Source organism: Balaenoptera musculus, chromosome 14, assembly GCF_009873245.2.
Source record: "Balaenoptera musculus isolate JJ_BM4_2016_0621 chromosome 14, mBalMus1.pri.v3, whole genome shotgun sequence".
Lineage (NCBI taxonomy): Eukaryota > Metazoa > Chordata > Mammalia > Artiodactyla > Balaenopteridae > Balaenoptera > Balaenoptera musculus.
The window spans coordinates 76,654,689-76,911,427 of record NC_045798.1 but is presented as its reverse complement, the minus strand read 5'-3'; the positions used below and the strand labels follow the sequence as shown (position 1 = coordinate 76,911,427).

The window sequence follows — 256,739 nt, the reverse complement described above, 5'->3', positions numbered from 1 at the left end:
AGGAATGGTAAAAAATATTTATCTGGCCTACTGTTGTCTTGAATGTGGACACAGGCTTTCTGGAAATGGTAGTGTGTGAGATTATGATTTTGATATAAAAGGAACTGACTTGTGGGAGAGGGTACTTTCACTGTGGGCACTTTATGAGAATACCAAGGGTTACTCCTGGCACATTCCAACATCAACCCCTTCGTTTTTCAAAAAGTTTAGGGGACTTAAACTTCTGCTTGGAAAGCCCCAGAGGTGAGTGTGCTGGTTTTGGAAGCACTCTGAACAACAGAATGCCCATGTAACATATTAAATCTACTAAAACAAGTTTAATTGAAAAAAAATGAAAGTACTTTAAAGACTCTCTTTCTGTATTTACAGAACTATCACTCAAATAATTCAAATATTTTATAAAGGTTAATGTAGAATACACTTGTCATCAACAAGATCCATTAAAATGAGCTTGAGGACATTATCTTTCCTATATGAATAGCATTATTATGAGAAGCATGGAAGTAAGTTAATCAAATACTATCTTCCTCTATTAAGTGAAGGATGCATACACTATAGCTAAAGAGATTGCTCATCACTTACAGAAACTAAGTGTTATTTATGATTTTTATAAGCCCCACATTTATAGGCACATGTACAATTAAATTTTGGTATGTGTAATAAATGTAAAATTCATTTTAAATAATAGATGTTTTAACATTTATTAAAGCTAACCATTTCCAATTTTTAAAAAGTAATCAGGTGACAGTGAATTGTTTTATTTGTACTGGGGAAAAATAAAACATATTATACAAATATAGGCATTGTAGGTTTATTTGAAAATTATTTTACATGGATAATGCACACCTCACCCTGGAATCCCCACTACTCCCCACTTCTGCAGGAACTGTTTAGTTTTCAGAATCAAAAGGTAAAATAAAAATGTGGCTATCATTTTTGTTTCTAGTGGATGGTTTGTAGCATTACATTTAATGGTCTTTAATTTATGCACCCGAAAATAGACACTATCTTGTTAATGAAATGCTTATAAATGTCCGCAAGAATGAGAATTAATCAGCTTATGTAATTTTTTCACGTGGTGATACAAAATAGTTACTGGGCAGAGCTAAAGCAAACACTTAAAAAGTGAAGTTATTAGTAAACGTAAGACCACGAAGCTTTCAGTAAAGCTTACTAGTAAATACAAATGTTTTTATTACCGTACCCTGTTATGGTTTTGCTCCTCCACTCATCTTGCCTATAAAACACTTTTTAACAAAAGTAAACCATTGATAAATCAGTGTTCAACTCACAGATAAACTCAAGGTGCAGTACTATCCCATAATGACACCCAAATATAATAAGAAATTTCATATCTATGTTTGTGAGAGAGATTGGCCTGTCATTCCCCTTTCTGAATTGGGGTCTTGTCAAGTTTTGGTGTCAGGGTTTTGCTGGATAAGATTGAGGTATATGGAAGAACTTTGAAAGGGTGTATAAATGGTGTTATTTTTTTCCTTAAATATTTGGTAGAATTCACCGATGAAGCCATTGGGGCACTGGGGTTTCTTTGTGGCATGGTTTTAAATTACAAGTTCACTGTATTTAATAGATATAGAACACAGAGATTTTCTATTTCTTTTGTGTTGGTTTGGTAAGTAGTTCATATGTGTGTTTGTTTTTAAATAGGAATATGTTCATTCCATCTAATCTTTTAACTTTGCTGGTATACAGTCATTCATAAAATCTCATATTTTAATGTAGTGTTTGTAGGGGTTTCTTCTTTTTAGTGTCTAATACTGGTAATTTATGCCTTCTCTTTTCTTGGTTAGTCTTGCTGGGGTTTAATCAGAGTTCAATTAATTGGAATCAAATTTTCAGCTTTGTTCATCTTCCCTATTGTATTTTGAGTTTTCTGTTTCATTAATTTGCTGATCTTTATTGATTCTTCCACTTTGCAGTTCTTTTCAAACTTCTTGAAATTGAGATAATTGACCTTAAGCCTTTCTTCTTTTCTAATCTATGTATCTAAAGCTTATGTACAGCTCCCTCTAAGCATGGCTTTAGTTTTGTCTCACAAGCTTGATATTTTTGAATTTTCATCATTTAATAAAAATGTTTTCTAACTTTCATTACCCTTTCTTCCTTAACCTATGGTTTCTTTTGAAAGCACATTGCTTACATTTTCAACATTTGGCATTTTCTAGTTACCTTTTTGTTATTAATTTATAACTTAATTCCGCTGTGGTCAGATAATATATTCTGTAGGATTTCAGTCCTTTGAAACTTGTTGAGAGATTTGCTCTGTGACACAGCGTATCGTCATTTGTTAAATGCTCCATGTACACTTGAAAATAAATGTGTTTTTGCAACTACAAGTCTTTGCAAACAGACTTCTTCATAAGATGATCAGGTCCAAATTATAATTGTGGGTGTTCAAATATTCATGTCCTTCCTGATTTTTAAACTGCTTGTTCTCTGTCAGTTTCTGAGAGGAGTGGGTTAAGAACATACAAAACTTCCACTATGATTATACGATGATTTTTTCCTTAGTTCTGTAATTGTTTACTTAATATATTTTGAAACCATTACATGAAAAAAAAAAAAAGATTTAAAAAAATCATTCTATTCTTTCCTGTCTACAAGCTTGACATTCTTTTAATGGTTACTTAAACTAGAGATTATAACATGCATCCTTAACTTGTTAAAGTCTAATGCAAGTAGTAGTTTTATTATTTTCCTGGGCAATGCAGGAAACTTAGACTGCTTTAACATCAATCACATCCCGTCCCCACCTTGTGCTCTTTTTGTTGGGTATGTATATTTTAAATCCTATAAGACATTTAAAAATTTGCCCACATATTTATCTTTTTATTGCTCCACATTCCTTTTTGCATCTCTAAGATGCCACCTAGGACCACTTTCCTTGGCCTGAATAACTTTTTCTGGTTTTTCTTTGGTGTGAGTCTGCTGTAACAAATTCTGTTTTGGGGGCGTTTTTCTAGGAGGACAGTGTCTAAAAATATCTTAAATTGCCTTCATTGAAGTTCTAGGGTGGCAGTTATTTTCTTTCAGCATTTAAAAAAATATAATTGCTTTGTTTTCCTGTCGATAAGCCAACTATCAGTCTTACAGTTGCTGCTTTTAAGATTTTCTCTTTGTACTTGCTTTCCAGCAGGTTTACTATATACAATATGTAGGCTTAGTTTTCTTTGAATCTATCCTGCTTGTAGTTCATTGTCCTTCTTGATGTTTTTTGTTAGTTTGAGAAAATTTTTGGCCACTCTCTCTTCAAATAACATTTCTCCCAATCTCTCTCATCTCCCCTTCTGCCCCATATATGACTTTTACCCTCTTTTCTGTGTTTTGCATTAAAAAACAAAATCTGGGCTGCTTCCTGTTTCCGGTTCCACATGTAGGGAGCTTGGAAGTTGCCACTCTGCTGCCCAATGAGTAAAAAGCTGAACAAACGGAAAAATCAGTGAATCTTCCTAAATCCATTTAAGAGAAGGAGGTCACAGGGCACACCACTGCCCCCCAAATTGGAGAGACTGACAGGCAAATACAGAGAATCACAGTTACCAGAGCAGAAACTCACAAGCTGTAACCTCTGTGGGAACCAGGGCAGGGGCTAGGAAAAACCAGAACTGTATTGATCAATTGCTGGAGGCCCAGAGTGGATAAGTCTGAGAGTTTAAAACGCCAGGGGACCCAGTCTAGAGGGGTCCCTACTCCTTTTGGTGAGTTTTACCTCCAGGAGCTTGACCAGGTTCTCACAGCAGATGTCAGAGAAAAATCTCCTGTGCTTCTGGCAGGGGGAGGGGGAGAAGAAACAATTTGAAATACACCAGAGTGCTCTGTTTCTTCCTAACAAGGCTTGCCCTTAGGAAACTAGTTAACTCAGAGCCTAAGTTGCTGGGTATTATCAGAAGCCTAACCCGGGGAAGGGAAATACCCAACTCCAGCCCACTATTGCCATTCTGTCCCACCTAAGAGGGGAGGAAAAGCTGACAAACACTTGCGAAGTTTGAAGTCCAGAGGCACAGGCTCACTAAAGACCAAGACCTAATCACAGGACTCTAGAATGTTCTCTTCCCCTGTCACCTACCACTCCATTACTAAAGGCCTATTTACAACAGTTGCTCTTACCTAGTACATCACGTCTGGTTATCAGGAAAAAAACCACAAGGCATACTAAAGACAAAAAACACAGTGGTGAAGAGTCAGAGCAAGCATCAGAACTAGACATGGCAGGTATGCTGTGATAACCAGACTAGGAATTTAAAAACAACTATGATAAATATGGTAAGGGCTCTAATGGATAAAGTAGACAGCATGCAAGAACAGATGGGCAATGTAAGCAGAGAGACAGAAATCCCAGGAAAGAATGAAAAAGAAATGCTAGAGATAAAAACCACTGTACAGAAATGAAGAAGGCCTTTGATGAGCTTATTAATAGGCTGAACATGGCTGAGGAAAGAATCTCTGAACTTGAGGATATATCAGTAGACACCTCAAAATTGAAGAGCAAACAGAAAAAAGACTGAAAAAAAACCACCCAACTACAAAAGTTATAATGTATGTATAATGGAAATATCAGGAGAGAAGAAAGAGAGAAAGAAACAGAAGAAAAAATTGAACCAATAATGATGGAGGATTTTACCAAATTAATGTCAGATGCCAAACCACAGATCCAAGAAGCTCAGAGAACACCCATCAGGATAAATGCCAGAAAAACTACATACACGCTTATCATTTCAAACTATAGAAAATCAAAATAAAGAAAAATATCCTGAAAGAAGCCGGAGGGAAAAAAAAATCTTTGCTCTTTAGAGAAGCAGAGATAATAATTATATCTGACTTCTCCTAAGAAATCATGCAAACAAGAAGAGAGTGGAGAGACATTTTTAAAATGCTGAGAAATAACTCACTAACCTAGGATTGTGTAGCCAGTGAAATTACCCTTCAAAAGTGAAGGAGAATTAAAGACTTTCTCAGGCAAACAAAAGTGATGGTATTGTTGCCCGTAGGCCTGCCTTGCAAGAAGTGTTAAAAGAAGTTATTTAGAGAGAAGGAAAGTAACATAGGTCAGAACTCAGATTTATATAAAGGAAGGCATTGAAGAAATAATAAGTGAAGGTAAAATAAAAACTTTTTTCTTATACCTAACCTACAGATAAAGATTTTTCAAAATAATATAACAATGTTTGCCTTATGTATACATCATATACATATGTGTGCTTATGTATATATCATATATATTTGTTTAGGTATGCTTATATGTAAGTAAAATGAATGACAGCAATGATACAAGGGGTGGGAGGAAGGAATTAGGATTATTTCTTAATATAAGGGACCCCACTACCTGTGAAGCATTCGAGTGTTATGTGAAAGTGGACTTGGATTAGCTGTAAACGTATACTGGAAACTCTAGGAAAACCACTAAAAGAAGTTAAAAAAAAGAGGTAAAATTGATATGTTAAGAAAGGGAAGAAATGAAGTCATACAAAATGCTTAATCAAAACCACAAAAAGAAGAAAAAGAGTGGGAAGACAAACTATGAACAAAGCACAAGGACAACAATAGAAAACAGTAACAAGTATGGTAGATATTAATCCAATTATATCAATAATCACTTTGTTTTAAAAAATATTTATTTATTTATTTATTTATTTTGGCTGCACTGGGTCTTAGCTGCAGCGTGCGGGATCTTTGTTGCGGCATGCAGGATCTTTAGTTGCAGCCCACAGACTCTTAGTTGCGGGATGTTGAACTCTTAGTTGTGGCATGCATACTCTTAGTTGCGGCATATGAACTCTTACTTGCAGCATGCATGAGGGATCTAGTTCCCCAACCAGGGATCAAACCCAGGCCCCCTGCATTGGGAGCACGGAATCTTACCCACTGGACCACCAGGGAAGTCCCTCAATAATCACTTTAAACATCAATGGTTTAAAGGTACCAATCAAAAGAGATTGTCAGAGTGGATCAAAAAACAAGACCTAACTATATTTTGTCTAGAAGAAATCCAGTTTAAATATAAAGACATATATAGATTAAAAGTAAATGAATGGAGAGAGTTACACCATGTTAATACTAATCAAAAAAACGTGGGAGTAGCTATATTATTTTCTGACAGAACAGATTTCAGAACAAGGAAACTTTGTCTGGGATAAAGAGGGGCATTACGTAATGATAAAGAGTCAATTCTCCAAGAAGATATGACAATCCTTAAAGTGTATGTGCCTAATAACAGAGCATCAAAATACATGAGGCAAAAACTGATAGAACTGCTAGGAGAAATAGATTAATCCACTATTATAGTTGGAGACTTCTACCACACTTCGCTCAAAATGGACAGATTTAGGAGGCATAAAAATCAATAGAGCATGGTTGAACTCAACAACACCATCAATTAACTGGGTATAATTGACATCTGTAGGCTACTTCATTTCAACAACAGCAGAAAACACATTTTTCTCAAGCTCACATGGAACATTCACCAAGATAGACCATATCCTGGGACATAAAACATATCTTAACAAATTTTAAAGAAGTTAGATGTATCTGTTCTCAGACCACAATGGAATTAAACTAGAAATCAGTAAGAGAAAGATAAACTGGAAAATCCCAAAATACGTGGAGATTAAACAACTTCTAAATACATATGGGCCAAAGAAGAAACCTCAAGAGAAATTTTAAAATATTTGAACTAATGAAAATGAAAATAAAATTTATCAAAATTTGTGGGATGCAGCATTAAGCAGTGCTAAGTGGGAAACTTACAACCTTGAATCCATATATTAGAAAAAAAAGATATAAAATCAGTCATCTAAGCTTCCATCTTAGAAAAACTAGAAAAAAGAAGTGCAAATTCAATCCAAAGAAGTAGAAAAAAAGAAATTAAAAGAGAGCTGAAATCATTGAAATTGAAAATAGGAAATCAATAGAGAAAAAATCAACAAACCAAAAGCTGATTCTTTGAAAAGATCAATGAAACCAATAATCCTCTAGCCAGAAAGAGAGAAAGAGAGAAAGAAAGAGAGAAGACACAAATCACTATTATCCAGAAATGAAAGAGGGGACATCACTACAGATCCCATGGACATTAAAAGGATAATAAAAGAATACTGTGAACACTCTATGCCCACAATTTGATAACCTAGATGAAATGGATCAGTTCCTTGAAAGACACAATTTGCCAAACTCATCCAAGATACAATCTTGAATAGGCCTATATCCATTAAAGAAACTGAATCAATAGTTTACTAACCTTTCAAAACAGGAAAGTAACTAGTCCCACATGGGTTTCACTGGTGAATTCTTACCAAACATTTAAAGAAGATATTCTATCAATTCCTGCCATCTCTTTCAGAAGATAGAACAGAGAGAATACTTCCTAACTCGTTCTATGAGGCCAATGTTACCCCTAATACCAAAACTAAACAAAGACATTACAAGAAAAGAAACTGCCAGACCAATATCTCTCATGAACACAGACACAAAAATCCTCAACAAAATATTAGCAAATGGAATCCAACAATGTATAAAAAGAATTATGCCCACAACCAAGTGGGATTCATCTTAGGTATGAGAGGCTGACTCAACATTTGAAAATCAATTATGTAAATCCATCACAATTCACAGGCTAAAGAAGAAAAACCACATGATCATATCAATAAATGCAGAAGAAAACACTTGACAAAATCCAACACCTATTTATGATAAAAACTCAGTAACTAGGAATAGAAGAGGAACATCCTCAACTTTTATAAGAATATCTACGGAAAACCCTAGCTAGCATACTTAATGGTGAGTACTTGAAGTTTGCCACTATCGGAAACATTTGACTTTCAGAGAGTACAGGGGCCCAATGAACCATTTTCTCAGAGACTGTCAGTCTACTGCATTTCACCAACCCACTTACCCTCACTATCAGAAGCCCAAGCGTTTTCTGACCTGAGCTCTTACCCCTGAGCTACTCTGAACATTCCTTAAAGTTACTTAATCTCTAACCCTTCCCCACCACCACGTGGGCACATGGAACTCACGGTGCCTTCAGATTTCTTATCTACCTCCTTCAACCTCTTCTCTTGAAGAGTCTCTTGTTCATCTTATACTAACTGAAACCTGACTACCCCTAAGACATCACCTTCCTGCTATTCTTTAAAGTGGGGCTTTTCAATTTTGTTCCCACAAACCTCTGTACTTAAAGGCTGGAGATAGAACAGGTATATATTGCTTTCCATTTCTACTCTCAAAGGACGTATCTTTCCAGTTCACTACATGTTGTTTACTTTACTGAGACCCATCCCTCAGATATTTATTTCCCCCCTCATTCCAATATCTCATTTTTCCCCCTTTCCCAGTTTAGTCTATGGTCCATCACTATAATCATTTTCTTTGCAAGAGCTTTAATGTCCTTGTCTTTTCTCCTCCTCTTATGCATCTAGAAAACCCAGACCTGGTTATACCTTATTTGTGTATCTTCACATCTGCTCCTGAACAGTTAATTTTGTCTGGAAGAAACAAAAAAAACAAAAAAACCCCACAATTGTGTTAACTGTCTTTCTTTAAATTCATAATTACTATCCTCAAATGGGCTTTCAAAATTGCTTGGCAATCCTACAATTCCCTCAATAATTCACTCTACCATTCTTGGAGACAACCATTTCTACCTTGTTTCTCCTCAAACCTCCAATACTTTCCACATGCCAGCCAAGCTAATATCTTTGCTTCATACTTCACTGAGAAGAAATTAATGGAAACCCCCAAACCTTCCCACCATAAATCTACCAATTCACCTCCAAGTGTATCTATTCTGCTTTCTCTCTCCAATTACAAAAGAGGCCAGGCTGCATTTGTGCTCTGAATCTCACCCCCTCTTGCCTTCTCAAGGATTTCACTCTCGCAGTTGTTGCCTGTTGTTGCTGTTGCATCATCACTATCTCTCAATTTACTGGCTTATTCTCACCCAGCATATGAACAGGATCTAATTTCTCATGTTAAAAAACGTACCTACATGACCTCATGTTCCTTTCTAGCTACCAGTACTTCTGCTCCCCTTTATGGCAACATTTCTTGAAAGAGCTGTCATCTCGAGTCATTGTCTCTCTTTAGCCCACTCCAATCAGGCTTCTATTTCCACCAATCCATTGAAACTACTATTGAAGTCATCAGTGACTTTAATCTTCCACCGGATTTCAGATCCATCCTCATCCTGACTGCTGAGTAGCAATTGACCCTCCTTGGAACACTCTTTCTCTTGGCTTCCAAGATGCCACACTTTCTTGGTTCCCTCCTACCTCACTCCTCTTGAACCTCTTAGTAGTTCCTCTTGCTCTGCTGAATTTCCAAATATGGGAGTGTCCCAGACTTGGATACTCTCTCCACGGTTACTCTCTCCCAGGGCCATCTCATTTACTTCCATGGATTTAGTCAAATATTGTTGACTCCATAATCTATATTTTCAATCCTGACCTCTGTTGAGATCCAGACCTGTATAACTAACTTCTTGATATTTAGACAGGTAACTCTCAGACATCTCGAATTTGACACATCTAAAACAAAATTGTAGATTCACTCCTAAAACTTGTTCTTTATCTTACTTCCTTACTATTGTTATCACTCATTATTTATTCAAGTTATTCCAGACAGAAATCTCAGTTACATCTTTGGTTTTTCTCTTTCCCTCACTCTTCATACCCAACCTGTCATGCCAATTCTACTTTCAAAATATATCTCAGGGACTTCCCTGGTGGCGCAGAGGTAAGAATCCGCCTGCCGGGCTTCCCTGGTGGGGCAGTGGTTGAGAATCTGCCTGCCAATGCAGGGGACACGGGTTCGAGCCCTGGTCTGGGAAGATCCCACATGCCGCAGAGCAACTAGGCCGTGAGCCAAAACTACTGAGCCTGCGCGTCTGGAGCCTGTGCTCCGCAACAAGAGAGGCCGCGATGGTGAGAGGCCAGCGCACCGCGATGAAGAGTGGCCCCCCGCTTGCCGCAACTAGAGAAAGCCCTCGCACAGAAACGAAGACCCAACCACAGCCAAAAAATAAATATAAAAATAAATAAATAAATAAATAAAGATTACTATTTAAAAAAAAAAAAAAAAAAAGAATCCGCCTGCCAATGCAGGGGACACGGGTTCGAGCCCTGGTCCGGGAAGATCCCACATGCACGGAGCAACTAAGCCCTCAAGCCACAACTACTGAGCCTGCACTCTAGAGCCCGTGAGCCACAACTACTGAAGCCCACACACCTAGAACCCGTTGCTCCGCAACAAGAGAAGCCACTGCAATGAGAAGCCCGCACACGGCAATGAAGAGTAGCCCCCGCTCACCGCAACTAAAGAAAGCCCGCACGCAGCAACAAGACCCAACACAGCCACAAAAAAAAGTATACATATATATATATCTCTCTCTCTATATATATATAGATATATATATATCTCAGATCAGCTTTTCCCCTCCATTTTTGTCCAAGCTGCCATCATCTCTTGCTTAGATTGCTGCATTAGCTTCTGTCTGTAGCCTCGACTCATACCCTTTTCCAAAGCATTCTTACAAAGCATATCTCATCGGAATGCAAATGGATCAAGTCATTCTACTACTTCAACTACGCAAGGCTTCCCTTTCTAACTTCTAATCATAGTGCTCAAGGCCTTCTGTGATCTGGCTATACCCCTCTCCAATTTCATCTTTGATACTCCATCTCATTTCAAAATGCTCCAGCCACACTGGCCTTCTTTTTCCAATGCCTTAAATACACCAAGGCTTATGCATATACTGCTCTTTCTTCTCTTTCCTATTTCCAAATAGTTAAAGCCCATTCTTCCTAGTTTTCAGGTACAATGTCACCTTAGAGAGGCCTTCCAAAGTCATCACCCTAATTAAGGTAAGTCCTCCTCAGAGCCCTTCCCTCTCAACCTGTTTGTTTCCTTGCCTGGCTGCAAGCTCTGTTCTCTGTTGGTCTCATTCATTGCATCCCATGCCTAGCACAACATAGGTACTCCAAAAATAATACACAGGTTGAATGGTGAATGACTTTATAATCCTTAGAAAGGGGTAGTTTCCCTACAGTTACAAATGGCTTAGGAAACGTGGTAAGGTTTGTTGTTAAAGGCGCTGCCCAGGGAGCCAGAGATATGAATACAAGCTCCGAGAGCTTTTTAGGCCATATGCACATGGCACAGCTCTTAATCTGCACTTTATTTACCCATATTTTCTACGTTGGAAATAAATAAAGACATTAAGAGAAACAGTCAAATACTTTGCTGAGCTCATAATGCACAAGACTACACAATTCTCCTGATCAAAATATAATGGCTCTACGAAAAGGACATTAGGTTAGTTCAGAATGTAGTCTCAGTAAACTCATACTGTTTTGGGGACTTCTGATTATCCTCATAATCACTCTTTTAATCTAATTAGAAAACTTGCATAGAATTGATATCAAGCTCAACAATTCATTAATTCATTCAATCAATATTTGTTGAGTACCAACCATATACCAGGCATTCTTCAAGTACTGGAGAGACACTGGTTGAAAAGGATAGACAAACATTTTCTCTCATGGAGCTGAGTCTAGTGAGAGAGACGGACAGTAAAAAATAAGAAAATGAGTGCTGGTAAGAATCATGAAAAAGATAAACCAGGCTGATGAAGGACTTACAAAGGTTACTTTGAATTGGGTGGTCAGAAAGGGCCAACTTGAAGAGGCTTTATATAAATTGAGAACTATGTGGGAATCCACATTTTATAAAATCTACTGGCTTTCTCATTTTTAAAAATCAGGACATTTGTTCATCTCTAGTCTTTCTGTCACCTCTTCATAATTTCTTGAGGATGATTACAATATAAGTGTTTCTGTAGTATGACAAAGAAAGCAAAATGGTCTCCAAATTTGATATGTAGCATTTACCTCCTTATGAAGACTCCGTAGCTTCAGCAAGAAACCTGAATTCTTTTTTTTTTTTTATTGGTCCATGGTTAACTGAAGGATTTCCTTCTCTTAGATAACAGTAGAAGCCAATTATTTTCAAGAAATGCCAGTTCTTATTTTGCTTTCCTCAGTATGAAAAGTTTAGTTACAGGGAGCCTGGAAATTCAAACTACATGTCAAAGCTAGTTACTATAAGAATCAAATGTGTACTAACAGACAACAGTGGGGATGAATGAGAGGTAAAACTTTTTCAAAACCTAAACAACTTATGTAATGGAAAACGAATCTATCAAACTAATTTACTTGGGTCTTTGAAAAAATTTTAATTTAATCACAAGTTTTAGTAAATAAAGAGCCAAAAAAATTTTTTTTTGGCTTCACCACACGGCATGTGGGAGCTTAATTCCCTGACCAGGGATTGAACTCGTGCCCCCTACAGTGGAAGCACAGAGTCTTAACCACTGGACTGCCAGGGAAGTCCCTAAAGAGCAAATTTACCTTACTAGTCTTCACTAGGTGAAGGTGACTCGGGGAGTGGTGAAAGTAGGCCAAAGTAACCATCAAAAGTAGTTTCTGTCTTCTACTGCAGTATTAGGTAAATCATGCCTGGCATGGTAACCTGTTCACTTACTAGAAAACAAAAGTATGAGGGAGGGGGTTTATCCACACTTTAGTGATTCAGTAATTTAAAATTTAAATTTCACTTTGACCTTTCATAAAACTTTAGAAGTGCTAAAACACTTTCAGGTTTACTATTATGTAATTTTCATAAGTCTTGTGAGGAATATAAAGCATATTATTATTTTCATTCTCTTTGATGGTAAGACAAAAGAATTTGTTAGAAAAGTGACTATATTTATAAAATCCATATAAAAAAATAAATTAGGAAATGATGTACATTATTAAAGCATTCATTAATAAGTTCATTATTTGATACATGATGGACAGCTTACAACAGAGAAAGCTAAAAATTTAAAGAACTGTCAAAGTAATTGTCAGAAAATAAAGATAAAGCATCTATGAAATCATAAAGTCAATGAGAAATTATAGTACTATTCAACAATACATATTTCATATAGAGATATTTATAATATTTCCAGCTTTTTTGAAAATCCATATCTAAAAATATCCAAGGTTGCAAATGCCAACAGTTCAAGAGAGGGTTGCTTTTCCACTAAGATAGTAGTTTAAAATTTTAAAAAGCAGACTGCTATCAACAAATGACAACCTAAATAACATTACTGACAAAGAATTTAATACCTATAATGACACAAAATGGTAGTTTACAGACAACATAAATATGCTACATTAAAGGTCCCTCAAGAATCTATTCATGAAATGATCTAATTGGAATAAATATAATGGAGTAATCTTTAACAAAATAAAAGGAATTAAAATAGTAAAACAGGACTTCCCTGGTGGTCCAGTGGTTAAGAATCTGCCTGTCAATACAGGGGACACGGGTTCGATCCCTGGTCCAGGAAGATCCCACATGCCGCGGAGCAACTAAGCCCGTGTGCCACAACTACCGAAGCCCGTGCGCTCTAGAGCCTGCGAGCCACAACTACTGAAGCCCGTGTGCCTAGAGCCCGTGCCCTGCAACAAGAGAAGCCACTGCAATGAGAAGCCTGCGCACCTCAACGAAGAAGTAGCCCCCGCTCACCGCAACTAGAGAAAGCCCGCGTGCAAACAGTCCTCTAATATAGACATGCTTTGAACAGAATTTTCCAGATATTACTGAAGACTCTTTGGAGAAAGCAAATAATTTACATTCCTCACCACACTGAACTGAAGGAATTATTTATATACTATCAAAAACACATAATAAAGTTTTAAAATACTGTGGTAAGTTTATATTAACTATTGTGTACTTTATGATTGGTATGCTCCTACAGTGATAGAAATTTTTCTTTTAAGATTTTATTTAAATACACAAACAAAGTAACCATAAAGAAGGCAATCAACACAAAGTTTCCTGTAGTTAGTCCTGAAGGGAAAATAGGAATGATGAGATGTGGCACTCTCAGATTGTGATTAGAACACAGATTCCACAGATGAAATGCATGCAGGGCATCCTTATGTAGTATAAAAATAGTCTAAAATCCAATTATTTTACCAATATGCAGATACAATTACTATTTTTTGATTAGTAGCATACAGCTTTAACCTATTATTTTTAAACGTACAGAAATAAAATAGTAACCAAACCAAGTACACCGCAACGTTACATTACAACTTTCAAACACGTCTATTCATATGAAAGGCTAAATTTATTTCACAGTTTGCTTGTAAGAGAGTTAACAACCAAAATAAAGTTGGAATATTGTTACCTGGACAATCTGGAGAATTTTAGGAATTAGAGTAGCCAATTACAAAGCTCTTTAAATATACATGATTTACACAAAAGTAGTTAAGAAATTGGTAATCAGCACAAAATGTTAGCAGCAGTTGGCTATCACTGTTCAAAGATCAACAAGGTAGGTCTAGACAAAGTTATGTCCTTAAAGGTCAAATAATGGTCTAAAATAGTTATGTTAAAAATCAGGGTCATGAAAAGACATTCAGCACACACTGATTTCACCTCCCTAAATTTAGTTCAGAGACTATTTGAACCAATTTTTTTTTTTTTTCTGTAAGAAAAGGAAGTTTGATAGCACCTTGAATTGATATCCCATTAAAATTACTTAAATTACTCACAATTTCATTCAGGTTGTAAGTCAATCTGATGTTTAGCAAAGTAATCTTTCAAAAGGCGCGCTGATGGAAACAAATGAAGGTTAAGGATACTATGTATAGAGAGGTAGATAGTGTTACTACTCAAGCATCGCTCTTGGAATAAGTCAGCAAAATTGTTAACTATGGCACTTCTGGATTTCTGAAAAATTTTAGTCTCTGCCTTGCTTTGGAGCATAATTTCAAATTAACGTTTCATTACTTTGCAAACTTAACTTTTATTTGTATCATTTTTACTTCTGTTTAAAAAGAGTGAGGATGGGAGTTTTACAGCTTGTTTTGGAAGAACACACGCAGTTTCAGTGATTAATGACTGTCTTGTGTTTAAAGAATCCATATTTTACCATAAAAATCAACTTGAAAATAAATGGGAAGTCTTACTGACATTAAGATATTTAACAGCATAATAAGGGGGACTCACTTGAGATATATTGTGTATCTTGCTAGCTGGTGCCTTTTCAAAAACACCATTAGCATTTAGATAAATGGAGTCAAATTAATAAAAATTATCACATTAAAAATACATTATATTTATTCACCAGGTAATAAACATACTAATTCTACTACAGTTCAAAGCAAATAAGAATTTAAACAGTTTTTCTTTAAATCACCTCAGAAATGTATTAATTTTATACAACATAATCTTTTTTTAGTAAAAGTAAACTAAAATAGGTAATTTATATAGCTTATATTCCTAAAATAAAATATATTTTAATGAATATACACTTTCTCATTTCATTTGCTTGGATATAGGATATAGTGTTTCAAAATGAAAATAAACACACATAGCAAAAAACCAAAACAAGTATGCAAAAACATTTTATTTATAATAGATCAACATTTTTGACATGAAAGGTAGCCACTTTCAATTTCTCAGGAATGCCTAGAATCCAACAGTTTCCATAAAGACTAATTAGTTAACAATTATTTCACTGTAGGTAAAAGAAATAATTTCAGAATAAACTTTTAAATGGCTTTGCCTATGGCAACTTATTTTATAAGCTTTAATATGTGGTAAGCTAGCTTTCCCAGGAAGTGAATATAATCCACCTATGTTCCAAGTGTATTAAACCAGTTTATACAACAAACATGACAATCACCCATTTGTATCAGCTGTGCTCAAAAGAGAATTCTCTTTACCAAAATATGCATTTTTCAAAAAGGCCTCACATTAACCCCTTAAACCAACCACCTCCCTTCTATGTCCAGGACCACTCTTTTCTACTTCAAGTTGCGTTACTTTAAAGACAACTGTCAAATTCCAGTGGAACGGTACACTGACTTAAGACTCTATGTAATATATATCAAACACAAGAATAGTCACTGACTTCAAGGGACAAGGTGATGACTAACCAGTAATAATTTAGCCAATGTCATTTTTAGTTTAGAGGGAAAAAAGCAGCCCCCAAATGTCCTGAACTTTTCTGTACTTCTCTGTAACACACAGAATGAAAAGATAATCTCTGAAATTAAAATCATTAGAAAACATCTTAAATAAAATATTTTATGTAAAGAGGTGTTAAATATTAGATTCAAACCATATTTTTTCTGTATTTCGGTTTGGGAAAAAAAATGTCACAATTATTAGTTCTTCTTACTTAAATTTAGTTTTGAGAATTTAAATCTACTACACACCAGTATGTAAAATTCACCTTGGTTAACCACTCCCCATGCTTCTGTGCTGGGTTTCCTCAGGTAAGTCCATTATACGCATGTAAGTGATGGGGAGGTTTAAATAGCACTTAAAGAATATTCATGAGAGTGCTGAAATATTGAAAGTTTCATTATTATCTACTTACTGTAGGATTTGCAATTCAAATTCATTGCAGTATTATAAACACTGTGTGAATGGAATGCACACCATTCCTACAGACACACAAACTGAAGTCCAAAAGGCACAGAGTAATGCTGGTGGCTCTTTCTAGTCAGTTAAGAAACAATAAAAAGTCTGCATTATTCTTCATAATTTAAATACTTAATTAATCTCCACTTTTATTACTTTATAACAATGACTGCAAATTTACATTATTTTAAGTACCACTGTAATAGCTTAGTGTATCATACAGATATTTGCTAATATCCCATCCAAAAATTAAAAAAAAACCTCTTCTATATATATATAAAATTATTCTGAAAGACAAGAACATAGAGGAGGGGCTTGGTACAGACTATCAACTCAATTTTTTATCACCACAGTTGTAACTCCAAAATTAACAGATATACAGCAATAATCAAAAGCAGTGCAAATATCTTTGGAGGTTAAGATAAAATTATAATGCAAGAACATAAAAAGAAATAAAAAAGGCAAGTACTTCAAGTACAAGGAACCAGTCTGCTTGAGGTCCATTTAGTGTTTACTGGGGGCTTCCTTCCTGCTTTTACTTCTTTCTCTGAAACACATTGGCCAACATGGCACCTGATGTTGTCAACTGGCCCATTTTGTTCAAAAACTTGGTCTTTGTATCTTCACTCACTAAGCTTGCAGCAATTGACATTGAGCTAGGAAAGAAATTTTGAAATTTGTGTAAAGCAATTAAAAAACTAAAATATCTATTTTTTCATTTCTTTAGTAGTATAACATTAATAAATACATTCTGAACTGGTATCACAAAAGGGAAACAAGTATTTATGGAGTAGAGTTTTTTTGGTACCGTAATAGGTTAGCAGCTTTCACGTTCATTGTTTTTTTAAAGGAAGCAGTGTGGTGTAGTGATTAGGAGCAAGTGTGGAATGAGACTGAATCTCGGTTCTGTCATTTACCAGCTGTGTGACTTTGGGCAAGTTATTTAATCTCTGTTTCCTCATCTATAAAATGGAGATAATTCTAGTACCTACCTCACAGGGCTATTTAGGATTATACAAGTGTAAAGTGCTTATTAGCAGTGCCAGGCACGTAATAGCATGCTCTAAGTGTTAGTTATTCTTCTTATTATCAGCATTACTTCATTTAATTCTTACAGCAACCCTGGAAGATAGATATTATCCCTATTTTCACAGATGAGTAAATGAAATCACAGTGAGGTCTTTAACAATCCTATGACATATTACTTTTTTGGGGGGCGGGGTTGGGGAGAAGAAAACATGTCCTCAATTGCCAACTGCACTAGTTTTGATGGACAGTGTCAAATCTTTTCCTTTCTTTTTGACCGACCTTCTGTGCAGGAAGTAAGCACAATCTAAATGGCTACTAAAGACAGCTGGTTTATCATATTACTGAACAGAGTACTGATAAAGGACAATTTTTCAGTGATCCAACAATTGTGCTGTAATGGATTAAGGAATCCAGCTTATTGGCCTTGTGGCTTTGGCCAAGATGCTTTAAATCACTCTGATTCAGTTTCCTCCTCTGTAAATTTTGCAACTGTTATTGCAAAATATCTTGAGGACTAAGTAAGAGAATATGTTTGAACCTGTCAAAGACGATGAGTGGTGAGCAAGGTACAGGAGCTCAACAGACGTCTGTTAAATCTATACATGAAGTATGTGCTGCTACCAAAGACTTCTGGTTCTATGTGGTCTTTAAAGGTGTGTGCTGAGTTACTCAGTTAAATACCTGACCACGATGCCCATCCTGAAAGTCTCTTCTTCCCACTGCTCTCCTGCCAGTACATCAACCTGGTCTGTCCCTACGTGCTCTGAAAACCCCTCTCTTGCTGCTTTTCCTCTGCCAGTACATCAACCTGGTCTGTCCCTACGTGCTCTGAAAACCCCTCTCTTGCTGCTTTTCCTCTTCCCACAAAGTAATCCTCTATAAGGCTCAGCATTTTGCTCTAGTACTTCAATTACAAAACTTACTCATTCTATAAGTTTTAAGTAACATCTCCATAGGATGACTCAAAAATATTTATTGAATCACAACATTTTTCCTGAGGGCCAGTCCCACATTACCACTGTTTGCTAGATAAAGCCAATGTCTCAAGTTTTTTTTCATACCCTAACTTTAGAAATAACTCCCCACTTTTATTTCTGAGTACAAGTCTTTCGCCTCCTTAGGCAGCTTTATTCCTAGGTATGTTATGCTTTTTGTTGCGATGGTAAATGGGATCGTTTCCTTAATTTCTCTTTCTGATTTTTCGTTGTTGGTGTATAGGAATGCCAGAGATTTCTGTGCATTAATTTTGTATCCTGCAACTTTACCAAATTCATTGATTAGTTCTAGTAGTTTTCTGGTGGCATCTTTAGGATTTTCTATGCATAGTATCATGTCATCTGCAAACAGTGACAGTTCTACTTCTTTTCCAATCTGTATTCCTTTTATTTCTTTTTCTCCTCTGATTGCCGTAGCTAGGACTTCCAAAACTATGTTGAATAACAGTGGTGAGAGTGGACATCCTTGTCTTGTTCCTGATCTTAGTGGAAATGCTTTCAGTTTTTCACCGTTGAGTATGAGGCTTGCTGTGGGTTTGTCATATATGGCTCTTATTATGTTGAGGTAGGTTCCCTCTATGCACATTTTCTGGAGAGTTTTTATCACTCACTTTTATTTCTTTACTTGCCAGTGGTTCTATCCTTTTCCTCTCTTCCCAACAGTGAATATAATGGCTCTCCATTTCAAACTATCATCAAATCTTGTGACTTTATTCTACAACATCTTCTTTATTGTTTACTTTTATTTCTAATGCCAATACTTTACAACTGAATTATTCCAAAAGTTTTGGATCTGGTCTCCTTGTATTAGTCAGATTCACCTGTTAAACAGTCACTTCTCTATACCACACCCCTTCTCAAAATCCTCAGTGGCCACTTACCACCTACAAGATAAAATATGCATGGCAGGGCTTCCCTGGTGGCGCAGTGGTTGGGAATCTGCCTGCCAATGCAGGGGACATGGGTTCGAGCCCTGGTCTGGGAGGATCCCACATGCCGCGGAGCGGCTGGGCCCGTGAGCCACAATTGCTGAGCCTGCGCGTCTGGAGCCTGTGCTCCGCAACAAGAGAGGCCGCGATAGTGAGAGGCCCGCGCACCGCGATGAAGAGTGGCCCCCGCTTGCTGCAACAAGAGAAAGCCCTCGCACAGAAACGAAGACCCAATGCAGCCATAAATAAATAAATAAATAAAAATTTAAAAAAAAAAGAAAAATATCCCCCAGGAATCTGAAAAAAAACAAAGACTAGATTCCAAAATAATTACTGTGAATGTACAGGGAGCATATCTCTAAAAAAAAAAAAAAAAAAAAAAAATGCATGGCATTCAAGAAACATAGCAATCTAATTCTTATGTGCGTGTGTGTGTGTGTGTGTGTGTGTGTGTGTGTGTGTTTAACCAACCATCACTACTTAACTTCTAGACCCCCTTGAGTCAGGTCTGCCTAGTCTAATTGTTCAAACCATTCTCAACTTAAATATTTCTTCTTTTATCTCGTGTCTAGCCATCTTTCAATTCCCAGCTCAAGCCCCATCTTTTCCATGATGCCTTTCCTTAACACTCTAGGTTTATAGTACTGTTTTTTTTCTGTAAGGAACAGTGTTAAGTAAAAGATAAGTATGATTTTAGTTTGTATCTACAAAAATAGGATACATGGCTCAGATAATACTTGAGATACCATCAAGTCTTTTTCTTTTTTTTTAATATTTATTTATTTGGTTGCACTGGGTCTTAGTTGCGGCAGGTGGGCCTCCTTAGTTGCGGGTCGCCAGCTCTTTAGCTGTGGCACGCAAACTCTTAGTTGTGGCATGAGTGTGGGATCCAGTTCCCCGACCAGGAATTGAACCCGGGCCCCCTGCATTGGGAGCATGCTTCCCTGGGAGCGTGCGCCACCAGGGAAGTCCCCCATCAAGTGTTAATGATATTCTAAGAGGAGTGCAACAATGATGCTAAGGAGTCTGGAAACCATAAGAGGTAAAAGCGAAAGCAATGAAGAATGTTTGGTTTGGAGAAGAGAAGATTTAGGAGACTTAAGATACCTCTCTCTGTTACTCGTGAAAAATGAGATATATAATATATATCTGCACGGCTGTATATATCTATAGAGCTCTACTGATGCACATCACAATTACCTGGGGGAACTTTTTGAAATGTGGACACCTAGACCTAACCCCAGTGATTCTGATTTTTTCCACCTGGGGTAGAGGACCCAGGTATGTATTTTACAAAGCTTTCTAGTAAAGAACCATTGCATTATGGCTTTTTTTTTTTGTTTTTCTGAAGAAAGAGTTTACATTTTTATCAGTTAGACAAAAGGGTCTGACTCTGACCCCTCCGCCAAATGATGAAAACCTGGTACAGAGAGTAGATGTTATAGGAAGGGAGACTTTAACTCAGGGTGAGAAAGGAATATTTTAAAAACAGAGTTGTTAAAAATGAAATGGGCTGCCTTGTAAAGTAATGTCTTCTTACTGCAGGCTTTCAAGGGATTCTCAGATCTTTCCTTTGCAACTCATAGCCAACCAGCTGCCATTTCTTGTTGATTCTGAATCTATAGAATCTCTTACTTCTGGCCTATCTTTAAAATTATTTATGTCCTAGAATAGTTCTCTCTCTCTCCACATCGCTATATCTTGCAAATCAAAGATCACTATTCCTTCTCTTTGAAACCCCTATTTGATTTTTTGACACCACTCTGATTTGCCTCCTATTTCTCAGTTAAGCTTCTCTTAAATGCTGCACTTTTTAAAAAAATTTATTTATTTTATTTATTTATTTTTGGCTGCATTGGGTCTTCATTGCTGCGTGTGGGCTTTCTCTAGTTGTGGCAAGCAGGGGCTACTCTTCGTTGCGGTGCACGGGCTTCTCCTTGCAGTGGCTTCTGTTGTCGTGGAGCATGGGCTCATGGGCTCTAGGTGTGCGGGCTTCAGTAGTTGTGGCTCTTGGGATCTAGAGCACAGGCTCAGTAGTTGTGGCGCACGGGCTTAGTTGCTCCCGGCATGTGGGATCTTCCCGGACCAGGGCTCGAACCCGAGTCCCCTGTATCAGCAGGCGGATTCTTAACCACTGCACCACCAGGGAAGTTCCTTAAATGCTGCATTTTAAATGTTGGTCTAATTCCAGGTCTGAGCTCCATTTCCAAGTGATATCATCCATCCACCTCTAGTCCTTATCTAAGCCTTTAATTACCACCTATATCCTAATTGTTCCTAAATCTCAATAACTGCTTGTAGTGTTTTTCTTCCTGTACCTCAAATGTTAAATATTCCTCTTCAGAACAGTTCCATTTGGTTGTACCGTGCCATCATTCAATCTGGGAATCCTTATTAGATTCTAGTTCTCTCTTACTCTAATCTGTTGCCAAGTTAAACTGAGTTCACATTTGAATATATCTTGAGTCCATCTTATTCTCATACTCACTGTTACATATAGGCAGTAAAACATGGTGGTTAAGACCATGGTCTCAAGAACCACAATGCCTGGGTTTGAATTCTGGTTCCTCCACTTAGTAGCTAGGTGGCCTTTGAGCAAGTTACCTAACCTCTGTGTCATCTGTAAAATGGGAATAGTAATAGTATCTACTTCATAGGGTTATTATGATAAATTATTAGCAAATATATGAAAAATGCTGAGAATGGTGTCTGGTTTATGAGTGTATCTTATTATTACCTGCCCATCCATGCCCACACCTGCCTTCATCATGGGTTACTACAGTAGCTTTCTGTTCCATCTGCTTCTCTGTTGCTTGTATTCACTAGAGCATGGCTTCCAAAGCAGCGGTTCTCAAAGTGTGGATCCTGGACCCATAGTATTAACATCACCTGGGAATTTGTTGCAATTCAAATTCTCAGGCTCCATTCCAGATCTTCTGAATCAAAAACTCTGGAGATGGCACCCCAAAATTTCCAGGTGATTCTGATGGACCCTAAGGCCTGAGAAGCAAAGTTACTAAGGGTTGGTAAACTAAGGGTCACAGGCCAAATCCATTCTGCCGCCTGTTTTTGTAAATAAAGTTTTATTGGAATGCAGCCAAAGCCATATATTTCCATGTTGTCAATGGCTGCCTACTGCTACAATAGCAGAGTTCAACTGTGTACTTGTAACAGACACTGTATGAATCGCAAAGCTTAAAATATTTACTGTCTTTACAGAGAAAGTTTGTTGACTCCTGGCCACAGGATAAGTCCAAACCTCTCATGTGGCATACAAAGTTCTTTATTAACGGTGCCCGTCTACCTTTATAGACTTATCTCTATTGTTCTCCCGTACATACTCTGTGCTCTAGCTTTAATTACAGTTCCCAAATATGCTTTACTGAAACTTTTGTCCTTTTGCACAGTGCTGATATTTCTGCATGTAATCCCTTTTCTCTTTTCTTTTGCCTCCGGTTGGAGGGTGGATCAGTTCATTACTTTGGAAACTGGTACACAAAGAGAAAGAATTGAACATTTATCTTGTCTTTACTATATAAACGGTATGACTTGGTAAAAATAGTACATATGGGGGACAGTTTTCTTTCTGAAGAATTCTAGCTCACAAATGAAGAAGGATTGATAGAGTAATACATTTTGTAATTGCTAATGGATTAACGGATCTAGCATTCATCATTAATAGATGTTAACATCACCAAAAAAAGGGAGAATCAGACATTACCTGCCTCACGATGAAAACACACCCCCTCCTATGTAGAAGTCTTGGCAAATAAAAAACATGCCCCAAACCTGATTACATCTCTAGATCTAGATCCAACTAGTAAATTTATGGGAAATACAGAGGAACATTTTGAAACACACGAGGGAAATGCAATTAGCAAGATTTGGACTGTGGGAACCTCTATAGGACAAATGACTCAGTTCCTTCAACAAGTAAATTGTATGGAGAAAAAAAGAGATACAAGGGGAACCTCTGAATTGAAAGAGATTCAAGAAACATATTAACCACTTATAATATATGGAATGTTGGATCCTGACTCAAAGAAACAAACTGTAAGGAAAAAACAAACAACAAATCAATAATGACATTTATGAAACAATTAGAAATTTGAACAAAGGCCAGATAATAAATGATATTAAGGTGTTGTTATGGTGTGATGATATTGTGTTTATGTTTAAAAAAATAGCACTTATCTTTTAGAGATGCATATCAGAATATGGGAGGGGAAAAGAGTTGGGTATAGATGAAATAAAATTGACTATGAATTGATAATTGTTGAAGCTGAGTGATGAGTACATGGGAAATCATTATATCATGTTTATTTTTGTGTTATTTTGAAATTCTCTACAGTAAAAGTTAAAAAAAATAAATGGTAATATAGAGGATTTGAATAACATTTACAATAGCCAGGACATGGAAGCAACCTAAGTGTCCATCAACAGACGAATGGATAAAGAAGATGTGGTACATATATACAATGGAGTATTACTCAGCCATAAAAAGGAATGAAACTGGGTCACTTGTAGAGACGTGGATGGATCTAGAGACTGTCCTACAGAGTGAAGTAAGTCAGAAAGAGAAAAACAAATACCGTATATTAACACATATATGTGGAATCTAGAAAAATGGTACAGATGAACTGGTTTGCAGGACAGAAATTGAGACACAGATGTAGAGAACAAACGTATGGACACCAAGGGGGGAAAGCAGAGGCACGTGTGGGTGGTGGTGTGATGAACTGGGAGATTGGGATTGACATGTATACACTGATGCGTATAAAATGGATGACTAATAAGGACCTGCTGTATAAAAAAATAAATTAAAAAAAAGAGTTACAATAATAAATGATAATATAGAGGATTTGAATAACATGGGAAAATATGATTATGAAAGTGAATTTTTTTTTTCTTAAAAAGGAAGGTCATATAACCTTAGCAATCTTAGGAAGTTACAAAGAGATTTCTTTCTTGTAAAATTCCTACCTGATAATTCATGAAATTTCATTTAGAATGTATCTCACATATAATTCTTCTCAATTTTGGTCCAAAACCTTTTACATTTTAAACTAATAAGGCACCAAATAATTTTAATATTTAATGTACAACAAATGAACAGAATTATTTGCCTTAATGTTAACTTTATGGATTTTGTGTTCAGAACAGAAACCTATCAAAGTATGTCTATTGTTTTATAAATTTCCATGGCTAAAATGATAGAAGAGCTCCCACCATTCTAGGAGGCTAAAGCAAGAGTTTTGACTCATAGTAAAAGGCAAAAGACTTTGTGTGTGTGTGTGTGTGTGTGTGTGTGTCTTGGGGTTGTGGGTGTGGAGGAGTGTGCTTCTGTGTACCTAGCCTGACAAGATGAAACACTTATTCCTGGTAGTCAGTTTTATAAAGGAAACACCGTTGAGCTTTTCATGCCTAACAGAGTCCATTTAAGATCAACTGTTCAAGGTTACTTCAGAGAGAGAGTACACACAGACTATTTGCAAATTACTTCCTGTCCTGAAATGCCCAACTTTATTCTTTCACATCTATGTTCATATTTTAATTTCACTGAATCTCTGACAATCCTTTATGCAGTGAATCAAGTTAAATCTTACAACTCCTCTCATAAATTTCTACAAACTATGTTCACCGGTGATTCCCAAATCCAGCTACCTATCAGAATCTCTTTGGAAGCTTGTATTTATTTTATTTTTATATTTTACTGAAGTATAGTTGATGTACGATCTTATATAAGTTACAGGTTTATAATATAATGATTCATAATTTTTAAAGGTTATACTCCATTTATAGTTATTATAAAATATTGGTTATATTCCCTGTGTTGTACAATATATCCTTGTAGTTTATTTTATACATAATACTTTGTACCTCTTAATCCTCTACTCCTATATTGCCCCTCCGTCCTTCCCTCTCCCCAGTGGTAACCACTAATTTGTTCTCTATGTCTATGAGTCTATTTCTTTTTTGTTATATTCACTAGTTTGTTGTATTTTTTAGATTCTTCATATAAGTGATATCATACAGCATTTGTCTTTCTCTGATCTATTTTGTTTAGCATAATACCCTCCAGGTCCATCCATGTTGTTGTATATGGCAAAATTTCATTCTTTTTTATGGCTGAGTAGTATTCTACTGTATGTATGTATGTATATGTGTGTGTGTATGCGCGTATATATATATATATATATATATACGCGCATACACACACACACACACACACACACCACATCTTCTTTATCCATTCATCTGCTGATGGACACTTAGGTTGCTTCCATACTTTGGCAATTATAAATAATGCTGCTATGAACATTGGGGTGCATATATCTTTTCAAATTAGTGTGTTTGTTGGAAGCTTTTAAATATACAGATCCCTAGGCTGACTCAGAATGTTGAGGTCACAGAGAATGAGATAGAGATCTGAATTTTATATATCCCAGATGGTTTATGGATTAGCATTAGAGAACTGCTGATTTAAAGGATTTTCTTGTCTTCTAAATTAATGACCACAAAATAACACAATATAAAACACTATACCCACCTAAAGAAAATTTATATAGAGAAATTAAGGTTAACTAAAGCCTTAAAAGAAGAATTAATGTCTTACCCTTGAGGCTCTTGGACCGTCTTGTTCTCTACTTTTTGTTCACATTCTTTTATCATGGAAGTTAAAATAACCTGATTTAAAAAAAAATGACTTTAGAGAAATACTGTTAACATAGTAAAATGCTATGGTTTAAAGTTTTTAATTGAATTTTTAATATTCCCATAAGCTAATATGTTAACCAAAAATTGAAAATTTTGGCAGTTACTTTGTTAAAGGAATTCACATTGGATTGCTAGACTAGGTACCGAAATAGCTTTAAAAGATCTCAATTGTATAACTTAATAATTCACTTTGATTTTCACTAACCTTCCTTCTGAGTCTGATTCCATTCTCCCTTAGCTTTCCCCACTATCTAATGTTAAAAGTAAAATTTATATACATCTATACATTTAACAAATACACATACCATGGTCAGACATATTTTCCCAGTAAAAGCTGTTCTGTCCCTTGTCCCTTGCTTTTTCCAGGTTGCAAAAAGCAAGATGCTCTATTTTAAAGTCTAGGGCAGAGACCAGATATGGGTTTGTGGTCACTAAAACTGGGGAGACAATGGGTGTCTAAGAGTTGCTATCACTCTTGCGGGGAGACTGAGTAATGGAAAGGGTGGAGGGATGGAAGCTGCTGCCCCAAATGCTGGCACCCACACCGGAAACCAAATGGCCCTCCTGAATTTTCTTGGCCCATATTTGTGCATGGAGGTCACTAGACAACAAACTTATTGTCACCCTCTTTGTGCTAGGCATGTTTTTAGACACAGAGGATGCAGCAAATAGACAACATTCCCTCCTTGAGGAGAGCTTATGTTCCTTTGTTATAGACAACAAACACAAAAAATAAGTAAATCATATAGTATATTACAAAGTGATAAGGGCTTTGGAAAGAACACTGAGTGAGATAAGGGGTATAGAAGGCCAAAGTGAAGAATATTACAATTTACATGGAGGTGTTCTAAGCAGGTTTCATGGAGAGGATGATATTTAAGCAAGAACCTGAGGGACATGAGGAGTAAGTGTGTGAGACCCGGGTTAGAGGCTGAGCAAAGACTCCAGGAGGGAGTATGTCTATTGTATTCTAAGCCTGGAAGCCAGAGTGGTGGGTGCAGAGTGAGCAAGGCAGAAGGTAGAAGGTGAGGCCCGGGAGGTAAGGAGGAAGGAGCTGGGTCCTCTAGTGCCTTGCAGATTATGGTAAAGACTTTTGATTTTTTAATGTTTTCCCACTCTCTCATCTGACAGATTACAGATTTTGTTTGTTTGGCTATTTTCTTTTTCATCAGTGTTTTTTTGGGAGAGTTTTTGTACTTTGTCTTCCGCTCCCTGTATTGTCTGTTCCCTCCAGTATCCTTTTTCTTGTGTGTATGTTTTCACCTCTGTCTTTGATGTCAGAGGCTTTTCTCAAATGGTTGGTGATCTTGGGATATCCACTAAAGACTGAGGTACTAAAACGTTGATTAGGATCTCTTCAAGCATGAGTAAATTCACTTTAAGGTGACTCTGGCACAAACTTTCTGCCAATCTTTTTTTCCCTGCAAATATAATTCTGGCCGCCATCCCATTCCTGGAGCCAAGAAGTAGAAAGGTAATGAGCTTTCTAATGACTAACTATACCTTCGACTTAATTTCCCTCCTTTCATTATAGCACCTTATTCCTGCTCTCAGCTAGGCCTGATATCTCAAGTCTAGAAAGGAAAGCTCCAGTCTTCCACCAAGGTTCAAAAGGGAATCTGGGAGTCTGATCCTTTCAAAAACTTTTAACCACTCCCCCTATTTTCAGTCCCACTCTACAATAATGGAAGGTAGTGAAAATAAGCCTTCTTATTTGTTCTATTCTACAAGTGGCCTTCATTTTCGATGCAAAAATCCTGAACAGAATACTAGCAAACTGAATCTACCTTCATATAAAAGGAATTATATACCATAACCAAGTGGGATTTATTGCGGTAGTGCAAAGGTTGCTTTAACATATAAAAATCCATTAATATAAAACATTGTAAGAGAATAAAAAACCACAACCATGTAATCATCTCAACTGACGCAGAAAAAACATTTGACAATATTCAACACCCCTTCATGATAAAAATACTCAAGCAACTAGCAAAAAAAGCGAACTTCCTCAGGCTGATAAAGGGAATCTATAAAATATACAAAGCAAAAATTGATAAAACTAAAAGGAGAAAGACGCAACTCTCAATCATAATTTTAACATGTCTTTCAATAGCTGATAGAACAAGCAGATTACAAAAAGTTAATACAAATATAAAAGAACTGACTCATAAAATTAACTGCCTTTACCATATGAAACAAAATCCATGGATCAATAAAAATATAATGGAAATGAGAATCTAATTTGAACTAAATGATAACAAAGCTACAATGCAGTAAAAGGGATGTGGCTAAAGGAACGCTTAGAGCCTTAAATTTATGTATCCGAAAAGGAGAAAAGTTAACAAGTAAATAATCTAAGCCTCCTCCTTAAGGAGTTAGAAAAACAGGAAAAAAATCAAATCTAAAGAAAGCAGAAGGAAATAAAGATGAAAATAGAAATCAATGAAACTAACACATAGAGAAAAGTCAACACAGCCAAAAGTTCAATATTTGAAAAGGTTAATAGAATTGATAAACCCCTATCAAAACTATTTTAAAAACAAAGCAAGAAACAAATTGATATCAGAAGTAAAAGAGGGATAGCAATATAATAGATCCTACAGTAAGGAAAAGGGAAAAAAATAAAAGTATTACACAAGAATCTATTATTTACAGGTGACTTTTCTACACTTGAAACTTATAAAAAATCCAGTGACATTTTATTATTAGAATTAATAATAAAGTTTCTCAGGTTGGCCAGACATAAGTTCAACATACAAAAGTTATATTATTTCTATACATCAGCAAGAAAGGGTTAAAAAACATATAATCCTAAAAAAGGTAGCATTATAACATTATAGATATAAAGTGACAGTTTTTTCAAACAAAGTTATAAAACTTTATTAAAAGACATTAAAGGAGATCTAAATAAACATAAGATATAGTATGTTCTGGATAGGAAGACTCAAAATCATGAAGTTGATGTCTCTCCCAATTAATTTATAAAATCAACTCAATTTCAATCAGAATCTCAACGAGATCTTTCTTGGAGTCTCATAAGATAATGCTAAAATTTACATAAAAACGCTAGGGGTCATGAACAGTTCTAAAAAAGGACAGGGTGTTGGACTTGCCCTATTAGATTTTAGGACTTTTTAACAAGGCAACTGTAATGAAGACAGGGTATCAATGTTACAATAATTGAGAAAGAGACCAGTGGAAAAGAATGTTCCCTAATAACAGACATATGCATACAGGGAAACATCATCTATGATAGAGGTGGCACTGTCAATCAGTATAGACATGATGCACTGTTCAATAAGCAATAATGGGACAACTGGTTATCCATATAGAAAAAAATGTAACTTAAGCACTACCTCACATCATACGTAAAAACTAATTTTAGATGGATTAAGAATTCTATTGTGAAAATACAACTTTAAACGTTTTAAGAAGAAAGTATAGGAGATCATGTCATGGAAATGATCAATCAATCTATTAAAAAATTAAAAGTCAGTGTTCAAATGGGCCAAAAATGTGAAAAAACATCAAAAATTGGAAAAAGATATTCATAAGACACAAAACTGACCGAATACTGATATTCCAATTATATAACAAACTTCAAGGAAATAACAGGAAAAAAGACAACCCAAAGTGGGAAAAATGGGCAAAAAACCTAAAAAGGCTTTGATGTTAGTGAACATACAAAGAATTCTCAAGTTTGACAATAATCAGGGAAATGCAAATGAAAACCATAGCGATATACCACTTTATATCTGCTGAATTTAAAAAGTCTCAGAACACCAAGTGTTGACGAAGAGATGGATGAAAAGGCGACATACTCCTGCATGCTCCTATCAGGCCTGCAAAGTGTCCTTTCGGTGCAGCACTGTGGTCAGTAGTGATCGTAGAGACGGAAGTTTTGTTGGATTACTGTGATGGTAATGAATACGACGTACCAACAGACAGTGTGAAAGTTGAGAGAGGGGGTGTAAACTGCTGGGAGGAAAAAGAGACATGAGGGAGGGATGAAGGGAAGATTTTGTTTTTGTTTTGATTTGTTTAGGAGGGAAGAGTCAAACACGATAATAGGTTAAAGAAAAGCTGCTAGAAAAACAGGTTGAAGATATAGAATAGGAAATAAATGACAAACAGGGTTTTGGAGAATACTGGAAGACAAATAGAATGAAAAGAGTTATGAGGAAATGGAGAGAGAAAATAGAAACTTTGCTTCTAAGAAAGTTAATGGTCAGAGATAATACTGTACAGCATTTTACAGATAAAAAGCATTTCACATACATTCTCTTACTAAATTCTAATTATATTCAGTGAAGGACAGAACGTTATTCCTACTTTACAGAATTAAACAGAAGCTCAAAGATGTTAAAGGAGTGGCTTAAGATCTCATAGCTAGTAAATAAACCCATAAAATGATGCTGAACTAAACTTTAAAAAATTAGGCACAGCATATCATAATCACACCACATACGGAGAGGAATGAAAGTCTACATAGGAGATATTAAAACACATGAACATGGCACTGATAATCACAGTGGCTTAATCATGATAGTAGCTTACCTCATGCTCTGGAGAAAGGTGTTCCATGTCAATTCGTAAACATCTGAGACCAGGTAAGAAGTGATTAACCATTAAATCCTCTGAAATGACTTGAGATGAGGTAGTTAAGGACATTAAAAAAAAACAAAACTGGTATGTCCAACAGAACAACAGAAGAATACAGAAGAAGCAGATCTCTTAAATGCTGCCTATGGCATGCTGATCACTTAGAGCAAACAGGCTTCCATCAAGCATGATCTGTATTTGTTGAGTTAGTTACTTGTCAAGAGGCAACTGTGTTTATTCCCACAAATCTCTTTATGTCAGTGGCATTGATTATTGTAACAGCACATAATTTAATTACATGGTATGTAAACATATGAAATAATAAGGGTGAAAATTAAATCATGAAATTTAATTGGATGTTTAAATGAGTATGAAAAGTAAAAAAATTAATGTTTCCATGACAACTAAGTTGAAAGTTTCAGAAAAAAATTGATAAAGGCCAGTTGCTTAAAACACTGCTGCTTGGATACATATAGCTGATTCACTTTGTTAAACAGCAGAAACTAACACAACATTGTAAAGCAGTTATACTCCAATAAAGTTGTTAAAAAAAAAATTGCTGCTTAATTATGTATATAAGACAACTGTAAATATATACATATTTAAATATAAAGAAAAATACAAAAATCTAGAAAAATTCAGTACCCAGTATCAGAAATGTCTCTGGATTCTCTTTAAAGAAACCTAAGCTGAAATTCATAGACAATTATATTATGAATGTGGTTGACCTAAGAAAGTTGATGTTTAATTCTAATCAGCAGACTCACAAAAGAAATGCCTCAGTCCTACATCAAAAGATTGGTAAAAGAAATTACATTTATGTGTTTAAGTTAAAAGAAGTTATCTTAGGTATATACCATTTTCCTGATTTCTTACTTTAACCATTCTGTTAAACTGACCCACACTGGTCCTCACTGAATTGGGCAAGAGAGCTTTTGCTGCAATAAGTTTAGTACTACTTATATTTCCTAGTCGTATGAGTTTTAGTTGATTATATGACATTGAAAGGAGTCAGGAAAGCAGATGCATTTCTCAAACAATTCACCTTGTTTATCCACATCGCTTCTGACACATTCTCACCTATTATAGTTGTGAGCCATCTAAAAATATTTCTTATTTAATATTATACCATATTAAAGTGAAAAATGCCAGTAAATGAGTTCCTTTATAAAGATGAGTTAGTCTTTCTGAAAAAAATAATAAATTATATTAAGTAAAAAACATCCATATAACTACTGCCTTAAAAATATAGTTATAAATAAACACTAGTTGTAAATAAAGCTCCTATAATTGAGTGACTTATAAATAGGCAGTTATAAAAATATAGACATCATTTGGTTGAACCAAATCCATATAGATATACAAAGTTCTACAACCTAATGGCTATGTAGTTTTATTTTCTGGGTATAGGAAAAGTATCACCTAGATATATCTGTGAGTGACCTTTGGATTAGAGAAAGGTCTCTGATCTAGAGAAATCTGGGCATGGATCGAGAAACTGAAAATGGCCTTACTTGGAGGTAAGAGGGAAGACACTTTCCTTCTCCTCTCTCTCTACCCACTGTTTGGTCCTTTTCTCCCATGGAACCCCACAATCTTTCTTAGGGGATGGAAACTTAGAGATCATTTAGTCCTATCTGATGTTAGGAATCACCTCTACCTCATCTGTGAATGGTGGTCATAAAGCCTCTGATTGCTAACAATGACAGGACATTCAGTTTTGTAAGACAGATCATTGCATTTTTAGAGAGCTCAATTTGAAAGTTTTTCTTATAAACACAATAGGCCTCTCCATGACCTCTGCTTGTTAGTGTTTGCTCTGCACTTTAGTTACACAAGTATGCCTAACCTTTTTTCTATATAACAACCTTTAAAATAATTCTCAAATTATCTTTTCATCCCTAAACCATTTCTTTTCCAGGTTAAACATTTCTAAATTCCTTCAAATTTTTCTTAAACATGCTTTCTTGACTTAATACCATGCCAAATGTTAAATTATATAGATTTCCTATGTCCCTATTGAAATACAATGTCGTGCTGAAAGGAATACTCTTGTGTTCTATCAGCTCGTAATTCAATAGAACAGCAGAACAGATATGGACAATGTGATTTTATTAGTGGCCATAACCACCCTGTTGACACAAGTACAAGTTCTGACTCACGGAGAACTAACGCTTTTAGTACTTGAACAGGGTCTATTGTTAAGACGGTTCTTCCTCTTACTGTGCTGTTATAAAGACTTTTTACTGTATTTTCTCTAGTAATATTCTGTACATACCTAAATACACAATAATATTCCTTCTACACAGACTTCTATGCTCTTCAGAAACCACTGCTTAGTCCATTTGAAAATTAGGTTAACAGAGCTAAAATTTTTAATCTTTTGACTTTCTCATTTTCCTTGAGGCATATTTCTTTAGAAACTCTGCTATATAAGATTACACACAACTCTTCACTTAAGTTTGTAAACATTTACTTACGCAAAGTTTAGGGAATAGGTATAAGCGTATCAATGTTTTCTTTCTTTGACATGCCAAACTCTGACATGCCATTATTACTTTCTTGTAAGGGTCCTGTCACTTCTCCATTACTAAAGAGTCCTTTCTTGCTAATTCAGAATTATCACTTCCTCTTTTTGCTTCCTCTATCTTCTCTAAGTTGAAAATGCCAACAAGATAAATCAGGAATGATAGTAAGTTCTGCTTTTAGTGGAATTAAACTTATAGAAGGTATATGGTTAGTTGAGGCAAAATTATCAAAATACGGTATCTCTGCCCACTTTATGATCTATAGTATAAGAAAGTGGCTTATATCAGCCACATGAATAGGCAATTTGTAGTAGAGTCCCAAAATGAAATGCTCTCAACCACACATCAAACTTCAGGTTTTAACATTTCTAAAAGGACAAGTAGCTCCTTAACAGACAGCTCTGCATTTCTTTCTCTACCATCATTTTTTTTTCTGTCAAAATCATAATTCTCTGATTATGTTGTCTAGCACATACTTTTATGGTCATATTCAAGTGTTCAGCCGTTCACTCATTTTTCAATCTCTTATTTCCCCCTTTCTTGAAATATTCTGGCTTTTAATGGGAGAGCCTAAAAGCTAGAGTTTATTCTGCCCATCTTTATCTTTACTTCCTTCTTACTTTTAGTTTACTAGGCCAAGGATAGTAAAGAGAACATTTAACAGGATAGCTAAAGTTCACTGTTCTAGTCACAGTTTTGCTTTTAATTATAAAAAACAGAAGTCACTAATGTCTTTGTTTTAGTTTAGTCATTTATAAAATGTAGTGGCTGACATGGGTTAGATGATCTCTGAGCTTTCCTCCAGTTCTACCATCACTGCAAATGATTAACCACGGTGTCCCTGTATTTTTTTTAATGAGTGATATCTCTTCAAGAGATATTCACAGGGTCATAAAGACGGTTAAACATTCATTAAAAATGAATGCCAGGACACATACAAGGATTCCTTTTGATTAACAGAAGCCTCAGTTATAACTCATTGCTTGCTTAGTTATATAGCTGATTAACATAGATAAAATTTTAGTCAATGTTTTCAAAACTATGGAACATATAAACACAGAAGACTTAAAGTTATCTTTTAAAATTATGAGATGGCTAGAATAAGGAGTGGGGCAAGTCAACTCAAATTTTTAAACTTCTACTTAACTACTTCTTAGTTAAGTTGAAGAAAAAAAATTCTACTTCTCAATCTTTAACAACTGAGGTTCACTGTAAGATTGATTATTAAATATAGATATACATTAATAAAGCAAGGATACAACAACAGGAAAGTGCACTGTAGGCTTCAAAAAGATGGGTAGCAATATCCAGTCTTTTAGAATCCACAATTTGTAAGTTGTTCACCAAGGCTAACTTATGCAAATGTGGTATAACAACTGAAAAAAGAAAAAGAAATTATTAATTTTAATCTAAAACATGCTTAATACATTAAAAAAATAATTTTTCATTTTATTTTATAAAATTTTATTTTAATTCTGGATGATTTCGAAAGATTACCCACATCCCATACTTGCTTTTTCTTACTAGGGAAGAAAGCATGTTTTTCAGAATAAAGAGTGATCTAGAATTTGGGAGAAACAGATTATAGCATGCCATTATAACCTAATTATGAGGATGTATACAGGTCATTTGGCTTCACTGCAATTCAGTTTCCCAATTTGAAAAATGAAAGCCAAATAAACAAATGTAAACAACCTACCTCTTGTGTTATTATCATCTTTATAAATAAGTTTATATAAATCTTGTATTACTGTTGCTATTAAAAAGATAAATACAGTATACTGATTCTTTTTGAATATCAAATTATTTCACTACTTCATGAAACTATTATTAGCTTTAGTTTCTCAAGTTCTTAGCAAAGACCAGTGTCAAATAGCACTGGTGGTTGAGTTTTCAAGTCACCCAATGGGCTCAATATCTTCTATCTCAATGCATAGTGTAAAATTTCAAAAATACAGACAACATATTGCTAAAATAAAAGTGTTGGCCCAAGAAACAGTAACCATTTCAGTAGCACTGAGCACTCCTACTGCCTAAGATTGTGTTCTCTAAATACCATTTCCCACTAAAACCAGGGTCCCTTGCAGAAATGGCTCCAGGGTAAGTGATTATCAAATTGTTGATCACATGGTCCCATTCTAGTCCCTGCTTCGTTGGGGGACCCAAAACATGGTTCATAAGCACATACTTCTGACCAACTGTAGTGACTTCGTTCATGTTTACCTTGAACTTGTATATGTTAAAGCCACAATCTCCTAGAAAAATCTCCTGCTTCCTCAATAAACCAGTACTATAATTACAACTTTTATGCTTACCTTAGTAAACGGTAAAAAACCCCACGCAAACTTAGGACAACAATGGCCATTTTTAGGGGACTTTTTGACTTATCAAAATTAATAACAACATACTTCAGAGGTGCTCTAGAAAAAATAAGTAGAAGACAAAAAACTCCAAATATTCACTGAATTCCCAATGAATTCACTGAAACTCCGATTCATTAACTGGCATGCTGAGGCCTCAACAAAATGGTGGCTCTGAGACAGTCTCTCAAAGATTCCCTATTTCATTTCTGCCCAAACATTTTGAAACTGACCTTCCTTGCACTACTTTATCTATAAACACGTGGCCTCTATTCATTCCGCTCATTCTCTGAGTTCCTACACAAGCAATCCTTTCCTCAGCGTTTTTCTCAGAAACTCAACAACTACACTACACAAGATCCCTGTAAAACTGCTTAACTAGGAAACAAACCTACACAAGTTACTTTAAACTCTAGTCTACAGACAGTTAAAGGCTACAATTAAGGATCTTCCTAAATCTCAGAAGATAGAAGTTTAATAAAGAATTCAACATTTCATTATATATGTATTGTCCTGGGCTACCACATCTGTACCAATTAATTCATTTAATTGTTAACCCCTCAGATGGAGATAAATGGTTAAAAGATTTAATAACCTAGATGTGAGTAATTCTACAACTGACCTTCAGTGGGCAAGGAAAACAGGAAATACACAACATAAGGCCACTTCTGAAGCCTTTCACTTAAGGGCAGATTGGACAAAGATTCAAAACTGCGAACAAAATAAAGATAAATCAATAGGAAACTTTATAAAAATAGATTTTTGTAAACTTTCAAAAAATATTCTGGGGTAGATCCAATAGCAAAAGTGAAGGGAATCTTGTCCTCTCTTTTTGTAAATGGGCTTAGATCTAAAATAAGGAACTTTGAAAAAAACTGATCTGAAATGTAAAATTGCCATGCTAGAAAATCTCCAAGGTATGACTGAACATTTTCAAAGAGACTTATAAAGTTAAAAAAGTAGAAAACAAACAAACAAAACTGTATCATGTTCTGAATAAAACAAATGGCCCCTGAGATAAAATCAGGACCAAAAGGTCCTATAATAACTAAGAGTTGGGAGAGAAAAAGGGCCACTGGAAGAACCAATGTCTTCTATTCTCTAAGAAATAGAGGGAAAAATATCCAAAAATGCCACTCCAAGGAAGACATTACCACCCAGCAATTCTTTGTTCTTTCTCTAAACTCCTAACAGGAACTGTCTATAAATACAGATGGATAACAATATAGCATCCTTGTCAATATGGGTTCTACTTCATCTACCATTAATCTTATTAATATAGGACATTAAATTCCTCAGGGTAAAGTTTTAAAGCAGAAGAGAAGCCAACTGACTGAGTAGTAAATACAGAAGAAAAAAAATTTTTTTGTCTTAAAAAAAAAAAAAAAGTCTGGTTGTGCCAGAATGTGAAGGAAGATTGTATAAGACATACTTGTGGGTACACAGTAAGTTGTAGAAGGCTTCAGGGATAATGGTTTACTACACCTATTCAAGCAGTGGAAACTGCTATTCTCAATTTTTTCTCAAGCCAATCTTTAATTGTTATTTTGGGGCCATTATGAACAGAATATTTCTCTTTTCTATGTGATGCATAAATCTTTCTTTTGAGTGTACACAAAGAGGTTAGATCATATTCTAGACAGTTATTAACTCAACAACATGGCACCCACCAAAGACCCATTGCCTATTCAGCCTATTCCTTGATCCAACAGCCAAGACTTATTCTCCTTGCTTCAGAGCAATTACAGCCTCAAAAAAGTTAGTCAAAGCACCTGTAGAGGGTCACCTGTAAACCTGACGTTACTATGATGAGGAACTATCCCTAATGCTAACTAAAGTACTAAACCTTTTTCTGTTAACTGATTGTGAAATACTGTTATTTTCTCCTCATGCTACCAACACTATTACTCATTGAAAAATAACCTTGTGGTTGTGTTTCTGTAGCTCAATATGTGTTCATGCCCTCAACAGACCTTTTGGACACTGCAGTCCAAATCCTGACAATATTTTTGTTGTTCATCTTAAAAATACCAGGTTAGATATGCAATAACTAGTCTATGGGAGAATCCAATTTTGTACTGGAAACCAAACTGATGTAAGAAGCCAAACTTGCGGACTTTTCAAGAGCATGTCAAATTGCTAAAAATAAAAGGACTAAGGTATAACAGTGATAACTGTCATGCTTTTGGAGTAATAACTACTGGATGCTTTGATGCCACCCAAAGAAATTGTTGTCATAAAGTAAAAAGTGATACTATAGAAACTGGAGAAAATGCTTTAGCAGATCATCATGCAGATTACTTAGCAGATCAACAAGCCATGATTTATAACAAAATAGTGGAATGGCATGCTAAGTGGAAGAAATGTATCTTTCATAAGAACATGTCTAGAAACACATAAAAATTTCCTTAGAAATAAGAATTAAATAATAAGCTCTAAATATAATGAGCACAGTATTTTGAAATTAACAGTTAGTAAGAATTGTTTTAAAAATAACTTGAAATTATTTATGAGTTACTTTTCATATGTCTACAGCAATCACTATATAGTATAAGAAGCCATTTAATAGCAGTTAATAGCAATACCGATCAATCCACAACAACAAACTTGTTTCACTTTCAGCTTTCAGTATATGAAAGATAAGGTGTAGAAAGGTGTCATGTAACACATGACAAATCCTCAGAGAAGCTTATGGTCTCACTCTTACATTACAATTCAGGAAAAATGGTAAAAAAAATGCAACTTACACTCATCTCGGAACCTTGGTTCTGCATTAGGCCCAACTCTACCAAATGTTTTTATGATTTCTGTATGCAAAGAATACTGGTCTTGATATTGAGGATCTTCCAGGAAAGAAGCCAACTGCATTTTCACTCTTTCCAGCAACTTAAAATTGAATATTATACAGTCAAATTGAGAGAAGGATACACAGTAAACATGGCTTGCATCACTGGATTCAAATGACTCATATCAACATAATAGTAGAAATTTGGAATTAAATAAGTACTTATTTAGTCTTTTGGCTCAGAAAAGATCTTAAATTTTTGTTTATGCTTGTTAATTCATTTTTTGTTTTTTAAAAACACAAATATTCCCTGACAAACTGTAGAAAAGACCCCACAATATTTAGGGATAAAGATAGAGTTTTGATGATTTTGTATCTAAATTATAATTCTTAAAACAAATCAGAGTGTAAGTTACCCACTTATTCACCTTCTGAAAGCAATGAGTCATTAATGACTTACATCTTACTCATATTTCCCTAAAAGACATTTTTATTTTGGGATTTAAGAATATGTTGAAATTCTGCCAAGACTGCAAGCTTTGCAGAACAATGTGTTTTTTTATTTTGCTCCACCGGTGAAATATATAAGTGAAAAAATGGAAAACATTTTTTCCCACAACTAACATGGTTGTTTAGTTTTTGTTATAAAAAAAATCTATATGACAAAAAAATTTTACAGAACAGTTTAATATATATATATATAATTTTTTTTTTTTTGGTAAAATGTCTATGAGTTGGAAAATCTTGTTTTCCATTTAAGTGGCTAAGTGATATGCCCACAAATAATTTACTTTCTAATGTATAGGGTTTTTCATTGTGTAAGGACATGTCCAATTTGATAATAAAGAATAAAATTCTGATAACTAATTTTGAGAAGTGTCTTATAGTTAATGTTGCAGATAGAACCTAACAAACTGAAAATTAAATCACAAGTTTTCTGAATCAAAATACATATTTAGGGAGGAAGGCTTTGGTAATCTGCTGAAGCAGGCGTGACAGAGGGTTGTCACAGTGATGTGTGCTGCAAAAAAGATGATACCAGTCTACGACATGACTTGCAGCTTGATTATCAATGACAGTTACAAGAACATAGGTACCCTCTAGCCTCCGTTCGTGAAACTGAGAAAACCTGTCTTCAAATCTGTACAAACTGGCAATTGGGAATTTATGTAGACTATCCAGAAGTCTACTGGATAATAGAAGCCTTTGGAGCTAAATCTGCTTTGAAGGATTATTCAAAACTGCAATATCCAGATAGACTTAAAATAGAACATCTGAGAGTTGGCTTATACTTAATTTTCTAGTTGAGAAGAAAGACTAGAGATTGCCTTAGCATATGAAAATATACTTTTGGTAGGCTATCATATTTTCAAATACTGAGATCCTCTTCTGGCCCGTAAGTAACTAAGAAATAAAATGAAGGGTATGATGCTACCGGGTACATGTATAGTAATGTGTTATCATCACCTCAACAGTACATAGATTAAATAAATTCCAGTCATTTCCTACCTCTCTTTGAATAACTGTTTCCATAATAGTGCCAAAGGCTGGAATTGTGGCAATCCTGACAGAGCTGTTAAAATTAAAAAAGAAAGAAACTGAAACTTTCTTTGAGATGAAAAACTGATTATTATTAAAATATATATCAAAGTAAGTACAAGGTAAATATACTGTATTAGTCTCTAGCAATGACAAATTAAATTTAAAAAAAAGCAGACCAAGAAGAATGCTCAAAAAGACAGACAGGATAACTTAAGGTCGCAGTCTGTGAAACTCACAATTCAGGATCACTGGACAAGGTAACAAGGGCCGGAGCAACCCGCTTGTCAACTAACGCTTCACTCATGCCTCGAAGAGTCAGCTGTAAACCAGTCAACATGCAATAAAAAATGGTTTGGTAAACTGGAATGAGAACTGGGTTAGCTGTGACTGAGGATGGGCAGGCAGACTCATTGGCCTTTCTTGGTTTAGTCACCCACACGAGACATTAAAATGTTAAGCCTCTGGTTCATGCCACTACACTTACTGGTAACAACATGTTAGTGAGATTAGCAGAGCATCCCTTCTTGGCTTGGAAGAAACAGTCCATCAGCATGTTTTAAGTTTTGGAAACGTTTATTGAGGACTAATAAATACTACTAATATATTCTTTTCAATATATGGCCTTGTCATTAGGCTTACTGTGAAGGTTGACTTAAAAAAAAATACATGAATAGTAGTATAATAAAGTTTAAAATCAAGTAAGCATAATTCAGTATTATTATTTTAAAGAGCTAAATCTATTCTTCAATGAATTTAAAAGCTGATGGTTATTTCTTGACAGGCGCATTTTGAAAGGGATGCTGAATGTAAAAGGCAGGAACGACACTTACATTTCAGGGTCACTGGAGAGAGTTATGAGAGCAGGAACAACCCTCTGAGCTACCAGAGTTTCATTCACCCCCTTCACCAACAGCTGATTGGTCAGCGCAGGGGGTATTCACAGGTGATGCATTGAAAGAGCAAACACAATGCCACAAGAAGAAGAAAGGAACAACCAAGAGAAAGAGAGAAAACACAAAAGCAAAACCAAAATTAGAAGCTAAGCAAATATTGCTACTAGAGTGCTTTATAAAGGCAGAGAATGCTTAGGAGAAAAATAAAGCTTACACAGCCTAGCAGTCCCTGTAAACAGTTTGTTACCAATTCAATGGCAGTTTGTACTTTTGGTCAAATAGTCTATGCTATTTCCATGTTCAATTTAAAAGAAAGCTTTACCTTTTTTTTTTTTTTTTTTTTTAAAGAAACCAAGAAGAAGACATACTGGGCTCTATGGTTAAATTCTTTAAATAAATCTGATACAATTTTGTTATGACCAACAAGGTACGAACTGGACTGTTTTTAAACAACACTCAAATGGCTAGCAGCCGCCACTACATTGCTTCTGATTGTCCTAACGCAAGTAAATTTAACAACCGCACACAAAAATTCCCAATCTCTTACATCACGTAGCTTTATTTCTTGAGGTACAGAAATATAATGCAGCCTAGTGGAAAGTACTTATTTCATGCGGGAATCAGACCTGGGTTCAGACTCTAGCTCTCCACTTATTGGTCATGTGGCCTTAGCTATATTACATAATCCCTTGAAACTCAGTTTTCTCATCTGAAAATGGTGACACTATCATCTACCTTAAAGGATCATTGTGCTACTAACTACACATAATATACTTAAGTATTGTGTCTGACAAAGACTAGGCATTCAAGAAATGCAAGTTGAATTATTATGACTACTCAAAGGACATAAGATTTGTGATATATTTGGAAAAAGAAATTATTAATTAAAAAATGTTTTTGTCTGGTCCAAGTAGTTAGTTAATGTTTACAAATAGTTCTTTGTTTTGCATTTCTCTAAAAGCTCAAATAAAAAAAATACAATGAGCACAATTAGACCTATTTCTATAATCTAATCATAAAACAATTCATTTAGCAACCAACCCTAAATCGCAGAATAAGAGGACAATATTGAGCTGTACGCATTGTTTTTATAAAAATCACGGAATTTTATGAGTTCAACAGAAAAGGGTAACATCCTAATCCTACATTCTCTATTTCAGAATGTAAACACAAATTAATCCTAAATGCTAATCAATCTCTTCACCTTGTAATGGAACTAGTCCTTATGGAAGATGGAAGATGCCATGGAATTTTTAGTAACAAAAAGGCAACACTGTGTTGGGTTAACCATTCCTCCTACACAGCACATCAGAGAGCAGAGCTCCCTTTACTAGAGATTTTTAATTTTACAATAATCTGTTACCATTTAACAACTGATACACTTTAGAACCTACTTCAGTGTTCTGAAATAATTTTTATTTCAACAGAACCATGGATAATTAAGGCAGGAATAAAATGACAAACGAACTTCTGTTACTACCTTAAACATTACAGATGTCAGGTAGAAAGAAATAGGGGGAAGAAGTTCAAATACATTAAATACAACTTTCTCCTCTGTATCATTTTATAAATAAGGTAGCTTAGATTCAAATTAGTAAAGTGTACCTTGAAATGTCTATCTTGTGCCAGCCAAAAAGCATTAAAAAAAAAAAAAGGATAATCCAGGGGGCAAGTTAATTTTTCATTGCACTGGAGTTTTTAGGTTTAATTTATTAAGCTGGAAAATCGGAAGGCAAAATTTAAGAGCTATTAATTATTACACATTTTAGACACACTTTATCATTTGATTTTTAAACATGATGAGGTAAATACAATTATTATTAATGTTTTAACAGATGAAGAAACTGAGCCTGAGAGAAGTTAAATAACTTGCCCAGGGTTTTAGAGCCCAAAAGAGGTAGAGCTAGAAAATAGACTCAGTCACATTTGTCTTAAAAGCCCATGCCTTCTTTGAGTTGTGGTCTTAATGTTACCTGATTTATCTCCTTATGATTGATGTAAGAAATCATTATATGAAGTTCTTTTCTGCACCGTTTGGGAAATCCATTATGTCACACTGGAAGTCACATAATAAAGTCTCTTTTATAAATCAATTTCAATAATAATTTGTTACATCAAGAATATATTGTCTCTTATTTAACAATGAGAATAATATGACTGATTAGATTTCCCCTTTTTGTCCTGCTGTCTGAAAACTCAGAGCTAAATTTAGTGTTCAATTTCACTAAGTATCTCATATTATGTTCCTGGTATATCCATTTATTGCTTTCTTCTCAGTAGTTTCTGGTCTCACATTAAAAAAATTAAAAATTTTAAGTGACCTGTTTTTTATGTTTTTATTTTGAATTAACTCATTTTGGGGGTGGGGGAAGCAGGCATAACTGTAAATTATAAAGTATTAGTATCAAAAGAAATCTTATGAAGTAATTATTCTTTTAATACAATATTATTCAAAATAAGCCTCACTGACAAAAAAGTAACTTTAATTTTTCCTACTAATGACTTTTACTGGCATGCTCAGTAAAAATTTTTTTATCATAAATGAACTTGAAAAATCATTAAAATAAGTCTCTCAGATTAGACTCAGAAACTCATAATCAACCTGAGAGAACACTGAAAACTGCTTAAGCATAGGTATAGTTTCCAACCAGCACTGACAGCAGACATAGAAACCAAAACCAGACAAAAACCACATGTAAGAAATAAGGCAGAAAAAAAACCACAGAAACAAGTAAAAAGGGAGGACGCTTCATTTTCTTTATTTTCATTTATACTGTATGCTTCACCAGTATATACATACATTTTAGAAATAAATGGTTTAAGAGAAAGAAATAGCTGTTATGGTCTTAGAATAAAATCCTATTAAGTGAGTACATTAAAGAAATAGGATACTTTTTTCTTTTGGGGGGCAGAGGAGGCTAAAGAAAAACTTTTTTCTTTCATGGTAATAATTATTTTTCAGTATACTGAATAATCAAAAATTATTTATACCCAGAAGGCACTTATGCTAGACATCTAACTGAATTTTTAATTTGGAATTTATCTTGACAAAGAACATGTGATTCGTTTTTTTTGATCAAATATGTATAATTGTGGGAATAACATGTTCACAGGATTTTCAACCTCCTCATAAGGATGGAATTTTCTTTAGATTCCACAGATCTATTTTATATATTTAAGAGTTTTAGAAGGTATATATTTTAAATCTGTCAGTGCTCTATCCTTTAGATTGCAATTTATCTTAAATTATGTAAAAATTCTGAAATTCAGGAAAAACTGAATTCTCTAATTCTTATGAAAATAAGTGCTTTAAGATATGTTAAGAATCACATGTGTATTAAGGACAATTTTAGTTTGGATAAGTATACTTTTCCTAAACTATTATATTATTTTGTGAAGTAACAGCATATTAAAAAAAACAGTAATCATAATGATAGTTAACATTTATTAAGCTCTTATTATTATGTGCCAGACACTGTTTTAAGACCTTAGAAGTATTAATTCATTTAATATTAACAAAAATCCTTTGAGATGGATACTTATTATTATCATCTTCACTTACATTATGGATGAGAAAACTAAGGCACAGAGAAGTTTGAAACTGGCATTAAGTGGCAGAGACAGACACTGAACCCAGCCAGTATGGCTCTACGAGAAGACTCAAGAACAGTAAATAACACTCTAAACCAATTTTAGTGCTCAAATTCAAGTTCTAGAAACATATATATATATATATGTACACTAGGCTAACATAATTTCCTCTATGATGGATAAAAAGATAGGTATTCCAATTTTCATACTAAACTTGGGTAGGTGGCAATTTAAGAAAATCTAGTTAAATTATATGAAGTCTCTTCTGTCTTACAAGTCTATGGGCAGTTAATGTATAGAGATGTTGTTATTCCAGATATGAAAGGCGAGGGAATAATGTATTGAATCCAACTATATTTTACTCATGAATCCAACTATATTTTACAACTTTAAAGATATCTTATATTGTTTTAGTTTATTTTAATAGCCGTGTGCCTCAGTAAATAGAAAGTATAGCCAGGAAGATTTACATAGGATAGAAATTAAAATAAGATTTAAAAGAAATTCTGAGAAATGGAAATGATAATACAATAACATTCAAGGAACCAATAAGGCTAGAAAATAATCTGAAATGTACCAAAGCTAAATTTCTGCCCCATCACACAGTACACAACTAGATACTCTTCAATGCCATAAAATATACATCAACATACCATAGTATGAAAACCCTCTCTGTCTTTTTAAGAAATATTCCCTCTCCCTCTTCCAAAGAAAATCATTATGATCTGAACCAACAGAAGCATTTGTTTACATACCTCAAACATTCTAGCAGCAGTACATCTCACAAGTGCTGAAGTATGGACAACACCATACCATAAAACAGTTAACAATAACTCATGGTAGGCTGGATTTGCACTGAAAGAAAAAAAAATCAATGCTAAAAGTGAGAGCCACATAGTTCTGGTTTAAAACAAAAAAAGGTATATTCTTTCATTAAAGTCTATTTTGCCTTACTGGTGTATTGAAAAATACTACATTTATGAGGAATATTAATGATGAAAATATTGGCAAAACATATAGAATTACTATGTATGGTTTAATAGGTTACATCTAAGATTCTTTAAAAAAGGAAGTCACCTTATAAAACTACAAACTTTTAGCATATTCAGGAACTATACTTTTAGTTTCTCTAAGCATTTGCAATTATGATAGATATTTCAACTCTTTAATAGCATAAAAGTTAAAATTACAAAAGAATAAAGTAAAATAAAATTTATTACTTATGAGAAAAAAACACTGGACTAAGAGCCAGATGGGTAAGTTATAACCTCTGTGGGTTTTAATTTCTGCATCTATAAAAATCTGGGACAATACTGTCCTATTTACATCATATGGTTGTTTGTAGTATCAATTAGGATAACTCAAATCACCTATATGGAAGGGTAAGTTGGCTGTGAAGCCTATCCAAATGTGGGACAGTATTATTAATAAACACATAAGTAAAGAATGAGATAAAACTACTTAAGCAGCTAGATGATGTGCTTATGAGGGACTAGGCAAATCAAATGGAATGGAAAAAGGAGCCTAATGAGCTGGCTTTCACTCGGGGCTCCTTTTCCAGTTTTGGGATACTGAATTTTCTTCAAATCTGTACTTGACTTTATTTCTCCAACTGCTTCAAAGAAGATATGTCTGTATCCTTTCCCCCATTCTTTTATTATAATGCATTGATTACAAAATATTAAGAATGTACAAATAGGAAAAACCAAAAACAAACAAAAAAATCTTCAGTTTCAAAACCAAGAGATTTGGTGTGTATGCCAATCTTTTTAGACTAAAAGTATGTACTCTATAAATCTAATTTTAAAACTTTACATAGCTTTTAAAAAACTATAAGCTATTATTTTTACCCCAGTTCCACAAAAGAAGCTTTCAGGCTATCAAGAGGAGCATGAGATAATGAAAGCAAGGTCATTACATCTTCTAAGAATCCAATTAACAGCTTTCGGTCTTCTTCCTACAGAGGAAAAAGACTGATAATGAATTTCCACGCAATCAAGTAGAACTAAAACCATAATTTCCTAACTATAATTAGAAAATTTTACCAAATAAGGGGAAAATATCCTAATTTGGGAGCATTTTAATTAAAGATATTTATTAAGCATATCTATGATCACAATGGTATGAGGACAAAGACTATCTTGATTCACAGATGTAGACCTGTGCTGTCCAATATGGTAGCCACTCACCACATGTGGTTACTTATATTTAAACTAAAAATGAAGTAAAATAAAAGATTCAGTTCCTGAGTTGCACTAGTTACAATTCAAGTTGTTTAACAGCCATGTGTGGTTAGTGGTTACCTTATTGGACAGCTCAGATACAGATTACTTACATCATTGCACTATCGATTAGATAGTTCTGGTTTAAAACATAACAAGGTATATTCTTTTATTAAAATCTATTTTACCAATTTTACTTCCCATTAACTCTGGCTCTAAATACTTAAATACAAACCACTAAAATAGTTATCCTCCTAAGAGTAGAAAATTGATATCTGAGAAATTATTAGTGGTGAGAAGCTTCACACTTGCTGAAATATAGACCACTGTGTTCTTAAAACAGTCGCACCCTTGACTAAAAAATAATCTTTACTTTTAATCTTTCTTTGACAAACCATTATTTTAATAATCTGAAAATGTTTCTTTCTTTTTTCTTACCCAGTACTGTATTAAGAAATATGTTAGAAAAAGCAGGTCTACTAAATAGGAAAGTTAAAAAAAATAACTGTATGTTAAATTAACCTGAATCTGTAAGGGAGGGAATCTGACATTCTATCAGAAAATAAATATATATAGAGTCACGTATTTTGTCTTTAGGTCTTTATTAGCTCAACAATAAATGGCTTCTGTATATATCAATAGATCCATGAGGAAGACTAGATTACCACCTACCTTTTTTCTACATGGTCAGGTTAATTTAGAATGAGGTACAGATAAGTGATTGACAAAAGTAGTGATCAGCATGAATAAAGGATGGACACAGCAGTTTTACAATATGCCAGTCTACTTAGGGAAGAACTTAGACACTGACAAACCAGCATCAGAGCTATGTTGGAATATAGATCTCTCATTTATAGTTGCTTACTATATTAAACAGAGTATCCATAAATTTGGAAGATAAACTGTAAATCTGAAAAAACTTAAGTGTGAAATAAGACCTATGAAATATACTTCTAAATGAGCATGGATTCCTTTGATTTGAAAATTTACTATAATACTATTTCTCAGCTTTGAAATTTAATACTGCTCATGTATTTGATTCAAAATAGCTTTTGTTTACCAAAGCAATCAGGGCAGTGATTAACTCTAACAGAAAATTTGGTTTAGTAAGAAAAATATTAACAGCTGGTGTGGGCAATCTAGGACAGCCACCTCAATTCACATTTTGTAACCAGCAGGAAAGTTCTTATCTCTTTAGATATTTGGATTTCATACAGTGGCTCAAAAAACATGTCTTTATTCATTTATTCAACAAACCTATACTGAGGGACTACCATGAGGCAAACTTTGTACTTCATACTTTATTATGCCTTAAAATACCATTTATGGTAAAAATCAACGTACTAACCAACTGCCAGAGCTTAAAAATGAGAGAGAAAAATATTGATATCACACTTGTTATTATGCTGGAAGAGCTTCTAAAATTAAAGAGGAAAATGGTATTCATGCTATTGTGCCTCGTAATATGTGCTAGGACTTAAATCTCCATGAATTTAAGAATAACAATAGATACAATCTGTTAAGGTTATATGACTTCAAATATTCTAAACACAGGGATTCTCTGTGTATACATATTATGGAGTAGTCTTAGAAACTAGTGTAGAAAAGTTTAAAAGAATACTGTACTACTTTAACAGAGTTGGAGCTTCTGTTGCAAGGTATCATATGATACTGTAGAACTATATTTTAATATTATAGGATGGTTCAAATCTGTTTTGGAAGAAGAGTGCAATAAATATGAACTGCTGTATCTGAATACAAAAGGCAAAAGAAATTAGGTATTAATTGGGTAAATTTGGGAAAAAAGATCTTCCTGTTTGCTTCTCACATTCTAATTCCTAAAAATGCTTTATCTTAAGTCTGTATCTTCGCCTCACAGGTGGGACTGCCTCACACTTAAAAATGACTGATATGCCTTAATAAACATAATGTGTTTACTTAAAACAATGTTAAGTAGAGTGAGGTGGTCTGTTACATTGGTGACCACCAATGAACCACATCTCCTGGCTCATGCTCTCATTTAGTTCCCTCGTTTTGAATCTGGGCTGGGCCTGTGACTTGCTTTAAGCAATAGAATGCAGTAGTAGTGATGTGCTAATTCCAAGCCTAGGCTTTAGCCTAGCAGATTCTGATTTTGCAATTTTGGGAGCCCTGAGCCACCATGTAATGAGTCCAGCTCTGCTGTTCCACAGGCCCTGAGGACAGAGAGAGGCCCTAAGACTACATGGAGACTGAAGCTCAGCTATCCTTGCTGAACCCCCTACCAACCAACCAAGTGAATGCAGCAACACAAGCCACTACCAGCAAGAAGAGACACTTAGCTGAGCAAAGACCGTGAGCAAATAAAAGGGTTATAATAAGCCTTTATGTTTTGGGGTAATTTATTATGCAGTAACAATTAAGAAAAATAAAGTATTACTAAAAAGCACCTTACTAAAAATGATGATATAGTATGCTACAGCATTTTGTAGTTTGCTTCACCTAACACATGTGCTTTGTTTGTTGTTTATTAATGAAAAAATTACCATGAAACGCAAAGAAATTGCTAAATAAGTGCAATCTAACACCTCTAACAAAATATCAAGAAGCACAGAATCTCTAAATTTATTTGTCCAACAGAGATTTTCCTCAGAGACTATTACTGAAATATGCTCCCCACTGTAAATTATTTATTGAATGAAATGAATAAATAAATTTTGTTTTCATTTATGGGTAACATTTTCAATTATAAACACATTAAAAGACGTAATATTAGCTATCTTTCTAAATAGAAAGTGCTTTACATTTTCCAGCAAAAGAATTTTTCCCTTACCTGAATATAACATGTAAGGACTCCTGTTGCATAAATGGGGACAGTAGCTTTAGTGAGGACCCCATTTCCTGCTGAGGAATCTAAAATCACAAAAACAATTTAAAAAATCTGAGTATGCTTTAAATGTAAAGCAAAAAGTCATAAGACAAATTATATTTAAAATTACAACTGGTTACAAGGCTTACAAATAAAAATTAAAACACATATCCACTGGTGGTTGTGAAAATATTATACAACTTAATACTTTTCAGAGCCATTAGCATAAACAGTTTTGATAGATGGGAAAAAGTTTAATAACCAAAATGAGATGCTCTACTGTTATTTGCACAGTCAGAAATCAGAGCTTTCTTTAACACTCTCCCAAGTGCCCGTATAAGCAGGTCTTCATAAATTGTCAGGCTTTCAATTTGCAGTATTCAGCAAAACGTAAAGGCACTCAGCTGAAAGGAGGCACCCAGATATACATTTTACCTGCTTCCAGATATGAGATACTACTTAGTTTCCAGTGCTAGCCTAGTTCCAGAGCTCCTCCTGCATCCTGTATAGGGATTTGCAGCCAGACAGAACCCTGATTATTTTCATGGAGTAGGGAGGCTAAGTAAAGCATGGGGAGAGGGGAGAGCATCCAATCACAGGTGAGTGTCCTGTGACTACTGTTAACATAAGAGATTTTCTTACACAGCACGCGCAGATGATTTAAAAATAAAAGTGTTCCAGAGGTGATATGACAGTTGCTATTTATAGCACCACAGCTCTCACTTATTGATTTTTAGGCACTGTTTTAAGTGCTTTACATTTGCTTTTATGTACTCAAACTTTTTTAATTACTTTTTTTCTATTTTTATATGGTTTTAAATTCTTTTCAGAAAGTAGTACATAAAGAAATTGATTTGAAAAAATGTATTCAACTGTCCTGAAAGAATTTTCAGCAAAAAAGAAAGTTCCATTTTCATATCAATTAGTATTTGAGGTTTGTTTATTCTCTTGGTAAGGGTAATTTTTTCTTTTGGGGAGTACTGACGCTGGTTGACTGTGACTATGGTAGCTGAGAGGTAAATCTGAGGCTAGGAACATAAGCTTAAGTTGAATTCACAGATACAGACTGTATACACAGTGGTTAATAATCACTTCCTATATGAACAGCTAAATATTCACAGCTAACTAATAATTCTAAAAGCTATCAGTTTCCAAAAATATATAAATATTCTTCACCAATTTATCATCAGAATTAAAAATTAACTAAAGAGATAATACCAACTATTAGGTATTCCAAGCATTAACCCTTTAGAAAGCTATTAAATATAAACTTTGGGAAGCATTTGTCAAAAAAAAAATCTCATCGACATTTTCAAACTTAAAGGGAATCATTTATTCATTCTCTATCTCTGAGGACAGCCCAAAATGGAGTTCTTCAGATGACTCAATTCAAATCACTAAGGTAGGACTGAGATAAGAATTACCTATACATTCAAAATCAACCAAGTTTAAAAACAAAACAGGGGGGCTATACATTTTTGTTCCTAACATTTTTCACAATTATTCCTAAGAAATTAGAAAAATACACATGGACATAAGATCAACACATAAAGGAGTTCTTAGGCCAGTGGTGCTACAACTAGACTTCTTATGACAGATAAGTGAAAACTACGAACAGAGGGGCTGGAGCTGCCCATTAAAGCCTGTAGTTTCTTTAAAATCTCATGTTTCATTTAAAAAACATATATGTGTATCTTGCATTCTCTTCAATTACAATTTAAGTTTGAAAAGTTTTAAGTAACTAATTATGAATTAGATGCTCTTTATTTTTTCCTTTTCAGTATCTCGAATATACCACTTCAACTCTCCAAGGGTACAAGTACTCAGTTTGAGAAGCTCAGCCTTAGGTCAATTTGATTACGGTGAAGGTAGATATTTACAATCAAATTGACAAAGATTAATCTTACCGCCACCCCATTGGGAGGATATTAGATGTGGCAGAGTTGTAAAACCAAGAATTCCATAGTATAAATCTTCCTTTTCAGTTGTACTTGCTAGTTTATTTATACACTTTACACACAATGAATAAAGTATTTTTCTGGAGTAAAGAGATTCAATTGTTTTTAAAAGTAATAATGAACAAACTTACCAATATTTTCTTCAGACAGTCGTAAAATCTCCTGGAACTGAGGTTTTACCTAAGCAACCCAAAGAAAAGATCCAGAAAGTCTCAAGTTCAACGGACCAATCAATGGTTAAATAAATAAAATGTTTACTACCATTGCTACTACTACTTATTTATTTATTTTGTTTTATAGACCGTTGATTCAAGTAGTCAAAAACATAATTCTTAAGAGCCATAGGAAAAAAGAAGAGTTAAGTTACTGAAAACAACACCTTTTAGAGAGAAAATATTTTAAAAAATCAATTCAGGTCAGCAAGTTTTCTGAAGGGCCTTTAGCTTCCTTCACTAAATTAAAATAATTTCCAAGGTAATTTTAAGTGCTTGAAATTACTACCCCCTAAAACTGACCTTGATGTTAGAAAGGGTATTTAGGCAGATATTATATGATTAGAATTATTGAAAAAATTTGCTGTATATAAAAGGAATGAAAATGAAATTCCATTCATTTAGGGTATTCAATAAGTAACATATTCATCATGTGATATCCATCAGCTTAGATTAGTCTTTAACTTCTTTTAAATTTAATTTTAAACATCAAGTACAGAATTTAACATTAAAATATAAGTTTAAGCAAATGCTTGTTTCAATTTTTTATTTTTAACATTATTGGATTTCAGATTTCAGGCCACTGAAGTCAACCACTTACTGTTAAGTGCTAAAATGAACTCCTAATTGTTTTTGTAAAAAAAGTAAGATAAATAACAGCTACTTCTTTTGGAGATGTCAAGCAAATTGTGCCAAGCGTGATTACCAGTAAAATCAAATTATATTTGTTCAATAATTACATGTTAGTGAAAAATGTAAAATGATTTTGTTTCTTCTACAATAACATCAAGCTCTGGTTTTTGTCCTCCTATTGACAGGTCAGGCATATTAATTTACAAATTCAATTTAAACTGAGATGTAGACCACTGTGAAAAGATTAATCTACAGAATCAGACTTATAGAATTAAATGACACTGAAGCAACTTCTTCATTTCACACATGGAAAGATTAAGCACAGATACATTAAATGATTTATCATAGGATACAAACATAACAGGGTCATAACCCATTTTCCGAATTTTGTCCAGTCCACTATACCAAACTGTCATGCTCTAAATGTTTCAGTAACTACAGATTTAATAGTAAAGAGCTACACAAAATTTTTACCTTTTAAATGTCTTGATTAACATTTGATTATAGCAATTACATCTTTTTATGTTTTTATTAGAGCTCTAAAGAACTGGCTTAACAATATGCTATGAAGACAAATGGATTAACAGGATTGAAGAAGAAAGTGGGACCTAAGGACATTCCAATTTAATATCTAAAACTACAGAATAACCTAGATAGGCAAATGCGACAGTGATTGAAATATGCAGCATTTATCTCAAGTGTCCATTCTATTCCAAGCGCTTGTATCTTGTAGCAAGTATTCTATACAAGCTGCTTTGATTCTATAATCACCTGAAGTTTTGACCAAAGCATGCTGAGCAAATGGCTGCTTCCTGGATCTGTGGTAGATGGTAAAGTACCAGAAGCACATTCAAAGAATCGCAGTTGAGTCCCCTAGCTGATACTTCCTATGCTAGAAAGCTTTGAGATATCCACAGTGAGTAGATCTTATATCCAAATCTGGATACAAACTAAGTTTTGGCTAAATCATCTTCTGAAAATCAATAAAGAGAAGAATATTACTGGCTAGAATTTTCTTTTACTATCACAGGTTTCTAAGGTATTAAAAGATAATTTGAATAAAGGAAGGGCTCACGCTTTTATTTACTCTGCTATAGCATTAATTAACACATTACATTTCTATGTCTCTTGCATATAAGAAAACATGGAATACAAGTTTTTACCTTAGTGTTTGTAAAAATTTTGCCAAATGTCCGGCAAAGGCGCCAGAAAAATCTGGAGAATTCATGGACACAGGCAGTTGAAGTAACATTAATTTTGCCAACTATTTCTATAAGCTGTGGCAACCTGAATATGAAAGGAAAGAAAAATAGGCAGGGGTACAAATAAATTACTGTTTCCTTGCCAATTTCTGAAACAATGCAAATCTAACAATATCTTCTGTTCTGCTTTTCATAGCCAGTAAAATTGGAATGCAAAGGAGGTGTTTGGGACCCTTTGCAAAGTCTTCAGTTTATATTCTATAAATTTCTTAAAATAAATTTTAACTGATTACCATAAAATATATGGAATCTTAATGGTAGGGTTCTAAGTATGGAGTTAATGAGACTCAAATCAATGGAGCTGATATTTCATACAAGAGCTTGGCTAACATGGCATCATCCACTTTAGCCTCAAAAATGAAAAGTCTGGATGTAGTTTAATATCCATCACCACTTGTAGACAATAAGGCAGCAGATAGGTCTTCTGACATAATACAGCAGCACCATCTTCATAGATAAATAACTACGTATCTAGTAGTATAAATCTCCTCTCCTAAAGAAATTTACCACAGATGATGCCAAGTTATGTTTTGCTATTTGTTTTTTAATATTTTGTTATATTTTGTCCCTCAGTGCCAGGCTAAATATAGTGAGCTACCTTTCATTCAACTGATTGAGATGTACCAAATGAATACGGAGGTGGTAACTTACAATTGATTGACAACCCATAGTAAACTCTCCCAGCCTGTTGTACCCTCGTGTTCCAGCTGGTAATCATAAAGTTGTAGCAGTACTGCCAATTGCTCACGACTTCCAATAATAGTAGACACATCTTGAAGAGGCGACATAGGCCGAGGGAACCTGGTCACTACAAAAATTAGAAGCAAAATAAATCACATAGAAAATGACAGTTTGGAAAGTTAGCTATTCTGTCAAAAGAAAAGTAAGGTTCTGCCTCCTAATATTTATTTAGCTTATTATAGACTTTAAATATAAAACTAAAATATATTAATTAAACCATTTTTAGAAAAAAATGAAATTCAGTTGATCCCTGTACAATCGGGTTAATCCGCCTACAACTTACAGTCGGCCCTCTGTATCAGAGGTTCTTCCACATCCACAAATTCAACCAACCACAGACCATGTAGTACTATAGCATTAACTATTGAAAAGTATTCACATATAAGTGGACGTGTACAGTTCAAACTCCTGTTGTTTAAGGATCAACTGTAAATTTTTGTCACATGTGAACAAATTTAGCAAATCCCAAAAATTAAGATTTTATGAGACTAAATAACTAGTAAATGAATATTGTAATGAAAGAGCTTGCAGTGAAGAGTAAAATTTCACTTAGTTTAAATTAAAATTGGCCACAAAATAAGATCTCAGCTAAAATGTGGATTTGAATTTGGTTTTAAAAAAATAGAAATACTTGTAATTCCACCAGCCTGTTTATGTCAAAAACTAATAACTATGATAAACATTTCCTTCAGGCAGCAAGAAACTAATAGGTTGACAGCAGGGAAAAACTGTTTAATAGCAGAGAATAATGACCTAAAATACATTAAAACTTGAGCTGAACAGGCTTCTTAAGTATTTAATCTCCAATATTAAATGATTTATTTAAAAAATGTTCCATAGTTTGATAAACATTAAGTTACTATAAAGTGTTAAAACCAGTGACCAGTAAGATAAAGCAAAATTATTATTTAAAAATGTATTATAAATATTATAACCAGAGTCTCAGGTATATACTTTAAAAGTTTTGGGGGAAAAACTGAAAAACTTACTTTTAAAATTATGTAAATAAAACATGAATATATACTAGTATATTGTAAAATTTGAACACATCAATAAAATCTATGACTCTACAGATCATAATTAGATTCCAGGTTATTAAAGAACAGATCTTAGATGGCTGTTAAGTGAATAATGCTACCAACAGCTCATTAACTGTTGAACAGAAATTCCTAACGGCCTAGCAACTCCTGCATAGAGGTTAACACCCTAAAAAGACACAATTAAGGATGCAGCATTTTCTCAAAACATATTAATGGTGTAATGATAATTATTAAACTTAAGAAAACATGAAATAACTTTAAAAATGCTCAAAGACAAAATTAAGATGGTATTGTCCTCCTATGCTGCCCAAGGCTTTTAACAATATCTTAAGTACAGATAAAGGTTATCCCTTGCTAGCTGAAGTCTCCTATTTGCTATCATAATACACATACAAACAAACAAATAAATGAATTTAGGTAACATGGTATCCCATACTATCTGAGGTTTCTGCTTGAGTTGTCATTATCTCAACCTAGGAATCAAATAGATTTGGATGGTGAGGGATATCTGTACTTCATATTTCTATATTGTCAAAGCATATCTGATAATTTCAAAAAGGATTATATCATATTGGTCACAATCTGTGATACTATGATGGAATGTATCAATATACTATTCCTTCAAAAATACTGACAAATTATTGAAAAATAGTGGAACAGTTAAAAGTAAATCAGATAATGTCAAGATTTATTATAGGCAAAGTGAGGTCCAAAGATTTAAAGCTAGGTGCAACAGAAGCAAAACAATGTCAAGAAATAAGCAATTACTTGGATAACTCAGTTCTAACAGATAAGCAATCAGAATGGTTCAGGGACCTCAAAACATTATTCTATTTAAAAAGATTTTTAAAAATTTGAGCATCTAACTTGTAACCATACAGAAAAGTCCCCAGAACACCATTTTAATAGGTATTTTATTGTCAAAAAATTATCACAATTATACAAATCCAGCAAAATAACAACTGTTATGATTCTTCAGTGTATTTCCCTCTCACTAGAACGTAAGCTCTTCATGGCAGAGATATTTGTCTGTTTTGTTTATGAGTGTATCCCAAGTGTAAATATTAGCTAGTGCTCTGGAATTTTCATTATGTAAGAGAAAACTATTAAATCTTCACTTGTAATAAAACTGTATCCCAAATTATACAGATGTACGTACATACAGACACAGAGACATAGATATATAGATAGACCCTAAATAAGGATATAATATTTCCTCATTTATAATAAATGTATCATAACCTACATGTGAGAATAATAACATTAACATTTACAGCTACTATTAAAAGTCAGAGGGTCAAATTAAGTCAATAAGAACTTAAAAGATTATTTCTGGCATGATAAAGACATAATCACAAGGAAAGGTCACATAAACACCAGAAGGAATATGTTCAGGATGGTAAAATAGTTTTTAAAATTTTCTATCTAATCTCTAACATGTGCTTGGCAATAGGTGACATTTAAGAATTATTTGCTAAATGAATGAATGATAGCAAGTGCTGTGTGTTGAACTGTGTCTCCCTTAAAAATTCATATGTTGAAGTCCGAACCCCTAGAACCTCAGAATGTGACCTTATTTGGAAATATTGTTGTTGCAGATATAATTAGATAAGATGAAGTCATACTGGAATAGTGTGGACTTCTAATGCAATATAACTGATCTTATAAAAGGGAAATTTGGACAGAGACAAGTGCGTGCGCGTGCACACACACATACATGGAGAACGGAATGTGAAGATGAAGGCAGAGACTGGGGTGATGTATCTACAAACCAAAGAACACCACAGATTGCCAGCAAAACACCAGAAGCTAGGAGAGAGGCATGAAACAGCTTTTCCCTCACAGCCTTCAGAAGGCACCAACCCTACTGACACCTTGATCTCAGACTTCTAGAGAGTTCACTTCAGAACTGTGAAACAATAAATATCTGTTGTTAAAGTACTAAGTTTATGGTACTTCGTTATGCTGGCCCCAGCAGAACAATACAGCAAGATAGAAAGAAAAAGAGAGGGAATTAGAAAGACAGGAAAGTCCCTAGGCAGATGAAGTGTCTTAATGAGTGAAGGGGTAGAACCTAAAGTAGCCAGCTGTGAGTGCTTTATGAATATTTATCTTAAAAGTTTGAATTTTCATTCTCCTCAATATCATTAAAAAATATAAAACTAACTCTACCCCATCCATTCTCAATTTTTGAAGTAAAACTGGCATTCTAACAGTATACACCATTTTTATGCTGTGCTTTGTGTATTCTTGGACACACTGCTTCATATCCCAAAGATTATAGGTAGTCCAGTTTACTTTACATGAAAACAGTAATTCTAAAAACACTGTGTGTTGATTTTCTCAATGTTATAATTCTTTTGTCTATCAGCAGCCCGTAAGAGACACGGCTAATTCACAAATCTGAAAAAAGCTGCAAAGGAATCTCATACATAGTAATAACTTGTCTATAGCCATTTATCCTGGGGGTTAGGTGCAGTGGGGCTACCACGTGCCATGGATCAAAGGTCACTTACTAGTTAGCTAGACTTTGAGCTAAGAAAATACTGGCTCTTACTATCAATTTCATGTATTTCTGAAAATAAATCATATTTTTTTTTTGGAAAAAAAAAAACCTGTGCTGCATATGCTTATATTCCTATCAAGGACATAGCAGGAAAGAGTAATTACATTTACCTTCCCCTACTGAAAATAAGAGGAAATAGCTGGGGAAGAAAAAATATAAAGAAAGTGGAAATGAAAAGCTTCATAAACTGGCCCTGGTAACTATTAATTCAGCTCTATTAATGAAAGAAAACACTTATTTTCTATAAAAAAGGCTACAAAAAAGGCTCTAGATTAAGAATGGAAAGAAAGGACAAATATTATAAAATAATACCGCGAGGCTTATCCACAAAAGATGGAGCCATGTAGTTCACCCCAGATATCATACAATCCGCGGCCATGCAGTTCCACACATATAATACGTTTTAGTAATTATGCTGTCACATAAAGTGACTTTTACATTTTTAATCAGAAACGATTCTTTGGGAAGCTAAGCTGTTAATATACTACATCTTCCTTCCATAATTTAAGTTCAGTACCTTCTATCTGTGGCACTTCACCATGAAGCTTGGCTTTGCTGGAGAAAGGTGCGTTCTGTAGCACTAATGCAAAGAGAGATGGGATCAAGGACTGCAAGGCAGACAGATACATGTGGAGCTTATGTTCATCCAGCCCGTGCTCTCCTTCCTGAAATATAAGGAGGTGAAAGCTAATTTTAGTCTTCTGACGTTATATATTTATGATGTTCTTCCTTTCTGTGGCAAACAGTAAGACATTTAAGGACATGTATGTTAGACTCACAGCATCACACCTAATGGAGATGACCATGAATCTTTTCTGAATTTCTCTGAGTATGTGAAAATGTGAAGTACTAAGGCATTGTGGAAGTAATAGAATCTTTTGTATGGAAAACTTTAGGGTGAACATCAGTCATTTCATTTGTATGGAACTTCTTTTACAGGTTTTTTTCTTTTAAGAGGGTCTTATCTTTTGACATTTTATAAGTCAGGTTAAAGAAATTAAAGTGAGCCACAGGAATCATTTTAAACGCTCAACTGCTAAAAGAGCAGCAGCACTTGCTATTCCTAACTCCTTTTATAGATTTGGTGACAACTGTATTTGCCAGCATTGGAAGCACTTTAAAACAATTCAATGCATAGATAAAATGTAGGAGAAGAAATGTCAAAAGGAAACAAAAGAAAGAGATAACAGAAAAAAAAAGAGTAAAAGGATCACTATGGTACACAGAAACCAAATATTAAAGTGAAAAATAGAATCATTAGAGAGGAAAACATTTATTGCTGTTCAAATCCACTTGAGATGTCATTACTATATTATAAATAACAACTGTGTCAGAAATATCAGATATGTTAGTTTTTTACTATCAAGTTCTAAATTAGTTAATTTCTTCATGGAAGAATTACCTTGTGTGCTGAATACTGAAGCTATGTTTAGCAACAATGTGGAATTAGCTGTGTTATGAAATGGAGCTAAAAAAAAGAACAGGTACAGGGCTTCCCTGGTGGTTCACTGGTTAAGAATCCGCCTGCCAATGCAGGAGAAACGGGTTCGAGCCCTGGTCCGGGAAGATTCCCACATGCCGCGGGGCAACTAAGCCTGTGTGCCACAACTACAGAGCTCTAAAGCCCGCAAGCCACAATTACTGAGCCGGCGTGCTGCAACTACTGAAGCCCGCACGCCTAGAGCCTGTGCTCCGTAACGAGAGAAGCCACCACAATGAGAAGCCTGCGCACTGCACGAAGAGTAGCCCTGGCTCGCCGCAACTAGAGAAAAGCTCGCGTGCAGCAAGGAAGACCCAATGCAGCCAAAAATAAATAAATAAAATTTTTAAAAACCCAAACAAACAAACAAACAAAAAAAACCAGGTACGGATAATTCTCAGATAGAAGGAATGCAAATATTAAAAAAAAAAAAGGGCTTCCCTGGTGGCGCAGTGGTTGAGAATCTGCCTGCCAATGCAGGGAACACGGGTTCCAGCCCTGGTCTGGGAAGATCCCACATGCCACGGAGCAACTGGGCCCGTGAGCCACAATTACTGAGCCTGCGCGTCTGGAGCCTGTGCTCCGCAACAAGAGAGGCCGCGATGGTGAGAGGCCCGCGCACCGCGATGAAGAGTGGCCCCCACTTGCCGCAACTAGAGAAAGCCCTCGCACAGAAACGAAGACTCAACACAGTCATAAATAAATAAATAAATAAATAAAAGAACGTGAATTTCTTTAAAAAAAAAAATACTTAAAAAAATTCCCTAGGTTTCATAAAAAGGAGTACTTCAGTCTAGTTGTCTATTTATAGTTTTTTTTAACACCCATTTTGAAATTTATAGAAAAAACAGCCCAATTTTTAAATTAAATGAATACATGTGTATACATATAAGACTATCTACAGAGTAGTTAAAATACATTATGTTAAGAGCCTTTAAAATCTAGGGGTAAAAAGGGCAAGAGTTTGGTTTTAGAGACTGATATCAGATCCTGGTTCTGTCATTTGACAGCTTTGGGACCCTGAGCAAGTTAATTGAACACTCAGTTTCCACACAAAAAACAAAATATAATTCAAATGGTTATAAGAATGAAATAATATATTTTATTTATAAAGTATCTACCTTAATGGTACATAATTAATACGCATTAAAGAAATGTTTTTCTTCTAGACTCTAAAAGAGACTTTTAGTACAAAGATTAGACCAAGAAGTTTCTATTGTTTCTTCAACTTTTCTTCAATTCTTTTACTTGGGAAGAATGGAAAGTTCACTTTAAAAAGTCAGGACATGAACTACTACAGTGAAAAAAAGTTAAAGCATTTTGACACTGTATAAATAAGAAAGCTTTAGAGACTCATATTTTAGTCATCTCTGCATTCTGGGAACTGATGCTGACACTTTATCTGAAATATTTAAGTCTTCAGAAGAGGCTAGGAAGAGGTAGCACTGTGAATAGTATACAAATTAGTGCCACAAAGGTGCTATTTTAGCTAAAAAACGGCAGATCATGCTCTTTCTCCTCTAGCTTCAGTCAAGCAAAACTTCCACAAATCTCCCTTGGCTCCAGACCAATAGAGTCTTTAACAGGTAGTTAATTAGAATGTTTGCTAAGTGGTACTTTCTGTCTTTGTTCCCCCAACATTCTTTCAAGATGCCTTAGAACACACCTTTTAAATTTCTATTAGCTATATAAATAAAGGAAGTATTTACCCTGAGAAGTTTTTCAATCTTGTTCAGCAATGTAGGTATAAGATGAGACTGTAAATTTCCAAGTTCTGTAGTCCAGGCAGCATAAGCTGGTAAAAATACTTGATGTGTTGCATTAACTACTCTTTCTGAGGGATCACCCAAGGCTGACAGCAACAATTCAAAACCCTGCCAAAAGGAAACAGGCAAAAGGTAGATTTAAAACAAAAAAACCTAAAAAACATAATAATATGTAATAAATATACACTGCAGTACATTTAGCAGACATTTTAAGCAAGAAAGAAAACCATTCGTAATCCTACCCTTCCCAATTTCTTTAAAGAAAAATGTCATTTATCGTTGATGGGGAAACCAAAGAGAAAGGGTGGTAACATGGCATGCTTGTTGCCAGTTTACTGCCACAAAGCTGTGGCAGATACTATAAATGAATCAAAGCATCTCCTCCTTGAAATAGCAGAATTGAAACCAGGCAGCCAACTTCAACTGGTTAAAGTTGACACGTCTGCCATCCCTACTATAGATTATAGGCTATCTGAATCAGAGATTTGGAATATTATACTATTTGGAATTTTATAATGAAATAAATGGGATTCATTCTGAAAAACATACCTGTTGATACTTGTCTGGATCATCAATGTATCCCATAATGATACCGAGGCTTTTGATCACAGCTTCTCTTACCAAATCTGCCTTATCTTCCATTAACATCTGTTGCAACATTGAAAGAACCAAGGAGCTACGGATTTCTTTCTGAAAATAAACAAGAACATGTTTTACTATTTATTTACACTAGCAGCAGAAAAGGATAGAAAATGACAGATATCCATGTATTCAAAAATCTAGATTAAATATATATTAACATGTTGCTATGTTTGCTTCAAGTCCTCATTTTTGAAAGACATGACATTACAGATACAGCTGAAATATCACTCTCCTCCACCCTCTCCCCCTTCCTCCAACTCCCTCTCTAAAGATAACATCTACCCTGAACTTGGTATTAATCATCTCCCAGCATATTTTTGTATTTTTCTAAATATGTGTCAATCCCTCAAACCTTTACAGTGCCCTTTTGGCAAATCAACAGTCAACACTGCTATAAACAGACAATGACTCTTCTACCACTACCTGTACAACTCAGAGAAGAGCACTGACAGTCATAACAATAGGAGGAATTACAAAAATCACTCTGGTAAGCAAAACATTTGCCTGGGGTAGGAGTGTGGAAACATGAAATCCTGGTGTTCTATTTTCTGAAGAACTGAGAAAAAATATTAAAACAGGATGATAAAACATGAGAGTAAACTTTAAAAGTGCTTAAAAAACTGCATTGATATTTTCAGATGCTATTTAATATAATGTCAACCACTGTTGTGTCTTAATTTCACACAATTTTTTCCCATGGTTTTAGCCTAATTTATGTCTGAGGTTAGAATAAAGTGTTACTGTTATACAAATTCTTGCCCTTCCTTCCCTTTTTTTGTACCGTTATTGTAAGTTGACAAATTTATAAAATTCTTTAAACTTAAGTTACTTTTACATATAATAGTTGAAATAAAAGGATATGATCATTTTCATAAATTTACAGTGTGATCTGGTATGCAAAGCAAGGTCTTAAAAGACATTTTTAAATGACCTAGTTTTTGTTTTGACTTTTAGAGACAAAAATATACGTAAGTTTAGCAAATTTTGGTTACATTTAGGTTGGTGAATATGCCTTTTGGTACAGCCTTGTTTATTTATCCTTTAGGCTAAAATTGCTTCCCCCAATTTTTTTTAAAGTGTATTAAAAGGGCTTTTTGGTTAATATCAGCACAGGCAAAAGGACAGAGGTAAGTAAACTTCAGCTGAGTATTTGCTTTGCAATGATCTAGCCTGAGGTCAACTGTGGCAGTTAGTTTCAGTATGCTAAGGGAACCCACAGGACAAGTCAGGATGCTTTACTCCATTTAAGCCATGACCGCACTGAGGTTTTACTGTTACCAGTTACAGTGGGGAACAAGAAAGTGGAGGTCCATGTAGGAAACATTAAGTCCATTATTAATACTGCTTAGCAATCTAGTACTAGGAGCAGTGTGGAACAGTTTCCTTCTTCTTCGATAGCATGTGATGTTCATCTCTGTCTTAGAACAATAAGTAATAGGATGCTCAAACTCACTCATGTATATCTATCTATATGATTTATCACAACGATAAGATAATTTTCTCTTAAAAGATAGGCAAACATTAAAAAAAAAGTGATTATGTCCAGTTGAAGTATGGCAAGATAAGAACTCCAATGCACTGTTGATAGGAGTACAATCTGTGCTATCTTGGTTGGGGGCAATTTAACACTGTCAAAATAAAAAATGCATATGTTAAAAGCAGCAAGATACACAGGTATTAATGGTTTGTGAAATTTAAAAATGAAGATTCCCTTGTGTGCATTTTAAAATTTCACATACTGTTAATATCTCTGTATTTTGCTTCTCTTAACACACAGAGTGATTAATTCTGGGTAAGAAAAATTTAAATGATGTAAAAATGCAAGCTGGTATATGCATAAATTTTTATTCTCTGTAAGTATTAATTAAAAACCATTACCCATAGAAGTAATCTTTGGGGATAATGACTAGGGTCAGGGAAGTCTTTGACTTTCATTTTATTCTTTTCTATACTGCATGAAAATTTATTTTTAACAAAATAAAAAAAATGTTACTGGGAGTGAGACTATGAATTATTCTTTATTCTTTATATTTTTCTGAATAAAAAACCAAAAATTTTATTTATTTATTTTTTAAATTTATTTATTTTATTTATTATTTTTGGCTGTGTTGGGTCCTCGTTGGTGCGCGGGCTTCTCATTGTGGTGGCTTCTCCTGTTGCGGACCACAGGCTCTAGACGCGTGGGCTTCAGTAGTTGCAGCACGTGGGCTCAGTAGTTGTGGCTCACGGGCTCCAGAGCACAGGCTCAGTAGTTGTGGCGCATGGGCTTTGTTGCTCCGTGGCATGTGGGATCTTCCCGGACCAGGGATCGAACCCGTGTCCCCTGCATTGGCAGGTGGATTCTCAACCACTGGGCCACCAGGGGAGCCCCCAGGGAAGCCCCCAAATTTTATTTTTTAAAAAGACAATTGTTTGACTATTGGTTTCTCACTCTTCACCACAGATTATGAGGTAACAGTAAATGCAACATAAACAGCTCATGTATTATACAATTCCAATTTTTGTACCCCTTTAAAAGAACAATCTTACAGAAAGGACCCTTTAAGGCAGGGGTCAGCAAACTTTCTGTAATGGGCCAGATGGTATATACTCTTGGCTTTGGGGCCAAAAAGTCTCTGTTGCAGCTATTCAGCTCTGCTGTTGCAGTGTGATAGTGGACACAGACAATACACAACAAATGGGTGTGGTTGTGTACCAATAAAAGTTTATTTATAAAAACAGGCTATGGACTAGATTTGGTTCCAGGCTGTATTTTGTCAAGCTCTGCTTTAAACTATGGTTGTTTAAATTAAAATAATTTTTGATGTCACCTCATTCCTCTACCCCTTCTAAGCCCTAGACCTAGGGGAAGATACCTAAAAGGGCACAACAGTCCAGTGGCTCTCAATCTTTTGGTGGCAGGATTCCTTTAGTCATTTAAAAATTAATGAGCACCTCAAACAGCTTTTGTTTGGGTGGGTAATATCTATTGACATTTATCATATCAGAAATAAAAAAAGAAATTTAAAATGATTAATCATTAAAAACAACAATAAACTCATTAAAGGTTAACATAATGAAATTATAATTTTAATGAAAATAACTATAATCAAAAAATTAGTGAGAAGAATGGTGTTGTTTTATATTTTGTGCAAATCTCATTGATGTCTGACTTAAAAGAAGATAGATCCTCTTACCTGCTCAGCATTCAACTGTGTTGTACTGCTTTGGTTGAAGTATTTAAGAAAATCTGGCCTCACACAGACATATAATTGAAAAAGGGAGAGGTATTTTCATAGCCTCTTCTGATAAGAATAGAAGCTGTCAAGCTCACAGTGGTGAATACAAGTTTTCCAAAATTCTTGTTCTCACTTAGAAGTTCCACTTTTATCACTGGCAATGAATGCTGTCTACTTGTTTTCCTTGAAATGACAGGTTCCATTTTATTCATTTTCATGAAAATGTCTGTCAAAATCCCAAGTTTGAATAACCACAGCTTTTTTTTTAGTGGTCTGTCAACTAAAACTGGTTTAGCTTACAACTCGAGTGCTTTTCCTGAAACAGCCATCATAGTTCAGAATGCAGCAAAAGGGCTTGATATGAGTATCTTCCATTTTATTACACAGAATATTAAAATCATGCATACTTAGGGTCAAAATTTAGTAGAATTAATAATTTTACTGATTCACCAAGCTTATTTTTGAGTGAAATTGATTTTTTCTGCAAGTGCATGGCAGTGAAGAATACAATCATTATCTGTCTATTTGGGTGTCACTGCCTTGATCAGTGCTAATGCACTGGCATTGTTGCCCATTACAGCTTTTGCACCAACATGTAAATGTCAACACAGAGGAAAAGTCAAAAAATGTTTCAGTATTATTATGAAAATAATTTTCATCTCATGGGACCCTCAGGGTCCTCAGACCACACTCTGAGAATTGCTGATGAGGTTTAATATGTTTATACTCATGCAAAATCAATGGTTAATGTACTTATCTGTCTGCAATGCCATATGGTGTCAACGTGAGCCTTCTCTTTTTGGCTCATCTTTTTCCTTTGTTAGGACAGAATTTGGATTAAACTGTATAATTAGACACCTGAAAAAAAGGTTTCTCTACTGTTAAAAAAGGAAGAAAAAGGTTTTTAAGAAAAAATTACAATTCTTACAGGAAGGTAAGGTGCCAGTGCTCCACAAGATTCCGCCACAAGCAATCTTCTTTCTGGGTATTTGTGATTAATCTAGAGTAAAAAATAAATAAATCAAGCATGAACAACATACCCTCCCTTCCTCCAATAGAAAATTATTTTTCACCACAAATCCTGTTAGGAATGCAATAAAGCTTCTTTCTTTTCCACTTCGGGGATCCCTATACCTGGATCAGGATTAAGGGAATCAGGGAGAGCCTAAAAAATGAGGTCACAGGGATTACCTGTTAAAGAGAAAGAAGATAAAGCAAAGATGAAAATATGGCAAAGTGTCTAGAGATTGCGAGCTTGCCCAAGACTAAGCTTTCCTTAGGATGTCAGGAGCAACCTTCTCCTTTCCTAGCAACATTAGTATATTTTTAAATTTGGAAAACCCAGCTTCTAGATATTTACTGATACAGTCTACAATATGTGCAAGGAATGATTCCTCAGTCCTCTCTTTTTACCTCAGGGATTAGGACGTAAATTAATCGATGATTTAACCAGAGCTCTTGACTGGTGTTATGATTTTGTTTTTAAAGTAAGCGGACGTCAATTCATTCCTGTCTGCATGTGCAAGATGAAGGGGTTTTGCTATTGTAATGACTACACTGAACCATAACGAAAAATAACAAAAACAAAAAAAGGGACACATACTGGGTTTTGTTCCCATATGTCTTCTTCATAGAATATAAATCTTTCTTTGACTGGAAAAGAAGTGTATCTGTTCTCATATTCCCATATGAAAAGGTGACATAATTCATTAATGTATTGGATGCCTAAAATTAAGAAAAGAAATTATGTAGCAATCTATTGGGCAACAAACTGGAGGTAGGTGGCTAGATAGATCCCCAATATCCATGTTTATTCAGGTTACAGAAGAGGTGGTGGTAGAGACGTTGGTAACTGACATCTCTGAATAAAATTTAATCCAGAAATAGTAACCTTAAAACAAAATAGTTTGAATGTCATAGTATTTAATACGTAAACTTCTATTTTACTTTCCTTTAGTCTAGCAAAATGAGTCTCAAAATTAAATGTACACCAACAATCAACTGTATTCCTATATATTGGCGATGAACAAACAGAAAATTTTAAAAATTCTATTTACAATAGTATTAAAAAGAATAAAATGCTCAGGAATAGATTTTAAAAGTGCATAAGTAATATTCTGAAAACTATAAAACATCACTGAAAGAAATTTTAAAAGACCTAAATAAATGGAAAGACATCCTAAATTCATGGATTGAAAGGCTATTAGGATGGCAACATTCTCCAAATTGATCTACAGATTCAACACAATCCTTATAAAATTTCAGCTGGCTTCTTTGCAGAAACTGACAGGCTGATCTTAAAATTCATACAGAAATTCAAGGGACCCAGAATAGCCAAAACAATCTTGAAATACAAGAACCAATTCAAGGGGTTGGGGTTTCTTTGGGGGGTGATAAAATTGTTCTAAAATTGACTGTGGTGATGGCTGTGTAGCTCTATGACTACAAAAACCACTGAATTGTACAGTTTAAATAGGTGAATTGTATGCTCTCTGAATTACATCTCAATAAAAGTTAAAAGAAGAAAAGAAAATGGAAAAAACTATTAAAAATTACATGTACATATGTATAACTGTACAGAATTGTAAATTCAAAGTTGTATATGTTGTTTCCAAGTTAATTTGACTTTTCAGTGGTTACAGCCTAACCCTAAATTAGTATGCACTATAATTTCTAGATGACATATGGATTGTCAGAGATAATATGGATATATATAAATGTTCCCTTTTAAATACTGAATCTAGATATGACTCCACTAAATTCTAAAGAAAAAAATGAATACTCAAAGAAAATGGGAACAGAATTCTAAAAGACCATAAACTTTAGCGATATTCCAGAGACTTTAATAATTTTTCTTAAGAATAAGTGACAAAGCTAGTATAAATAAGGCCATGCAATTTGTCCTCATAAGTAAGAAATCCATCTTTTTAAGATGGAAAAATAAGTTACTTAATGACCTAAATATGGAGTCTAGAAAGTCAAAGATTCTGAGTTCTAGAGAGGACTGGAATATTACAATTCAACATAAAACCAGAAGTATTGTTAGTAAATAGTGAGTTGAAATATAAATATATATAAACCTCCTACATCAAAGGTTTACACTTTATATTCTGTATATACTTGTAATATATACAAGTATACAATATATACAGATACGATTTCTATTATCTACCTACCTACCTACACATACACACAACCTCTTCCTTTCCCTTGAACTCATTAGTTTGTATATTTTTTGTATCTCACTTGATTCAGATCCTTGAACTCAGCAATTTTTGTATTTTTGTATTTTGTCTCATTGGATTCAGATTCTTGTCTAAACATCCCTTTCTCAGAGATTCCTTCTCTGACCATCCTTTCTAAAATAGCACTCCCTATCACTCTCTAACATTTAGCCTACCTTTTTTTTTCTTCATAGTTTATAAATTACAAGACATCGTTTCATTTATTTGTTCACTCTTACCTCTCCACTACGGTGTCATTGTCTTTTATTCACCACTGTATCCCTAGTGACTACAACAGTACCTGGCAGTGGAAATAGTGTTCTTTAAGTATTTGTTGGAAGAACGAATAAAGCAAAGCATCCCAGAGCTTTCTTAAGGACTATTAAATCACTGTGCTGAGCTATAGAAACAGTAGCATAATTTATATCCCACATATTTCCTAATAGCATTTTTAAAAGATAATATGAACATTTATAATAAATTAGAATACAATAGCTAGGGAAAACCCAGTACAGTTATTTACCTGTTCCCAACACTGTGGTAAAAGTTCAGCTTCTACACGTGTTGGGCCAACATGACGTGCAAATGCCACACAACCCGTCAGTATCATTTGCCTGAAAGATAATACAGATGAATAAAGATTTGTATTTGCATAGAAAGCACAACTAGGACAAAGGGTTAAAAAGAGTCAGCTCTAATTAACATGAAGTACAATGTTTTTGTACAAATTCAACTTTTCACTATGGACGGGCTGCCACCAAGAAAGTAAGTTTCTTAAGACTAGTCCCTCCAGCAGTGGCAAAACCATTTGTGAGAGATGTTGTGAAGGGATTCCCTACTGATGTGAAGCTGAATCTCATAACCTCCTAAATTAACTTCCCACATATACATTCTGAGATTATAATATGTTTAATGCTTCAGTTTCTAATGAATTTCAGTTTCTAGCTACTCAATCAGTGATTATTTTTCCAGTATTTCTATAATTAAAAACTACGATGTCATATTAGTAAAATGATATTTCTTTTTTTTTTTTTAATTTTTTATTATTTATTTTATTCATTAGGCTTGTGTTGGGTCTTCGTTTCTGTGCGAGGGCTTTCTCTAGTTGTGGTGGTGGCGGTGCCTCTCACTATCATCACTATACGGCCTCTCTTGTTGCGGAGCCCGGCTCCAGACGTGCAAGCTCAGTAATTGTGGCTCACGGGCCCAGCTGCTCTGCGGCATGTGGGATCTTCCCAGACCAGGGCTCGAACCCGTGTCCCCTGCACTGGCAGGCAGACTCTCAACCACTGCGCCACCAGGGAAGCCCTCTTTTTTTTATTTAAAAAATTTTTTTAATTTTTATTGAAGTATAGCTGATTTAAATTTATTTATTTATTTATTTTTAGTTGCATTGGGTCTTTGTTGCTGCGTGCGGGCTTTCTCTAGTTGCGGCGAGCGGGGGCTGCTCTTCGTTGTGGCGCTGCTCTTCGTTGTGGCGCGCAAGCTTCTCACTGCGGTGGCTTCTCTTGTTGCGGAGCACGGGCTCTAGGTGCACGGGCTTCAGTAGTCGTGGCTCCCGCACTCTAGAGCACAGGCTCAGTACCTGCGGTGCACGGGTTTAGTTGCTCCGTGGCATGTGGGATCTTCCCGGACCAGGGCTCCGACCCATGTCCCCTGCATTGGCAGGTGGATTCTTTACCACTGTGCCACCAGGGAAGCCCAAAATGATACTTCTTAATGAGAATTTTTGGTATTGCACCCAAGATAACTGTGGTAGGCAGCTTCTGACACGGCTCCTAATGAGGTCCATCTCCTGATATTCATACCCTTGAGTAATCCCATCTCCTTGAGTGTAGACTGGACCCAATGATTTGCTTCTAATGAACAGAATAATGGCCAAAGTGATGGTATGTCACTTAGGAGATCAGATTACAAAAGCCTGTGATATCCATCTTGTGAGACACTCTCTTCTGCCTTCTCAGCTGGCAGGCTTTGATGAAGACACTGCCATGTTGGACAGTTTCATGTGGCTAGAAACTAAAGGCAACTTCTGGCCAAAAGCCAGTGAGGAACCGAGGCCCCCAGTCCAAAGATCCATAAGAAACTGAATCCTGCCAATGACCAAGCTTAGAAGCAAATCCTTCCCCCATGGGCCTTGAGGTGGCTATAGCCGCAGCCAACACCTTGACTACAGTTTTATAAGAGACCCTGAAGCAGAAGACCCAGATAAATTGACCCACATAAACTGTGTTATTTTAAACCACTTTCTTTTGGGGAAATTTGTTATGAAATAATATATAAATAACTAATGTGATAATTTCATTTGAATTGATAGATTTATAATTTAAAATTTTAAATAAGATTTTTCACTCTTCAAAATGAAGTTCCATTTAAAATGACTCTGAAAGGCAAAATTGTAAGTTTTTTTTTACTTTTGATTGACTATGACTTTAAAACAGTAAAACCTGATTAAAAAAAAAAGTATGTTTTCCATAGATGTTTCAAAGTAGCCAACTTTAAGGAAAACCAAAATAGAATGTTTAATTCATATTAATTATAAAAGCCCAGGCGTTACTCATTGCTATTTCTCAAAATACGTCAATTTAACTTAAACTGAATAATGACCTTACATTTCCATTTAGTTCAGCCAAGTTAGCTACAACTGTTCTCTCAGGCTGAGGAAATAACAGACAAAAAGCATCTGGACAATGAGAAGGGAAATGTTGAGCCAATATGTCTTCATTGTATATTGCAGCTTCTCCTCACCATAACCTTGTAATTTTTATCTATCTGATTTCCCTTTATATTTATATCATTGTCTTCTATGCCTGTTTCTCAACTTTTCTTTTTTCTATTTTCTCCTACTTTAGGAAGGCAAATAAAGTGAATAAAAGAAAAACGGAAAAAGAAATTCCCAAGCTTTAAGACAGCACATTAGCTGCCTGTTCCCACTGAAAATTTCCAAATGTCTGATCATTTTTACCCCCATAGTATATTAAAATAATGAGAAGTCATATATGTAGGTTCTAGAAAAATCTGATAATTATAATAAATGAACTTTGGTGAAATTTAAGCATTTCAAACACACATAAGAAGTATATACTTATATAAGAGCTTCATGTGAAATGACTTTAAATAATGAGTCACCATCACTATACTAAAGATGTACAAACTTGTTCAAAAAATGTTAGTCCCCTCAGAACAAACTTCTTAGTCAGCAGAGTTAAGATTCAAAATTCTAAAAAATAGGACAGTTTTGAAATACATTTGAAAACAGAAAAGATCAGATGGCCTACAGATTTTTAACAGCACTGGAAACAGGCTCCTGTGATAGTAAAAATAAACACTGTTCCTACTTGTAGAAAATCATAGGATAGGAATTATTTGACACAGGTAGAAATATGGTGTTAGTTATGGCTGTTAGCAAAGAACTGCCAAAATGCAATACTATTGCGCATAAAATTAAGTTTCTCTTAGGATGCAAGGAAGCTTGAGATTCATTAAGTAACGTAACAACTGATTATATGTTAAACATATCATGCTAACTTAAAAATTTTGCTTTGTTAGTTTGTTATTCATATCATATATAGTTAATAAATTGATTAGTTTATTTTAGTAAATAACTTTATTTCTGTAACGTGAAAGATTTAAGTGTGGACATGAGTGTTTAAATCCTGACATATCTTGACCTGAAGTAAGGCTATAGGTACTTTTGGCCACCAGGCGGCAGCCGTTAGCTTTACATGCAGAGTCTATGAAAACAGGCTATGTAGAGCTAGAGGTTGCCTTGCAAATCTAAAAATGACAATGTAATACGTGGTATTTAATTATTAACTAAGTTACCAAGATAGGGAATAGTATTTTTCAAGGAGAAAATAAAATATTAATTTTCCTATATAGCACCATCGAATTGTCCTTGGAAAATTTTCAGTTTGCAATGAATGGAACTTGATTGAATTTCCCTTATTTCCATTCGACTAGCATGTAGATTAATCTTGACTGGATCCTGAAAAAACATGTTTCTCTGCTTGCTCAGGTATGTTTTGGTAAGGGTAGGAAAGAGATATATGCTTACAGAGTTTTAAAGTCTACATGACTTTTTATTCTCATAGTGGAGAGATCCCTTGTGTTTAAAATTTTGAGCTTGATTTGTCTTATGGTTCACTTTTATGATTTTCCAACCTTCTCAGAAGAGGTAAAAACTGTAACAGTCAGTAAAACAAGTACTGAAATTATATAAAGTTACCTAATCATAATGTATAATTCTATTTTTTGCAAAAGTATAAGCAAAAATTATTTCTTTATTAAGATAGAAAATTACTATGTAGAAAAACATTTCAATAGCTCAATCTTATCCAACTGGTGCTTAGTCTACCTACCCATCCACTGGGATGTTTTGTTCACAGTCACACTTGCACAGCTTCACCTAGTATTTAAAGGCCTTACCTTCTGAGGTAGACCTCTATCACTGTTGCTTGATCAAAACCCATTCCCCTTTCTTCCAGAGAGTCTCTCGATGTGTGCCCCATCCCCCCACCACCATCAGGTATAACTCATTTCTCCATTCAGGCATCCTTGGTTGTGGGTATTTGACTCAGGACTAACCGAAACACTGTATCCCTTTAGCCACACAGAAACTGCTTTACAGATAGCTCAGTGATGCAGACATTCATATATTAAATATTTTATTTCTTGTAAAGCATAACCATTAAGAGGCCATGCTGTATCTAGTTCATCTGTGGGGGAAAAGGGAAATACTTAGTTCGTGGAAATCAAATGTGAAAGATAAAAGCAAAGAAATATCGGAATTAGAAATCCAAAGGTAACTAACACAAAAGTGTACAAATTCAACATGAGTAGTTGGAATGACAAGAATGAAAACATTGCAGGGCACTGTGAACAAGGTCAGTGTTTCCTCTTATTAAAATAGATATTAGAAAGAAAAGATGGCATTTACATTAAAATGCTAATCATGATGCCAAATTAATAAAATTAATAAGTCAACATTATATTTATTTACCAAAGAAGTAGTCATACCCACCTTTGCTCATCATCTGGTCTCTTGATCAAATTGAAAAGTATGTGGAGAAGCTGATCTCTCTCTTTAGGCTCAGGATGTAGGCAGGCTGTACACAATATGAGGGGGATCAACTCCTAAAGAAATATGAAGGTGGAAAAAGTCAAAGTAAAAATGCATTGCAGAATATTCTTTTTTTTCCCCAATGTATTCTTAAATGGACATTTAAAATGAAATAAACCTCAGCGTATATAGGAGCAAATTTTAATTTTGTAAGGCTGATAATTCAAGAGAAAACACTGAAACATATATTTTTATGTTGGTTGTGCAGAAGATGCAGATCACAATGTAATAAAGTAACTTAAGATTCAAATAACCTTGTTTTCTTATCCAATACCTCCCAAGGGTCTATTAGCTTTTAAACTAAATAACATTCTATCTTACTGTAAGCTGATATAGTAGTTTTAATTTGAAAGTGGTTGGAAACAAACACACTGGCAGAAGTTAACTATACTTTAAACTTAAAATGATAACAGAAAATAAGGACAACTCGTCCCACTTCCATAAGCACCAATATAATCTTTCTTAAGATTAGATATAATCAATAATAATTTTGTACCCTTTAGCACCTAACCTAGTGGCAATTTTAAAAGGACCATTTCCACAGGTGTTGAATGCTCTCAGTACAACTACAAAATGCCAGTAGAAATGCTTTATGCTGAAATGAAAAATTTTAACAATATTTTGTTTGTTGCACTTTCAACATGCAGAGGTATATTCAATATTTTCAAGGAAAGTAATAGACAAAAGTTTATTTCTCTCTTCCAAAGAAGTATTTGAAAATTAAAGTTGTTTCCCATTTTAATTAAATTAAGACTAAATTCTAAAATATATTCAAAGGATATTAATGTTTTTCATTTTTGGAATAGATTTTCAAATCTAATGAAATAAAAGTCCAAAAGTGATAAAATATCTTTGGAGAGAAATCCTCTAACTTACTTTGCAGATATTTTAAAGAAGTCACTATGATGTAATAAAAAGGGTAGAATGATTACTCCCATTTCTTTTTCCCATCTGCCTCCCTACCCAACAAAAAGTACTAGCAGATTTAAAATAGGAATTGATCACTGCATACTAATACATGATACCTTGAAGAAAAGTCTACACTGTAGGAGAAGTATCTTCCTATTTTGAAGATGCTCCCTTAGAAACAGATGATATGCTTTTTAGAGGAGTTGAGACTGAAACTTAAAGGCATGACTAGAAGTCCTTTCCATTATTTCTAACATCTTTATATATTACGCTAAAATTATAATTACTCGGTATAATTCTAAATTGAAAGTACAAAGATGTAGATAAGAAGAGCTAAGAATAAATGAGAAGCAAAAAGAAATTTAAAACATTTATTCTGCCATCTTTCTATTGAGGCACCTCTGTACGTTTTAGATTAGTGAATAACTGAAAAGCAAAAGAAATAAAAAATAATTAGGGAAAATAATTTTGCACTGGGAATGGAACAGTATATGTATGGATCCTATATTGTTATATAATGTTTCCATAGATGCTTAATATGTTGCTTGATGGGTAAGTCTTGACTTTGGAGGAGAAAATAAACAAGCTTTTATAAAACATTAGGGTAGAAGACCATTTAATATCAAGGATCCTTAAGGATTCCATTGAGGCTGCTAAGAGCCAATGACACTAATAAGAGGACTAAGACTGCACATCAGCATATCACACTGAGAGTAGAACTTTAAGGATGAAAAAGTAGTTATTCTAGAAGGCACTAACAAAAAGAGAAAATATTTTAATGCCTGAAAATCAAAAAGACCCTGAATATTTTATTTGTACTTTCCCCTCATGTCAGATCTTTCTCTCCCATGGGTTTTCTTGCTTCCTCATAACCCTTCTTCCTGCTTTCCAATCATCTCCAAATATACGCTCTTACATTATCTTATTCCATTCTCTTCCTATTGTATTACTCTTTAAAAAAATAAAGTTATGAAATGTAGGTAAGATATTTGCTATAATTGCAAATACATGCATATACACTGTTTAAAATATACAACAATAGCTTCTTTATCTCAATAACAAGTATACCAAAATAGCTGTGTTGCTGTTTATTTTTTGTGCCTCACATTTTCTTTTCCTTTTCTCTTTATTTTAAAATCATGAGGCTTAGTGATTCTTAATCGAAGAGGAAGTTTATGTCATACATTAATAGAAAGAATCTTTTAACTGGAATGTGGCTATAGATTTGCTAAACCGAGAACCCTGAACTCGGAGCTAGAAGAGCTCCTGTCTCAATACTTCTTAGTACCAAAGAACCTAATGAAAACCACGAATTTCTCTGAGTTTTAGTTTCCTCAAGTGAAACATATAGGAATTAATTAAGATTAGTGCGGAAATCAAAAATTCTTTACATATATCTTTACATATATTCTGTATTTTTCTTATCTATGGCTAACGGGATTGTTAATTTTTCCTTCTGAGATCAAAGTTGGCCTCAAAAAGCCTTCTCAACACAGCAGCCATTACCAACCAATCCAAATTGACACATGGGAGAAAAACGATTTGTCAGTCCTTGTCTCCTTGAACTCTAAAATTATGCTCAATCACAGTTAGTAATAATTTATATTGCCATCTGTTTTTATTTCTTGCTGGTTAAATCAACAAATATGGGAAGTCATTGCCAATAAGTTTTGGTTGATAGCCTATGGCAAGGAGAACTGGGTACAGCCTGGCACATTAATGACTATGGCAGTTATAACCCAGTGTATAAAGTATGCCAGATGGTCTCCTCTGGTTATAACTGAGCTGAGAAGAGGCCCAGAAAGTGATGGCAGAAAAAAGTAGAAAGTGTAGTCTGTATGTGATAGAACCATCAAGGATTTTAATTGCTAAGTTATGACTATCTCCAAATATCCTAATTTCCTCTTCCTCTATCATTCATTTATTTATTCACAACTTCTATTTGTACCATTCCTGAAATAATGAATTCTGTGTTAAGTATGTATCTGCTGTGCTGTATATCACTTATTTATTGTGAATTCACCTTTTTCAAGCCTCTAAAGTACTAATTCATCCATTTAAGACCCTATTTACCATTTTCACACTACAATTGACCCTTGAACAACACGGGTTTGTACTGTGTGGGTCCACATATGTGCAGATTTTCCCCCTTAAGTATGTATTACAGTAGTACACAGTCTGTGGTTGGCTGAATGAAAAGTTATACTGGGATTTTGAACTGTGTGTGGGTCAGCACCCATAACCTTTGCATTGTTCAAGGAAGGGTCAACTGTATTCATAAATTTATAGATTTGAATCAATATTCTCCCTTTGGTATCATCTCTCCAACTGATGAAGTCTAGTGTTTAAAAAGCTTTCCTTATAATTATAAATAAAACATTTTAAAAATGGTGGCTAAATTTTCTTCAGAAAACAATGTGATAGTGGTTTTGAAAATGTCTTTGAATAATAACCATGGTAAAATAATACTTACAGCTTTGGTAACATTATATCCAAAAAGAATCCCTTGCCCCCCCCCCAATAAAAATGTTATTGTCTCCATATTTCAAGGCAACAGAAATTTTAAATATTTTCAAACATACTTTAGCACCTGATAGTACTCAATTAATGTGTATTGAAGTGAAATACAAAACTGATCTACTGATTATTAGAGAGGAAATCAGTGTAGTAATCATACTGTGTAAGGTATTCCAGTACTTTATTACCACAATACTAGAAAAGATATTTCCAAGGCCTATAGAATTCGTTAACCTAAAGACTTAGTAATTTGCACTTTACTCAAGTAAATGATTTTTGCTTTAACTATTTTGATTTTTGCAATTTTAACAACAATGCTAGTTCTCGCTATATGAAGGGTCTCCCACTCTTCCTGTGAAATTTTGTACAGAATTAAACAGGAAAGGCTTCCAGGATTTTCCTTTCAGTTTACTTTTTTAAAAATATTTATTTATTTTATTTATTTATTTTCTTTTGGCTACGTCGGGTCTTAGTTGCAGCACGCGGGGTCTTCATTGCAGCGTGCGGGATCTTTCGTTGCAGTGCAGGCTCTTCGTTGTGGCGTGCGGGTTTTTCTCTCTCTAGTTATGGCGAATGGGCTCCAGAGCACGTGGGCTCTGTAGTTTGCGGCACGTGGGCTCTCTGGTTGAGGCGCGCGAGCTCAGTAGTTGTGGCACTTGGGCTTAGTTTGCCCTGAGGCATGTGGGATCTTAGTTCCCCAACCAGGGATCGAACCCGTGTCCCCTGCATTGGAAGGCGGATTCTTTACCACTGGACCACCAGGGAAGTCCCTTCTTTTCAGTTTTACAAGTAAAACAAAATAACTTCTAATAATAATAAAGAAATCACTTTCAGTAAGATTAGTGTGTGTTCAGACTACAAAAACAGAAGAAAAAAAGTACCTAAACAGGATCTAAAACAATGTGAGTGATCAGATGTTAAAGGGGAAAGAAATGAAGTAGGAAATGAGATCAGGCAAATTTTAAAAGTAAAAAAAAAAAAAGCATGGAAATGTTGATAAGATAATGGCTCCAAGATCTGAAAGGAATCTAAACCATAAAAGGAAGTACTGCATTTAGATCAGATGCCAAGGAGGAAATGTTTGAGTACTTCAGGTCAAGAAGCAAAATTCTATAGTTCTAGAAAGGTGACATTAGTCCAATTAATTATAGTTCACTGCTTGTCCTCACTGTTCCACTAAAATTATTTCCTATAACCCAAGCTTCGTTAAAAATTTTAGATAGGGGACATCCCTGATGGTGCAGTGGTTAAAAATCCACCTGCCAATTCAGGGGCCACGGGTTGGAGCCCTGGTCCGGGAAGATCCCACATGCTGCAGTGCAACTAAGCCCGTGCGCCACAACTACTGAAGCCTGTGTGCCACAACTATTGAAGCCCATGCACCTAGAGCCCGTGCTCCGTAACAATAGGAACCACCGCAATGCGAAGCCCGTGCACTGCAACAAAGATTAGCCCCTGCTTGCCACAACTAGAGAAAGGCCGTGTGCAGCAACGAAGACCCAACATAGCCAAAAAATAAATAAATTAATTAAACAATTTTAGATAACTGTTATTAAATTTTTTTTCATCTAGTCTTTAGCCTAGGGATTAAGCAATAATGAATTACAATTTAAATTCAAGTACCAACAAGTGTACATCCTCTGATTTAGAGTTTCAGTTGAAATTTGTCAGGATGTTGACAGTAACATGCAAAGAAAAAAAATAAAGAAAAAACATTGCAAAGACTCACATAAGGAAAAGACAAGATTACTCACCTCTGGAAAAGTTTTACACTTCAAGGGCTGCTAAAATATCTATTCTTAGAATTATTAATATCTATAATTCCTGGGGCTCAGCCTTTAGGAAGCCTAACTGAAATACTTAAGTGACTTTCAAACTCTGATACTGCTAAAGAGCATGTGACTTACTCCAAAAATTACAAGATACACACACACACACACACACAGAGTCTACATGGGTAAAGAAGATGGACCAAGCTTATGTACTTTACTGTACTATCTACTTTACTTGTACTACTATATTACTCTCAGACAGTTGTAATTATCTGGGGCTATCGTTACACGTAAGTTAAAAATTTACCATGGAGCAACCACTAATGGCAATGTAAAAGAGCAAACTTTAGTTTCTCAGAAGATGAGCAAGTCTTTTAGAGGTACTAGCTACTTTTAAGTCTTTTAGGGAATTGGTGTTCTCCTTTATCTTTTTTCTTTTTATAGCTTTAATGATATATATTTTATATATCATGAAACTCATCCATTTCAAGTGTACATTCAGTGGTTTTTCAGTAGATTCAGAGTTATGCAACCATCCCCAATCTAATTTTGGAACATCCTAAAAAGAAAGTTTGGACTCATTTTCCATTTCACCTTGCTGCACCCCCATTCCAGGCCCAGGCTTCTCCTTTGCTTTTCTAATTTAGCTAGCTGATGACATATATTTCCTTGCTGTAGAATAAAAATGAACATTAAATTTAGATGTATTATTTTAAAATGCTTTTAGAAGTAATTCTTTAAGAAATCTTGTTTTAAATTACAGAATTTCCCCTTCAAATGCATTTAAAGCAGAAATTGTGAAAAATCAACTTCTTTAGCCTATTTTACTATATACATATATCAAATGACAAATATATTTACTTTGTAATTTGGTTTGAAAGATACAAGTTCCTCAACCAAACCATTAATGTGAACTACTATATAGAAAATCAGTTCACTATTTTATTTTTTTCTCCCAAAATTAACAGGCAAAAAAGTCTTTTAAAATACAAGCTGGTAAAAAGAGATTATCACTACTTTGCAGAACATAGGAGAAAAATTTTTTTTCACTTTTTATCATCTCTGAAATTGGGATGCACCTTACAATGGAGAGCGTATCATAAATTAATTGGAATTCTTATTTCTTAAAGGTACATAATTGTTACAATCAATGGTATCTTAGATTTGAAAATAAGGTATGTTGAATTCGGAAAATGCTATAATTGTGCCCTGAAGGTTAAGTGAGGTTGCGATTTTTCTTTTAAAAAACAAAAACAAATAACACTAATATCTATAGCCACTGTACTTTCCACTTTTATACAACATAAAGTTTAATTTATTAGACAGTTTTAATTAACCTTTATGTCACTCCATTTAAAATAGTGGGTCATGGGGCTTCCCTGGTGGCGCAGTGGTTGAGAGTCTGCCTGCTAATGCAGGGGACACGGGTTCGAGCCCTGGTCTGGGAGGATCCCACATGCTGCGGAGCGGCTGGGCCCGTGAGCCACGATTACTGAGCCTGCGCGTCTGGAGCCTGTGCTCCGCAACAAGAGAGGCCGCGATGGTGAGAGGCCCGCGCACCGCGATGAAGAGTGGCCCCCGCTTGCCGCAATGAGAGAAAGCCCTGGCACAGAAACGAAGACCCAACACAGCCATAAATAAATAAAAATAAATAAATTTTAAAAAATAAAAATAAAAAAAATAAAATAAAATAGTGGGTCATAAAGTCAACTGAATGGGTCACAAAGAGCTTTTTTTTCTTTTTTATTGTTTATTTAGGTATATTCTTTAGTGTTTTAAAATATTTATAAAATCCTGTTTGATACTATCTTCTATTTTAACTTTTTGTAATAAAGGCAAGACTTGATTTGTAACACTTTTATTTTAATTACATGTGTAATTATATACTGGCACATGATGTAAAATATCTTCCTTACTGACAGTGTAGTCAATAAAGCTTGAAATACCCAATTTAAAACATGTTTAAAAGACTACAGAAGACTAGATATTATGCAGTCTTGAGAATGAGAAAGCTCTTTATCTACTGACATAGGAAGATATAAAAATATGTTACATGGATAAAAAGCAAACTGGAAAATAGTGCATAGAGTATGGTAGCATTTGTATAATTCATTCATATATTTGAGCTTGCTTATACATGCAGAAAATACCTCTGAAAGAATACAATACAGCTCCAATAATAGTTGGAGACTTCCATACCCCAGTTTCGATAATGCACAGAACATCCAGACGAAAGATCAGTAAGGAAATAGAGGACTTGAACAATGTAAAACAATTAGACCTAATAGACATATATAGACCACTCTAGCTGACAAGAGCAGAATATATATTATTTTCAGGTGCACATGGAACATTCTCAAGGAGAGAACATATGTTAGGCTACAGACAATTCTTGGTAAGTTTTTAAAAGATTAAAATCACACAGAGAATCTTCTCCAGCCAGATTGGAAATTAAAACTCAATAACTGAAGGGAAACTGGAAAATTCAGGAATATGTGATGTTAAACAACACATTCTTAAACAAAAAATGGGTCAAAGAAATCACTAAGGAAATTAAAATACTTTGAGATAAATGAAAATGAGAAACAGAACATACCAAAATGTGTGAAATGCAGCCTAAGCAGGACACAGAGGGAAATTTATACTTGTAATTGCCTACATTAAAAAAGCAAGATCCCAAGTCAACAACCTTGCAACAAAGAGCAAACTAAACTAAGGGCAGGCTGAAAAAAGAAAATAATAAAGATTAGAGCAGAGATAAATGAAATATACACAAGGAAAACAAGAGAATCAGCAAAATCAGAAGTTGGTTCCTTGAAAAGATCAACACAATTGAAAATCCTTTAGCTAGAATGACTAAGAGAAAAAGAGAGAAGATGCAAATACCTAGAATCAGAAATAAAGGAGAGTACATTAGTAGCAACCTTACAAAAATTAAAAGGATTATAAGTGAATACCATAAACAATGCTTCAGCAACAAATTAGATAATCAAGAAATGAACTAATTCCTAGAATCACATAAATTACCAAAACTGAGTCAAGAAGAGATAGAAAATCACAACAGACCAATAACAAGCAAATAGATTGAAACAGTAATAAAAACCCTCCCCCAAAGAAAAGTTCTAGGATCAGAACTGATGAATTCTAAAACACATTTAAAGAATTATTAGGGGGACCCAGCCTGAGGAGCAGGGGTGGGAGCTTCGAGACTGGGGCGGCACGAGAGGACTCTGGGAGGGCTCACACCAAGGAGTACTTCCCCGAACTTCTGCTGCCAGTGTCCTTGTCCCCACGGTGAGCCACAGCCACCCCCTGCCTCTGCAGGACACCCTCCAACACTAGCAGCCGTGTGGATGAAAGGCTCTTGGTACTCCAGCCAGGCGTCAGGGCTGTGCCTCTGAGGTGGGAGAGCCAAGTTCAGCACACTGGTCCACAAGAGACCTGCCAGCTTCACGTAACATCAAACGGTGAAAATCTCCCAGAGATCTCCATCTCAACACCAAGACCGAGCTTCACTCAACGACCAGCAAGCTACAGTGCCGGACACCCTATGCCAAACAACTAGCAACACAGGAACACAACCCCATCCATTAGGAGAGAGGCTGCCTAAAATCATAGTAAGGCCACAGACACCCCAAAACACACCACCAGACGTGGACCTGCCCACCAGAAAGACAAGATTCAGCCTCATCCACCAGAACACAGGCACTAGTCCCTTCCACCAGGAAGCGTACACAACCCACTGAACCAACCTTAGCCACTGGGACACCAAAAACAACGGGAACTATGAACCTGCAGCCTGCGAAATGGAGACCCCAAACACAGTAAGTGAAGCAAAATGAGAAGAGAGAAAAACACACAGCAGATGAAGGAGAAAGGCAAAAACCCACTAGACCTAACAAATTAAGAGGAAATAGGCAGTCTACCTGAAAAAGAGTTCAGAATAATGATAGGAAAGATGATCCAAAATCTTGGAAATAGAATGGAGAAAATACAAGAAACGTTTAACAAGGACCTAGAAGGACTAAAGAGCAAACAAACAGTGATGAACAACACAATAAATGAAATTAAAAATTCTTTAGAAGGGATCAATAGCAGAATAACTGAAGCAGAAGAACGGATAAGTGACCTGGAAAATAAAATAGTGTAAATAACTACTGCAGAGCAGAATAAAGAAAAAAGAATGCAAAGAATTGAGGACAGTCTCAGAGACCTCTGGGACAACATTAAACGCACAAACATTCAAATTATACGGGTCCCAGAAGAAGAAGAGAAAAATAAAGGGACTGAGAAAATATTTGAAGAGATTATAGTTGAAAATTTCCCTAATATGGGAAAGGAAATAGTTAATCAAGTCCAGGAAGCACAGAGAGTCCCATACATATAAATACAAGGAGAAACACGCCAAGATACATATTAATCAAACTATGAAAAATTAAATACAAAGAAAAAATATTAAAAGCAGCAAGGTACAAACAACAAATAACACACAAGGGAATCCCCATAAGGTTAACAGCTGATCTTTCAGCAGAAACTCTGCAAACCAGAAGGGAGTGACAGGACATATTTAAAGTGATGAAGGAGAAAAACCTACAACCAAGATTACTCTACCCAGCAAGGATCTCATTCAGATTTGACGGAGAAATTAAAACCTTTACAGACAAGCAAAAGCTAAGAGAATTCAGCACCACCGAACCAGTTTTACAACAAATGCTAAAGGAACTTCTCTAGGCAGGAAACACAAGAGAAGGAAAAGACCTACAAACCCAAAACAATTAAGAAAATGGTAATAGGAACATACATATCAATAATTACCTTAAATGTGAATGGATTAAATGCTGCAACCAAAATCCATAGACTGACTGAATGGATACAAAAACAAGACCCATATATATGCTGTCTACAAGAGACCCACTTCAGACCCAGGGACACATACAGACTGAAAGTGAGGGGATGGAAAAAGATATTGCATGCAAATGGAAATCAAAAGAAAGCTGGAGTAGCAATTCTCATATCAGACAAAATAGACTTTAAAATGAAGACTATCACAAGAGACAAAGAAGGACGCTACATAATGATCAAGGGATCAATCCAAGAAGGAGATATAACAATTGTAAATGTTTATGCACCCAACATAGGAGCATCTCAATACATAAGGCAAATACTAACAGCCATAAAAGGGGAAATCGACAGTAACACAATCATAGTAGGGGACTTTAACATCCCACTTTCACCAATGGACAGATCATCCAAAATGAAAATAAATAAGGAAACACAAGCTTTAAATGATACATTAAGCAAGATGGACTTAATTGATATTTACAGGACATTCCATCCAAAAACAGCAGAATACACATTCTTCTCAAGTGCTCATGGAACATTCTGCAGGACAGATCATATCTTGGGTCACAAATCAAGCCTTGGTAAGTTTAAGAAAACTGAAATCGTATCAAGTATTTTTTCCGACCGCAATGCTATGAGACTAGATATCAATTACAGGAAAAAATCTGTAAAAAATACAAACACATGGAGGCTAAACAATACACTACTTAATAATCAACAGATCACCGAGGAAATCAAAGAGGAAATCAAATAATACTTAGAAACAAATGACAATGAAAACACGACGACGCAAAACCTATGGGATGCAGCAAAAGCAGTTCTAAGAGGGAAGTTTATAGCAATACAATCCTACCTTAAGAAACAGGAAACACCTCAAATAAACAACCTAACCTTACACCTAAAGCAATTAGAGAAAGAAGAACAAAAAAACCCCAAAGTTAGTAGAAGGAAAGAAATCATAAAGATCAGATCAGAAATAAATGAAAAAGAAATGAAGGAAACCATAGCAAAGATCAATAAAACTAAAAGCTGGTTCTTTGAGAAGATAAAACAAAATTGATAAACCATTAGTCAGACTCATCAAGAGAAAAAGGGAGAAGACTCAAATCAATAGAATTAGAAATGAAAAAGGAGAAGTAACAACTGACACTGCAGAAATACAAAGGATCATGAGAGATTACTAAAAGCAATTATATGCCAATAAAATGGACAACCTGGAAGAAAAGGACAAATTCTTAGAAATGCACAACCTGCCGAGACTGAACCAGGAAGAAATAGAAAATATGAACAGACCAATCACAAGCACTGAAATTGAAACTGTGATTAAAAATCTTCCAACAAACAAAAGCCCAGGACCAGATGGCTTCACAGGCGAATTCGATCAAACATTTAGAGAAGAGCTAACACCTATCCTTCTCAAACTCTTCCAAAATATAGCAGAGGGAGGAACACTCCCAAACTCAATCTATGAGTCCACCATCTCCCTGATACCAAAACCAGACAAAGATTTCTCAAAGAAAGAAAACTACAGGCCAATATCACTGATGAACGTAGATGCAAAAATCCTCAACAAAATACTAGCAAACAGAATCCAGCAGCACATTAAAAGGATCATACACCATGATCAAGTGGGGTTTATCCAGGAATGCAAGGATTCTTCAATATATGCAAATCAATCAATGTGATACACCATATTAACAAATTGAAGGAGAAAAACCATATGATCATCTCAATAGATGCAGAGAAAGCTTTTGACAAAATTCAACACCCATTTATGATAAAAACCCTCTAGAAAGTAGGCATAGAGGGAACTTTCCTCAACATAATAAAGGTCATATATGCCAAACCCACAGCCAGTATCGTCCTCAATGTTGAAAAACTGAAACCATTTCCACTAAGATCAGGAACAAGACAAGGTTGCCCACTCTCACCACTATTATTCAACATAGTTCTGGAAGTTTTAGCCACAGCAATCAGAGAAGAATAAGAAATAAAAGGAATCCAAATCAGAAAAGAAGAAATAAAACAGTCACTGTTTGCAGATGACATGATACTATACATAGAGAATCCTAAAGATGCTACCAGAAAACTACTGGAGCTAATCAATGAATTTGGTAAAGTAGCAGGATACAAAATTAATGCACAGAAATCTCTAGTATTCCTACACACGAATGATGAAAAATCTGAAAGAGAAATTAAGGAAACACTCCCATTTACCATTGCAACAAAATGAATAAAATATCTAGGAATAAACCTACCTAAGGAGACAAAAGACCTGTATGCAGAAAACTATAAGACACTGATGAAAGAAATTAAAGATGATACACCCAGATGGAGAGATATACCATGTTCTTGGATCAACACTGTGAAAATGACTCTACTACCCAAAGCAATCTACAGATTCAATGCAATCCCTATCAAACTACCAGTGGCATTTTTCACAGAACTAGAACAAACAATTTCACAATCTGTATGGAAACACAAAAGATCCCGAATAGCCAAAGCAATCTTGAGAACGAAAAATGGAGCGGGAGGAATCAGGCTCCCTGACTTCAGACTTTATTACAAAGCTACAGTAATCAAGACAGTATGGTACTGGCACAAAAACAGAAATATAGATCAATGGAACAGGATAGAAAGCCCAGAGATAAACCCACACACATATGGTCACCTTATCTTTGATAAAGGAGGCAAGCATATACAGTGGAGAAAAGACAGCCTCTTCAATAAGTGGTGCTGGGAAAATTGGACAGATACATGTAAAAGTATGAAATTAGAACACTCCCTGACACCATACACAAAAATAAACTCAAAATGGATTAAAGACTTAAGTGTAAGGCCAGACACTATCAAACTCTTAGAGGAAAACATAGGCAGAACACTCTATGACATAAATCACAGCAAGATTGTTTTTGACCCAGCTCCTAGAGAAATGGAAATAAAAACACAAATAAACAAATGGGACCTAATGAAACTTAAAAGCTTTTGCACAGCAAAGGAAACCATAAACAAGACCAAAAGACAACCCTCAGAATGGGAGAAAATATTTGCAAATGAAGCAACTGACAAAGGATTAATCTCCAAGATTTACAAGCAGCTCATGCAGCTCAATAACAAAAAAACAAACAACCCAATCCAAAAATGGGCAGAAGACCTAAATAGACATTTCTCCAAAGAAGATATACAGATTGCCAACAAACACATGAAAGAATGCTCAACATCATTAATCATTAGAGAAATGCAAATCAAAACTACAATGAGGTATCACCTCACACCAGTCAGAATGGCCATCATCAAAAAATCTAGAAATAATAAATGCTGGAGAGGGTGTGGAGGAAAGGGAACACTCTTGCACTGTTGGTGGGAATGTAAATTGATACAGCCACTATGGAGAACAATATGGAGGTTCCTTAAAAAACTAAAAATAGAACTACCATACGACCCAGCAATCCCACTACTGGGCATATACCCTGAGAAAACCATAGTTCAAAAAGAGTCATGTACCAAAATGTTCATTGCAGCTCTATTTACAATAGCCAGGACATCGAAGCAACCTAAGTGTCCATCAACAGATGAATGGATAAAGAAGATGTGGCACACATATACAATGGAATATTACTCAGCCATAAAAAGAAATGAAATTGAGTTATTTGTAGTGAGGTGGATGGAGTTAGAGTCTGTCATACAGAGTGAAGTAAGTCAGAAAGAGAAAAACAAATACAGTATGCTAACACATATATACGGAATCTAAGGAAAAAAAAAAAAAGGGCCATGAAGAACCTAGTGGCAAGACGGGAATAAAGACACAGACCTACTAGAGAATGGACTTGAGGATATGGGAAGGGGGAGGGGTGAGATGTGACAGGGTGAGAGAGTGGCATGGACATATATACACTACCAAATGTAAAACAGATAGCTAGTGGGAAGCAGCCGCATAGCACAGGGAGATCAGCTTGGTGCTTTGTGACCACCTAGAGGGGTGGGATAGGGAGGGTGGGAGGGAGGGAGACGCAAGAGGGAAGAGATATGGGGACATACGTATAGGTATAACTGATTCACTTTGTTATAAAGCAGAAACTAACACACTATTGTAAAGCAATTATACTCCAATAAATATGTTAAAAAAAAAGAATTATTAACACTGATCCTACTCAAACTCTTAGAAAGAATAGAAAAGGAGGAACAATTCATAATACATCCCATAAGGCTAGCATTAGCCTGATATCAAAACCAGACAAAAATAGCACAACAAAAGAAAACTACAGACCAATATCCCTTACGAATTTAGAAGGAAAAATGTGCAGTAAGATACTAATGCCAAATTCAACAATACATTATAAGGATTATACACCATGACTGACTGGGATTTATCCCAGGAATGTGAAGGTGGTTTAACATATGAAAAATCAATCAATGTATTACACCAGGGAAAAAGATCATCACCTTGATTGATATGGAAAAAGGTTTTGATGAAATTCAACAACCTTTCAAGATAAAAACACTCCGCAAACTAGGATTAGAAGAAAACTTCCCTAATATGATAAAGGGCATTTATGAAAAACCCACAGCTAGCATTAGACTCAATGGTGAAAGACTGAAAACTTTCCCCCTAAGATCAGGAACAAGACAAGGATATCTGCTTTCTGAAAACAATGGTATTTAAAATTGTATTGGCAGTCCTAACCAAAGCAATTAAGTAAGAGGAAGAAATAAAAGCTATCCAAATTGGAACGAAAGAAGCAATATATCTCCATTTGCAGATAACATGACTCTATATAAATCTCATAGAATCCACAAAAAACTACTAGAGCTAATAAACAAATTCAGCAAAGTTTCAAGTTATAAGATCAACATACAAATATCAGTTGTTTCTATATACCAGCAATGAACAACCTGAAAAGGAAATTAAGGAATCAATTTCATTTACAACAGCATCCATGAGAATAAAATACTTAGAAATAAATTTTAACATGGAAGTGAAAAACTTGTACACTGAAAACTACAAAACATTGCTGAAAGACACAAATAACTGTAAAGAATCTCATGCTCATAAATTGCAAGACTTAATGTTGTTTGAATGTCAATATTCCCCAAAGTGATCTACAGATTCAGTGCAATCCCTATCAAAATTCAAATGACCTTTATGGCAGTAATCAAAACTGAGCATCAAATTCATATGGAAATGAAAGGGGCCCTAAATGGCTAAACGATATTGAAAAAGAAAACAAAGCCGGAGGACTCATTCTTCCCAATTTCAAAACTTACTATAAAGCTATGGTAATCAAAATAGAGTGGAATGGGCATAAAGATAAACACAAAGACCAATGGTACAGAATTGAAAGTATAGAATTGAATCCAAACATCGACATTGAACTGATTTTTGGCAAAGGTGCCATGACCATTCATTAGGGAAACAACTTTCTCTTCAACAAATGGTGCTGGGATATCTGGATAACTAAATGAAAAGAATAAAGTTTTGGACTCCTACCTCACTCCATATATTAAAAAAAAAAAAAAAACTCAAAATGGATCAATGACCTAAATATAAGAGCTAAAGGTATAAAACTATTAGAAGAAAACACAGGAATAAATCTTTCTGACTTCAGATTTGGCAATGGATTCTTAGATTGATACCAAAAACTCAAGCAACAAAAGAAAAAAGTAGAGAGATCAGATTTCACAAAAATGAAAAACATTTGTCCATCTAAGGACATTACCAACAATGTGAAAAGAAAACCTATAGGATGGGAGAAAATATTTGCAAATCATGTATGAGATAAGGGTTTAATATCCAGAATTGTAAGAACTCTTACAATTTAAAGGCAAACAATCTACTTAAAAAATGGGCAAAGAACTTGAAAGAATACACTAGAAGCTAATAAAATTATTGCATGTAGGGTGGTGGCTCAGGGACAAGGGAAGACAAGTTTTTGTTGTACATCTTTTTATATTTAAAAGATGTTAAACCATGTGAATGTATTATTTTTTCAAACCTTAAAACCTGTTTTTAATGTTTTATTTTTTTAATTACCTAGGATATTGCTATGATCAGTTTACTAAGGGACATTTTAATTGTATTTACATATCAATAAAAAGGTTTATACTGATAAGAGAACACATAAAGCTTGAGAAATAAGAAAAAATAAAAATATTAATCCTTCAATCTCGAGACCTTTTTAAAAATATAGATATAAAGAACTAGGGTAAAATATTAAATACAAGTAATCCAATATATCAAAGGATAAAATGAAATAAAAGTTTTGACCTTTTATGCCCTGGGATTAGTTTCACAGAAAGGCAAGGTATACTTCATTATTTACCAATTTAATTTTGAGGGAATACAACTTTGGTATATAATAAATGGTAAATCTTCTGGTAAAACAGAATAAAGTACAAATAATTAAACAAAGATAAATGATCAATTCTTCATGAAATTATAAGTATATAAATATTTTAAAATATAAAAACCTTAAAATCAGCCAAAAAGTAAACATCATACCACAAATAAAATATATGTGTATATATAAATATGTTTACATATATATTTATATATATATATAGCTGATTACTGATGATGCAAATTTATAAATACTTCATGCAGTACAATCAGATTTTAGTGGTAGTTTTTTATGGTTAAAAAAGGGAAAATTAAAATAAAAAAGCTTAAACTGCATCTCATGACAATTAGGTTTCTGTGATATTTTAAAGATTATATTAAGGAAACATAGTAAAAGGGATGCAAACATTAATGCATTGCATGGATTATGTTACAAGCTGAAAAAGGAAAAGAAGCTCAAACACCATTCTGCCAGGCAGAACTGCAAAACAATCTGAAATTGGACACTGATCCTTCAAGACATAGAAAAATTTCCATACTTATTAACGTCTCACAGCTATTTTTAAATATTAGGTAAAATAAAACCATCAGTAAGAAAACAGTCATGTTTATCTTTTTTAAATTAAAAATACCTATAGGTATAAAAAATTTTTAAGCTCTACACATACGTTTTCTTGAGGATCAGTACAAATTTCTTGTGCTAAACAGATAATTAAGGATAAGCTCTACATGGGTTTTGCCAATGCATTGTGTACCTATCATACTGTAGGTCCCGTGAATTATGATTAAAACCGGTGGTAAATATTAAGAGGATAACAAAAGAAACTTTTATGACACATTCTAAAATATTCTTAACCCATTAAAAAAAATTTCTGAACTGAAAATTGATTTCATAAATTGAATAATTCAAATAAATAATTAACTTGTTTGCAAATAAATCATTCACTGTCATTTAAATGAGATTACAGAAAACTTTTCATTAGTCTTTTATTGGCTAAATATAACTCTAAAAATAACTTTCTACAGTATTTATGGCTTATAACATAGGCAATGTATACTAAAATAAATTTGCTACTCTATTTTGGACATATAAAGCATCTGTCAATAACAGGTGAGCTACAAGAAAAACAAAAAAGGTACTTTCAAAAGTTACTGTAGACAATATTATAACTATCCTATCATCCTAAGACAAGTGTAATTACTGCCAAACAAATACAATAAAACTAACATTAATAATAGGTAACTACGTTTAAGAAAAGTTACATTATTAGTCCCTGTGAATGTTCAATACAAAGTGTGTCTATTTCTGTAGACAAATCATGCATATCATATCAAAAGCAGAGATAGAATAAATCAGTTAACTGGTAATGTAAAAAACGGACAGTGTTCATGGCACATAAATGGACCTACAGTAATAGTTAGTGCTGCAAAAGCTAATGATGCTTTAAGCAAAACTGGAAAACATGAATACCATGCAGTTTTACTGAACTCACCTGACAGAGGTGTAAAACCATTCTCTAGGAGCAGAGATGCATGCACAAAAGTAAGAATATGATTGCAAGTAATAGACTTTAACAAAATAAAAATATAACACTAAACTTCAAAATGACAAAAAATGGACAACATGATGAGATCTGGGGAATGAAAATACTTTTATGTGTCTCACCTCTCTCTTTGCCAACAGCACATTAGGAACAATGTGTGGCAGGCAGCGCCCCAGCATTAACATAACACTTTTCTCACTGTCTGCAATCCGAGACACCTAGAAAACCGAAGAATTAATAAATGATGACACTGGAGAACTTCTGTGCATGATGGTATTGTACTTAAAGTTTATGTTTTGGACCCTGTCACCTCTGTTCCAAACACACAACCAAAATTACAATTGATGATGATGATGATAAAAACAACAATAAGAACAACTGTAATCCCTAATGGGATAAACATTTTTATAGACCAGAAATGGATTTAAAACACTGTTAAGAAGCAAGGGTGAAGACAGGGAGGCTTACAAGGCTTCAGTTCTGGGAACAAACAGGGATAACACAGGACTGGGGCAGCTTCAACGGTTTTTAATTTTGTTCTTGAGGAAAAGGTGCCCACAAAGCTACAGGCTTTGCCTAAGGTGAAAGTAGTTTGTATAATGAAGCTGCATGCAAGGGAAGTCCAAGGGGGCTGACCCAGTCTTACAATGAGGATTGCCAGATTGCATCCAAACCATCCTCCAGCTCTTTCATATTCTTAATGACATTGTGGGACAGAAGCCCAAAAGAGGTGAAGTGGAATCAACCACAAAACAGCTAGAAAGGGAGGAGTGAGTATAAAGATAGGAGAAAAAAAGAAAAAAACCCTCTGAAGATAAGCCTGCAACAACAATTACAAAGGACTTGAGGAAAACAAATCTGACAGCTAATAAACTCTGAAACCAAAGACAATCAATCCGAACCTAGGGGTAGGACAGAAATAAAGATGCAAGCGTAGAGAATGGACTTGAGGACACGGGGAGGGGTAAGGGTAAGCTGGGACGAAGTGAGAGAGTGGCATGGACATATATACACTACCAAATGTAAAATAGCTAGTGGGAAGCAGCTGCATAGCACAGGGAGATCAGCTCGGTGCTTTGTGACCACCTAGAGGGGTGGGATAGGGAGGGTGGGAGGGAGACGCAAGAGGGAGGAGACATGGGGATATATATATATGTATAGCTGATTCACTTTGTTATAAAGCAGAAACTAACACACCATTGTAAAGCAATTATACTCCGATAAAGATGTTAAAAAAAAAAAAAGAAAATTACAGACAACCAAAAAAAAAAAATCCATATGCCCAACTTCTCTTGAAAAAGACTGTTATCGGCTATGCCTTGCACAGAGAATCAGCCTAAATGGTAAGTGGGGCTGACATCCAACAGGCACTCATTTGCCACACCAGGTATATATCCACCAAAAGTAAGGAGTATCGTTTTAATTTGCACAAAGGTGCTATATAGTCTAGCAATGGCACTATCCTTGGGCCCTCACACACACACAGAAGCAATCACCTGGAAGATTTAGGCAAAGGATGTAAGTTTGAATTTACTACAGTACCCACCACTCCTTATTATTACCCTCTTGCTTCACCATATTATGAGACCTGCCCGGTTTCTTTGTAGACATTTGAGTTTACAGCTTTTGGTCAGCATCAAAAGGAAATAATATTTTTGATTTACTCATCTAAATAACCTAAGTTTAGATTCACTTTGCAGAGGTAGGTTGTTCAGTTCCTGACACCAATGCAAATACTTAGCAATTAGGCTTTACAATCATATAGACCTGGGTAGCTGTGTAACATTGGGAAAGTTATGGGACTTGTCTAAAATTTCCTTATCTGGAAAATTAGACTAATATTACCTACTTTGTAAGTTTGCAAATTAAAATGCAGATTAAATGAGATGACATGTAACCTAATGCTTAGTGTGTGTTAGGTATTTTTTAATGGAATTTCACGTTAACTGCTGAAATAATACCCTCACCCTGACCCTGAAGCAGAAAGCTTATCAGTTATTTCTGGAATCACGAATATTTGTTCAAACTTATTAGACTATAAAGCATAAAGCATGAAGGTGGGGGAAAAAAAGACAATCCGAATGAAATTAAAAATAGAGTAATCTAAAAATAACTGAAATTATAAACAATATGTACACTTGATTTGGTTTTCTGAATTATACCATAGAGAGGCATATAACCATATGTTGGTAGACATAACAAAACTAGACTGTAAAAGGCCACTTTAATACTAAACAAAGCTTTAATCTACAGACAAAAATAATCAACTACTTTCCTTAAAATTTTAGGAACAATTTCTTAGAGCATTATTTTAAATAATAGATTTGTACTTGAAATAGAGTCTTATCACAATTATTTTTGGGTAAGATGCTAAGAAGAAAAACGGAATGTTTTAAGAAAGTTTGAAAGAATCGGGTATAATTTACCTCTGATCCTAAACGACTATCTGCTGACATTCGACAGAAAGAGAGTAGTGCTTGATGGAAAGCCGGAGACAACTTCCTAGAAGAAAATATTGAATGAAAATGGGACAATACCAAATAGTTACCACTGGCATTTAAGGAGAAAGTAAGTTGCAGGTTATAATTCCCATCCTTGCATGATCCCTACCCCACAAATGTTAACTGAATATCTCAGCCACAAAAGACTTAAAGGTCACTTCAGTGGAGAATTATACTGGGGAAAAGAAATCAGCGATAGATGCTGATCTTAAAAGAGCTTGATGTTATGGGAATGAATGACTTATAAATGTTAGTGGATTAAACCTGAAGTGGTATGGCAGGTCGATGACCACAGAAAGTGTTTGTAAAACCTGAAATGAGTTTTTTTTTTTCTTCCCTAATTCTCTATGGTCCCAGAAAGGTAAACAGTGGATACAAAGGTTGACCTGGTATGTTGCTGAGAAGTTTTACAGATCTATATAATGATAATGATAATCCTTAATGTTAGAAACCCACGTAAAAGAATTAAAAATTAAAGATAAATGAAGGAGAGGCTTGTTCAACATTCATGGTATATCTCAAAGGAAGTATTTTTGTAATTGAAAATATTAGCCTATTTATGTTTAATAAAAAAGGTTAAAACATTTACATTTTTAAAACAACACTGGTCTCTACGTAATAGTATTCATAATATTATAACTATGAGTTGTACTTTATGTGCTCTATCTACAAAGAAAAGGGCTAACACCAAAGTTACATAATAGAGGTTATTTAGTATACACCACAAAGTGGCCCCAGTAACATCTCAATGTGGAGTTAGTGTGCCAAAGCTTAAGCCTATTTGCTCGTTATGTTTCCCCTCCCATATTCTTTCAGTGGAGGGAGCTATAATGCATCCAATTGCCCAAGCCAGAAAGTCTTTATCCTTCCCTTTCTTTTAATCTCCTAATCCAATCAATCTCTTACTTTCTAACTATCTTATAAATCTATCCACTTCTTTCTAATACAGGAAATTCAATCATTTCTTACTTGGATTCTTCCAATAGATATCCTATTAGTCTCCTTTCTTCCTGTCTTGCTACCCTCCAATTACCTCTACCCTAGAGGACTCTTTCTAAAACTTAGATGCCATCATGTCCCAACTCTCTAAAATGAGTTAACACGGCTTATATGACTTAGTCTTTGCTTAGTTCTCCAACTTCATCTCCTGTCATTCTTCTCACTTGCATTCTTTGCTTCAACCTTAATAAATTCTTCTTAGCTCCCAAAGTGCACAGTGTTCTCCCTGCACATGCTGTTCTCTCTTAGTGGGAAGACTTCGTCTTATTTCTTTGTCTGGTTAACTGCTACTTAGTCATCAGGTCTAAAGTTAGATAACACTTCTTCCCTGAAATCTTTCCTGCTCTGATGACTAGGTTAGGTGCCCTGATTATGTCTTCCCAAAGCAAGGTGAACTTCTCTTATATTACTACTCTTCATACTTATAATAATTGTCTGTTGGCCTCTCTCATACTGTAAGGTTTGTAACCGAAGGGATGACCATATGTTTGGTTACCATTACACTCCTCGTTAAGACTGCCTGACATATAGTTAAGAGCTAAAAAAATTAGTTGAAGAAATTTAACAGTCATCTTTCTCCAGAGAGTGGCTTTGGTGTATCAAAGGAGATATATGGAAGTACTCCTAAACACTAAGAACTATTATGAATGCCGCTGTTGTTGAGTATCATTTTTATGACTGTATCTTAACCATATTAGATTAAATGCACTTTGAGGATTGGGCTGTGTCTATTTCAACCCCCATAATACCTAAAAATACACACACACACACACACACACACTTAAGCAGGTACACAGAAAGTTGTGGCACATGAGGGGAAAGATTTGCTTGGGGAAAAAAAAATCAAATACTTCTCACTAATAATGAGTACCTTTAAAACAAATTAGTCATGCTTTCCTATTACATCCTAACACTTGGTATAATATTCTTCCATTTAATAGGAGGAGGAGGAAGCATGGCTTTGTGGCTCAGAATGCACCACAGGGTAATTTGTGAGGATTAACTAAGTTAGTATACATAAAGCATGTAGAACTGTGCCTGACATATAAAAAAGAACTCAGTAAATGTTCCTTTCTTAACGTTTTTCACATTAAAATGTAAAATAATTTTAAACACATTTTGTTTCCTCTACTAGAAAACATAATCATGACGGGCAAGGGACCGTGCTTTTGTCATCTGAGTTCAATCACTGCGATCCAATAAAAACTAAATGAATTAAGAGAATATTAATGATACAATATTAGTAATGGAAGCAGACACAGGAAAAAGGCCTAAGATTAATAGCTAATCCCCTCTTTAGTACAGGCAACTATTCAGTACCAAAACCTTCTAATGAGTCTGATAATGACTGTAGAATACAGAAAAGGTAAAAAGCACTGGGTAAAATACAGCACATAAAACATACATATTATTTATGGGTTTAAGCACTTGGCTAAGATAGGACCTATCCCATTTATGGTCTATTCCTTGTTAATACAATTTAACTTAGTAATTACTTGTGATTTTTTTTTTTTTTTGGTGACATGGACTTTGCTATGTGTTAAGTTCATGCCAAACATAAAAATTCATACATCTGACCTGCAAAATAAGAATTGAAACTCTTCTATTTTGACAATGTTCTAAATAGCTGAAAGATGAATTTCAAAAAACAGGATGCATACTAACCTATTGGGTTTATCAAAATGGACTGTGTTTTTATTTGATGGAGAAGAAGATGGCATTCCTTCTCTTTCTCTCCTGGGGAAAGAATTTGGGAAATTCTCTTTAGGAATAGTGGAATCAATTTCATCTGATTTTGAAAGATGGATATCCTTGTTTTCTCCCTTTTCTGAACTATTTATAACTGAATTCTGTCCACTGTCTCCAGAGTCTTTGTGGGAAGACTGATCCAAAGAAGGCTGAACAGAGTCACAAACTACAGGGCTGGCAAAGTGTTCATTTTTGAGGAAGTCCATTTCACTGTAGAAAGAAAGAGAAATTATCAGAGAATAACTGTATTTTTTAAAACTTTGGTAATAGCATAAACCTCATAATGGGTTTAATGGTTTAAAAGTATAACATATTAATAGAAAGTGGTTTGGCAACTGATTAATCTTTTCTGCACCATATACACTGATGCCTCATATACCTAGAAGTGCAGCTACAAACTCTTATAAAGCATAAAAATGGTTTTATAAACTATGCTTTGGATTAGCACTTAACTTTCTTCATTTGCAAAATGGGGAAAATTATACAGAATTAAGAATTAAATGAAATAATGAATGGGAAATATGTACAACACTAATGTGAAGAAGCTATTTTATTACTACTGATATAATTTGGAGACAATAAAAAATATCTTATTTCTTGGTTCCAAGACATATGCAATTACATTATTATAACGGGGACTTAACAACTTTTTTGGGGGGAAAAGGACACTTTAAGTATATAAGCAACTATAAGACTTTTTTCCAGAAGTATTAGGATATGAAAAATTATGTCTTACAACTGAAATGTTATTTTATATATTTATATAATCTGTCAATTTCTTTAAAAACTTTAAGAGGTCTTTTAGAAATAATGATTAAGTACTAACCTTTCAAGTCTTCTGATTTGTTCCATCAAAGACCATTTCTCACTATTTAATAAACTAATTTTATCTTCTAATTTCTTTACTAGCAAGGAGTTCTAAAATCAAAATGGGAGAAAAACAGAAACTCAAGATCTCATAGTATGCTTTTATGCGGTTTAAATACTTTTTGTGGACTGAGTTACTTAGTTAATACCTCTCACCTCTACAGTCTGAGGAGTTTCAAGGGTTGGAGGAAGGTTGCCTAAAACTGGTGTCAGAGCCTCTAATTCATCTTCTTCTACACCACTGGCCACATCCACAAGATCTTTCCCAGTCACTTGATGATTTCCAAAATCTCGGTAGAGTTGCAGTAAGTCTGGAGGTTTTGGAATGTTTAACCCTACATCATCCCATAGTTCAAAATCCTAAAAGATAAAAAATAGTAATATAAAAAAAACTATGTGGCAGTTTTATCTTGCATTTTTGAAATTTATCTTTTTTTTTAAACATCTTTATTGGAGTACAATTGCTTTACAATGGTGTGTTAGTTTCTGCTTTATAACAAAGTGAATCAGTTATACCTATACATATGTCCCCATATCTTTTGCATCTCCCTCTCTCCCACCCTCCCTATCCCACCCCTCTAGCTGGTCACAAAGCACCGAGTTGATCTCCCTGTGCTATGCAGCTGCTTCCCACTAGCAATCTATTTTACATTTGGTAGTGTATATATCTCCATGCCACTCTCTCACTTTGTCCCAGCTTACCCTTCCCCCTCCCCGTATCCTCAAGTCCATTCTCTAGTAGGTCTGCGTCTTTATTCCCGTCTTGTCCCTAGGTTCTTCATGACCATTATTATTATTTTTTTTTAGATTCCATATATATGTGTTAGCATACGGTATTTGTTTTTCTCTTTCTGACTTACTTCACTCCGTATGACAGACTCTAGGTCCATCCACCTCACTACAAATAACTCAATTTCGTTTCTTCTTATGGCTGAGTAATATTCCATTGTATATATGTGCCACATCTTCTTTATCCACTCATCTGTTGATGGACATTTAGGTTGCTTCCATGTCCTGGCTATTGTAAATAGAGCTGCAATGAACATTTTGGTACATGACTCTTTTTGAACTATGGTTTTCTCAGGGTATATGCCGATGTGGGATTGCTGGGTCATATGGTAGTTCTATTTTTAGTTTCTTAAGGAACCTCCATACTGTTCTCCATAGTGGCTGTATCAATTTACATTCCCACCAACAGTGCAAGAGTGTTCCCTTTCCTCCACACCCTCTCCAGCATTTATTATTTCTAGATTTTTTGATGATGGCCATTCTGACTGGTGTGAGGTGATACCTCATTGTAGTTTTGATTTGCACTTCTCTAATGATTAATGATGTTGAGCATTCTTTCATGTGTTTGTTGGCAATCTGTATATCTTCTTTGGAGAAATGTCTATTTAGGTCTTCTGCCCATTTTTGGATTGGGTTGTTTGTTTTTTTGTTATTGAGCTGCATGAGCTGCTTGTAAATCTTGGAGATTAATCCTTTGTCAGTTGCTTCATTTGCAAATATTTTCTCCCATTCTGAGGGTTGTCTTTTGGTCTTGTTTATGGTTTCCTTTGCTGTGCAAAAGCTTTTAAGTTTCATTAGGTCCCATTTGTTTATTTTTGTTTTTATTTCCATTACTCGAGGAGGTGGATCAAAAACCATCTTGCTGTGATTTATGTCAAAGAGTGTTCTTCCTATGTTTTCCTCTAAGAGTTTTAGAGTGTCTGGTCTTACATTTAGGTCTCTAATCCATTTTGAGTTTATTTTTGTGTATGGTGTTAGGGAGTTTTCTAATTTCACGCTTTTACATGTAGCTGTCCAGGTTTCCCAGCACCACTTATTGAAGAGACTATCTTTTCTCCATTGTATATCCTTGCCTCCTTTGTCATAGATGAGTTGACCATAGGTGTGTGGGTTTATCTCTGGGCTTTCTATCATGTTCCATTGATCTATATTTCTGTTTTGGTGCCAGTACCATATTGTCTTGATTACTGTAGCTTTGTAGTTTAGTCTGAAGTCTGGGAGCCCGATTCCTCCAGCTCCGTTTTTTTTTCCTCAAGACCACTTTGGCTATTCGGGGTCTTTTGTGTCTCCATACAAATTTTAAGATGTTTTTTGTTCTAGTTCCATAAAAAATGCCATTGGTAATTTGATAGGGATTGCATTGAATTTGTAGATTGCTTTGGGTAGTATAGTCATTTTCACAATATTGATTCTTCCAATCCAAGAACATGGTATATCTCTCCATCTGGGTGTATCATCTTTAATTTCTTTCATCAGTGTCTTATAATTTTCTGCATACAGGTCTTTTGTCTCCTTAGGTACGTTTATTCCTAGATATTTTATCTTTTTGCTGCAATGGTAAAGGGGAGTGTTTTCTTAATTTCACTTTCAGATTTTTCATCATTAGTGTATAGGAATGCAAGAGATTTCTGTGCATTAATTTTGTATCCTGCTACTTTACCAAATTCATTGATTAGCTCTAGTAGTTTTCTGGTAGCATCTTTAGGATTCTCTATGTATAGTATCATGTCATCTGCAAACAGTGACAGCTTTACTTATTCTTTTCTGATTTGGATTCCTTTTATTTCTTTTTCTTCTCTGATTGCTGTGGCTAAAACTTCCAAAACTATGTTGAATAATAGTGGTGAGAGTGGGAAACCTTGTCTTGTTCCTGATCTTAGTGGAAATCGTTTCAGTTTTTCAACACTGAGGACAATATTGGCTGTGGGTTTGGCATATATGGCCTTTATTATGTTCAGGAAAGTTCCCTCTATGCCTACTTTCTGGAGGGTATTTTATCATAAATGGGTGGTGAATTTTGTCGAAAGCTTTCTCTGCATCTATTGAGATGATCATATGGTTTTTCTCCTTCAATTTGTTAATATGGTGTATCACATTGATTGATTTGCATATATTGAAGAATCCTTGCATATCTGGGATAAACTCCACTTGATCATGGTGTATGATCCTTTTAATGTGCTGCTGGATTCTGTTTGCTAGTATTTTGTTGAGGATTTTTGCATCTATGTTCATCAGTGATATTGGCCTCTAGTTTTCTTTCTTTGAGACATCTTTGTCTGGTTTTGGTATCAGGGTGATGGTGGCCTCGTAGAATGAGTTTGGGAGTGTACCTCCCTCTCCTATATTTTGGAAGAGTTTGAGAAGGATAGGTGTTAGCTCTTCTCTAAATGTTTGATAGAATTTGCCTGTGAAGCCATCTGGTCCTGAGCTTTTGTTTGTTGGAAGATTTTTAATCACAGTTTCAATATCAGTGCTTGTGATTGGTCTGTTCATATTTTCTATTTCTTCCTGGTTCAGTCTCGGCAGGTCATGCATTTCTAAGAATTTGTCCATTTCTTCCAGGTTGTCCATTTTATTGGCATATAGTTGCTTGTAGTAATCTCTCATGATCCTTTGTATTTCTGCAGTGTCAGTTGTTACTTCTCCTCTTTCATTTCTAATTCTATTGATTTGAGTCTTCTCCCTTTCTTTCTTGATGAGTCTGACTAATGGTTTATCAATTTTGTTTTATCTTCTCAAAGAACCAGGTTTTAGTTTTATTGATCTTTGCTATGGTTTCCTTCATTTCTGATCTGATCTTTATGATTTCTTTCCTTCTGCTAACTTTTCGGTTTTTTTGTTCTTCTTTCTCTAATTGCTTTAGGTGTAATGTTAGGTTGTTTATTTGAGGTGTTTCTTGTTTCTTGAGGTAGGATTGTATTGCTATAAACTTCCCTCTGAGAACTGCTATTGCTGCATCCCATAGGTTTTGGGTTGTTGTGTTTTCATTGTCATTTGTTTCTAGGTATTTTTTGATTTCCTCTTTGATTTCTTCAGTGATCTCTTGGTTATTAAGTAGTGTATTGTTTAGCCTCCATGTGTTTGTATTTTTTACAGATTTTTTCCTGTAATTGATATCTAGTCTCATAGCGTTGTGGTCAGAAAAGGTACCTGATACGATTTCAATTTTCTTAAATTTACCAAGGCTTGATTTGTGACCCAAGATATGATCTATCCTGCAGAATGTTCCATAAGCACTTGAAAAGAATGTGTATTCTGTTGTTTTTGGATGGAATGTCCTATAAATATCAATTAAGTCCATCTTGTTTAATGTATCATTTAAAGCTTGTGTTTCCTTATTTATTTTCATTTTGGATGATCTGTTCATTGGTGAAAGTGGGGTGTTAAAGTCCCCTACTATGATTGTGTTACTGTCGATTTCCCCTTTTATCGCTGTTAGCATTTGCCTTATGTATTGAGGTGCTCCTGTGTTGGGTGCATAAACATTTACAATTGTTATATCTTCTTCTTGGATTGATCCCTTGATCATTATGCAGTGTCCTTCTTTGTCTCTTGTAATAGTCTTTGTTTTAAAGTCTATTTTGTCTGATATGAGAATTGCTACTCCAGCTTTCTTTTCATTTCCATTTGCATGCAATATCTTTTTCCATCCCCTCACTTTCAGTCTGTATGTGTCCCTCAGTCTGAAGTGGGTCTCCTGTAGACAGCATATATATGGGTCTTGTTTTTGTATCCATTCAGCTAGTCTATGGATTTTGGTTGGAGCATTTATCCATTCACATTTAAGGTAATATTGGTATGTATGTTCCTATAACCATTTTCTTAAATGTTTTGGGTTTGTTATTGTAGGTCTTTTCCTTCTCTTGTGTTTCCTGCCTAGAGAAGTTCCTTTAGCATTTGTTGTAAAGCTGGTTTGGTGGTGCTCAATTCTCTTAGCTTTTGCTTGTCTGTAAAGGTTTTAATTTCTCCATCAAATCTGAATGAGATCCTTGCTGGGTAGAGTAATCTTGGTTGTAGGTTTTTCTCCTTCATCACTTTAAATACGTCCTGCCACTCCCTTCTGGCTTGCAGAGTTTCTCCTGAAAGATCAGCTGTTAACCTTATGGGGATTCCCTTGTGTGTTTTTTGTTGTTTTTCCCTTGCTGCTTTTAATATTTTTTCTTTGTATTTAATTTTTGATAGTCTGGTTAATATGTGTCTTGGCGTGTTTCTCCTTGGATTTATCCTGTATGGGACTGTCTGTGCCTCCTGGACTTGATTAACTATTTCCTTTCCCATATTAGGGAAGTTTTCAACTATAATCTCTTCAAATATTTTCTCAGTCCCTTTCTTTTTCTCTTCTTCTTCTGGGACCCCTATAATTTGAATGTTGGTGCGTTTAATGTTGTCCCAGAGGTCTCTGACACTGTCTTCAATTCTTTTCATTTTTTTTTCTTTATTCTGCTCTGCAGTAGTTATTTACACTATTTTATCTTCCAGGTCACTTATCCGTTCTTCTGCTTCAGTTATTCTGCTATTGATCCCTTCTAGAGAATTTTTAATTTCATTTATTGTGTTGTTCATCACTGTTTGTTTGCTCTTTAGTCCTTCTTGGTCCTTGTTAAACGTTTCTTGTATTTTCTCCATTCTATTTCCAAGATTTTGGATCATCTTTACCACCATTACTCTGAATTCTTTTTCAGGTAGACTGCCTATTTCCTCTTCATTTATTTAGTCTGGAGTGTTTTTACCTTGCTCCTTCATCTGCTGTTTGTTTCTCTGTCTTCTCATTTTGCTTAACTTACTGTGTTTGGGGTCTCCATTTCACAGCCTGCAGGTTCGTAGTTCCCATTGTTTTTGGTGTCTGCCCCCAGTGGCTAAGGTTGGTTCAGTGGGTTGTGTAGGCTTCCTGGTGGAGGGGACTAGTGCCTGTGTTCTGGTGGATGAGGCTGGATCATGTCTTTGTGGTGGGCAGGTCCACGTCTGGTGGTGTGTTCTGGGGTGTCTGTGGCCTTATTATAATTTTAGGCAGCCTCTCTGCTAATGGATGGGGTTTTGTTCCTGTCTTGCTAGTTGTTTGGCATAGGGTGTCCGGCACTGTAGCTTGCTGGTCGTTGAGTGGAGCTGAGTCTTGGCATTGAGATGGAGATCTCTGGGAGATTTTTGCCGTTTGATATTACATGGAGCTAGGAGGTCTTTTGTGGACCAGTGTGCTGAACTTGGCTCTCCCACCTTAGAGGCACAGCCCTGACGCCTGGCTGGAGCACCAAGAGCCTGTCATCCACACGGCTCAGAATAAAACGGAGAAAAAAAAGAAAGAAAGAAAGAAGAAGATAAAATAAAATAGGGGCTTCCCTGGTGGCGCAGTGGTTAAGAATCTGCCTGCCAATGCAGGGGACACGGGTTCGAGCCCTGGTCTGGGAAGATCCCACATGCCGCAGAGCGGCTAGGCCTGTGAGCCACAACTACTGAGCCTGCGCGTCTGGAGCCTGTGCTCTGCAATGGGAGAGGCCGTGACAGTGAGAGTCCCATGCACCGCTATGAAGAGTGGCCCCTGCCCGCCGGAACTGGAGAAAGCCCTCACACAGAAACGAAGACCCAACACAGCCAAAAATAAATAAATTAATAAATTTATTTAAAAATAAAATAGTTATTGAAATAAAAATTAATTATTAAGAAAAAATTTTTTTAAGTAATAAAACAACAACAACAAAAAACGGACAGACAGAGCCCTAGGACAAATGGTAAAAGCAAAGCTATACAGACAAAATCACACAGAAGCATACACATATACACTCACAAAAAGAGAAAAAGGGAAAAAAGAAAATATATTGTTCCTCCCAAAGTCCACCTCCTCAAATTGGGATGACTGTTTGTCTCTTCAGGTATTCCACAGACGCAGGGTACATAAAGTTGATTGTGGAGATTTAATCCGCTGCTCTTGAGGCTGCTGGGAGAAATTTCCCTTTCTCTTCTTTGTTCGCACAGCGCCCAGGGTTCAGATTTGGATTTGGACCCGCCTCTGCGTGTAGGTCGCCTGAGGGCATCTGTTCTTTGCTCAGATAGGATGGAGTTAAATAAAGGAGCAGCTGATTCGGGGGCTCTGGCTCACTCAGGCTGGGGGTAGGGAGGGGTACAGAGTGCGGGGCGAGCCTGCGGAGGCAGAGTCCGGCGTGACGTTGCAGCAGCCTGAGGCGCGCCATGTGTTCTCCGGGGGAAGTTGTCCCTGGATCACAGGACCCTGGCAGTGGCAGGCTGCACAGGGTCCCGGGAGGGGAGATGTGGATAGTGACCTGTGCTCGCACACAGGCTTTTTGATGGCGACAGCAGCAGCCTTAGCGTCCCATGCCCGTCTCTGGGGTCTGCGCTGATAGCCACGGCTCATGCCCGTCTCTGGAGCTCCTTTAAGTGGTGCTCTGAATCCCCTCTCCTCGCACACCAGGAAACAAAGAGGCAAGAAAAAGTCTCTTGCCTCTTCGGCAGCTCCAGACTTTTTCCCGGACTCCCTCCCAGCTAGCTGTGGCCCACTAGCCCCCTTCAGACTGTGTTCACGCAGCCAACCCCAGTCCTCTCCCTGGGATCCGACCGAAGCCCGAGCCTCAGCTCCCAGCCCCAACCCGTCCCGGCGGGTGAGCAGACAAGCCTCTTGGGGTGGTGAGTGCTGGTCGGCACTGATCCTCTGTGCGGAATCTCTCCGCTTTGCCCTCCACACCCCTGTTGCTGCGCTCCCTTCCGCGGCTCCGAAGCTTCCCCCTCTGCCACCGGCTGTCTCCGCCCATGAAGGGGCTTCCTAGTGTGTGGAAACCTTTCCTCCTTCACAGCTCTCTCCCAGTGGTTCAGGTCCCATCCCTATTCTTTTGTCTCTGTTTTTTCTTTTTTCTTTTGCCCTACCCAGGTACATGGGGAGTTTCTTGCTTTTTGGGAGGTCTGAGGTCTTCTGCCAGCATTCAGTAGGTGTTCTGTAGGGGTTGTTCCACATGTAGATGTATTTCTGATGTATTTGTGGGGAGGAAGGTGGTCTCTGCATCTTACTCTTCTGCCATCTTGAAGCTCCTCCCCTGAAATTTATTTTTTCCTTATTGCTAATATCTTTTTTTTTTTTGGCTGCATCAGGTCTTAGTGCGGCACGCGGGATCTTCCGTTGTGGCGTGCGGGCTCTTCGTTTTGGCACTTGGGCTTCTCTCTAGTTGTGGCATGCAGGTTTTTTCTCTCTCTAGTTTTGGCGTGCGGGATCCAGAGTGCGTGGTCTCTGTAGTTTGTGGCATGCAGGCTCAGTAGTTGTGGCGCGTGGGCTTAGTTGTCCCGCAGCACATGGGATCTTAGTTCCCTGACCAGGGATCGAACCCACGTCCCCTGCATTGGAAGGAGGATTCTTTACCACTGGACCATCAGGGAAGTCCCCTTATTGCTAATATCTTGAAAATTCAACGTAATCATAATTTTGTTGTAATGTCAAAGTGTATGTTCCAATTGAGAAAACATCCTAGGAGAAAACATCCTGGTTTTAGAGTGTGAGAGGCACCACCATCTCGTACTTGGAAAACAGGGGAAACAGGGTCCTCAGTGAAGAGACAAGTTGTATTTAAAGTAAAAAGGATATTCTGAAAGAAGTTGAAAATACACAGAACGCTTATTTACAATAAAAACAAAATTTCACATAGCACAATAGAAAGAAAGGATAGAAAGTAAAAAATTATAAAAGAACTGGTAGGAGGGAAGCAAAGAACAGTAAGACAATGATTGCATGCAGATAAAAATATGAGAAAACTATCAATAAATATTTACGGAGTTTTACTATACATGCAGATATAGAGATGAATAAGAGATTCTTTTACCCTCAAGAAACTTATAGTCTAGTCAGGGAGACAAGAGGTAATTGCAGGTAATGATAAGTGCCACTAAGAGGGTAAAATTGGGGTATATGATCAAAAATAAAACAGGGCAAAAAGTCTTACATTTTGTCTAGAGACTAAACATGAGGGGAGTGAGGGCTCTATATAGCTCTGCTTTTAGGTCAGTTGAAATTACCACTAAATGTTGTTTAATGGTTAAAGAACAGGTTATTGATGAGCACTTCCACTGTTTATTATTAATACACAATAAACTGCATGATTTAAATCCACGAGCTAATTTAAAATGTACAATTTGATAAGTTTTGACATCTGTGTATACCCCTGAATAGATCACCACAATCAAGATGAACTTGTTCATTACCAAAGGTTTTCTTGGTCCCTTTGTAATCCTTCCCTCTTATTCCTCACATGTGCCCTGTTCCTAGGCAAATACTGATCTGTTTTCTGTCACTGTATAATAGTTTACATTTCTTAGAATTTTTTATAAATTCATACAGCAAGTACTATATTTGTCTGGTTTCTTTCACCCAGATTAATGATTAAGGATTTTCAGACTGATCTGTGTTGTTGTATCTGTCAGCAGTTCATTCCTTTTTGTTGCTGTGTAGTATTCTACTATAAGGATATGTTAAAATTTTTTATTCAACCGCCTGCTCTTGTATATTTGGGTTGTTTCCCTGATTTTAGCTACCATAAATAAAGCTGCTGTGAACATTATGTAGGAGTCTTTGTAGGAACATATGCTTTCATTTCTCTTGGATTGTAATATCCATGAATGGAATGACCAGGTCATATAGGTGGTGAAGGTTTTAACTTTTTAAAGAAACTGCCAAAAAGTGTTCCAAAGTGACTGCACCATTTTGCATTCTCACTAGCAAAGATGAGATTTCTAGTTACTCCACATCTTTGCCAAGACTTGGTACAGTCTCAGACATTCTATTAAGTGTTATGGTATTCTCATTGTGACTTAATTTGTATTTCCCTAATGACTAAAGATGCTGAGCATCTTTTTCATGTGCTTATTTGCTATCCATATATGTTCTCTGTTGAAGTATCTGTTTAAATATTTTGTCCATGCTTTTAAAATTTGGGCTGTTTCCTTATTATTCAGTTTAGAGAGTTCTTTAAATATTCTGGATAAAGTCCTTTATCATATATGTTATTTGCATATATATCACCCAATCTATGGCTTACCTTTTCATTTGCTTAGAGTGGCTCTCAAAGAGCAGAAGTTATTGATTTTGATGAGAGCAATTTTGCTGAAGAACACCATACTTTTGGTGTCATATATAAGAAATCTTGGCCCACCTTCCAAGGTTTCAGTGAATTTTTCCCATGTTTTCTTCTAGAAGCCTTATGGTTTTAGAAGTTAAAGCTATGATCCATTTGAATTAACTTTTGTAGATGGTGTGAGGTATGGTTTGAAATTCATTTTTGGAGGTCTATAGATATCAAAATGTTCCAGTACCAATTATAAAAAAGACTGTCCTTTCTGAATGAAACTTACTTTGCATTCTGTCAGACATCAAAAGATTATCTATGCATAAATTAATCTCTTGACTCTCTATTATGTTCTATTGATCTATTTGTCTACCTTTATGCCAATAAGATACTGTCTAAACTACAATATCTTGAAGTCAGGTAGCTGAAGTCCCCCAATTTTGTTCTTCTTTTTTAAAGTTGTTTTGGCTATACTATGTTATTTCCATATGAATTTTAGAATAAACTAATTAATCTCCAGAAAAAACGCTGGTGAGAGTTTGATTGGGATTGCACTGAAAATACAAATCAATTTGCTGAAACTGACACTTTGACAATGAATCTTCTGATTTATGAGCACAATATATCTCTTCATTTATGTCTTCTTTACTTTCTCTCAGCATGTATAATAGTTTTCAGTGTATAATCCTTTATCAGATTTTTCCCTATTTCCTATTTTTTGATACTTTTGTAAATGGTATCTTTAAAAGTTCAATGTTTATTTGTTGCTAGCATACAGAAATATGATTCACATTTGTTTACTGATCATGTATCCTACAACTTTGCTAACATCACGTATTAGCTATAGCATCTTTTTTTTTTTTTGGGCCGTGCCATGCAGCATGCAGCATCTTAGTTCCCTGAGCAGGGATCGAACGCACACCCCCTGCAGTGGAAGCGTGGAGTCTTAACCACTGGACCGCAGGAGGTCCCTATAGTATTTTTTTAATGTAGTCCACAGGATTTTCTACATATACAATCATGTTACCAGTGAATTTAGAGTTTTATTTCTTCTTTTCCAAAATGTGTGCCTTTTATTTCTTTTTCTTGCCTTGTGTTGGCTAGAATCTTCAGTATGATGTTCAGTAGAAATAGTGAGAACAGATATCCTTATTTTATTCTTTATCTTTTATCATTAAGCATGATGTTAGTGATAGTTTTTCTGTAAATATCTTTTATGAGATTGAGGAAATTCCTCATAATTCCTAATTTCTTTAAAATTTTTATGGGAAATGCATGTTATGTCAAATGCTTTCTTCTGAGATATGATTTTTTTCTCTTTTAAAAAATTTCTTAAAATGGTGAATTACAATGACTGATTTTTGGATTAAATCAACCTTGCATTCCTTGGATAAACCATTTGGTCATGATGTATTAGCATTTTTACATATTGCTGGATTTGATATAGTAAAATATAGAATTATATAGAATTTCTGCATCCAATTCACAAGGAAAATGACCCTGTATTTTCTTTGTTTGCAATGTTTTTTATCTGACTTTGATATCAGAATTATTCTGGTCTCATAGAATGAGTTTGGAAGCATTCCCTTCTCTTCAGTTTCTAGAAGAGTTTGTGGAGAAGTGGTATTACTTCTTCCTTAAATGCCTGGTAGATTTTACAAGTGAAGTTATCTAGACCTAGAGTTTTCTTTGTCGGAAGGTTTTTAAGTACAAATTCAATTTCTTTAATAATTCAAAGTTCTTCAAATCTATTTCTTCTTGAATGAGCTCTGGCAATTGTCTTCTTTCAAGTAAAGTTGCTCATAACATTCCCATCTTATCCTTTTAATATGAGTAAAATTTAGGGACTTCCCTGGTGGTCCAGTGGTTAAGACTCTGTGCTCCCAATGCAGGGGTACCAGATTCGTTCCCTGGTTAGGGAACTAGATCCCGCATGCCCCAACTAAGAGCCCGCACGTGACAATGAAGATTCCGTGTGCCGCAACTAAAGACCCAGCGCAGACAAATAAGTAAATAAATAAATAAATATTTTAAAAAAGAAAAGAAATCCAGCGGTATATATTTAAAAAATATATAATAAGTAAAATTTATAGTGATATAACCTTGCTCATTCCAGATTTTGATAATTTGCTTCTTCTCTCTTTTTCCTAATCAGTCAGACTAGAGGTTTTCCAATTTCATTAACCTCAGAAACTCAGTTTTTTATTTTATTAGCTTTTCTCTATTGTTTTCTGTTGCCTATACCATTGATTTACACTCTCATTTTTAATATTTCCTTTCTTCTGCTTACTTTGGGCTTTGCTTAGTTTTCTTTTTCTAGTTTCTTAAAGTAGAAGCTGATTTTCATCAATTTGAAATCTTCCTTCTTTTCTATTATAAACATTTTGGTGTCATAAACTTTCCTGTAGCTTTAGCTACATCCTGCAAATTTTGATGGTTTTGTTTTCACCTTCATTCAGTTCAAAATACTTCATAATTTCCCTTTTGATTTCTTCTTTAACTTATGTGTTATTTGGAAATATTTAAAATCCTCTTAAATATTAAGACTTGCTTTATCACCTATATCTATTTAATAGATATAATATGATCTATTTTGATAAGTGACTCATACGTATTTGAAAACATGTATTCAGCTATTGAAAGATGAAGTTTTATAAATTCTACTTATGTCAAGTTAGTTGACAGCATAGCACAAGTGTTCTATATCCTAAATGATTTTCTATTACCTTATTCTATCAATTATTGAGAGAGCCAGCTTGAAATCTCCAGTAATTTCTGCCTTTTAATTGGAAGGATAGATCATTTATATTTAAAGTGAGTATTGATATGGCTGGGTTTTAAATCTGCCATCTTGCTATTGTTTTCTGTGTGTGCTAGCTATTCTTTGTTCCCTTTTTCTTCTTTTTCTGCCTTCTTTTTGGCCTCTCAATGTTTCTCATATATTCAACATATTTCTTATACATTGTTTAGTTGATCATTAACCTAAGTCTGTGATAAAACATGATTAACCTGAAATATAATCGTAGTATATTATAACATTATTTATATTAGGTAAATATTAGTTTAATGTCTTTTATATAGTTGAGTAAAACTACCATTTAATAAAAAATAACTATATATTTTATTAAATTTAGTTTTTGCCAAATACATTACAATAACTGAGAGAGTAACTGTACTGCTATCTTCCTTAAGAGAACTTCTATTTTTGCTACTTCTATTTTTGCTAAATGATCCATGGGATAGTTTAGGGACCAATGGGCTATACCTGATTTAAAATGATGGCCTCCTGATTTCTATACAATACACTCCTTGGTATTACTTTACTAAGGTAAAAGATTCAAACTGACCTATTCGCACTAAGAAGTCAAAATATTCCAGAGTTAGGAGATAACACTAAACAAAGCATCATTTCTTTTCCTATAAGATTTTATCAGTAAAATAATGAAGTTCTAAGATTGGCTCCTATTCAGAAACACAACTTATATTCTCTTATTCAAAATATTCTCTCTTAATTGCTGTTATCTATCATCTTAATTATTATAGCATTACTGAAGAGGTTTTAGCTAAACTGAATTTATAAGTACACATTAATCTGTACTACTAAGTAAATGTTTTAAAGTTTAAAAAAAAGCACATTTTATAAATACATGGAAATATGAGTAGATTACATAGTTATAGGGGAGTTGTAAAAAGCTCCCTGGAAAGAATGAGAAGTCTTTATGTAGAAAGAGGAAATCTATAAGCCAACAGAATACTAGACTGGGAAGCCTTATGGAATTTTACAATATGTATAACTTTTTAAAAAACTAAAGAAACTTGGGCTTCCCTGGTGGCGCAGTGGTTGAGAATCTGCCTGCCAATGCAGGGGACACGGGTTCCAGCCCTGGTCTGGGAAGATCCCACATGCCACGGAGCAACTGGGCCCGTGAGCCACAATTACTGAGCCTGCGCGTCTGGAGCCTGTGCTCCGCAACAAGAGAGGCCGCGATGGTGAGAGGCCCGAGCACCGCGATGAAGAGTGGTCCCCACTTGCCGCAACTAGAGAAAGCCCTCGCACAGAAACGAAGACGCAACACAGTCATAAATAAATAAATTAAAAAAAAAAAAACAACTAAAGAAACTAGATAAAAGAGAAAATAAGTATCTTATAAATTAAAAAGGAAACAAATCATCGCGTATTAAAAAAAAAAAACCGAAAAGAAATTGTACCTGATCATCATTTTCATCTGAAAAGGTTATTGATGTCAGCTTGTAGTTATTCTTCAATAAAAATTCATTGACTAAGAAGTTTAGAGCTCTCTTTTCAAGAGGTTTGATTGGCTCCTAGAGATAAATAAAAGACAGACACAATACTGTAAGTCTTCTTCCTTCAATACTTGTGCTACCATTTCATACAGAAGATACTTTTAGATCTGTCATTCACCCACCTGAATTTCAGGACTTGATTTGTAATTTTTTCGTTCCTGTAAAGGAACTTCGTGTTCTGGTGGAAGAAAATATGAATAATATTTTACTATTTTACATTAGAAAATATCTCAGCTACTTCTACATTGTCAAAGTAGAAAAAGTCTCAAAAAAGTTTATGTACACCACCTGCAGCCTTTGTCAGGTTGGCTCGGAGGGCCTGAATGGTCTCCTTGGCTTTCCGTAGTTCAAACTCCAGGACTGGACAGGGATTTGGAATAAACACACACAGGCATCCAACCAAGAAAAGGGAAACAAAAATAAAAAAAGAAAAAGCAAGGATGGGTATGAAAAAAAAATACAATTTGTATTGAAAACAGAAAGCATGCAATCTTTATGAAACTTGTGAACGCATGCAGCAGAGTTGATTTGCAAGCAAACTGGTGAATGTTTTCCATAGTTTTAGAATACAGGGGACTACTGATCAAATGTTCCAGCTGTCTGACAAGGAATAGCTCTATTTAAAAATAAGATCTATGGCATACTCTCCTTTAGGTAAATAAAAATCTTAGTAATTTAGGTGGTTATGTTTCACTCAGTCTAGGTAAGAAATGTAATGGAATGTTTTCAGGTGACATAATTTTAGGGGAAAAGACAAAAATTAGATGAAGTCCTAGCAAATATACTTAAAGAAAATCTTAGGATTAAAAAAAAGGTATTTTAAAATGCATTATCTAGAATAATGTTATAAATCAAGATACAGAAACATTAGTGAATATAGTCCTTCATTAAGATGTTGAAAGAACAGGGTTTAAATATTTAACAAATGTGGGATGCCTATCAATTTTTCTACAAACAAGTATGTCTTCTATAAATAAGCACAGATATGTTAAACACATATCTAAAAAAAGTTCTGAGGGGTTTATTTTAGGTTTCATTTAAAGCCAAAGGATAGAAATAGTTTGTCCTTTAATTTATAATTAAGATCATTCTAAAGCAAATGATTGAGTACAATTCTACAAGTGTGGTAATCTAAGGATACTGAGTAAATTTAAGTAGAATTTCAAAGTTTCTGACAACTCTTCAAATAGATATTTGTTCATAGTAAGAGGTACTAATGAAACTTAAAGATTTCTCCTATTACCACAGAGTCTGATTATAAGATAAACATGAATACTGAGGAGACATTTTAATGAGCTCTTTAAAATGTTTCATCATGAGCAAGATCTAACTATATGTGTCTTTGCTGGGAATTTTCTTTAAAATATATAAATACTGCTCTGAAGAAAAAGCAAGCTTAGATGTGGGGGAAAAAAACCATTTCTGTGAAGTAAAGCTCTGAGAAAATTAAGTGATCTTTGTCACAACTGGATATTTAAAAAAAATTATAATTTAAATAGTTCTGCATAAAAATTAGCAAATTTAACACTTTAAAGATGCATTTTTTCCTCACTGACTAATAAACAGAATAAAGAAGATGGCAAATGAAATGCTATCAGAGACAACGAAGCTATAAAAATATATGGAAAAAATAGAATTCACTCAGTTTGCATATTTTCATTAAAAACTTAAGATGTAACTGAATCACATCTAGTACATTAAAGCCAATTATTTTGATGCACAGAATTTCACTGCAGCAACATGGAAGCACAACTAAAAATCAGATGACATGTACGTGACTATTTCTTTTTTGGTAGTCAGCAATGCTGATCTGCAAACATTTCTGTGCAACAAAGTTAAAACATTTCCTAAAACTTACACTTCTGGAAACTCTTAGAGTTTGTGTTTAAAGTCAGACTGCACACATTCAATGTGTTAGGTAAGTACAGAATAGGTTTACTTTTCTTTTTATTTCAAAACTTTAGGTAATTTATTTTGATTTAAAAGCACTTAACTATATCACAAGCAAAATGAGTATACATATTATGCTTCCAGTATCACTTACAATTTACTAACATATTACAGAACAATTGCAGATCAGAAATGCCCTGCACCAGAATGAAAGAAATATGAAAAAAATAAATTTAAAAAAAACTGGTTAAAACACAAACTGTGAAAAAAACTCAAATTCAACTGGTGAAAGTTTAGGTGACCAAGAGCAAAACACTAAATGATCAAGGCACAGAAAGCCAGAAAAACCCATGTCAGACGGCAAGAATTTATATTTTTATGCACATCTACACATACATTGCCAAATGTCATTAAAAGGTACCAATGCTCTGAAAAGATAGTGCTTATCAAAATGAATTCACTCTGCTGCATGTTTCTTAATATACAATATAGACTTTAAAAGACAAAGGCATATCTTTGAAGCCATAGCACATCTCTATAAAGGCACAGTATGATCAAGTATTTGCAGTTATGTGAGAAAGTTTCACAAGAAAGGTCTGAACAGCTATATTTACACATATTTAAATTTGTCACTTCTTCATTAAAAAAATATTGGATTAAATCTCAAAATTTATTATCCTGTAAAGAGATACATTGTACCAAGCAACCTCTAAGTATTTTTCAAATATTATAATTCTTCATAAAAATGTTTGAAGTACATGTTTTTTAAAAAACACTGTAGGAACCAACTACCAGCCTGCTCACTCCACTATCCCAACCCTCCACTAGCCCAACCCTGCTGAATGCAATTTTATTGGAACTAAAGTAATCGCAAAGACATAGGTATATTCTAATACTGCATATTACAATCTTACCAAAATATTTAATGACTAAGTCAGTATAAGCAATTCTAGATTAGTTGAAATAGTTATTTCCTAAATAGGGTTGGATAATACTGGCATTATATCAGGGGTACTTGAGAGCTTCAAGATCAGGTGCTCATGACTTGGGATATATACAATTGACCATGTCGAGACACCAAAGGTGCAGTGTTAAATTTCAAAGCAGAAAGAAATATTGATTCTTTGTTGCCCCAACTAAATATATTACTAATATTATCTCGAAATATTTGTTAGTCTTAGTTCTTTTGGCACAAAACTCAAAATAATACATATTTTAGATCTTTCCTATAATACTGATCAGAGTAAAGTATTTTTCATTCCCATTTTTCTTCACTAGTGAAGAGTTCATATCATTAGGGCTGAGTCAAGGACCTTGCCATCTCATAATAGACATGAAATTGTCTTCTTTCAAGTCAGAATTTCTTGGATTTCTTTCCCCCTGAATATAAGGTGATTTTACGTCATAATAAAATACCACTTCCCCATCCTTAATACTCATTTTATTATCCCAGGAAAGGTTCTAGGAAAAGAGGAAAATTCTCATAAGAATATGAGTTAGAATAAAAATATATTCCTAAAATAATACAAAAATCCCCAGACAGTACCATCACCACTCCTTCTGGGTTTAGAGAATACTCCCTGCCTATTACAGACTTAAGAAAGGTAGAGGACTGTTACGCATGACTTAGCAAATAGTGAGAAATAAATGAAAGGAAGCAAGATGCAATCTCCATGGTTTGTAGACATTTCGTTTTCTATATTCTTCTGAGGGGGAAAAAATTCCTCCTCCTTAAACTTTAAAAGAAGAAAATTCTTCCCATTATTGTTCCTCCTGCTCAGGTTCTCTTACAGATTCCTCTATCATTCATCTCAAAGTTGGTGTTTCCCAGAGTGTCCTCCCTGGTCCTTTTCTTACTCTATATACTGGGATGATAAACATTTCACTCTTACAGTTTTACTCTCACCAGTACTCTTAAGATTCAGAAATCTTTAAACTTTTCCCCCAAGATAAACAGGGCTACCTGTTTATCACCTGGACATGCCCACTTGAATGTTTCATAAACTTTGAATTTTAATCCTATCTAAATGAACTTCATCATCTGCCTTCCCTCCTCCTGCAGTAGCTCTTCATTAAGGGCACCACTATCTACCCAGATGCCCAAATAAGAAACCTGGAGATTACTCTTCACTTACCTCTTGCCCTTACTCCCACATTAATTAAATGTCAAGCTATAATGATTCCAGCCCTTGAATCCTAAATAACCATTCATCTCAATTGTCTCTGCAATTGTCCTAGTTCAGACCTTTATGGCTTATATAAATTTTAACAATTTACAACTCATATCAAAGGCTTGTTGCCCTTAAAAGGCTTGTTGGAGCATCTATCCTATTTTAAATCATACAAAACCATAAATAAGATTTAAGTAAAGTTGAAAATAAGAAAAACAAAAAAGTACTGCAAACAGGAATTAAAGATAGCTGTACTAAGGAAAAATATATTATAATAAGACAGATAGGCTTATTTAATCCTGATAAAGCTGGATATGTATGCTGCAGCCCAACAGCTAAGGAGTGAGAGGGTTACTGATGATGCTTCTTACCCAGGGGGTAAGGCCAGGTTATCCCACAGGCAAAAATTTGAATTTCATTTTAGAATGTTTACTAGATTACGAAGGCTTAAAAAGGCTTCATATGTCTACTTTGTTGTTTATTGTTCCCATAACAGTATAATACCTTGAATATAGAGGACTCAACAAATGTTAGCTGTATGAATGGGCATTCCAGTACTTGATGCCGTATCTAATAAATCTAAACATCAGTGATCTTACCAGCATTCAGTAGTGTCTTTCCCTGCAAATTAGAAAGAACAGCTTCTGCAGTTCTCTAGATCCCAATACAAAAATTAAGGTATGAACTAGAGAAGTAATACAGTAACAGGTAGAGGTATGAGAACAAATAAAGTCAGAGACTCTGATGCTAAAAGATGGATCAAGTGAACCTGAGACAGGGATATAGATGGTTCTAAAATCAACAAGTTCCTTATCACTATTTCCAAAGTACTGAACATTTAATTGTATTACAGACATAGACAGGTTTTAGTACAAATTCCTTGAGGGCAGAAACTCTGTCTATTTCATGCTTCTGTATCTAGCGCCTAACATAGTACCTAATACGTAGCAGATGCTCAAAATGTCTAATTAAAGAATGGCAATCCCAATATTTAGAACATAGATGTCCCTTGCTATCCTGAAGAAAACTTGAAAATTTAACATCTACACTGTATGTACACTGTACAGCTTTGTTTAATAACATATAGAAAGTCTTTTACTAAAAAGTCAGTTAAATTAAGCTCATTTTGGTTTGGTGTCTACTAAATTCAGAAGTGGAAAATAATTTAAATGAAATGCTTTTGAAATTTTACTTTTTTTTGAAAGAAAATGACTATGTTGAAACAGTCTTGCATGGGAAAGATAAGATTCTGCTATCCACATGAATGTACAGATGAGTCAAAGCTCCAGCCTGGTACTTAAAGATACATCGTGAGCCCTGGAATAAAAACCTGTATGTTCACATCCTGATTTTGCCCTTTAACCGTACGGAGGCTACTGGGAAAAATTTTCAATCTCAGTTTTCTGATCTATAAAATAAGGATATCATGACCTATTTTGAAGGATTGTTCACAAGGTTAAATAAGTATTTTATATAAAGCAACCGGAACAGTGCCTGGCACAGAGCAGGTGCTCAATAAACATTTGTCCATTTAGAGATCTTTTCCTCTTTAAAGGAACACCTGTACAGACTTGAAAAAATAACCAGATTTTTAAATTTAGGGAAAAGATGATAAGAATGATGCTGAACCCACATGTAGTAGTATATATATGTCTCATAAACAGCAACAGTTTATTAAAGCCTGGAGCAGACCCTACATTTGCATCGTGGGGCAGTGGACTCAATACCTGTATTATCTATAATCTCCTTCTGCCCAAGACTGGTATATGAAAATAAAAGAGATTTTTATTCTTTCTCAGTGAGGTTTACATGTGATCCAATGATAGATGGCAGGATAATTATCTTTTCTGGATTATTCATTTTTTGATTAGGTTCTAAGTTACTAGCAATGGTTAGCAAAGAGCCAAAACTCTTTTTGTAAATGGGAATTGTGATTAATTGAAATTTTCATCCACATGTCACACATTTGGTTCAATAACAGGCGATGGCACAAGAGCACTAAAAGTCTAAATGCCATTCTCCTGGAATAACATACATTTCCTTCCCTTTTCCAATGAAGATGGAAGACACCACTCAGTCACTCATTTACACTGAAGTATAGTTGATTTACAATATTGTCTTGAGCTTCAGGTGTACAGCATAGTCATTCAATTTTTTTGTAGATTACATTTCGTTACAGGTTATTACAAGATAATAGGTATAATGCCCTGTGCTACAGAGTAAACCCTTGTTGTTTATCTATTTAATGTAGAGTAGTTTGTATCTGTTAATCCCATACTCCTAATTTGTCCCATCCTCTCCTCCCTCTCCTCTTTGGGGAACCATAAGATTGTTTTCTAGTCTATAACTCTGTTTCTGTTTTATACTGATATATAGATTCATTGGTATTATTTTTTAGACTCCACATATAAGTGATACCACATAGTATTTCTTTCTCAAGACAGCATATATTTATACATTAGCATTATATAGTAAGCAAAAATTACTTTATCTCCCCAAACTTAGAGACAAGAGTATAATCTTTAGATTAAAAATATAAGGTCAAAACTACCAAATATTTAAAATATTCACTCTTAGTTATGCTTAGTTATAACATTTTGCTTAATTATAACATCTTGCTTCTACATCAGTGCTTCCCCTAATTAGAAATACTAAAATACCTAAATACTGAGAATAATGATGAACCTCTTAAATTTTACTAAGTCTAAAATTTAGGTTTTCAAATAAAAATTAAAGGGAAGAAAATAATTATGTGGTCTATTTCTGGGTAGAAGTTATTTTCTAATACATAACCATCTGAACAACAATACAATATACAAAACTAAATATATTTGGTTAGTCTCTAATAAACCAAAACACCATGCATTTAATACTTAACATATAACAGAAAACACAGAATAGCTAACATTTACTATATAATTAAATATAACATAATGCCACTTAACAAATGATATAATTAGTAGGATAAGTTTGTCCTAAAATTATTCAAATAATTCCCATTTGATTTGCTAATTTTCAGACAGTACTGATGTGATTTCCTTTTTGATACAGCTTTTAATTAATAATGCTTATGACTAAATCATGACTTGATATATGGAGCTGCATTAAACTCTTCCAATGACTTCCCCATTCAATTGATAATGCTATCGTTCTCACTGCTGAATCCTCTCTTAGCCTCTGTTGAACTAAAAACAATTACATCATTTTTTCCCCCTAACTCAGGGAAGAGATTAGGGAAAGAGAGATTTTTTTAAACATTCAATAGCTCTATTCTCGAGTAATAAATGAAAACCACATATTGGAATGTCATTTTAACCAGGTCAAACCTCATCCTTCACGCTAAGAGGTAGCATACAGCGCAGTCAGTTGTGGGCTCTGCTGCTGGGTTATCTGCGTTCCAGTCTTAGCTCTGCCACTAAAGTCTTAATAATCTCTGAGTGCCTCAGTTTCTTGGGGAGGGGAGGATGATGATAATTGTATAACTCAAAGAGTTAATATACATTTACAACAGTGTTCAGAATGGAGCAAGTGCTATATAAAAATTAGCACTCACTTTTATTCACAATGACTATGACAGGCAAACATTTGGTAGGTTTTAACAAACTTGTCCCAGTAAATGGAAGAAAACTATTTCCCTCACAGGCTCCCATCTGTCCCACGTGGCATCCTTCCTGTGCCAGGTGTGCCCACCATTCTGGTGGATTAAAATACCTAACTGATGTCTGTCTACTTCCCATCTATCTCAGAGTCAACGTCCTATGAAAACTACAATTCCAATAAGACATTCAAAAATTACTTCAATAACAGACAGCCACAGCCTTGAAGCACCAGAAAGGTACCAGTCACTTGACACCTGAGGAGCCAGAGCTGCAACAATGGTAAATCCCAGGGTGGACCCCCAGAAGAATCCAACTGGCCTCATTTGATGTGGGCAGAACACAGAGGGTACAAATTGGTCTTCTGAAGTCCCTACAGATCCAGTGGTGATGCCTAAAAGGCAGAAATGGTGGGAGGATGGAGAGGGGAAGGAGATTGGAATGAGAAACCAAGCAACTAAGAAGGATGTTGGCCTTCTTTTTGGAATGGGCAAGGTCCTGGAGGCCCCTGCTGGACCAAGCGCTAACCCTTTATTTTCTGGATCACAGGCAAGTCGAGAAGTTTCTGGAGAGATGCAGTGATGGCCAGGGAGCATCCAGGGAACCAAGCAAAGTTTTATTCACCAACCAGCATAGCAGTATTTAAACCAATTTTAACAATCAGTAGAGCTGTACTGGTATATAACACATGAATATTACTCAGCCCTGGTTTGGAGGATAAAAGGAATGAGGAGGCCAATGACCAACTAACTTTGTACTAAACCATGGCTAACTTAAACCTCTTTTACACCAGCTGTATAACTACATGGTTGTAAACTACTGGCTACAAGCAGAACTCAGCAGACTGTAGGTGTGCATAACCAAAAATTCAGAGCACCACTGGAAAGAGCAGTTGGGGGCTGGGATGTTCCCTGCAACCAATAAATTAGTAACATAACTTTGTATAATAACTATATCAATATATTCACATACCAAATTATAGAAAGAAGAGAATTCTTCAAGTCATTTTATTATTTCTGGAATGTCAAAAAATCCAAATCTGTCTTTACAGTCTTACTCACCTGCCACTCTCTCATCCGTTTCCCTGTTACCATCATCTGAATATCTTGCAAAGTCTAAAGAATCAAGGGTACTGATGCTCCCAGCTCGATCTGTAATAAACCAAAAAAAAAAAAGAATTAAACAGATTTTTATTTAACTGCCAAAATAAGGGATTGGAAATCAATTAGCTATGATTTTTTTTCCAGTGAATAAACTGTGATTCTAAGATATAGGAATTCTATTAAAACAATAAGGTAAAAATGCTCATACCAATTAAGCTACTTTGAAGTAGCTCAAGTTTCCCTGCCCAGATCTCTAACTAACTCCAGAGTAACGGACACACAGGATATAATGCAAGCCCAGCTAAGGACAACAAAACTGCAAACAGTTTGAATTTTATTCCAAGTACAATGGAAAACAACAAAAACACATACATTTTTGGAAAATCATTTTGGCTGCTGTAAGGAAGGTGGTTTGTAGAGAGACCAGTTAAGAGACTACTATGTAAATCAACTACACTCCAATATAAAATAAAAATTAAAAAAAAAAAAAGAGGCTATTAGAGTCATGTAGGTGAGAGATGATCAGATTTGGCCTAGAATAGAGGCAGTAGAAATGTGAGAAGTGGTCAGATTTGGGTTATTTTTTGATGTAGAACCAACATGTCCTGGTAGTGAAATGGATGTGGGTTTAAGTAAAAGAAAGTAAACAAGATGATTCCTAAAGATTTCATTTATTGAATTTGTAATATGGGATGCAAAAGGCAAATGAAGGGGTTTCAAGAGTTCTGTGTTTTACGTGCATGGTGGTAGTGGGGAGTGTCCCTAGCTTGTGCCAGATTTTTAAGTGTCCCTAAACAGAAAAACATGATGTAAACATTCTCACTTAAAGGAAGAAATCAATGCTGATACTCATTAAAGGAGCTCTAGTTAGCTAATGCAAAGAAGGGACAAATGAGAGGCTAGGTCAACTCTTTTTATTAAATCATGCTACTTACATAGTGTCTACTGTTTATATATTGCTCTAAGGAATAGATTATCTGTGTTTAGAAAGCACAGTCTGGACAAATGAATGCAAGTTATAGAAATAAAGATTTGAACTCCACATAGGGCTCCCTCACCTCCTTTTAAAACAATTAGTACATGCCAATAATTGAAATGGTTGACTCTTCAAATAGAGCTATGTCATTATCAATGAACCACTTATCTTTAAATTCCTATTAAGGTGAACTAAGTGAAATTCTATATATAGTACTCTTCTGAGAACACTGTGTTCGTATTCACAGAAGCATTTAATTCCCCTGCAATTTAATTATATCTGATAAATAACAACTTGCTACTAACTTAAGTTTTAAGACAGCATAAACAAATAACAGAAAATCAAGTATTACAGTACCATTTATTAGAGCATAATTTATTTTAAGCATAAACCAAGAAACACCAAATAACAATAGTAACCACAGAAATCTAGAAAGTTCATATTAAATATAGGCTGAACTCAGGAACATTACTCAGCAATTAAAAAAAAAAACTATTGAGATATATGCCACAACATGACTGAATCTCAATGCTTTAGGCTGAATGATAGAAGTCTTACACAGAGTACATAATGCATAATTTCATTTACATGAAGTCTTAGAATAGGCAGTAGTAATTTATGGTAGAAAAAATCATTATAGTGGTTCTTGGAGTGGGGGGCTGAAAGGGGTGGGGACTGACTGACTGGGAAGGAGCATGAGGGAACTTTCTGGGGTGACAGTAATGTTCTATATATTGACAGGAGTTTGGGTTATCATGAACTGTTAAGTACGATGTTGGTTGTTGATTCTGGATAAATATTTTTCTATTATGTTAAGTATCTATCTAATGTTAGTTTTCTAAGTGTTTTCTAGTATTTTCAATCACACATACAAGCCTAGGTTAGAGTATTTTCAATCACACATACAGGCCTAGGTTAGAGCCTATTTGATCACCATATATTATTCCTCCATTATACTGTTACTATTTCTCTAAAACTTTCAAAGAAATCACCTATGCAATAGGAAGAGTTCTTGCGGAAAGCAAACACTGCTTAATTTTTGACTTGGTATTATTATGGCCATTGAAAAATATATTCTAATTATTTTTTTTAGTTCCAAGCCAACAATTTTATATTCTCCAAGAAAAAAAGTTCTAATGTCTTTTTAACTAACAATAACTATAGTGTCATAAAAGTTAAAAAAAACTCCTAATTTATTAAAATTTATTCCATGTCAGAAAAAAATTATAGAAGGAAGTAATTTTAACTTTGATGGGGCTAACCTATAATAGATTTTGCACATAAAATGTACTTTGGAATTTAAGACTAATAGGTAATATTACAGCTCCTAGAAAAATACGCTTCTTTGGATTCAGCCACAATTCTTTTCCACGGCAAGCACATGCCTTTCCAAATACTCTAATATAAAAGAGGAAGAGTTTGGAAAAATTAGCCTCTTTTATTAAGAAAGAAGTTACTACCACTTTCTAATATAAAGTATACCACAAAGCCTTTCTTCAAATTCCAAGATTGTGTAACTTCTTAGTAATTCACTTTACAACTCAGAAACCGAATGATCAGGGACTTTCATCATAGTTGGCAAACCAGTAAAACCTGTATGTAAGTTTTACTAGGTCTGAAAACTAAAACCATTATACAGTGTGACTATAAGGCATGCAGACTGATTTTATAAATCACATATGAGAGTAGTCTTATTTATACATATACTTTTAATCTTTTAGTACTGATGACAGAAGGTAACTTTTACAGTAGTTAAAAAAATGAGTTTCAGACCCTTGAAAAGGTATCTTTTATGGAAATTATATAGCACTTTAAAAGCTAAGTGTACCAGGAAAATTGATCAGCTCCTGACTGGTAAAGAGCATTGGTTAATTCAGTGAACATTTAGTGAACAACTATAGTGTACCAGGTTACTGACAGGAAGCTACAATAAAAGATTGAATGATAATTTTTAAAGGTTGTAGATATAACTGACTCCAAGAAGCAGAGTTAAAATTTTTCAATACATACTCCTCTCCATACTGCTTGAATTTTTTTATTTGTGCTTTGGTATTTTTTCCCCAAACACAGTTAATACCTTTTATGATATGGGCATTTTATAATTAAAAAGTCACAAAAGTACCCAGTTCACACTTAAAGAATAGGAAGAAAAATAATGTCAAGCAATTAGCTTTAAATTCCAATTTGTTTAGTAAAGATCGTTTACTGAACCATGCCTGTGTCATGATAAGTAACAAAGAAGTATATAGTATATAAATTTAATAAACAGAAAGATAACAAATTTACCTTAAAAGTAATCATATCTAAACCTGAGGTCATGCATAAACACTTTAATATGTTATCCACTTAAATTAAAAATGGATCTCAGAAATCTGTCAATGGCAAAACTTATATTTTCTGATCCTCAGTTCTTCTCTAACGCTGGGACTCACTTCACTGACCCCTATGTTCAAAATATTTGAGAGCTAGACGGAATCTTAGAGATAGTCCAACCCCTCCATCAACCCCAGTTTGATGAGAAAACTGAACCGTGTATTCATTCAATGCATATTTACTAATCCACGGTAGGGAGTAGAAAGATAAAATTCAGTAAGACTTGGTTCTTGCCTTAATAAGTTTATAAACCACTGTAGTTTCATGCTGTACACAGATAACGATAATACAATTAGACTACTTTATGTTAAAGGTTCAGCAAATTAATCTGTGAGCAAGCTAGGGGTACAATGTAAGTCTCCCAGTTTGCAGTCCACTGTCTTTTCTGTCACAAGATTCCACTGAGTTAAACGTCAAATCAAAAGACTTAAACTTAGGAAGAGACTTGAACACTGAAATTTTATTGACAAACTATTCACTGAAGTTAAAATTTCTATAATGCTGGATGATTTCACCATATGAACAGCTATCAGGTTAAAAGGAAGATTATTATTAATAACAGCATTAGTTATTATATTGAACATTTTCTGACCACTTATTCTGTGCCAGATATTTTTCATAGATAACCTTATTTAACCTTCGTGACAGCCCCCTGCAAGAGGAGTCATTACCTTCCATATTTTACAGTATGGAAACAGAGACTGTCCCAGAGATACACAGCTAGGAAGTAGCAGAGTAAAAATATGAACTCAAGCTCTCTGATGCCAAAGCCTGAGCTCTAAACCATTAGTTCCCTTGAACAATATGTAAAAGCATGCAGGTTCAGATCTCCTAGATTCCAGCTAAGTTGGGCTTGATACCGTGAAAGGCCTCAGAAAGATCAGCCTGGACTCAACTTTCCTCAGGCTATACAGGGAAAAGCTAATTTCACAAGGAATATTCCAAACTTACATATTTATAGGATCCCACTACCTAAAGATCATTTCTTTAACATAACATCAACATTTTTTCAAAGGCTTATTTGCCAGACACAATATTACGCACTGGTGACAGAAAGATAAATAAAATATGGTCTCTTTTCTATACTCATGCTAAATAAACATTTATATATTGCCTACTTTAGGCATTTGTGCCAGGTGTGAAAGAAGTCAAAGATATATCAGACAGGAACTCGAACAAACATCTTAAAAAAAAATCCAGTCAGCTAAAACATTAACATATACAAAAATTTCAGTGACACCAACACAGTCACAGGTTTCCATATAATTAATTTCCATAAGTGAAACAGACCAAAAAACCCCACAAGTTCAGGGGATTTAGAGATCACTATGTGCTGGAGAAGCTTCAGGGAGAGGAAGGAACATAAACTGGACCTTCCCTTAAGGATATACAGAATCTGGAAAAAACAAAAGGAGGATGGAGGAAAAGAATTCCAAGAGAAGGAAAAATAATATGGTCAAAGGCACTGAGATAGGAATATACAAAACACGTTCAAGGGACATTGAGTAAACAATGTGAGTACACCAAAGGTTGGTATATGACAACAGGGTTGAAAAGGCAGGAAGAAGCAAAATTACAGGGAGAACTTTATGATGCACATCTATAATAACATATTTCAAAGTCATTTTTATCATATACTATGCAAAAATGGGAAAAAATAAAATTCCTAAAAAGAATTAAATTCTTGTTTCTGCAATATATAATTTTGCTAATAAAAAAAGAGTTTGAAAAAGTTGCCATGGACAGGAGAAAGCAATGTTAAAAGGTTTTAGCCGCAGTGACAGGAATGAATAGCTTTTAAAATCAATTAAGAACAAGGATGGAGGAAAAGCTTAAAGGCACAGGAACCAGTTATAAGGCTAAAACTGAGGGTCCAGATGTAAGCTAAAGGCCTGAACTAAGGCAGCACACAAGCACAGGGCTGATGGATGGTTAGAAAGAACATAGCCAATACGATGACACTACCTTGAGCAATCTAAGTCACCTAACCAGGACCAGCTGGTTTCAAAAACAAATGAACAACATTTCTGACTGCTGCGGAGTTTTGAAATAATAGGTGGGAATATCTGGAAGAAGGTTACACCCATGATGGCAACTGGGGTCTCCTCCTTGAGGCTTAGCCATGTTCCATGTCTAGACCAGAAACTTAGATGTAACCATGCAGCAAAGCTTCAAGACTGAAAAAGAGAGTACATGCTAATCCAACCTTGGCGGATTTCCTTAGAATTTCATTCAGCAGATTATTCACCTCTGTCTTGATGTGGTGCTATAGTTTATCACTTTATTTTTTAAATGATCAACATTATACTACCTGACTTGCCTTCTGCATTAAAATGACTGGCTATTCTGAGTTAATAAGATATACTCTGAATGAGTTATTAAGATACTTTGCCTGACCATACACTAAAATGATTTAAGAATATTTGCTTGACTGTGCTTTAAAATTGACAAAACAGTAGTTGTGGTGTAATGGAAAGAATGCAGACTTGGAAGTTAGCGATCTGGTTTGGAATCCCAGCCTTGCCACTTAAGACATGATATGTGGTAAAATATAAAAGGGCATACAAAGAAAAGGTAAGCCCATCTCCCAACCACCAATCACCCTCTGTGACGACAATCGTTGTTTAGACTCTTCTGTATATATCCTTTTAGAAATATGCTAGGCATAGGCCAATTTCTCCCTTTTCGTATGTAAATGGAAAACACAAATACTTGAATAAATTAGCCTGCATCCTAATTTATTCAATTTATCATATATCTTGGTGATCACTCCACATCAGCACATATAGATCGTTTTTTTTAATCAGCCAACCCCCTACTGTTGGACAGTCAGGTTGCTTTCAATCTTTGATACCTTTACTTGTAGAATATATGAAAAAAAAATCTAGGTTCAGTAGTAATGCAAACAATCTTGTCTATAATAAATTATAGAAATGGAATTGGATATTAAGGAATATGTATTTTAAAAATATGATTGATATCACCAAATTATTCTCAAAAAGAGTATCCTACCAACAGTACATAAGTATACCTTTTACTTTCCGACCTTTGTGTCACACATATTTGATCAAAACTACATTCAGAGGACAATACTGTTTATAGAAAAAAAATCTGTCAGGAAGAGTTCAGTGAGACTGTAGATTCAAAAATCACCTATCAATACAGGCTACCTATTTGATATGGACATCTTATTAGAAGGTTTAGGAGACACAAATTCTTACTACTGTAACTTATTAAAGGGTACAAAATGCAAATATTAAACATTAAGAACAATAATAAAATGTGACTAGAGATTTTGGTGATACATTCATAACTGTCATCATTCCACCTTATATTCTTTGGTCAACTCTCCTTACTCACATATCCATCCCTGAAGAAAAAAAAAAAAGCTTCAAAAAACAAGCTTACCATGATTGTAAAGAATGCCTATAATCAGGAGCTACTCTTGCCTAGAAAAATTAGAAACTTTAAGGCTGTTGCTAGGTACTTTTCTAACAGTAATTCTATTTCCGTACAGATATACATCAACAGAATAGTTACAAGACTCCCCATATGATGCAATAAAAAGCTATTGGTACAGTTTTGTTCACTTGAAACATGTCAAATGTATCTTAAAAGAGATTTATGTCAACATTATACTAAGAATTATTAACTGATTCTGAAGATTTCCCTTCCAGATAAAACTGATCCTCAAGGTTACAAATGGCAACAGGAGACTGAGAATAGAGAAACTGGTACATATGTACCAATAGTTTGTGAGCAAAGAATGACATTTTCTTGCTGTTATTTTGTGCAAATTTAATTAATAGATAATACAAGACAGATATTCAATATAAGGTAACAAAAAAGGTAGACATATACCAAACACATATGCAGAAATAACTTACTATGCAAAATTCATTCTCTGTGTTCATATACCAGAAAGAAGATGGTATTTCATGTCACTAAAAACACCAAACAATTTACACTGCACAGTTATAGGATTAGGTGCCAATTAATGGTGGAATAGTGGAGTTATAACTCCCATTACAAATTTTTCTTGTTTTACCATAATTTACTACATGCAAATTTTGACAAAAATACTTTAAAATGCTTTACTTTAAATTGCTTTAAAGAAAAGTACAAAGTACAACACCATATAACCACCACCTGATATGAACAACTGCTAACAGTTTGCAACTTAAGAAGAAATAATACCTTAAAGTTCATGTCCCTAATGTTTCCCTCCTCAAGGGCAATCACAATAATGGATTTAGTGTGACTCTAGTTGATGCTTTTATATCTATAATACATATACAAGTACCCACAAATAATATACAGTATTGTTTTATGTGTTTGAAAATTTACATAATGGTATAGAACTGTGTGTAATGCTCCACAACAGACCTGAGATCTGATTAAAGGCTGCTAAGATTTCCATTTTATGAATATACCATAACTAATGTTTCCATTATGTATGGCCAAGAGGACTGTTTCCAACCTTGTACACACCTCGTTACGCACCCTCATAAGTTCCAGATAAATACTTACACGTGGAAAAGCTGGGTTGAAGGGTGTGCACATCTTCAACTTTTCTAGATCTTATCAAAATATTCTTCAAAGTAGTTGTATCGACACTTCTACTGGGAGCACAAGAGTGCCTGCTTCCTCCATATCAGGAATACTAAGTGCTGTCAGACATCTTCATTTTTGCCAAAAGGCTGGGTATTGCGAAATGCATTTCCCTGATTACTAGTGAATTTGAGCAACTTTTCATTGGTTTGCTTCTTTTTGAATTACCTATTTTTATCCTTTGCCTATTTTTCATTAGGTTATTTTTCCTTCTCTTAATTTATAGGCATTCTATACAGATTCTAAATTTGAAATACTTGTTGACTGTTATATGTATATGGCAAATATGTACTCCTAGTCTGTGGCTTGTCTTTTACTTTATGTTAGCTTTTTACATACAGGAATTTTAATTTTGATACAAATATATCAATCTCTTACTTTAAAGTGTACAATTTTTATGTCTAAGAAATCCTTACCTCAAGGTCATAAATGTTTTAATATTTTCTTCCAAAAGTTTTCAAGTTCCATTTCCCACATTTAGTATTTTAATTCATTTGGAGACTTTGTTTTGGTGTGTGTGTATGTATATGGTAAGAGGTAAATAAATAATTTCCCTCTAGAAGGAGAAAAATTTATTGAATAGCCTACCCTTCCCGCACTGATTTGACTCTTTTTCCTATACAAAAGACTCCTGGAGCTTGTTTCTGGTCTGTTATCTCTTTCTTACTTCACTCCGTCTACTTCTGCTCTTCTTTGCTTTTAAAGTATTTGTTCTGTAGATGGCAACATATATTGATTTTTTAAAACTATTATTAAGTTCCAAAAAAATAAATAAGTAAAGGGAAAAAACCCCTTTTCTGGCCATCCGTTAGTTATAACATTGAGTAAGTAACCATTGTCTAAGAAGAACACAAAAAGAAATTATATTTAAAAATAACTTACATGAATGTGATTAAACACATCTGTAAAAATGTAGGTACAATGCCTTTACAGACATAAAATACAATGCATTAACTGTATGGTAGTAGATTTTAATGAACCATTACAAAAATCCTAAATCCAATGTTTGCCTTTTCATAATTTATTTTACACTTATACAGACTTACTGCAAATGATAATAAATATTAATTCAGCTGACTCTCACAACAGCTCTATGAGGTAGGTACCGTTATCCTCATTTTTAGATGAAGAGACTGAGGCATTGAGAGATTAAGTTACTTACTCAAAGTCACAAGGATAAAAAAAGTAGCAGAAACAGGATCCAAGCCAGGTAGTCTGACTCCAAACTGTGCTCTTAACTCACTATGCTATACAGCTTTTTCCCTTAAAATGAGCAGACTTCTTTGATCTAATTTATGGTGGCTACTCAAATAGAAATGCTATCAAATTTTCCTGTGAATTTCAAGTACAAATGTTCCCAGTATGTTTTTTAAACGATCATTTTAATTAGGATGCCATATACCCATTAGTCCCATTTAATCCTATAAATTAGTACTAGCAGACATCACCTATCTTTCTCAGTCTTTTATCATCAGCAAATCTGATCTAGTTTTCCCTCATCGCTTCATATATTTTTTCTTATAAAAGAAAGAACTATAAAATGAGTTTTTGAAGTCCTCTCACATATATACTCTCATGTAAACTTCATTAAAACCCTATAACTAGCAGTGGACAGAAATGATTACTATGCTTTACACAGAATAAGAAGGCTCTAAAAGGCTAAGTAATTTACCCAAGGTAACAGAGCTGTAAGTGGCAGAGCAGAACTGAGGATCAGATATCAGTACTACAAGTTGAGTGGTCTTCAAAAAATAGGCCAAGTTCAAAAGTATAGATGGTATAGACTGGCACAGACCTACTGCTGTTTTATCAGTTACGCATCTTTCCACAGCTACTCTTTTACCAAGCCCATATTTCTCTATTTTATTCATACCAGTGTGAGAGATCTGTCATGTAGCTTGCTATAATCCAAATATATCAGCTCTAGGACAGTCTTCTTGATCCTATTATAGTTAAGTGTTATCTTTTGCTGAATCTTAGTAAATACCATTGCTGTATTCAATTATATCAGGTATTCATTTCTCAGAAATCTGAAGAATCTATTTTTAAAGTGAATTAGACAATTTACATTCAACTTGTTCAGATTTCCTGGGCAGATGTCCTTAGTTTGTAGAAACTATATGCATATGCGGAATTAGAGAGTTATCGTGCTCCAGCGAAATGGGGGCCAGCAACCACTTTAAAAATTAATTGGAGGGAGGGAGACGCAAGAGGGAAGAGATATGGGGATATATGGATATGTATAACTGATTCACTTTGTCATAAAGCAGAAACTAACACACCATTGTAAAGCAATTATACTCCAATAAAGATGTTAAAAAAAATTTAATTGCAGGTACACACAATGTTCACTGCAGCACTATTTATAATAGCCAGGACATGGAAGCAACCTAAGTGTCCATCAACAGATGAATGGATAAAGAAGATGTGGCACATATATACAATGGAATATTACTCGGCCATAAAAAGAAATGAAATTGAGTTATTTGTAGTGAGGTGGATAGACCTAGAGTCTGTCATACAGAGTGAAGTTAAGTCAGAAAGAGAAAAACAAATACCCTATGCTAACACACAGATATGGAATCTAAAAAAAAAAAAAAATTGGTTCTAATGAACCTAGGGGCAGGACAGGAATAAAGACGCAGACATAGAGAATGGACTTGAGGACACAGGGAGGGGGAAGGGTAAGCTGTGATGAAGTGAAAGAGTAGCATTGACATATATACACTACCAAATGTAAAATAGATAGCTAGTGGGAAGCAGCCGCATAGCACAGGGAGATTAGCTCGGTGCTTTGTGACCACCTAGAGGGGTGGGATAGGGAGGGTGGAAGGGAGACACAAGAGGGAGGGGATACGGGGATATATGTATACATATAGCTGATTCACTTTGTTATACAGCAGAAACTAACACAACATTGTAAAGCAATTATACTCCAATAAAGATGTTAAAAAAAATTAATTGCAGGTACAAATTTCCAATTGTAAGATAAATAAGTCTTGGGGATGGAATGTACAGCATGGTGACCATAGTTAACAAGACTGTTTTGTGTATTTGAAAGTTGCTCAGAGAGTAGATCTTAGAAGTTCTCATACAGGAAAAAGAATTGTAACTTTGTGTGGTGATGGATGCTAACTAAACTTCCTGTGGTGATCATCTCACAATATAGACATATTATCAAATCATTATGTTGGACACCTGAAACTAATAACATGTCACATGACAATTAGATCTCAAAAAAAAGTTAATTGTAATATTGAAACAAACACTCATATGATAAGGGAGTTGAAGTAGATCAATCCTAAACTAACGCAAAACCCCCGAAAATCAACCCAAGAGGAGCTGTGTTCAAAATATGGCCAAACAGCAAAACATAATTCACTTAAGCATTAACAAGTATGTTTTTAGTATAAATAATTTAGAAACCACACTTTATCATCAACTCTTACAGTACTTATAGGTAGAAGCCAATAAAAACAACTACCTGAAAGAAAAAAAATAGACTATTAATATTTAAGATACTTCTCAATCCATATTTGTAATTTAGATATAAGTAGACTGTATTTTTAGATCAAGGTAAGTGTTCTTTTTCAGTTAATCATCCTAAAACCATGGGAGTTAAGGGGGTGGGCACAATTAAAAGCCATCATATAAAAACAAATCAACCGAATTTAGTTTCTGACCTAAATATACTAAACAAAATGAAAATTACACTAATCCTGGAAGGTTTTTTCCAACAAATGTTTTTAAAAAAACAAGCAAAGAAACAGATAAGCATACATTCTGAAGATCACCCCTAAAGTAGAAAGTGTAAGTTTAATTTTTGACAGAAATAAGGCCTGTTTCCCTTGATTAATGCCCCTATCTTGCTTCCTTTTAAACTATGTACCACAATGGCTTGAAACATCATACTGCATTTTAAAATCTCTTTATTATTAATTGGTGAGCCAGATAATAGTAAGCACGTTCCCAGATGACGTTTTAAACAAGGCAAAACATAAAATAAACATTATCTTCTCTTTACCCTCATTTTCTTGCCTCTCCATCAAGAACATAAACTCAAGGACATACACTAAACTTCTTTTGGATTCCTACAACCCTTAGCTGATCACAGTTTAATAAATGTATTGATCAATGTAAAATATTGAATACCAACTATACTCGTCACTGTTCTAGGCAATGAAAATATCTGACGAAATTTCCACAAGAATTAATAAGTTTGAAGCTCCTGAAAGGCATAGGCAAAAAAATGACAGTCACGTAAGAGATAAATTTAGGAATCTATATGGTCCAGACAATAGTAGGAAGTCTCATTCAGCTAAAAGCAGTGAACCTAATAAATTTTAGAAATATTCTGTTGATACTCTCTTGTTAGAAGCCAGAGGAAGCACTAAACCCAATTCCAACCTAACAGGGAGGAACTACCGTACTTTGTAAAGCAGAAGAGATGGGAACTCTGGAAGATGGTAATCATATAGCACAGGTGATACTAAGAAAGGAACAGAGCACAGTGAGATACGTACTCTTTCAGAGTTTTGAGAAAAGATAGGCAAGGTAATGAAACAGAAAATTTAAAAAAGGAGAAAGGTGACTCAAGAAGTCTGTAGGCTCACAAGTTAAATTATTAAATTCAATCATAAATGCCTCCTGATAAGCAGCCTTACAAAAATTTGAAAGCATGATAAATACAGAATAAAAGAAATCCATCATTGAAAGGCATAAGTTATGTGACCACCTACTGTCTCTACAAAGAACTGGCTCATCCTAAGCAATTACAGACCAATTTTGATTAGAACTCTAAGGCTTAAGAGTGGAACCAGCATTCCTCAGGATAAGATACTACAATCTGTTCAGTGCTAATCAATGGCATTGGCACAACTTTTATCTTGCAGTCTAATTGGAAAGCAAAACAATTACCAAATTGGCTCAACTGGCAAAAATACAGGGGAAAATATATAATTAATGTGTGTATATATTCAAGCAAGTAAAACGAAATACAAAAGATCTAATTAGTTTAACAAATGGATCTAGTAGGAACATCAAAATGATGCTGCAACAATTTATCAAACACTGAGACTTCATTAGAGCTCATTTTAAATTCTTCTACTGAAAACATCAAACTTATAAAGCTATAATTCTTTTAATTTTTGAATGTTTTATAAATATAGACTACTCCTCTAATCAAGAAAAAAAGATTAAATATAGTATGAAGGCTTCTTACAGTATTTTAAAACCACCACTATACTAGTATTAACCGAGGTCAACAGACTTTTGGGTAAACGAATTAGTAAATCTTACAAAATTAAATTGCTTTTAGACATCCTTAAAGAAAACTACTTTTGACTACACATCTATTATTCTGAAGTATTATGAATTTTCAGATCAGACACACATCAATCAAAAAATACATAAAAACAAATAAAAATAATTTAATGTTTTAGATAATCCATACTATCAATCTTTATACTGTTTATAATTAACCAAAAAGTACTTATTGAGTATTATAAAGTCATAATCCAACTGGCAACAGCTGACATGCTAGAACTGAACACAGAGGACCTTAAAACAGACAGTAGTCTGGTCCTAAAGAAGGATTCATCCTTAGACTCTCTAAAACAGAATTTGTGTTATTAGGAGCTTAGTCAAAATCTTCAAAACATGGTACTAACCACAGTTTTAAAGACTTATTTTAGCATTTATCTATTTTCTGACTGTATTAAGACATTTAAGTGCACTGATATTTTGACATACACAATGCACTTGCATTTAAGCTATACTAAAGTTTGTGCTATAAATATCTGCACATTTATAGGAGGAATATTTAAGAAATATTTCTTCTTTTTATGATGCCATCATAGGCCTAAATTTAAAAGCTAAAACTATAAAACTTCTAGAAGAAAATACACAAGAAAATTGTTGCAACCTTAGGATAGGCAAATATTTCTTATTTAGGACACAAAGAGCACGAATCATTAAGGAAAAAACCCGATTAACTGGACTTGATAAAATTAAAAACCTTTGTTCATAAGACCCATTATTAAAAAATGAAAAGGCAAACCATACTGGGAGAAAAAATTTGCAAAACACATACTTGATAAAGGACTTGGGTCCAGAATATATAAAGAACTATAACTCAATAACAAGCTGGGAACAGACATTTCACAAAAGATACATTAATGGCAACACACACACACACACACAGAGACACACACACACACCCAATGGCAAAAAGCTCAGAAGAAATAGCTCAGCATCACTAGCCCTCAAGAAGTGAAAATTAAAACCACAATGAAATACCAGAGCACTCTCACTAGAATGAGTTAAATAAAAAGCCTGAAAATACCAAGTGTTTGGGGGATGTATAGAAATTGAAACTCTCATACACTGGTGATGGAAATTTTAAATGATACAACCACTTTGTAAAAACAGTTTGACCGTTTCTTACAAATTTAAATATATACTAAGTATATGACCCAGCAATTCTATTCCTAGGTATTACCCAAAAGAAATGAAAACATATGTCCATGCAAAACTTATACAAGAATGTTCATGGCAGCTTTATTCATATAGGCCAAAGATGGAAAAAACACAAATGGCTAACAGATGAATGCATAAACCAAAAAAGGAATGAACTATTAATACACATAAAAACATTATTTGGATAAATTTCAAAAACATTTTACTGAGCAAAGGAAGCCAGACAGAAAAGACTATATGCTCCGGAACTGCATTTATATGAAATTTTAAAATAGACAAAACTTAACTAAGGAAGTGGTTCTCAATGGGGGAAATTTTGCCCTCCCCTTCTTGGACAGTGCTGGTGACATTTTTTGATTGTCACAATTTAGGGAATGAGGTCGGGGTGGTTGCTACTGGTATCTAGCAGATAGAGAGGCCAGCGATGCTGTTAAACATTCTAGAATGCAGAGGACACTAACACAACAAAGAATTATCAGGCCCAAAGTTTCGATAGTGCCTAGGCCAAGACTGGAAAATTGTGTTCTACAGTGGTCAGTGATGGTCTTGGGATATTGAATGCAAAAGAAAATGAAAGAGTTCTGGGGACAATAAAAATGTTTTATATTTTATTTGTAGTAGTAATTTGTTTCCCAAAACTCATCACACTGTACACTTGAAATGGGCACATTTTATTGTATGCAATTTTACCTCAAAGTTGATGGTAAAAATTACAGTGTCTGTCAACTAATATAAAGCTATATAAAACAGTTTAAAACAATTTTTGCTTTTTAAATTATATGGATAGAAAAGACAGAAAAGGCAAGTACCACTGGTTGGATTATGGATAATTTTGATTTTTTTTTCCCTGTTGCTCATTTGTTTTGTATTAACTTGAAAATACATTATCTAAAATATATTATCTAATTATATATTTTTGAGTTATACCCAAAACAGGTCCAATTAAATGAGGATAATAGAAAAGCACAACTGCAGATGAATATTTGATAGTAGTTAAATTTTGATTTTTGATCACAGGACTTAAGTTATTTCAAGAAACTATAAAAATGTATAATGCAAAGGCATTCAGAAGTCAATTTTTACTCTAAAACACCTCTCTAATATTTAGTCTAAATTATAAATATATTTGTATACAAAAGGTTTTTAAGAGACATTTTCACTATAAACAGTGATATCATGCCATAATAAGGTAGGGTGAACAGGATAATAAATTCTTTTAAATTAAATAAAGTTATGAAGTAAGGAATAACCCATTTCATTATATTTATATAGTAGAAAAACACAGCAGATGCAATTTAATTATGTTCAACAACAGGCCAGGAACTGTACAAACTGTGAGGAATATAAAGATGACCCTCAAGAAGTGACTATCTAATGGAGAAAAATGATACTGTTAACAAATCAAATACAAAAAGTTAAAAGCAACGGTTGAGGTTTGAAAATAGTACAATGAAAGAACCAAACAACCAAGCCTGGAGAGTGTGGGAAACATTTACAAAGATGACATTTGAGCTGGGTCTTGAGGAAGTAGTAAGAGCTTATCCGGTGAAAATCATTATTAGATAGTTCAAAAATCTGAAACCAAACAAAGAAAGCCAACTACCTAACAATTTTGTTACACTGCTCTTTGTTACATTTTATGGTCTTAAAGGTCAGCAATGAGCAAATCGTTTCCAGAAATGGAATATTATCCTATAATATTGAGCAAGGAAGTTACACCTGCTGAGAAAATTCCATATTCAAGAGAGAAATATGCTCAGTATTTACCCTGATGGAAAGTGCACTCTTTGCACTTTCACTACATCTAAGTTAGGAATTTTAAGTCTCTGGCACCATTTAAAAGTATAGACAAAAAATAATCAATTGGGTTACAATTTTAAAATTGTATATTTAACATTTGTTAGTAAATTCCAGTTGGCCTCACATAACACACAAAAACACCTCATACCATTAATAAGGGAAAAAATCTAAGATGCCTCTCAAAAGGGGTGGGTCCTAGGAATACAGTATACATCCTTGACAGCACGTTTTAAAGCCATAAGAAATGCTTATAAATATATGATGAATGAAGTAAACGACTACTCTATACTGCTAACAATGATTATAACAAGGTAAAAAAATTAATTCCTGGGCTTCCCTGGATAGATACTATGCGGCTTCCCTGGTGGCGCAGCGGTTGAGAATCTGCCTGCCAATGCAGGGGACACGGGTTCGAGCCCTGGTCTGGGAAGATCCCACATGCCGCGGAGCGGCTAAGCCCGTGAGCCACAATTACTGAGCCTGCGCGTCTGGAGCCTGTCCTCCGCAACAAGAGAGGCCGCGATAGTGAGAGGCCCGCGCACCGTGATGAAAAGTGGCCCCCACTTGCCGCAACTAGAGAAAGCCCTCGCACAGAAACAAAGACCCAACACAGCCATAAAAAAAAAAAAAAAGTTAATTCCTAACTTAGGCAGAGAAAAAAGCCTGTGAGGTGGTGAGACCAGCAGATACACTGCAGGTAGAACTTGCCTAGCCAGCTCCTTAGACTTCCTGTAATTTTGGAAACCTACTGAAATTAAGGAACAGAAATGCAATTAAATTGAGTTTAAACAGAACAAATTTTATGCAACAGAAAACCTAATTTTTGAGTGAGCAAGTCACCCCAAAGACAAAGGGTCTTCAAGTGGATCTGACTTCGTGGAGAGAAATTTCCTATTCTTTTCTCTCTTGACTTTGAGTCAAATAATTACTGCGAACAATTTAAGGAACACTGTTTCCAGGTAGTGGTGATTCAGGGGATTGGAGAAAACGGAAAAAGGATTAAAGCGATAAACCAAGGTTGCAAGGGAGTCTTCTGGAGTCACGTAATAGCCAGTGAACTAGCCAGTGAACGCTGGCTATTTAGTAGATCCCGACACCAAGAGTGGAGCCAGGAGCAGGTGCAAGTCCAGCCAAGAGCTGGAGGCAGGCAGGCAGAGAACAGTAACTGCCAGATCCTTTTGCTTCCGCCGCAAAACATCACCCCCCGCCCCAACTCTCTAACTAAAATGTTCCTCATACTCAGTACCCGCCCGGAAGTACCCCCTCCCCACAACTACCCCTTGCAATCCCAACAGTCCAGCCGGAGTGACAGGGCTGTTGTTCACTTACTGAGCTGTCCCCCACCCGACGTAGTACTCGGCTCCCGACCTCCTGCGCCTCCAACGCCTGCTGCTCCAGGGATCCCCGGCGCCCCTAACCCCGGCGGGGTCCCGCTCTGCCTCTCGAAGTTGCCGGGATTGGAGAAGTAGTCGCGCAGCCGAGGGAGCTCGCGGCCGCTCTCTAACAGCTCGGTGTGCAGCTCCAGGGCGGTCAGCAAGTATTGATCGCGCAACAACTGAGCCGCGATCGCATCAACTGACAATCGGGCCGGGGTCTCCCCGGTGACCCCCAGTGCCACCGCAGCCGCCGACGCCTCCCCAGGGAGCCCTGGCCGTGCACTGCTCCCTAAGGCCACGGGATTCTGGGGCGATAGCGAGTCCGCAGAGCCAGGATCTAGGCCGACCCCGGAACTCAGCCGAAGTCCTGCCCGCCGCTCGTCGGTCGCTGAAACCTCGTCGTCGTCCTCGTCCGAATCACTGAGGAATGGATTCACGCCGCCGCCACCACCTCCAGGCGCCATCGCCGCCATCTTATACTGTCAGGAGCGTGGGCGCCTCCCTGTCTGGCTCTGACAGGCCGCAGCCTGAATCCCCACTAAGCCTCAGCGGGCACTGGGCACCTCCAGGGCCCCGGATTGGCCACGTCCCGCCTCCTCACTTGGAGACCAGGCCCAGGCTCGGAGGCAAACGGTGTGGAAGCAGCACCACCCGCTGCCTCAGCCACAGCTGCAGCAGCAGCCCGGCTCTGCAGGCGTCTTCCTGGTCCCCAGTCTCGCGAGAAATGGCGCGTGCCGTGCCCCCTCTCCCCGCCCCAGCCCCGCCCCCGCCCCGCCCATTCTCCCCACTAGTGAGCAAAGATAGAGGGCCCCGCTCCCCGCTCCAAGACAAAAATCCCGCCCCACTCCTTTTTGATTGGCCGAATGAGATAGGGGGCGGGGACTGGAGTTACGGAGGGCTGACCCAAGAATTATCGCGAGAGCAGCTTCTGGCCAGGTAAGTGTCAGGGGCGTTCAGTGGTTGAGGAGCGGTTTTGATGGTCTCTTGGATGTCCTTTCGGGAACAGAGGGTAACTCTGACCTCGAGCTGGGTCCCGCCTTCGCGGTGAGGAGGCCTCATTCCTGAGATCAGGCCTGACCTGTATAAGCCCAGGTAAAGTCCGGGACTAGTGGGGGAGAGGTGCGGTCACGCCCGCCGCCGAGCTGCTTCACTTTTACTTAGCACGTTTCACTTTTTCTGCTGTGTGCCGCCAGTTGATGACATTTTCTCCGCACGTGTAGCAAGTGCCCAGGGCAGGGGCTGTAGTCAGAATGTGGCTTCCTTTCTCTTCCTTGCCTTCCCAGCCGTGTGCCCGTTTGCCCTGGAGGCCTAGGAGAGCGCCTTCTCGCCACCGAGTTAGTAGTGATAGGGCAGGATGCCATAGGGTGGGGTGTGGGAGATGGAGAGAGTAAATGGAAAATGGAACTCAGAGGTTTGGATTTGCGTGGATCAGAGAATACCCTGATAGCCTCGACTTCAATAGCAAACTGTTAGGATCTCAGGATTTAATACACAGGGATGCCTCAGAATATCAAATGCAGTCCCTCAGTGGAGGGAAAAGTAAACTTAATTCTAGAGACGTTCAATGACCCGGTCAAGTCAACTCCATCAATAAGTATTCAAAGGAACTAAAATCAGTTCTCATGTCCAAAGCCATTCTTTCTCCGCTATGCCTTGCAACATTTCTGACTTGTACATTTAGGCTGGAGTCAAGGTACTGACTGTGGAACTGAGAAATTGTTTTCAAACTTGGCTGCTTTTGACAGTTTTGATATCCTTTATCAAATGTTAGCACAGTGTACTAAGTTTGGACAGTATACAAAGTATACAGTATACTGTATACTTTGGACAGTATATATATATTGGACAGTATACAAAAATGTTAGCACAGTATACAAAGTTTGCCACTTTTGTACTTTTAGATTTCCCTGTCATTCTGCATAGGTTCTTCCTTTAAGCACCAAAATAGAGGTGGCAATAATTATGTTATCAGGTAAGTTATGTTACATTGAAGCAGTAAAGTATCTCCTTTAGGTCTGTGGAAAAATAAAAATATAGCGTTCTTATATAGCCTTAGGTCAGGTTATTGGTTTACATGTCAATGTATGCCAACAGTTAAATGTCGGCTTTAATTTCAGTTTACCCAGGCTCAGTAAACTAAAATTTTCATTTGAATGAGGCTTTGGGTTTTTCGTTTTGTTTTTGGTAGAAGTTGTTTTTGATGTTATTAATACTAAGAATTCGAAGTATTTTTTTGTAGAACATTAGCTCCTAATGTTTGAATTCTAAATTTTTTTGTGTGTGAGCCGTATATTGAAGAAAAGCATGGGAAAAAAAATCCTGGATCTCAGAAAAATAGTATCAAACTAGTCAATGCTGTTACATATTTCTTAGCTAAAAGGATTGCTGCTCCTTATTGAGTTTGCCAGAGAGACTGAAAATGGAACCAATTTCTGGAATGGAGGAATGGAAGGGATTAGGGAATGGCATGGAAAGGGCATGATTAGAAATGGGTTGTTTGTATAGTACAATATTTCTATCTCTGTAATGGGGAGTTTTAGAAATCTTTTGTATTTAGGGTCCCTGCACTTAGGGTCTTCCCTTAGAGGATTGTGCTTATTAGGTTGAAGAGCCTAAAGTTCATATCCCAGTTCTGCCAATTATTTGCTGTGAGACTTTTAAATAGTTACTTGACTTCTCTCAGCCCTCATCCGTCGAGGGGATACTGAAAGTATATAGAATTAGGAATGTGCTTGTCACCGTACCTGGTACCTAGTACACAATAAATGTTATAGTCAGTTATCAATTAATGTAATACTAGTATATGGAGAACATTTGACAGACTTTTAAAAATAAAGCAAAACAAACCCGTTGTCAATTGTTTAGTAGCTACAGCCAGAAAAAGCAATTAAGGTGGCCCCAAAGGGAATATCTTTAATTTAAGGTCTGATTTCTAAAATAAAAGTTGAAAATATCAATAGATTTAAAATATGTTTCCTCAGAGAGTCATAAGAAGTTGGATGTAGAAGTCCTTCCATGATTGGCTTCCTATAACACGTCTGTAGTTTCCTGATTCTACTTCGTATCCTATAATCATGGACTTGTTTATGTGACCTTCCAAGCCCGTAACAAATCAACTGGACAGTCTTCTCAGTAAGTACTTTTCTCTTCCACAATACATAGAGGTTTACTTACCAATTAAAAATGTTTAAGAAATAGCACATACTAGAAGATTAATAATTGCTGATCTCTACTTTTAATAATTTGCTGTTAATATTGTTGAGAAATTTTCTTTCTACTTAGCAAGATCTGCATTAATTTGGTCTTTACAGCTAATGTTTCACTGAATAATATAGTCATTGAAGTTTGTATCTTAGTGATGAAGATATAAAAGATCGCTTTTTTCCAAGCACTTAAATCATTTTCATGTTTAAAACATTATTTTTTGCTTTAGTAGTCTTAAAATAACCACAAGTAATATTTTAAATGCAAGTTTTTCATTGACTTAAAGTTTTATAAGTATCTAATTTTTTATACATTTTTATGCATTCTAATTTTTTAACATTTTTTTCAGCATGTGGTAAACATCCCACAGATATAAGCTAAATAACTTTTATTGATACATGGTTATGTGTATTTTAAAATTTTTAGTAATTATTCATTTATTTTGGTGGTTTCCAAATGATTCATCCATGACAAAGTTTTCTTTTCACTAAATCTGAATAAAAAGTGATTTTTTTAAAAACAGAAATATTAAGTAATAATATTGCTTAATTACATGTGCTTAGCAATAATAAAATAAGTAGCGTGTGAAGAATGATATTTTGGAATCACCGAAATTTTATGTATAGTAAATGACTTAAACATAAAAGTTGTTGTGGTTGTTTATAAGGATCCTGAATCTTCACAGTTCATGCGTATGTTCTGGAGGAGGAATAAATAGAGAAACAAGGCAGCCTCTAGTGGCTATCCTGCATATTACATTTACCTTTGAAATGATAATTGTAAGTCATTTATTAGTCCTTAGTAAGTGCCCAGGACTGTGAGGAGTGCTGGAGAAAGCCTGTCTTGCTGTCCTGGAATCAGCTTTAAATGATAGAGACAGACATTACTACAAATAGTCAGAGTCATAGCCATATAACTGTAAACTGAAGTAAAGGTTTTGGCTTCTGATTTGGACTGCATAGTCCCTGAGGAAGTGATGCTTGAGAGTGCAAGGTAGGGACTTGACTAGGAGCCCACTGTCACTATATAACACAGCTAGATTTTTATGTTGGCTGTTACAGCTTCAGGGTCAAAGTTCTCAAACACAATTTTTGTTTCACTACTTCAATAAGGTTTTGGGTAGTGGAAAATTTGTATTATCCTTTAACACATAAACTTTGAAACTTTATATAGAAGAGTTGTGTAATAGCAATGGAGAAAAGAAAGAACATAAGTCCAGGGAGTTATTTGTAAATACAAATGAAAGTGAGAAGTGGTATACATATTTCCTTATTTATCAGCATGAAAAGGAGAGTACTCAGGTTTCCATGGTAAAGAGGAGTATTTAAATCAGTGTGAGCTTCTGTACATCTAGATATATACAGTATGTACTTTAGTTGTAAATAGAGTTTAAGATCTAACTGAAATGAATTAAGTACTTGAAAAATGGCTTACTTTGCATAACTAAGTATGATACCTGATAGATGGGGTCCTGAGCTAGAGGACAGAAAAAAGGATAAGTGAATAGAATATTATGAATAATTTTGGAATAATAAATTTGACAATTTGGATGAAATGGACAAATGGACAAATTAAAAGATACAGCTACCAAAACTCACTCAACAAGTAGTAAATAATCGTAACATCTCTCTGTATATGAAGAATTTATAGTTAAAAACCTTCCAACAAAGAAAACTCTGAGCCATTGGTTTCATTGGTGAATTCTGTCACACAAGAAAGGAAGAAATAATATAAATTCTACACAGACTCTTCCAAAAAATAAAAGAGGTAACAGCACTTCCCAATGCATTGTCTGATACCAAAACCAGAGAAAAAAGAAAATTATAGTCTAATATCTCTAATAAATATTACTTCAAAATGCTAAATAGTATTTCAGGAAATAAAATCCAATAGTATATAGAAAGGATAATACTTAATGATCAAGTGGGGTTTATTCTGGGAGTGCAAGCTTGGTTTAACGTTGGAAATTCAATCAGCGTAATTCACCATATTGGGAGACTAGAAGAGAAAAACCGAATGATCATGATCATCTCAATAGATGGAACAAAAGCATTTGACAAAATCCAGCATACATTCACAGTTTAAAACTCTTTGCATATTGAGAGTAAAAGGGAACTTCTTTAACTTAAGAAAGGGAATCTACAAAACCTGGAAAACTGACAACTTTCACCCTAAGACTGGAAACAAGGCAAGGATTTCTGTTGTTACTACACCTATTCAACATTATACTAGAGGTCCTAGACAGTACAACAAGCGTGAGACATAAATAAAAAAGTATAGATTGCTAAGAAGTCCTTTTTTCACAGGTGACATAATTATCTCTTTAGAAAATCAAAAGGTACCTACATAAAAGCTACTATAACTAATAATTTTTCAGTGTTGCAGGATACAAAGTGAATGTATAAAAATCAGTGGTAATTTAAGAACTACCAAGGGGAAATTGAAATAAGAAACACCATTTACAATAATATCAAAAATGAAATATGTAGGGATGAATCACAGAGGCATGAGGAAACTTTTGAGGGTTATGGGTATGTTAACTATCTTGACTGTAATTATTATACACTTTAAATATATACAGCTTATTATAGGCCAATTATGCCTCAATAAAGCTATAAAAATGCTATAAAGAATATTATTGGGACACTTCAAAAATTTGGAGTATAGATGGTAGATTAGATAAAAATACTGACGTTGAGTGTACTGAAGTTGATAACTCTACTGTAGGTATATATGGGAATATCATTATTCTCAGGAAATAAACACTGAAGTATTTAGGGGTAAAGGGCCATAGTGTATGTAACTTATCTTCACATGGTTCAGAAACAATATTATGTGACACACACACCCCCCCCAAACCTCCCACCCGCACACATGGGAGGGGTAAGTTAAAGAGGTGAGACAGGGACCAGAGAGGCAAGAGGGAGAAAATGATAAAGCAAGTGGGAAAAATGTTAACGTTAGATGTATATGGCTAAGAGGTGTATAGATGTTCATACCACTATTGCAATTTTTCTCTGAATTTGGAATTGTTTGAAAATAAAAATGTTAAAAATCTATACTAAAGTGTTGTCATTTACAAAAATTCCTTAGGTGGGACACAAAATACAATCGCCAAAAGAAAATTAATTGAACTTAATCAGAATTTAAAAGTACTGCTATTTGAAAAACACTGTTTAAAAAGTGAAAAGGGAAAAAAAAGAGGATTAAAAAAAGTTCATTAAATGCATGAGAAGTTGCTCAACGTTATTGGTCATCAGGGAAAGGTAAATTAAAACCACAATAGGTTACCACTACACTCCCACTAACTAACTGTAATTGAATATACTCAAGAGTGGGGGGAAACATTATAACAATATATAAGAAATTATAAAGCACATTATACTTACTATAAAAGTAAATTCTAAAACGACATTTATAGCCAAATTATAGATTGTCAATAAAGTTTTAAAACACTTAAAGACATTGCTTGTAGGTGTGTTAAACAGTTTGGAAAAAGTTTGGCAGTTCTTTTTATACGTTTAAACATCTGCATACCATTTAACCCAGCAATTCTAATTCTGCATATTTATTCAAGAGAAATGAAAGCATATATTCACAAAGTCATTTACTGTTCATAGAAGCTTTATTTATAATAGCCCAAAACTGGAAACAATTCACATATCCATCAAGAGGTGAATAGATAAACAATTTGTAGTATATCCATACAATGGATCCTTCTCGGTATTAAAAAGGAACAAACAACTGAATCACAGCCGTGCATGAATCTCAAAAATGTAATACTGAATGAAAGCAGATACAGTAAAGTACATACTGCATGATTCCATCTCAGTGACACTTTAGAATGCTAAAAATTAATCTTGCATCACAGAAGGCAGTGATTGCTCATGGTCAGAGCTGTGGGGACGGGGTTTGACTGCAGAGGGACATGGGGGAACTTCTTGGAATGATAAAAATATTCTATATCTTGATTCTGGTGGTTGGTTATATGAGTGTATATATTGGTCAAAACTTATAAAATGTAAAATGTCCATTTTTGTATATAAATTATACTTTAATAAAGTTGATTGAAAAATTTAAAAATAGATGCCATTCATTAGAGTGCGTCAGAAAAAATTTAGTAAGACTATTGACCTTAGAATAATTAACTCTAAATAAGTGGAATGTATTATAATAAGAACCCTTATACTCAAAAGAAAAACAATTGTATGAACTAGTGGTAATTTTTATTTAATATGCATATATTAAAAAAATGGTTAAAAACATACATTAGTAGGTAATTTTTTGGATCTGAAAGAATTATCACAGGGCTCCTTGTTAGCATTGAAAAGTGGGCTACTAGATATTGTATTTTTGCATACATCTTTTGATTGCCTAATATCCCACATATCTTCAAAGTCTTTCCTTGCTTTGGCTGGGTTCTTTGCCTCGTTCTTTGTGGTCCTCCTAAAACATGTGGTCGTGCGTATTCAACACGGACGTGTGGTCCATGTCTATTCTCTTTTCTAATTCTGTTGCTGAGCATAATACTTGCAAAATAGTAGGTTTTGAATAAATGTTGTTGAAGTAGGATTCATTTTAACCAAAATTACTTTGCCATTCATTTTAATAAGTTCCTTAAAAAACATTGATTGAGCACCTACTTTCTCAGTAGGTAGGACATAACAGTGGTGAACAAGATATCAATCTGTGTCCTTATGGGGCTTATATTCCAGTGGAAGAGGATCACTAAGTAAATTTCAACAATAAATACAGAGCGTGTCATTGTTTAAATCAGGGAAAATGAAGAAAGGGTCTACTTTAGGGTGGTGTAGAAACCTTGAGGAGGCGACATTTGAGAAGATGGTGTGAAAAATAAGAAGGAGGCCGCCGTGGGAAGAGCCAGCTGAAGAGCCCAGAGATAGTTCACTTGGAACTGAGCGGTTTCCCTGGATGCAAGACTTCCAGTGCCCAAAGGGGGGGGGGGGGTGTCCCAGGCACAACAGCGTGGTCCAGCTGCTCCACTGTGCTCTAGGCTCCAGCTCTCCTTGCTTTCACAAGGATTTTTAACTCCTGCAGTTACTCCACCTTTCTGTTGCAGCGTTAATTTCTTTCTACATTTGAAATCATTCCTCAGCACACAGATCTAGTGTCTCCTAGCTGAGGAAAACCCTCTATTGGCCATACATCAATTTTCATTTAAGAAAAGAACTTTTCTTGAGACTTAGCATTCTCCCAAAGAGCTGTACTCATCCCACTGTCTTTCCCTCCCTGACCTCCCATTTACTTTTGAGCAAGCACGTTCATGGGGCTTACCTCTCACTACTCTGTTGAAATTCCTCAGTAAGGTTAACAAGGACTTCAGTTTGCTGCCCTGCTCTTACTCCAGTCTTTAAGTGTATCTGATAAAGTTGACCACACCCTCCTTTCTTGAAACACTGATATTAATAATAATTTCTGTGTGTGAAATCTTGTCCTTTAGAATATTCTGCTAAACGTCTCCTTTTTAATTCATCAAATTTAGTTTGTTGTACTGTGTGTATTTGAAGTGATGACTTTTTCTTCAGGAGGGCTTGTGAGATAAGCAAGAGAAATATATTTTGCAAGTGTTTAATTAATTTACCATTAGGAGAATCAGTATTCAGCTGAAACAATTATTTCCATATATAGCATATCAAAGGCCTTAAAGATGTTCATAGCCTTTGATTCAGTGACTGTACTTATAGGCAGTATCTTAAGCACATTATGTGAAATGTCTGAAAAATTAACATAAAAATTATAAATTTAGATTAATCACATCAATACTTTTAATAGTAAAAACCTGCTTAACAATATGGGGGTGATCAGGAAAATTAAAATGCACCCATAGAATAGAGTTATGGTAATGGTAAATGATGTGTAGGAAAAGGTGGGTTATTTTTTTAAATAACAGAAATATTAATGTATAATAAAGGAAAAGATCTATATAAAATTGTGAGCCTCTATAAAAATGTAGATAGGATAAAAATTGTAAGAAATTGTGAACAGATTTTTCTTTAGGTAGTAGAATTGTAGGTAATTTTTCTATATTTCCAAACTTACCACAGTGATTTTATTTTTATAATCAGATTGCTATTATTAAGAAGGGAGTTGCTATGTAGTCAAAGCTCATAAGGAAAATACATATTTATTCTGAGAGTGTTGCCTTAGATTGCAGAATAGCATCTACTCAGTAAGGGACTTTTATAATTTGTGGAATATCTTTGATATTTAGTTGACTCTTGATTCTCCCAAGAAAAAAGTGGTCCATAATTTGACCATTTTCTCTATTTTATTTTATTATATGCTTGACTTTGATAAGGTTTCTTCCCCAATGTTTCAGTGTTTTTGCAGGATATTTTGCCACCCTTTCCTTTCATAATGTACTTCTTCAGGCCAGGAAGAATAAGATGTATCTGTAATTAAATTAACTCATCTTTAGTGTTTTTCAGCCAAGCGTCACTATGTGTAACTAATGCAGTTACATTACAAGAAGGACAAGTTAGAGTACTTTGCTGTTATTTGTAATCTGGGGAGAGATTCACCAACAAAAGCAAATTGTAGACTGGCTTGAAAAGCACTCCCATGGACTCCCATTGATTTAGGCAGTTAATGGTATATTTAAATGTGTTATTTAAATGTTTCACATTGCTTAGTTTTCCTTCCCTAAGTATTTGTAAGCTCATCAGATTTGTGACTGTGTCACTTTGGTGGTCTCTGTAGTTCCCCAGCACATAATTATGTGCTTAATACGTGCACAGAACATTTTTACTGAACGAATGAATGTAACCCTCTTCTTTTTTGTATTGGTTCAGGGAACTAAAATAAAGTGTTCCCTTAATGAGTGTATATCTTCTGAAGCAAAGATGAAATTTAACTACTTTTTCCTTCCCCTACTAAATGGACAAAATGCATGTTGTCTGCTCAACTTGGTGATAGTCAAGAGAAGCTAAAACTGTACTGAGCTGATAACCAAAAGTCAAAAAAAAAAAAAAAAAAGAAGCACAAATAGTTAAATAATGTTAAATTCTGAGAATATCAATGGTTGTCACGTGGGTAACCAAGACCACCATGAGTTATATTTTCTATTTTATACAGGATTTGACTTGACTGAACCCTAACTCATTTTAGGACTCATTTAATTCTTTCTTTGTTTTTTGATCCTATGTTAGTTTTTATGAGCTTAGTATGCATTTAAGTTTATTATAAATAGTTTATTGGTGCTAATTACTTATGATACTTGAACTTTTCTTTTTGCTTGAGTGTACTTTATCATATATTTTATTTCTGTAATATCTCATTATTAAATAATGCTTGTTACCATCATAAATGAAGGTGAAGCTGTGTTATGTAATATTTTAAAATATACAATCTATATGTAGTCATCAAAATAAGTGAAAATATATATGATTGCACTAAGGCTTACCCAAATTTAATTTTGTTCCCTCTTTTCAGTTTTTCTTGAAGATTAGTTACACGGGATATGCTGCTATACATTATTTTGGGATTGCTCATACATTTGGTGTTCTTCGCCTCCATCTTTGACATTTACTTTACATCTCCTTTGGTTCATGGAATGACTCCTCAGTTTACGCCATTGCCTCCCCCAGCGAAAAGATTAGTGCTGTTTGTTGCTGATGGCCTGCGAGCAGATAAACTTTATGAATTAGATGAAAATGGAAATTCTAGGGCACCATTTATTAGGTAAGCATGTCAACTGGTACAAAGACATCTCTGGAAAATGTTACACCAATACTGTTTATCTCACGTTGGGTAGAGGAGTGATGATGAGAAAGAGAATAGGGCACATATATATTGGCCTTTGCCATAGAGATTAGCAAGTTTATTTCCTTCTAGGAGTTATTTCTCATATTGTGGAAGTTGCTATCAGGTGAATCGAAATGAATGACCTTAGCTGCTTGGCCTAACTTGTCCTAATTTCTGAAACCTGGCTTACAACTCACTATATTGTCCTTTCCTTATTAATGACAAGCATATATATTAGTGAATTGCCAATTACAAAGGTGTTTAACTAGAAAATGTAGACTTCAACTCAAAACACATCTTCTATAAAATATATGAAGCCCTTCCAAGTCTATATCACTACATAATGCAATTTTGGATTCTATTAAGTGGCTTTGAAAAGAAATATTTAATTTTGGGGGCTTAGGGGACTCCTGCAATCAACTGTTCTTTTTCTGATTCATAGCAAGCCCCTCAAAAGCGCTTCCTAATGCTGTTATAGAGAGATTAAAACTCAAATTCAAGTGGAAATTTATCTAAAATCGTCTTTCTCCTGCCCCTGTCATGATTTCTTTCTATCTCTTTACCCTATTTCAGTTTTCTTTATAGTACTACTTAGCATGTGCAACTTCCACTAAGTCTGGGACTTTGTTTTATATACCACTTTATCTCTAGTTCCTAGAACATATAGGCAATTAATAAATATTTGTTGACTGCTAGAAGAATGAATGAACCTGAATTCCATGTTGAATTTCCAGGAATAAATTTATGGTGCCTCAAAGAAATGCATAATATACTAAAGTATGCAAATAAATGAGCAACTCAGGGCAATAGGAAAATATGAGTAGGAAAATGAGATCAAGCCTGGGTTAAGTTCAGTACACAACAATGTGTAACATAAATTTCTATGAATAGTTTAAAAATTGGGGTGATATATTTGGTCGAATTTCTTAGTTGTCAAAGAAAGGAGAGAAATATAGTTCATTGCAAAATTAATAAGATATAAAATATACTGGTTGTTAAGGCAAAGGCAAGGCTTTCTGGTACCACTTGCTTCTCCTTGGGGTGTTACATAGAGGGCAAAGGGCTCACAGTTGATGTGCCTTGTGTTGTATGCCATTCTAGCTTCTTCTAAACCTTTTTTTTGAAAGGTTTTATTTGTTCCTCACTGTTTTTTAAAAAATATGATCTGATCAAAATGTTTTCAACAGAAGTATCCACATTTCTTTATACCTCCCTCTCTCTGTTGGAGTTCAGTTTCCATTACATAACTGAAGAAGTTAAAAAATATTTCTCCCTCAGCAGGTGGTTCAATGGTTTTTTTAAGCCTTTTACTTTTTATGTATATATTTGACCAAAGTTGGTTTTATTATGAGGTGTCAATATTAAAAGTATCTAAACCAGCACTTTTAGATACTTTTCTACAGAACATTTTGAGAGTTGAAAGTTTATCTTGAAAGTTGTTACCAATGAATTAGTGTTTTATAACTTGTTGCTCTGCTGGCCTTTCACCTGCAACAGCATTACTGATAGTTTTGCATTTTCCCCCAAATTTTGCAAATCACTGTTAGACAACTTAAAGAATGTTGATACATTTTAGCAAAAGAAATTTTGGCCTGTTTTAATCTCAAATTTAGGAAGATAATTTAACCACCATCACACCTAATAAAATTTAACATTGACAGAATAATATTGTGTATATCAATGATTTCTTATGTAACATACCATTTCAATACTTTGTGGCTTTAAACAATAATGGTGTATTTTGTCTTGTGATCCTGTACAGTGGTTGAGTGGTTCTTTGTCTCACCTGGGCTTTCTTGTGCTACTGAATCCAGCTGGTGGGAGGGATAGGACTGGGCTCAAGTGGGATCAGAAAGATTCCTTTCCTTCTTAAATTTTGACTCATTCTTTTGACTGGATTCCTTCAGTAATAATCTTATTTTTCTAAAGCCTTAACAGAGCATTTGATCATAGTCTATGTTAACTATTCATCTGTAACATCTTTTAGGAATATCATAATGCATGAAGGCAGCTGGGGGATATCTCACACACGTGTGCCAACTGAATCTCGGCCAGGCCATGTAGCCCTGATAGCAGGGTTTTATGAAGACGTCAGTGCAGTTGCCAAAGGTATTGTCTATTTAGATGATTTTATCACATGAAAAATTTATTGCAAAAATATTGCTTCTTTAACACTGAATCATGACACAAAGTGAAGTATGTTTTGAGATACTTTTTTTTTGGCCATGCTGCGTGGCATGTGGGATCTTAGTTCCCTGACCAGGGACCGAACCGACTCCCCCTGCAGTGGAAGCATGGAGTCTTAACCACTGGACCGCCAGGGAAGTCCCTGTTTTGAGATACTTTTGACAAGTATTTTAGCATGCCTAACTCACATAAACACACACTGGGATTGACTCAAGAATTAAGCTTTAGCTTTTTATCATCCTGTGCTATTGATAGAATATGATTGGATGGATTCATGGATTTCCTAGATCTTAACACTCGAAAGGTCAAAAGTGATTCTATATTTTAGTAAGAAGTAAATTATCTATTGTAAGCTTTTTAAAAAAAATTGTAATATAATACATGTAACAAAATCTGTTATTAGTTTTGCATTTGTTCTGCAATTAATCCTCATTGTTATTATTTGAAAAATACTTCTTTAGGGGTTATACTAATATTTCATCATGTATATATTACTTTTGTCATTGTTTGCTTTTTTTCTCAATTACCTGAAGGATGGAAGGAAAATCCTGTAGAATTTGATTCTCTTATTAATGAAACCAGGCACACATGGTGCTGGGGGAGCCCAGACATCTTGGCTATGTTTGCCAAAGGTAAAAGTCATTGATTATATTTCCTCAGCTATTAAATAGGCAGTAAATCAATATGGTAATTTAAAATATAGACTATGTTTTATTGATCTTGAAATACATGTTTTTACATATTTAACATCTCTGAAATAAGGGTGTATATTACAATAGATAGACATGTCAGTTTGATTTTTTTCCTTCTTAGTTGTACTTGAAATGTTGAATTATACAGTTTTTAACACCTTGGAGTCGATGAAATGGTATATGACTCTTAACATCTAACAGCTTTTTAATCTTGGGCAAGTTAGATAACTTCTCTGAATTTCAGTTTTCTTTTCTGTAAAATGTGGTAATAATAATAATAATTTCTATCTTCAGGTTTGTTTTGGGGATTAAATAGATAATTCATGTGAAACATTTAGCAAAATGCTTATTATGATGATGATAACTCCTCATTGTGATGATGATGTAGATGTCTGGTTTCATTTTACTTCGATAGATTATTACTAAGAAGTTAGTAGATAGTCACATAAAGATTTTAAATGTTAAAATTTATATTTATAACTTCTATTTGCATATATTCAGGATCATGCCATTTGGATTTGTTGTATTTCTGTGCATGAATCTGCAAGCTATTAGAAACATCTCTTGATTGAGAAAATTCATTTACATTATTTTCTAAATCAGTTGGATTTCCATTTGAATTTTGTAACATTAAATGCTTTTTAGTGAGAGCATTATGATCATTTCACCTAATGAAAAGGTTTACACTTAGTCAAGAATATAATATAATAATTGTAATTACTAAAGATTATTATATGTCTCAAAAGCAAAACAGATATCTCAACATTTTCTGTATGGTAGTCACAGAACATTATTAGTGTGAGCAGGTCAAAAAACTCATACTGCTTGCCATTTATATACTCCCTTCTTTGGAAGCATGTTAAGATTTTTGGGGGACTGGTGGTGGTGAGGATGGATTAGTTGCTATGGCTACCAAACTGGTACCTCCCTATTTCTGACTACAGTTGATAGGACAGGACACCTGAATTGTAGATAATCGAATAAGAATGTTCCATTTCTTATGGCAACCCACAGACCCACTTCAGATCTTTACTTAGAATGTGGGAAGTAGAATGGCTGAACAGTAGAATAGTGTCATTAGAGCCTAAGCTGATATTATAAGAGATTTGTCATTATTTTGTTATATCTCTTACTTATGAGCTGTAAGAGCCTAACTCAGAAATTCACTAAGTTGATTAGTATTCTTAACAAAATCCTACAAATGTGTAAGATTAATATATTGTTGACCCTTTCAAACTATTTGGCAATAAGCAATATTTATTCTCTTATACTGAGAAAAATGCACATATTTTATGAATAAAAGAATTGAAATATTTGAATTTTCTCTTGGTTAGGGAATTTTGTAAAACAATGATTTCATCTATTTAGATTGTACCATCCTTAGATGCACAAATTCTTTGAATAGTTTTAAATCCTTACAGGGAGACAAACTTTGGGTGTTTACTTTTGTGCTGTCGTGTATTCATTAGCACTGTGACTTTGGCAAGTTAATTAACTCACTTGTAGTGTATCTGTAAAATTGATATGTTACTGTGAGAAACAAAAACAACAGCATATGTTATAGTATAAACTATTGGTCCATGGCAGATCATTAAAAATTTTTTTCTCCAAATTTCCTTTTCAGGTGCTAGTGGAAACCATGTTTTTTGCACATAATTATGATGCTTACAGTGAGGATTTTGGTGCCCAGGACGTAACAAAACTGGATACCTGGGTTTTTGATAATGTGAAGGTACGTGCTATTGAGTGGCTAATCTACAGCACACGTATTTGTACCTAATGTACTAGAAACTGATTTGTTAGTAAATGCATCTTAGTTTTTTTTTACTTGTATGAACTGAAATTCTTTATTGTAGCATACTATTTTAAAAAAGACTGGATTCTAGGAAATTACACATTCTACAATAACCAATTAATAGAAGTTTAAAAAAAATAATTAGAAAAAGTTAACTCTGGGCTTCCCTGGTGGTGCAGTGGTTTGAGAATCCGCCTGCCAATGCAGGACACGGGTTAATCCCTGGTCTGGGAGGATCCCACATGCCCGCAGAGCAGCTAAGGCCCGTGCGCCACAACTACTGAGCCTGTGCTCCAGGAGCTTGTTGAGCCACAACTGCTGAGCCCGTGTGCCACAACTACTGAATCCCACGCGCCTAGATACCGTGCTCTGCCACGAGAGAGGCCACTGCAATGGGAAGCCCACGCACCGCAACGAAGAGGTAGTTCCCACAGCTGAGAAAGCCCGTGCGCAGCAACGAAGACCCAGTGCAGTCAAAGTAAATAAATAAAATAAATAGATTTATTAAAAAAAAAAAAAAAGTTAACTCTTAAATTCCGTGTTTCTGACAGTAAAATTAAGCCCTTGGTTGGATTAGGAAACCTGCATTTCTTTCCTAGTTTGCTGAATCATCCTAGGTAAACCTTCTTGATCTTTCACTGACCATAGAACCCAGTCTCTTACAAGTAGTGGGACCATGTGATTTGTGTGAAAGTCTTCTGAAAAATGCTGTTCAAATCTAATGCATTTGTTGTAACATAAAGTAGATGTTTAAAAAAAAATTTGTACTTTAAGAAAATTAAGATAGCAAAACAAATTCACAAGTTAATCATAATAAAATATTTGAATTTTGTTAAGATATCGAGTTTTTTGGACTGTTAGTGACAATCATCACAGCTTTACCAGGAATCCAATAGAATTTATATTTTCAAAAATTGTGTGAAAATCTCAGCTGTGGATATGGGCTCACTCCTTTCTATCAATCTATTCCTTCTCATCTCCAAATTATAACTCATAATTCATCTGTTGTAAGAAGCATTCATTGATTGACCCTTAATGATTCTTCCTTTTACCAGTAGTGTCTTTGGACTGGCATTGCAGACTTCTCCATAATGTAGTCATTTTTATTGTTTGTTTGTAAACAGTCAGTATGTGTCTGCATTTTTCTTTGTATTTACTTATCAGGAATTAAGTGCTCAATGTGTTCCTTGATAAACCCTATTTCTTTTATCAGAATATTTTTCCTTGAAGCTTTCTTTTTTCATTTAACATATGCTTTTGTCAAAAGGGAAAACCTTCAAGTTAAATAAAATCTCTTCAAAAAAATAATTAGCAATTTATTTTGCTATCACTTCTTAATATAATTGACTTATATTAGTATCTGCTTAAAGGCCTTTGGCTTCTAATTTCATAAACATAGCCAAAAATGTTCCAAAATCATGGATTTGATTCCTTGTGGTTAGGCAGATATTGCTAATGACTGGCCTGATTTTATGCCTTTTTTACTTTACTTCAACGCTGCTAGTTGGTGATATGATAGTGACCAGAAAAAAAATTTGCCTACAACTTCATAAGATATGATAGAGACATGTACATTAATCAAGTAATAACAAAAATATGAAATCATCAACAATGGTAAGTGGTGTGAAGGAAAAATGCAGGGACTAAGAATATATCTTTAGAAAATTCTGATCTAAACTAAACAGTTAGAGGAAGACTTTCCTGAGAGTTTTGAGATAGTCTCTGGAGAAGTATAGGAGACAAAGACATGGATGGATCTGGATTGCATATAGAGAAGAGTATTTCAGGCCAACAGCGTTATGTAAACTTGGGCCCTGAAAGGAGAGCCAGCATAATGGATTTGGGGAACTGAAAAAAGGGGAGGTTAGCATGTCAGGAACACTTACTAGAGCACAGTCTGAGATCAGGCTAGAGAGGGAGTCAGGGGTCCAACCTGGACTTTGTGCCCTGGCCAGAGACTCATGCTTAATTCTAGTCAAACGGTTTACAAATATATGCCAATTTCTACTCACTTTTTTAAAAATTGTGGTAAAATATCTATAGCCATCTCCTCTATTAGGTCTTCCATGACTTCCCTTTGCTTTACCCCACTTCCAGTTTGCCTTAGAGAACCCTCTTCTATATTCCCTTAATACCTCTATCTTAGTACTTTATTATGCTATGCTGTAATTTTTGATACATTGGCAACAATTTCAATCCTATGGGAAAAGAATCTAAAAAAGAAAGAAAAAAAAAAGATGTGTGAGGACTAACTGTTCCAATACATCCCAGAGGATTAAAAGGAACTCTGCTTTCATTTAGCTTACAACTGCCTATATTATAAGCCATTGGATCTAACAAGCATTTCTGTACTGTTTATGCAAAGGAGGGGATTTAAAAACAAAAACAAAACAACAAACAAAAACACCCAAACAATTTCAATCCTATATACATCTTGTGGCAGAGATACTGTCTTTTTCACATTGTTAAATCTAATTCCTATCATGGATTGTCTGGTACATAGATACATGATTAATTTAGATTAAATTCAACTCTGTAATAGAAAAAAAATATTGCTTAGAAGTTCTGTCTCAATAAAAGATAATGCCAGAAGTAGGCAGGCCCAAGATTGATGCAGTCCAAGATTGCCATAGTGGTTCCACAATGTCATTAGACCAGTCTCCTAAGTTTCTCTTCTACCCTCAGAGCATGGTTTTAGTACAAGTACTTTGTGTTGGTAGGTCCTGAGGACAAATTTAAACAAATAGGATAATTTAATTTTATAGTTATGTAACTAATTTAATTAAATGTTTTCATTGGAATTACCTTTTTAAAATAAATAAATGAACTAAAATTTTTTAACTGATTTGTTACATATAGGAATTCTTTTCATGCTGCCAGAAACAACCAATCTTTTGTTTTCTAAACTAAATGAAGACAAAATAGTTTTTTTCTTACATTTACTAGGAATAGAATACAAATGGACATGCTCACCGACCATCGTCAAGGTAATTTAAATGCTGTGTTTAATTTCATGGTGTTGAGGGAAACCACCTGTTTGAATTTTTAAAATATTATTATAAATGTTTTCTTTGTAATGAACACAACAGAACTTATATTTTAATAATTCTAAAGTAGAATAAGTTCTCATTTATATGAGATGTTGTATGATATAGTGGCTAAAATCACTATGCTGTGACCACACTGCACATTAATATAGTAAAATATATCCTGTATGTGTATTGCCATATTCTTCATTCATTTATCAGGTCAGAGCGAAAAAACTTATATTTTAGAAGTCTTTTAGTAATTTTGAAATAAAATAGCATTTTTATGTGTTAATAATTTATATCACAAAAAGACGTAATTAGCTGTTCCTTATGTTCCATTTAATCAGTGCTGTATGTAGCAGCTAATAGTATAAAGTTTTGTATATGATGTTTCAGTAGTACTCCTTATATTTAAAAGAGCGACTATTTTTCTCACTTTTTGCAGACCATAAGAAAGGAGAATTCATGTTATACTTTTATTCTTCATTTTGAATTTGATTTAGATTAGTCTAACTAACCTTGAAGCCTATTGGTTAGCTGCCAGTAATGAATACCTCATGCTTCCCTTCTTTAACACAATGCATTGTCTTAAGTGATAGAACTTATACCAAACCATCCTTGTTCAACTGTATGGAAAGCTTAAATATAGTTTGTTCAAAACATATTATATTATAGTGTTTTATATCACAAACACTCTAAGGGATGGAAATATTCTATAGTTGAAACAGTGATGCTTACCTATTACTAATGTGGAAAGAGCAATATAGTTTACATTATGAGAGGCATGAGCTTAAAAGCCATCATTGTTGCATTTGAGACTTAAAAAGTATTCCTTAAAATCTATTTGCTAATCAATATCTTTTTAAAAATCATTTTTGAAAATGATTCCAGATATTTTTACTTCTTTAAGAGGAGAAGAAAATTACTTTTAACACTCTAAAGAGCTCTGATTTTAAAAAATATTAAAGATGAGATCTAAAAGTACTTCAAGGTACTGACTTTATAAGTTCATGTTGAATAAATTTGATTTTCCCAAATTAATGTAATTAATATAATTTAATTTTCTCTTCTCTTTTTAAACAGGGAATATTTAAACAATATTAAAATAGTTGATGAGGGATTGAAAGAAATTGTGTCTACTCTTAAAGATTTTTACGGAAGTGATGGGAAAACAGCATTTATCTTTACTGCTGACCATGGAATGACAGACTGGGGTTAGTCTGTTTCTAAGTGATATATACTTTACGATTAAAGTAGTGGTAAATGTGGCTTGCAAATATCTTGTAATGTTGAAGAGGATTAGATATCTTAGTATATGCAAACTGTCTAGCACATAATAGCATGCATAAAATGTTAGTGTATAAAAGACTTACCTTATATTATCTTTCTTCTAACTATGAAAGGAATATACTCTCATTTAACATGAGAAATTAGAGAAAAGTGTGGTGAAGAAAACAAAAAATACTGATTATTTATCCACCTAGAATTAACTGTATGTGATGGCAGAGGGGGTGAGTTTAAGGTGGTATTACTGAGGGTACTACTAGATGAGCCTAGCCCCCCTGTGAGATTCCCAAGGCAAACACAGTGTGTGCACAGAGAACAAAATAAGGCAAAGCTGAGGTTTGGGTCACCAAATCACAATGTAGAATTCTTGTGAGCCGGTTCCACTTTATAAAGGGCTTTTGGCTATACCAGCCAGAGTGGCCTGGAAGAAAAGCATATAGAGACTTTGCTATCCTCTTCAGAGCAGACCTGGCCTCAAACTTGGGTGGTTACTCCCCAAAGGAGCTTTCCCTGTTCTTTCTGCCTTTGGTGCTACTCTGGTGGCATCTCCTCCAAGTCTTATTATTATTCTTATTCTTCTTTCAACCAGTCACTCAACGGATGTTCTGCTTTTTGTTTTTGCCTGTTTGTTGTTGATGCTCTGACTTGCTTTGGGAATATTTAAAAACGAATTGTTACATAGAGATGCAAACATTTGGGAGTATGGTGGCTAGAATTAGCTATATAGAGATCAACTCTTTAAAACTAAGTATTAAAAAATATTTAGGTGTAAGTTAATTCTTATATATTGATACTTGTCTTATTACTCTTTGTGTCTCATTTGTAGGTTCCCATGGAGCTGGTCATCCTTTAGAGACTTGTACTCCTTTTGTCACTTGGGGAGCTGGAATCAAGTATCCTCAAAAAGTGTTAGCTCAGAAATTTGATGATACATATTTGCAAGGTATGAACATTTATCTTTATTGTTTTTATAAATGTGACATTTTAAAATAAAACCAAAGTTTAACTTAAAAAAATTACTTTTCAAGTTATAGCTTTCATTTTGATATTTGTGTCATTACTATTTCTATGTATTACTTTTGTATAGTTCATATTATTTGGTTTATAATATTCAGCTTGAAATATAATTGTTAGTTATTTGTCTTGTAAAAGTTCAAGTATAAGTTTTAATATTTTTTTTTCACAAACCTTATTCCAAGACTTAGATTAAACCCTTGGCTTAGATCTTACCTGCAAAGACTATCAATTAGATAAATCACACATATGTCACAATTGATATTTCAAAACCAGACAGATTTTGCCCTGTCTCTAGTACTTTTGAAGGCTCTCTCTGTTGCCCAAGCCTCCCTTGCGTCTCAATCCATGACGAAAAGGAATTCCTTTTTCTTGGAGCTCTGGTTATTTTGTAAGGTAAGGGTATTTTAGCATTTCAAAGCTTTTACTAATTGGACAAAATAAATTCCTCTCAAATGCCTTTCTCTGGATTAGTTGTGTCAGACTCATTCAAAGCACTTGTTAAGAATACAGATTAAAAAAAAAAAGTTACAGATTTCCAGACCTTGTCTGTAGGTATTTTGATTCCATGAGTCTGGGTAAGGCCTAGAAATGTTCCTTTTAAAACCTTCTCCAGGGATGTGGACTCCCAGCTGTATTAGGTATTTCTACCATAGAAGACTTTTTGGTTTGTATAATAAAATTTTCCTACACACTTTCTTTCTTTTTTTTTTTTTTGTTTATTTTTTATTGAGATGTAATTCTCATACCATCAAATTCATGTTTTAAAAGTGTATGATTAAATTTTTTTAGTATATTCACAAGATTATGCAGTCGCCTCTACTGTCTAATTACAAAACATTTCATTGCCACCCCTCCTCCCCAAATCCCTTCCCATTAGCAGTCACTCCTTACTTCTCTCTCCATTGTGTGTCTATGCCATATTTCATTGTCATCTTATGGACATTTAGGTCATTTCCACATTTGGGCTGTTATGATAATGATGCAATGAACATTTGTGTAAAAGTTTTTGAGTGCATATGTGTTTTTATTTCTCTTGGGCAGGTACCTAGGAGTGGAATTAACGGGTCATGTGTTCCTCTATGTTTTATTTTTTGCGAACTGCCGAACTGTTTTCCAAAGCAGCTGCACCATTTTATATTCTTATGCTCTGTGTTAAATGGATTAGATTGAATCTAAATAGAAGCTAGGTTAAATAGTATGTTTGTATTGAATACTTAGGAGACAGAACTTTCTTTTGGCAGTTGATTTCTCAGTGACTTAACGTTTTAGAATTATATGACTTCAAGAATCATTACTGCAAGAATGTATTTTTTCTTATATGGATATTTGGTATCATAAGTTACAGAGAAAGGGAATGTTTGTGTTTTTCCTCATCAGGTGATTAGTCTGAATTTTTAGTAGCTGACTGGTAGAATTAGGATCATATTTTTAAACTTTATTAGCTTATTAAAGGAAATTTCATCATAAAAATGCCTTAGAACCCTTTGGGTAATATATCTTAAAGTCAAAAACAAAGTCTTAAAATCAAGACATGGCCTCATAATCATTTGTTTTGATTACTGTTTATTGAAATTTCTGAATTTATATGTAGAAAGATAGGGGAGTGAGGCAGTTTTCATAGTAACTCACTATACTACTTTCACATTTGGGATTAGTGACGGTAGGAGCATCAGAGCTAAAAAATTTCAAATATTTTGCAAGCAACTCTCATTACAGAAAAAAGAAAAGCTTAGATTGACTAACGGGCTATCGGTTGCCTTAATAACTCCCTGGAGCAGGACTGTCATTAGTTGCAGTCATGCTGACAGTTGTTATCATTGTGCCTTTTACTTCCATCTTTCCTTCCTTAGCCTTTGGATGTTTTGAAACCATTATCTCCAAATTATTTCCAAATTAATAAACTATCACAGAAAATATCAAATATTTACTTTTCAGTTATTCTTTTAAAATTCTAGTTTAAAAAATTTACAGCTCTTCCTTCTTAAGCACGCTTTTTGTTCATACTTGGCTTAAAATGAACTTTACCAATACTTTCTTTTTCCACTGACCACTTATAATAATAAAATGATTTATTTTTTTTAAAGAATTCTTAACATCAGCTCTGGTGTTTATTTGTATCTTTCAGAATGGAAATTGGAGAACTGGAAGAGACAAGATGTCAATCAGGTATTCATTAAATTTAATCATGTTCAGATTTAATTTCATCTATAAGAAGTTTAGACCAAAAAAATCTGGAAAAAAAGTATATTAATAATGATAAAAGATGATAAAAATTTTTCTAAAACATTTCAGTTACCAAGGGAAATCCTGTTAAATGAGAATATCTTAACCCCAAGTAATCTTCCTTTTGGCAAAATAAAAAAAGCAGCCGCAAATAAAAGTGAAAGGAGAAGATGCCCTCCCTCCGAATAACACTGGCTAATTAAAGAATTATTATGCAAATTAAAATTTACATGCCTGTTACATTTCTGTGATTTCTTGTCATGGTTGCCTTGCTTAGTTGCTTTAAGCACAGATCTAATAAAACCCCATTATAGGTTTCTCTCCTGTTAGTGTGTCAGTGTACCATTTCTTTTTTATTAACACCCATTTTATCTTTAATTCTACCCAGAGTTTTTACAAATGCAATGGAGAAAAAGTGACAAGAGTATATAGATTACTCAGCTAGAAACCTTACATTATAGGAAAATGAGTGGCCAACCTAATCAAGTTAGACCAGTAACATTATCTGTAAATATGAAGCACAGATTTTTCTTGTTGAAGATATGCTGTGTAGACAGCCATCTTTACTATTTGTGGAAGGCATGGCATCGTTGGTATGTGGCCTCCAAAATGGCGGGAATACCTTACTTTTCCAGGTCACCTCACAAGCTGACATTCCTTACTGTGGTGGATAAACCAAGGTCTAGGGTCTTATTTTCAGGCTCACGGTTATAGAAGCCTGTTCTTTCTCAGCATATTAAGAATGGTCTCTTCGCTCAGGATGGATGCTTATTATCCAAGTGACAATGTATAGAATCAGATAGCAGTCTATTAATTTGCAATAAAAATCACTGTCAAAGGGATAGGAATAACTTGAAGTCCATAAAACAAGAACATGTTTTTTATATAGACTGGATCATAATCAAAAACAATATGGATTCAGCTACTGCTCTCTGAATACTGCTTCAGATCTACATTAGATGAGAATTCTTTATTCATTCCTTCTGCCAACACTGTTGTGTGTCTGCAGTATGTTTAAACATCGTGCAAACATTAACATTAACATTAAAATATTGAAACATTAACACATTAACATTAAACTTTGTGTAAGGGATATAATGGTGAATAAAAGCTGACACACTCCCTACCCTAGGAAGCTTATAGTTTAGGAATAAGATAAATTTTATTTGTATTTATCATACAAATAAACATAAAATTATAGCCGTGATAAGTACAACAAAAGAGGCCTGTGAAGCCATCAGAGTACAAAGCAGATATATCTCATAGGCTGTGTGGTCGGCAAAGGCTTCCTCAGAAATTGAGGCTTGATCTGAGATTGAAGAATGAGAAGCAGTTGCCAGGCCAAGGCAGGAGGAAGGGAGCTTTTCAGGCAAAGGAGCAGCATGTGCCCAGAGCTCTGGTAGAGGGTACGTGGCATTTTAAAGGATCTTGAAGAAAGCGGGTGTACAGAGCAACAGACCGTGGTTTGATGTGAAGCAGAATAAGGTAGACACTGGACCACACAGGGCCTCATGGGCCCTATGGAGTTAATCCTAAAGCTTGAGGAAGCCTTTGAAGTGCTCAAAGCCTGGGGAGTGACATGATCTGATTTTCTGTGAAAGGATTCCTCTGGCTGCAGCATGGAGACTAGATCAGAGGAGGCCAATGGTGGATTCTGGGGGAAGGAGAGGAAGCGATTAGGTGGCCAATGGGGTTTTCAGTGTTCTATGAGATGGTAAAGAGAGTCTAGATGGTAAAAAGTAAGACTGAGAGCCTGGGACCAAACTCCAATTTTAAATGGGGGCTAGAGAAGGTATCTGGAAAGAAGCCACAATGAGATTGGAGACACTCAGTGGAGCGATGTTACAGAGGCCCAGGAGGGGGTGGTCCACACAGCACTGCCAAGAGGTCACGTAATTATAATCATCACACAGCATTTGTAGCCACCGGTTAGTGCAGGACTATTGTGCGCCAGGTACTTTATAAATTTAGTCTCATTTGATCCTGCCATAACTCTGTAAGGGAGAAACTTTTATTTCTTTTTTAACTGATAAGGAAACTGAAGCATTGGAGAGGTTAAATAACCTGCCCAAGGTCTCAGAGATCACAAGCAAGTGTTTGAAACTGGGCATTCTGACAGCCAAGTATTTTACTCCCTGAAAAATTGTATGGACTAAAATAAAAGCAATCAATTAGTTGTAGAAAAATGGAGGTTATTAGCTCTATAGGAAGAGCGGTCTACAGGATGATAAAGAGTCAAAACAAGTTAGAGTGGCCTGGGGAGTGATGAGGAGGTGAGGCCATGGGGACAGAAAGCACGAACAACTCTTCTGGGGAACTGGACTTGAAGGGAGCTCTCCAGAACGATATTTGAGGTCTTTTGTCCAAAGAGCCTCTTATCTGGTTTGAATCTTTTCTGGACTTCACTGGCTGGCAAACCAACCTCCTTCTGATACATACTGTCTTTAATTTATATATATATATTTCTTTAGTTAAAGTCTATTTTTTGCTATTTATTTTCTATTTAAAGCATCTTTCTCATAATACTCAAAAACTGTTGCATAAAGTGGTCAAGTTTTTAGCATCTAGAATAAGTAACTTTTTGTTTTATGTGTTTTACATTTGGGGCTCCTAGTGGTTTCTTGTCGAATTTAAGTTTTCATAAGTTCACGTACCTCTAGCAAATGACATTTTTCAGAGATCAGTACCTACTATGTATTAAATAAATGTTTGAAGGTAATGGATTATAATGAATATCATGGTTACTTTTCAAACTACAGTGATATTAATTAGATTATTTACTTTCCTTGTTGATCTCTGTCAACTTCTTAGATTTGAACTTCTTCTGTTTGTAGGCTGATGTTGCACCACTGATGTCTGCTCTTATTGGAGTTCCCTTCCCTCTTAATTCAGTGGTAAAGAGTACAATTTTCTTATCAACTCTCAGAATTAAAAAAAATTATTGTACAGTAAAATTTACTTTTTTTGTGTTTCTGAATTATCTTTGATTACATTTAAAACTTTTTTCCTTTATATTTCTTTCTAAAGATGTAACACCTCATAATTATGTATGAAATACAACATGGAGCACAAGCCTAATAGCTTTTCTTAAAAAATTTGTATTTTCTAAAATGTAAATAGATTTATATCTTTGTATTTTAGTTACATGATGAAAATATATAAGTAATTTTTTATTGTAAGCAGCAGAAACTGAATCCATTTAAAGGAAATTTATTAAAAAGATATTGCTGGTTTGCTAAATCAAAGGGGTCCTCAAAAGCCAGACTGGGAAATGAACAGGAACCAAGAGTGCTCCAGAGACTCAGGAGAAAGAAGCTCACCGTGGTCCCATGGCAGGGCCAGTCTGCAAGGTCACTAGGGGAGAGTAGCATTACACCTGTTGTACTCTCTGTTCCTTGACTCTCAAGTGTCCAATTCCAGTGCTTACCATTTGAGTGGTCTGGCCTCAGTTATTTGTCTACCCTTCAGTGAGGGAAGGCTGGGGGGGCCTCATTAGAGACCTACTATGCTCTACCTGATATCTCAACTTAGAATGGTAATGCTGTTAAGAATGGGAACTGGATGCTGAAAAGCTAAAAGCAAACAAAATCCATTCCCATCAGCCATTCTTCCTAGCCCTTCAAATCAAACTTAAAAAAAGTAATGTCATCTACCTCAGAACTCTGATATGACCCCTATAGTCATAAGTGTGTGTGTATGTCTGTCACTGAAACCAAAGTTTCACAAAACAATCCTTACCATTACTATGCATAGTAGTATAGTCCTATTTTTCCTATTATGTCTTTTTTTTCTTTTTAAGTGAGCTGGCTGTGGCCCACCATAGTAATTTTTTGTGTGTGCAGAGCACCTTTAGTTCACTGCCTGCCACATAGTAATCTCTCAATAAATGTTAGGTTTTATTGAACTTAATTCATCTCTTTTGCTTTATTTACTTTATTATATCTACTTTGTAAGAAAAAATAATAGAACATTTTTTAGTTATGGTTTTTAAAAAGATTTTTTGTTTAATTATTCCAATAATTTGTCCATATGTCATCTCTATTGCTTCCTTTGTAAGTCTGTTTTGTTTTATAAGAATATTTTGAGCTTTGCTAGTTCTAATATTAAATCAGTGTCTATTATTTACAGGGAACCCTTCCTGTGGATATACTTAACAGCACTGATCTCTTCAAAGCAGAGAGCATGTTTACAAATGCAGTACAGATTCTTGAACAGTTCAAGGTAAAACAAGACCGCACACAAAAATGGATGCTATTACAATTTAAAAATTGCATATATTAAGTGAAAATATTTGATTTTGCATTTTAAGAAATGATTTTCTATAATTTATTATCTTTAAATTTTGTGTGTTTAACTAGTGTCCTAAAGTTTCACATATCTGAGGTGCAGGTTCCATGAATCAGTTTGAGGGTGTAGAATTACCTTTGAGGAGTGTCCCTAATTGTTAGAGTATCACATATGCTCATAAAGACTACAAACCAAGTCTTTATCAATGGAATTTGCCTTGTAGAAGTAGGATTAGAGATTGCAACATTTCTTGTCATTCCATGTATATTATATGCATTAAGAGCTTAAACAAGTGATCATTTAACTGAAACTTTCTGTTATTCTTTTTTGTTTTTGGCTGCGTTGGGTCTCCATTGCTGTGTGCGGGCTTTCTCTAGTTGCGGCGAGCAGGGGCTACTCTTCATTGCAGTGCATGGGCTTCTCTGCTGTGGAGCATGGGCTCTAGGTGCATGGGCTTTAGTAGTTGCAGCATGTGGGCTCAGTAGTTGTGGCATGCCGGCCCTAGAACATGCGGGCTTCAGTAGTTGCGGTGCATGGGCTCAGCAGTTGTGGCGCGTAGGCTGTAGGGTACACGGGCTTCAGTAGTTGTGGCTCGCGGGCTCCAGAGTGCAGGCTCAGTAGTTGTGGTGCACGAGCTTAGTTGCTCCACAGCATGTGGGATCCTCCCAGACCAGGGATTGAACCCGCGTCTCGTGTACTGGCAGGTAGACTCTCAACTACTGCGCCACCAGGGAAGTCCCTTTCTGTTATTCTTAATAACAGAATGTGTTAATGCAGCTTGGCTTATTTTGTTTCCTAAGAATTAAAGAAGTATAGTTTAATTACATTACAATATGTTATTTTGCAGGCTTGATATGCTTAATTCTCAGCTTATTGTAATGGTACAATAATATTAACATTTTCTTTAGATATTTATGAAATAATATAGCAACACAAAATGCCATTTATTTCTGTCCCTGAAGAACCATTTCAATGGATGTTTATATTTCAAAATGAAATTAATTTTTTTTTCTCATTTATAATATAAAGTATTTTCATACTTGGTTTGCAGGTGAAAATGACTCAGAAAAAAGAGGCTACTTTACCATTTCTGTTTACACCATTTAAGTAAGTCTCTTATATTTTTTATTAACTTGTAGGAAATAATTTTTCACTGAGTTTGAAAGCTTGACAGGATAGATTAGGTACTTAGAAACACTGTCTTTTTTGGGTATGTTAGTGCAGTCTTCTAAATGAAAGCCTCTTCTATTGTTTTATAAATAATGAACCAGATGCTATATACCTTTGAATGGCTGGTAGAGGAGATATAGGGGCGCAGAGAGATATGGGAAACATTAAGGAGATAAATTCAACAGGGCTTGACTGGGAAGGTGTGGGGCTCTTGGCTTGGTTGATTGGGAAGATGCTTGTGCCATATGGCTTATAGAAAGAAAGAAGAGCTAGTATGAAAGGTAAGGATGAATTTACTGAGTTCAACTTACATTTGAAGATACCAGTTAATTAGTTAAAAATAAGGACTTGGATCTCAAGATAGAGATGAGAATTGGTTATTAAGATTTTGGAGCCAACAGCATAAAGATGGTGGTGGAAACTGTTAAACATGTAGGAGGCTCTGGGAAGAATATAAAAAGTGACAAGAAAAGGCCAATGAGACAATTCTGGGAAACACTGACAACTACTTGGGCAAAGAGGAGAGTAGATTTTGGTGGGCAGCAGATTTTGTCCCACATCCAGAAAGATGTGCTTTCCTTAAATTGAGAATGGGGAGATTTGAGTCATAAATGTGGCTCTGCACCACCGACTCGGGCGGGTTTACTCAGCCTCCTTGGACTTCGTTTGCAATTAGTAGGGACTCACATTTAATTAGGAAGGATTTTGCTCTTGACCAAAATAAATAAAAACTGTTTGAAATATGGGTGGTAAGGATGTGATTGAATGACTTCATTGGAGTTATTTTTCATAACTTATATAGCACTAGACTAGTATTCATAAACTAGAAACTATTGCCCTCTGAATCATGTAATCACATCATTCTCTATGGCAGCCTGCCTTTGTGTGTGTGTGTGTGTGTGTGTGTGTGTGTGTGTGTGTGTATGTGTATAGGAGAGCAAAAACAAAGCAAAATTAGGATTTTGCAAGTTATGACCATATGAAATTAATTATATTACATATGTCAAAGGTAGAATTATTTTTGAGGAGTGTCCCTAATTGTAGGATTATCACATATACTTATAAAGACTATAAGCCAAGTCTTTATCAATTAGAATTTGCCCTATATTATATCATTTAGATATCATATGCATCTGTTTATTTGTAATGTAGAGGTATAGTCAGTAACAAAATAAACAAATAAATGAACAAGAAATATATTATCAATTTTTGATATGAAGAAAATACACAGGACACTGAAAGTAACTGAGAGTTACTTTAGGTTAGCTACTTGAGAAAGACTGATCAGGGAAATGCTCTTCTGGAAGGGGTTCAAGTGCACATTGCCCACCTTCCTCCACTTGGCCCGGGAGCTGACCATGAACTTCCCCTGCTTTCATGCTCAACACCTGCCTGCGGAGCCACTGCTAGCTTTGTGTCACCAGGGGGCCCAACAGAATGGTTGATTCTCACCCACTGGCTCACCCACCCTGCCTGCAAACTTGTCTGGCTGAAAATCATCATTTGTTGAAAGCCTGCAGTATGACCAGAAAAGCCTTGGATAAAACAAAGAATTGACTCGTGAGGAAATAGATAACTGAAGGAATAGAAAAGGGCTTAAAAATATTAAAATCCTCAGAAATATCTGAGAAACTGTTGTATCCATAAATAAAAAAGCAGCACAAACTTTACAAAATGAGAAAAAAAATAGGATGCATTTTTTTAAAAAAATGCAAAATGCAACTAAAAACTTACAGAATGATAAATTGTACAAGAATGGTCCAAATGGGAGGCAAATCCTCCAAATTAGAACAGCAAGTAGACCTCAAATGAAGTGAAATGAATTTTAAGTAACATATGCACTGAATGAGAAGCTGGAGGAAACACTGGAAGGTGTCGTTTCTTCACCCCCCATACACTGGAAACTTAAGGGAAAAGGAAACATTTTAAATTGTACAATAAAAGCAGGCTTCTGAAGCAACCTAAGATGTGACATGATTTTGAACAATTGTTGGGACTGTAAGAAAGATTTGAAGATTGGCATGTTGATCAAAGCTTCAAAGAAATAGATGAGAAAATTTAATTACAGTATAAAACTTTGCTACTGAGTGAACAGCATTTAAGTAATCATAAATAATGTAAATATTGGTTTTCAGCTTTTAGAGTCAAACCTTAGACAAAGCAAGGAAGACTTCATAATGATTACAGAATAGAATGCAAATGTTACCAACTTCGGCAATGTACAAGGCCACAGGTTGGAAGGCAGAAATATAAATGGAATAATAGTGGTGCTATTGTCCTCATAAAATAGAATGTGGAGATGATTCCAGCTACAGTTGAGAGAATAAGATAGAGGTTTGGGTATTAGATTATTAAAGTGACCAACGTAGCCACCAGGAGGTAAAAATAGTAATATAACCATATTGAGGTGGGAGGAGACAGCAGGAACAGAGTTGGCGGGGAGTCAACAGCAAGGGTCTCAGGTTATCAAGTCAAGAAATAGTAATAGGGGCTTCCCTAGTGGTGCAGTGATTAAGAATCCGTCCGCCAATGCAGGGGACATGGGTTCAAGCCCTGGCCCAGGAAGATCCCACATGCCGCGGAGCAACTAAGCCCGTGTGCCACAACTACTGAGCCAGCACTCTAGAGTCCGTGAGCCACAACTACTGAAGCCCTCATGCCTAGAGCTTGTGCTCTGCAACAAGAGAAGCCACTGCAATGAGAAGCTCACGCACTGCAACGAAGAGTAGCGCCCACTCACCACAACTAGAGACAGCCCGTGCACAGCAACAAAGACCCAATACAGTCAAAAATAAAAACAAATAAATAAACTTTTTAAAAAAGAAATAGTAATAAAAGCATATTATTAAGAAAAATGAGGGTAACTACCAGAATAACTAAAATCAGACACATGTAAAAGTTTTTATTTCTGGGTTGGGGAACTGAGAGCTGAGAAGGGTGGGGCAGGGACACATTGGTTGTCATTTTGCCCCTCTGTACTGTTTTTGATTTTAAAAAATTATATGTATATATTGCTTTGATAAAACATAATTTAAAAAGAAACAAAAAATAGGAAGTTCCCTGGTGGTCCAGTGGTTAGGACTTGGCATGTTCACTGATGTGGGCCTGGGCTCAGTCCCTGGTTGGGGAACTAAGATCCTGTAAGCCACACAGTGCGGCAAAAAAAAACACAAAAAACAAAACAAATGGTATTCTAATCATTGGCATGAATCAAAATCATAAAAGTTATGGGCACAGATAAAAAAGAAATTTATTCTTCCATATAAATTTTAGAATCATCAACTTGAATTATATGAAAAATTCTTTGGTTATTACACTATATTTAGGAAGCAATTTGGAGAGAATTGACGTTTTTACACTATTGAACTTTGTTTATTTATTTATATCTTCTGTTATGTCCCTAAGTAAAATTTTATCTTTTCCCATCCAGTATACATTTCTCATTATTTTATTCCTGGATATTTTATTTCTATTATGGGTAGTATCCTGTTTTCCCTGTTACATATGTTCAGTATACCAGGAAAAACAGTTATCATCATTTATCATCTGAGTACAATGGCTCTTTATTGTTCCTCTAATCCAATGAGTTTTTTTTCATTTCTACACCATCTCTTTCCTTCCAGTCACCTTTATATATACACCTAATGTTAGCATTGTCCACTTAGAAACTATATCAAGTAATTATTGGAACATAAACATCATAAAAGATGAAAGAATGCTGTGGTCACACATCCTTTTTGTAAAACAGCTCAGATTCTTGTTACAAATAATTGTTCAATGAAGTCCTTCCTTCTTGAATAAGTACCATATTTCCTTTTTCTTGTTAGAAATATATTGTTCACTCATCAGTTCTTAAATGTAAGAAAACTTATCTAGGATACTGACAGCTGAAAATTCAGTCTTGAGATTTTACTTATGTGATTAATTTCACCAGCATCACTAGATTTAGGTTTAATAATATCTCTCTACCATTCTTCCATTGTCTTATTTAGTCTTTTCTAGCATGAATAATTTGTGAATAATGTGATAGTTCCTAGGGTGATGAAATAGCAAATGTGTCAAGATATAGGAAGAACAAGATTGCTAACATCCTGTAACATATCTTAGACTTGTAAAAGGGTCCAATGGATCCAATATGGTAATTGCATATCCTATTTTATCCTATTATTTAAAAAATAAGTAAATTTTACCTTTGATATTTTAAAGACCTCTAAGAAAGAATAAAAATCATGAAATATTCATTATGACAAATAGAACTGCTCGAAAAACCCTCAAAACTAAAATTGGGTCTAATGGACTCCGAGTCTATGCCCAGGAATGACCAGCAGGTGGAGCTACATGACTAGAAAAAGTATAGTTTGGCTACGTGTGAAAGTACCTTAAAAAGGAGGAAAAAACACTTTCTATTTGGAAAGTGTGTATAGAGGCTAAAGTAAGATAAGAAAAACATTAAAAGAAAACAATTCCATGAAATGAGAAAAGAACAAGAGAAGACTCTTAAGAGATATTTTAGAAAAAAATGAAAATGGGAGGGAGATATTGTACCTTGCCAACAGAAGCCAAAACATGTTATATTTTATTTAAAAATCACTATTTAAATTCAGGGAACTGAAATAAATTTTAACAGAATATTTTAATATTAATATTTTCTACTAAAATGGCAAAAGATAACTTTTATTCTTTTTAATATATTTATTTCTTTTAGTCTGATATGGATTAAAATTCCTCCCTTGGACCAAATTTTAAATATTTGTTTTAATGTGAATCTTTCTACCACTTCATCCATCTGATTTACTAATTATTTACTAAAAGTGTAATTTTCTGCCTCAAACCCGAAATTCTTCTTTTAAAAAAGTAACTTTGGGGACTTCCCTGGTAGCACAGTAGTTAAGAATCCTCCTGCCAATGCAGGGGACACAGATTCGAGCCCTGGTTCTGGAAGATCCTACATGCCACGGAACAACTAAGCCCATGAGCCACAACTACTGAGCCTGCACTCCAGAGCCCGCGAGCCACAACTATGGAAGCCCGCGCACCTAGAGCCCATGCTCTGCAGCAAGAGAAGCCACCACAATGAGAAGCCCGCGCACCGTAACGAAGAGTAGCCCCTGCTCGCCACAACTGGAGAAAACCTGTGTGCATCAACAAAAACCCAACGCAGCCAAAAATAAATAATAAATAAATAAATAAATAGTTTTTTTAAAAAGTAACTTTTATACATCACATACCTACATTGGAAAATATTCATTTACTTATTATGACATGAAAGATAAGATTCTATATCATTGGTCAGTCTAAAGGAGTGCAAATTATTCTATAAATACTTTTTTATTCTGCTTTTTCTGTCTTTGTCGTCTTGATATAGTTTTTCCTTTAAATAGATATTCTAAAAAGGAATGGAGTAGATATCATTAGGTACCTCTAAAATATCATTTGTAAATGCAAATGAAATATCTTTGTAATAAAAATCTGAGTAAAGAATATATAATACTTCTATGGGTAGCATTTTAAGGAGATTTCACCCTCCAAACACTAGTTCATGCTGAAAGTCTTGATAATTCTAAAACATGGTTTAGTTTCTTCTACAGTGTTCAAATAACTGTGGAAAAAAGATGAAACAATAGCAATCACAGCAAAGAAATGTGCACAATTAATATTTATTTCTCTTTTGCTTTTTAGTTAAGCTTAACATGTTGATAACAGATTCTTTTAAAATTTGATGTTTTCAATATAAAAGATTTAGTCAATAGAGGAGAAATTTTCATACAAATTAGTACGTAGAAATGTTGTGTTGCTATTATCATAAATATTATTTCTGCCAAATTCTCTCTCTTCTCCCTCTCTGTGATTCCAGTTGTGTGTGTATATATATATGTGTGTGTGTGTATATATATATACAGGAGAAATATATATATATGTATGTTCCTGTTCACAATGATGTGTATGGTTGGTTTTTTAAATGGTCTTTTCTGTATTTTCTTTCTGCTCTTCAAGGTTGAGGCAAGATATTTTCTATTGACCTATCTTCCGATATACCAAATCTCTCTTCTGCTTTGTCTAGTTTGTGGCTATCAGTTATCACTTTTTTTCAATTCTAGGATTTTTATTTCAATTTATTTAAAAAGTAGATTCCAGTTATGTGGTGCAATTTTCTGTCTTTTTCTCCATTATTGAATATATTAACCACAATTATTTTAAAGTCTGTACTTGATAACACTAATAACCGTATTGTTCGTGAGTTTGTTACTGTTGTCCTTTGTCAGTTGGTCCTGTTGTTGTCTGGTAGTTTTTAAATGAACCCTTATCATTGTACATTAAAAGTTTTAGAAGCTCTGGATTATCTCATTCTCTGGAGAGGTCTTACCTTAACATCTGACAGGCACAGAGCAGTAGCTGACTCAAAGCTGTGTTGCAGTTTGTTTCTTTGTCTCTTCTTCCCGCTGGTTTGTCTCTGCTCTTAGAGTGGAGCCGCCCAGGGATCTCAGCTGAAGCTTGTTGTGTTAGCTAACGCCCTTCCTCTCAGGTGGCTCCTGAACACCAGATTTTCTCTCTCATATATCTTGAGATTACTGTCCTACTTTTCAGGTGCCGTCTCCCCAGCTTCTTATCGTCTTATCCTACACAGCTGAAGAATTCAGCTGAGTGTAAAGTTCACCTTCCCTCTTACCAGCACTTGGCCTCTGTTTCTTTATCTGAGTTCTCCATATATAAATTCTTGCTTATAAAAATTCCTTCTCTCATTTTTCTTAAGACTTCACTTCAGAATCTGTATTAAATTAGTTTAAGTAATTCCAGATAACCTTCTTTTCATGTCTTTTTTAAAAAATCCAGAATGAAAATTGTATATTTTTCTCTTATTTTTATTCTCTTTTGGGTCCTCAAGTCCTGGCTTCATGGGATGCTGCAAACCTTAATTTTTATCTCTACAGTCTGATAAGATTGCCAAAGGCTTTGTTGGATTCTCTACATCCTGGTAGCAGCCATCTGCCCAAATTCTCAGCCTTTTTCCTTGTGTAGGGATGCCCTAAGGGTTACAATTTTCTGTGTGATTTCTTTCTAGGGTCCAAACCCTTCAATTCTTGATGGTCTCAAGACCATCAAGGGTCTGCTAGCTCTCCAGTACCTTCAAATTTATTTTTAATTTTGTTTTATCAGGCTTTCTGGTTGTTCCTGGTGGGAGCATTGGTATGCCAAAGCTTCTCCATCATAGCCAGAAACTATGGTTAAATTTTAATGTTTTAATTATTTTAAAAATCTGGTTAGTAAAATGTGAATGAAAAAGTAATACATCTTCACAATAAAAATCACACAGATGATGAAAGTTCCCGTGCCTGGTGTGTTCCAGTCTTTACAGTCTTTGTTCCTGGAGGCATAGCTGCAATTTCTTATGTATCTGTCTATATATATCATGTGTACCTATGTATGTGTATGTATATATCCCTTTGGCTAACATTTTTTATTTTAATTATGAAATTATTCAAACACACTGAAAAGAATAAAGACTATAACAAAAATCCTTGTACCTACAATCCAGATTTTAAAAATGTTAACATTTTACCATATTTCTTTAGATCCTCTTTTTTTCTTAAGAAATAAAGTGGTGTAATATAATTGAATCCCTATTTTTAAAATCTACCAATTTTTTTTTTTTTTACAATTCTCTTTTTTTCCCTTCAGTACGATTTTCAAGATTTACCAGCATTGGCACGTGCAGCTCCCCTTTATTCATTTTAATTTGTATACGTTACTCCTTTGATTACTCCCTTGCCAGCCCCCCTTATTTTGTTGTTGTTATTTGTTTTGTCTTTTTTACATGGATGTTAAAATATTGTACCTTTTATTCTGGACTTTTTATTTCTCACAAAACTTCTTTATGTTTAAAATATGTGATACTAAGGCTTATTTTGCACTCATTCTCAACTTATGGAAAACTAAAAAAATTACATGGGGAACACGTTTATAAGAGTCTTTAATGTCATAATGCAACAGTGAGGTTTGTATAGCACATTTTGATGAATTCCAGACACATTCTGAACCTTTGGTATGTCCCTAGATTTATAAAGAGTCCATTTAGAAAAATATAAATTCGACTGACCATGGTTTCTTTACCAAAATACTGCATATATAATGTAATATTTTATATAAAATATGTATTTAATGTAATGTAACAAGTATTTCTCTTTAAAAATGTTTCTTCTCATTTTTTTTTAAGACTGCACTTGAGAACATAAATTAGCTTAAGTAATTTATTTCCAGACAAGCTTTTTTTCCCTTTTTTAATTTAGTTTAGCAAATTGTTAGGTGCTTTAAGAATGGCAAGATATATTCTTTTATTTTTCTTCCTTTTTTAGGTCTGCAATATTTTGATAGCATTTTTTTTAACATCTTTATTGGAGTATAATTGCTTTACAATGGTTGTGTTAGTTTCTGCTTTATAACAAAGTGAATCAGTTATACATATACATATATCCCCATATCTCTTCCCTCTTGCATCTCCCTCTTTCCCACCCACCCTATCCCACCCTTCTACCTGGTCACAAAGCAGCGAGCTGATCTCCCTGTGCTCTGCAACTGCTTTCCACTAGCTATCTATTTTACATTTGGTAGTGTATATATGTCCATATATACATTACCACTCTCTCACTTTGTCCCAGCTTACCCTTCCCCCTCCCTGTGTCCTCAAGTCCATTCTCTAGTAGGTCTGTGTCTTTATTCCAGTCTTGCCCCTAGGTTCTTGATGACCTTTTTTTTTTTTTTTTGGATTCCATATATATGTGTTAGCATACGGTATTTGTTTTTCTCTTTCTGACTTACTTCATTCTGTATGACAGCCTCTAGGTCCATCCACCTCACTACAAATAACTCAATTTCGTTTCTTTTTATGGCTGAGTAACATTCCATTGTATATATGTGCCACATCTTCTTTATCCATTCATATGTCCATGGACACTTAGGTTGCTTCCATGTCCTGGCTATCGTAAATAGAGCTGCAGTGAACATTGTGGTACATAACTCTTTTTGAATTATGGTTTTCTCGGTATGTGCCCAGTAGTGGGATTGCTGGGTCGTATGGTAGTTCTATTTTTAGTTTTTTAAGGAACCTCCATACTGTTCTCCATAGTGGCTGTATCAATTTACATTCCCACGAACAGTGCAAGAGGGTGCCCTTTTCTCCACACTCTCTCCAGCATTTATTGTTTGCAGATTTTTTAATGATGGCCATTCTGACTGGCGTAAGATGATATCTCATTGTAGTTTTGATTTGCATTTCTCTAATGATTAATGATGTTGAGCATTCTTTCATGTGTTTGTTGACAATCTATATATCTTCTTTGGAGAAATGTCTATTTAGGTCTTCTGCTCATTTTGGATTGGGTTGTTTGTTTTTTTGTTATTGAGCTGCATGAACTGCTTGTAAATTTTGGAGATTAATCCTTTGTCAGTTGCTTCATTTGCAAATATTTTCTCCCATTCTGAGGGTTGTCTTTTTGTCTTGTTTATGGTTTCCTTTGCTGTGCAAAAGCTTTTAAGTTTCATTAGGTCCCATTTGTTTATTTTTGTTTTTATTTCCATTTCTCTAGGGGGTGGGTCAAAAAGGATCTTGCTGTGATTTATGTCATGGAGTGTTCTGCCTATGTTTTCCTCTAAGAGTTAAATAGTGTCTGGCCTTACATTTAGGTCTTTAATCTATTTTGAGTTTATTTTTGTGTATGGTGTTAAAGAGTGTTCTAATTTCACTCTTTTACATGTAGCTGTCCAGTTTTCCCAGCACCACTTATTGAAGAGGCTGTCTTTTCTCCACTGTATATTCTTGCCTCCTTTATCAAAGATAAGGTGACCATAGGTGCGTGGCTTTATCTCTGGGCTTTCTATCCTGTTCCATTAATCTATATTTCTGTTTTTGTGCCAGTACCATACTGTCTTGATTACTGTAGCTTTGTAGTATAGTCTGAAGTCAGGGAGCCTGATTCCTCCAGCTCCGTTTTTCTTTCTCAAGATTGCTTTTGCTATTCGGGGTCTTTTGTGTTTCCATACAGATTGTGAAATTTTTTGTTCTAGTTCTGTGAAAAATGCCACTGGTAGTTTGATAGGGATTGCATTGAATCTGTAGATTGCTTTGGGTAGTAGAGTCATTTTCACAATGTTGATTCTTCCCATCCAAGAACATGGTATATCTCTCCATCTATTTGTATCATCTTTAATTTCTTTCATCAGTGTCTTATAGTTTTCTGCATAGAGGTCTTTTATCTCCTTAGATAGGTTTATTCCTAGATATTTTATTCTTTTTGTTGCAATGGTAAATGGGAGTGTTTTCTTAATTTCACTTTCAGATTTTTCATCATTAGTGTATAGGAATGCTAGAGATTTCTGTGCATTAATTTTGTATCTTGCTACTTTACCAAATTCATTGATTAGTTCTAGTAGTTTTCTGGTAGCATCATTAGGATTCTCTATGTATAGTATCATGTCATCTGCAAACAGTGACAGCTTTACTTCTTTTCCGATTTGGATTCCTTTTATTTCTTTTTCTTCTCTGATTGCTGTGGCTAAAACTTCCAAAACTATGTAGAATAATAGTGGTGAGAGTGGACAACCTTGTCTTGTTCCTGATCTTAGAGGAAATGGTTTCAGTTTTTCACCATTGAGGACGATGTTGGCTGTGGGTTTGTCATATATGGCCTTTATTATGTTGAGGTAAGTTATCTCTATGCCTACTTTCTGGAGGGTTTTTATCATAAATGGGTGGTGAATTTTGTGAAAAGCTTTCTCTGCATCTATTGAGATGATCATATGGTTTTTCTCCTTCTATTTGTTAACATGGTGTATCACATTGATTGATTTGCATATATTGAAGAATCCTTGCATTCCTGGATAAACCCCACTTGATCATGGTGTATGATCCTTTTAATGTGCTGTTGGATTCTGTTTGCTAGTATTTTGTTGAGGATTTTTGCATCTATGTTCATCAGTGATATTGGCCTGTAGTTTTCTTTCTTTGTGACATCTTTGTCTCGTTTTGGTATCAGGGTGATGGTGGCCTCGTAGAATGAGTTTGGGAGTGTTCCTCCATCTGCTATATTTTGGAAGAGTCTGACAAGGAGAGGTGTTACCTCTTCTCTAAATGTTTGATAGAATTCGCCTGTGAAGCCACCTGGTCCTGGACTTTTGTTTGTTGGAAGATTTTTTATCACGGTTTCAATTTCAGTGCTTCTGATTGGTGTGTTCATATTTTCTATTTCTTCCTGGTTCAGTCTCGGCAGGTTATGTGTTTCTAAGAATTTGTCCATTTCTTCCAAGTTGTCCATTTTATTGGCAGATAGTTGCTTGTAGTAATCTCTCATGATCCTTTGTATTTCTGCAGTGTCAGTTGTTACTTCTCCTTTTTCATTTCTAAATTTATTAATTTGAGTCTTCTCCCTTTTCTTCTTGTGAGTCTGGCTAATGGTTTATCAATTTTGTTTATCTTCTCAAAGAACCAGCTTTTAGTTTTATTGATCTTTGCTATAGTTTCCTTCATTTCTTTTTCATTTATTTCTGATCTGATCTTTATGATTTCTTTCCTTCTGCTAACTTTGGGGTTTTTTTGTTCTTCTTTCTCTAATTGCTTTAGGTGTAAGGTTAGGTTGTTTATTTAAGATGTTTCTTGTTTCTTAAGGTAGGATTGTACTGCTATAAACTTCCCTCTTAGAACTGCTTTTGCTGCATCCCATAGGTTTTGGGTCGTCGTGTTTTCATTGTCATTTGTTTCTAGGTATTTTTTGATTTCCTCTTTGATTTCTTCAGTGATCTCTTGGTTATTAAGTAGTGTATTGTTTAGCCTCTATGTGTTTGTATTTTTTACAGATTTTTTCCTGTAATTGATATCTAGTCTCATAGCGTTGTGGTTGGAGAAGATGCTTGATACGATTTCAATTTTCTTAAATTTACCAAGGCTTGATTTGTGACTGAAGATATGATCTATCCTGGAGAATGTTCCATGAGCACTTGAGAAGAAAGAGTATTCTGTTGTTTTTGGGTGGAATGTCCTATAAATATCAATTTAGTCCATCTTGTTTAATGTATCATTTGAAGCTTATGTTTCCTTATTTATTTTCATTTTGGATGATCTTTCCATTGGTGAAAGTGGGGTGTTAAAGTCCCTTACTATGATTGTGTTACTGTCAATTTCCCCTTTTATGGCTATTAGTATTTGCCTTATGTATTGAGGTGCTCCTGTGTCAGGTGCATAAATATTTACAATTGTTATATCTTCTTCTTGGATCGATCCCTTGATCATTATGTAGTGTCCTTCTTTGTCTCTGGTAATAGTCTTTGTTTTAAAGTCTATTTTGTCTGATATGAGAATTGCTACTGCAACTTTCTTTTGATTTCCATTTGCATGCAATATCTTTTTCCATCCCCTTACTTTCAGTCTGTATGTGTCTCTAGGTCTGAAGTGGGTCTCTTGTAGACAGCATATATATGGGTGTTGTTTTTGTGTCCATTCAGCTAGTCTATGTCTTTTTGTTGGAGCATTTAATCCATTTACATTTAATGTAATTATCGATATGTATGTTCCTATTACCATTTTCTTAATTGTTTTGGGTTTGTTATTGTAGGTCTTTTCCTTCTCTTGTGTTTCCTGCCTAGAGAAGTTCCTTTAGCATTTGTTGTAAATTGCTGGTTTGGTGGACTGAATTCTCTTAGCTTTTGCTTGTCTGTAAAGCTTTTAATTTCTCCGTCAAATCTGACTGAGATCCTTGCTGGGTAGAGTAATCTTGGTTGTAGGTTTTTCTCCTTCATCACTTTAAATATATCCTGCCACTCCCTTCTGGCTTGCAGAGTTTCTGCTGAAAGATCAGCTGTTAACCTTATGGGGATTCCCTTGTATGTTATTTGTTGTTTTTCCCTTGTTGCTTTTAATATTTTTTCTTTGTATTTAATTTTTCATAGTTTGATTAATATGTGTCTTGGCGTGTTTCTCCTTGGATTTATCCTGTATGGGACTCTCTGTGCTTCCTGGACTTGATTAACTATTTCCTTTCCCATATTAGGGAAGTTTTCCACTATAATCTCTTCAAAAATTTTCTCAGTCCCTTTCTTTTTGTCTTCTTCTTCTGGGACCCCTATAATTCGAATGTTGGTGTGTTTAATGTTGTCCCAGAGGTCTCTGACACTGTCCTCAGTTCTTTTCATTCTTTCTCTTTATTCTGCTCTGCAGTATTTACTTCCACTATTTTATCTTCCAGGTCACTTATCCATTCTTCTGCCTCAGTTATTCTACTTTTGATCCCTTTTAGAGAATTTTTAGTTTCATTTATTGTGTTGTTCATCACTGTTTGTTTGCTCTTTGGTTCTTCTGGGTCCTTGTTAAACGTTTCTTGTATTTTCTCCATTCTATTTCCAAGATCTTGGATCATCTTTACTATCCTTATTCTGAATTCTCTTTCAGGTAGACTGCCTATTTCCTCTTCATTTGTTAGGTCTGGTGGGTTTTTACCTTGCTCCTTCATCTGCTGTGTGTTTCTCTGTCTTCTCATTTTGCTTAACTTACTGCGTTTGGGGTCTCCTTTTCTCAGGCTGGAGGTTCATAGTTCCCGTTGTTTTTGGTGTCTGCCCGCAGTGACTAGGGTTGGTTCAGTGGGTTGTGTAGGCTTCCTGGTGGAGGGGACTAGTGCCTGTGTTCTGGTGGATGAGGCTGAATCTTGTCTTTGTGGTGGGCAGGTCCACGTCTGGTGGTGTGTTTTGGGGTGTCTGTGGCCTTATTATGATTTTAGGCAACCTCTCTGCTAATGGATGGGGTTGTGTTCCTGTCTTGCTAGTTGTTTGGCTTAGGGTGTCCAGCACTGTAGCTTGCTGATCATTGAGTGGAGCTGGGTCTTGGCATTGAGATGTAGATCTCTGGGAGATTTTCCCCATTTGATATTACGTGGAGCTGGGAGGTCTCTTGTGGACCAGTGTCCTGAACTTGGCTCTCCCACCTCAGCGGAACAGCCCTGACACCTGGCTGGAGTACCAAGGGCCTGTCATCCACACGGCTCAGGATAAAAGGGAGAAAAGAAAGAAAGAAAGGAAGAAGAAGATAAAATAAAATAAAATAAAATAAAATGGTTATTAAAGTAAAAAATAAAAAAATAATCATTAAAAAAAAAGTTTTTTTTAAGTAATAAAAAAAAAAAAAAGAGGAGAGCAACCAAACCAAAAACACAAATCCACCAATGATAAGTGCTAAAAACTATACTAAAATAAAAACAAACAAACAAAAAAAAACCAGACAGACAGAACCCTAGGACAAATGGTAGAAACAAAAGTATACAGACAAAATCACACACAGAAGCATACACATACACACTCACAAAAAGAGAAAAAGGAAAAAATATATATATATCGTTGCTCCCAAAGTCCACCTCCTCAATTTGGGATGATTTGTTGTCTATTCAGGTGTTCCACAGATGCAGGGTACATCTGGTTGACTGTGGAGATTTAATCCACTGCTCCTGAGGCTGCTGGGAAAAATTTCCCTTTCTCTTCTTTGTTCGAGGGTTCAGCTTTGGAATTGGCCCCGCCTCTGCATGTAGGTCGCCTGAGGGCATCTGTTCTTTTCTCAGACAGGACGGGGTTACAGGAGCAGCTGATTCGGGGGCTCTGGCTCACTCAGGCCGCGGGGAGGGAGGGGTACAGAGTGTGGGGCGAGCCTCCGGCGGCAGAGGCCGGCACGACGTTGCACCAGCCTGAGGTGCCGTGTGTTCTCCCGGGGAAGTTGTCCCTGGATCTCTGGACCCTGGCAGTGGCGGGCTGCACAGGCTCCCGGGAGGGGAGGTGTGGAGAGTGACCTGTGCTTGCACACAGGATTCTTGGTGGCTACAGCAGCAGCCTTACCGTCTCATGTCCATCTCTGGGGTCCGTGCTGGTAGCCGCGGCTCACGCCCGTCTCTGGAGCTCCTTTAAGCGGCGCTCTGAATCCCCTCTCCTCGCTCACCAGGAAACAAAGAGGCAAGAAAAAGTTTCTTGCCTCTTCGGCAGCTCCAGACTTTTTCAGGGACTCCCTCCCGGCTAGCTGTGGCGCACTAGCCCCTTCAGGCTGTGTTCACGCCGCCAACCCCAGTCCTCTCCCTGCGATCCGACCGAAGCCCGAGCCTCAGCTCCCAGTCCCCGCCCGCCCGGGCGGTTGAGCAGACAAGCCTCTCGGGCTGGTGTGTGCTGGTTGGAACCGATCCTCTGTGCAGGAATCCCTCCGCTTTGCCCTCCACACCCCTGTGGCTGCGCTCTCCTCCGTGGCTCCGAAGCTTCCCCCCTCCGCCACCCGCAGTCTCCGCCCGCGAAGGGGCTTCCTAGTGTGTGGAAACCTTTCCTCTTTCACGGCTCCCTCCCACTGGTGCAGGTCCCATCCCTATTCTTTTGTCTCTGTTTTTTCTTTTTTCTTTTGCCCTACCCAGGTACGTGGGGAGTTTCTTGCCTTTTGGGAGGTCTGAGGTCTTCTGCCAGCATTCAGTAGGTGTTCTGTAGGAGCTGTTCCATATGTAGATGTATTTCTGATGTATCTGTGGGGAGGAAGGTGATCTCCACGTCTTACTCTTCTGCCATCTTGAAGCTCCTCTCCTTATAGCATTTTAATCAATTAAGGTTTATTGATTCATTTTATGTGCTTTGCACTTTGCTGAGTATTATTGATATTAATGTAAATAATTAGTTGCCCTCATGAAAGTTAAAATTTAATTGAAGAGAAATAAATTGATGATGAGACCACACTAAAGTGCTAATGGTGTGAGGTGAGATTTGGAGTAGACCATAAAGGATGATGAAGATTTGATTTTGGAAAGCAGAGATGGGAGGATCTTTATGAACAATAACTCAGACGTGAATGCAAGATAGGTGAAGAGTGAAGAGCTTAACCATTTTATAACTGAGAGTATATATTTGGGATAATGGGAAATTAAGTAGAATAGAAGGAGATGGTCATCAGTAGTCCAGGAAGTTTAGAATTGATGCAGTAGACAATAATATACCCATATCAATTTCAAGTATATTAGAAGATGTAATCAGTATTTTAGGAAGTGGAGTGGATTAGAGCAAGGAGAAGGAAGATCAACTTAGAAGGGTTTTATAGAACTTTGGAAAATTTATCTTAGATGTAGCCTTCAAAGAAGCCCTTTGGCCCAGTAATTCCATTTCTAAGACTTCTAGGAAGATATTCCAAAATGTGTGGTGTCTGAAGGGCGGAGAACTGGATCATGGCAACAGTTTGAAGTAACTTGTTTTTCTTTCATGTATTCTTGCTTCCTGGTACCTTTTTCTTCCACATCCCATTGAGTCCAGGGGTGGGGGATTTTCCTACAATCTGACAAAGTGATTGGGTTCCCATGAGTTGAAAGATCTGGTATCCCTTGGAGTCGGCACAGATTCTTAATCAAGCCTCTATAGAACTGTAGAGAGTTCATAGTTGACTTCTGGGGTTCTTGAATTTTCTGAAATTATATGTAAGATTTTGGATTATTTATTTTTCTAGAGCGAGTTTCAGATTCTGAAAGATGTCTGTGACCCACCCAAACTAATAACATTGCTTAAAAGATGAACTTTCTACAAAGTCTCCATCTTATCTCTTTAGAAGCTGCTGAAACCAAGTAGAAAGAAGACAAGTGATTATGAGCCATATGAAATTGTCAAAATTTAATTTTAGTAGTTTTGACATATAAAAAACAGCAATTTCAAATGATCCAACCTAATATATCCTTAAATAACTTTTTTACACTTTTAAAATGTAAAGGTATTCACTTTAGGACTGTAGATGCTAGTTAGCAGTATATATTCAATTTGTGTTTAAATATACTTATTTAAAATTACTTATGCAGTATTAGGGGTATTTCTCCTTTGTATTTAAGGTTTTACTGTGGTAAACAAGGACAGGGAAATGGTGAAAGAGAATGAAAGATAGGAAAACCAAAAAGTATATGGTGTAATACAAAAATAGCAAATAGATTCAAATTATTCACTAACTTTAATTGTTGGTTAAGCTCTGCTCGGATCTCTTGATAATGAAATTGTCAGGCCCTGTCTGGCTCAAGGGTACAAAGCACCGTAATGAATCTGCCCTGTCTGTTGTGTCTACCATGAGCATGAGAGAGCTGAGTGTTGTAACTCAGACCACTCGTTTGTTGTTCCATTAATTACATTGATTTAATCAGAATTTCTGTGTTAGCCAGAGCATTACATTTCTTCCAATGATATATTGTATGACTATCATAAGTGGAGTTTGGCAGTTGAAACTTTGAATCAAGAAAACCAAATTTAATTGTAAGTTATTTCTTGGAAGAGTTCAGATAACCAGCAGTGATACAGTTTGGCTCAGAGTTTGTTTGTTTCTTTCTTTCTCTCTTTCTTTTCTCAATTTTCACCATCCTTTTATTTTCAATTAAGCAAAGAACCAAGAAAAAATGTAACTGAAATGAAGAAACATTTTAAACCTAAAGCATTTTTTTTCTTTTGTAGCTCGCTTTCTGATTCTAAACAGATCAACATTTTAAGAAAAGCAAGATCTTACATAAAACAGAAAAAGTATGATGAAGCAGTAAGTATGCAGGCCTTGTATATATAAATAGCTGATCATTCAGGTATGGGGAGGGGCAAGTATGGTGATGGAGAGCAAAGTGGGCAGGCCAGGGAGCTTTCCTGAACCTTTAAGGAAGGGTTGAATTTCCTAAGTAGCTGCTTTATCCACATGGACATACTTCTCTTATTTCAGGTAATGTTATAGGTAAACTTTTTTAGGTTAACATTGGAAATGAACAATTGCTGTTCTCTATAATGAGAAAGTATATTCCAAGCTTCTGTCATCCAACTTATTTATGCATAATATTTTAGAACATGACATATCTGTGCATTTAGAATTAGCTTCACACTATTAGAAATCTAATGGTTCATACTGAAGCTCTGACTTTTCCCAACTCCTACCCTACTATGTTTTTCATTAATTTTCTCTGTTTTAAATGGTCATATAATTTTAAAGTAAGAAAGAATTGTATTTTTGGTTTCTAAAATTGCCTAAGTAGTATGATGGCATTTCTAATGCTTATTTTTGTTACGGTTTTACAGTGGCAAGCTATTCTTCTCCACTAAAATATTAAGCTATTTTAATAACGTTTTATAACTGATTTGGGTAATCTGATATGAGAAAGTCAAAAAATGTAAATGTGGGCATCTCCTATCAGGGACCTATATTAGAGAACCATTTCTTTCATGTGTCATTTGAAGATAATTTCCACAAAATGAATCATTTAGAATCATTTAAAATCATTGCACATCTCATAGATAGTTTGCATTTTAAATGTCCTTTTTTATCAAGATTTAGAAATTTATTTTATTCAGGAATTTTTCTTATACTTTGCAAGAAGATCCTTGAACAATCAAAAATCTGTTTTGATCAATCATCTACGGTTACTTTAATAATTTTTCTTCCTTTGAAACTTAGATTTTCTTTGTCTTTGCATGTGGCAAGTTATATTTTTCTTTCTCCGTAGGTCTCCCTTTGCAAGGAGCTGATTAATCTTGCATTGAAAGGATTGTCCTATTATCACACTTATGACAGATTCTTTTTGGCTTTCAATGTCGTTCTTGGTTTTGTGGGATGGACATCTTATGCTTCTTTGCTGATCATCAAGTCTCACTGCAACCTTACCAGAGGTGTTAGTAAAGAAGTCAAGGTATGTTCAGAAAGTATAATGAAGATTCAGATGATGGTGTAAAATCATAAGACTAAGGAAAGAAATTATATCAAATTAACTGCAGTGAGTTCATATAATGTACATGCTATACTAAGCTAACTCTTTCATTTGCTTTTGTTGTACTCGGTCTTTTTTTCTCAGTAATCTCTGTTTCTTTAGTTGGGAAAAGGGTGTATCAGTAATAATGGTCCTGTAACTTAAGAGGCTATAAAGATAGCTGTGTAATTTACATTTGCCTATGGCATTAACTGTGTTGTTTTTCTGTTTATTTTTATAATTATTTAGCATGTTACAAGTATTCCGTATCTTTCTACAGTACAGGTGATCAGAAAACAGTTTCAAAGCAATATATTTAACTTTATCTGATATTAAGTTTAGGAGCTGGAAAGAAATAAAATCACTTATTCAAAATGTTCCTTTTAAAATAATATACATTTTTCTGGAACTATCCTTACCGTCTTCATCTTTCTAAAATTCTTAAATACAGATTTCCAGAACTTTCTATATATCCTCATTTTAAGAATTAGTCCCTAGTTTACTGTACTTTCAATGCCAAAAAAACCCCGCTCTTTAATAATACTTTATACAACTAAGAAAATATAACAGTACATATATGGTTTTACTATATTAAAACACTTTACTCTTTTAAAATATATTACTGTCATTTACCAGGGATAATATGCCTCTTCCATCTCCTTTACTTCATTCTCTAATGATTATTACCATGTCCAAATCCTCTAAAAAGTAATATACCTGAATGGTGTATTATTAATAATAATAGTCTGCAGACATTTCCAGTGGTAACTTTTTTCAATTTTATACTTTATTTTTCTGTAATGGAAGGAAGAGCAGTAGTATTTATTCCATTTTTTTATAATGCTGTAATGCATCTTAAATAATTTACCCCAAGTAATTTTCATTGTTTGAATGTATGTGAAATTGGCTAGAGTAGAAATCATTTCTTACGTGGTAGGAAAAGAGACAAAAACAAACGTGTTTTAGTGGAGGATATAACTAGGCATTCAGCTGGGTATTTGAAATTTATTTTGCCACTTTAAACGTAACAGTGCTGGAAGTAGGCATTATAATTTTTCTGTATAAAAGAGGAAACTGAAGCTATTTAAGTAATTTGCAAAAGGCCATTCAGCTAGGATGTGGAGGAACTGAGATTTGAGTCCAGAGTAGTCTAATGCCAAACACTGCCTTTTGGTATTTGTCTTGACGTTTTGGGTTATTGAGAAGGGATATGATGTCTTTAGATTGTTGTGTCAGCAGATTTCACAGCTGATAGTTCTTTATTCATTAATCTGATAATGCAGAGAATATTTGCGTATACAGCACAATGCTAGATGCTTCATAGGATACACCAAGAAATACAAAATTCAGATACAAAATTACAAGCTTCTCAAGGAGCTTGTAATTAAATAAAGTAGGTAAGAGATGTATACACATAGCCACCTTATCAGGTATAGGTCATATACTACGCTATATTACATAAGACAACAAATGTTTGAGAACTTTAATATAAAATGTTAAGTGAATGTGATACAATGACTCATATTTTAAATAAAGAAAATCTCACTTTAGCTAGGGTGATGATAACAGGAAAAAATAAGTCTTGGTGGAAGTTTAACAGTCAGAATATAGGGAGAGGATAAGAATTAAAGCAAATTGAATAACATAAATAGAGGCAGAGTTGGGAAGATGTATTTTTATGCTGGGAAAATAAGTAATATTTATTAAACTGCACTATTCCAGGACTGTCCTGGTGTTTGTACATGTGTTATTCAGTTAAGCTTAATACTACCCTAAATTAATGGTTATGATTCTCATAATATGGATGGGGGAATTTAGGCTCAGAGAGATAAATGTTTTCCTCAAGGACACACTGGTGTCCTTGAACTCTAATACTTAAATTCATGCTCTTTCTATACCATGCTGCCTTCAAAATAAATAGTTCAGTTTGGGGGGAATTTGGGAGGTTTGTTCAAGGGCCTAATAAGAGATAATACTGGGGCTTCCCTGGTGGCACAGTGGTTAAGAATCCGCCTGCCAATGCAGGGGACAAGGGTTCAAGCCCTGGTCCGGGAAGTTCCCACACGCCGCGGAGCAATGAAGCCCGTGCGCCACAAATACTGAGCCTGCGCTCTAGAGCCAAAAGCCACAACTACTGAGTCCTCGTGCCCCCAACCACTGAAGCCCGCGCGCCTAGAGCCCGTGCTCCGCAACAAGAGAAGCCACTGCAATGAGAAGCCCACGCACCGCAACGAAGAGTAGCCCCCCGCTCACCGCAACTGGAGAAAGCACAACACGCAGCAAGGAAGACCCAATGCAGCCAAAAATAAATAAATAAATAAATAAATTAATTTTTAAAAAAAGAGAGAGAGATAATACTGATAATATAGATTAGATGGAAGTAATCAAAGGCCTCAAATGCTAGACTATAGAGTTTAGACTTTATTTAGTGAAGAGCTGGTCTATCACTTAGAGTTAAACCAGAGAAGTAGACCAGTACGATCTCTGTATTAAGAAATTTAGTGTAAGGAATTGACTCATGTGACTGTGGGGCTAGTTAGGCAGGTCCTAAGTTCAGAGGTCAGGCCATCAGGAAGGGCAGACTGGAACTTGCAGGCAGGAGTGGAAGCTTCACTCCACAAGTACAGTTTCTTCTTCAGGGAACCCTCTGTTCTGCTCTTAGAGCCTTTTGTGAATCAGGCTCACCGTGATTGTTCAGGATAATCTCCCTTAAAGTCAACTGATCATGGACATTAATCACATCTACAAGATATTTTCACAGCCAACACCTAGATTAATATGTGATTGAATAACTAACCAGGGTCTGTAGCCTAGCCAAGTTGACACGTAAAACTGACCATTACAGTTGAGGTTATTAAAAGTATTTTGAACCCTTTGGTTCTGTTTGCAAAACATTCTGATTCTTCTTCAGCGAGAGTTTATAATCTAGTGAAGTGTCAGCATCTGGAGGAAGAATAAGTTGCCAGAAGTCTACAGCATTAACCAAAGGGAGGCTTGGAGAGCAATTAGGGGGTGAGATGATTGCAGCTGTGCACGCATTAGAACATGATGCTTGCAGTTGGGGTGTAGGGAGCCTTCACCGAGGTAGTTGTTGCCAAAGTCAAATCTTAAAGGGTGAGTCGGATAGCCCAATAGAAAAAAGGAAAAAGGTGCAGGGAGAGCAGCATGTGCCAGATGAGGAGTGAGGTAGCATGGCTTCTTGGAAGGGCTGCAAGTCACTGACACAGCTGGACTATAGAGGGCCCCGGGGGGAGTGAGAGGTGAGCTCGCAGCAAATTCTACCCTCCACTGCCGGGTGAGGAAACAGAGCTTGAGACAATCTAAATGGTTTAGTCAAATTGACAGCAAATAGAACAGCAGTGCTGGAATTAAATTTAGGTCTGACTCCAAAGTTTCTGTCACTTCTCCATGACAGTGTCCCCCAGATTATACAGGTTTATCACTCTTACAGACAACTCTGCAGTGAACATTCTCTTTAAGGGTAATTTGCCATAGCTCCTCCTAATTGAACTCTGCATTTAACTTCTATCTACTTTTCTCCTTTGCTTTTGCTAGTTCAGATGTCTTTTGCTTTAGAACTGAATATCCTTATTTTGCCACATGCTTCCCTTATTCTCTCACTGCTTAGGGAAATCACAAAATGTTAACCCCTTAAACCAAGTCCCAGGATTCCATCTCCACCTGTATGGTTTAAACTCCTCATAGGCCAGCACCTAGTACTGAGCATGGCGTAGACTGTGCGACATAATCATTGTTAGTTGGATGGAGGAGTGATGACAATGCACACAGCGTGGCTCATTATCATCAGGTGTTTTTTGGAGGGTCTGGGGAGGCAGGGAGTTAATGATGATGAGGTAGGAAATGTTCCCCATTCCTGTTATTTAAAATCCTTTCAGGGCTTCCCTGGTGGCGCAGTGGTTGAGAGTCTGCCTGCCAATGCAGGGGACACGGGTTTGAGCCCTGGTCCGGGAGGATCCCACATGCCGCGGAGCGGCTGGGCTTGTGCGCCACAACTACTGAGCCTGAGCTCTAGAGCCTTCGAGCCACATCTACTGAAGCCTGCGTGCCTAGAGCCCGTGCTCCACAACACGAGAGGCCACCGCAGTGAGAAGCCTGCGCACAGCAACGAAGACCCAATGCAGCCATAAGTAAATAAATAAATAAATAAATAAATTTAAAAAAAAATAATAATAAAAAAATAAAATAAAATCCTTTCAATTTTTACTTCAGCTGAACTGAATTCTTTTTGATTTGGTTTCCTACAAGTAGATGTTTATTTGTAATGTCGATTACTCTATGTGTCAAAGGATTGGATAATTATATGATATTGTACTGACTCTAGAAAATCGCTCGAGTGTCTTTTTTAGGTGCTCTTTAAACTTATTTTCTTATTGTTTTACTATCCTCAGAGTGATGTGAAACCAGTCCCAATTCCTAAAGTGAATCCCTGCCTCAGGCACCTTGAGCTTTAGAGACTCTACCTGTCCATATCTGTTAGAGACCTGCTCCTTCTTCCTCCATCCCTTGCTATGGGACCTCCATTTCCAGTGCTAGTCACTGAGAGGTTTCTGTAGTGACTTTTGGGACTAATGCAGAGAGGTAGAGGAGGAGAGAAGAAAAATAAAGGTGATAATGATAGCCATTATTTATTAAGCAGTAGTAATATTCTGGGCATTTTGTTAACCTCTTTTCATAATCTCATTTAAGCATTACTAGCCTTGATAAATAGATATGGAATTATTCTTCACATTTTATAGATGGGGTAAAATTAAGTCTCAGAATCTGTTTTGTACTTTGCTCAGGGTCATACAGTGAGCAAGTGACAGAGCCAGGATTTGAATTCTGATCTGTGTAGCTCCAAACTCTTAATCACAATGCTATGTCTCACCTTCCTTTTTACTACTCTGCCCTAGTTTATTCTTGCTTCTTTACTTCCTTTCTGGTGACATTTTAGGCCAGAGGGAGGAATTATAAAGGGGAAAAAAACTCTTGCTTTTCCTCCCTAACCTCCCCTACTCCAGAAGGTAATTCTTAATTCTCACCTTATTTAGTTTGGGTAGCAAAACAAGGGGGAAACAGAGAGAGAGAAAACAAGGCATGGAGGCAAGAGAGTACCGTGTGACCCCTCCAGTCCTGTCAAGAGGGAAACAGAGAGAGAGAAAACAAGGCACGGAGGCAAGAGAATACCGTGTGACCCCTCCAGTCCTGTCAAGGGGGAAACAGAGAGAGAGAAAACAAGGCACGGAGGCAAGAGAGTACCATGTGACCCCTCCAGTCCTGTCAAGGGGGAAACAGAGAGAGAGAAAACAAGGCACGGAGGCAGGAGAGTACCGTGTGACCCCTCCAATCCTGTCAAGGGGGAAACAGAGAGAGAGAAAACAAGGCACGGAGGCAGGAGAGTACCGTGTGACCCCTCCAGTCCTGTCAAGGGGGAAACAGAGAGAGAGAAAACAAGGCACGGAGGCAAGAGAGTACCGTGTGACCCCTCCAGTCCTGTCAAGGGGGAAACAGAGAGAAAACAAGGCGCGGAGGCAGGAGAGTACCGTGTGACCCCTCCAGTCCTGTCAAGGGGGAAACAGAGAGAAAACAAGGCGCGGAGGCAGGAGAGTACCGTGTGACCCCTCCAGTCCTGTCAAGGGGGAAACAGAGAGAGAGAAAACAAGGCGCGGAGGCAGGAGAGTACCGTGTGACCCCTCCAGTCCTGTCAAGGGGGAAACAGAGAGAGAGAAAACAAGGCACGGAGGCAGGAGAGTACCGTGTGACCCCTCCAGCCCTGTTTTCGTCTCCTGTGCGCTCTTAGCATCACAGCTTTCCATAAGTGTGTTCTTGTCCCAATCGTTGGCATTTCTGTCCCTGACCCTCGCAGCATTACTCCTGGCCCAGAGCACCCACGGCCTGTGGAGGCCGTCACTGGTGATTTACATGGAGGAGCTCCTTTCTTGTTTGGCAGGTGTTTGGGAGAGAAGATATGACTGAATGAACCTACTGTGGTTGGGTGACGGAGAGAGAAGCGTGGGCAGCATGTCAAGTTGAAGTTTGAATAGATAGAATCATTGTTCCAAATGAAGATTAGGTCCCACAGTTTATTGTAGATTAAATGGGCTTTTGTGGGCTTGTCAGTGAACTCAATCAACATTTATAAAATTGTTACTAAGGAGAAATATGTTCAGAGTTCCGAACAAGTTACTTGCAAACAAACTTTAGGAGCATAGTCATTTTAAATTGAGAATTACCTAATTGCAACAATTCCAGGCTATCCAGCTTTTTCTCCTATAATGTGCTTCTCCAATGACAGATTTTTTTAAATGCAGTTCTTAGATTAATCATATAGTTTGTAGAATCACTGAAAGAAAGTAATGTATTTTCTCACTTATAAAATCTCTTTTAAAAACCTATCAAGTAGCATGGGTTTGGAGTGTTTTCAATGTTTTGTTTAACTTTCAGAAACCAAGGTCATCTCTGTCATGTAGTTTTGTAGCTGTTGGCGTTTTACTAGCACTTTTCCTGCTGATTCAAGCCTGTCCCTGGACTTACTACATATATTGCTTCTTGCCACTGCCAGTATGGTATGCGGTTCTGAGAGAGTAAGTAACACATCTTGTGGTCTTGTTTTTCACTTCACTGACAGTTAAGTCTGTATTTAAATGCATTAGATTTCTGTAACATAAGTCATGAAAGATAATTATAATACCCTCAAATCTCCAAGCCCTTTCATTTCATTCATAGCAGCATAAACGTTGCATATAAACAGGCATTTTTTTTTTTTCTTGGCCGCACCTTGAGGCCTACAGAATCTTAGTTCTCCAACCCAGGATTGAACCCGGGCCCTCGGCAGTGAAAGCGCAGAGTCCTAACCACTGGACCTCCAGGGAATTCCCTAAACATCCTTTTTATTTTACTTTTCCCTTTTGACTTCATCTTGATTACCCTGAGGTAGCACTGGCCTCATTCCCTTCTTTGTGTTATCTTTTATAAGAAAAATCTGGAGTAAAAATTAAATAATTAATATGGATTGTACTATGTCAGGAGTGACTTATGTTTTGAATTTGTCTCATCATCCCAGTTTCCAGCGTATCTTCATGTTTCACAAAGCAATTTGCATGCTTTTGTTCTATACATTTTTGCCCCTCCTTTCCCAGGTATCACGTAAACCTAGATGAATGAAAGTTCGCAATTAAATCCAATCTAGTAATGTATACCTACAGGGGTTAGGGGAGATTATTCTTGTATGCTGTGGTTCTACCTTTAAGTGCTTGCTCACAAGTTGGACTTGAAATGGATTCTTATCATTGTAGAAAACATCAGAGGTAGAGCTCTCATGCAAGTTATAAGCACTTTAAAAGAAAATCACTAAAATGTTGGGCTGGTTCACGTTCACAGGCAGCGAGGGTCATGTTACAGATCGTGTTGATTTCTATATTTGCACCAGTAATCTAGAATTTAAACTTAGTCTTGGGCATCCTTTGAGCAAACCAGACGCCGAAAGCAGACCAGGGAATGACAGCCCAGAATAAGGGTGTTGTCAGGGTTGGCGAGCATGTTGCAATGACACAATGTGTTTTCTTTTCTAATTTTTGTTACCTCCAGCTTTGACCACCTCTTCTTAATATGAAAACTAAAAATTAATGTTAAAATATTTTAAATGTTAACATTTTTAAAAACAAGGCAAAAAGACACTGACAAAAGAACAGACTGTTACTTCTCCATTTGAAAGGAATAGGGTTGTTGGATGTACATACTTAAATTGGATTTTTTCCTAATGTCATTTGCTCTGGCTTAAAAATTTTTAGAGTGAAAGGTGTTATCCAAAATTCCCTCCTGAATTATTAAATGTTCTATTTATGAAGAACACATATACATTTAAATTTTAAGGACAGAGTGATTTTGAAAATATGTTGTGTTCTATCTTTATCTTTTTGATAGATTATAAAGAAAATAAAACATAAACATTCACTTTTCTTCTATAAATAATCTAAATGATTTTACAAAATCATCACTGTTGAGAACAAAAGAAACATTCTCCTTTTGACTGGTGTTAGCTTTTCTTTCCTAACATGGCACCTTAATTGTTTTGATGACATTATGTAACCATTGTTTTCAATCAGAAAAAGGTTATAAACCAAGTGATACTGACTTTTTATAATTGCCTACTTAATAATGCACTACCAATGCTAAAAAAATTTTTCCAGTGATGAAATATAAAAAGGACTCAAGTATGTAATACATTTTTAATGGTTATGAATTCACATTTAATTACAATCAGTGTACAATTAGTGACATCTTAAATTGAGTTTGGAAAAGGTTATTTCACCCAGTGAAAAAGTGCAATTAAGATTTTCTCTACCTAGACTAGGAAAACGTACCTTTATTTTATTAAGACAGTTGGTATTTCAATAGAAAATTAACTTTAGTGAATTTTAAAAATGTTCTCTATGTTTATTCATTTGGGTTTATTGTATTTTATTTCTGATGTTGTATCTGTAATTGTATGTGCCCATGTTTAAACTAAGATCCAATAAGACTCATTTATTGTCATTAATGTTTATAAAAAAACCAAGCAAATTAATGTGATCATTATCAACTTAATTCAGAAGTTACATTTTTCCTAGAATACTAGGTTTCAAAAAAAGATTTAGGTAAGTAAAGCCATTGAAACAAATCTGTTGGAGATTATCTTAGTTTTTGAAAAATCTATGAGTTGAAAATTCCCTGATTTCTATGCACAAAATTTTTATTTTTTACTATATGAGAACTAATTTTTTTATATTCAATATAGGTTATAAATAATCTTTTTATAAATAATCTTGTTAAACAGATTTCCAGTTATTCAAGGCTTGGTCACATTACTGTTGACCTTCCCTCCAAGTCATTTTGTTGGATACCTGTTACTCTTTATCCTGGGAGTTGAAGTATTAGTAAGTAATTTACCACGTTACCACATTTTCAGGTCTCTTTCATACACATGTAACTCCTTTGAAATGACTTCATTTTCCCTTTCTTCTTTGGATTGCATTACTAGGTTCTCAGTTTTTTCTACCGCTATATGCTTACAGCTGGACTCATTGCGTTTGCAGGTTGGCCATTTATCACTCCACTGTGGACTCGAGCAAAGGTATAAGTACTCACTTTGAAATTAGGCAGATTCATAGAGGCTTTGTTTTGATATGCGTTTAACTCAGGGAATTATTCATTTTTTTAAGGAAAGGGTAGAATGTGACCTTACATAAAGATCCTGATCCTTTTGACAGGAGGACTGATGTTGACTTTAAGGTTTCAGTGATTCATGCAGACTTTCATATCAAAGTGAACTGGTCTTGTGGTGATTGAAATACTCAAGAAGCAGAGCTGATTTGTCCTTCTCTGAAGCACTTCCTAGATTCCTTTAGGCTCAAATATCTAAATGCCACAGAGGAACTGCCCAGAGCAGTGCGGTGGCATGAGAGGCCACACTCTGGACTCAAGTCAGAGGAGTCACCTCCCTCCTGGTCTGGAGCCACCTCAGTTTTTCTCTGGAGAAGTATTTATTCATGATAGATTATTTTAAAGTATGATTACTCCTGATTTTCTGCCTTTAACTAGGTAGGTAATTACAGTGTGCTTCTACAAAGAATACTCTCATGTTTCCACTTTGATACTTTTTGGTGGAGGTAGCAGGAAGATAGAAATATCTTCTTTCTACTCTATGAGAACCTACAAAATTTTCCAATTAATGGGACTATTGACAATTTTTTTGTCTTAATCTAATTACAGACGTATTTTTACTTATTTCCCTCCTGGGCACAATCATTTGATTATGATTGCAGGCCAGCTTTCTTAAAGATGTCATCAATATATGGTAGAACATAAATTGAATGAAGTGCTTGCTTTGAAACAGCAGACCTGAGTCTAAATCCTGGCTGTTTCATTTACTAGTAATAGATCTGGTGCTACTTAACACTTTGACATCTCTAAGCTCAGTTTCCTCATCTGAAATACTGTGAATAATATAGCGTACCTATTGAGGTTATTGTGAGAATTAAATGAGATAATGCCTATATCATACCTAATATAGTGCCTACTATATAACAGATTCTTCACAAATAGTAACTATATTACTTTTTAAAGTAAAGAGATGTAAGGCTTTGAATTTTCCTTTTAGTTTCACAGCCATGTAGTCTGTGAAACAATGAAGACAGTTTTTTGTACCATAATTGTCTAAAGATAACTTTTTTTTTTATTTCAGAGCACCTCACTGAGTTGGATTTTCTTCTGTTTGCTCCTGGCAGTGTTCCCACTTATGCCTGTTGTAGGACGAAAGCCAAATATCTTTCTAGTGTATGCACCATATTTTAACTTATTTTCTTTTTAATGCAATTGTTTTTCTCAATCAACACTATGAAATATGAACCAAGTCTTGGCCATGAGTTTAAAATCATGTGAACAAACTAGAAGTTAAAATACTAATATCAAACCATTAGTCATAATTTTGGATCAGGCTCTGAGAGGCATTAAAACTCCCTGAAGATGCTTCTGGACCTTCGTAAAACATGAAATTGTGCCAGGCGCTTGGCAAATTAAATGGTCATTATTTCATTTAACATTTCCTTTCTTATTTTCTAATCATGTAATCATCTTTGTTACTTTCTTTTGAACTTTGTGTAACCAACTTTTTAGCATTCTAACCCCATCTTTAATAGATGAGAGTATATCTTTTGAAGGAAAGTTAACTCAATATTTTTTTAAAGTATGTGTTCATTTTAAAGTACCTATAAATTATATACATTTTGTCTCATTTCTGTGAGAATAACAATATGGAATAGATCAGAAATTATTCCAGGAAGTCAATTTATTAGCAGAGCTCAAAAAATTGTATTGAATTCTAAGAAGATTTTATCTAAGCCATACTTTATTAGTTCTAAGTGAAAACATTTTGCAGCTGTCATAAACTGTAAACAGCATGTGCAAAGATGAATTCGAACATTTTATTTTTTGTTTCCCACTACTCTGTGAGCTCTTCTCTTGTCTCTATAAAGCCGCTTTCCCTCCTTTCATTGGCCTCTACCCATCTGTCCTGCTCAAGCACTATTGACATATTTGAACAGGACTTATGCTAAAAGGAAAAGAAATTATATAAATGGTCTTCATAGAAATTTTTCACTTTACCTATTCCAGTAAAGATTAATTCAGGAAGCAAACTTGTTAAATCATGAGAAATCTAATTTATATTTTTAAAAATTATGTTGTTTCCCCTCTTAATTTAAATTCCTCAGTGCTTCAAGTTTCCCAGTAGCTATATTTGCAACTTCTTCATTTTGCCTCCTGGTTTATGGAGAAATTGCTACTCTCCATTTGATCTCTCACCTCATCTCCCTTCTTTAGAAAATTACAAAGATAGATATGTGAAATATTTAAGGATAAATTAAAAGAAAGAGCAAAAATGTATATAACATAGCTATAATATTCCTGTTACTCCAGTTTTCTGAGGTAAAAACGTATTTGCCAATTAATTGAAATACCAAATTATTTTTTTTAAGAGGGTATGGGGGAGAAAAAGCAAAAACAAACGAAGAATCTTAATCATACACGGTTGTTTTTCATAAGTTTTAATTAACTTTTCCCTCATGATTCTTAAAGAGAATATTAGAAGAATCAAAACAAAGGCAAAAACAAGCATTTTCCTGGGAGTTCCTGCTTCACGTTCTCCATAACCCTGCCTTTTGCTCTTTCTTATTTCTCTTAAGCCAACTCCTTTTCACATAGTTCTATTATATTACTGGGTTCCAGATTCTATCCTCAACATAATTTCAGTCGTCCTATGTTACTTGGATTTTTAGGAGGTGAGAAATAGAACTCAATAGTAATAGTACAGTGTTTCCTTGATGTTAGTCTCCTTTGACTTCAGGAAGCATACTGTATCTGGTGTTCTTGAAAAAGTGTAATTTGTTGTTTCATTACTGTACCAATGCCTCACCCACATGCTGCTTTTGTGGCCCCTCTTCCATCCTTCCCTTAGCCAGAAACAGCTGTGAAAAGCACCAACGTCAATGATAGAGAGGAACAATTTGTGGATTATAAATGTAGATTTTCCTTTTTGTATGAGTAAGTGCTCATAGTCAGAAAATGTATGGTGTAGATACTGATATACTTGTTTAGCTATCTTTTATATTGTTTTCTGTAAATTTGTCCAAGTCAAGCTGAGAATTATGGTATGCGTAAATGTTAAAAAAATCAAATTATAGAGATAAGATGAAGATACTTAAAAAATTGTGTGAAAAGTTACAAATGACACCATCCCCACAGGATCTTTATTCTAAGATTTTTATTCTTCTTACACCTGTGTATTCATTTTGTTACTTCATCTTGATTAAGCCAAATGATTGAGAGATTCTACATTAGAGTAAAATATCTAATATTTTCATGTGACATATATTCTTACGAAAATTTGAAATTGTGAATTGTGTTTTAAAACAGAGTGGGTGCAGGCTTGCTGGTTCTTCTGCTATCCCTGTTTGTTGTAACATCTGTCATAAAAAGAAAAGATAGTTTTGTAAATGAAGAGCTGGTGTTACATCTGTTACAGGTCAGTTACAGATTTTCAACACTATGTTATACAAATGATACACTAAAATGTATCTTACAGTTGTATTTAATTATCTTGTTCTTAAGATGCCATCCTGTTTTTTTTAACCTCAATACCAGCTGAGAAGAGTTTTCTGTTTAAGATATTACATGGAAATATATTCTCTAAAAGGTATGAGATAGCAAAAAGGTCAGCAGGAGGCCCCCCAAAAACGCCTAGATAGCAGAGATTAAGGAGATATAAGAGGTATTGTCCAAAGAGTTGAACTGAAAAAGACTTCCTCTGGTCTGAGATTCTGTGTTGTCCTAATTTGTGTCAGGAAAAAAGTAAGTTCTTTGAAGTGAAAGCAGCCGCTTAGTATGGTTATATGAAGATTAGTCAGTTTAAGACTTCAGATGACATACTAGGAGAAAATAAATTTCACTTTGGTTGGTGGCTTTGGAGTGGTGAAAAGAACTTTGAACTTGAAATTTCAAAACTGAGTCAATTCCCAGTTATGCTTTGTACTAGATGTGTGATTTTCAGTAATAGAACTTGTCTGTTTGTTTTTAATCTGTAAAGATAATATCCAGTAGGGTTGTAAGAGATTATATGATGTCATATTCTGTAAAATGATAGCTTTTTTGTAGATAAGAGTGGAAACCACTTTTTTTTTTCCTTTTCAACAATAAACAATAAACGACATCTACAACACTGATAAAAAAACTTATTTGAGTCTCCTCAAAAAATTTACTCAGAACAAAGCTGGGATAATAGTATTTCCAAGAACACTCAAAAATTAAAATGTACAACACTTAAAAGATGTTAACTCATTCTTAGAGAACAACAGAGAACATATAAAAAGAGAAGTATTTTTGTCAAAGATCCTATCAAGCCATTGAAGCGTATCTTTTCATTTTAAATGGTATACCGACTGGTTTTACACTAAACCATAGTAGCTTTGAAAAAATTCACCTGTAATAATGAATACTTTGACAGAAGTGAGTGTTTCTGAATCTTACTCTGTAGGAGCAAAGAATACCATGTTAAAATTCTTATGGACTTTGTGAGAAATACCCCTAAGTATAAAGTAATTCCTTCTTACATTAACCTTATTACTTTGCATTCATTCCTCTATTGTGTACCATATATATATTTTTATGATTCTAAGATTTGTGTCTTCTCACATTTTAATGTATCTAAAATGAGAATGTGTCTCACATTTGAAAGGATCCTAGAATTGTGTCATAGATTTATTGACAGCAATTTTTCCTTCTTAATTCACTGAAAATATGAGTAAATTAAATGTATCTCTAGGATTTGGTGATCAGGTTGCTAATCTGATCTTTAAGAGAGTTTACTTTGTTCATAGCCATAATTTAGCTCATTTCTTAAATTGGCTATTAATCCTCTAGTTCAGGGGTCAGCAAACATTTTTCTGACGTGCTAGATTGTACATATTTTAGGCTTGTGGGGCATATGGAGTCTGTTGTCACTTTTCAGCTCTACCGTTGTAGGGCAAAGGGAGCTGTAGACAACATGTGAATGAATGAGAGTTACCATGTTCCAATAAAACAATATTTCTAAAAGCAATAGTTTACCAACTCTACACTAGTTTGTATATATTCCCTAAAGAATAGTGTACTCCTTGTATTCCCAGTACCAGTGAAAACTCAGGCCACAGATATGTATTGAATGAATAAATAGATATGACTGTTAGTGAGGGCCAGAGGTGGAAGACACTCAGCCATATACACCAAGCTATGTACATTTCACTCTCTGCAGTTCCATGATTTAAGAAAACTTCAAGATTAATAACAAATATTTCTAAGTAGAAACAGTGTGATAACGTATGCCAAAATACTCCTGAAAGTGTAAAACACCTCATTCATGCTTGTAAAGGAGGGCTTTTGCTTAGTACAAGAATTCTGACTGTTGGTCTTAGCCACAAGAAGGTGAGCTGGTCCAATTTCAGTAACATTTTGGCCAGACTCCAGTTGTTCAAGCACTTTTCTAAGTATTCTTTCTAATATATAAATTAGTCACTCACCACCTTCTCTTTTATTTACGTCTTCTGTGTTTGTTTTCAGATGCTAAGCACGGTGCTTTCCGTGTGTGTTGTGTATGGCACTCATAATAGTCTACTCAAGAAACAAGGACTGCCTCTTATTAATCAGGTTGTTAGCTGGATAATATTAGGTAAGAGGTCAATCAAATCAAATGAGATAACTTTCCATCAAGTTACATCTTAAAATTATCCATTTACATCTATCATTGCTGTTGAAACAAATAATTTTGTTGTGGGAAAATAACAATAACGAGCTATTATTTCTATCTCTTGTTGGAAGTTGACAAAAAAAATTAGAACTTTTGTGAGCATTCATGTGTTATTAAGAATTACTTGATAGAATATTTATGACTTGATAATAAGGCTGTATATTTATTCGCACCTGATAAAAAGTGCTTCCAGAAGAGAAGAGGGTTTTGTGAAGAGATTCCTATGCTGAAATTTCATGTCAATTCATAAATTCTCCTTTCTTACACAGGGACTAGGAAGCAGTTAAATTTTATCTGTATTTCCCTTGCTGAAAATAACATTGATTAGTCACCTCCCAACACATTACACATTTTATAAAGCCGATTATACATTTTAAAATGTATTCCTCTATAATTCTTTTAAGAATGTGCGTGTGGAGCAAACAGATGTCATTTAAGGACTTAGCCTTTTCCTTCCAACTGGAAGACAGGAGCAAATTTTAAGTCGAGGTTTTTCATTAAAAAAAAGAAAAAGTTTGTAATGCCTATGAATGACATGATGTGTAATTTAACATTTATTTATTTATAAATGATTTTTGTTCATCATTAAAAAAAAAAGATCTTTGGATGGAACTTTATCTTAAAAAGACGATTAAGGGATAGGAGTGTTTGTCCTTGGATTGCTCTTAAAATCCAAGCAGAGGCTTAAAAATACAACAGGAAATGGACATGTATCTCCTAAAGTTTTGATTTGCTCATTTTCTATACACCTTGGTCATTGTATAAGTGGAAGTTATTCTTGGACAATAAGTGTTCTTGTATATATAACTTTATTTTCACTATGTAAACTTCATTTCATTATGGGCATTATGTAGGCCTTCCGTTTTAAATTATCTTGATTACTAAAGTTACTATTTACATTCATTCTGCATGACAATAGCAGAGACTGCTCTTTCATTAAAAAAAAAATGTGTTTAGTTTGTACTATGTTCTGGCACTATTCTGTTCTCTGAGAATAATAAATATGGAACAAGTCCCTGCCCTCCTGGAGCTTATATTCTGCAGGGCTGGGTGGTGGGGCTAATATTCTAGTGGGGTATCTATATGTAATTGTCTCTCACATGACATATTAGTTTTCAAATCCACAGAAAAATCAAAAATTATGAATGGCAACGATGACATTAAAGGGAAGTCTTTTTATTTTCCTGCATAGCTTCAAAAATATGCAGTGTATATAACACACACCAGCATATAAACAACATATCACCTAGGGATAAACCACATGAAGAAGAGAAGCAAAGAAAATAGAATTTGTGTTCATATTATTGTACCTCATTTTTAAACATCTAAAATGTCTAAAAAGGTTAAAAAAATAGAAATTTCCTAGAATTACAGAAAGTCATCCTCTACTTCATGTCCTTGTCCACCTGTGATTACGAGTGTATGTATGTATAAAATTTTTTAAACACCATATTCAATATTTTTATCTATTCTACCATCCTTATATTAATTTTTCAGTTGACTTAATAATATGCTTTATGGCATTTTCCCTTTGTTTGTCTTTTATGACACTGACATTTTTGAAGAATATAGCCAATTAACTCTGGGAAAACTTATATTTTACCCATGAGTTACGTTGAGACATTCTAACCAAGAACAAGGGATGTCCTTTCCCTTGTTCAAGTCTACCTTTGTGCCTTTTAAAGCAGTCTTCATAGTTTTCTTCATATAGGCTGGGAATATTTCTTGTTAAATATATTCCTAAGTATTTTATCTTTTTTGTTGCTATTATAAATGAGCTTTTCTCATTCATCGTATCTTCTAATTTTTAATTTTTTTTGAGTATAAGATGCTATTGATTTTTTTTTAACATCTTTATTGGAGTATATTTGCTTTACAATGGTGTGTTAGTTTCTGCTTTATAACAAAGTGAATCAGTTATACATATACATATGTTCCCATATCTCTTCCCTCTTGCGTCTCCCTCCCTCCCACCCTCCCTATCCCACCCCTCTACGTGGTCACAAACCACCGAGCTGATATCCCTGTGCTATGCGGCTTCTTCCCACTAGCTATCTATTTTACATTTGGTAGTGTGTATATGTCCATGCCACTGTCTCACTTTGTCACAGCTTACCCTTCCCCCTCCCCATATCCTCAAGTCCATTCTCTAGTAGGTCTGTGTCTTTATTCCCGTCTTACCCCTAGGTTCTTCAAGACCTTTTTTTTTTTTTTTTTCTTAGATTCCATATATATGTGTTAGCAGACGGTATTTGTTTTTCTCTTTCTGACTTACTTCACTCTGTATGACAGCCTCTAGGTCCATCCACCTCACTACAAATAACTCAATTTCGTTTCTTTTTATGGCTGAGTAATATTCCATTGTATATATGTGCCACATCTTCTTTATCCATTCATCTGTCGATGGACACTTAGGTTGCTTCCATGTCCTGGCTATTGTAAACAGAGCTGCAATGAACATTTTGGTACATGACTCTTTTTGAATTATGGTTTTCTCAGGGTATATGCCCAGTAGTGGGATTGCTGGGTTGTATGGTAATTCTATTTTTAGTTTTTTAAGGAACCTCCATACTGTTCTCCATAGTGGCTGTATCAATTTGCATTCCCACCAACAGTGATGCTATTGATTTTTGCATGTTAATTTTATATCCTACTTCTTTACTGAATTTTCCTTTCTTGAGTTAGGTTTATCATTGACTCTCTAGGTAGAATTTTCCAAGTATACCATCATGTAGTTTACAAATACAGATATGTATTTCCCCCTTCCTGTTCTTATTCCTCTCTTTTCTTTCATTTACTCGCATTGGCTAATACCTACAGAACAATGTTAAATAGTAGAGATAGTGAACCTCCTTGATTTTTTTCCTGATCTTAGTGGGAGTGTCTCTGGAGTCCCCCCATTTAAGACAAATTCTGGCTTTAGGACTGAGGTATATATATTTATCATGTTAAAGAAAGTACATGCTCTCCTGTTTTATGTAAGGTTTTTATTAAGAATGGATGTTGAATTTTGTCAAAGACATTTTCAACATCTATGGAGATAATAATATGGCTTTTTTTCCCTAGACCTGTTAATGTGGTGAATAATACTAATAGATTTCCAGTACTGAACCATTCTTGCATTTCTGATATAAACTCCTAAGACACATTTGATTATAATGTATTATTTTCTCAATGTAGCATTGGAGTTCATTTGCTACTATTTTTCCATCAGTACTCATAAATGATATTGGTCTTTAATTTTCTTTGTTGTTCTAAATTTATCAGGCTTAGGTATCAATGTTATATTTGCTACTTAAAAAGAATTGTTTCTCTTTAATTTCTATACTCTGAAACAATTTATGTAGCACTGGGACTATCTGTTCTGTAAAGTTCTGAAAGAATTCCCCTGTGAAACTATCTGAATTTAGTCCTTTTTTGTTGGGTAGTCCCCTGATAACTTTGTATTTCTCTATGAAATTAGTCTGTTTAAGCTTTTTATCTCTACTGCGGTTAATTTGGAAATCTATATTTGCTTAAGGAATTTTCTGTTTCTTCTAGATTTTCAAATTTATTCATATAGAGGGATGCAAAGTAATCTCTTATGATTTTAAAAAATTCCTTCTGTATTATTAGTCATTTCCCTCATAATTTATTTTGTATATTTGCACTTTCTTCCTTTTCTTTGATTAACTTAGCTAGTGGTTTGTCCTTTTTGTTTATTTTCTCAGAGAACATGGATTTTGATTTACTAATTTGATCTACTGTTTTTCTGTTCACTACCTCATTAATTTTTGCTTTATCTTGAATTTCTAGTTTTATTATATTGTGTCTGAGAGTATTTTTTGTATTATTTTTACATTATAGAACCTACTGATATTTTCCTTGTGCCCTAGCGTATATGATTAACATTAGCATCCCATAGGTTTTAGTATGTTGTGTTTCCATTTTCATTTGTTGAAATATCTTTTTATTTCCCTTTTAATTTCTTTTTTGATCCATTAGTTGTTCAGGAGTATGTTGTTTAATTTCCACATATTTGTAGATTTTTCAGCTTTCTCTTGTTGTAATTTCTAGTTTTATACCATTATAGTCAGTAAAGATACTTGATATGATTTCAGTCTTACTAAATTTGCTAAGACTTGTTTTGTGATCTATTATATGATCTATCCTGGAGAATGTTCCATGCACAGAATGTGTTCTGCTGCTACTGGTTGGAATGTTAAATAAATTTTTGTTAGATCCATTTGGTCTAATGTATGGTTCAAGTCTAATGTTTCCTTGTTGATTTTCTCTCTGGATGATCTATCCCTTTCTGAAAGTGGAATATTGAAGTCTCCTATTATTATTGTATTCTTGTCTATTTCTCCCTTCAGATCTATTAGTATTTGCTTAGTATATTTAGGGGCTCTGATGTTGGGTGCATATATATTTACAGTTGTTATATCTTCCTGATCAGTTGACCCCTTTATCATTATATAATGACCTTATTTGTCTGTTGTTACCATTTTTTGACTTAAAGTCTATTTTGTTTGATGTAGCTATAGCTACCCTTCACTTTCTTTTGGTTTCTACTTGTATAGAATATCTTTTCCATTCCTTCACTTTGAGCATATGTGTGTCCTTAAATCTGAAGTGAGTCTCTTATAGGCTGGACATATATTTTAAACAAGACAATTCCTCCTTGGGATTAGGAGAACATCGGTACTAGAGGATGCCTACCATATGGTGCAAGGCATGAAATGGTTGACTCATAGGTAGGTCAGCAGTATCTCCAGAGATATCTTCCAGGCACTAATTCACTATAGTCTAGCTCCAGTGAACGTTTTTTGCTAATGTGCTGGGATCCCTAAATGGGTTATATGTTATGCAACTGGTTCTAACTTATGTCACTCAGGATGGGGACTCTTATTTCCCTTTTAGCATCTTATCAATCCTTTACACAAAAGTCAAACAAATACAGAAAATACAGTTTGGTAAAACAGGTCTCATTTGAACTGGCTTTTAAAATAAATATTAAAATACTATTTCTTTCTGTTAAAATATGTACCAGATGATGATAACATTACTGGAACTACACATCTGAAAAAAAATCAGAAGCGATTCTTCTAAGATTACTATAAATATAACTTACATAATCTTAAATCTTACAGTGACTCAACTTTGAATGAGATTGTCTTTACATTTAACTTATTAGTAGATGTTGACTAGTAGTAATAATAGCACCTAGCAGTTATTAAGCACTTACTGTATCTCAGGCACTATGCTTAAGGAGCATTTTATAGGTGAAATTGTATTTAAACCTCACAACAACTTTATATCATTTCTACTTAACAGATGGAAATACTGCTTAGATAGATTAACAAACTTGCCTCATGGTTAAAGAGTTATAAGTAATTCAGCCAGGATGCCCTCCCAAGTTATCTGTCTTCATACTTTGGAGCATTTCATTCCACACATATTGCCATCCTAGCCAGGAGGATTAGGAAATTATGCATATTTTCTTTCCAAAATAAAGATTGGGGAGTTTATGTTTTGCTACCCATACCCCACCCCCAATTTATTTGCTCTTCTCACACTGAAGTAGTTGCTTTCTAATCCTGAGAAGAAAGATTACTTCACTTATTTGGATTACTCTTATTACAACTGTCATGTGTGGTGAAGTCCTTGTCTCCTGTCTCTAATTTTCTAACTGGCACACTACAACTCTCAATGCATACTTTGCAGTGGGAAAACTTGGAGGAGGGAGTGCTTAGGAAAAATCAATTTCTGGGGAGTAAGTTGTCTTTGAACTAAATGTTTAATTAGGAGAAAAGTTGCTGAATCTTGAGTAATATTTTTTTTTATTATTTACATTAGAAAATGACAAATTATTTATTTAAGAGTTATTACAGTGAGCAAGGCTGAATATAAATTGGGAAAATCTGAACTAAATTGTGGTTAAAATGGTGAAATGTAATTTTAACTAAAAATGTGAAGTTTCAAATTTCTTACAAAAATGAGTAGGGCAAATGTAGCTTCATTTTAAATGTCACACAAATAATAAATGCTATAAATGATAATAGATTATTCAGTGCTTTAAACTCAACATACCCTGTGTCGCTTGTACTAACACTACCCACATTTGTTTTATTGCAGCCTCTTCCTTCATCGTGCCTCTACTGAGTCCTCTGATTCTCTTTGATCGGCTGTTTAGCATTCTTGTTTCCTCAATGTCGACCTACCTACTTCTAAGCACAGGGTATAAACTGTTTTTAAATTTTAATTTTTAGTAGCAAGTTTTAAATGACATATTGACATTTCTCTGAGTATTTAACCTCTGGAAATGAAAAATATGTGAATCTTGAGGAATAAATTAGAAGTATTTTTCCTCTGTAAAAACTGTATGTGACTTGATCTGTAATCTTCAGTTTTCTTTTTCTTATCATTTTCACAGTATTGCCTGTAGTCTTTGTGTTTCTGTTTACTTCCTGAAGTTGCTTAAATATTGCTTACCTACAGTGTTAGAGAGTTCTGATAGATTGTGGAGGGATTTTAAGTCTCAAACAATGACTTACAAGAATTTTAGTCTTTGTTGCATTCCTTTCATGCACTTTAAATTATGTTTTGATTTGTTCATTCTTCTTTGAGTATAATATTTTATTTTTACTCTTGCATATGTCATAGTCCAGATATTCCTTTTGATTCAGAAACCTTTTAGAATATTTTCCCAAAAGTTAAACTGTTAAAAAGTTAAACATTTTCATTGAAGATTAAAATTTTCTTGTAAAACAAAAACAAAAAAGAACAGCTTGATTTGGGTTGGATTCTGAAGCATTCTCTAGAAATCAGTGAGAACAATGACATACTCTCCCATCTACTTTGAAGAAAAGAGTTCTTCACTTGCTTTTGAATTTTATTTCATCTTTACTTAAATCTTTATGAGGGTGAGAAATATGCACATTATAATAAACACTGAATAGAACAGACAAATCGAATCAACACTGCTCAGACAGTTTCAAAATTTGGTCCAAATATAGGATCTTGATCCCAATTAGAATAAACCTAGGGATTTACCGTTGTGCACATTTAAGCACATTTAATTTAAGAAATCTAAAAAGTGAAAAATCATGCCTATAATCAGAATAATGAGTATGACCTTATTAATGAATGTATTAAGAAATATATTACCCAACATCAGAAAGTATATTTACCTTTGCAAAAAAAAATTAGACAGAGGTAGCCTGAAACAGCAGTCTGATAATTTCAGTTAGTACATTTTTCAGTGTCAAATCAGTTTTGCAAAACATAGTCCACCTGTTATCATTCCACATCACTATTTTTGGATGACCTGGAGGGTTCTCCATGTAAGTAAGTGAATAGTCAGAATTATAGGATATTTAAAAGAAATGCAGTTTCATTACTTTACAAAAGTACAGTAATAGTAATCCTACATTCTAACAATGCACCCTTGATTAAATGAATAAAGAAGATTTATTTTTAATCAACATTTAATTATTTTTATGCAGATGGAAGCTATTATAATACTTGAAAATAGTTCTCTTAAGTTGGTTAAACATTTTCCTCCAAAATTTTGATTATATTATCCCTTTGCTTAACAAAGTATAATACAAACGAAATGTCTTTTCAGGCCTGTTCAATTTGCACAGAGACCAAACTAGCAGATCCTAATTTAGAAAGGTTTTATTATGTACACTCTGAGCCCATGATGACATTTTATTGGTATTTCAGTTTATTAATTCAGATATACAGACTTTATATGAGATATTGGTTGTCTAAAGAAATAAAGTCCCATAAGAAGATTGTCTTTATCAGATTTATTCATCTACATTTTACAAAAATTTTATTTTATAGTTTTTGAAAAGAAGTATATCTGTAGCACTATATGTAGAACTATGGAATTTATGTTTTTACATATTAGGAAAGAATAATTTCATATATAAGTGCAAATATTTTAAAAATCATGGGTTTTTTTGGGTTTTTTTTGCTCAGAGAGTACACTTTCTTGATTCAATTAGTCAGCAAGTTTTTTTTCACATTTCTAGTGTCCTAAACACTAGACAGACATACAGTTAGAACAATTAGTGTACCCCAGGTGTATAATAGAGTTGTAAGCTGCTATAAAATATGGACTCTATTTTACAATGTTAGGCAATTGCAAAATGCAACAATTAAGTTATCGTAATTTAAGTTGTGAATTATGTGATATAAAGAATGACTAGAGACAGGGTTTGGGTAAGGGAGCTGAACTGGTGCCATCAAGGACTCATGTGGAAATTGAACTAAATTTTCAAGAATGGCTAGGATACAGGCATTCTATTTCTTTTTCAATTTTTTTTTTTAATCATTGTGAACATAGTATAATCACATTTTGAAGAGTAGGAATAAGGAAGAAAAATCATCTATTAACCCTACCCCTCCTATTGATGTTCTGACATATTTCCTTCCAGTCTTAGCTCTGTATTTATCCTTTTAACACAGTATTAATCATAGTCCATGTACTATTTTATATCTTTATTTTCTACTTTGCTGTATTTTATTTTTTATGTTTTGAAATTTTTATTTTATTTTTATTTATTTATTTATTTTTGGTTGTGTTGGGTCTTTGCTGCTGCATGCGGACTTTCTCTAGTTGTGTTGAGTGGGGACTACTCTTCGTTGCGGTGCTTGGGCTTCTCATTGCGGTGGCTTCTCTTGTTGCAGAGCATGGGCTCTAGGGGCATGGGCTTCAGTAGTTGTGGCACGCAGCCTCAGTAGTTGTGGCACACGGGCTTAGCTTATGTTTTCTTTCTTTTTTGTGTATTTCTGTCATTTACCTCATGAATGAATTTTAAATATCTCTACTATTTTAAACATTTAATGATCTCAAGATCTGATAAATTTCAAAAGATGGTGTTAGAGTTGATATTTAAATGTTACTTTCCTTTCCTACTTTCTTCTTCTGGAAAGCCTAAAAAATTTAAATTTTGTGATATTGTAACTTAGAAGTATTATCAAGATTGTTTTAATTTTGAGAAAGACCTATTAGTATTATAAATTTGCATTTTTATTTGTTTAATGTTTTTTTCTTTTCTACCCTCCCACTTCCGCCTCACATCCTCCACCCCTTAGGTATGAAGCTCTCTTCCCATTAGTATTGTCATGTTTGATGTTTGTCTGGATACACATGGAACAAGAAACCCTGCCACAATCTGTTGTTTCCTGTAAACAGAAGGTAGCCTGTCAAAATCATTCTTGCATTTATTTAAGAATATTAGAGTATTCTCTATCCTATAAGGAGGTTGCAATGTTATTTCATCAAAAATTATACTTAAAAATTTACAGTACTTAAGGCATTAATAATTAAGTTAATAATTAAGTCAAACAGTTTGTAAGGAAATTTTCACTTACAACAGAAAAGCATGATTTTATTGTTTCATGGGCATTATATGGGTTGGGCTTTTCTTAGAGATTATTTGAAAAAATCTCTGATGCAAAAAAACATTAATATAGGTGAAAGAATATAGGAGAAAGAATGTTCTTTATCTTGTTTGCCTTTGTTTTCACATCTAATTTTTCTTTCCTTCAGTTTATTTTCGTTGGAATAATATTTATGTTGTCGCACTTCAATTTATGAATTTGATCATAAAGTGACATTTGTGTTCCAGTGTTATTTTTCTCTTTCTAGTCATTCTAATCCAAAATGCTTATTCTGTCACCTTAGTGATCATGGCCTCAGTCCAAATCTTAGACTGTTTATTCAACATAATATACTTTGAATTGGCTAAAAGCCAGCCAGATATTAAGGACACCTTTATCATGTTGAGCTAGAGAGTTAATTGATGTCTCTTGCCTTTATTTCAGAACTGAAGATAATTATAAGAAATTTGTGATAAAATATTTATAATTTTACTGAGGTCAGATAAAAGAAATATTGCAGGAAAATACCTTCATAGTTGATCCATTGATTCATCCTTAACTGGTTCTAGTTGAGTTCACAAAGAGTACTTGATGTTTTAGAATAAACAATTTCAATAAAGAAGAAACTTTATTGAAGTATATTGAGTAATTACTGGTTTTTAACTTTCAGTCCTGGAATATTAAAACAGTACATGAAAAGAAGTTTTGATCAGATTCAAGTAAATGGTCAGACTGTCCTTAGTATTAAATATTCAAAATTTTAATAATTAAATATTATTAAATTAAAAATGAGGTTTACTGTGTTATTTTTTAAATTCTGTATTTTAACTGAAAGGAGATATGTCTTTTTCTAGAAAAGAGGATTAAAGCATCCTAAGAACTTAACAGAAAATTACATGGGAAGTGGGAGATAGGGAAAGTCTCCCTTTAAACTTATCCATGAGTTTTTCTTTTGTGGAAAAAGGGGGATTAAGCAAGACTGCATCCATCATGTTGGAATTGAGAGGCTTTTTATTTTACCAGGACAGAAATATTTTGCTTTTTTATAGAGAGAAAATAATTTCTCTGGAAATGAGTTAACAGAAGAACAAAAAAACAGAAAAATATTTAATTTATCCTGCTTTTTAATATCATACCATACTTGAGTTTGAGAAGATCGGGACACTGAGAAATCAGATGTTAGAAAAGGGAAAAATTATATAGGGATTTAAAAGTGAAGCATTTATACAGGATAATAAAAAGCTCAATTCTCACTTTTATTACACATGTGGCAATACTACAACTCTGTTCAGTATATTATTAACAGTATATTTTACCTTTTGGCAGATGTTATTAAGGTGAAATTAAGCTATAGGAAAAGATTTATTTGTTTTTGTTTGTTTTCTTGTCAGTACAAGTTATCTTTCTAGCTATTGTAACTTTGACGGTAAGTTTGCTTTTGAGGGTAGAAGTAAGCGAACTGTTATTGTGCATTTATAAATGTCTTCTTATCTCACAGGTCTCCAGTATCCAATTCACCTATAATACTGATATAACCCGGTTTCGAGACTTCTATCTGGATGACATCCGTAGGGCCTTCTTCCTTGTATCCTTTTTATGGACTTCTGTTTTAAGGCACTGCAACCTCCCATTTAATGGAGTAAGAAGAAGTGGGAGGGGTTTCTGCCTGTCATTTGGTAGTGGTATTACCTTGGAGGCCATTTAACCACCCTCCCAACCATAATTTTCTCATATAGTTTACACTTCAAAAAAATTCTGAAACTAGAGACAAGCATAAAGAATGATACAACAAACAAATGTATATATGTGTATTCTTGCCATCCAAGATATCAACAACTAATATTTTGTCACATATGTCACACATTTTTAAAAATTAAAATATTACAGCTAAAGACAGTCTCCTTTCAACTTCCAACTCCAAACTAATTTCCCTCATCCAGAAGAAACCACTATTATGAGTTAGGTTTGTATCTTTCTATGTGTATTTTATACTATACTCATGTTATATAACATCTGTCTCACAAGGTTTTTGGATCACATCAGAGGCAATGTTGTGTGAAAGTTATTTGTATTAGAAGTTTGAAAGACAATGTGACAGAATAAAGTCTCACTTTGGGAAGGCTGGCTGACTGACTTGAAGAAACTCATAGGGAGATATTTCCTTTGAACTTACTGTGGTGGAGTCTGGACCTTATAGGTCCAGAAAATAAATGTTCTTATTCTCTCCTCTACCTCTTGCCTTCACTCTCAATTTTGCTTTCTGTCTTTGCAGATTCCTTCCACTCAGCCTATACTAATAAAACACTTCTTCCTTTGAACCCTGCATCTCCCTAAATTATAATTTCATCTTGTCCTTTGTGTTTACTACCAAGCTCCTTGCTGCTACCATTTCCTCCCCATTTATGTACTATATCCTCAAGCCTTGACCAGTGCCTGGCACATAGTAGCTCTTCAGTATTTGTCGAATGTCTGTGCTGAAGTTGTCCTCTCGTGGTCTGCGGGGCCTTCCTGATTGCACAGTCTAATCTGTTCAGTTTTACTTGACCACTCTTATAACATTCAACTCAATTGATTTTTCTCTTTCTTTTCCCTTGACATCCAGAACATGATCCAGGTTCTCTTCTCAGCTTTTTACACCATCTCTATTCTCCTTCATGGAAACTTACTCTTCCTTTGCTCTTGAACCATGTATGTTTTTCTCCAAGCTCTATCGTTAACCTTCTCCTCTAATTGTGCCTGGGTAATGTCATCCTCTCCGATAGCTTTGACTGACACCTCTGTACAAACAACTCTAAGATCTACTTCTCCAGCCCTGACCTCTCTGACCTTAAGAGTCATATGTCCAACATCCTGCTGGGCATCACCAGATATATGTCCACACTGACTAATGACTGCCCACCCCTCTCCAAAATCACTCTCTGCCAGGTCTCATCTCATTTAATGGCATCGCCATGCTCCCAGCTACCCAGGGCATCAAACTTGTCATATTTAACAACTCCCTGTCCAGTTTTAAAGTTCCATGGTCTCCCCTCCTTCTCCATTTCCACTCTAACCACACTGGTTCAGACTTTCCTTGTCCCCAACATGGACTACTGAAATAGCTTCCTAATTGAATTTCCTGCCTCTAATTATTTGTATCCCTGATCCAAATATCTCACTGTTATTGGTATTTCTTATTTATATTACTCACCTAAAATGCTTGCTAGCTCTTCATTGTCTCCACAATAAAGTTCAAGGTTTTTTATTAATATGCCACCAATCTACATTTCTTGCTTCATCTTTCACTGTACCCTTCAATAAACCGTCAGCTTCTATCACACCTGTTTACTGTTTCTTGACTACATCATTTTTTTTTTTTTTTTTTTTTTTTGCACCGGGTGGCATGTGGGATCTTAGTTCCCTGACCAGGGATTGAACCCCGCACCCCCTGCATTGGAAGCATGGAGTCTTAACCACTGGATTGCCAGGGAAGTCCTTGACTACATCATTTATTTCCCACTGTTTACCTTTAAATTCATCTTATATACTTCTACATATCATCATAATCTTAGTCACCATATGAGCACTTTAGACTATTTTATTTATATTTATATTCTTAGTGCCTAGCTCTGCCTCTGACATGTACTAGATGATAAATCTTGGTTGGTTAGTTGACTGGTTGAATGCATGGAACAATGAAAATACTTAAGGCTCAAGTTACCAACGCAAATGCCGCTTTTTCACTGAAATTTGTCTTGATTCATACTTCCTTTTTAGTGTTTCTGTACTATTTTTGTGTATGTGTTTATGATAATAAAGTAACTAACATTTATTGAGCCCTTTCAGTGGGCCAGGCACTATTTTAAATACTTTACTAGCAGTAAGTTCTTAGACCCCAATATAATTAATACCTACTTTTTATTACTGCACTATTACAAATGTAAGTTTAAGAAATGTCAAGAAGATGTTTACTTTCTCATTCTCTATTGAATTATTTTAAAACATGATATCTTATTTCTTCCTAAGTCTTTCAAAGAACCTGGCACGTTTCACATGTAGTGGGCACACAGCAAGCATGTATGAAATGAAATCGTATTTCAGCTGAAAATGTCTGTCGCTTTTTTTTTAATCATTAGCAGCCAACTACAGATAACAATAATCCAACTGTTTATGTTAGAGGCGAGGAAAATAGTAACCTTCCCAAGGGTACTAGTGACAAGTAAGGATGACCTCCCAGGCCTCGTTGTTCTTAGTACATTGCTTGTTCAGTCTGGTTCTTTCCAAATGCATGCACAAGGAGATACAATGGAACACTCATTTACAATAATTTATGATCAAATGTACAAGTAGAAAAGCAAATTACCCTCATGGTAGAATAGGTATATCTTTTCTCAATGAAAAAGAACTTTTATGAATTCTGACTTGTTTTGGCATTTCCTTAACTCTATTTAGGTTTTCTTCTTAATGACAGCCTTTTTTGGAACTGGGAATATAGCTTCTGTTAACAGGTAATTTAAAATAAAAACAGCATATGTATAACCAGAAAATAATACAAATAGGGATTTTGTTCTGTACCTTGCTTTTTACACTAAAGGATGTATTTTGAAAATTGGTATGTGTCGGCACATACAAGTCTATCTCATTCGTTTTACTGATTTTGTAATAGTTCTTGAGACAATGTATACTTGTGCTTTAGTAAGAGTAGATTTCAGAAAAGTAGTTTAAACATGCTTTTTAGAAGAACATTCTTTTAAAGTTACAATGTGAATTCTAAACTCCTTTTTCTTTTTGTTGATTCCTTAGCTTTGATCTTGCCTCTGTCTATTGCTTTCTGACCGTGTTTAGTCCTTACATGATGGGAGCCCTGATGACGTGGAAGGTTGGTTTTCTTATTTTCTTAAGATACTGATTAATAAGATTATGAACTCATTGTGACAATTAAGATTATGTAACATGTGACATTAAGATTATAAAGTGACAGAGTTAAGTCACATGGAAAGAAGATACCTTCTCAGACACTGTTGAATGGGAAGTCGGACACTTTAGCTTTTACTCCAAAATATAGTTAATCCTTTTACTTTACTCTTAAGCCCATTTAACTTCAAAAAAGTAGAGAGTCTCGTAGTCCCAGGAAGTCCTATCAAAGGTGATTAAAGACTGTGGGAAGTGATGGGTGGATCAAAACTGCCTTGCTCCTCCAGATCAAAGGCTCCCCGAACTGATGTTCCCCACGCCCGAGACGGCCAACATGTTACCATCTTTTCTCATAATCCCTGTACTTAGAACTGATTCATTCATTCAATAAATATGTCATTGAAGGTTTATCAGCACCAACTGGGTACTGAGGAGTCTAAGATAATGACAAATTATCAGCTTTCCAGGGGTTCAGATGCTCCAATAGAATGTAATTCATGTTCTTTCCCTGTTTCTCTAGGATCATTAAGCTTGTCTTATTCCCTCTACCGTAGTGCCTGGCACATTTTATGTACTTAGTATATATTTGTTTAAATAAAGGAACTAATATCTGCCTAAAATCTGATTGCCTTCTATTCAGATCACAGAAGTAATAATTGTTAAAAGTATGTGTTTATTAAAGGATTAATATCCTTTTTTTTTTGTTACTGCACTAATACAAATGTAATTTTAAGAAATGTTAAAAAAGGTGTTCATTTTCTCATGTCCCATTCGCTATTGAATTATTTTGAAATGTGTATTAATAGTTTCCTTAATCTTTATTTACATTTTTCTTAATGGTAGTTGTTCTTTTCTCAGTCTATTAAAGATCATGGGCCTTTAATTAAAAACAAGCAAAAAGAGAAAGAAAAACAGAAGTTTAAACTAAATGCTAGATTTATAATCTCCAGCTTAATTCAGCAAGCTTTACTGATGTAATATATTTGGTCACTTTCTTTGACTGATGGGCTGGAAGTGAAAATTCTCCTGGACCTCTATTTCAGTCATGTAGCCTTAACTACATGTAGCCTTTGCTTGAATAAGAGTCTTATGCAGTTTTGAACATCATTTCTTTTCCATATTTTCTCCCTCCCCTCTTTGTTTAAACATTGTGTGTGTGTGTGTGTATTTTTTTTTAATTGGTCATTGGAAAGCAGTATCTCAAAATATTAACAGTGTTACCTCTGGATTATAGATTTTTCAACCAGTATAAATGTTATTATACCTTTCTCCATTTTTTTTTACGGAGTATGAATTTTATAATCAGAAATAAATTAGTATTAAAATAAAACAACAGCAAGCAATGGTAAAGCAGCTAAATCATGTTAATAGAGTTGTAGTATCAAATAACCAGATGAGTTCAGGGATCTGTGAATCAAATCATCAGGCTCCATAGTTTATTTGATTTGGGTCATTAATTATTATACTGAGTTAAATAGAACAAAAATTTGGAATAGGCTTTATTTGAAATATTTGTTGTTATCTTTTATACTACATATGCTATTGATGTGGATTTTTAAATCCGTTTCGTCACCGTTCTATATGTCATTGGTATCATGGTTTTATTTCAGCATTGGCTTTTCACTAATACAGACAAACTTTGAGAAATTGAAATATTTCTTCAAATGCTACAGCTACCCATGGCATCATTTGTTGTTCTTTTAAACAGATTTTAATCCCCTTTGCTCTTGTGATGTGTGCTTTTGAAGCTGTTCAGTTAACTACCCAGTTATCATCAAAAAGGTAAGGTGAATGCTTAAGAAACGTTGAATTTGTTAGTTTTTAGGAAATGAGAGTTAACACTTGAGGGTATTTTGTGTGATTGCTATTAAGACACAGTAACATAGATTTATTATAAAAATGAGAAAAAAATGTTTCACCCTTTTAGTCAGAATTCAGTTGTCATGAGAGGAAATTAGTTGATTAGAGCCTCTAGCAGAATAATATGCTTTCTCAACAATAAAATGTTATTAGAATATTATTCAAGCTAGAGAGGAGCCCCACTAAAAAACTATAAAATATAAACGTTAAATTTTTGTAGTTAATAACTTGTTTATTGTAGACATAACTGTGCCTAGAAACTCCAAGGGATACCATTCTGTTTTCTTTTGGATTATTTCTTAAATGTGTATTAGACAAATGTGTTAACATTATATCATTTTACATGGCTTGAAATTAACTTCTAGATGTCAGTAATTTACATAGTTTCTTAGTCTTGATTTCTACACTTTTGGCAAATGGAATGGGAAGTATCCTTTCTGAGTTTCCAGGAATTTCTGGAGCAGTCAGTGTTAAGCAATCAAGACTCTGGAAGAGAAGCTGTCAACTCAACTATTTGCTTTTTTGAAGCAATGAAATTGTGTCATCAGCACAGGACTGATCAGCCTCTCTGAAAGACACTTGAGATAAATGTGTAGCTTCTTAGCAGTTTTGTTATTCTTGAATCAAACTGGAATATTCAATGCTGAAAGAAATAACTAATATAGCATAAATTTGCATGTTCTTCTTGATGAATTTAAGCTAGAACCAAGTGTAGCATATTATTATGTATTTGCCATAATAATAATAATAATAAAAAGGTTCTCTTGCACTGTTTAAAAATAGTAGAAATCTCATTTCTAGATTAATTTAGTATATTTTTGCAGGATATTTACATGAATTTAACATTAAAAGCATTTATACCTTGTCAGTACCACATAGAAGATACTTAGACCCAATTTAAAAAAAGACTAGTAAGTGACAGGTACTTTCTCACATCTCTGTTAACAGATGCAAGATTTTAGAAGGGCTTTTAATTAAAGTTTAAGAAGAGCTGGGGATATGTGGGATGAGAAGTAGAAGGCTCATCAAAATGTGTGTGTATATGTATGCGTGTATTTGTGTGTGTCTGTGTGTGTGTGTAGTAATTTTAACCTGAGACTAGTACGACGAAAAACTAAATACAAAGGGAGAGTTTTAGTTTTGTTCGTTTAGTATTTAGTTTGTTTAGTATTTGGTTTTTTTACAATGAAAAACTAAATACAAAGGGAGAGAACTGAGGCAAAGATGACAAAGTTGTGGCTTTATAAATGTCTTCTCTTTCGACCTTTAAACCTTTACAAGTCACTGACATTCCCCCCTAATATAACACTGACCCCTCAAACTTAATATGTCGTACATTGAACCCAGCAATTCCCTTTCTTCCTGTTGAACTCTAGCTGCTCATCCTGTTTTCTTTTTCTAATCCGTCACACAAGCCCAAGTCCATCCATCCCTCATTGCCAAATCCACTCGCTACATGTCACTGATATCGTCTGTTCTTTCTATTCACATTTTCAATCACCTCCACCCGCCCACTATCATCAGTCGTCTTCAGGGGCCTCTTAGCTGATCTCCCTGCTTTTACTCCTGTCCTCCTACAGTTATTATCCATACAACAGACCGAGGAGCCTTTAAAACCTTCCAGTGGCTTCTTGTCACAACTAGGAAAAATTCTAAAGTCCTAATTATGGCCTAAATGGCCCCATGTGATCTGGCCCCTGCATATCTATCTCTCCAACCTTATTTCCCACAACTTTTATGCTAGCACGCTCTGCTTAAAGCTGGCCCTCTTGCTGTTCTGCAAATACGCCATGCACGTTTTCACCTCATGCCCTTTGTACGTTCCACACTCTCTCTACCTGCATTGCTCTTTACTCATATAGTTTCATGGTTCACTCTGTTCACACAGGTCTCTACTTAAATGTCTTCTCCTCATAGAGGTCTCCCCCGATCAATCGACTTTTCTTCCTCACATTTAACACCACCTGACATTTTATTGTTATTACAAACATTCTATTTATTATTTGTCTCCCTGAGTAGATGGTAGGCTCTGTTCACCAATGTTTTACCAGCAACAAGAACAGTGGCTGGCATACAATAGAAACTGAAAACACATGTGCTAAATTAGTGGTAGAAGTTATCAGCACAAAATAAAACTGGAAATGGCTACTACTACACATTGTGACATTTCTTTTATACACAAGACTCACTTAAGAACGTCCCCCTTTTGGTTCCAGAGAGCACTAAAATTTGACCCAGGAAAAATTAGACTTGGTAGAAACAACAACAAATAATACTGTAGAAACAACAACAATAATACTGTAAAAAAGTAAAACCACCCAGAGTAAAATCTACAACTGACAAAATAATGTTGAAGAAGCAAAAAATAAAAAATAGTGACATCACCAAATGCTGGGGAGGCTGCAAAGAAATTGCTCTCAGACGTTGCTGGTGGGAATGTAAAATAGTACACCTACTCTGAAAAGAGTTATCCAGTTTCTTATGAAACTGAGCAAACAACATAATCCAGTAACTGCACTCAGCTATTTTTCCTAGAGAAATGAAAACTTGTGTTTGCACAAAAACTGTACACGAATGTTTATAGCAGCTTTATTTGTAATAGCCACAAACTGGAAACCACCCTGATGTCCTTTAGTGCTTGAATGGTTAAGCAAACTGTGGTATAATGGAGTACTGCTCAGCAATAAAAAGGAGCAAACTATTGATACACACAGAACCTTAGATAAATCTCAAGACAATTGTGCTGAGTGAAAAGGCAATCCCAAAATGTTATAAGTGATTCAAGTGATTCCACTTGTACAACACTCTTGAAATAACAAAATTATAGAAACAGAGAATAGATCAGTGGTTTCCAGGGACTGGGGATTAGACAGAGAGTAAGCAAGAGGAGGATAGATGTAGCTATAAAAGAGTATCATGAGGGATCCTTGTGATGATGGAAACATTCTGTATCTTGGCAGAATCAATGTCAGTATCCTGGTTCTGATATTGTACTATAGTTTTGTAAGATGTTACCAGTGGGGGAAACTGGGCAGAGGGTACATGGGTTCCCTCTATATCATATCTTGCAGTTGCATGTGAATCCATAATTATCTAAAATAAAAACTTTAATTTAAAAAATCATAATTCATGTCCCTTTCTTTTTTTAATTTTATTTATTTATTTTTTATGCAGCAGGTTCTTATTAGTCGTCCATTTTATACACATCAGTGTATACATGTCAATCCAAATCTCCCAATTCATCACACCACCACTACCCCCCACTGCTTTCCCCCCTTGGTGTCCATACGTTTGTTCTCTATCATGTCCCTTTCATACTATTGAAATAAATATTCAAAGTGTTAAATAACATTTTTGAAGTCCAGCCCATCACTGTGGGACAGTAGTCCATGATAATGTGAAAAGAGCCTTTGTCAAATGTAATATTTTCAGAAGCAGAAATACTAATAACAGAATGTTAGATTATTTGATTATTCTCATTTTGATTTTAATGTGCTTTTAAATGTGTCTGCAGTATTACATGTGTTTTTTCTTTATTTTTTTTCCAGTCTTTTTCTCATGGTTATCAACATATCAGACATCATGGCTTTGGTAAGGCATTACTGGATATTCAATATAAATAAGATTGACAAGCTAAACAATGAGTTGATTTTTTTAATATATATATAATATATTTATTTATTTATTTTTGGCTGCACTGGGTCTTCGTTGCTGCGCATGGGCTTTCTCTAGTTGCAGCAAGCGGGGACTACTCTTCGTTGCGGTGCGTGGGCTTCTCATCGCGGTGGCTTCTCTTGTTGTGGAGCACGGGCTCTAGGTGTGCGAGCTTCAGTAGTTGTGGCATGCAGGCTCAGTAGTTGTGACTCACGGGCTCTAGAGCGCAGGCTCAGTAGTTGTGGCGCGTGGGCTTAGTTGCTCCGCGGCATGTGGGATCTTCCTGGACCAGGGCTCGAACCCGTGTCCCCTGCATTGGCAGGCAGGTTCTCAACCACTGTGCCACCAGAGAAGTCCCCCAATGAGTTGATTTAATCAAGTGAAATATGAATGCATTTCTGTACATGAACTCTTTAGATACTGAATTATTAGTGCTGGCATAATTTACACATAAATTACTTTCTTTTTATATGACCTATAATGTGGTAAGAGTGCTCTTCTTAAAGTGTCAGAAATCTTCTAACTTGATTTGTTAGAATCTGTTACTTTATACATAGTCTTCAGTGGTACATTGTATCTGAAATGAAACTTCCATAGGAGGTTAACAGAAAAAGCTAACTTTAGGTTTAGGTAATATACCATTTTCCTACTTGAAATGCTGATTTTTAACCTTTTTGTCAGATTGAAAAAGAAAGGAAAAACGAGAGGGGAAGAGGAAGGGAAGGAAGGAAAGAGGGAACAGAGTGGGATGATGTTATCAAGATGCTAGCTCTAATAATGAGTTCTAGTGAGGAACAGGTAGATGGGCCTCTTGTATGTAATGTATTAACAAAAAGAACCCATTTTACACCTACAAGTTCAGGAGGGTTCCCCAAACTACCCTAAGGTTTGATAATTCACTAGATGGACTCACAGAATTCACCGAAGACTGTTGTTTCCACCAGTGTGGCTTATTACAGGGAAAGGAGACAGATTAAAATCAGCCAAGGGAAGAAATGCAGAGGGCAGAGTCCAGAAGGGGTCCAGATGTGGAGCTCTGGCCATACTCTCCCCGTGAAGCTGGGACAGCCGTGCTCTACCGGCAGTGATGCGTGACAGTGCACATGGAGTACTGCCAGCCAGGCTCACCAGAGCCTCGATGTCCAGGCTTTTTATTGGAGCTCGATCATATATTGTTCCCATGGCTAACCTTTAATCTCCAGTCCTTCTAGAGGTAGAACTGATAACACACGGCCCAAACCCCTGAACATAAATCACATTATTAGACTGTCCAGTGGTTGAGTTCCCCCAGGCAAAACACTCCTATCAGGCAGGGCCGAGTAAATCGCCTCCTAGTAGCTGAAGGTAAAGGCCAGACCTCTCTTTAGGTAGGGTTAATTCTTCACTACACAACATCTTATGCTGAAAGGGCTGAGACGACTGTTAGGGTAACTTCCCAAATCAGATTCCTAGTCACTTGATTCAGATGAGAACATTTTTATGTTGTATTGAACTGGATATATTTCTGAAATTGACCACACATAATGTTAGAACAAATTAGCTTTCAGTTTTGCTCACAAAGTGGCAAATAGGCAAAGACATGTTAACAGAAGAGAATTTAAATTCTCTGATTAATTTTATATGAAGAATCAGACTGCTGAGTTTAACTTAGAGAGCCATGTGTGGTCTAAGTTCTGCTTACCTGACTGGTGTTGTATCTCTCCTCTCTCTCCTTGTTTCCTCTACCCCAGCCTCACCTTGGACATGCCAAGCTCTACCTGGACTCTTGATGTTTATAAACGTTACTCCCTCTGTCAGAAACAAACTTCTCCCCCAATCTCTCCAACCTCCTCTTTCCTCTGACTCTTACTTGTCACTTAGATTTTTAGACTTTTTATTGGGACTGCCTTCCCTTATTACCCCAGCTGGGGTGTGTACCCCTTCCTTTGTGCTCCTGTACTTGCCTGTATTTCCAATGATAACACTCATCACACACACACACACACACACACACACACACACACACACACGCCTGATAAATTGACTGAATCAGTCACTAGATTATAAATCTCCTGAAAGAGAGTTTATCTCCAGGACCTAACACAGTGATTGGCACATAATAGACTATCAGTAAGTGTTTGCTGATGAATAGATGATACGGCTTCCTTTCACTGCAGTCTTTGGTATTATCGATACTTAGTGTCTTTTATGAAAGTTGGCTGGGTTTTCTTTCTAGTTATTCAAGATGTCACTTTTGTGTTTATGTGATTGAATGGTAATGCTGTTTCTGGCTTTTAAGCTATTGCTCATTTTAGTCCAAGCAAAAATTTCAATAAAGGGCGAATTCTTATTGATTCCAGTCAGATAGTGGTTCTGAGGGGTCAGAAATCTGAAAGACATAATCCTAAAACAAAATTGCTTTTAGACTGAATCTATATAGCCTTTGTTTTTAATGGAGCCATATTTTGTTTTATTTTACAGCATTTTTTCTTCTTGATCAAAGATTATGGCAGCTGGCTTGATATTGGAGCAAGGTATAGTATATATTCACGTAGAATTCTTCAGAGTGCAGTGAAAAATAGTAACTTGGTATCTTAGTATAGAAGATTTCAATTTGATTTTTGAAGTAAGCATAGCAAGTAGCAATTATTTTAAACCTCTGGAGGTGAGACATGTCCCTCCAGTTCTTGGCATTAACACATTATCAGGTGTTTCCTTGGGATGATGTGGGGACAGATGTTAAGTCTGAAAGAAATGCAGAACAGCAGGAAGGTACAAGGAGAACTGCTTGAATCTGGGGTAGATCACTCCAGTGTCTGTGTTCTCATAATCTCTCAATCTCTCTCGAGAACAATGAAGCTATTCAAGTTGCAGTGTGAATTTTCTGTGGCAGTTTACATTTCATGTAATCATCATATGCCTCCTAAAATCTTCAATATGGGAACATGTTAACATGTGATACCTATAACATCATTATTTAAAGTATCATCTGAACAAAAAGTCAGTTTCCTCTTTATTGTGATTTGAACATCAATGATTGCCATAATCTGTTAAATTTCTTCTCTTTGAGGGGAAGAAAGCAAGGTTGATCCTTTTGCCTTTTTGTTTTCAAATGCATTCAGAGATAGAATACATTTTTATAGACTAATTTTATTTCCTTCAGTCAGTATTTGTTCAGCCAGGAATTGTGTAGGTTTGGGTGAGGTACTCGATTACAAGTCCTCTCCTCTGTTCCTACCTCTTAGGCAGCTCAGGCTTGTACCGCCTTGTTATTTATATAGAGGTCTGTCTCCCTTGATAGTCAGCTGATTTGACTCTCTTTCATTCCTTGTGTGCTAGGCACAAAGAGGGTACTCCATAGGTCATTAATTTTGTTTTCATTAGTCTCTTAAGTTTGAAGCTTAGGGAAAGTTTTAATGTGTCCTTCTCACCAGCCCTCTGATCCCAAAGTGTCCAGGCAGGTAGTAGGTCATGGCATGGGCTTTAAACCAGAGTTCCTGGGATTGATCTATTTCTGCCACTTTTTAGCTGTGAGACTGTCAGCAAGTGACTTAACGTCTCTAATCTCTCTCTGTCTCTTGTCGTTTTGAATGAATTAATCCATCTAAAGCATTTAGCACAGTGCCTGGCATCAAATAAGCTCCAATAAATGGAAACTATTATTATTAATATTACTCTGCAGTTCTATTTTTTTATCCTTCATAGTGTTTCTTGTATTTGAGATACCTCTCCTTATTCTCTCCATAATTTGATTAATTTATTTTCATTTTAAACATAGGTCAGAATTTTGTTTGGAAAATATTCTGACAAAATATAGCATTTTTACATATGAGACTTTTTATTTTATTCTTTTTTTTTTTTTTTTAAATTTTTTTTTTTAATTAATTTATTTATGGCTGTGTTGGGTCTTCGTTTCTGTGCGAGGGCTTTCTCTAGTTGTGGTAAGTGGGGGCCACTCTTCATCGCGGTGCGCGGGCCTCTCACTATCGCGGCCTCTCTTGTTGCGGAGCACAGGCTCCAGACGCGCAGGCTCAGTAGTTGTGGCTCACGGGCTTAGTTGCTCCGTGGCATGTGGGATCTTCCCAGACCAGGGCTCGAACCCGTGTCCCCTGCATTGGCAGGCAGATTCTCAACCACTGCGCCACCAGGGAAGCCCTATTTTATTCTTAATTGTAGCAAAATATACATAATATAAAATTTACCTTCTTAACCCTTTTCAAGTGTAGAATTCAGTGGCATTAAGGACATTCACATTGTTGTACAACTATCATTATCATTCCATCTCCATAATGGTTTGCATCTTGCAAAAAACTCCTCATTCCCCATCTCTACCAGCCCTGGCAACCACCATTTTAATTTCTGTTTCTATGTATTTGACTACTCTAGGATAGCTCACATAAATTAAATTGTACAGTATTTGCCCTTTTGTGACTGAATTATTTCACTTAGCATAATGTATTCAAGGTTCATCCCTGTTATAGCATGTGTCAGAATTTCCTTCCTTTTGAAGGCTGTATAATGTTCCATTGTATGTACAGACCACATTTTGTTTACCCATTCATCCATCAGTGGACACTTGAGTTGCTTCCCCCTTTTGGCTATTGTGAATAATGCTGCTATAACATGGGTTTCAGACTTTTTGATGGGAGAAATTTATATTGGTTTTGGCTCTAAAGAGGTGCAAAGGAATGAAGAGGATATAATTCTCACATGAAGATGTGCATCATTAATTTCTGCACAGCATCATTAATTTATATTACACAAATTAAGGATTTGATTTTCTCTGATTCACTTGAGGTTTATCTTTACTTGGCAGATTTTTTTCTTCAAAGTACAAATTTCACTGTTATTACTAGTAATAACACGCATAAAACACAAAGCATTTTTAAATATCCATGATCTCAATTCAACAGGGCAAATATTTATTGATCACCCACTATGCACCAGGTGAATTCCTGGGGATGAAAAGCACATTCTCAGGCTCTCAGGGAGCTTAAGTTTGGAGGAGGAAACAGACTCATGAGCAGACAATATGGTGCAGTGTGGGAATTTCTAGAATAGTCTCTTGGGTGCTGTGGGGACATTAGTCAGGGCACCTACCTCAGCCTTGCAGGGTAAGGGAAGGCTTGTCAGGAGAGGGACTGTTTAGACACTGCAAGAGTAGCATTTAGAAGAGCACATTGGGTCACAAGATCTAGGGAGAATGTGTAGCGTAAATAAAGGCCAAGATCTAATGGCATCTTAAGGAACCACTGATATTTATGGGTAGAGAACAGGAGGTGCGGCAATGAGGCTGGAAGAAGTGGCCAGAAAGGCAGGAGGAAACCAGGTGAGAGTAGTGTGGTGGAGATCAAAAGAACATTCAGGAAGGAGGGAGGTTATCGAGATGTTACAGAGAGAGTAAGTAGGAGAAGACATAAAGATATGCATTGGATTAAACAGTGGGTCATTGATGAGCTTGGCCAGGGACGGTTCAGTGGTAAGATTTAGTACTAGACGTCTGCACTGAATCAAATCCATTGATATCTGGGTGAGGACCACAGACCAAAGATAATCATTTTTCTCCTCTCTACCAAGTCTTCAATAAAATAACAAACCCAGCAAAAGTGAAGAGAATAGAAAAATGACCATCAGCAAATGCAAGTTCAACAAATTCCTAGAAGATGGATAATCTGAGAGAGGAAGCAGCAGCCCAGAATCTATCAGTGAGTGTTGCCAAAGGAACAGGGAAGCCCAGAGGCTCCAGACTCTGTCGGACAGTAATACGGAGCATAGGAATGAGGAAGGGGATTAACTGCATGTCTCCCAGTCCAGTGATGGTACCAATGGGCTCTCCATGGCCTCTTTCCTCCTTCCTTCATCCCCACACAGGAAGTACTACTTTCTGCCTTTTACTCCCAGGGAAAAACCAGAGGACACCTGGAAAGAGGCTGAGGAGATGTGAAGAATTTCACTGCTATGACACATGTGCTTCTACCTCATAGAAAAATTGTCCTCCACTCTAGCATTCATAGCTTCCTTCCACCTCGGCCCAAAGGGCAGAGGCAGGCACCCCTCCTGCTCATCCTAAAACATGACATAGCAATTTTTATTACATACCCACAACTTACTGGCAACTATCCTATTTGTGAGTTAGACCTAGAGGAAAACAAGACTTTCTTAAAAACTTAATACTACCCTCTGATTGCTATTCTGAATAGAATAGCATTCTATTCCTAGATACCTACCCAAGAGAAGGAAAAAATATGTACACAGAAGACTTGTACAGGAATTTTCATAGTAGCTTTATTAATAATAACCAAAATCTGGAAACAACCCAGATGTTTATCAGCACTTGAATGGATAAACAAATTATGCTATATCCATAAAATGGAAAACTACTTATTAATAAAAAGAAATGAACGACTGATGAACCCAACTACATGGATGAATCTTAGAAATTTTATAATGAGTGAAAGAAACCAGGTACATTAAGAGTATATATTGTATTATTACATTTATGTAAAATTCTAGAACAGACAGAATTAATCTATAGTCACAGAAAGCTGATCAGTTGTTGTCTGGGCCTGGGAATTAGGGTAAGCCTGCCTATAAATGGGCATGTGGAAACTTTTGGAGTGATGGAAGTGTTCTACATCTTGACTGTGATGATGGTTACATGGGTGAATCATTTGTCAATACTCATTTAACCAGATACTTAAAATGGTTCCATTTTCTTATATATAAATTATACTTCAAAGTTGATTCATAAGGAAAAATAGAAGAACTAAAATAACTACCTAAAATTGACATGAGTAAGGTATGGTATAAGTCAGCCAAATCCTCCTCTTGCCTAGCAGAGACTTAATAAATGATGTTTTAAATTGTTGCATCAATAAACAGCAATGTAAAGATACTAATTCATGTCAAGGAGGTAACCACCAGAAGGTCTAAAAAGGGAAGCAGTTAGAGTGGTTGCTTGAGAAGTGGGTAAGAAAGAATGAGGGGTATTACTTTTCATTGTAAGTCTTTCTCCCTTATTTTGCTTTTTTAATACTGTGTGTATGCCTCAGATAAAAATTAACGGGAAGCCCTGAACCAAGATGGCAGAGTAGAAGGACGTGCTCTCACTCCCTCTTGTGAGAGTACCGGAATCACAACTAGCTAATGGACAGTCATCGACAGGAAGACACTGGAACTCACCATAAAAAGATACCCCACATCCAAAGACAAAGGAGAAGCCACAGTGAGACGGTAGGAGGGGGCGCAATCACAGTAAAATCAAATCCCATAACTGCTGGGTGGGTGACTCACAGATGGGAGAACACTTATACCACAGAAGTCCACCCACTGGAGTGAAGGTTCTGAGCCCCACGTCAGGCTTCCCAACCTGGGGGTCCAGCAACGGGAGGAGGAATTCCTAGAGAATCAGACTTCGAAGGCTAGCGGGATTTGATTGCAGGACTTTGACAGGACTGGGGGAAACAGAGACTCCACTCTTGGAGGGCACACACAAAGTAGTGTGCATGTTGGGACCCAGGGGAAGGAGCAGTGACCCAAGGGGAGACTGAACCAGACCTACCTGCTACTGTTGGAGGGTCTCCTACAGAGGCAGGGGGTGGCTGTAGCTCACCGTGAGGAAAAGGACGCTGGCAGCAGAAGTTCTGAGAAGTGCTCCTTGGTGTGAGCCCTCCCAGAGTCCACCATTGGCCCCAACAAGGAGCCCAGGTGGTCTCCAGTGTTGGGTTGCCTCAGGCCAAACAACCAACAGGGAGGGAACCCAGCCCCACCCATCAGCAGTCAAGCAGATTAAAGTTTTACTGAGCTCTGCCCACCAGAGCAACAGTCAGCTCTACCCACCACCAGTCCCTCCCATCAGGAAACTTACACAAGCCTCTTAGATAGCCTCATCCACCAGAGGGCAGACAGCAGAAGCGAGAAGAACTATAATCCTGCAGCCTGTGGAACAAAAACCACATTCACAGAAAGACAAGATGAAAAGGCAGAGGGCTATGTACCAGATGAAGGAACAAGATAAAACCCCAGAAAAACAACTAAGTGAAGTGGAGATAGGCAACATTCCAGAAAAAGAATTCAGAATAATGATAGTGAAGATGATCCAGGACCTCGGAAAAAGAATGGAGGCAAAGATCGAGAAGATGCAAGAAATGTTTAACAAAGACCCAGCAGAATTAAAGAACAAACAAACAGAGATGAACAATACAATAACTGAAATGAAAACTACACTAGAAGGACTCAATAGCAGAATAACTGAGGCAGAAGAACAGATAAGTGACCTGGAAGACAGAATGGTGGAATTCACTGCTGCGGAACAGAATTAAGAAAAAAGAATGAAAAGAAATGAAGACAGCCTAAGAGACCTCTGGGACAATATTAAACCCAACAGCATTCTCATTATAGGCGTCTCAGAAGGAGAAGAGAGAGAGAAAGGACCAGAGAAAATATTTGAAGAGATTATAGTCAGAAACTTCCTTAACATGGGAAAGGAAATGGCCACCCACGTCCAGGAAGTGCAGCGAGTCCCATACATGATAAACCCAAGGAGAAACACGCTGAGACACATAGTAATCAAATTGGCAAAAATTAAAACAAAGAAAAAATTTTGAAAGCAGCAAGGGAAAAACGACAAATAACATACAAAGGAACTCCCATACAGTTAACAGCTGATTTCTCAGCAGAAACTCTACAAGCCAGAAGGGAGTGGCATGATATACTTAAATTGATGAAAGGGAAGAACCTACAACCAAGATTACCCAGCAAGGATCTCATTCAGATTCGATGGAGAAATCCAAAGCTTTACAGACAAGCAAAAGCTAAGAGAATTCAGCACCACCAAACCAGCTCTACAACAAATGCTAAAGAAACTTCTCTAAGTGGGAGACACAAGAGAAGAAAAGGACCTACAAAAACAAACCCAAAACAATTAAGAAAATGGTCATAGGGACATACATATCAATAATTACCTTAAACGTGAATGCATTAAATGCTCCAACAAAAGACTCAGGCTTGCTGAATGGATACAAAAACAAGACCCACCTATATGCTGTCTACAAGAGACCCACTTCAGACCTAGAGACACATACAGACTGAAAGTGAGGGGATGGAAAAAGATATTCCATGCAAATGGAAAGCAAAAGAAAGCTGGAGTAGCCATACTCATATCAGATAAAATAGACTTTAAAATAAAGAATGTTACAAGAGACAAGGAAGGACACTACATAATGGTTAAGAGAGCAATCCAAGAAGAAGATATAACAATTATAAATATATATGCACCCAACATAGGAGCACCTCAATACATAAAGCAACTGCTAACAGCTATAAAAGAGGAAATAGACAATAACACAATAATAGTGGGGAACTTTAACACCTCACTTACACCAATGAACAGATCATCCAAAATGAAAATTTATTTTATTTATAATATTTATTATTAAACACAAGCTTTAAATGACACAATAGACCAGATAGATTTAATTGATATTTATAGGACATTCCATCCAGAAACAGCAGATTACACTTTCTTCTCAAGTGCGCACAGAACATTCTCCAGGATAGATCACATCTTGGGTCACAAATCAAGCCTCAGTAAATTTAAGAAAATTGAAATCATATCAAGCATCTTTTCTGACCACAACGCTATGAGATTAGAAATGAATTACAGGGAAAAATACATAAAAAACACAAACACATGGAGGCTAAACAATATGTTACTAAATAACCAAGAGATCACTGAAGAAATCAAAGAGGAAATCAAAAAACACCTAGAGACAAATGACAATGAAAACACGATGATCCAAAAGCTATGGGATGCAGCAAAAGCAGTTCTAAGAGGGAAGTTTATAGCTATACAAGCCTACCTCAAGAAACAAGAAAAATCTCAAATAAACAATCTAACCTTACACCTAAAGGAACTAGAGAAAGAAGAACAAAAAAAAAAAAACCCCAAAGCTACCAGAAGGAAAGAAATCATAAAGATCAGAGCAGAAACAAATGAAATAAAAACAAAGAAAACAATAGCAAAGATCAATAAAACTAAAAGCTGGTTCTCTGAGAAGATAAACAAAATTGATAAACCATTAGCCAGACTCATCATGAAAAAGAGGGAGAGGACTCAAATCAATAAAATTAGAAATAAGAAAGGAGAAGTTGCAACAGACATCGCAGAAATACAAAGCCTCCTAAGAGACTACTACAAGCAACTCTATGACAATAAAATGGACAACCTGGAAGAAATGGACAAATTTTTAGAAAGGTATAACCTTCCAAGACTGAACCAGGAAGAAATAGAAAATATGAACAGACCAATCACAAGTAATGAAATTGAAACTGTGATTAAAAATCTTCCAACAAACAAAAGTCCAGGACCAGACAGCTTCACAGGTGAATTCTATCAAACATTTAGAGAAGAGCTGACACCCATCCTTCTCAAACTCTTCCAAAAAATTGCAGAGGAAGGAACACTCCCAAACTCATTCTATGAGGCCACCATCACCCTGATACCAAAACCAGACAAAGGTACTACAAAAAAAGAAAATTACAGACCAATATCACTGATGAATATAGATGCAAAAATCCTCAACAAAATACTAGCAAACAGATTCCAACAACACATTAAAAGGATCATACACCACGATCAAATGGGATTTATCCCAGGGATGCAAGGATTCTTCAATATACGCAAATCAATCAATGTGATACACCATATTAACAAATTGAAGAATAAAAACCATATGATCATCTCAGTAGATGCAGAACAAGCTTTTGACAAAATTCAACACCCATTTATGATAAAAACTCTCCAGAAAGCAGGCATAGAGGGAACCTACCTCAACATAATAAAGGCTGTATACGACAAACCCACAGCAAACATCACTCTCAATGGTGCAAAACTGAAAGCATTTCCTCTAAGATCAGGAGCAAGGCAAGGATGTCCACTCTCACCACTATTATTCAACATAGTTTTGGAAGTCCTAGCCACGGCAATTAGAGAAGAAAAAGAAATAAAAGGAATCCAAAATGGAAAAGAAGAAGTAAAGCTGTCACTGTTTGCAGATGACATGATACTATACATAGAGAATCCTAAAGATGCCACCAGAAAACTACTAGAGCTAATCAATGAATTTGGTAAAGTTGCAGGATACAAAATTAATGCACAGAAATCTCTTGCATTCCTATACACTAATGATGAAAAATCTGAAAGAGGAATTAAGGAAACACTCCCATTTACATTGCAACAAAAAGAATAAAATACCTAGGAATAAACCTACCTAGGGAGACAAAAGACCTGTATGCAGAAAACTATAAGACATTGATGAAAGAAATTAAAGATGATACCAACAGATGGAGAGATATACCATGTTCTTGGATTGGAAGAATCAATATTGTGAAAATGACTATACTACCCAAAGCAATCTACAGATTCAATGCAATCCCTATCAAATTACCAATGGCATTTTTTATGGAACTAGAACAAATCATCTTAAAATTTGTATGGAGACACAAAAGACCCCGAATAGCCAAAGCAGTCTTGAGGGGAAAAAACGGAGCTGGAGGAATCAGACTCCCTGACTTCACACTATACTACAAAGCTACAGTAATCAAGACAATATGGTACTGGCACAGAAACAGAAACATAGATCAGTGGAACAAGATAGAAAGCCCAGAGATAAACCCATGCACCTATGGTCAACTAATCTATGACAAAGGAGGCAAGGATATACAATGGAGAAAAGACAGTCTCTTCAATAAGTGGTGCTGGGAAAACTGGACAGCTACATGTAAAAGAATGAAATTAGAACACTCCCTAACACCATACACAAAAGTAAACTCAAAATGGATTAGAGACCTAAATCTAAGACCAGACACTATAAAACCCTTAGAGGAAAACATAGGAAGAACACTCTTTGACATAAATCACAGCAAGATCTTTTTTGATCCACCTCCTAGAGTAATGGAAATAAAAACAAAAATAAACAAATGGGACCTAATGAAACTTCAAAGCTTTTGCACAGCAAAGGAAACCATAAACAAGACAAAAAGACAACCCTCAGAATGGGAGAAAATATTTGCAAACGAATCAACGGACAAAGAATTAATCTCCAAAATATATAAACAGTTCATGCAGCTCAATATTAAAAAAACAAACAACCCAATCCAAAAACGGGCAGAAGACCTAAATAGACATTTCTCCAAAGAAGACACACAGATGGCCAAGAAGCACATGAAAAGCTGCTCAACATCACTAATTATTAGAGAAATGCAAGTCAAAACTACAATGAGGTATCACCTCACACCAGTTAGAATGGGCATCATCAGAAAATCTACAAACAACAAATGCTGGAGAGGATGTGGAGAAAAGGGAACCCTCTTGCACTGTTGGTGGGAATGTAAATTGATACAGCCACTATGGAGAACAGTATGGAGGTTCCTTAAAAAACTAAAAATAGAATTACCATATGATCCAGCAATCCCACTACTGGGCATATACCCAGAGAAAACCATAATTCAAAAAGACACATGCACCCCAATGTTCACTGCAGCACTGTTTACAATAGCCAGGTCATGGAAGCAACCTAAATGCCCATCAACAGACGAATGGATAAAGAAGTTGTGGTACATATATACAATGGAATATTACTCAGCCATAAAACGGAACGAAATTGGGTCATTTGTTGAGACGTGGATGGATCTAGAGACTGTCATACAGAGTGAGTCAGAAAGAGAAAAACTTAATATCATATATTAATGCATATTTGTGGAACCTAGAAAAATAGTACAGATGAACCAGTTTGCAGCGCAGAAATTGAGACACAGATGTAGAGAACAAACGTATGGACACCAAGGGGGGAAAGCCGCGGGGGGGTGGGGGTGGGGGTGTGCTGAATTGGGTGATTGGGATTGACATGTGTACACTGATGTGTATAAAATTGATGACTAATTTAAAAAAAAAGTGAGGAAGAGGAAGAGAAACAGGAAATAAGTATATTAATACACTGAAACAACAACAACAACAAAAAAGGTTCCAATTCAAAAAAAAAAAATTAAAGGGAAAGTCATAAATGAAATGGGAGGTCAGGAAGTAGAGTTATATAAGTCCAGACCACTCTTTCAAGCTTAACTGGAAAATGAAGGAGAAATAGGGCAGTTATCACATGGGAATACCCTCACACCTCCTTTTAAGATTTTGTTATCATTTTGTTTCACCCATGAGTGGTGTGAGGAATGATATTATAGTTGGAAGGCATGAATATCCCTAGATCTGGTTACCCTCTGTCAAAACTGGGGTCCAGCATCGGGGCTCAAATGTAGGAAGCCCATTCACAGAGTAGAGTAGTGACCCATCCCCGCAAGGTCAGAGCAGGGCATTGCAACACAGAATCTGGTACCCAGTAGTTGGTTATTTGAGCCATGGGCCCTGAGAGGCATGATACAGGCAGTTCAGAGATCAGGGAATCCGTTTATATTTGGCAAAAAGCAAAACAAGACAGAAGCTCAAACTTGAGTAGGAGGCTCAGGATGCCAGTCAAAGGCTTGCCCCCGGTCACAGCTGTAGCACTAATAACCAACACTGGTATTGTGCCACCATGTTTACAGTATCTTCCAGCACATTATTTCATGTGCTGTTTATCATAGCACTGAGAAGTACACATTATTTTCCACCACAGATATATTTACTGCCTCATTTTACAGTTAAGGACCCCGTGGCCCTAAGGAGGGTGCGACTTGCTCATGCCACAGAGCCTGTAAATGGCTGAGCAGGTCAGGGAGGCAGCACCTGGGCACCAGGGCTGTGTATTCCCACTGCCCCTAAGTGCCTCTACTTAGAATTCCCCGGAGTCTTTGTTTTGTAATTCTAATAACCTCTTTTTGAAAAGTGGCTCTGTGTCTAATCCCACGTTTGTGATTGTTGCAAAGGAACCATTCACTGCAAAGTTTTGAATAATATAAATCTAGGATTTACAGGAGAAAGAAATATTGATTAGGAGGGAATGAGCCAAGAGTAAGGGCATCTTAGGTCAGAAAAGTCCTGTTTTGGGCCAGAGGCCTTTGTTGAGTATGCAGAGCGGAGTTGTGTCCTCAAAGAGAAAATACTGAGAAGCTGGGAATGAGGCCGGTGGCAGCTTCCTGCTAGGGGAAGGCCGTCACGGGGCATGCAGGTTGCCGACAAGCACCACAGACCCAAGCACACACTGCCAAACTGCACGGCTGGCAGATGGCGTCTTATTTATGTCAGAAGATGGCAACAGGTAGTCTCATATTGGTGGTTGAGAGAAAAACCTTGTGACATAAAGAAGACTCTGTTCCTAGGAGAGTTAAAAGATACGGTTAAAGAAACGCTGCAGTACTGTAATGCTTATGAAATTCTGAGGCTTTGTGTGTGCCCTAGAAGGACTTTTGCTGGGGCTACAGAGAGTCCAGGGCAAATTCAAGGACATAGTGATGAATCAAGATACCCATGAGCAAGGCCCTGAACAGAAATTTTCGTTAGCTGTGTCACCTTTGCTGACCTTGGTTACCTTATACTCAGGACTCCAGTAGAGGAGATTTCTTTTCAGCATTGGATCCCAGAATTCAGGACCTTTTCCCCCACTTACTGACTTATTTAGTCTTCCATGCTTTCACTCAACAAGTACCTATTGAGCAACAACCCTAAGCCTGTCTTTCTCATTACATTGTGCCCTCTTGCTCACATCCATCTCTTGTCAGTTCTTCATGGATCCCATTCCATTCAGCACTGTTGGTCCTGTTCCCTTTCTGTCATCTTCAGTCTTTCATCTAAAACTTAATTAGCAGAACGTTCCCCTCAACACCAACCCCTCAAATTACCTTTTCTTCCTCTCCAGTAATATACTGTTTCATCAAAAAGAAGAAAAAGAAAGAAGAAAAGAAGGACGAAAAAGAGAAAGGGAGGGGTGGGGAGGAGGCAGGGAAGAAGAGAGGGAGGGAAAGAGAGAGAAAGAGAAAGAATACCCTTTTTAGCATTTCATTTTCCACCTTCTGGCATCAACATCAGCCCTTGATCCACTCTGGAAGTCCTGTATCCTTCTTTGTCCAAAAATTATTTTCTCTCTTTCCCAGTCTTTCATGTTGCTTGTTTAAAGATAGTCACCGTTTTTCTCTGGAAAATTCTGCAATGTCTTTCTTTAGAAATGTTAAGTTAAACTGTTTTAAGGAATTTAATGCAATCATGTTTATCTCTCCTCCTTTCTGGGATCACTAGAAGTTTCCAGAAACTATTTGGAGGATTGGATTGTTTTGCCACAGAAAAAAACATACCCAAATCTGGGGAAAAGCCAGATTAAATTAAGCAACAAATGGGTAAAGTTAAGGATTATTGAGAAAGGTATTAAACTGATATAATAATTAGTATTAAAATGTCATTTATTGCACACAGTGTATTAGGAGTTTTACATAGGTTATTTCATTAGTTTTAATGACAATGATGTGAAGAAAATATAATTATTTCTACTTTACAGCAGAGGAAACTGGCTCTGAAAGACTTTAACAATAACATGGAATACCTAGGTTTCAGTTTTTTGCATTATATGTACACTTAATGTATAGATCATTTCTTCAGGAAAAAGTATATAGTGAGCACTCACCATCCATGAAGCATTCCAGGTGTTACCGAGGACCCAAAGGTGAATGGGATTGCCTCCTCAAGACTTGGTGATGCCCCACTGCTAGAGATAGATAACTCCTGCGTCAGAGTTTTTCGTAGGGAATTCAAGCACTGAGGGGGAAGTTCTACTGTATAACTTATAAGGAATATTCCAGCCCTGGAAGGATATGACTCTGACACATGGCCCCTGCATTCAGGGTTGTAAGACAGAACAACTGTAATACGAGGCAGCATGTGCTTAAGCGTTGTGTGAATACCAGGTGGAGCCCGCTTCAATTCCGACTTCAATGACGGAGAAGACATTGCTCAAGGTCAGCATTTGAACTGGGCCTTGAATGAAGGGTATAATTTCAGTTAGGGAACTTAGAGTGTTTTCAGCAGACAAAATGGATATGAGCAAAGCATAGAGGTGAAAAAGCCCAATGCCTACTCATCTGGAGTGTGATAAATAAGTTGAATTTCAGAAACCTTAGGTTTTGGATAAACAAATTTCCAGAAAATAGCCTTTGGGAACCTTAACTTGGAGAACCTTGAATACGAAACTACAGTGTACATTCTGCTGGCATATAAGTGAGCAGCCATGTACTTTGGTTCTACTGGAGCTTTAATATTTTAGATGTTACTTCCACAAGTGAATTATTGCCTGGGAGTTAAGAATCTTGACTGCCTTTTTTATACAAGTTCATTCCATGGAGTGACGGGTGGGGTAGAATGTGTGTCTGGAAATGGAGGAGCTAACTAAACCAGCACCGTCAGGGTGATTAAGCATTATCCTTAAGTGCTCCTGGTGTCATAACCTTAACAGTCAGGCTTCAATTCTCTTTTGATCCCTGAAGTTATTCTGTGCTTCCAGGCATAATTTTTTCCTGCTTCCTTCAAGGTCTGTCCTCCCAGGCTTCAGTGATGTTACAGGGCCCGTTACCATGTCATAGTACCTTGCACTAAATCCAGATTGCCAACTTTGACAGTCTTTTTCCTTGATAATGTTTTTCTTTTATTTAAAAAACTTATAGTAATATATACATAACATTAAAAAAACACCTTAACCATTTTCAAGTGTACAGCTCAGTTTTATTAAATATATTCACATTGCTGTACAACTAATCTCCAGAACTTTTTCATCTTGCATAACTGAATCTCTATACCCATTAAACAGCAGCTCCCCATTTTCCCTTCCCCTCAGCCCCTGGAATCCACTTTTCTACTTCCTGTCTCTATGAGTTTGGCTATCTAGGTACCTCGTATAGGTGGAATCACACAATATTTGTCCTTTCGTATCTGGCTAATTTCACTTAGGGTCATGTCCTGAAGGTTCATCCATGTTGTAGCATGTATCAGAATTTCCTTCCTTCTGAAGGCTGAATAGTATTCCACTGTATGTGTATATCACATTTTGTCTATCCATTCATCCATCAGTGGGCACATAGGTTGCTCCCACCTTTGGCTATTGTGAATAATGCTACTATAACATGGGTGTTCATTATCCATTCAAGGCCCTGCTTTCAGTTCTTTGAGATACACACCCAGAAATGAGAATGCTGGATCATATGGTAGCTCTGTTTTTAATCTTTTGAGGAACTGCCATAATGTTTTTCATAGCAGTTGTGCCACTTTATTCCTACCAGTAGTGCAGAAGACTAATTTCTCCACATTCTCACCAATCCTTGTTTTCTTTTCTTTTTTTGATAGTAGCCACCCTGTTGGGTGTGAAGTATATATCACATTGTAGTTTTGATTTGCATTTCCCTAATGGTTCGTGATGTTGAGCATTCTTCATGTGCTTGTTGGCTATTTGTATGTCTTCTTTGGCAAAAATATCTGATCAAGTCCTTTGCCCATTTTTAAATTGAGTTATTTGGTTTTTTATTGTTGAGTGGTAGGAGTTCATTGTGTATTTTGGACATTAACCCCTTATCAGATATATGATTTGCAAATATTTTCTCCCATTCTGTAGTTTGCTTTTTCACTCTGTTGATTATGTCCTTTGCACAGAAGTTTTAAATTTTGATGTAGTCCAGTTTATCTATCTTTATTTTTGTTACTAAAAGAGGCTTTGACCCATTGCAAAACTTGAATTTAATATCTAGCGTGACATTCTTCTTGGCACACATGTGGTACCTCCAGGCCTCTTCCTTGCATTCCTTTACACAACCATCATGGGAAATAAAGTGTTCATCAGAGCACAAAATAATAGCAAAAAAGAGACTGCAGAGGCATAAAACAAACAATGAGCATCATTCAAACCAAGGGAAACAGAATGGTGCATTAGCATTTGTAGGCTGTGAATGCATTAATGACCCCTCCCTCAGCAGCACTAGCCATGAGAAAAGGACGGTAACTCCGTGTTTCAGTCTGTACTTCATTTATATTACATATTAAAATAGTATATAATTAATTAATGCTATACAGGGTAAAAACTGTGCTGTAGAAATATTTTGTGGTAATAGTATTTTTTTTATAAAGAGAGCTGCCCTACACATACAGTGATCATATGTCCAGGTTTACCTGGAGCAGTCCTGGTTTATGCCTTTTGTCCTGGTGTAATCTTCACATCCTCATCTATACAACATTAAAAATCCAGAGTGGATGGGAAGAGAATAAAGGCATAGCCAGTTAATAAGTTATGTTAAACCTCAGTTTATCTCAGTCTCAATGCTTCATCGTCACGAGTCTAACTCCCATGGGTAAAATGGGATGCTTGCTCTGAGAGACTTCAGATTTCAGAGCTCAGTTCTGTTCATCAGGCTGAGAACATTGAACTATCCTACATAAATTACCCACATCCTCTCCCAGTCTTTCCTGCTGAAATATCTTCTTGCTCTGCTCTGTTTGTCTTCTTTGTCTTTTATTGTATTGTACAAAAGATGCCTACTTAAGAAAGGAAGATGATGGGGATCGGGGAGGTGGAAGAGGTTGGGATGGAGAGACAAAATGAAATCTGAGTTAGTGGAATTAAGCTTTCTAAGTGGAATTGCCCCAGTTGATGCTGCAAGGTGAGGTTTTCGTTGCTGCTGCTGCTCTTGTTGGTGAGTTAGAATTCTGAAATCTTTCCTTTGCATCCTGTGTAGCAGTAATGGCATATAGTGCCGCAGTGAACCATGTGACGCAGGTCTAATGCGCAGAAGTGGTTCATGCATCTTCATAAGCATCTGATTGATTGCCAGGAAAAGGCTTGGATAGTGTGGGAAAATACACTTCAAGATCCAAAACTAAAGCACCATATAATAAGGTTCACCTATCAAAACTTCATTATTCTACTTTTTCCTGCATTTTATTTGTGAGAATATTGCTTTTAAGTTTTGGCTTTCTAATTATTCCTATGTGGATATACATTTGAAAAGCTGAGCAGTTCCTTGTCATGTTGCAGATATGATTAAACTTACTGTCAGAATTTCCTTAATGGGAACCAGGGTTATTTGAATTGTGCTCCTGCAGTGGTTTCCCTTTGTGACAAATTTTATTTCCAAACTCCTCTGTGTTAGTAATACAGTTAATAACTTCAGCCATTCCATGCCTATTATTCACAGGAGTGGAATGTTGTCCTTTTGTCCTCACTATTTTATTGCTTTATAAATATATAAATGGTGAGAACCTGTCCTAGAATTTGAGAGAGGACTAGGGGCTAATGACCCCCATGAATGCAGTCTGACATGTATCTGTAATGTCTGTAGTGCCGTCATGGGGACTGCAGTGGGTTTTCAAAATAGGTTGGAGAGATTCCTCAGCTATGAGTTTCAGGTTAATAAATAATAGTGTCTTTAAAAGTAAAGATTGCATTGCTAGGGCATAAGACAGGATATCTGTTTGTAAGTATAGTCCAATATGTTCAAAATGCATCTTTGGAGCAGATTTTACCAGGCTTTAATGGAAACTCTTAAAGGAATACACTCCAGTCAGTATGATCACCTGAAACCGTAGGTGTAATTTCAGTGGTTTTCTGGAGAACCTTGTGGCATCAGGTGTTTTTTTCAACAGCCATGTGAAAAATATCCTACCCAGGCCATGAAACTGAGTTGGGCCAACAGAGCTATAATTTAGCATTTTCTTCTTTTGATCTTTTACACAGTTTCTTCATTTATAGCAGGCCATAAACTTTACAGAGTATTGCCTTTTATATTGCATAATGAGAGAAGTGCATTTTTAAACTAGAGAAAAAATTCCTTTGAGGGAATTTTCATAACTGTAAAAACATAGATTTAAATTTATGTTCTCAATGTATTTGATATGAGGTGAAGAGTCATCATCGTCAGTTTGAACTTTAGTTTGATAGTGGTATTCATTTGCACCTTGTTTCCTACGTGCACTATTGTTATACATTATTAAAATATAAATGACAACTAAAGTATCACTTCTGTCTTTAGATATAGTGAAAACTTATCATTAAGTTCAGTAATATTTTAATATCCTCCTAAATGTAATTAATAAGTGCCATAAAATATCTTTACACTTGACAATGAATACTAAGCTTTATTAAAATCAGTGATTCTCAACCTGTTTCTTCCCCAGTACATCTGACAGATAGGACCTGCTTCTATTGCCCATTATCCTAATTGAGAAGTATAATTAGCCTTTTATCACCCATTGTACACGTTGAACAGGTCTGCCTGGTGATTCTGTATGCCCCTCCACACACAGACCCTGTCCCTCTACCATCTCATATGTATACCTTTAGAATTACTGATTTAAATGCTGTCACAATAAGTCAAGGGGAGAGAGTGGGAACAGCGGAACTCATTTCAAGTAGAAATTTGATGCTCCTTTAACTCTGCTATGCTATGATGACACCAAGACTTGATTGATGGAAAATATAACAAACTGAATGCCTTAGACTCAATGGCACGAAGATGATGAGCTTCACAACTGTTCCCTGCCAATGATGTTAGCTTAACTGAGCCAAGAGTCCATGATTTCAGGCCACTTCAGGTCAAGGAGATAGGTGATCTGTGGAATACCTTTTATAAATAGACTGTCACTAAATTTGAGGATGGGTCGCCTACTTTTCTGGTTTTACAAAACTACTTTGTTAAGAGATCAAGTCATATTTAATATTTTAAAGTTTTTAAAAACACCTAAAAGTGATAGTAAAATTTAATGGAAAAAACATCTGCTAGAATATAATCTCTTCTTTTTTTTTTTTTACAGCTTTATTGAGGTATAATTTATATATCATAAAATTCATCCATTTTAAGGTTTTAAATGATTTAAATCACTTCAGTGATTTTCAGATTTATGGAGTTGTGCAACCATCACCACAATCTAGTATTTGAATATTTCCATCACTCAAAAAATTCTCCCGTGCCTAATTCAGTCCTATGCAATTCCCATACCTGGCCCCCGGAAACCACTAATCTGCTTTCTGTCTCTACAGATTTGCCTATTCTGGACATTTCAATCAATGGAATCGTACAATATGTAGTCTTTCACATCTGGCTTCTTCCAGTTAGTGTGATGTTTTTGGCATTCCTTTAGGTTGTAGCATGGATCAGTACTTTGTTCCCTTTCATTGCTGAATAGTGTTCCATTGTATGGATAGGCCACATTCTGTATATTCGTTTTATAGTGTAACCTTTTACAGTCCTCATGGCTTTCCTTCATCTACCTGCCTCCTAACCTCCTTGCCTGGTCTTCCCATGGAACCAGGGTCAGATTGGGCTGTCCTGGATTTGATCCTCGAGGTTGTAGACTGGGCAGTTTGCACTCCATCCCTCATCTCACCTCTGACTCCAAACTCCAGTCTCTGGGTTGGGGAGTGAACCTTCTTATAACATGAGGAATTGTGACCATTATATCCAGCTTATTGGGTTGAGGATTTTTATCTCAGGAACTGTTGCAGATTTTGAAATGTCCTGTGAGGAACAGAAGTTGGAGAGAGTTGAAGATTTCTGTGATAATTATGAGCTCGGCCATGAGTTCTATGTCTAAACCTACCATAATTTGTAAACATCACATAAATAGAAACGTATCACAAGCTCATTGTAGAAAATACTGAAAGCATGTAGAAAAAGTAAGAAGTCACACATAATTCAATGTCTCAGAGTTAACCTCTGTCCAACAGGTTGACGTATCTCCTTTTAGACTTAATTTATATGCAAACATATACAGGGTGTTTTGTTTTTTTTTTTTAAGTTGGCTTTCTATGATAACCATTTCCCGATGTCATTACTTTTGAAAACATGAAGGTTATTGTGACGAGAAAGGTGTGAGGAGAAACATGGTAGGGAGAGAGTTCAGAAAGACAGTTGATGTCACTTATGGCTTTGAAGGTCATTGTAAGGAATTAGGAATTTATTCCAAGTATAAGGCAAAGCATTAGACTCTTGAGCAGGGAAGTATTTGATACGCTTTACATTTGGAAACAACACTTTGGCCAATATGGAGAACATACTCAGGGATCAAGAGAGGGAAGAGGAAGATTGGTTAAGAGGCTCTTGCAGTATTCTAAACTAGAGATGATGACAGCTTCGACTAGGGCAGTGATTCAAAATGGTAACAAGAGGCTAGATTTACAAAGTATTCTGAAAGAGAGGTGAGTAGAATTTGTTAATGGACTGGATGTGCTAGGAGAAGAAAAGGTGAGAATCAAGGGTGACTCCTAGGTTTTTTATCTTGAGTAACCAAGTGAATGAACGGTAAAGCCATTTCCTGAGATGGAGAAGCCCCTCAGAAAAGTGAGGTTGATGAAGGAAGATTTGGGAAGTTAAGAGCTGGGTTTTACATATCAAATTTAAAATGCCTTAAATTAGGATGGTGCCAGAGGAAGCCATGGGATCTTGGGAGAGTTTTTCTTTTATTTTTAGGATGAGAGAAATTACACATCTGTGTGGTGACAGCTTTGCTCACTTTAGAGAAGGGGAAATGTCTCTATAAGAGAGGGGGTGGGATCATTGCGAAAGTAAAGTCCTTTTGTAGGAAAGTTGGAACAGGATCCAAAATAGAAGTGGAGGGGTTTGTTTTAGACAGGATTAGGTGCAGGAAGAAATATGGACAGATATGGGTGTTTTAGTAGGTTTGGGGCAAGAAGAGAAGTTCTCTCTTAGCTCTCAATAAAGTTTTCTCAAATAAGCAAAGTCATCTACTGAGAGGGGAGGAAGGTGATAGAACTTTGAGGAGAGAAGAAAGAACGTTAAATGGTTTGACTTGGAGACAGAAAAATAATTCAGAAGTGTGCAGTCAGAATTGAGGCATTCATGAGAACCAAATCTCACCTGTGCCCATAAAATTAAAGTGAGCCTAGCCAGAACAGTCATGAGTTTTTTGTGATGCTTCCTTTATCTTTAGTGTACGGTGCTTTCTGTTCCCTTCCCTGGTTCTGATTATTGATTCTAATGCCAGAATTACATTTATCTTTATGTTTTAATATCTCCTAGGGCTAGTTTTACTTCATTTTGGGAGAGACTCTTTGTTTCTTTAAATATTTTGGGATTTTGTTTTTTATCATTTAATTTTGATTATATGTCTATGACTTTTATTTTAGGGGAGTCTGATTTCAGTCCAGGTTAAATCTGCCAGGGTATATAAAACAAAAGAAGATTTTCTGATTTCTTTTAATTACAAATTACCATTTTTAATAATTTAACAAATATTGATTGAAGGGCCCACAAGGCCTTGAATTGGACCTTAGAGATGCAATGGGGAGAGAAACAGACCATGGTCCCTGCCTCCAGGGACCTGACAGCCTAGGGCAGAGGTCAGCAATCTATGACCCTTTAGCACAAGCCAGCCCACCTCCTGTTTTTGTGTTGTCTGCAAGCTGCCAGTTGTTTTTAATTAAACATTTTATTTTGAGATAATTATGGGTTCACATGAGATTGTAAGAAATAATACAGAAATCCTTTACTCCCTTTACCCAGTTACCCCCAAGGGTAACTTCATGCAACAAAGCTATAGAACACCTAGGATATTGACATTCATAATGTCAAGATACAGAACAGCTTCTATCAACACAGGATCCTTGGTGTTGCCCTTTTATTGGCAAAACCACTTCCTTCCTGCTTCCATCCCTCCTTAACCCCTGGCAACCATCTTTTTTTTCATTTCTGTAGTTTTGTTATTTCATGAATGTTACATGTGTGGAATTATACAGTATGTAACATTATGGGATTAGCTTTCTTTGCTGAGCATAATTCTCCAGTGATTCATCCAGGTTGTTGTGTGTTTCAGTAGTTCATTCCTTTTTATTTCGGAGTAGTATTCTATAGTGTGGATGTACCACAGTGTGTTTAGTCATTCACCCACTGAAGAACATTGAGGTTATTTCCAGTTTGGGGCTATTATGAATTAAGCCTCTAAACATTCTTGTGAACAGCAGCTTTTATTTCTTTGGGATAAATGTCCAGAAGTACACTTGCTGGGTCATACAGTAGTTGCATGTTTAGTTTTATAAGAAACTACCAAACTGTTTTTTGACTGACTGGAGTAGAAATCCAGGTTCCCCATTCAGCCTCCATTGACACCCAAAGGGGTCTCCTCGTTATTACAGGTCAGGGGAAGGAATTACAGTTCCCCACTGGGCCTCCCCTGGTATTTCCGTGGCTAGGAAGGGTTGGAAGTCCTTATTGCTCCCCTACATGACCTCCACTAACATCACAGTGGGGAGGGGAATGGCCTTGTTAACTCTGGGCAGAGGTGAATGACTCTCCACTGGGCCTGCTCTGATACTACCCCAGTGAGGGGGGCCCTCATTACTGCTGGATGGGGGTGCAAGTCGAGGCTTCTCACGTTGGTCTCCACTGACACTGTCGGACAGTGGGAATTGCTTGTCACTGCCAGGTTTGGGTGAAAGTACCAGCTTCCCTACTCAGCGTTCTCTCATGCCATGGGGGTTCAGGGTCAGGGATGTATGGGGGTTGGAGTACCTCATCACAGCCTGGTGAGGGTGGAAGTGTAGGCGCCCCACTCGGCCTTTGCTGGAGCAGGTAGGAGCCGAACCACCCTTTTTTCTGTGGCTTCTGGCTGAAGTGGAACAGTTACTGTCTAAAAGTTTTCCATCTTTTGGGCCTGCCCCATTCCTTGTCTGTCCTTTGGCTGGAGAGTAGGCTTTTGTTATCATGTTGGGTTGTTTGGGGGGGGTTTGGGCTATGTCCATTGGCATTTCTGGTTTGCCAATTTGTTCCAGCAAAAAGAAAATCCAGGAAACTACCCACTGTGTAATCATTCCTTGGGTCCCAAGATCCTTAACCTGTCTGTATTCTTTCCACTGTTCAGTCTTCTTATGTTTCTTTTATATACAATGCCCAGAGTTTTTAGTTGTACTTGGCAGGAAGAATTGGGGAAAGTACACCTACTCCATCTCCTGGAAAAGGAAGTTTTTCTGATTTTTTTTTTTTTAAGCTGCTAGTTTTCTAACACCTCTGTGCTGTGATAAACTTGAATTGCCCCACTTTGGAAGATGTTTAAAGTAAGATCAGTCAACCAGTTACCAACTTATGTGTGATAAAATTTCAGCATAACTCACATAATTTTAGTAACATAATCTTGTCTATTTTGGCATGAGTTGTTCAAGAGCATTCTGTTAAAATAAATATCTAGATAGTTTTATTCCCAGAAGGGCTTTGTAGAATAATAAACATGTCTTATCATTGTTTTCATTTTTAAATAAATAATTATCAGTGATTTATTTCCTCTGTAGCTACTAAAGTTGGAAAGTAGCTTTGTAAAATCTACATAATTAAGTGGTAGATAAGAGCTATATCATATTCATTCAGGGTTAAAAAAATATATACAAACACACATACACACAAACACATACACACATAAATTTAAGTAGAAAAAAATTTCCAGGTCCAATATTCTATTACATTATTTTTACAGTGAAAATAAACAAACGTTTCAAAAATCTTAATGTTAGTATTTGGCTAGCAGTTAAAGATCTAATTTTATTGTTTTCTTTTTAGGTCAGGAGCCTACCCTAGTCCAGAACCAGATTTCTAACATAACTAGTTCTCATTCTTATTTTTTAATTAGCCAGACCTTCTATATCAAATTTACTTTACAAGACGAACCAGTGAATCTAGAGAAAGATTCTAAATAGGAATCAGTGCCTTTCCAAAGGAAATCTTATCAAACCATAAAGCTTTACAACTGGAGGTTCTTACTTAAAAGCTTATAACAATACCAAAAATAAATAAATAAATAAAAGCCGCATACAGTAGAGGCCCTTCTTTCCTGGCCTTGAGGGGCCTTGCCTATGGGGCAGTTACCTGACAGCAAAGTGAAGCTTTGCCTAGGTTGGCCTAGGGCCAGCAGTTTGACATTTTGGGGGGCTGCCCACCTATTGGACTGGATTTATTGAGAAGGTGGGAGGGAGACCTGCAGGCTGCTGTTCCCTTTCCCCTTAGTCTCCATGTCCCTCTCTGTGATCGGCCTGTTTTACATGCACCCAAAAGGCACCTTCCCAGATGCCCTAAGACAAGTTCCCTGGGGCTTGTCCTGGGGGCCATTCTTAGGAAGGCGCTTCTTTAACCCACACCAGGACTTCTGTTTGTTGGGGGTAGAGGAAAGGAAAGGGGAGAAAATATGACCTCCCTTCATCAAGCCAGCTTGGTTACAGGCCTGCGGAACCTTCCCTTCACCTTTGTTGAAGGGTGTAAAAGGTACGAATCTATTATGAAGTTAGATAGTTAAACACAACTCTGATAGGCATTGTGAATAAATAACTTGCCAATCTGCACTGAAGCTTAGCTTGGGCAATACTGTACTAGTATCACTATAGGAAGCCTCTGCTTTGTTGCACATTTGTCATATCTGTGTCCTAAATTTCTTTCCATATTTCCAAATTTATCATCAAGCCATGTACTATGTACTGTGTTTAAAAAGAAAAACTGAACATTTATTATTGCTGATAGATGGGAACTGGGATTGAGTAATTTTAAGAGTATTCTATCTTTTTCCAGAAGTCTAGGGGATAGTAGCTTTGACTCTGAGATTAATAGAGAGATGTGTCCCTTTTCTTTTGTTTAGATTCTTAGACTAAAACTTTCGCTTCACTGAATTTGAGTTTGGGTAACATTTTTCTTTCTTTGTGGCTGGTAGTTTTGTCAAAGTACTTCTAACTTATGTCAAAACATGGGATGGCATGCTCTAAAATATCAGAATACTTAACTTGGGGACATCTTGGGGAGTCTGTGGATATTATTCAGAGTATATAAGAATTAGAGGGGGGAAATTATCTTTATTTTTCTAAAAGCTAAATTTTAAAATTCAGTTTCTAATGGTGACAAAGACACAGGCACTACTAATACCAATCAGACGTTTTCATATCATTATAGTTGTTGGAGCGCTCTCAAAATATTATGTTCATCACTACTTCTACAACAAATTTGTTCTTTTTAACATATTGATATCTATTTCAAAATCATTGGTATCCTCTGTAATTCTGTGTATTTTATTACACAGCTGACCCTTGAACAACATGGGTTTGAACTGCATGGATCCACTTATATGTGGATTTTTTTCAATAGTAAATGCTACAGTACTACAAGATCTGTGGTTGGTTGAATGCGAGGATGCCAAACCATAGATACTTAGGAACCTTGGATGCTGAGGGCCAACTATAAAGTTATAAGCTGATTTTTGACTGCTCAGAGGGTCGGCATCCCTAATCCCTGAGTTATTCAAGGATCAACTGTACATCTAGAAATATTAGTTAGAGGAATCTTACGCTTTTCCTCTTATGTGTTCTCTCTGCCTGTAACATGTTTTTCTCCTTCTGTAGCATCAGCCACTACGTGATTGTCATGTCCATGACCATCTTTCTGGTGTTTCTCAATGGCCTGGCACAGATGCTCACAACAAAGAAACTCACACTGTGTGGCAGACCCAAAAGCCACCTCATATGATGTTGCCAAAGCCGTCATTCAGCATCCAGATCCTGTTTCTCATTCTCCTTGTCAACTAAAATCTTATCAAGGATTCATAAAGAAGATGGATATTAATGTATAACATACTCTGCTCATCTAAAGGAAATTATATGTGGAATTCTGAATTTACAGGTTATCTGGAATAAAGGAGCTTCCATTTTCTTTAGGGTTTTCATGAAGTTGTGGTTACGTCTGTGGAAAAGCAGAGTAAAGCATTCTGCATTTTCATTTTTTCCTTTAGTTGGCAACTCTTCTCACCGATGTTTCAGAGCACCTGTAACAGTCTCTGGTCCCCAGCTGTACAGCTTCCTGTATTATATGCAGAGGAGAATGTGCTCCTGAGGGGGCAGTACTGGTCACATCCAAAATCAATGCACTGGCTGAACATGAAGTAAATCACCAGGTGGCACCATAAATATTTATCAACTCTCAGCACTTGTTTTGCAAGTAGTTCTAACTACTAAACAACATTAGAAAGACAATCAGGATATGTAGGAAAATGTTTGCAGGTGTTTTTCATTTTTCTTCAGTATTCAGCAATACTATTTTATGCTTTTTAGTGCTTTTTTAGTTTTCATAGTCAATCAGCTAGGTGCGGGTTTGACCTTCACTTTTTTTTTTTTTTTTTCCATTTCTGGATTAGCGTGGAATTTCTGGAGATAGAAAAGCAGAAAAAGCTTGTTATTTGTGTCTTGTCCATGGGGAAAAAGACTTAAATGATTAGGTTTTTTTAAATTTTATTTTATTTATTTATTTTTGGCTGCATTGGGTCTTCGTTGCTGTGCGCAGGCTTTCTCTAGTTGCAGAGAGCGGGGGCTACTCTTCGTTGCGGTGCATGGGTTTCTCATTGCGGTGGCTTCTCTTGTTGCAGAGCATGGGCTCTAGAGCACAGGCTCAGTAGTTGTGGCACACAGGCTCAGTAGTTGTGGCTCACGGGCTCTAGAGCGCAGGCTCAGTAGTCGTGGCGCGTGGGCTTAGTTGCTCCGCGGCATGTGGGATCTTCCCGGACCAGGGCTCGAACCCATGTCCCCTACATTGGCAGGCGGATTCTTAACCACTGCATCACCAGGGAAGCCCCTAAATGATTAGTTTTTAACTGTAGATTCAATAACTGTTACTTCCAAAGCTTTTATCATGCATTATTCCAACAGAATTCTTTAAATCAATGGTTAAACTTTCTGAAAATATCATGTCAGTGTTAAAATTGCTTTTCTTTCTGGTTGTGAGATTCTAGCTCAAAGGCCCAAAGTCCTCTCGTTAAAGTTTAATTTCTATTCATAAACTAATTTTAATGGACAAAATATTTTGAGAGTTATTTTTATTTGGACTTTTCATAAAGTGACCTTTAGATATCACTGTGGAGTTGGCCTTTTGCCCATGGTGTGCCAGGAGAGTTTGGCTGATGCTAAGCTTTCTTGGTCTGAGTCCCATTTTAAAAAAATAATTGATTTTGAATTAAGTTATAGCATCACTAATTCATATTAATGATGAGGAAGCCCTCTACAAATTAGCAGATTTTTCAAATTGGCAGGTGAGTGAACAGATACAATTTAGGAGATTCAAAAATCAATTTGGCAAAATGTACTGTCTTAATTCCTATTTATGATGAAGTATAGTTATAATTGACTTGTGATAGTACTTCATGGTATACCAGCAAAAGCATTATAGTACAAAAAAACAAGAGACGTATTGATGTCAATGTAAGACCTCATGCAGTCTGTAATATGAAATCTAGGTGGACAGCTAAGAAGCTGCTGAAACGGTATTGGCAGATGGAGAACCCATGAACTTTCACGTGGCCTCAAAGGATTTTTGATCAGTCTTTTCACAAGTCAGAGAAAACTGACTTTATAAACACTTATTATTTTTCCTTTTATATCTAGTTTTGCCTTTTATCTTTTTCCAGATTTTCACACGGAGGAATTAATGAATATTTTATTACAACATGGTAAAAGGTGCTCTGTGCTTTATCTTTATTTTGCTTTTCGAAGCACATCTTTTTAATATTGTTTCAAGTCAGTGTGAATTTACAAAACAAGGGATTGCCCCTGCAGCCACAGGCTGGCCTTGCTCTACTGTGACAGGACCCCTCAGACTCACCTGGGAACAGTGCCCTGGATGGGCCTTTTCTATTGCGCAGCTTATGAGAATATCTTGAAGTGTTTTGAAATGCATATTTTTATATTGAAAAACAGAGAAAATATAAATAAGATTTAAGTAAAATATATTTCTGTTTAAGGCACTTACTTTTTCATTCTAACTATAAATACCAGATTTTCAAGTCAAGACTTAAGACATGTGCTGATTAACATTTGTTTAAATTAAGAATTGCTGTAAGAATTAAAGTGGGCATATCAGGTTGAGAAAATATTGAACAACAAAAAAAAACCATGCTATGTCACATGGACCATGAATAAATCTTGGAGGAAACCCTAAGGATTTAGGAAACTATCTGCAGCCTGTCTGTAATTTAGGAATGCTTTAATTCTCTGTACTATTTTTTTTAATGTGCTGTATTTAGAACTCACAATGCGTTTTTAGTTTTTCAGGAAATAATGTTATAAGCGGTAGTATATTCTCACAATAATCCCCTCAAACGATTTAAACAATGATAGAGCTGAACTACTTACCTAGAAAATCTACTCATCACTTATGATACTGTTTCTCATGAAAAACTCATTCCGAATTTCAGTCAACTCAGATATTAGGAGCATATATATCCCCCACCTCCAGCCCCACCCTTACACACCTATAGTGGACTGGGGACTCCTTTGGCCTTCACCTTTTGATACATAACTGTGCCATCAAATACGTAATTTCTGATGGAGCAGGCCCAGAGGGCATGGGGTCGGGGCATTGCATGGGGATTGTCTCTAGAGGCGCTGCGGGTTCCTGGAGCTCTTCTGGGGAGAACCAAGTGAGCTCTGCGATATATATTAGATGCTCTCTGGTCGGGGAGGGGAGCCGGGGGAGCCCCCTGCAGAGAATGAGCTACACCAACTCAATCATTTGGGGAGGATCCCCTTCAAGCAGTTCTGAGGACTACTTTAAGAGATCTGAGATAACTTAGTAATGTCTCACCTTTTCAGAGTTGTTCTTTTTATACTGACATTCTATCTGTAAAATGCTTGAGAGTGAGATTGTTAGGGTGTGTGCTTTCAGCAATGTAGTAATATCTTGTAGCATTTTCCCATTTCTGCATCAGTGTGGTTTGTAAAAAAGGTGGGTGGGATTTCTGCTCTTAATACTCATTCTATAAAAAGAACATTTGAGAAGTAATGTATCACTTATTAATTTCCTTAGAGACACTAACACAGATCCCAGTTGTTAACTCACCACCCTGAGTACTGCAGTATTTGCCATATAGCAGCATTTCTCAAAGTATGTCCCTTGGAACATGGGTTTCTTAGGTTACAAATAAATGTCATAATAAGAAAGGTTCCCTGATCAAATATATTTGAGAAACACCTAGTCAAAGCTAAATAGGCGTATTTCTTGTAGTACTGGGGAATTTAATTTGGTATGTGCATTGTGAAGGGAGAAGATAGCAATATGCCCCAAACTTCCACTTGCTTGACCACAGACCCAACCTTCAAGTCTCCCTTCCACCTGGCACACATACTTCAGAAGTGTCCCCACATAGTTTTGCACTTAAAAACCTCAGCTTATCATACTGTTTCAAAAAAGGGTGTTGGGGGGAGACCTTCAAGATGACGAAGGAGTAAGACATGGAGATCACCTTCCTCCCCACAAATACATCAGAAATACATCTACATGTGGAACAACTCCTACAGAACACCTACTAAACGCTGGCAGAAGACCTCAGACCTCCCAAAAGGCAAGAAACTCCCCACGTACCTGGGTAGGGCAAAAGAAAAAAGAAAAAACAGAGACAAAAGAATAGGGATGGGATCTGCACTAGTGGGAGGGAGCCGTGAAGGAGGAAAGGTTTCCACACACTAGGAAGCCCCTTCGCGGGTGGAGACTGCGGGTGGTGGAGGGGGGAAGCTTCAGAGCCACGGAGGAGAGCGCAGCAACAGGGGTGCGGAGGGCAAAGCGGAGAGATTCCCGCACAGAGGATCAGTGCTGACCAGCACTCACCAGCCCGAGAGGCTTGTCTGCTCCCCCGCCGGGGCGGGCGGGGGCTGGGAGCTGAGGCTCGGGCTTCGGAGGTCAGACCCCAGGGAGAGGACTGGGGTTGGCTGCGTGATCACAGCCTGAAGGGGGCTAGTGTGCCACAGCTAGCCGGGAGGGAGTCTGGGAAAAAGTCTGGACCTGCCGACGGGGCAAGAGACCACTGTTTCGGGGTGCACAAGGAGAGGGGATTCAGAGCACCGCCTAAACGAGCTCCAGAGATGGGGTGAGCCGCGGCTATCAGCACGGACCCCAGAAACGGGCATGAGACGCTAAGGCTGCTGCTGCCGCCACCAAGAAGCCTGTGTGCGAGCACAGGTCACCCTCCACACCTCCCCTCCCAGGAGGCTGTGCAGCCCGCCACTGCCAGGGTCCCGTGATCCAAGGACAACTTCCCCGGGAGAACGCATGGCGCACCTCGGGCTGGTGCAATGTCATGTTGGCCTCTGCTGCCGCAGGCTTGCCCCACATTCTGTACCCCTCCCTCCCCCCGGCCTGAGTGAGTCAGAACCCCCAAAGCAGCTGCTCCTTTAACCCTGTCCTGTCTGGGTGGGGAACAGACACCCTCAGGTGACCTACACGCAGAGGCGGGTCCAAATCCAAAGCTGAACCCTAGGAGCTGTGCGAACAAACAAGACAAAGGGAAATCTCTCTGTGCAGCCTCAGGAGCAGTGCATTAAACCTCCACCATCAACCTGATGTACCCTGCATCTGTGGAATACCTGAATAGACAATGAATCATCCCAAAATTGAAGCAGTAGACTTTGGGAGCAACTGTAGACTTGGGGTTTGCTTCCTGCATCTAATTTGTTTCTGGTTTTATGTTTATATTACTTTAGTATTTAGAGTTTATTATCACTGGTAGATTTGTTTATTGATTTGGTTGCTCTCTTCCTTTTTTTTAATATATATATATATTTTTTCCTTTTTGTGAGTGTGTATGTGTATGCTTCTTTGTGTGATTTTTGTCTGTATAGCTTCGCTTTTACCATTTGTCCTAGGGTTCTGTCTGTCCAGTTTTTCTTGTTTTTGTTTTTTAGTACAGTTTTTAGTGCTTGTTATCATTGGTGGATTAGTTTTTTGGTTTGGTTGCTCTCTTCTTTCTTTCTTTTTTTATTACTTTTAACTATATGCCAATAAAATGGACAACCTGGAAGAAATGGACAAATTCTTAGAAAAGCACAACGTTTTTTGACTGAACCATGAAGAAATAGAAAATATAAACAGAAAAATCACAAGCACTGAAATTGAAACTGTGATTAAAAATCTTCCAACAAACAAAAGCCCAGGACCAGATGGCTTCACAGGCGAATTCTATCAAACATTTAGAGAAGAACTAACACTTATCCTTCCCAAACTCTTCCAAAATATAGCAGAGGGAGGAACACTTCCAAACTCATTCTATGAGGCCACCAGCACTTTGATACCAAAACCAGACAAAGATGTCCCAAAGAAAGAAAACTACAGGCCAATATCACTGATGAAAGTAGATGCAAAAATTCTCAACAAAATATTAGCAAACAGAATCCAACAGCACATTAAAAGGATCATACACCATGATCAAGTGGGATTTAATCCCAGGAGTGCAAGGATTCTTCAATAAACACAAATCAATCAATGTGATTCACCATGTTAACAAATTGAAGGAGAAAAACCATATGATCATCTCAATAGATGCAGAAACAGCTCTTGACAAAATTCAACACCCATTTGTGATAAAAACCCTCCAGAAAGTAGGCATAGAGGGAACTTACCTCAACATAATAAAGGCCATATATGTAAAACCTACAGCCAACATCATTCTCAATAGTGAAAAACTGAAACCATTTCCTCTAAGATCAGGAACAAGACAAGGTTGTCCACTCTCACCAGTATTATTCAGCATAGTTTTGGAAGTTTTAGCCACAGCAATCAGAGAAGAAAAAGAAATAAAAAATCCAAATCGGAAAAGAAGAAGTAAAACTGTCACTGTTTACAGATGACATGATACTATACACAGAGAATCCTAAAGATGCTACCAGAAAACTACTACAGCTCATCAATGAATTTGGTAAAGTTACAGGATACAAAATTAATGCACAGAAATCTCTTGCATTCCTATACACTAATGACAAAAATCTGAAAGAGAAATTAAGGAAACACTCCCATTTACCACTGCAGCAAAAAGAATAAAATACCTAGGAATAAACCTACATAAGAAGACAACAGACCTGTATGCAGAAAACTATAAGACACTGATGAAAGAAAGTAAAGATTATACAAACAGATGGAGAAATATACCATGTTCTTGGATTGGAAGAATCAATATTGTGAAAATGACTATACTACCAAAAGCAATCTACAGATTCAATGCAATCCCTATCAAACTACCAGTGACATTTTTCACAGAACTAGAACAAAAAATTTCACAATTTGTATGGAAACAGAAAAGACCCCGAATAGCCAAAACAATCCTGAGAAAGAAAAATTGAGCTGGAGGAATCAGGTCCTGGACTTCAGACTATACTACAAGGCTACAGTAATGAAGACAGTATGGTACTGGCACAAAAACAGAAATATAGATCAATGGAACAGGATAGAAAGCCCAGAGATAAGCCCACGCACATATGGTCACCGTATTTTTGAAGTAGGCAAGAATATACAGTGGAGAAAAGACAGCCTCTTCAATAAGTGGTGCTGGGAAACTGGAGAGCTACATGTTTAAGAATGAAATTAGAACACTCCCTAACACTATACACAAAAATAAACTCAAAATGGATTAAAGACCTAAATGTAAGGCCAGACACTATAAAACTCTTAGAGGAAAACATAGGCAGAACACTCTATGACATAAATCACAGCAAGATCCTTTTTGACCCACCTCCTAGAGAAATGGAAATAAAAACAAAAATAAACAAATGGGACTCAATGAAACTTAAAAGCTTTTGCACAGCAAAGGAAACCATAAACAAGACTAAAAGACAACCCTCAGAATGGGAGAAAATATTTGCAAATGAAGCAACAGACAAAGGATTAATCTCCAAAATTTACAAGCAGCTCATGCAGATCAATATCAAAAAAACAAACAACCCAATCCAAAAATGGGCAGAAGACCTAAATAGACATTTCTCCAAAGAAGATATACAGATTGCCAACAAACACATGAAAGAATGCTCAACATCATTAATCATTAGAGAAATGCAAATCAAAACTACAATGAGATATCATCTCACACCAGTCAGAATGGCCATCATCAAAAAATCTACAAACAATAAATGCTGGAGATGGTGTGGAGAAAAGGGAACCCTTTTGCACTGTTGGTGGGAATGTAAATGGATACAGCCACTATGGAGAACAGTATGGAGCTTCCCTAAAAAACTAAAAATAGAACTACCATACAACCCAGCAATGCCACTACTGGGCATATACCCTGAGAAAACCATATTTCAAAAAGAGTCATGTACCACCACAATGTTCATTGCAGCTCTATTTACAATAGCCAGGACATGGAAGCAACCTAAGTGTCCATTGACAGATGAATGGATAAAGAAGATGTGGCACATATATGCAATGGAATATTAGCCATAGAAGAAACGATACTGAGTTATTTGTAGTGAGGTGGATGGACTTAGAGACTGCATAAAGAGTGAAGTAAGTCAGAAAGAGAAAAACAAATACCATATATTAACACATATATATGGAGTCTACAAAAAAAAAAATGGTTCTGAAGAACCTAGGAGCGGGACAGGAATAAAGACACAGCCGTAGAGAATGGACTTGAGGACACGGGGAGGGGGAAGGGTAAGCTGGGACAAAGTGAGAGAGTGGCATGGACATATATAGACTACCAAATGTAAAACAGATAGCTAGTGGGAAGCAGCCACATATCACAGGAAGATCAGCTCGATGCTTTGTGACCACCTAGAGGGGTGGCATAGGGAGGGTGGGAGGGAGACACGAGGGAGGGGATATGGGGATATATGTATATGTATAGCTGATTCACTTTGTTATAAAGCAGAAAATAACACACCATTGTAAAGCAATTATACTCCAATAAAGATGTTAAAAAAAAAAGAATGCAATAAAATCATAGGGCATAGTTCAGTGTAACAACAACAAAAAAGGGTGTCTTATACATAACTGAATGTTTTGTTCTCCTGAGAGCTTTAAAACCATTTTCATTTTAACTTTTATAGTGGGAAAACTTTAAAATGTACTAGCCATTCTCCCTGCCTTTGCGTAAGTCAAGTAATCTTTGACAGGAATCTTCAGTACTAGGGCATGGGCATCCAGTCAGTCAGAATTTAGCTAAGTCTATATACCACATCCTTTACCAGAAAAATATATTCACGACAAATACTGGCTTATTTTCCTGTGATTTGCCACTAGAGAAGTTGATTACTAGTTACATTTTTGTGCATTCCCTGGTTTTTCTATTTTACTTATTTCTCTCTTCTCACGTGACTCCTCTCTCTTAGCTATGTTAGAACCCAGGGTGTATACGAGTGTGTTTTTCTTCATGAGTTAGTTTTCATCAGTTCTTACATTCAGTATGCACTGTGAGTGTGTGGCACTCAGCTGGGCCATCTGCGTGGCGCTCTCTCTTCTGCAGTAACTGCCTCCATCGCTTACCGTGTGTCTCTGGCATGAGTCACGTGGCTTTTATGACTCCTCCCTCACCCAGCTGACTACTTTAGGGGTGCACATTTGGCCCAAGCCAGGCCAATCTGAGTTCTTTGCAAGATTTGCAAGCTAGAACAGAGAGAAAATTTCTAAGATGTAAAATTCAGGAGTCATTGACGGCTAAGTTTAATTAAGTGAAAAGAAAATTAAGTGAGATCCTCCAGTAACCTTCCAATAAGTAACCTTCCACAACATACTTAACCAGTAAAAAGAGGGATTAATTTTACTGGTATTTCTAAGAACACACTAAATAACGACAAGTCCAAAGTTCCACTTAAAATGTATATACTTGTATATTTATGCTTTCTAAATGGGGATTGATGGGACAGAATGGTTCAACGATGTCCTTGCAGGTCCCTTTGGCTGCGTCCTCTGCTGCCCAGCTTCCCTTGGTTCCAACCATTTTTTTAACCCTTCCTAGTTATTCTACAAGCCATTCATCTTCTTAAAATTTTTGTCTGCATCTGTTACTTGCAACCAAGAACTTTAATTGATACGCATGCTTTGATTGTGTTTGTAACTGTATCTCATCA

General features: G+C 35.7%; 2 protein-coding genes across 8 annotated transcripts; one reads left to right on the top strand and one right to left on the bottom strand.

Moving 5' to 3' along the window:
- Window positions 1-15,457: 15,457 nt before the first annotated feature.
- Window positions 15,458-138,660, bottom strand: RELCH (RAB11 binding and LisH domain, coiled-coil and HEAT repeat containing). 7 transcript variants are annotated; one of them, XM_036874862.1, is made up of 30 exons: window positions 137,913-138,660; window positions 120,305-120,394; window positions 111,875-111,946; window positions 111,709-111,764; window positions 111,491-111,604; window positions 97,596-97,799; window positions 97,399-97,490; window positions 96,489-96,782; window positions 93,750-93,825; window positions 91,446-91,541; window positions 91,273-91,296; window positions 73,304-73,416; window positions 68,804-68,894; window positions 65,985-66,056; window positions 61,746-61,886; window positions 61,140-61,304; window positions 58,468-58,615; window positions 54,255-54,411; window positions 53,505-53,628; window positions 51,628-51,676; window positions 49,503-49,582; window positions 46,319-46,425; window positions 45,224-45,323; window positions 40,815-40,897; window positions 39,952-40,015; window positions 38,405-38,543; window positions 34,557-34,673; window positions 30,725-30,813; window positions 26,067-26,137; window positions 15,458-17,153 (listed from the first exon to the last, which is right to left on the bottom strand). In XM_036874862.1, the coding sequence occupies exons 1-30, from the start codon at window positions 138,430-138,432 to the stop codon at window positions 17,033-17,035; spliced, it is 3,669 nt and encodes a 1,222-aa protein (XP_036730757.1). In that variant the 5' UTR covers window positions 138,433-138,660; the 3' UTR covers window positions 15,458-17,032. The 7 variants fall into 7 exon arrangements, 6 of the variants coding, with proteins under 6 accessions (XP_036730757.1, XP_036730758.1, XP_036730759.1 ...); XM_036874863.1 differs by lacking the exon at window positions 91,273-91,296; XM_036874864.1 differs by lacking the exons at window positions 40,815-40,897; window positions 91,273-91,296 and adding an exon at window positions 40,221-40,303.
- Window positions 138,661-138,901: 241 nt separating this feature from the next.
- Window positions 138,902-247,572, top strand: PIGN (phosphatidylinositol glycan anchor biosynthesis class N). The gene is given in 33 exon segments (XM_036823699.1): window positions 138,902-139,051; window positions 140,941-141,091; window positions 148,616-148,864; window positions 150,915-151,036; window positions 151,648-151,746; window positions 153,431-153,450; window positions 153,452-153,552; window positions 156,461-156,494; window positions 156,496-156,555; window positions 156,557-156,588; window positions 157,714-157,844; window positions 158,744-158,860; window positions 161,060-161,100; window positions 163,992-164,051; window positions 165,286-165,378; window positions 166,496-166,551; window positions 184,081-184,159; window positions 185,109-185,291; window positions 191,793-191,932; window positions 194,164-194,263; window positions 194,368-194,460; window positions 195,571-195,662; window positions 197,799-197,907; window positions 199,977-200,085; window positions 206,281-206,383; window positions 209,254-209,356; window positions 211,040-211,126; window positions 213,973-214,028; window positions 214,324-214,399; window positions 216,143-216,216; window positions 219,843-219,885; window positions 222,409-222,461; window positions 247,266-247,572. Coding segments are annotated over 31 exon segments (2,811 nt in total). The 5' UTR covers window positions 138,902-139,051; window positions 140,941-141,091; window positions 148,616-148,643; the 3' UTR covers window positions 247,390-247,572.
- Window positions 247,573-256,739: the final 9,167 nt, after the last annotated feature.

Coding starts and splice junctions, on each gene's coding strand:
- RELCH (XM_036874862.1), bottom strand. CDS start 138,432: ATGGCGGCGATGGCGCCTGGAGGTGGTGGCGGCGGCGTGAATCCATTC. Junction 97,491..97,595: donor AAACTCCTCAGACTGTAGAG/GTGAGAGGTATT, acceptor TTTTGATTTTAG/AACTCCTTGCTAGTAAAGAA. Junction 45,324..46,318: donor GCTTCTTTTGTGGAACTGGG/GTAAAAATAATA, acceptor TTTTTCTTTCAG/TGCAAATCCAGCCTACCATG.